General features: G+C 37.5%; 11 protein-coding genes and 1 long non-coding RNA gene across 15 annotated transcripts in view; 3 read left to right on the top strand and 9 right to left on the bottom strand.

Annotated features, from left to right (window-relative positions):
• Window positions 1-9,271, bottom strand: part of arl8 (ADP-ribosylation factor-like 8) — a 9,949-nt gene extending 678 nt beyond the window's left edge. The window contains exons 1-6 of one of the 3 annotated variants that reach the window (XM_048184722.1): window positions 9,178-9,271; window positions 5,571-5,631; window positions 5,081-5,228; window positions 2,834-2,917; window positions 2,554-2,705; window positions 1-1,316 (exon numbers count right to left, since the gene is read on the bottom strand). The exon at window positions 1-1,316 is cut by the window's left edge and continues 678 nt beyond it. In XM_048184722.1, coding sequence (XP_048040679.1) covers window positions 1,268-1,316; window positions 2,554-2,705; window positions 2,834-2,917; window positions 5,081-5,224 — 429 coding nt within the window. In that variant the 5' untranslated portion in view covers window positions 5,225-5,228; window positions 5,571-5,631; window positions 9,178-9,271 and the 3' untranslated portion in view covers window positions 1-1,267. The other 2 variants (XM_048184720.1, XM_048184721.1) reach the window with 2 other exon arrangements.
• Window positions 9,272-21,569: 12,298 nt separating this feature from the next.
• On the bottom strand, window positions 21,570-25,256 carry LOC125264927 (zinc finger CCHC domain-containing protein 12-like). The gene is made up of 2 exons (XM_048184719.1): window positions 24,634-25,256; window positions 21,570-24,413 (listed from the first exon to the last, which is right to left on the bottom strand). The coding sequence occupies exon 2, from the start codon at window positions 23,474-23,476 to the stop codon at window positions 21,572-21,574; it is 1,905 nt and encodes a 634-aa protein (XP_048040676.1). The 5' UTR covers window positions 23,477-24,413; window positions 24,634-25,256; the 3' UTR covers window positions 21,570-21,571.
• A 30,337-nt stretch (window positions 25,257-55,593) lies between these two features.
• LOC125264926 lies at window positions 55,594-56,054 on the bottom strand. The gene is made up of 2 exons (XR_007184170.1): window positions 55,913-56,054; window positions 55,594-55,717 (listed from the first exon to the last, which is right to left on the bottom strand). It is a non-coding gene; the product is annotated as an uncharacterized LOC125264926 (long non-coding RNA).
• Window positions 56,055-58,817: 2,763 nt separating this feature from the next.
• On the top strand, window positions 58,818-62,394 carry hrh3 (histamine receptor H3). Its single transcript, XM_048184717.1, has 3 exons — window positions 58,818-59,557; window positions 59,644-59,810; window positions 61,203-62,394. Exons 1-3 carry the CDS (start codon window positions 59,218-59,220, stop codon window positions 62,115-62,117), a joined length of 1,422 nt encoding a protein of 473 aa, XP_048040674.1. The 5' UTR covers window positions 58,818-59,217; the 3' UTR covers window positions 62,118-62,394.
• Window positions 62,395-63,205: 811 nt separating this feature from the next.
• vps35 (VPS35 retromer complex component) lies at window positions 63,206-102,260 on the bottom strand. The gene is made up of 17 exons (XM_048184716.1): window positions 102,105-102,260; window positions 99,055-99,153; window positions 98,743-98,839; window positions 96,048-96,171; window positions 86,933-87,115; window positions 86,562-86,775; window positions 82,057-82,140; window positions 81,858-81,967; window positions 81,660-81,756; window positions 81,414-81,562; window positions 79,650-79,857; window positions 75,324-75,479; window positions 74,845-74,967; window positions 70,789-70,968; window positions 70,315-70,554; window positions 66,223-66,366; window positions 63,206-64,244 (listed from the first exon to the last, which is right to left on the bottom strand). Exons 1-17 carry the CDS (start codon window positions 102,105-102,107, stop codon window positions 64,065-64,067), a joined length of 2,391 nt encoding a protein of 796 aa, XP_048040673.1. The 5' UTR covers window positions 102,108-102,260; the 3' UTR covers window positions 63,206-64,064.
• A 258-nt stretch (window positions 102,261-102,518) lies between these two features.
• Window positions 102,519-114,592, top strand: orc6 (origin recognition complex, subunit 6). The gene is made up of 7 exons (XM_048184718.1): window positions 102,519-102,701; window positions 102,809-102,935; window positions 103,684-103,847; window positions 105,773-105,862; window positions 113,102-113,211; window positions 113,582-113,668; window positions 113,922-114,592. Exons 1-7 carry the CDS (start codon window positions 102,637-102,639, stop codon window positions 114,050-114,052), a joined length of 774 nt encoding a protein of 257 aa, XP_048040675.1. The 5' UTR covers window positions 102,519-102,636; the 3' UTR covers window positions 114,053-114,592.
• Window positions 114,593-115,177: 585 nt separating this feature from the next.
• On the bottom strand, window positions 115,178-136,608 carry mylk3 (myosin light chain kinase 3). 2 transcript variants are annotated; one of them, XM_048184715.1, is made up of 13 exons: window positions 135,741-136,608; window positions 130,148-130,241; window positions 129,659-129,995; window positions 128,402-128,880; window positions 127,388-127,493; window positions 124,420-124,513; window positions 123,162-123,271; window positions 122,445-122,586; window positions 121,415-121,485; window positions 120,285-120,413; window positions 119,147-119,299; window positions 116,381-116,516; window positions 115,178-116,258 (listed from the first exon to the last, which is right to left on the bottom strand). In XM_048184715.1, exons 1-13 carry the CDS (start codon window positions 135,819-135,821, stop codon window positions 116,181-116,183), a joined length of 2,010 nt encoding a protein of 669 aa, XP_048040672.1. In that variant the 5' UTR covers window positions 135,822-136,608; the 3' UTR covers window positions 115,178-116,180. The 2 variants fall into 2 exon arrangements, with proteins under 2 accessions (XP_048040672.1, XP_048040671.1); XM_048184714.1 differs by lacking the exon at window positions 135,741-136,608 and adding an exon at window positions 131,609-132,630.
• A 6,943-nt stretch (window positions 136,609-143,551) lies between these two features.
• On the bottom strand, window positions 143,552-149,671 carry lg3h16orf87 (linkage group 3 C16orf87 homolog). Its single transcript, XM_048184713.1, has 4 exons — window positions 149,395-149,671; window positions 148,466-148,559; window positions 145,627-145,806; window positions 143,552-144,278 (listed from the first exon to the last, which is right to left on the bottom strand). Exons 1-4 carry the CDS (start codon window positions 149,458-149,460, stop codon window positions 144,160-144,162), a joined length of 459 nt encoding a protein of 152 aa, XP_048040670.1. The 5' UTR covers window positions 149,461-149,671; the 3' UTR covers window positions 143,552-144,159.
• A 2,260-nt stretch (window positions 149,672-151,931) lies between these two features.
• On the top strand, window positions 151,932-162,933 carry gpt2 (glutamic pyruvate transaminase (alanine aminotransferase) 2). Its single transcript, XM_048184712.1, has 11 exons — window positions 151,932-152,497; window positions 154,106-154,195; window positions 156,395-156,503; window positions 156,755-156,888; window positions 156,981-157,224; window positions 157,904-157,983; window positions 158,296-158,432; window positions 158,885-159,059; window positions 159,245-159,400; window positions 160,288-160,400; window positions 161,087-162,933. The coding sequence occupies exons 1-11, from the start codon at window positions 152,192-152,194 to the stop codon at window positions 161,184-161,186; spliced, it is 1,644 nt and encodes a 547-aa protein (XP_048040669.1). The 5' UTR covers window positions 151,932-152,191; the 3' UTR covers window positions 161,187-162,933.
• Window positions 162,934-165,906: 2,973 nt separating this feature from the next.
• Window positions 165,907-178,265, bottom strand: dnaja2a (DnaJ heat shock protein family (Hsp40) member A2a). The gene is made up of 9 exons (XM_048184711.1): window positions 178,108-178,265; window positions 177,143-177,202; window positions 176,230-176,456; window positions 175,943-176,023; window positions 175,567-175,700; window positions 175,258-175,454; window positions 167,710-167,854; window positions 167,497-167,624; window positions 165,907-166,966 (listed from the first exon to the last, which is right to left on the bottom strand). The coding sequence occupies exons 1-9, from the start codon at window positions 178,183-178,185 to the stop codon at window positions 166,778-166,780; spliced, it is 1,239 nt and encodes a 412-aa protein (XP_048040668.1). The 5' UTR covers window positions 178,186-178,265; the 3' UTR covers window positions 165,907-166,777.
• Window positions 178,266-185,594: 7,329 nt separating this feature from the next.
• LOC125264913 (neuropilin and tolloid-like protein 2) lies at window positions 185,595-205,474 on the bottom strand. The gene is made up of 9 exons (XM_048184708.1): window positions 204,845-205,474; window positions 198,422-198,478; window positions 197,823-197,963; window positions 196,214-196,462; window positions 194,728-194,775; window positions 194,303-194,430; window positions 193,418-193,646; window positions 189,704-189,817; window positions 185,595-187,828 (listed from the first exon to the last, which is right to left on the bottom strand). The coding sequence occupies exons 1-9, from the start codon at window positions 204,852-204,854 to the stop codon at window positions 187,125-187,127; spliced, it is 1,680 nt and encodes a 559-aa protein (XP_048040665.1). The 5' UTR covers window positions 204,855-205,474; the 3' UTR covers window positions 185,595-187,124.
• Window positions 205,475-205,619: 145 nt separating this feature from the next.
• Window positions 205,620-288,358, bottom strand: part of itfg1 (integrin alpha FG-GAP repeat containing 1) — a 167,933-nt gene continuing 85,194 nt past the window's right edge. Inside the window, exons 11-18 of the mRNA XM_048184707.1 lie at window positions 277,784-277,937; window positions 275,079-275,184; window positions 262,529-262,572; window positions 250,966-251,044; window positions 229,800-229,924; window positions 226,147-226,229; window positions 220,490-220,607; window positions 205,620-207,049 (exon numbers count right to left, since the gene is read on the bottom strand). Of these exons, the coding sequence (XP_048040664.1) occupies window positions 206,990-207,049; window positions 220,490-220,607; window positions 226,147-226,229; window positions 229,800-229,924; window positions 250,966-251,044; window positions 262,529-262,572; window positions 275,079-275,184; window positions 277,784-277,937 (769 nt within the window). The 3' untranslated portion in view covers window positions 205,620-206,989. The remainder of the gene's footprint in view (window positions 207,050-220,489; window positions 220,608-226,146; window positions 226,230-229,799; window positions 229,925-250,965; window positions 251,045-262,528; window positions 262,573-275,078; window positions 275,185-277,783; window positions 277,938-288,358) is intronic.

Genomic DNA, 288,358 nt, shown 5'->3' with positions numbered 1-288,358 from the left:
ACAGAACAGTTTCAGCTTGAACAAAAAAGCATACTGGCAAAATCAACATGCAAAATATAAGCACTGTGCTCATGCGCACATGCACCATACAACCTGAAAACAGTGGAGATGATGAATGATGAAAAAAAAAAAAAAAATGATGAAATGTCTGGAGCTGAACAAATTTGGATAAAACAGTAATCACTTATATAGCAACAGACACAAATATTATGGCTAGTTGACCTATGAAGATCATCTGCAGTTAAATAATATTTGCACCAACAAAATGAAAAAAAAAAAAAAAAAAAAAATCAATACATTTTTTATACTTTTAAACATTATGTCCTTATGATAACTGAATGACCTTTATGCTATAACCACACTCGAGCAAGGAGCATGGTTACTTAAACACACACAAAGACAAAAACATGTTAGTTCACCTGCAGTGATGTTGATTGGACATTCTCACATTCAAAGCACATGCACAACTGTAACAAGCAATTAAAAACACCAAATATGCATGAAAAACAAGCCACTCCACCTTGTCTTACAGCGGTGATCATTCCTGGCGACCTTTAAATTGCATCTCTTATAAATGACATTTCAAGTCTGTAATGGCCACGTTTGAAATGGTAACAGCACCCTCTACTGTAACTAATGATTGAGGTAATGTGTACTAAGTGATATGATATGCTCAGGTGCTTTCATGATATGTAGTGGTAATGTTGGGTACCAATGTCACTTTAAACATTTGATACCCAAAAACTTTAAACAAAAACATACAGTTGACCAATGACGACAATTGACCCAGATTCCCCATCTGAAAAGTAACATTTTGACCATTCAAATAATTTCTTCCCAGCAGATTAAAAAAAAAAAAAAAAACAACAACAAAAAACAAAACATACATGATTAGCTTAATGAACCTATCCAAATAACTTTTTCCCCACTGCCAGTGTGCTAAAAACACAAAGTTCACAAACACATACCAGCACTATAGTGCCTCTATTTAAGTTGAAATACTTCAGACTTTGAACATCATCTGATATACACCCAGTAAAAAAACTCCAGTCTCTCCTGATACATTACTGATCGACAAGTCTGTCGAACCAGATTTACGTAACAGTTAAATCCCAGCTGAGGTAGGTGTCCAGAGAGTTCAGCTGCAATGTGTCAATTCTGATGAAGAGATTTAAAATAAAATATAAGCAGCCAATAGGATGAGTCTGCGATGCCACCGAAGGAGGTGGGAATCATTGTCAATAAGTCCAACATGAAGAATCAGAGGCTATCTGAGCCCAGCCCTTGAGGTCATCCACTCTAAACCCTGACACAGCCTGAAACACACACACACAGTATTCAATAGGGATGCACTAGTAAAATTCAGTCTAAATTAAAATAAATTGTGTGTATATATATATATATATATATATATATATAAAAATAAAAAAATAAAAATTCTACACGATTGCCTATAAAAAAAAAAAAAGGTTTTAAAGTGAACATGCATCAAAGAATTATAATGTAGTGTATGAAAAATGAATATTAAATTTTAATTTGCTATAGATTACATTAAACAGTGTTGTTAAATTATGTTTAAAAAGATTAACGTTAAGTGAGCGTTAGATGATGGCAAAGCTAATCTAAATGTCAAAATACAGAAAAAGAGCACAAACAATGAAATGTCGACCAATTTTGATTGATACTGCACATTTAAAATTATGCGTATTATTAGTCAAACTATAATACAGATACATCTGGAGAGAGATGATATTTCTGGAGAGAAATTTATGCATGATTAATTTAATCTACTAGCAAAAGCGTCTGACAAAGCAAGGGATACAGAGCGTTAATAAGCACAAACCCCGCCCTGCAGCTGATTCTAAAGGTTTCATTGGTCATGTTAAACTCAACATGTTTTTGCATACAAAAACAATGAAACAAATACTAAACCCTTTACTTCAATGTGTAAAATTTGTGAGGATCTATTGACAGAAATGCAATATAATATACATAACTATATTTTCAGTGGTGTATAAAGACCTTACATGATGAACCGTTATGTTTGTATTATCGAAAGAGCCATTTCTATCTCATACACCACGGGCCCCCCCCCTCCATGTCAAGTCGTCATTTTCCGCCGGCATGTTTCTACAGCAGCACTAAACGGACAAACTGCTCTACAGAGCGCGTTTAGTCACTATGTTGTTGTTCTTCTAAATCGTTCATGTTTTTAGAGGCAGCTTGCATCGACACCAAGTTAAATATGTACAAAGTAGTAGTAGTAGTAGTAGTAGTACTTAGTCGTCTGGTTTGTTAAAAGCAGAGACCATTCTTTGTTAGAAGTAAGAAGAAAACTCATTGCTTCACTGGCTATTGTACTCTCTGCTGTCTCAGATGACGACATCTTTGTCTTGTGTGACTGTCGGCAATACGGCCACCGTAGCTTCTCCAAAAGGGTTTAGTTTGTAGTTCTAAACTTTGCCATCATTAATCTATTACGCCAAGCAACAATTACAGGCTAAAAGAGTTAATGTTCCGAGATAATCTTTGTGTCTGTACTGCAGGTCTTACCCTTCTCCAGTGAGCGCACAGCAGGACTGGATGTGCCAGGGATGATCCTTGATGGAGCTGAGGGTCAGGTATTTGGAAATCTCTGCTGCAGACATACAGCCCTTCATGTCTTGCTTATTAGCAAAGATTAACACCGCAGCTTTGCGCAGATCCTGAGAGAATGAGGAGAAAAAACAACTGAAAAACAGACAACATTTTGCGAGAATGGGGGGGTTTGGAGCTTTATATTTATTATACTTCAGAGATGTATGTGTGTGTGGTGTGAATGTTAAAGCTTTACCTCGTGTGCTAGCATTCTGTAGAGCTCTTCTTTAGAAATGGCTAGTCTCTCTCTGTCAGTACTGTCCACTACCAATATGATGAACTAAAAGAGAAAACACACACACAAAGCATTATCATCAGATGTCAGGCAGCATACTATTGCACTTGCATTCAGAGGTGGTTTCTAAGTTTAGCAAGGCCACAGAGTTGTTTGTTGCCCAGAGTCTTTGGCAGAAATCGTTTATCTATTGTCTGTAAGAGCAAGTGCTCCTGAATAAAGCTTGACAGCAGGGCCCCACCACAAATCTCATATGCACACTTTCTGAATGAAAGGCAGGGGTCTCGCTATTCAAACCTCTTTGTGTAACCCTGAACTTTGAACTCTGAGTCAGACACCAGCTGCTAAGGTCTGGTGGAATTGCCGCTGTGCACAACTGTCGTCCAAACTATTGTTCACAGCAGACTGGACACACAGCTGTTCATCTCACCATACTATCTTTAAAGATGCTATTAGTTTGTGCATGTGTTGTTAGTTACTGGTACAAAAAATACCCATTTAAAGATATGTCTGTATGAGCACATTCTAGACAAAAATTGGTTTTTGATATTGAAAACATAAAAGTGGAAACACTTTACCATCTATATGTTAAGACTGCATTAAATAACTGGACAATACTTGTAATGCATTCATTAATATGGTATTGTTACATATACCAACACCTTTCTGACATTTCAGGTTGTAGAAAATGACATAAGTTAATGTATTATGAACATGAACATAAACATGAATTAAAGGATTCATTCACTTCAGAATTAAAATTTCCTGATAATTTTCTCACCCCCATGTCATCCAAGATGCTTATATCTTTCTTTCTTCAGTCAAAAAGAAATTATGGTTTTTGAGGAAAACATTCCAGGATTTTTCTCCATATAGTGGACTTCAATGGCTACCAATGGATTGAAGGTCCAAATTGCAGTTTAAATGCAGCTTCAAAAGACTCTACACAATCACAGCTGAGGAATAAGGGTCTTATCTAGCAAAACATTTCCTAACAAAATTCTAACAAAGCAATGTGAAAAGACTAAGTCAAACGGCCTTTAAAAAAAAAAGAAAAAAAAAATGTCTTCTTTTCGACTGAAGAAAGAAAGACATAAACATCTTGGATGACAAGGGGGTGAGTAAATTATCAGGAAATTTTTAATTCTCAAGTGAACGGATCCTTTAAAATATATTTATAAATTAACATTAACCTAGATTATTAAACATAAAATTATTCATTGTTAGTTCCTAATTAAAATATTTCAGAAGACTTTTCCAATAGACTAAGTTTGCCCACTGAAATAGGGAGTTGCAGAACCCAACATTGTTGAAGATGTGGTGAAGCACATACTCTCTTACAGTTCAAGGTTTGTGGTCAGTAACATTTTAAGAAATTAATAATTTATTCTGCAAGAATGCATTAAGTTCTAAAGTCAGTATAGTAAATACATTTATGATGTTGCAAAAGACTTCTATTTCAAGTGTATTCAAATAATCCTGAAAAAAAAAAAAAAAAAAAAAAAATGCATCACTGTTTCTACAAAAATATTCAACTGCACAAGCACAACTGCTTTCAACACTGATAATAATAAGAAATGTTTCCTGTGCAGCAAATCAGCATATCAGAATGATTTCTGAAGGATCATGTGACAATGAAGACTGAAGAAATGATGCTGACAATTCAGCTTTGCCCTCACAGGAATAGATTAGATTTTAAAATATATCCAAATAGAAAACAGTTCATTTAACTTGATAAATTGTCATTATTGTTTTTACAGTTCAAATAAATGCATCCTTGAGCATAAGAGACTTCTTTAAAAGAGATGCGGATTCAAATTATGCGTCATGTTCCAAAGCCATTACATCTTTCTCTGCCAATGATTTCCTGTCTACTCCATGAGGTCTCCCTGAATACAAAAACAGGCCTAAAACAAGACTCAGGAAATTCATCCTCGGTCTGTTTATCATAGACAGTGACCTAAACATTTGTTTTTTCTCTTCCAACTGGTGAAGTCACATTTACAATTTCTGTGAACAGCAGCACCAATCACAAACAGTCTGTAAAATCACTCAGAACCTTTATACGCTTCAATTTCATCCGTCAAACTTTTTTTTTAAAAATCAATTACGTAATCCACTCTTGTGTGAAGTTTTCAATTCTGTTAATACAATCATCCCTTATCAAACGGGCTCAGCCTCCAGCAATGTAGTGTATAAGTGCATTACCTCAGTGTTGGAGTAGTATGTGTTCCAAGAGGCACGGAGACTCTCCTGACCACCGATATCCCACATCAGGAAGTGGGTTTTCTTCACCACTATTTCTTCCACATTGCTGCCAATCGTAGGAGACGTGTGCACCACCTCATTCATTAAACTGCACAACAAAATGGGTTCAGATAAAACAAACTACAGATCTGCAGTCTATACTTCACGATACTTGCCACACTGAAACCTCCTTTACCTATCTGTCCTTTCAGTATCTCAATCTATTGTTTTACTGTATACTGCACATTGTATGATGAATCAATTGTAATGTTTGTTATGTCTTGTATGTCCACACATTGTCTTGTGACCTAAAAACCTGTAACAATTTCAGCTGGCCCAGGCATGTGGCAATAAAGACTCTATTCTATTATTATATGAATTAGACTCTCTACTAATATAAATAAAGATCAATAAAGATTCTAATCAAGTAAATAAAATATCCATTACTCACAATTGATAAAGTATAGTGGTCTTTCCAGCATTGTCCAGCCCCACAATTATCACCTTGTGTTCTGCAACAGCAAAAAAAAAAAAAAAAAAAAAAAATATATATATATATATATATATATATATATATATATATATATATATATATATATAATGGATTAAAAGAATGGTCAGATTAATATTACAAGAATTTAAGCAAACTTCAAATGAGACAAATCAATCTCAATAAATAAGGATAGGAAAATATGCGAATGCCATAAAACGTAAAAATAAAATAAATTGGAGGTTTATTCATTGCATTAACTGCCCTTTCCTTCAGAGCTACTTTGTTTCTGTTCTCAGTTCTAGTAACTCCCAGATAATTGGTCCAGAAATCCCATACAAACACACAGCTCAGCCACACGGGAAGCACACTTGCGTAACAGAGGAAGACGTGATTAGATAGATCAGTGATCCGTACTTTATCAGAGTTCAATGTGAGGAAATTCTGACAGTCTGTGTGTGTGTGTGTATCTGAGAGAGAGGAAGAGAGAGAGGGGTCACATTTTTATATTTTTCACCTTTAAACTCTGATGTGAACTACAGGAAGCAGGACTGGATAACTCATGATATCTCTGGCAGCTCCACAAAGACACAGACTATTTCACGCCTATTACTTCCTCCAGAAGGACTGACCCCTATTTTACTTCTGTATGCTTTCAGCAAAAAATGTCACAGGACAAACTGAAGCCATAAAGAGAGTGAGTGTCTCAAGACTTTAACACCACCCACAGCTTTTGGTAGAACCTTTCATAAACTCAAGGACAAATTTAGCTTGGCTCTAGTCTACTAGTGCTACTGCTCAATATTTTATCCAAAGAACAAAACCTATGAACATTTAAGTGAGTAATTAATGATTTACAGGACCAATATTAGGTCTTTATTTATTTAATAGGTGCTTTAATTAGACTAATGAATATTTATACTGAATTCAGGAAGTCAGGAATGTTTGTGTATTAGAGAGCGACGCTCAGTGTAATGTTCATGGGTTAAAGTGACTGGTCCTCTTCAGGACAGTAATCCAGGGAATTAGGAAAGAGAATGAGATTACAAATCCAACAGGCAGAATTCCTTCTATGTCTAGATAAGTAGGCCAAAGAGCTATCCTACTTTCTCCTGGGACCTCCTTCTGGACCTAGAGCAAGACTCTGCATTTAGCCCACAGGACTGGCTAGCTCGTTTGTAACAAACGTATCTAGCACACACAAGAAATCCTATTTTAACAACAATTAACAGATTGATTGAAGTTCATCAGAAATGATTGAAAGTGCACGCAATATCAACAACGTCCATTCCAGTGTTAAAGGAACATCTGTCCAACATTACAGCAATCTGGATCTGGTTAGGAATTTTTGTCATGGGACAAAACTGTAAAAAATAAATAAAAACAACAACAACAAAATTAGCCAGGAAATACCATTCGGTTGTTTGCTCAGTCAATACTCAACTTTGTTTTGTAAAAATATGCATTCAAGGTAAAATACGGCTAGAAGTGTAACTTTGAGACACAATCTACTACACAAGTTAAAATCACTGCAGCTTTCGTGCACATGTCCTTCACTGTGTGTCCTGAAGGCTGGATCACTCTGGGCTGAACTGACCGCTGAAACAGGCAAACAATGTAAGAGGAAAACCGTTTCCTCACGCCGCTTTTGTTTGCCAGGTGCTTGTGGCGTCTGTTTCTCAACACAAAAGCATTTTCAATTCAGATCAGTTCCTTTTATTGTCATTGCACAAGTTGGAGCTGATGTCTGAACCCTTTGTCCTCTGGACCTACATCATGAGAGACACATCTGTCACAGCAGCAGTGAAGACATACAAACATATGTCAGAGATAAAATAAATAAATAAATAAAAAACTGCCTGTAAACCCTATAATAAAAGATCAAATCTGAAATATCTAACAAAAAAAATAAAAATAAAAAAAATAAAATAAATAAAGCTAAGAGCTGGAGAATAACTGTGAGCTTCATCTCAGGATAGTTGTAGGCAGCAAAATCCACTATGACAAAACCATTGTTTTGTTTTTTTTCTTTATTTTTCATGCACTGGTCAATTGAGATTTTGGGCTAACATGTCTTCTTTCAGACTACTAGTGGAAAGAAAACACAAAATACACTTTTAATTTTTAGCATTATCTATTTGTGTCTGTAGATTTAATTTTTTTTCCTCATGCACTGCAATAAATCTACACTTCAGTAACTTTTTGGTACTTTTTCTACATTTTTATGTAGTAAAATGTAGAAAAAATGTTAAAAAAAAAATACCCCAAAACCTACCTGTAAAAACCTTTAATTCCATGTAAACACAATGAAACAAAAAGATTTCTGTTCTGGAATGCAAATGTGTATATTTAATTAGATAATTCATTACTTGCATATTTATACATTTCTGAAAATGTAATCCAAACAATTGCCTTAATGTACTGTGATTAATCAACAGGGGTAATTTGATAGATTATTATTATTATTTTTTTTTTAGTTTAATCTATTCACCTGTGGTGTCTTGCCTTATGGTATTCAGTACCATGTTATTTATCAAAGCACCTGATAACACCACTGTACCGTGACGCTACAACAGTACCTTTTGATTAAAAAACATGGGTACGGTTTGAGCTAGACATTATCCCTTAGGCTTGTATTTTACGTATGTTACTACCTACAATCTTCAGAAAACACGTTATCGCTTCAACAAGTGTACAATACCCAGTTTCGGTGCACATCATTTAGGAGACATTTAAAACTGACCCATCTGTTACCTTCACCACTAACATCAAGACCATCTGTGTTTGAGCTACCGGGACAAGGTAACGGACCAGCTAACCGACAAACAAACCACTACAATTACAAGGTGAAAAGACGGTCTGGTCTGTTTAAAATATAAGCACAAATAACGTAAAGGTGTCAGTGAGAGACTATGGTTGTGATAGGTTAACATTAGCACAACGCAGCAGATTTAAACGAGCTCACTAGCATTAACATTAGCTCAGTTCCGCTGGATATCACCCCGAGGCGGACAACAGTCAAAAACACTCGCTGCAAACCTGTCAGAACACCATCTCTTACCTTGATTGCAAAAGAAACTCCATAGTTTGGCGAAAATAAGACCCATTTCTCCTGGTGGGCGAGAGAGCTTGTCTAGCGAGTGGGAGTTTAGCGAGAGGCCTACAGCAGCTGTCCGTGAAGCCGTTATTTCTTTATAAACCCGCTCGCCCCATGCGGATACGATAACTCAGCACATGCCTCCGTGTGTGTGTGTGTGTGTGTCCACGGTGTGTTCACAAAGGTGAGCAGCTCCCGAGCTCTTCTTTTGTGTGGTCAGATCAAGTGTGCGACAGATGCGAGCGCGGCGGACACATCGCTGTCCAAACACAAACCCCTTCACTTCCCAGATCGCTCTGACTTCATCCACATTTTCCTCATGGACAAAAACGCACATCAGCTCGCTCCCTTTGTCTGTCTACACACGTGTAAGTGCACGGGAAGAACTCAAGGGAGTCAAACTTGAGGCACACAGAGTTCACAGCAGCGCGTGTGTGTTCGTGTGCTGCTGGATAAATAACAAGCACTCACTCTTTCTTGTGTTGTACACACACCATCCCCCATCAGTGTTAGGTTACACGTGTGAGGATCATGACGTGCACACATCCAAGTGTCACATCCAGGGGTTAAAGTGGGATTTGTTATGTGGGGTGGGGGCTCTGTGGTTTCAGGGGTGCATGTGTATGCGAAGACTACAAACTGGTTGAGAGAGCCCTCTGCTATGAACACTTAAATGCTGATCAAAATCATTCTTTAAATGCTGGTAGTGTGCAAAGCTACATCTGATGACAATAAAATCTTTCTGTAAGCCTGTGCCTTCCTTTGTGTCAGTATCAAATATAAGAGTGATGCTACCATTAAAGGAGAGAATATAAATACAAAATAAAGAGTTTGACATTACGCCTTGTTTTGTGCTTGTCCTTTGGACAACTAAATTAGTCATTTACTTGTCAGAGTAAAAAAGTAGCTTGCCTGGAAAAAAAATAGGATTTTTTTTGTCAGCAGTGACATATTTAAATCTGCATATTTATGTTATTTACCCTGGGGGTATTTTATTAACCTTTATAAAGGGCACTTTGAATCTGAATAGTGTATATATATATATATATATATATATATATATATATATATATATATATATATATATATATATATATATATATATATATATACAGTGTATATATAGTGTACATATATATATACACACACACACACACACACACACACACACACACACACACACACACACACATATTACTTTCTTTTTAAATTGACATGGACATATCCTAAGCAGCTAGATGGGCAGGCAGGCAGGCACATGAGAGGTATAGATAAACAGACAGACAGATAGATTCTTTTACTCACTTGAATCAAAACTAGGGTATGACCAACAACTTCTGCACTGATTTTGACCACTGAGAAGGAACTGGTTACTCATATATGTCTTTTTTTTCTGTGTAGCCTGAAAGTTCCTTCCTTCCTGCAGCAGAGTTGTTTGCACAATAGTGTGAAATCTCTGAGAAATGCACCTTTATGCAAGTATTGTGTCTGCTAAGAATCTGAACTAGATAAGAAATGAAATAATCAAAACATCTAAAGATTTTGTATAATGAATTTGCATATTACTGTTTCAGATTACCAACTGGTATGCCATAATATGTCCAAACACTTAACAACTTCTTTATCATTCATCAGAAATCTGATAGGTGTCACACTTAAAGGAATATTCCAGGTTACATACAATTTAAGTTAAAATCAGAACTTTAATGCTCAGCATTTATGACATGCTGTAGATAACCACACATAAAATAATAAGTGTGTATAGACAATTGGTAAAGGTGTTTACAATATTCCACTAAGATGTAAAGTGAAAGTGACGTGAAAGCAAAGCAACCTATACTGTGTTTAACCCATCCAAGTTAGAGCAGTGAGTAGTGAACACACACCTAGAGTAACTCCACCAACATTTAGGCACCTTGCTACCAGACTCATCCAAGCATTGGTAGTCCCATTGGTGGGTATATCTATGTTCGCGTTGAAGCCGCTTCTTTGAGCCCCTCCACTGTGGACAGCAAGCCAAATACGTTTAAACTTAATAGCTTAAAGATTATATGGAAAAACAAGCTCATACATTAAAGTGGTTTTACCATTTACTGCACTTTTGAAATTGGAAGTCTCACGCATTCACAGAAAGTAGCTTACTTCCGCATTTAAAAATAAGGTGGATAGATTAAGGCTGCATTCGAAATTGCATACTTCCCTACTATATAGTGGGTGAAAAACATGTGATATTTTTTGTATGTGACAAAAGAAGTATGTCCAAATTCACAGTACTCATAAAAGAGTAGGCAACAAGTACCCGGATGACCTACTGGCAAGATTCTGAATTGTGCATTTGATGGACACTTTACTAGGATTTATGAATGGCAGTGAAGCAACGCAACTGATACTGGTAGGTCACATGATAATGACATAATGGTGAATGTAGTTCATACTACACAATTTAATACTTTATAGAATGTACTTTTTTAGTGGTCATGAAGTAATTACTTATTCAAAATAAGTACCTACTCAAGAGAGTGCGATTTCAGACACATCAGCTTAGCCTAAAAATGTTCCTGTCGGTGGAGTCTGCTTCATGTGAAGCCTGATGTAAACACTAGCATACTGCCATACTAGTTGCAAACTATGTTTGTTGTATTCATACAGTACAGTTTGATGAGACCAGCAAAAATAAAAAATGTTACAATATCAAATTATTGTGGGTCAAAAATAATTGTGGGTCTGCTACGAGATGTGAACAGGCCACTTGTTGAACCAAACATGCAACATGGGAATTTAGTATTGTTACAACCACCAGCTGGAATGCCCTTGAGTGCCTGTACTATCTCATCACAAACTTCATTTCCCATAACCCATTGCCCAGACTCATTATGTGTGATTAGATTCAGCTGTGTCTTATTATCCTTGTGAACCCTGCCTATATAATGCTGCGTTTCAGGCAGGTTTTTGAGCCCGTAAGTCACGACTTCAAATCACGACTTGGTACTAGCGTTCCAGGAAAATCACGCCAAACTGCGTAAAAGTGTAAACAAACCAACATGGCAGACCGTACGGGGCTTATGCTCATTAACAATTATTTCTATCGCCAAAGGTGCTTACTCCTTGCTTATTTGAGGGAAACAGAGGAGGAAAACAGCACATAAGGCAAGAGAAGCTGTTATACCTTTTATTTTACGTTATTTTATGGTGCACTTGCATAAACAACGTAGGGGCTGCCATTGTTGTTTCGCGGGCTATGTGACGTCAGAACCCGTAACTGGGAGTACATCGATCAAGTACGAGTTCACGGGTGGGAAGTCACGGCTTTGACTGCTGTTCCAGTGCACTTTCACGGGTAGAAGATTGGAAAAACACGGGTTACGGGTTGCTTGGAATGCGGCATAAGCCCTGTGTTTTCTGTAATTCTTGGCAAAGTCTTGTATGTTGTTACACTGTATTTCTGAGTGTTATTCTGGTTTTCTGGTTTTGGATTGTTTTGCCTGTGTTTTCTGCCCTGTTGCTCATGTGGATTGTTTGCCTGTGTGTTTGACCTTTTGCTTGATATTTGAATTATGATTCTGGATTGTCCCAATAAAGCTGCATCTTGGAGCAGTTCGTAACAAGTATAGTATAGCGTCCGGACCAATCAGACACACAAATTATTCATTATATTTAATGAACAATCCAGCAAACCCACTCTCCCAACAAATTTAGAATTCTTTGTGTTAGACCATCCCCCGAAACTATGCCTATGTATCAATCCTGGAATGAACATGTTATTATAACTCGATTAATCAAGATCGCATGTATACCATTCTTGGTATCTACGAATTTGCATTTTGAAGGCCTGCATGATCATGTATATTATATGTGTGACTGTGTGTGTGTTGGATGGAATAATTCAGGCTGAGATCAGGTGGATGGTCACTCAAAGTTGCTTTACTGGGCCTGGGACAAGACAAGACTGGGACAAACAGCACCAAAAGGCTGATCAGAATGCAGTGCATTGATGTTGCATGAGAAGTCTTAAATGAAATAAACAGAAGTTTGGAGTTCACAAGCAGGCCAATTAACACATTCTTCATCTTATCGTCACAAATAACACATATTTGACTCGACTAACACAACTAGGAGCTGACAGACAAAATAAGTAAACTTTTGTGTCATTTACAGTTCAGACTTGGGCTTGAAAACAATCCAAACTTAGTTAATAAGACGGAGCAATCATTGATGACGGAGCAACAGCATTGATGCTGTTCTGTGCTGTGCTTACATAGCTCCGCCCCACAATATGTGCACAAACGCAAGTGACATAACAGCCAAAAGCGAGTTTTCCCAATTTATGCTGAATTTAACCAACATATTTTTAAACTCTGTTACATATGTATCTATGCAACATAATTATGGAGGAACAAGTCAAATAAGCTACCCAATCATTACGTCATCTCAACCAGCTGTCATCAATCTGTAATCAACATATCTACCCAATCGGCATGAGTTCAGGCCTATATATAATCACAGTCAAACTCACCCAAGGATCCTCGACAGTTTCCAGAATTCCTCCACCACCACATCTCCTCACACTCTCTGGGTTACTCTGGGAACTCTGTGTTCGGGCCGATTACCGAGCTCGGAGTTTGGAGCCCTCTCCCCGGACAGCACGCCAAATACATTTACCAATTAATTTATCTGACTTATTTGTAAGTGTGAACTTGTGAATTAGTATTACAAGAATCTTTAATAGTTTCTGCATCAACATCCAATCCATTTACAATGCAATGCATTGCACCCAATGCAAATGATCATGCTTGAGACAAAGAATTGTAAACTTTCCCTCCGAAAGCTTAAGTTACCATTGGCTCACTGACCTGTGGAGGTGGGACCTCCACACACAGTTAAAGGGCAACTTCACAGTGACCTCCATCTCTCTCTTCTTTCGTCTCCTGGCAGGCCTCAATTACTGCCAGCTTAAACAGAGTCAGACTAACATCGACTAAGTTCATCATAATTTCTTCATTCAATGCAGAAGAAATCTATAGCAACTTCAGTCCACTGAATGGAACCATCAAGGCCTTATTCTGAGACTTCATAGGACTGCTTCACCTGCAAAGGCATTGCAAGTATTGTATATTTATCTAAACAGAGGCTTAGACCTCTTCTTTCATATGGTTAAATGACTCTGTTCCATAGCTTCATTTCCTGTTTTTGTTTACGATTCAATTCACTTCCACTCTTCCACTTCCCATGCACGTATACATGCTTTGTGTGTATGTGTTTGTTTATATTAGTTATGTGTTCATGATTTAGATTTACTTTGTGTACAATTCATATGAGTTCCCTGGTTCTAATTATGCCTGCAGATTAATGTCACTTAAACGATTCCTGATCTTGCTACATGCTCTAAGCGCTGTACATGCTAAGAAAGAATTATTTTTCTGTGACCACGAAAAATATAATTTCTGAGAATTGATAGACTATCAATACTGAGTGTTCACTGGATGAACTGATTAATTGATTGTACTGTTAAGTCAGCTACATCAAGTTAATCCGATTAACTGATCAAAATATTTATAATTAATTATAACAAGTTATGATTAATTATTAATATTTCCCCTTTGAGCTAATTTGCTAAACCAGAATGTTCTTATGCAGAAAACTGACTTTAAACATTGGCATTCTTGACAATAGAATAGAAAACATCAGTTTAGCAAACCAGACTTAATGGTACAAATGATTAATGAAGCATTTTTTATTTTTTTTGTATATTTCTCATTTCTCATAAAAGAATTTAAGATTTATTTTAAGAATAATTTAAGAATTTAAAAGGAAATTCATTTCATCTATGACAAAGGCAAACTCTCATTCCACTCAACTCTCACTGTTCATTCCACTCACTGACATTTAGCCAGTAGCCAGGGTCACGAGCAATCTTGGAGATAAGTGGAGAGACCTGGAATATATATATATATATATATATATATATATATATATATATATATATATATATATATATATATATATATATAATTATTATTATTTTTTTTTTTCTCATGGCAAGGAAAAGGACAGATGGAGTGCTGACGATTTTCTTTATCGTTTTGTCACATTCTTGAAGAATGCAGACAAATATCACACTTAATGTGAGAACACAGTAGTGAAATATATAAAATCCATAACACATCTTTATTTGTCCATGGGCACAATTAACTGACATATTATTTTGCTAAATAGAAAAATATTCCACATGACTTTCACTAAATAGCATGGAATGAAGCTTGGGATTTATAAGATTTATTTTTCTGTTTGATTTTTTTCTATTATGTATTTATTTTAAAACAGCAACCTTTTTAATTCTGAGACAAACTGTAGCAGAAAAGTAAAAGAGATAGTGAACAATATTTTTCTATATTAGTCCATACAGTAAATCATTGAGAAGGATACTTCAAATGAATTTTAATAATAAAATATGAAGTTCCAGCCTTCTAGTGCACTGGGAAGGCTTTTATAAAGGCCAAAGCAACTGCTGGCTTTTAAGCGTATATTTTCAGGTTATTTCCAGGGCTCCATGAGTGGGCTGCTCTGACAATGATGAATCCACATTTATCCACATCTGGTAAGTTGCATACTGGCAAGGCTTTGCAAGAAATTCAAAGCATAATACCACTCATCCTCTCCTTGGGTCATTTTGACCAGAAATTCATTTTAAAAAATATGAGTGTTCATCTGAGTGGTCCAAGATCTTAGGACTTTTGTCACACTTGAACTTGGAATACACAAAAAAAGAAGACTGGATTCGAGGAGTTAATGTGGTTATAAATTTTTTTTTTTTTTAAAAATCCTTCCCTCGTGGGCCAATCTGACCTCCATAGGAATGAATAGGGGGAAATGGGGATTTAAAAAAAAAAAAAAAAAAAAAAAAAAAAAAAAAAAACCTGGCACAATCCAGAACAAACACACACAAATGAAGGCATGAGACACACACATGTACACTCACACATGTATGCACACACACCTAGGAATTCCCATTAAAAGGAATAAGGTGTCATATCACAGGGGCTTTTTTGCCTTCCTCTTCTTTTTTTTCCAGATAAAAATAAATCAGTCACAGTGTAGACTGCATACAAAAATGAAGTGGTTCGATTTCAACACATTTACAATGCAAAACAACACCCCGCCCATCCCCAGCACAACCCTACCACCCCACACAATGCAAAATAAGTGGTGTACATTTTTTTAAGCTGTAACAGATTTGTTTTATTCTGAATTAAAATAATCATTTTCAAATAAGTATTCTTCAAGGTTTTACTTGTTTTTTTGTTTTCCCCCTGCTGTTACTAACTTGAAATATTACAACATCTGACACTTCAGTATATATACAAACCTAAAAAAAATGCTCAAAATGAAACTAAAAATGCTAAAATTTTACCAAAAATGTTTATAAAAAGATTATAATGATTATGTCTAAATATATAAATTATAATAATTTTATAATATTTATTTTATTTTTATTTTAGAAATTTAGAGGTAAATAAAATAAAATAAAATAAATACAACACATCTAAAAAAAAACTGCATTAAAAATTTAAAAAATATAAAAACGAATTGATAAGCTTTCTGGACAAAAAAAAAATGAATAAATATAATTTTAGGTTCCAGGTCATTCTGACCTGCGAAGGAAGGATTTGTTGCTGGTACAAGAGGGATACTCATATTCCTGTTTAACAGTGTTGACATCTTGCTGTGTTTTTCCAAAATTCACTCAATCAAAACATGCTTTTTTTCTTTTTTTATTAATATCCTGGACATGATTAATAATCTTCATTCTCCCTTTGTACAGTATTTATTTATGTATGTCGGCAGAATATTGTAGAACACAATTTATTGTGTACATACAAACTCCTGCTTATTTTATTTTATTTTGCAATGCTGATTTGATTGATGTTATTTCGCTGTCAGACGCTAGGTGGCGCAGGACATTTTCAGATGAACAAGCTCGTGCTCTGTGTAGACTAGAGCTGTGTGTACACTAAAAAAACCCTATATAATAGTATTAAGCACAATAAAGAATAATAGGCCTACTATAATCTTAATAATGATGGCATAATTGTAGCATTTATCGTTATTTTCACTTGACTTTAGTGGTGGTTTTGAAAGCAACATACAATGTATTAATTTAATTCTAATTAATTTAAACTCCTTACTTTAGACAGTTTGAACTTTCACAATACCTTTCATAATACAAGTAATTTTACAAACCATTATACTATAAACTGATGAAGTCACGAGATGGCAGTGATGAGAAAGACATGAAAGAGTGAAAAAACAAATTTAAGGGCTAGTTCATCCAAAAATGAAAATTCTGTCTTCATTTACTCACCCTCATGTCGTTCCAAACATTGTATGACACTGTATGAAACCCTCCATTGAAAGTCTAGGTAACTAAAAATTGAAAATTCGAAAGGTTACAAAGTCGTAAAACAAATCCTTATGAATCAAGCAGTTTGTTCTCACGCATGCATCACGCATGCACATTTGAGCTTCCATGTTTACCAAATATGATGTGCCCTATGTATGTGTCCTTCATTGTTTAGATGTAAAAAAATGCCTAAATTAAATCTGCTCATCATATCATATATTCAAATCTCTTCACAAGACTTAAAATGCTTGATTCATATGGATTCATTTTACAATGTCATTTTTCGAAGAGACAGAAACCTCTTTGATTAAAAAGATCTTAATTTGTTTCTCAATGATTCAACAAAGTCTAGTGGGTTTGGAATGAATTTGTGAGCTTCCCAGACTGAGATAAGGAAAAAAAGAAAAGAAAAAAAATTAAATAAATAAGAAGGAAAGGACAGCTCTCAGTGGTGTGAGTCAGAGTCCCTGCAGAGGCAGGGACACATGTTAGCTCTATCTGACACCAGTCATGAACACCATCACTGCTTAAAAGCAAAGTCCCTTTCAAGGAAAGTCTGTTCACTCGGCGGCCATATTTGTAATGCCTCCGGGCAGCTATTTCGGGCATCCAAGACCAAGTCCTCTCTATTTGAACAACCACTGGCTCTGCACCACTATACCTAAACTCACTACTTCAGACTTATGCGCCCTCCAGAAACTTGTGTTATGCAAGTGAACCGGCGCCTCGTGGTGCCATCCCAAAGGGGCATAAAAACACTCTCACGGACCTTCTCCTGGTCTGTTCCCTGCTGGTGGAATGACCTGCCGCACTCTAACCGAGCAGAGGAGTCTTTAGCCATTTTCAAAAAGCTGCTAAAGACATATCTTTTTCGTCAACACTTGACCCAGTAATATTAGCACTTACTCTTTATATTTTACTTTTCTCTTTCTCCATCTATTTGTAAGCTATAAAAAAAAAAAACAGACACAAAAAAAAAAAACTTGCTACGAGCACTTTGCTGATGAAACTGTGACTTGACACGGCACTTACATATTTTGTACTCATGTTGATTTGATTGCTTCTACTATTCTCATTTGTAAGTCCCTTTGGAGAAAAGCGTCTGCTAAATGACTAAATGTAGCTAAATGTAAATGTAAAATGTATTTGAATGGGGGAATCCTGAAATCTCAAAAAGTGCTTGGCCAACTCCCAATTAAATTACATATTTCAAACTTATTTCAAATAAGCAACAAAATCTGACATGAACCGTCCTATAAATGTTGTTTCTTATGCTAAAATAGCATTAAAAAAAGCTTATTTTTCAGGCTAGATGAGCCAATGTGCATGTGCAGTCAAAGAGTATAGAACAAGTATAGAACCCAAGAGGCGACACTCTGATACTTTTTGGGCAACAGCCACTAGATGGCGCTCCAGTAGCGCGGCCGCCATTATGGGGTGAAAATATCTTAGGCACCCAAAATCGGCGAATTTCACAACCAAATCAGAAGCACAAAAGAACATTTAAAAAAAAAAAAATTAAGTCACCAGTAAATTGTATGGCACCTACAGACTACAGTAAATGTTGCATTGTCTTATATATGTTTTATTTTACCAGTTGTGGAATCCAACCATTCATCCATCTAAGGTAACGTAGTTAGCCTACTTTATTGAGTATTTCCATTTTATGCAACTTTACACATTTATTAATAGTAAATTATCAGTTAATAAATTTAAGATCATCATGTTTGCAGCGATCAGTATATTTCAGACCTAGTGGAGAAATAGTCATAATATTGTATAAAAGGCTCCTGGAGAAATAAAGTCTTTTATTGATGGACTCCTATTTTGATAGTTTGTAGAGCGTATTTCCTGATGCATCCAGTAGGAGGCATTGTTGAAGTTTGCCGACTGCTGCGTCATTAAATTATTACTGAGAGCATGGCAACTGCGCAGTGCGCACTTAGTTTTTCCTGCCTGTTATTTGGATGTTTGTTGCCGTTTGGTGTTTCAAAGTGTTAGTTCATGACCATAAAGTAAGTTTTCTTCGATTTATATGTTTTAAATGCGTTTGAAGTGTATTATTTAACTTTGTACATTTGCACGGACATGTAACGATTCACGTGTGCTCGTTCCATAGACAAACAAGATATGCTATGTAATTTCTGCTAAATACAGATTTAAATGTTACACTTTACATAGTAATCAGTCTGTAATCGGTCATGTTTGGAAAGATTTAACCAGTATTACTGCCTTTTTGATGGTTATTTGGGAAATTGGATTTATTATATATATATATATATTTGTACAAAAGGCCCTCAATCAGTCAAGCATGTATATAGTTAAATGGAAAGTATTACCTATTACGTCCAATAGGTGGCAGCCTACCCTTAACTCAAGTTCAGTGCAAGTATTGCATCAGCCAGAACTCCGGTGACCTTAGGAGAAAATAGCTTGTATCTTTGATCAGATTTGAACTGTTATCATCTGTTTCTAGTTGGTGTGCGTCAATGACGACATGTAAGTGTGATGTTTATTATTATTGTTACTTTGTGATCGTTTTATTCACCGTATAGTATCGTAATAAGTGACGACTCATCCGTAAGCTAAGCTAATGATGACTGTTAGTGAAAGACGTCATTTGTATGACATTTTGTCGATCGCTATGTGATTATTAAGGCACTATTCATGCTGTAATCATTTAATTGATACAACTGATTACTTTATACAGAGAATTGTTGACCTACTTTTAATTTATATTATCTTTATATTATCTTAATATTGTTTAATGCCTTAGCATGTGAGCATAATGCTCTACTATTTGTTATAATATTGCAGTTAGTAATTATTCCTTCTTTCTGTTTATTTAGAACCACACCTTCACACCTGTATACAGATAACACATATTGTGTAGTTTGGAATCCCTGTATCCTTCGCAGCGTCCCAGTATCGGACTGCTACTATACCAGAAGCTTCTACTCCCTTCCATGAGCAGACAGCTAACATTATGCCAGGCCCTCACAGCGCACACAAGTGTCAAATAAGTGCCAGTGCTCCACCTACCTTGTATGGAAAAAGTGCCACACTTGACTTGCATGCTTCTCCTTCATATGTGGTTTCCCCTGATCCTTATTCACCAGCAGCTAGGACTCCACATTATTCCTTCAGTGGCATGAGCCGTGGTGCTAATGTTCCAAGTTATCCACCCCAGCAGCAAGGAGCTCCCATGACTGAGCCACAGAGTGCTTCAGGCATGATGGTACTGATTGACAAAATGATGGGTCAGCTAAAACTTATGAGAGATGAAGTTGCGTCAAAGCATAGTAGCCCTAGCAGATCACCACTCTGTCCTCTGCAACCTTATAAAGAGCCACCTCCTGTCTATTATGGATGCCCTGACCCACCATGGTATTCACATCCACCTCAGTATACTACTGACCGAGCTTATGGGCCATCTGACAGATTCCAGAGCAGTTATGAGCCTGCACCTATATTAAAGACTGATAGCTACCACCATCTAGTGCCACTACCTGTTCAAAGACCGAAGCCTTCATGGTCAGAGCAGCCTTCCATTCAGCTTGAGGAGTCAGCTGCAGAATACCGTGGTCCTAAGCCCAGTTTACCTTACTTAGTGCATAAAGATCCAAGTGAGTTTGCACGTCTGAAGCTTGCTCTGCATAATCTGCTACCTGGGGACGCATCAGAGTTGTTCAAGTACCAGATCTTGGTAGATCATCTGGACATTGCATTCCGGAGGTAAGGAGTGCAGACTACTAGCCACTAGCAGGCCACCAGGCAAGAAAGATGGTATCGCTGGTTCTACAGTCACACAGGTCTCCGTCAGTGGCCCAATGATGTTGACACAGCCATCGAGAACTGTTAAGCCGTTACAACTTCAGGCATGCCCCCCTTCAACTTTCACTTGGCCCAAGACACTCGCACCAGCTTGTCGGCGTCTTGCTTCTAAGACTCTTATTACAGCTCGATACCCATAGTGATATGACTCAACTCGGGGCGTGGTCGCTTTTGCATGATCAGCATACAGGACGTCCAAGGTGTTGGTACCAATGAGGATTTGGGGTGCATATGTCAGATCTGGGACAACTAGGACCAACGTTGGAACTTCAGCTTCAATTCCTAGGAACTCCTGAGGAAACTTCAGAGTTAATTCAACATATCCCAGGTAGGGAACAGCCTGTCCATTTGCTCCTTCAACTTCTAACAGGTGGTTCAATGGCTGCATGGAATGCTGCGACAAGTGACTGTTGTAGAAAGACAGAGGAATTGTTGTTACCTGAGATCCTGTGTCCAACAAGCAGTTCACTTCCTTCTCTTCGACTTTGATTCGTGCAGTGCATTTCATTCCTACCAGTCCAGCTGGTAACTTCAATGAGTTTCTGATGTCAGCTTGCTTATGAAACACTCGTCGATGCTTAGGGCATTGTCTGGTTTCCTCAGTCCCCGTCAGCCCTGCGACAGGAACTGCTCTTAATTTAAAGACTCCGTGGTGGAACTACGTTGGAGATCCCACTCAGCCTGCCTTTCTCTCAGCTTTCTTCTCTTTTCTTCAACTCTAGAGAGATTTGGGGGATTTTCACAGTTGATGGCTAGATGGCCGTCATCTCCACAGCGGAAGCAATACCATGGCCGAGGCCAACTGGTTCTCATCTCTGTGTGCTTTGATCTCCCATTTCTGTCTCTGCTGATTTCACTGGCACCAGGTTTACTCTGGTTCTCTCTATGACTGAAGAATCTTTCAGACTGGTTTCTCTGCACTCCAGAAGCAGCAACTTGGACTTTAAGCTCTGCTATCTGTTCTTTCAGTCCCTGAAGATCACTTGTCCCTGCTTGCCCTCTCACTTCCTGGTTAGTAGCTGTCTTAATGGCTGCAACTTGGCTTTGGAGAGCTGCAATCTCTTTCTTCAGAATGTCTACTTCAGACATCTGAGGGTACTGTGTTTTAATTTTCTGCTTAGAGGCTTTCTGCTTGGGAATGGCAGAGGCTAGAGAATTGTTAACATCCTCCTCTACTGCATTACAAGGATAAGCAGACTGTTGGTGGGCTGCAGTTCGCAGTTTGAGTGGGGCTGGTGGGTGTTTACTTACACCAAGATGCTTTCTCATTCTCTCCTCCTTTGATGTTTGCTTTTCTTCAGCTGTACGGATGAGTATGGCTAATTCAGCAAAAGAAGGTGGGTCTGCTTTTCTCTTTTCGAGCTGCAGATCAGCTATCAGGGCATTGTCCCAGCAGCCACGGCAGAACTGCCTCAACAGACAACGGTCTCGTTCACTCTCTGCAACTCCGCTCCGTCTGATGGCAGCACTCAGAATTACATGCAATCTGTGGAGGTAGGCGGACGACCTTTCGCCAGGATTCTGCAGGGTACTTATAAACTTGGTTAATAATTCGTCTCCATCCTCCACCGACCCATAGACGGACTCCAGCAGTCTAAGACACTCTGACGACGGAGCGTTCGGGTTCACATGCTTGATTATGTCTGAAGCAGGCGGTAACAAGCAGTCCAGAATTTTCCGCGTCTTGTGTGACTCAAGAAGGGATGGATCATTCAGTAAGTAGTCAACACTTGCCCTCCAGGTGTCGAAGTCAGGTTCGTTGTTTGGACGAGGGCTCCTCCCAGAGAAAGCTTTCAGGCGGAATGAAGCACTATGTGGGGACACGGGATCACTCGTCCTCATAATGTGTTCCATCACTATCCTCTGGATACCTGAAGGGTTCATAGCAGACATGGGAAGCTTCACTGATATTGTCTCAGCAGAGTTGGCATCTGCATCATTCGAAAAGTGAGGCGATGCTGCGCCTATATTCACCTTGACTGGGTTTTCAGGCTCTATTCTCAGTTCAGAGGGTGACTTGAATCCTTCCAACCGCGAAGGAGTGCTAGTCGCACTTGTCAAGGGGCTTGTCTCTGGGGGGCCTTGCTCTTGCCCAGGTCCTACTCTACATGACTCATCAGCTTGGGCTTTCACTCCACTAACCTTCATCAATTCTCGTTGGAGAACATCTTGTAGGGTTTCCCCATTGGCGCTTGCTATTACTTGTAGTTTCTCCAAGCACTCAGCGGTGGCGCTACTAGTGGCGGGGGTGTAAACTTTACCCAGAGCGCGCACATGGAACACAATGTCTGCATCAGTAGGGCTCACTAAGGTTAGTGGCAGCTGGGGCTCAAGATCACACATGGCTGAACTGTGCGTGAACTCCACTACTGCATTACGATGAAACTCAGATTGTGGATCGTCAATCAGTAGATTGCGTCGTATGGAGCCAAATCTCAAGAGGCACGTTTCTAGTGCTTGATCTGATTCAGTCAGTGTTATGCCACTAACAATTACTGCATTTTGCACATTAACGCCTTCCCGTTCCACAACATCCATTTCTATCAGATTCACTGTACGTACTTGTATTGATGATTATTCACCTCAGTCGCTGTAGCGCCCTCACTCCTGGCTGGCTCGCCAAAGTGTAGCGCGTAACACGTGTCGAGTCTGATGTGTCACACTTGTATAGGGTTCAATATGGTTCGATATGGGCCAACTGATCAGAAAGTAAGGAGCGGCTACTGGAGAGAGGGAAGCAACACAGCAGGTAGGTGAAAACCAAGAATTTAATTTACTGGTTGGAATCTTGCATTCATTGAAGAGTCTCTCAATTGCAATTTGTCTGGAGTATGTAAATCTCAATATTGTAATTTAACAACATACAATGTTTAACAATGCTTATAATCAATTCTCTTTTTGAAATTCCAGGAAGTTGGAATCAACTCAATCATCAACTCAATTGAGAACAATTGTCATATACTTTGCATGAAAATGAAATAATAAAATAAACTTATTGGAAAACTCCACAGACTCAGTTTGTTTATAACCCAATAAAATTGAAAGAAACAATAAACAATGTTTTTCAGAACAAAATATTACAACTCAATTCAAATAACTCTTTCCCTTTAGAATGTAACAGTCTTTTCAGCCAAATGGATCAAATATTCAAGATTCACTAGATTGATTCAGTTAATGTCAGTTCAGAGTCAAATGACTCAGATCAAAAGACTTGTTGACTCTTTAGAATTGTTCAGTTCAGAATCAATGTCTCTCCGTTCAAAGCTCGAGGAAAAAATATGCAAAGTCTCAGTCCTGTTTGTTCAAAAACAAAAGGAAAAGATTCATCATACCGGTTCCGATGAATTCAAGATCAAGGTTCAACAATCAAATTGTCTCCGCGGGTGGCTCGCCTTTTACATACGCTCATATGCGTCTCACGTGTCCAGGATGGTGTTCACAGTTTCTCAGAAAAAAAGGGAAAAAAAAACCCAGCCTTGCAAAACACAAGGCAGAACAATAATTAATCTTCCATTCAAACACATCACACTTCATTGACTCGTTTACATCTTCACATGTGATTAGCTTTAGCCCAACATGCAAATTAGCACCAGCTCATACACTATGCATAAACGGCCTATATGACGCTAATATCGCATTACTGATTTGCCGCTAAGTCTTCAACAGTTTTCTTGTAGAATATTGAAACAACTCACCAAGGCAAGAATTTCACATCTTATTAAGATGATAATTTGCGGTGCTTTGGTGCTCCGTGTATCTACATTGGCCTTTATTCTCGATTCTCTGCCTCGTCGTCTTCTCACTTCGGCATCAGCTCTTCAAAGTTCACTCAGAAATGTAATCTCTTGATTGCATTCAAGTTTTCTATCTCAATCACGATCTTTTTTATACGGAGTATCTGGAAATCACTCAGTGTGTACATGCTTCATCTGACTCGCTCGCTCTCTCTCAATGTCTGATAGTGGTGAAGTCGCCGGTGCCATCTCAGTGCGCTGCTACCATTGGCTCGTTGGAGTGTCAATCAATGCAGCACGATCAATGATAAGACGAAACACTTTCTCTTCTAAAGCACTCGCTTTTCTCTCTTATCCTCTTGTTCTTAATTTTCCCTTTTTTTTTTTTTTTTTTTTTTTTTTTTTACATAACTTTCAACACTTTTACTAGTAGCCTGGATCACCCGGGTTACACGTGCACTTGCTAGTATGTTCCATTTACGTGTTCTCCGAATGTTAAAGAGGAGCCTCGCCTAGCCTCTGAAGGAAGTGACTTGGAAGGACCAGTCCTGCCAAGGAAGTATCCTTGACATTGAGAAACGCCTATTGAGTCCAGCGTCTCTTTTTGCCTCCAGCTAAGCCCCGCCCACCAGGAAACGTTGCTATGTTTACAAACTTTTAAGGGGTCTATAATACATGATGCATTGCTGTGTCCATTATCGCATAATTCCCACTTTCGGACACTTTTGCTTTAACGGACATTAGACAACACTGCAAAATCAATGATTATATTCATATATTTATTGTCCAACATTCCCAATTTTTCTGATGCATGTCCTTAATTTAATTTCATATGTTGGTTTTAATCAAAGACTATAGAATAACACAAGATGCATCACTCGTATTGTTTAGAATGGGAGAAAGTGTTACGCGGAATAAGTCCCGCCTTCTAAATAAGAGCCAATCGCCGACTGGTAAAGTAACGCGTCACTGCAGCGGCCGTTAGAAGCACTGGTTTCTATAGAAACAGTCAAACGCGTGCCTCCGTAAGGAGCATAGACTGTAAAAAAAGATGGACGACGCGACGCCGCTTCCTTCCAGTGCCCAAGGAAGTCGACCGGAAGTTGAAGTCGGCCGGGTGCCGCCATCTTGTAGCAGAACTTCACTTGCGTTAGCATCCCCATTGACTCCCATTCATTTTGGCGTCACTTTGACAGTGAATAACTTTACATCTGAGGCGTTTAAAGACTCCATTTGTCCATTATTTATTTCTAAAGATACACGACAATGTATAAAGGGCTCCATTACCTTCTATGTTACATTATGGCCCCGTAGATACAGTTTTTGTAAAAATAGGCTAACGATTGCGTCATAACCACTCGACTCTCTGTCGCACAGTAAAGAAATTACCGTACAGACAGGAGGAGAAGCTCGCAGGCAATAGTATGCATTAACTTAATATGGCGTACTGGCGTTACATTTTAAAATACTATACAAAATAATTAATCAGAATACTTACTCCTGCTCACTCACGCCAAAGAACTCCCCGCTCAAGCTGGCCGTCTCTGCAAGATTAACGATGGCAGTTTGGACGCACAGCTACTAGAAGATTTACATCTGTCAGACAGGTTGCTGACGTCATCAAGCTTAGTTTGAGTCTGCGCGTCAGAAACGGAAGTGCTAAAAATCGCTAAAAATGGGCTTCACTTGTCTCAATTGAGTTCCAATGGGGTCGCTGTGTCCATTTCTTTTACTGTCTATGCTTCCTTCCATTGTATTGAACTGAAGCCAAAATGGGCTGATGAATGGGCGCTGACACGTTACGCAATATGTCAAAAAAAAAAAAAGTTTGGAGCCTGGGCATGCGCAGAAGGAATCGTCGTGGAGCCGGAGGCGGAGTCGCGATATCAAACTTCCGCCCAGACGACTGCGTCATCATTCATGTATTTTAAATAGACTATAAAAATTATACACAATTTAAAAGTCTACCTATAAAATAATAGGCTATTCTGTTTCTAGAGCAATAGTATTTTTGAAACAGCAAATTCAGTAGATAAAATCAATATAATATGCCACTAGAAACAACTCTAAATCGCCAGAAACGGTCCTGCCATTTTAAATCAAGTTCAACTAACGTTACAGGAGATCGATTGCTGTAATTAGAGTAAGCTATCATTAGTTTTGTCCTGCTAATTATTATTTTATACCCATAAAATAATAAGTAACTGCCAGATAACGATCACCTGCTTTTTCCCGACATGGTTAACATTAGGTGTGTTATCTTAACTAATAACATTTATTAATTAGCTTATAACGCCCACATTTAATGTTACAGAAAAAAGTTCAGTGATCCGTCAGATCCTGTAGGTCAGTTAGTACAGTTTACTGCTGAACAACTCATTTTGTTGGTGCTAAATAACAAAGAAATCGAAAATTAACAGTTAGTTAATACATCTTCAAACTCCCCTCGAAGCTCCGACAGTCCTCAGACAAGCTGTCAATCAACTTCGAATCACGACGACACGCCCCGTTTTTATAGCATCAAATTGCTAGCTAAAATCTAAATCATCACAAAAACGAACAATTGAATATATATCAGCGTGATAACAACTACCTTAAATGACCAAAACCATCTTTCAGAAAGTTTTATTTGAAGCATAATTTATTTTTAAGTTTTCACTGAAGTCTCATTCGACTGCATTGAGAGGGTGGGATTTATGACCCGTACTGCATCCAGCCTCCAGGGGGCGATCAAAGAGCCCGCGGCTTCACTTTTCAGAACGTATGAGACACACCCGGTAAGGAGGCACAAGAGACTCGCATGCGCATTAGCTTGATCCAGCCTGAAAAATAGTTTTTTTTTTTTTGTCATGATTCGAGAGTTTGGAAAAAACATTTATGAGACGGTTGTTGTCAGATTTCATTGGTGATTTCAAATATGAAATTTAATTGAAAGTAGGGCTGCACGATATATCGCATGAGAGTGTCACGCGCATTTCGTCAGTAAAGCCGGTTCCCTGATTACCGCTAAATCGCCATCACCTGCTTTCAAATGGAGCGGCATTTAATAGACAGAACCGTAGATCACTGAAAAGCCACGCAATATCGCGTTCATATCGCAGATGAATCGCCTTCGATAATGAACGCGATATTGCGTGGCTTTTCAGTGATCTACGGCTCTGTCTATTAAATGCCGCTCCATTTGAAAGCAGGTGATGGCGATTTAGCAGTAATCAGGGAACCGGCTTTACTGACGAAATGCGCGTGACAATCTCATGCGATATATCGTGCAGCCCTAATTGAAAGCTTGGCAAACAGCTTTGGAGAATTTGATGTTTCCCCATTCAAAGAGATAGGAGCTGCACTTGGATGCCCGAGAGGCATTTCAAAGATGGCCGCCGAGTGAAATGACATGTCTTAAAGGGACTTTGTTTTAATTCAGTGTTTATAAGCCTAAAGCCGCGGTCACACTAGACTTTGAACGTGCAAATTTTTTTCGGATGCTGTCGTGATATGATGTCGCGGTCTACAGCGTCATAAACATGAATTCAACACATAACTTAAAGTAATACATTTAAAATGTAAAAATACAAAACCTACTCGACTTTACTGCAAAAATATAATTCTTTTAATTCAGCCAAGAGGTCATGCCATGACGAATCGATCTTCTACTGGTCGCACGTCTTCACGTGATGCGAATTCGCAGGTCAGAGTTCACCAAACTTGAACTTTGGAACGCAGCGAAATGCGGAATTTTTCGCATGAGCTTGCGTTTCCGGTCTGGCGCATTCGTTTCAATGGAACGAAAAGTGCAGTGTGACCGCACCTTAATACTTGAACTTCAAAGAATTTTAACCCAAACTGACTGGGTTTCTAGAGAGCAAAAATGTTTTGTGAAAAAAGTGGAAGATTTAAACAAGGATTTGATGATCATGATAGTATTTTAGTCTGTGTTGTCATCATTCAGGTTGGATTTCAGCTTTAATGTACGTTTTAACAAAGCAGCTGATATTGCCATAGAAACTAGTGGACTGCCGACTCGCATTCACCACAAAATGGCGGAAACGCAAGGCTGCTGCTGGGTGCCGGTGTTGCAATGGAACGTTCTATTGAGTGTCGCTTCTTGTTAGTGTATAGGTTTCTATGGGAACTGGAGCCTCTAACAGCAGCTACATTAACGCAATTACTTTATCAATCAGCCATTGGCTCTTTTAAGGTGGGACGATTTCCACATTGCAACTGAAAATTCACTTTATTTTAACTTTATTTAAATTTTACATTTATTTTATTTTTATTTTATTTTAACTGAAAAGACACTTTATTTCTGTGTCATGTAGAGTGAGACCTTGAATGGGAGCGTTTTGTATTATATTAGCCAATTGGTTGATATATATGTTAAAGAGGGTGGGGCTTAAACTGCAACCCTGTCTCACTCCACACCCCTGGGGGAAAAATTCGGTTCTTGTGTTTCCAATTTTAACAGCACATTGGCTGGCTGTGTACACTGATTTGATCAAATCATAGAATTTTCCTCCTATTCCACTATTAATAAGTTTTAGGTATAATCCTTCATGCCAGATTGAATCAAATGCTTTTTTGAAATCAACGAAACAAGCAAAAATTTGTCTTTTGTTTTGATGTACATATTTATCAATTAGTGTTTGTAATGTAAAAATGTGATCAGATGTGCGACATTTTAGGAAGAAAGCCAATTTAACATTTACTCAAGACATTGTGCTTCATAAGGAAGTCTAGGAGTCTCTTGTTTAAGATGCTGCAGAAAACCTTCCCCAGGTTACTGTTCACACAGATGCCTCGGTAGTTGTCACCCTTCTTGTGGATGGGGCTGATGAGGCCTTTGTTCCAGATCTCCGGGAAAAACCCGACACTCAGAACATCATTGAATAGTTTTAGCATTGCCAGTTTGAATCTTTGGTCTGTGTGTTTCAGCATCTCATTCAGGATGCTGTCAACACCACAGACTTTCTTGGACTCAAGGACATGCAATTTGTCTTCCAATTCCTTTATTGTTATGGGGAACTCTAAGGGGTTTTGATTTGCTTTAATTGATCTTTCCAAATTGTCTAGTTTATTAATTATTTCATTTTGATTAGAATTTAGAATTTCAGTTGTGAATGGCGCATTGCAGTTTCTCCCGTTCATAACTAATAGGAGTGAACTGTCTTTCTATATAGTCTTTGTTAAAAGACACCACAAGTGACTATAAATTGATGCTTGATAGTCAAGGGAATAAGGTGAATTTTTTCTGCACCCATTAAGAAAATGGTGCACAAACTCACATAATAACTAGCCTTTTCTCTCCTTGCCAACTGTAGCCTATTATATGGCACACTTAGAGACCATAAAGGTGCTGAACTCTTAACAAAGCATAAGAGCAGAGTAGATGCTTTCTCCCTCGAAAAACCAGTCAGAATGATTTTAAAAGCACTGACTGTAAAATGAGCACAAACATCAGAGTTAGGGGGGATGAAATTTTGAAAGAGATTCAGTAATTCTTTGCAATAGGATCTCCATCCTATGCTAACTAGGCTATATACATATTACATGCTAATATATTTATCTACAATGTTAAAAAATAATAATTATGTTTAATTATATGCAACTACCCAAAATAAATACATATTCCCCCGGAAATAAAATTGCCTTGCCTAAGGGGACATGCAAAAAATTTATTCCTAGAAAAAACATTCTAGGAACATCATACTAACCTTTAAATAACATTCTATTAACATTAAGGAAACTGATTATTTTTATATTCTTGAAATGTTACAAATCAATGTTCCTAGTATGTTGAATTTTCAATCAAAATTAAGTTAAAAGAATGTTTGAAGAATATCATGCCTTATAAAAAACATTCCTCTAACGTCAAGAAAATGACATTTTTTACATTCCCAGAACCAGCACTGAAAATTTGGAGAACAAATATTCTTATAACAAAATTCTGTTCGCTGGGGAACCACTGTAGTCACGTCAACTTTTTTTTTTTAACAAATTAGCCACTTTTCTACCATCAAGCTGAACGGTTCTTAGAATGGTAAGGAACGGTTCCAGTTGTGTTTCCATTGGAGCCTGGTACGGCATGGCACGATTACAAACCGTTCTTTGCTGGAATTCTGGGCATGGTTGTCTAACCATGCTGAATTGTGCTGGTAGAATGCGTGTAGTGACATAGGCACACAGGATTGGTCACTTGTCTATTGCCTGGCAACCAGTTTCTCCATAGCTGGCTAAGCGTTCTATTTGAGTGATGTAAACACAAATTAATAATAAAATTAAAAGAAATATCTGATCATCCTCCATAACACGGTCGTTATTTACATCTCATATCATCAAGTAAACCATTGCGTTACCACGGCAAAGACTGATGCTTTTGTATTACATTCCAAAGAGCGGTTGTTATCAGCCCCACAGTGGAAAATGAAACCGTAACCATACCAGCTGGTCCAGATCGGCACGGAATGGAACGGTTACGCAATGTGAACCGTTCAGCCCAACGGTGGAAAAATGGCAAATGTCTTTAGTACTTTTCTGGACCTTAAAAGCAATGGTTAAATTGTTGTCTATAGAGGAGTCAGAGAGCTCTCAGATTTCATCAAATGTATCTTAATTTGTGTTCCAAAAATGAACAAAGGTCTTACGGCTGTGGAACGACATGAGGGTGAGTAATTAATGACAGAATTTTTGGTTCATTTTTGGGTGAACTAACCCTTTAAGAGTTAGACAAGAACCGGCTGTAAGAGAATAAAGTGAAGTATGAAGTAGCATGAGAGTAGAAATAGAGAACCTAGAAATGACTAACATTCAATAGGTTCAGCCTGAGCCCTGTTGTAATTCACCACCCCACTTCTCTACAACCACTCACCACCCCTGCAGGTGCAATTACTCTACACCTCCATCTGCCCAGAAGTATGGTTGCCTATAGCTACAGCCCCTAAAAGCAAATCAGTCCTTCGACCCACAGAGCTGCCAATCTCCAACACCTCCCCCATAAGCACCAGCAGTGCCGACATCTCCCAAGGCAGATTGAACATAATGACCTCAAGTTGCTGAATAATGCTGTTATCTGCAGGTTACAAAAAATTGAGGGAGAATGCAGAGGATTTTGAGAAATAATGTAAAGTGAATCACCAACAAATCAACATGCTATAAACAAATGAACTAGTGGATTTCATGATGAAAAGGGTCCAAACTATCCTTCAGTATATACATAGGAATAATGTACATTTGCATTCAGTCATTTCACAGATGCTTTCATTCAAAGTGACTATAACAAATGAGGAATATCAAAAGAAATTTAGTTTACTAATGTAGGGATAAAATGTTTCCATTAAAGTAAGTGAAATGTAGGGATGCGCAATATTATCAGCACGATATCGGAATCAGCCGATAAAGGCTTAAAATATAATAATCTGCATCGGCCGACATATACAGGTGCTGGTCATATAATTAGAATATCATCAAAAAGTTGATTTATTTCACTAATTCTGTTCAAAAAGTGAAACTTGTATATTATATTCATTCATTACACACAGACTGATATATTTCAAATTAGGGGTGGGAATCGGAGGGTACCTAACGATACGATACGATCACGATAAATGGCTCACGATAACGATAATATCGCGAGTCAGCGATTCTGCGATAATCGATATATATGGCTAGACAATCCTATAATGATACATCGCGATATTGGTCTTAATATGAAAACAAAATGCACGTGAAAAGGTTAAGTGCAGGTTAACGGATAAATCCGATCTTATATGTACATTTAATAGAGTTCACGTCACCGAAAGCAAGAAATATGAGGTGCATTTTATTGACCATCAGTTAATTTCAAAATCAAAGACTGCAATAGGAGAGAGCGGCAACAGCACTGGTATAAGGTCTCATTACTTTTAATGAAGATAATTGTGTGTTATGCGTCTGCGACTTACTTTCACTTTCATATGCGGCAGTTTGCGCGTCAGCTTGCTGAAGAGATCTGCGGCGATGTGTGATGCAGTAGCGTTGTCATATCTGACTCTCACATGTTTCAGTTTTAGTATTTTTGGGAGAAGTAAAATTTACATATGTAGTTTCAACAACCAGATGCATTTAGACTGAGCATAGACAGTTTTGACTGGAATGCGTCCCAGACCATCTCCTGAAGTGGTTTGAGCGATCGGATTTAAATCCGTCTCAAATGCGTTTTTAGGCATTTAGGCATTTAGACCTGGTCTTTTCACGATCGGATGGCTATCCGATCAGAGAAAATGCATGAAGTCACCAGGTGCAAACAGACCCTTTGACGTTCTTCAAGCGCTTAGATATACACGGGAGCGTTCGAAAGCAGGTGTCTATCAGAGGATCCCTAATATATGCTTTCAAACGCTCCGTGTATATCTAAGCGCTCGGTGAAGACATCAAAGATGTCTACGACTGTCACATCAATGGTATAAAAGTGCGTCAAGACTTTGAACTTAAACGTGGCTGGGGCATCTATTTTACTCACACTGCTGTCCGCCATCCTGTTAATAACCTCTTTTTCTTAGGCTAGTTAACTTAAGCCGAGTTCAGACTGCACGATTTTCAAAGCAGTCGGGTCACTGTTCTTTTCACACTGCATGACTATCTTGGCCAGCATTCAGTCGCTGCTGTGTTCACACTGCACGATGGAGGCGGGCGTCTAGCAGGCGTCTATCAGAGGATCCCTAATATATGCTTTCAAACGCTCCCGTGTATATCTAAGCGCTCGGTGAAGACATCAAAGATGTCTACGACTGTCACATCAATGGTATAAAAGTGCGTCAAGACTTTGAACTTAAACGTGGCTGGGGCATCTATTTTACTCACACTGCTGTCTGCCATCCTGTTAATAACCTCTTTTCTTAGGCTAGTTAACTTAAGCCGAGTTCAGACTGCACGATTTTCAAAGCAGTCGGGTCACTGTTCTTTTCACACTGCATGACTATCTTGGCCAGCATTCAGTCGCTGCTGTGTTCACACTGCACGATGGATCGGCGACAGAAGGTTTCACACTGCATGATAGGAAGAATCGCCGACAACTCTGTCTGTCACGCAAACTACGTTTCACAACCAAAAACACGCGAGATGTGACAAGGAAACAACGCGATATCACGCGTGCAAGACCGGAGTTATTATTATTATTATTAAAAACGGTAGCCCGGAAGAAGCTTGCAATACGAATTGCCTGTGCGCTGATTTGCAGCGAAAACAAGAAAAAGAAAAGAAGAATATGGAGGAGGAAATGGTTGAGGAGACTGTGGATTGTGTGTTCTGCAATGAGAGTTGGAGGTAAATAAATAACTTTTCAATGTGCTGCTGTTGGATGGTAAAGCAAATGTTTGTGCTTTTGTTCTGTTTGATATAATTGTAATGTTTATGTGTACAAAGCCACTTGCTGATGTTGTGGTCTATAACTCCTCCCGAACTCCCCGCTGCTCTGTATCTTGCTCTCTCATTGGCTGTCGGTCATCGCCGATGTAGTTTCCAGTCAGAACACTTTTCACACTGCAAGATTTTGAATCGCCGACAGGTCCAGATATTTAGCATGCCAAAATATCTCACGGGTGTCGGCGACTCGTCGGCGATTCTCTCAGATCGCGTCTTTGCTCATTCACACTGCGTGATTGTCACTCACGTGAACGAGCACCGATTTGCCTGTGATTTCGGGCATTTGTCGGCGATTTCTCAAAACCTGTCGGCGAGCCAAAATCGGGGCTAAAATCGTGCAGTCTGAACTCGGCTTTAAGTTCACGTTTCCCTCATTCATGTGTTGAGAACCGCCTTGAAGTAGGACGCTTTGAGCAAAGAAATCTATATATAGCGCTTTATTTTTTTTAATTAAAATATCGATATTTGGCGCAGCGATACGATTCTCGTATCGCACAGAGAAGGATGACGATATATCGCCATATCGATATTTTGTCCCACCCCTATTTCAAATGTTTATTTCTTTTAATTTTGATGATTATAACTGACAACTAAGGAAAATCCCAAATTCAGTATCTCAGAAAATTAGAATATTACTTAAGACCAATACAAAGAAAGGATTTTTAGAAATCTTGGCCTACTGAAAAGTATGAACATGAAAAGTATGAGCATGTACAGCACTCAATACTTAGTTGGGGCTCCTTTTGCCTGAATTACTGCAGCAATGCGGCGTGGCATGGAGTCGATCAGTCTGTGGCACTGCTCAGGTGTTATGAGAGCCCAGGTTGCTCTGATAGTGGCCTTCAGCTCTTCTGCATTGTTGGGTCTGGCATATCGCATCTTCCTCTTCACAATACCCCATAGATTTTCTATGGGGTTAAGGTCAGGCGAGTTTGCTGGCCAATTAAGAACAGGGATACCATGGTCCTTAAACCAGGTACTGGTAGCTTTGGCACTGTGTGCAGGTGCCATGTCCTGTTGGAAAATGAAATCTGCATCTCCATAAAGTTGGTCAGCAGCAGGAAGCATGAAGTGCTCTAAAACTTCCTGGTTTACGGCTGCATTGACCTTGGACCTCAGAAAACACAGTGGACCAACACCAGCAGATGACATGTCACCCCAAACCATCACTGACTGTGAAAACTTTACACTGGACCTCAAGCAACGTGGATTGTGTGCCTCTCTTCCTCCAGACTCTGGGACCCTGATTTCCAAAGGAAATGCAAAATTTACTTTCATCAGAGAACATAACTTTGGACCACTCAGCAGCAGTCCAGTCCTTTTTGTCTTTAGCCGCTTCTGACGCTGTCTGTTGTTCAAGAGTGGCTTGACACAAGGAATGCGACAGCTGAAACCCATGTCTTGCATACGTCTGTGCGTAGTGGTTCTTGAAGCGCTGACTCCAGCTGCAGACCACTCTTTGTGAATCTCCCCCACATTTTTGAATGGGTTTTGTTTCACAATCCTCTCCAGGGTGTGGTTATCCCTATTGCTTGTACACTTTTTTCTACCACATATTTTCCTTCCCTTTGCCTCTCTATTAATGTGCTTGGACACAGAGCTCTGTGAACAGCCAGCCTCTTTTGCAAAGACCTTCTGTGTCTTGCCCTCCTTGTGCAAGGTGTCAATGGTCGTCTTTTGGACAACTGTCAAGTCAGCAGTCTTGCCCGTGATTGTGCAGCCTACAGAACTAGACTGAGAGACCATTTAAAGGCCTTTGCAGGTGTTTTGAGTTAATTAGCTGATTAGAGTGTGGCACCAGGTGTCTTCAATATTGAACCTTTTCACAATATTCTAATTTTCTGAGATACTGAATTTGGGATTTTCCTTAGTTGTCAGTTATAATCATCAAAATTAAAAGAAATAAACATTTGAAATATATCAGTTTGTGTGTAATGAATGAATATAATATACAATTTTCACTTTTTGAATGGAATTAGTGAAATCAACTTTTTGATGATATTCTAATTATATGACTAGCACCTGTATATATAAAAAAATGCCATATGCACCTGCAATAACTCACGTGTGCAAGGAGTGCTAGCAATAAGATCACGTTATCAGTGTGGTCGTTCTTAAAGTGAACTTTTGCATGTATGGTTTTAAGATTCACAGTTTTCGTTGCTGCCTTGAATTTGTGAATGCGAGTACAGAAAGACGCGTCTGTTGTGCGATACCCGTCAACAGTCACTCTCTAGCGCAGTGTTGCTCATATTGCGCGGCTCGCCAAGCTTTAATTTGTGGCTTGCATGGCAGAAAATAATACTGTGATATCAGTGGTGTAGTCTAGTTTTTTGTAGTGAGTATATTGTGATTTTTCCCTCCCAGCTTACTCACCCGTCCCAGAGCGACACCCCATAAACACCGCCACACTCGCTAATGAATATAGTATGCAACTGATCTAGGCTACATGTAATTGAGAGCATTCTGAAAGACTTAAATCTGGACAACACAAGACTTTAACAGCCAATGACATTTACAGCTGAAGAGACTGGATTGATTTTCTACTGTTTAGTGTCAACCCCGCTAGAAATTTTACGTCCCCACTGGTGTTAAGGACGTTGCCTAGTAACGTTCCCAGTACATTCAGAGATGGTCACGATGTGGAGTTCTTTTATGGTTTGGGGGATGTTATTTGGTGGACCTACACAGAACATTCAAGACGTTCTCTGAACATTTAGGGAACCATATTTTATTTGGAAATGTTCTCAGAATGTTCCTGCTGCCCTTGTCAAAAAATTTAATTGACTACAAAAGTGGCTGTTCAAAGAAAAACTATTACAAAAAAAAGCTCTTGGAGTCATGTGATGACAAGCTGGGAAATGGCAGCACGCTAGAGCAGTGCTCAGATACCCACCATTAATTACATTATTTAGTATATATTTGCTTCGCAAATTTAATCAAACTTTGATAGATAAGTTATTTTTTACTTGAAGCATCCGACAGACGGCAAAATGACATCGTCTAAGCAACCAATTCGAGGAGTGCAAACAAGTCTGAAAACGACGATCCCAGAAGCTAATGATTCCCTGTCACTAGAGTCAAGCAGTCAAAACCCAAACTTGAAAGATCTTTTCGCTGAAATTAGTCAAATGAACGCTACTTTGCAGGGGGTAGCAAGTGATGTGATAACTATTAAAGCGACTACTACAGAACTTAAGGAGGCGATTAGTTCCATACAGGCCAGACTCGACAAAGCCGAGAATCACATCTCGCACGTGGAAGATTCAACGAATCGTCTGACTGATGATACTGAGTAGGGCTGGGGGATATATCGCATGTGATTGTCACGTGCATTTTGTCAGTAAAGCCGGTTCCCTGATTACCGCTAAATACCGCTATGGAGCGGCATTTAATAGACAGAGCCATAGATCACTGACAAGCTACGCAATATTGCGTTCATTATCGAAGGCGATTCATCTGCGATATGAACGCGATATTGCGTGGCTTGTCAGTGAACTACGGCTCTGTCTATTAAATGCCACTCCATTTGAATGCAGGTGATGGCAGGGATCACAAATATTTACAGATTAGAAACTGTTCGGTGGCAAAGGTTTCTATGGGACAGGAAAAGAATGTTTTAGAAAAATTTTGTGAACTACCAAGACCCCTTCAAAAATCATCTAAATTTTATCAACTCATTTTAAGGACTGATGATAAGAACTGTGAAAACTTGAGATTGATTTGGCAAAGAGACATTAATAGTGACATAGATAAGGACACTTGGAACAGAATTTTGTCCTACAGTGGAAGGTACATAAAGGAAGCAAGAGGTAAATTTATCCAGTATAAAGTATTACATAGGTATTATTATACTCCAGTGCGACTTTTTAGAATGGGTTGTCTGATTGATAATAAATTCTGGAAATGTAAACAAGAAACTGGCACATACTTTCATGCTCTCTGGCAATGTTCAAAGATTCAGCCTTTTTGGGAAATTGTGTTGAAATATCTTGGAAGATGTCTGGGATTTGACCTTCCATTTTCATCAAGGATTTGTCTTTTAGGAGTTAAATCTGAGATTCCTCAGATTAAAAATAATGAGTTTTCTCTTGTTACTGTGGGTGTAATCACAGCAGTACGACTGATGGAAAGATATTCAATGTCCATCACTTAAAAAGAGGATTGAATCTATGATAGAGAATGTATCATATGAAAAAATGTTAGCTAAAGTGAATGGAAATCACACAGATGTTGACATGTGGGAGAAATTTATTCAAACTGTCAATTCAAGCATGGATCCAGTATCAGTCATCCTTTGAAGTGATTTGCATATCCTGTTGTGCATTTAAATGTCATTTCTATAATAATAATAATAATAATAATAATTATTATTATTATTATTATTATTTATTGTAATTATTTTTGTTTGTTTGATTTTGTATACAGTGTATTTACTTATTTAAAGGATTAGTTCACTTTTAAATAAACTTTTGCTGATAATTTACTCACCCCCATGTCATCCAAGATGTTGATGAAAACATTCCAGGATTTTTCTCCATATAAATGGACTTCAATGGGCACCAAAGGGTTCAAGGTCCAAATGACAGTTTCATTGCAGCTTCAAATGGCTTTAAACGATACCAGACGATGAATAAGGGTCTTATCTAGCGAAACGATCGGTCATTAAAAAAAAAAGTTGAAGTTTTATAAGCACAAATACTCGCCTTGCTCTGTTCTGGTATGCGCATTCGTGACGTCACGTAATTACGTTGAAAAGGTCACGCTTGACGGAGGCGGAAGTACTGAGTGTTTACAAGTCAAACTCCGTTTACAAAAAAAGGTAAAACAACTAATGGTTCTTCCATCATGTGTTGTCAGTGCCATCAGACTGTCATACCCTTCTCCATCAGAACAAAAACACCTCTAAAGGGGGTTGAACACAGGATGCAATCTCAGCACCGCGCAGCATCGCGTCTCTGACAACTTGCAGGTATCGCACACCGGCCGCACACATTATATATGTGCGAGCTCAAGTTTAACTCGACTCCTGGTAGAAGAGCTGCAAAATGGGAGTGTTTTACGTCAACAGGGAAACGTTACATATGCCTATGCTTTAATATTTCACACTGAGGTTAGTGTACATAGAAAAATGGCACACCAAAGCAAGAGGAAAGAAGGGCTACATTTATTATACATTTTTAGACTTTATTCAAGCTGTTAAACTAAAAATACAGCACAGGGTGAATTCAGTATGTACATTAACGACTATTTGAGAGAAATATAATATACATTTAATGTAAAACAATGTACATGGCGCTCTGTGGCGCCACGGACAGGCACCGAATGTCGCCGCCGGTGAGTGTACACTCATAGAAAACCATGTGTTCGGATTTTAAAGACGTGGCGCGGCGCTGAGCTTCGCGTTTGGCGTGCGACCCCCTTAAAACTCTGTTGCTCGGTAACGGTGGAAATCCATTTTGTCCGGTAATGCAGCGAGATGGAAACAGGGACTCACCGACTGATTCTAATGGCAGGATTGAAATGGTCCAGTCGTGGCAGCATTGAGATTCTTCCTCTGTTGGCATGGTTGGCATTTGCCACATGTGTACCACCACGTCTCATTAGATCTTCGTCTGCCCGATGCTTGAGAGGTGTGTGTCGCCGCAGCAGTCTCTTCCTCTGTGTATTCTGGTTCAAAAAGGTAGGGCAAGGTGAAAAACTCATCTTCTCCTCGAAGTTCAAAATTGTCCGCCATTGTTTTACCTTTTTTTGTAAACGGCGTTTGACTTAGTATTTGCACGTTCGATCTGTAAACACCGACTTGTACTTCCGCCTCCGTCAAGCGTGACCTTTTCAACGTAATTGCGTATTATGCGACGTCACGAATGCGCATACCAAAACAGAGCAAGGCGAGTATTTGTATCATTTAAATCCATTTGAAGCTGCACTGAAACTGTAATTTGGACCATGAACCCTTTGGTGCCCATTGAAGTCCATTATATAGAGAAAAATCCTGGAATGTTTTCCTCAAAAACCTTAATTTCTTTTCGACTGAAGAAAGAAAGACATGGACATCTTGGATGACATGGGGGTGAAAAAATTATCAGCAAAAGTCTATTTAAAAGTGGAGTAATCCTTTAATTTTGTACTGGTTTGTTTTGCTATGTATAAAAAAAACCAATCAAAACTTCATTTTCAAAAAAAAAAAAAAAAAAAAAAGCTCTTTACAGGTAATTCCTGGATTAATATTATGAAACCTTTTCTTTAAAATGCAAATCTCTTGCAGTAAGTCATTAGCTGACAACAGAACATGCATGAGCTAATGTAACTACTGTATCACTGCATCAGCAACTACACTGTTACTGTCTTTAAATAAAGCAACATGCAGCAGAACATCAGTGTTTCTGGATCATCACTGACTGAAGCACAGGCTCTACTCTCCAGCACAATGGTGACCTCACAAATCTCAGATAACAGAAACAGAACATTAAACTCTAACAGATCTCTCTATATCTCAGCATCTTCACTTATTACAAACCAGTCTGACTTTGTTTCTTTCATACAAATCTTCTTAATGAGGTGTTGATGTTTTATCAAAATTTATAAATGTCACTGTTATGGAGGTAAGCACTTGCTTTAGTTAGGCTCCTGACCCCTGACATTTTGACTTTTTATCCAATTGTTGTAACTGTGTGTTTCTAGAGCACATTTGTTACAAAAAAAAATCAGATCAAATGGATTTGGTTGCTCATTGTTGTTGATTTTATCATCATACAGTTGCCTTATTCATTGATCTCTGAATATTGTATTTCTTTCATGTTGTAGTTCTATGATAATGCATAAAATTCCACCATGTAGACTCACTCACACAGACATCAAGATTCTACGTATGATCCTCAACAATGGTGACGACAACTTCAGAAACAGATTAACTCTGAACATCACAAAACAAGCAACTGAAGTCACAAAAAAAAAAAAAAAACCTTTAATTAATGCAAAACTAACAGTATGTCCATAATGGTGACTTCAAACTTTATTATTCTATAAAACACCCACACAGAAGTCAATGTTCTCGTGACTAGGGATGGGCATTTCAAGCAAAAATAATATTCTAAGATTGCTGGGAATTATTCGATTATTATTCGAAAATCGCACCCCTCCCCCGCATGCAGGCATGTGTAGGCTACACACATAAACGGAAAGAGAGAGGGAGAGAGACCATTCGTGCTTTCAGTCTTTTTTTTCATGGTCATTCATAACATTGCGGAGCAGACTGAAACCGCTCGCTCTCTGCACCATTATGAACGCCCGTGCGGCCGTGAGCCTTTAACTTTCACTTTCAAATTAGCGCCAATTCGGTAGCGGCGATTGCTTGAATGCTGGGTTCAAGCCGAGCACCCACAATGAGAAACGTATACAAACAGCGAGAGTGGGATGACCCTCTGCCTAATGATTTTCTTCAAACATGGCATGATTAGCATAGAGAACTGCCACATCTAACTCAAATCACACTACCTCGCTGCTATGTGAGTTCCCAAATGGACTCCCTTAATTGTAATTGGCAAGTACATATCTTCAGGGATGCCTCTGAACGGATCTATGGGTCCATTGCATATTGTGCACAGAGGATCCAAGGAGAGGTGTTGAGGTGGTTTTTCCTCACAGCCAGGCCAAGAGTAGCCCCTAAATGCCAGTTATCTGTGCCTACATTGGAACTGTGTGCAGCTCTCACTGGTGCGCAGTTAGTTTCATTATTAAAGAGCTCACCCTAAACATTGAAGCCTTTGTACTCTGAACTGACTCCACTACAGTCCTGACATGGCTTCAGTCAGAATCCTGTGGGGACCAGTATTGCTGAAATACAAGAACTCACAAGTGCTCACACTTGGCGGTATGTGGAATCAAACAATAATCCGGCTGACTACATTACTCATGGGAAGAATCTAAAAGAGCTAGCCACAGACAAAATATGGAGACAAAGATCAGAATATCTCTGGCACACACCCTGCTGCTTGCCCATTATCCCCAAAATAAGTACAAATGCGAATCCTGCTGAACTGAAGAAGCCTACTTTCTGTAGTCACATAACATTTGCTGATGTTCAGTCCTTACCTGACCCACAGCGGTTTTAAAGCCTTAGTTGAAGCTGCAGTACTGCTACACCATGGGGCAGCAGGTAAAGAAGGGGAGCCCTCAGTTGAAGATCATCAATTAGCAGAAAGAGACATTCTAAGGAAAGTTCAATATGATAGCTTCCCTGAGGACTTCCACTGTCTATTGTCAGGGAAACCAGTACCGTACTCTAGCTGTTTAAAAACCTTGGCACCCAAGTACAAACACACAGTGGGGCTCATTTGAGTTGGTGGGAGACTTTGCCACAGTCAACAACTGGATGCAGATGTTATCCACCCAGTTGTCCAAGATTCTAGATTCTGTCCAACTACACATTCAGAACATAGATAAAGAACTTCATCACCCTGGTTCTGAATGGGTCTTTGCAGAGCTCTGCAGTAAATATTGGATTTTACGTGGTAGAGAAGCCATTGAAAGGCAGCAATACTCATGCCCTGATTGTCAAAGGTGGCAGACTAAAACTGAAAGTGCCTCAGATGGCAGACCTGCCTCCAGCCAGACTGCAAATGTTTAAACCGCCATTCTTCTCTACTGGAATGGACCTTTTTTGGACCCTTTACAGTTAAAATATGTAGATGATGTTTCTCACTTTGTCTACCTATTTTAACTGTAAAGGGTCCAAAACCCAAGATGGTGCATCTTGTTTAAACGCCTGACTACCCATGCTGTCCACATCGACCTTTTAAGTAGCCTTGATACTCATTCCTGATGACTCTAGGACGCTTTACATCACGCTGAGGAAAACCTTCAGAATTACTATCTGATCAAGGCACAAACCTGAAAAGGTGGCAAAAGAGAGCTCCAAGAGTCATTCAAATCATTGGGTCTTACCCTGCAGATGGAGCTAGCCAAACAGCAAATACAATTCAGATTTAATCCTCCTAGTAGTCCCCATTTTGGAGCAGTTTGGGAACGTGAGATCAGATCCATCAAGTCTGCCCTGTATGCCAGTTTACAAAGGCAAAGTATGACTGAGAAGGTCCTGAACACAGTTCTCAATGAAATAGAATTCTGAATTCTAAACCTTTAAGTTACGTCTCCACAGATGACCCCAACGTGGTGATTCCTAAGCTTCTTCTCATGGGGTGGCTTGATCCATCATTCCCACAGACCGTGTATTATGAAACGGAACTCTTAAGTACTACCTGCCCAACCTACAAACCTGTGATCTTATTTTACTTGTTGTTTATGGGTTATCACCAGAATTCTGTTTGTTACATTAAATAGGCCTAATAAATGCCGCATATACGGCCGATCAACCTGCCTATATTATCTTATAGAACCACACACACCCAATAAATCCTCAATGAAACCTATGAGCATCTTTGTTGCATCCTGACCAGGGGCCTGTACCATGAAGCCAGATTAGCTGGCTAGCCAGGTAAGTTTCAGATTAGATTGTGCCAATCCTGGGTTTTAGGTACCATTAAAGTAACTTGACTTTTAGCTTTTTAACCATGGTAACTTACGCTCCAAGGTTAACCTGCTCCAGGGCAGGTTATGTTCTGGTTCAGAGATCTCAAACCGAATTTGGGCCAATCGGATGTGAGCAAAGTGACACTGACACATCCATCGCAATAAAGTCACTCCCCCAGTTTCTCTTCCTCCAAATTAAAGGTCACTATATAGTAAAAAAATATTTAATAATGAAATTGTCTGGCTTTAATGATAATTACTTAGAATTATTTTATGATTTATATATGATTTCTATAATAATTAAATTATATATATTATTATTAATCCATTACACAAGCGATTTTAGTTTAACAGTTATTATTAATTATTTAGTTTCAATTAATATTAATATATACAGATCATATGTAATATAAATAAACTGTAAATATACTTTAAATATGACTACATGCGACCTTACAAGTCTCTATCACTATGTATTATAAACTAAATAAACTAACTTCACAAGTTTCACTTGCACTGACAGAGCAAGATAATTTCTTTTATTTTCATCAGTGTAAATTAATTTAAATACTTAATTTTCTTCAATCTCCTAATCTTCAGCAAAAGAGTTTTGAATCACGGTGGCTGTCACGAATACAGCTCCCCCGGTGCATCCTCCGGACCACCGGAGGGAGCCATCACCCGAATATTGACTTACATCCATCTGGACTTCATTTCCCATAGGCCCGCATTTCTGGGACTGATTCGACTGATTACACCTGCACCATATCACACACACACATTATCGCGAAGTCTTGATTTGCTATAAGTGATCATTTCTGAGCGTTTCTTTGTGGATTGATTACTTTGTTATTACCTGGACTGATTACCTCTGCTGAACCGCCGCCGCCGCCTGCCTTGACTACCGTCTGTTCTCTGACTCTGTGATTGTTTGCCGCCTGTCTCGATCTCTGCCTGTGACCCGACTCTGATTCTCTGCCGCCAGTCTCGACCCTTGCCTGTCACTGTTCACGGTACTGTCTTGCCCTTGTCTGTTTACGGTTGTATTTAATAAAGCTGTAAATGGATCCACTGTCTACTGACCCATCATTACACTGGCTCTCTCGTGAGAAGTGGATCAGAGTTTCTCTCTGTTGCAAGGCATGTGATTGGCTGTTCACCACTGATGTCACGCATTCATGTGCACGCACTCCACAAACTCTGGATCAAAGCCTGAGTTTACAAAGAAAGATGATGATCAGAGTCATGGTACAAACAAAGCCTGATTGGAGCGGTTTGGTTTTGTCAACTCGAAACTAATTCTATAACCCCGAGTTTGTTCAACTACCATAATGACACAGGCCTCAGATGTACCACAGTGATTAATATAAACCGAGCCACACTAGTTAGTACATAACAGGGCCAGAGCATACTTTATTCTGCTATCAAACTCAAAACAAGATTTTCATTGTATGCACACTCAAAATAACAAAAGTTATTTAAAAAAAGAGCCCAATGTACTGTGTTAATATGAAGTAGTTTTCCATATTGATTTAAAAAAAAAAAAAAAAAAAAAAAAGGAATGTCCCTGAACTTAAAGGGGGCCAAATGCCATTTCATGTATTCTGACTTATTTACACTGTTAAAGAATTGGATTCTCATGCTAAACATGGCCAAAGTTTCCAAACATGAGTTGGACGTATGACGGAGTATTTCTGTGCCAAAAATACTCTTCCAAATCCTCATAAACTTTGCTCTTTTTTTTGTGTGACGTCAATGGGGTCGGAATTCCTTGTACGGGCACTTCTCCCTAATTCTGAAACCCATTTCAGATGTAAATTTTCACCACTTCTGACACATGTGCAAAGTTTCATGAGTTTTCAAGCAATGTTTAGGCCCTCAAAAATGCGTTTCACTTCGGAGAAGAATAATTACAATAGGGTCCTCACACCATCGGTGCTCGGGCCCTAATAAAAACAGGAGTAGAGATGGATTTTTCACTTCTGACAAAGCCATCTTTCTCCCTTTTGTGGGAAAGACGCCTGCTTCCTGTGAGGAAATATGTGAAAGCCAAGAGAAACTGATGAACAGGAAGACCAAAAACTTCAGCCTATAATTATGTGCTGCTTCCAAAACCGTCATTCATGTGATATGCCTATGGCCTCCACTTCTTGTAATTAACATGAATTAGTTAGTGTTTGTGAATGAGGTGAGCAGAGAGAGAAAGAGAGCGAGTCTATGATGAAGTTAGTGGGTGGGGAGGGAACACATCTGTTACTGTTTGGCATAACACAAGCACCATGATTATGATTATCTATTTTGGTGAATTCAAGTAGGTTTTGTACCATCTTGTTATTGTCTATATTCCCTTCATATCCAGATGTTTCAAGTACTGTCCAATAGCTGACTGATAAAAGTTATTAACGTTTTGTACATTTAGTTTTGCATCAGATACACTGCTGCTCATTTTGTTCGTTTCAGTTTCTTTTGTGTACCATCTCTCAGCACATCTGGACACAGAAATGTGCTTTGTGCATGAATCTCTTTCATTCTCTCATTACTTTGTCACTGAAAGTCCACAAGGTGTTCGTCAGATATGCCTTTGTGCTGTCGAAAACTACGATAATGGAACTATAGATCCAGAAAGGAACATGTCCCAGCTCTACAAATAAGATGCTCAATCACAAAAGATTAAATGCTCTCTATTTAAGTCCAGTGGTCAGTCAATTCATTCACCACAGACCACATTTACTCTGTCTCACTGCCTGCTATTCTCTGACCTGTATGACTTCAGTGTCAGGTAGGACTCAGATTGAATGATTATGCTCTATTCAGACACACACTCTGACTTTGTGCATTATTTCAATACAAAAGCTAAATGCTTTATTATACAAAATTATTTATGCAATGAATCATTATGCACATAGGCAAAAGTACACTGTTGTGTTTTGTAAAAAAAAAAAAAAAAAAGAAAGAAAGAAAGAAGAGAGGCTGTGTATTTGTTCATTAGTCCTGGTGTGGCTTTCATGTGTCTTTTAGTAGGTTCTCAAGAGATGTGACATTTAAATTATTTCTTTTTTTTGTTTTGTTTTTTTAACCTTCCTGGATATTCATTTTAATTCTTTGCAGTTCATTTCAGGCACAGTGTTTATAAATATGACAGAACTCAACCTGTCAAACATCACATTTTAGGTTAGTGGTCCAGGGAGATATTAAGAATTAAATGTCATCCAATTTTTCAGACCCCTTTAGGCAAGAATATGGCAAGGTAATCTCTGAAAGTAAATAATGATATTCGCAGGAAAAGTTGCTATTTACTCTGCTATTGTATTTGAAGTAAGATAACAGTATGATTTTACTTCCATGCGTGTCTGAAGATCATCTCTAAAATATGATGCCTTATTCAAACAGGCTTACACTATTACAAATAATGACCTGTTAGAATCAGTGTTAAGATAATTATTGAAAGGTTCGGTCTATGAATGCAATAATAAGTTTTATTTTATTTTATTTTTTTAAACTGGGTACAATGAAGTGACGTTATTCTGCTCAGTACTCACTCTTCAACCATCGAACATTAAAAGGAAATTTTAAAAGTGAAAGCATTAACAAGAAGAGTTTGGTTCCAAAACATAATAACTCCATTTTGATTAATTTGAGTAAAAAGGTGTTTTCTTTACCAAGAAAGTGGCAAGATGAAAATCACTATTTTCTGTTTCAAACTTTCACATTGCATCTTTTGGTTATAAAAACATTAAAAATTCAAATCTACATTTTGATTTTTGAAAGTTTATTATAAAAACTTTATTCCCCCAAAATGCAATAAATCCATGTTACTTTTTTTTTTTTCAAAATGCATTTAACCCATAAATATAAAAATTATTTTTCAAATTGAAAATACACAACAAAGTAAGTTGATTCACATATATGACAGAGTCTAAATTTTGCCAATATTTATCTTATATACAGGCATTTTAAAAATACATTCAGCCGTCACTCCCAAAATGAATTCAACGGGTCATCTTGTTAATGTTATAAATTATTTGCCATTACCGATTAAAGAGTATCTGGTTAAATAAACACATTTGCTGAGTAGCCTACATTGGTATTAAAAATGGCTTTTTAAAAAGCCTTCAGTGTTTACAGTGGGTGGAATGGTGCGCTGTGATTGGTTGAGCGAATATATCGCGTTCTGCAGAAAAAGGAGACTGGCGTTTGTCGCGTTTTGGAAAGAAAGGGAGAAAACATGACGGATATTGCATTTTGCGCAAAATTAATAAATGCCTTTTTCAATACTGACCAGATACAATACTGATTTTGGCAGAAACTCAGTTTTTTTTTTTAAAGGTGCCCAAGAACGTTCTTTCACAAGATGTAATATAAGTCTAAGGTGTCTCCTGAATGTGTCTGTGAAGTTTCAGCTCAAAATACCCCATAGATTTTTTTTAATTAATTTTTTTAACTGCCTATTTTGGGGCATCATTAACTATGCACTGATTTACACTCGGCGCCGCCCCCTTAAAGCGCGTGCTCCCTGCCACATGAGCTGTCGACTATATTAACAGCGCATTTACAAAGTTCACACAGCTAATATAACCCTCAAATGGATCTTTACAAGATGTTCGTCATGCATGCTGCATGCATGCTTCAAATTATGTGAGTAAAGTATTTATTTGGATGTTAAAGTTTTATTCTGAGTGAATTTGAGGCTGTCCTCCGTGGCTAACGGCTAATGCTACACTGTTGGAGAGATTTATAAAGAATGAAGTTGTGTTTATGCATTATACAGACTGCAAGTGTTTAAAAAATGAAAATAACGACGGCTCTTGTCTCCGTGAATACAGTAAGAAACGATGGTAACTTTAACCTCATTTAACAGTACATTAGCAACTTGCTAACGAAACTTTTAGAAAGACAATTTACAAACATCAGTAAAAATATCATGCTATCATGGATTATGTCAGTTATTATTGCTCCATCTGCCATTTTTCACTGTTGTTCTTGCTTACCTAGTCTGATGATTCGGCTGTGTGCAGCTCCAGACGTTAACTGGCTGCCCTTGTCTAATGCCTTTTATGATGTTGGGAACATCATGGGCTGACATATGCAAATATTGGGGCGTACACCCCGACTGTTACGTAACAGTCGGTGTTATGTTGAGATTCGCCTGTTCTTCGGAGGTCGTTTAAACAAATGAGATTTATATAAGAAGGAGGAAACAATGGGGTTTCAGACTCACTGTATGTCTTTTCCATGTACTGAACTCTTGTTATTTAACTATGCCGAGGTAAATTCAATTTTTGAATGAAGGGCACCTTTAAAATGGCGTTTATCGTGTTTTGGAACCAAACTCTTCACCTCAACAGACAGTGAATAACACCGCATAATCTGATTTTGCTGAGTTCAACATGTTCCTGGGTCAACATTTTTGTTGATCCTGGAACAACATTCAAATCAACCAATCAGATTTGAGGGAAAAGTTTACAGATTATGTCAAGTTTAGGCTTAAAATCATGAATTGGTGCTTCTACATCAGTGTTATTCATCTATCATTTCCCTCTGATTTTTGGGATAACTTACGGGTAGGATTAGGTTTAGGTTTAGGAATAGGGTTAAGACTAAATTTTCAGACTAGAATGTTGTTCCAGGATCAACAAAATATGTTGACCCAGGAACGCATCTAACTCAGCAATTCCAGCCGCTGAATTTGGCATCTCAGCCGCATTTGTGCTCGATTATTTTATACAATTATAAAATATGTCTTGCTGCATAATAATCGAGACTGATGTGTGTCTGTGTAGGTGTGCATGCATGCGGAAGAAACAGAACACACGTTGTTGGATCGTGGCATTGGCTGAAAGTTTTGGTTGTGAGATTTACTACAATGACAATGGCGGGAGGATATCAAAATCCGACAGCACTGCTTGGATATTATAACTAAAACTGCTGCACTATTTTGAAAAAATATACTTTGGACACGGGCTCCTTTGTTTGTTAGATACGATCGTATACAGTTTTACAACATAAACGCTGCTCAGATTGCATTATTTCTTGAAGAACGATGACAGAGAGCAGATCATTCAGAAGAAATGTGAAATGTTTTTTTGTTTTGCAATGGACACTCATATTTTACCCAAGTGCCACGGATTGGATTCATCTCGCGATCTCTATTTCATTATAAAGGTATGAAGTCCCATTTGATTTTCCATGTTGTTATTTGCACATCCAACACTGGTGTTGGAGCATCTATATCTTAAAAAACACCGTAGATTGACAGTAAACCTTTAGAACTTTCTGATGATAAAACTTATCTTCATTAATAGATAGATAGATAGATAGATCCATTGACTGCTAACATGGTTATGTCGAGCTAGGCGGGTGTGGTTTCAGCAACCAGTCACATCAGCTCAAACCACCTCCCCGCCTCTTTGCCCATTTTCAGTTATCCGGGAGTGACGTGCAGTCACGTGCTGCTAAGATGGCCGCAGCCTCATTTTTGCGTCAAAACTGCTGTTCAGAACTCTATGGGTGACGTCACGGACACTACGTCCATATTTTTTTTACAGTCTATGCCCTAAACCTACTAGTCGCCAACCCTTGATACCCAAACCTACCCATCTCCACCCCCTAGATCTGGATCCAACTCCTCCCACTTTACATCCCTAAACCTACCCCTCTCCACCCCCTGGATCTGGATCTCATGTTCTGCAGTGAGGAGCTAATGGGATTTGGGGAGAAAAATGAAATTTGCATTTCAGGGAATTATTAATGGGATATATCCAGGGCCGGCACTACCTATAGGTGGAGTAGGCAATTGCCTAGGGCCTCGGGCATGGAGGCAGGGCCTCCATAATCATAACATCCCCTTTCCGCTAAAGTCCACCAATCAAGATGAGCAGCAAAATACTCTTTGTCCATTGCATATAGTTGAATTATCACTCACCTGCAATGAAACCAATTAATGTGACACAAATTACAATATTACTGTTGCTGGAGCATCTATAACGTAAAATAGACATCGTAGATTGACAGTAAACCCTTCGAACTTTCAAATGAAGTATAATTTATTATCTTTGTTAATGTTTTAGATAGTATCTAAGATAGATAGATAGCTCCTTAGCCTGAGCTAACTTGATCACGTTGAGCTAGGCGGGCGTGGTTTCGGCAACCAGGCACCTCAGCCCCATCCACGTCCTGCCTCTTTGCCCATTTTCGGTTTTCTAGGAGTTATGCGCAGCCAAGATGGCGACGGCCATCTTTCGTGCTAAGGACAGCATGCACAATACCCGCAGGGATGCTGAGGGTATTTTTATTGAAGGAGGAAACACAACGTTTTACTCATTGTTTGTAGCAAGATTCAAAAACAAATGGCCGAAACATCTGGTGGTGGTGGCCTCACGAATCCATGCATCAGAGGTGTGGATGTTGTAGTTTGCTCTTAACTTTAAAAAAACATAATAGTTACCGATTAGACGCTGGGTGCTGCTGTCGTTGAGCTAATTGGTAAAGGTGCACAAACTGCATAAGCTACATATAACTATCAAAACACATCAAAATCAAATCATACCATGTACCTACCTGTCCAAAAGAAATACTGGAACCATGGCATCATCTTTCAGACCCTTAAAAGCAACGGCAATAATAATTCAGGATTTTAGCTCTTTTATGATCCAGCCTTTTTTTGTAGTATTTTTTTTTTTTTTTTTTTAGCCCTTTCTAAGAATGTACTCAAGCACGTTTGACCCCCAAAGCCTGCTTCGTTTGATTAGTGTGATCGCTCTGTACCGTGCCCGGGCGCAGTTCGTTTGGCCGTCCCTGGCCCACTTCGAAGAGGTGGGCCAGAGCATGGTCCAGTTGGGCTCGGGCATGGAACGCATGCAGTGTGAGCGCTAACCGTGCCGGAGCACGAAACAGCTATTGCTTTTGTGTGCGCTTCTATCATAATTATGATGGCAAACATCTTTATTACTACTTGGATACTACACATTTTAATTAATGTAATTAATTTGAGTGTATTTGCGTTTATAATGGGTCTGGTTCTTACCTTATTGATGAACAGGAATTGTAGTTTGTGAGTAAAGCTGCAAATTTCTCCATTAACATCAGCTGCCTTCGTAATAATGCTCCGATACGTGCAAGTGAAAATCGCTATGCATCATAAATGATAAACCGAACCGAACATTGTATGGTCCTACGCCTTCCACAGAAGATAAAGCAGTATATTTATTAAAGACCACCTGTTGAGAAAATCAAGATTTAATGTTGTTTATATGTCTATGTAGTGTTTTAATATGCTTTAAGACGAACCATGTGCAAATTCATAAGTCAGCACCATTGCTGAGTATTTTATGTTTAAAACTGCAGTAAACCGGTGAAATCGGCGGTGTTTGTGACGTCACAGACTACCTTGTAACCAATCACAACAACCTGCCGGCAGGCTTTATTATATCATTAACTATGACTGCTCTGAAGCAGGAAAGTCTCGAGAGAAGCCAGGTTATATATAAATTTTCTGTTGATATGAAAAATTGTGTCGATTTAGCAATATAGCGAGTCTATTACGATGATGAACTATATGCCTTTCTCCACTGACGTTCTGAGTTGTTCAAAGCGTTTGTAAGGATACTGATTGTTAGAAGGCAACTGTCTGACTCTGAGATAAAAAAACAGGAAGGGTGTGAGTAACATTAGCAACACATTATTAGCTGTTTGATAACATAGTCAAGCAAAAGGCTAATTATATTCATTCATATTAATTAAATACAGAACCGTCGCAAGGGCTGTGCCAAGTGTGCGAGCGCATATGGGCTTGCACCAAAGTAAAGTGACAGCTGACTTGAAGTAAAGCCAATAAAGTTCTTGTTTTTGTCCTTCGAAATATTTTAATACTATAAAACATAGCTAAAACAATATTGCTCTGAGCGTGTGACCGTGATTCGTGTGCATATTCAGTCAGTGTGTCCTCGCACGTCAAGTTCTGAGAGAGCTATTCAGTCCATTATAAAGTTTAGCCTACCTGATAAGTTCAAGTAAATACGATGGCAGTTCGCGCTCCTTCAAGGATCTGCATTTGTTTCATGTACGGAGAAGATACGGGCGCCAGCAGGATTTCATCTGAATGTTTTTTTAAAGTACACATGAAATCAAAATTGACCTTATTTATTTTGTTAGCTCAAATTGCTAGTTTTGTGGTGAACAATTCATCCGTGCAAGTCAATCCACACAAAAAAATTGTTTGGCTTTGTAATATTTAATCAAAATCTGAAAAAGCTCCTCCCCTCTGCAACGGTGCCCCTTCTCTGATGACGTCAGTTTGACGGCTTGGGTTGAAATCGCGTAAACCACTCCCCTCCAACCGTTAGTCTGCTATGAGCGAGAGATGGAGAGGAGGAGCGCTAAAGTAAACCTCTATTCAATATTCCATTTCACTTGGAAATACGTCATAGCACTGGAGAAAAGACGTTTGCAACTTCCAGTTCACGCAGACTTTAAATCTGAAAACTAAAAGCAACGAAATTGTCAAACATCCATTGTTCACAGAGGAAAACGTCTGAGCGAGTGGAGGCAGGGCTAATTTGCATAATCATAGATCCGTGTATATTAAATGAGACAAGGGTTTACAAGCTATTTTAAAGGCATGAAGTAATTTTTTTCACTTTAAATTTTTTTTTTTTTTTTTTTAATATGTCATTTTGGTGATCAAAGATGAGTTTTAAAGGCAGGGTAGGTAAGAAATTTTGTTCCAAATTTGTTTAAACTTTCTATATATATACATGCATAATTAAAATGTAGGAACTCTGATAAAAAGAGTATAAAAATCGAGTGACTCTAGACCGTTTAATCTGTATTAAACACAGCTCATTATTTCCATCCGGGACGAAACATAGGATTGGCTTAGGCGGCTGTCACTCTCTCGCAACCATGGCAACCACCCTTTTGCCACACATGACCTGCCCACTTGCGCGCGCACGTTTGATTTGGGGAATCCAAGAGGCACGCGATCCTAGGAATACCAAAACAATGGCAGAGAAACAGCAAGCTAAATTCACAGTACCGGCCTATGCAGTTAGTGAAGGCAAACCAGGCAAAAAAGGAAGACAGTAACAGTACAAGAAAAGGCAATGATCAAAAAGTCTTTGGATAAACAAAGAAATAAAACGCGAGTTAATATCGGCGTGGCTTTCCAGCGATGGCGAGAACTGAGGGAACTCAAGGGGCTGAAAAGTGACTCCTTGATGGCTTTATTTCTGCTGGACAGGTAAATCTTTCTTTTTGTATTTTGATCATACATATTTTTTTGTTTATTTTTTCATGAAGCATGTGTCATTAGCACACGTAACTGCGTAATATAGCTAACATAACATTACTTAGCGAGCCGTAGTAGAGACGATAAATAATGATAGCTATAGTGTTGAATTGTGCATAATTTTACCCTCTGTCTAACTCTTTTACCATGTTCACCTGTAAGTTTACCTGCACGTTTTTTTCGCCTTTGTTTTGTTTTTATATTCTCTACCTATGTTTACTGATGTCTTTATCTTGTATCTGTGTGTGTCGTACACACTTTGTTGTATGTGTGTGTTATTATTTTGTGTCTGCAATGCAGTTGTGAGTTGATATTTGAGTGTATGTTACTCTGTTGATCTGTAGAACAACGTATATGTTATGAATCTTACACGAAATTCATCTTCATCACAGTGTAAATGATGGTAATGGAAAAACGTGTATCATGCAACCTGTTTTTAGCTTTGCCTTATAGATAACTAGCTCGTTAGCAAATCAAAAAAATATATATTTTAAACTTTACCAATATCAATATGCTAGCTTGATAGTGAGTACTAAAATACATCTTGTTTGTTTATCTTCATAATTATAAAGTTATTTTTATTACATGTGATTCTGACATGATGTCACTACATGCACTGTGCTCCTTCCTCTCCGCTCGTCTCAGGTAAATAATGCGTCTTCCAGCTCAGTGGTCGGAGTCGCACGTTCATGCGTTTTGGGGGCGTGGCTTTGTAAGGAGCCCAGAAGGGAGGGGGTGGAGTGAATGGAAATAATGAGCTGTCTTTAAAACAGTCGTGAGAGGTCTACAGACACTCGATTTTTATACTTTCTTTTTCAGAGTACTTACATTTTAATTATGTATTGATATATAAATAAAGTTTAAACAAATTTTGAAAAAAAGTTTTTTATACATTTTTTTGCCTACCCTGCCTTTAAGGGATAAAATATTTGACTACAGGGGGACTTTAACATGTAGACCGTTTATCATAGTAATTGCTATCAGGATATGAGGGGACTTTCAACTAACTTTGCATAACAGTTCTGATGAGAATCTATTGCACCTTTAAAGGGGTGGTTAAGTGTTTTTTTTCTAGGCTTGATTGTGTTTTTGGGGCACAGTTTAACATGTCTTAATGCTTCGTTTTTGTTGAAAACGCTGTATTTTTCATATATTTTATCTTTATTCTACACCTCTGTTTCCACCAATAGTATGTTCCTGCACAACCGGAGGCTGCAGTTTCAGGACCGCAGATCTAGGACCGCAGTTCTAGGACCCTAGTTTTTCGTGACAGCGCCACCTACCGTACTGGATGATATAGCGATGGCTGCAGTTTCAGGACCGCAGTTCTAGGGCCCTGTTGGTTTAGTTTGTAGTCATGTTTGTATATATCATCAATATATTAATCTCAGTAGTATTTGTTTTTAAATGTGATTTTTGATTCAAAATGCAGCAGAGGTTAATTACTAAGTGTGCTTTGAGTCACAATTTTAAATTTAAACATGAATTTACACAAAATATAAATGAAAATTGTATATCAATTTTAAAACAATTGTAAAAAATTGAGAACTTTAAAAGTCTTAGTCTCTTGAATTATACAGTATATTGATTAACCTCCTTAAAGTGAATTAGCTCATTATCAGGTAAGTTAAAGTTGGAATCAGCGTATGCAGTCACTAAATTACAGCCGATATTTTAAAGGTTGTTGAGAGGCAAGACAAGACACAAGAATGATTCAAGAATGTTTGTTTGTTTATTTATATATATATATATAATGTCATTTTTGCGACAACAGCACCAAAGCGAACCCTTTTTCCATCAGTTGCTGCATGGATAGAATGGCTGTAGGCTTCAACTCTAGAGAAAGATAGAGCGAGAGACAGAGAGAGAGAGATAAATAAGAAACATTTGTTTAACATATTCAACTGGAATATATATGATTTAACACTTATGCACTGTTGGAGTTTTAGAGAGAGAGCCAAACAGAATATTCACGTTACTGACATCAAATTACAAACTTCAAATGTCTAAGTACATAAGAGCAATACCCACCAATTGAATGGTCTCCCTTCTTTCCTCAATTGTTTGTCAATCTTTCTATTAAATTCTTCCACTTCACTGAAATAGTTATCAGAGAACAATCACTTTTGTGATAACAGAAATATCAGTAGCAAAATGGTGCACTAGGCATTGTGCAAAAATAATTCATATTGTACTCTGACCTGAAATGGTAATCTGGACCAGAAAGGAAGACCTCCTCAGCCTCCTGCAAGGACAAATTCCGGAGGGCAGCCAGGGCATATATGATGGCCTATGAAAAACATTAATATAAATATGGGACAGGGATCTCCCTTTTTGGATTGTTATATGCATCTTGAAAAAGAGAGAGCCTACTTGTTAGAATATTTTAAGATCATGAAAATATCCCTAGTGCCTTTTTTAATCATCTGTCCTACAATGAGCCTAACCAAATCCATAAAATCACTTCATATTGGCCATGCAGAACATGACAGAAACTAACACATGATAACAATGGACTGTATGTGGAGTAGGCCTGCAGATTAGGCCAAACGCCTCATTCATCATTGCAAAACAATGCCAAAACAACAGGCTAAAACACAGTGCAACTAGGCAGTTTAATTATGAAAGATATTTTATACTTAAATATGGTAAAACAACGAATATTAAGCCACTATTCACACTAATACATTAAGCTGCAGGTAAATCTTACAAACCTTACATCAACCATGCTCTTGTCATCTGATAAGTTTAATTAATGTGCTGGCTAGATTCACTTATAATACTTCGTCATTAAAACTCAACAAGGATTTATGAAATCATGGCCACGAATTAACATCGTAGTAATTAATAAAACTAGCTCACAAATTCTTAATTTGGTGGGAATTAATTATTAATTCATAGTTAGCAGTTCTCAATATGTAAGCTTCGCACCGTTTAAACGTTATAAAATAAAACTTAATTAAATATCGGTACTCACCGTCTGATTACTGTCCACGTTGTCCATCTTTAATTAGTGTTGATCCAGTACGGTAGGTGGCGCTGTCACGAAAAACTAGGGTCCTAGAACTGCGGTCCTAGAACTGCAGTCCTGAAACTGCAGCCTCCGGTTGTGCAGGAATACCAGTGCCCAAGGAAGTCGACCGGAAGTTGAAGTCGGCCGGGTGCCGCCATCTTGTAGCAGAACTTCACTTGCGTTAGCATCCCCATTGACTCCCATTCATTTTGGCGTCACTTTGACAGTGAATAACTTTACATCTGAGGCGTTTAAAGACTCCATTTGTCCATTATTTATTTCTAAAGATACACGACAATGTATAAAGGGCTCCATTACCTTCTATGTTACATTATGGCCCCGTAGATACAGTTTTTGTAAAAATAGGCTAACGATTGCGTCATAACCACTCGACTCTCTGTCGCACAGTAAAGAAATTACCGTACAGACAGGAGGAGAAGCTCGCAGGCAATAGTATGCATTAACTTAATATGGCGTACTGGCGTTACATTTTAAAATACTATACAAAATAATTAATCAGAATACTTACTCCTGCTCACTCACGCCAAAGAACTCCCCGCTCAAGCTCGCCGTCTCTGCAAGATTAACGATGGCAGTTTGGACGCACAGCTACTAGAAGATTTACATCTGTCAGACAGGTTGCTGACGTCATCAAGCTTAGTTTGAGTCTGCGCGTCAGAAACGGAAGTGCTAAAAATGGGCTTCACTTGTCTCAATTGAGTTCCAATGGGGTCGCTGTGTCCATTTCTTTTACTGTCTATGAGGAATACCCTTCTCGTTTCCACTGTCATATGAACGGCTCGTTTGACTTCCTGATTCTATGAAGCCACTCCCTCTGAAATATGCAATGTGTTCAGATTGGTTAGCTGGCCCAGTGTATCGTGATTCGCTGAAGCGTCCGGAAACGACACGCCCCTTGCTTCAGTCAAAATGTAAATAATGGCGTCTATATTGCTGTATCAAATTGAGCCCGAATCAGACCCAGATGAAGAGGGTCAAGCTGCAATCATGGCTTTTAAAGGACGTTTATGAATGGTATTTCATTTTGTATTTGTGTCAAAGTGTTTAGATATGCTGTCACTGCTGTTTGTTAGCTTTCAATATACAGTTTTATCCTGATTAAAGCTTTACTGTAGCCGACTACATGACTGAGTAGTAGCATTTTTGTAAAGGTAGCTTTTAATTTATAGAATGAACAACTGTTTGTCTATGAACATAGAAGTTTGTTGCCGTTTGTAGAATTTAGCTAACTGGCTAGCGAAGCAAAAACGAGTTGCTCTTTGTATATGTCCTTGATGCAACCAAAAATAGCAACAGAACTATAAGTTTAAACGACATGTAAGTTACAAGCAATAAAATGTACTTACAGTTTAGGGCTATAAACAGCAGCTTCTTCTTTTACTGTAATAGCCTTTGTGCATTCAGTAATAGCCATCCAGCATTGAACTCGTGTAGATTCTGGAAGCTGTCTTCAGCGGCGCATCCAGTGTAGAAAATTTCACAGATTATAATGGTTGGGTTCTATTATCTTTTGACGCGTCGCGTCGCGCCCGATGTACACAACTCTTCCGCTTCCATTATGCTGCACCACATGGCCTCGCCCACTTTGTTGCGTGTTCCCGGGGGCGTGTTTTGCAGGGTTTATGATGTCACCAACCTGTTGTCGTCCAAAACCGGCCGTGTTTGTAGGCATTAAACTTTAAAAGACAATATCTCCGTGTGCATTGAACTTTCAGCGCTGTAACTTTGCAGATACTGTTTATGCTCAAGCAGCAACATTACACACTAACTAAAGTTAAAAAAAAAGTGAAATCGCATTGAACCACCCCTTTTAAAGCTTGCCAGGAAAAGGGACAAGTTGACCACCCAGCTGAACAGACTATAAGACCAACAATTAATCTTAGGCCACTTTAAACTATTCATCTTTTTTGTTCAACAGAGAAGGACAAATCTGATTTTGAAACAAATTTTGTTAAATTATTTAGTAAAATTAAGCGTGTGGTGGGAGGTGGTGATACAGCAAACTGGGTTGTTATCACAGTGATATGCATAACATTGATGACATCGATGATGGGCGTTTGACACTCTTAAGTAATACTGGATGAACACTTACGCAGGCATCGCCATCAGACCGAGCAGCGTTAAATAATCAGCCAATGAACGCGTGGTGGCCCGTCGGTATAAAACCTGTGACAGCCCGCGCAGCTCGCCGAACTGTGAATGAGTTGCACACGGCCACTGTCGGGCGCGCGGATGGCTCGGCAGCTTTGCGCTGACTGTCATGCATAATTGATTGTTGACGAAGGAAAGCGGCTGCAACACCATGCAGTCCTCTTTATTGTCCGTGGCTCACTCTCCCGGGATACCTACGGCTGTTTCATTCATTTGGAAATCAGGAAATCCGCAGTCGTCCAACTGGACGGGGCTGGAGAGAGAAAACGCGTCTAGTGTCGGCGACTTGAACACGTTTGATAACCGGCGAGCACAGTATGGCCAGTTCACTCCAACCACCTCAATATTTCTTTCTGTTCTCATGACACTGCTGGTGTTTGCCACGGTTCTCGGGAACGCGCTTGTCATTTTAGCTTTTGTAGTCGAGAAAAGTTTACGCACACAAGGCAACTTTTTCTTTTTAAATTTGGCCATAGCGGACTTTCTCGTCGGTGAGTGATTGATGACGGTTTGCATGTCAGCTTTTGTTTTAACTCTGCATTGTGTTTAAATATAGCTGTGTGTTATGGATTTTCAGGCGGGTTTTGCATCCCCGTGTATATCCCCTATGTCCTGACGGGTGAGTGGAGGCTGGGCAGAGGGCTGTGTAAACTGTGGCTGGTAGTGGATTATATGCTATGCACTGCCTCTGTCTTCAACATCGTGCTCATCAGTTTCGACAGGTTTCAGTCCGTCACTAAAGCGGTGAGTGCATCGCAAACACACACCCATCTATAGTTCCTCAAAGAACCTTTAACATCCATGAAAGCTTTCCATTACAGAAAAGGTTATTAATAGTGGGAAAAGGTTCTTTAAATTAGTAAAATGTTCTTCACGCAAAACTGGCTCTGAACTACTTACTAAAAGGTTCTTTAAGGAACTAATTATTTTTTTTAATGGCATCACTGCGAAACCCTTTTGGAACTTTTATTTTTGAGTGCTATATTTTAAACCTATATTTTTCTGTGCTGGAAATACAATTAAACTATGAAATTTTAGCGCTCCTAATTTGTCAAAATCTATATTGGAGAATGGCAATTATAACGAGCCTGAGCCAGCACTGACAAGAAACCACAACAAGATAAAATGTAGGCTACTTATTACAAGTTTTCACAGAGATGAGCACAACATAACTAAAACACAGGGATGATGATTTACAAGGATGTCACCAAAAAATGAAAATTCTGTCATCATTATTCTCCCGCATGTCTTCCACATTCGTATGTGGAAAACACATATTTTGAAGAATGTCTGTGTTTTTGTCCACGCAATAAAAGTCAACGTTTTAGACCTAATAGTTATATATATATATATATATATATATATATATATATATATATATATATATATATATATATATATATTTTGATCGAATCAGTATCAGTGAATTTTTGCTTTAATATTGTGAATGTTTTCAAAGTACGGAGTACAATACAGAGATTACACTTTACTGGTCCATTAAATACACTTTTAATGTGGAAAAACACCATTGTCTTGGAACATAAATAAATCAGATTAACAAGCAAGTGATAAATGGCTACACAGACCACAATATTAGAACTGATGGAAACTGCCCAATGATAAATGTTTTAGTGCATTGAGAATAAAACAAAAAAGCATGGTAACATTGAAAATGAGAAATACTAGATTCTATGTGGTTTCCACATAAAACAAGCATCACTGTGAACATTTCCATTGTTTTTACAGTTTCATTAAGGAACCAGCTGGTCACATAAAGATGAATCAATCCAACATGTTTTTACATCACATACATACATAATTATTTGGACAGACAGTGAGTGCAGACCTACAAATGCCATGCACACTTTTACACTTGATAATCAAATGTCAACATTTATTTATATCCCAGTATGCAGCAGCGCCCAAAACCCCCTGCGTCTGCCTCCGTGATAAATGCACTGTGACATCCATTTAATCATAACATTTATTTATTTTATCTGGCAACCTGAGAAAAGATGACATTTTGTTTTTTAGCACAAATTCCATCCATCCATCCATAAATCTGTCGTTCTTTTGTTCTGTTTGTCTAGCCCCAAGTGTAATGCATATTAATTCAGTTATAATTGTGTATTGCAGGTGAGTTACCGTTGCCAGAAGGGGATCACCAGAGAGGCTGTTTTGAAGATGCTCTGCGTGTGGCTGGCAGCGTTCCTTCTTTATGGTCCAGCTATTATCAGTTGGGAACACATCGTAGGAGGAAGTGTAGTACCAGATGGAGAGTGCTATGCCGAATTTTACTTCAACTGGTATTTTCTGATGACCGCTTCAACTGTTGAGTTCTTCACACCTTTCATAAGTGTCACTTATTTCAACCTCAGCATTTACGTCAACATCCGCAACAGATGTGCAGTCAGAGAAGAACAGCTGACTTACATTCGGCTTAGGAGCTTCAAGATGAGGCCGCTCAGAGCCGGCGATGTACAGCGCGTGTTTTTTGTGAGGCCCGTAGAGGAAAGAGGGGTCGCAAATTTGTCCTCGAGGTCACGGTGCTGTCGGTTAGCTTCCACTGCAAAGGTGTCCACCACCGAGTTCGGCAATGGCAGACAGACAAAACGAAGAGACAGCACTATTGCAGATTTGCCTCCTCTGCAGGTCGGAGAGCGACTCCTGTCATCTAGTGAGGCACAGTTTCATTACGTAGATCATTCAGCTGGATCACACAGACACCGTCCTGATACGGTTGCCAGTCTGGCCAGCCGCTTTCGCTTATCTAGAGATAAAAAGGTGGCAAAGTCCCTAGCTGTAATAGTTTGTGTTTTTGGACTCTGTTGGGCACCCTACACGCTGTTGATGATCATTCGGGCAGCATGTCACGGTCAGTGTGTCCAGCACTACCTTTATGAGATCTCGTTCTGGCTGCTGTGGATAAACTCATCCATCAATCCAATCCTGTATCCTCTGTGCCACAGCAGCTTTAAAAGAGCCTTCAGCAAATTACTGTGTCTGAGCAAAACAAAAATACAGCCTCAGAACATTGACCAGAAGTATTAAATTTATGAGGATGACCACATTTCCAAATGGGTCCCAGTTTAATGTGCTTGTATCTAGCAGTACTGAACAGTAGCACAACATTTTCTTTGTCTACATTGTATTTTAAAAGACAGACCTTTTATCCACTTATTCAAATTTACATTTTTGTATGAAATCGTGGCATAGCCATATTTCCTCCAAATTCAATGATGTATTATTTATTTATTTATGTACAAATGTGTCTAGCGCAGTGCCATGTTTGCCTTTGTAAGTAATTAAAAAAAAAAAAAAAAAATCACATTTCAAAATAAACCGTACTGGTGATGTTATGAACATAATGGACTAATACCTTTTGAAAGCACATTCTACAATGAGAACAATTGAGGTGATATAGAGCAGACTGTCCGTGATAACTATATACTGATTCTACATGACAGATGTACAGGGATTGCTGGCAAAGCCTGTAGTTCCCCTAGCAACTGCGGGACGGAATAAATACAGTGACTCATTTCTAATTATCATATCAAGGTAACCAATTTATTATGGATTATTTCAGGGCTTATAGCTAAGTCTGAACACTTGTATCTAATAAACGCCAATAAGATGTACAATGCATTGAGATTGTTTAAACTGACAGATACAAAATGAGTCAGAAAACCTATAGACTATTAATACTTGTGTATATTAAATCATAACCAATACCTGTACCAACATTCACTTCAAAATCTGACTTCAAGGTATGCTTTTTAACAAAAGGAACAGCTGAAGGAAGCATGAAATTAAAATGTATATCTTTTTATAAATGCATGTTATTATAGATCTTTTTGTGAATATTTTTTTACTCTATTATTGGATTTCATTTTAATCAAAATGTCACAGCTGGATCTCCAGTTAAATCAACAGACTTCTCTCTGGTGATGTATGCCAGACATTCATTTTTGAGTGCAACATCCACATCTCAAAATTCAACAACAGTTGGGTCTTTTTTCAAAATTCCATTAAACTCCGATATGTGTCAATACGTTAAAAAAAACAAAAAAAAAACATCTGCCACTACTTCCGTTGTCATAGTGACTTTAATTATACAAAATAGTACTTCTACAAGCCTGTGGGGTTAATATTTTTTATTTGTGCAAATGCCGTGAAATCAATGATATTTTGTTGTAACTGATTTACAATTAGATTATACATACAATATATGAAGGGAGGGGGAATCATTATTCAAAAAAGTAGACAAGATGCAAGAGAAGGCTTCTGACATTGTTTCGATTCACAGCCACAGCTACTCATTCATTAATAGAGTCTATACACGTTCACCCATTCCATGTATTAGTCAACACACTGTCCAACTCCACCAAAGTGTCTGCCGTAAAGTAAAAGGGTGAGAAACAAGACTATTCATTAGTTACACAAATGTCTTTAATTCAGCATGGAGTTTAAAATATTAATGCTGAAAAAACAAAGTAGAATCAAGTGTAGGTCCTCTGAACAAAGACCGTAACAATGCATGGCTCAAAGCTCTGCCTTTTTTTCTCCAGTTTGGCCGGCGGGGAAAGGAAGTGGTGTAGCAACACTAAAAGTTTTTTTTTCCTCTCCCTCTTTGATATATAGTTTTTATTCTTGCTCATTTGTATGGCAACAATAGTATGAAGAGGGAATGGTAGTCTGAGGGAAGCGCAGAGTAGGACTGCAGTGCATTCACTGTTCTCTAATGAATTCACAAGAAAACGCCTCACGAAATGAGAAAGAGGAAGGAGGAGAGAGAGAGAGAGAGAGAGAATAAGACAGACAGGCAAAGGACAAAAACAACAGACAGAAAGTATGAGCAGTAAGAGGAATGGGTAGAGAGGCAGGTGGGTTTGGCTTTGTTTTTCCCCTGGCTGGAATACCCTGGTGTGCACATGTAGGCATATACATATATCTCTCTATGCATGTGTACACATATATAAATGTAGATGTGTGAGGCTCCTACAGCACCAGCCCTTCGTAAGCAGGTCCTTCGGACTCGGGTGACTCTCTCTGCAGACGCAGGTGCTCCAGTGTATTGTGGAAGTGTTTGTTAATCTGCTCCGTCTCCTCGCTGGCCTCCAGGTTTGGGAGATCCTCACGGATCTTCTGGATCAGCTGATTCAGGACTTGGACCGTCACCTGTAAAACAAAGACACACACACACACACACACAACAGACTGGGTAAATTCAAGCTGATCTAGACTGACTGGGAGATATGCAAAAAAAATAAATAAATAAAATAAATAAATAAATCATAGAGACATAAAGCAATGAACAAAGACAGTGTTGAGGGTTTTTCTTAGTTACAAAGTGTGAGATCTTAAGATTCTTGTGATTAGCTAAGGTTACTGATTATCATCAAGTTTATTAGTTTGCACATATATTTCTAAAACAGTATTTTTTCCCCCAGTGGAATTACTGAGGTGAGAGATATATTAGTACCATATGGGTTAATTAATGTGTACCATGAAACAATGACAAGAACTGTGTTTCTATTGAGTTGGGCTGCAAAAAACCTATATACATTCGCAACCAGTAGTCCAATTCACCAAATGAATAAATTAGTCTTATGAGTTGGTTCTATTTATATTGAACCAAAAACTTGCAGCAGGACCAGTGCTGTCCGAATCACTAACAAATGACTCTTAAGAATCGGTTCTTTTAATGAAGGTTAAGAGGAGTTGCTGGTTTGATTCAATCTGACAAATCCTACTGAACTGATCAAACTGAATCAACATCTGACTCAAACCGCAAGTTAATTATTTTCAGCGATGTCATTATCAAAACGACAATGACAACGTGTTGTTACAGATGCACTATCCTTATGAAGTTTGGGGTCAGCAAGATTTTAATCTTTTTTACTAGATGTCTTACAAAAGATTTCTATTTCAAATAAATGCAGTTCTTTTGAAATTACTGTATGATGAAATTACATCACAGTTCTCACAAAAATATTAAGCAGCACAACTGATTCTAACATTGATATAAGAAATGTTTCTTCAGCAGCAAATCAGCATATTAGGAGTCATGTGACACTGAAGACATGGAGTAATGACTGCTGAAAATTCTGCTTAAACATATGAATACATTTCATTTTAAACTATATGAAAATAGAATGAGTTGCTTATGTTCACCAAGGCTGTATGTATTTAAACAAAAGTATTACTGTTTTTACAGTATTTTTGACTAAAAAAAAGAGACTTCTTTCAAAAAATCTTACTGACAGTAGTGTATATAGATAGATCTATAGAGAATTGGAGGACATAGAAAAATCTGTAGGAAACACTGAAGACGTTGCAGTACAGACACAGACATATAGACATTCTGTTGATTATAATAACTGTGCTTATCTGTTTCTATAAATGTGAGCGATCTCGCTCTCAGTGCAGACGTGGTGTAAAAACTGTGCCAAGCACTAAAGCACTTACTGAAAGCTCTGTGAGCAATTTACCCAGACAATCATCTCAGGTAAATTCACACACCCAGAGACACAAGCACACAAAAATAACTTTGGTGTCACCGTCTACGGATTTAAAGGAAGTATTCGATTTCTGATGCACATATACACAGGCAACAATCATTTAACCATCCCCAAAACAATAATGACAGAACAAACACTGACAGATAATGTGTCAATGAAATGCAGTATGGGAATTTATTTTTGTTTTGACTCTCCCATTTATTTCTACATTTAAACAGCCCTTGTCTCTGGATGAAGCTCAGATGTCAAGAGCGACCTCTGTAATAAGTCTGACGACTGATAGGCACACCTTGACTTTTACCGCATGCGTGTTTGTTTGTGCTTCCTCTTAGCCTTGGCTGCCCTGTGCCCCCCGATGTGCTCTGGCAAGTCCTGACTCAATCTCGCCAAATTGAACATGGATACAGACACTTTCTCTCAGATGAGTGAGAGTTAGAGTATAATCTAGCGCTGCCTGCGCCAGATAAAAATGTGGAGCATGGAGACGGAAAGTGCGAATGAGTGAGAGACGTTAGATCAGAAGCGAAACAGAGCAAATAAAACAGGTTTAAAGAGAGCAAGTAATAAGCGGAAAAAGAGAGCGAAGAAGAATGAGGGGTGAATTATCAAGGGTAAAAGGTCATCTCTGGTCATACCGCATCATTCTCTCGCTCATAGAAGCAGATGTATCTGTTGAGGATCTCGATGAAGAGCTGAACTTGCAAAGACGGGTCCATGCACTGGTTAGCGATCTTTAGAGCCTTCTTCAAGCATTCCATCACCCTCCGCCCATCACGAATCTGACAACAGAAGAAGAAAGGGGGGGGGAGAAAAAGAAAAAAAAAAGATTTCAGTTCTGACTGCGGTGAACAGCCTCAAATTATTCCATTTTATCTTGGCAAAAGTGCCACACTTCAGCGTATGGGGTTACAAATTGGATTGGGAAGCTCTGTTGTTAGGGGCAACAGATATCTCCCAACAACATGCTGTGGAGACGAGAGAAGGAAAACAGCATGATCCTATCTCTCCACATGCATTTATGAGTCACTCACAACAACATTCTCTATCGCTCTATACTAAAAGAAAATAAGCACAACTGCCACATCAGGTTCCCTGTGTTTAGTGTCATTAGCGTCAGTTATAATGCACAATATACTACACTCTGACAAAAATATATACTTGACGACCTTCTTGTGTCATACAGTCATAATATACACCAGAGTGGGTCAAGGGGAGGATTTATTTTAAAAGTTGGATTTGCATAAAAGTGCAAAGAAGCCGTAATACTTTGTTTTTTTCCCCAAACGTTCAGATTTAGTCTTTGTTACCTCTCTACAAAGTAAAATATACTTTATGCTGCATTTCATTACATTCTGAAAGTTTTGCCCCTAAATAACAACTTACATCTAGTCTTTTTTTTTTTTTTTTTGCATAAAAACTTTTAAAAAAGGCTGTTTTAATAATACATACAATGCACCCTTAGGTGCACAGCCATGTTGACAAGTCATCTAATATATTGTTAAGGCTGATATATCACCCGATTTTTGGCAGTATTTTTAATTGCACTGTCCGATAAGTATCAGAATCATTTTTTTTTTTTTATTTCGACAGAGCTGAGAACCCAGTGGCCAAGTGTTGAAGCACACCATTCTCCATCTTCATTAGTTTACTGTCTTCGGTTAACAGTTCTGTCTTATAATTGAAAGGCAAATCTTTTACCTATAGTTGCTGGATTCAGCAATATGCATTTTAAACAAGTCTTTGAATATCTAATAAACGTTAACGACCTCACAGAGTGATATGTATGTGGTACACTGATCTAAACAGAATGAATATGAGTGAAAAAAAAAAAAAAAATTCCTGCAAACCACAATAACTTGCAACTCATTTGGGGCCAGATTTACTAGCTTGCACGAGTGCAAACCCTCTATTTGTGTTAAAAAAAAACTACTGTTGGGATTTACTAAAGACATGCAGTGAAAAATTAGCGCTTAAAAGGCATGGAAGCAGTTATTTTTGCATCTGACCTTATTGCATATGCATTTGTAAGAGTTTTCCTTTCAGACGCACAATACTCTGGGAGGAGAGTATTTAAATGAATCATGCAAGGTGATTTAACAAGGTTTGCACTAGTCAATTTACTGGTATTTGCACCATTATTTACCGCCCCCCCAAAAAAAGCATGTCAAACCAGATGATAATTTGCACTCCTCTTGGAAGATTGTGTTGGTCATAATGGAAATGATCTGGCTGAGTCTGTGTTCTTTAATTTGCATGTCGCCAGTAGATCTTGCGCAGAACTTTCCACTCCCATCTGCTCTGTGCTTGTTTGGAATTCGTTTTCATGCTAATTTTCCCCGCTTAGTAAATCTGGCCCTTAAAATTAGAGGGGTTTAGAGAAACCGAATCTTTGAAAGAACTATTTCAGACACTGTGAGAAAAGAGATGATGCTGCAGTGTATATTATTAGAAAATTAAAGTGTTTTTTTGACCTTGGATGCATTTTGCTATAGCTTGATGCCATTGTAGGAAACCTCCAATACAAAATTAGGAACCTTTAAAATGGAATAAGAGGGGCACTTTAAAAGGAGGATAAATACAGCAAACTATAAAGATAAACTTGGCGATCACAGCCACCGCACTGCACTGCAAAACGGCACAGTGGTGCAATGCAGGAGCTAGTCACGTATCAGCATGAATCACCAACACCACACACACAAAACATCATTAGGACTGAATCCATGTCCATTATATAGATGTGTGTGCTATAAATGGAATAGACCCCCATTGCTAAACTAGTAGTATGGGATAAATGATTGGCATATGTGAGAACAGCCGCAGATATATTTTATTTACAACCATACACAAATATCATCTAAATCCTGAATTAACTAAACACTGTAGCTGTTTGAAAGGAGCTAAAGCATACAATTACCATAATATGTTTTTAGAGATTTAGTTGAAGTACTGGCTTGAAGTGGCTTTACCAAAAACAATGCTACACCCAGTATATTCTACTTTAAAATGTCTGTTCTGTTTTCATTTTAGCCTGATCCTGTCCACTGCCAATTATCTCACTAGCTCGACAGGATTGCCAGATGGTGGGCAAACACAGTGTGCTGCAGCGATGAGCATTGTAACCGATGACATACATGTATGCTGAGCACATGAAGGCTGTGATCTCATCAATCCAACTCGATTTTTGCATTCTCACAAACGCTTTCATCACAACTAACAGTTCAAACATGATGTAAATGAGAGATTGTGCAGTGTAGACAGTGTCACTGATTTATTTTCATGCTACTAAGAGAAACAACGTGAAGTTGATCGTTTAGTCACTGGCTTGATTCCTGGACGCAAAATAAACAGCAATAAACGATTTTGAGACAAAGAACATCTGACTGTACATGAATCATTACATATCAGAATTCACTGATCACAGATTGGGCATTAGAATCAACACAGTTACTTACATGTTGTGGCATTACTGCTGGGTCAATATCTTGCAGTAAAGCCTGTGCCGAAATTGTGCTCGATTTACCAAAGAATCCACAGTGAAATGTACCGAACAAACAAATAACGCACTACTGAGACATTCATGTAGTTCAAATAGAAACCACTTTCCTAGCATTAGGATCATTTAGATGGTAATGCTATTTTTAGTCTAGTGATCCTTTATCTCTCTTCTCTCCTTTTTATATTCCATAATGTGCCAGTGGGTGGGGCCAAAGGTGCGATGATGTAGAAGTAGTTTTTCATCGCATTTTGTGTCATAATGTGACAAAATTCCAAGTGAGTCGTTTTCTGAGCTTGGATTCATAAAAGCTGTTTTTGGACTAACAAGGAAGTTTTGATGTTTTTAATAGTACAACGACCTCCTACATGTCAAAAGATCAAGAAAACTTTGATTTCTCAATTCATGACCCCTTTACCATGAATGACAATCTTCTATAACTGAACAGACAGACAACCTTAAATTTTCAGAAGTTACACCTGAATTTTGAGAGGGAGCTGTGTGGACTGTGTGAACAGAGCCAGAGAGAAATGCAGGAAACAAAAAAAAAAAAAGACATTTATATATGCGGGGTCACAGGGAGATGGGACGTCATATTCTGAATCAACTGTGAACAGCCTACACAAAATGCTGCTTCTAAAATAAATCACTGAGTTTCACTGAAATCACTGCCATATTATTTTACAGTTGTGAGCAATTTACCCTTCATTATCATCTCAATACTAGAACATCTTCTACCTACAGAGTCTTGAAAATGAAAAAACCCTCTAGAAGCTTCAGAAATTACAGCAAATACCTGAATATCCTACTCACACGTTAATTTCCATACCTAAAATAGCATTTGTCATTGCCAAATGCCCACGATAACTTACTTGGATCACACAGAAAGACACTAAAAACCTGAAATGACACCCACTGAGATGTATTAAGACATGATCATTCTGACTGATCCAAACCTAACAGGTTATGTAAGAATAACCTCTTTCATTATCAGACATTGATTACGGCCATGATTATGGCACAACTGGAAAAAAAACCCCAAGCGCATGAACATGGCATGGCTGGGTCATAACTTCATTCAGGACTATTCAATAAGACTTACACAACCTGCAATCCAATTACAGCTAAAGGTCAGTTACTTCACAGTCACAAAAGAATTGCTCATATTAGTAATGAAATTTTCTGAATGCCAGACTTCATTTGGCCCTTTAAACTGTGGAAGACATATACCAACCTCTTCTCCGCCCTTGTCAGTGTTGCGTCCTGACCAGAAAAGGTGGGCACAAATGCTGACTGCACGGCACTGGTCAGGTTTCTTCAGAAGTTTGGAGGCAGCCAGAGCGCACTGGGTACGCAGGGGCTCGTGGTTCTCTTCGCTGAAGCACCGTGTACGCTCAAACGTGCCAATGATCAGAGTTATTGCAGCCAGCTGAGCCTTTGAGTCGCTGATCTCGTCTTCATACAGAGAGAATGCCTTGGGACACATGCAATGAAAGTCACTTTTCTATAAATAATGTGTTGGGATGTGAGAATGAGTCAGGGCTAAGTAATATGTATATTTATTTTTTTATCTAGTCTTATCTTGTTCTCAGGCTATTACTGTATCATTGTGAACAGTATTGAACATGAGAGGGAAGGATAGATAATCTATGCACGTTAATCATCTTGGGAGTGATCTATCAGGTATTTAATCAGAATGCTTCTCTACCTGAGACATGAACTCATAGGCAACGGTTTCGTGGTTCTCGAAGCCGATCTCTCCAGCTGCCAGAGCCCCCTGGAGGAAGAGCCTCAGGGGTAACTCTGCCAGCTCTGCTTTGATCAGAGCGCTGATGGTCTGATGGGCGAATGAGAAAATTTTCTGACATTTCTTTTCCCATTTATCATCCTGTGGAAGAGAAAGATAGACATGTATATATAAAAAAAAATCTCTTCTATTATAAACTGTGATTCAAATGTGAGTGCATTTCATTAAGTGTGAAAATATGACAGATGAGGCTTGTATAACCATACTTCCATGAGAAAGGAAAGGTGCACTTTTTATTTCACCACAGTGGATGCCTAATGTGATCCTTTAAAGGCTTTCAATTTAAGGCAATTAAACTGTATTGTCTTAGGTTTTTTGGATAGTTTTTTGGATCATGTTTCTTAAAGGGTTAGTTCACCCAAAAATGAAAATGATGTCATTAATGACTCACCCTCATGTCGTTCCAAACCCGTAAGACCTCCGTTCATCTTCGGAACACAGTTTAAGATATTTTAGATTTAGTCTGAGAGCTTTCTGTCCCTCCATTGAAAGTGTAGGTACGGTGCACTGTCCATGTCCAGAAAGGTAATAAAAACATCATCAAAGTAGTCCATGTGACATCAGTGGTTTAGTTAGAAGTTTTTGAAGCATCTAAAATACATTTTGGTCCAAAAATAACAAAAACTACGACTTTATTCAGCATTGTCTGTCTTCTTCTATGGCGGTTGGCATCCAGCTTATTGGTGCATTACCGCCCCCTTCTGCTCCAGACTGTGACGCTGATGACGTGTTATGTAGTGCGCCCGAGCTTCGTTTACAGTCTGAGGGAGACGCACGCTGTATTCAAGCTATTCTACATTGTTTGTATTTTGGTATTGCTATATTTTTTGTGCATGTCGCGGATGTCCTAATCGCGTCACTGTCTGGAGCAGAAGGGGGCGGTAATGCACCAATAAGCTGGATGCCAACCGCCGTAGAAGAAGAAGAAGCAGCGTCACTGTGGATATACACAGACCCGGAAGAGAAGACAATGCTGAATAAAGTCGTATTTTTTGTTATTTTTGGACCAAAATGTATTTTAGATGCTTCAAAAACTTCTAACTAACCCACTGATGTCACATGGACTACTTTGATGATGTTTTTATTACCTTTCTGGACATGGACAGTGCACCGTACCTACACTTTCAATGGAGGGACAGAAAGCTCTCGGACTAAATCTAAAATATCTTAAACTGTGTTCCGAAGATGAATGGAGGTCTTACGGGTTTGGAACGACATGAGGGTGAGTCATTAATGACATAATTTTCATTTTTGGGTGAACTAACCGTTTAAATGACTTTATGATTTTTCTCCTGTGTCAGAAATCTAAGAAGGGATGCTTGTCAGTTTCTATAAATTACAGTCAATTATTTTAATGATAATCATCATTAAATCAATTAGTCACTGAACACAACAGATGGGCTGCTAACCTCTTGGCTTATGTACAGCTATGTCACACCGACCATGTGGATTAAAGCTTTTAATTTACAGAAGATTACATTAAAGGGGAAAAAAAAAAATCCCTTTCTATGTTTTATACAGGTGTGTTATTACTAGGGATGTCCCGATCACGTTTTTTTGCCCTCGAGTCCGAGTCCTAGTCATTTGATTTTGAGTATCTACCGATACCGAGTCCCGATCCGATACTTCTATAATACATGAAAAAGAATAAAGAAGAGCAAAAAAAACTGATCCAGGAACAGTGCTTTTCAGGTTTTTCAGGAATCTAACAATCGTTTTCACGTACAGAAAATGGATAAAGTAATCAAATATAAAACATCACTGCATATTATCTTTACTGTATAAAATAAATAAAGATTAATCATTATTGAAGTTACAAAAACTATTCAGTCAAGAGCAGTGAGTGATTTCTTTGTTATTTGTTGTTTGATTTAACATTAAAAAGAGGCAGCAGGAATAGTTTTTTTTCCCTAGAAGACATGCACGATCCAGTACATATACTGTTACACATGCGTCTTTCTCGACTAATATACGTTCACTTAAGACATAACCGACTATGTTTGCTAGGATACTCGCTAAGACGGGCATGTTGACATAATTTTTGTATGAATTTGTCCGCTGAAGCGCAAGACTTGAAAGAGAACTCAGTATTTGCGCGCTGACTGAAATAAGCGTGTGCGCGCTTCGGATGAGCGCACACAAATCTTCTCACAGCTCGTGCGAGTTCTCTTTCGCGTCTTGTTCTTGAAGGTTTAAATCAGCAAGGCTTAAATGAGTTAGTTTAAACACAGACAGCAACGTGTGCTGTTCAGGTCTCACCTGCGCTCGCGCGCTATCAACACCCGGGTGATGACGGTGTAAATGACTGGACATTAGAGCATACGGCACTCGCAGTTAACAGTTTACAAAGAGTGACTGTTTTGTCCACGCTTTCTGATTATCGTTGTTGTAACGTTTTGCGCATCCATCGACTGAAACATACATTATTTGAACTCTGTCTGTCTGTTTTCCACGTTGCTATTTTAAACAAACCATATTAACCAATAGATGCGTCGTCATTCGAGATGGACCGCGGTGCAAGTGCGTACCTAACCGTAAGTGGAGAACCGTAGGGTTCGATTTTTTACTGAGAACCGTTGCACCCCTAATAACGTTACATATATATCCGAGTCCTGATCGGGAGGTAACGTCCGATTCCGATCGAGTCTGAAACCACGTGATCGGATCTGGACATCCCTAGTTATTACACAGTGGATGTGTTACCAAATCTTGTGTATAAACAAAAACTGAATAACTAAATGTTTAATTCTGAATCATACCCATAAAAATATTCCCATCTAATAAAAAATGATCTGTTCATTTATTTCCATAAGAGTGAAAGGCCCTGATACACTTCTAGCGAAATCGAAGAGCAAACTGGTGTGACGTCATTTCGAACAAAATTGGGCCAAAAACAAAGTATGTTTTGTGTTTGTTTCGGGAGTTTGAAACAGCTTGCCAGAGCAATATTTTACAGAAAAGTATGCTCTGGCTGGTAAACCCCTTCAAACTACCATTGGTCTGGGGTGATTGCGTAATAGGAAGGTGTGCTCTGAAGCTCCAGCTTCTTTGACGTGGAAATCTTCTCTGGTTCATTTAATCTGTTCAGTCCGTCGAGGTTGGACATCCGTGAGTAAAAACATGAACACGCTGGAGAGCTTCTCTATAGTAGAAAATGAAGTTGTAATTCTAATCGAAAGAGACACCGACACTGTTTTTACACGTTTGCTAGCTATAAAACAATCTATTGTGTATAGTGGTATACAAATAAACGTGATTCTTTACTAGAGTTTACTAGAGTGCCGAATTGCATAGTTCGCCCAAACATCTATATCACTATCATCAGATGTTGTATTAACTGCAGTTTTCTCACTGCTGACATTTTTGTTGTATGTTTATTTTATCTAAAGGAAAGCGCGCAGCACATATTTATAAATTCATCTAAACGCCACTCTCAGTAGCGTGGACAGCGTCAGCATCAGTATATCACTGCTCACGTATTTCAAACGTATTTTTTCCCCAAAGCGAAGAATGAAAAAGAACTTCACCGTGAATATATTGGAGCCTTAAAGAACCACATGCTAAGACTAGAATATTTCAAACTGGGGTCCAGGGACTCAAAAGAGTATGCTTGGGGGTCCACAGACAAGATTTTGGTCATGGTTAATATTGTTCTCACACAGAATAAATGTGTCTTGATTCAAGAGAACATATAGCTGCCATTATATTTTAGTAAGGGGATTATCATGAGCAACAAAGAATTTGAAAACCCCTGCTCTGCTGGAGCACTATTGCATGTGTATGTGACCACCAACAGAGTTGTGCCCAGTAAGAGTGTTTCAAATCATTCTTTTACGATGTTCAGATTTAGTTAGGATGCTGCCTCTAAAAAGGTTGCTATGTAGACAGAAGAAAGTGTTTTGTTTTAGGTAATGTCATGGCAGAGTGGGATGTTCCATGATTGAATGTGGGACATACTGAGGAGGAGTTCTCTTTGTAACGGAAGGCCAGATGATACGCAGCGAACACCAGCGGGGGAAGAGTGTGTCGAATTCTCTGGTTTCCCCCAGCGCCAAAGTGTTTCCTGGCAGTGTTTAAAATCTGTGGGAGGCACAAAAGAAAGAGTAGATGAATCGATTTGAATAATTCATTAAGCAGCATGATGACCTCATCAACTGATTGAATGAAATGAAACGACTTTCACTGGGAGCTAATTAGACCAGTTCTAGCTGATGTCAAACAATCATGACATTGTCAGTCACTTGCTTATGATGTTCCATCAAGGGGATTATATCTTGTTAGAATCCAGCACTGGTGAAATGATCAAAGAAACATGCTGTCCACAAATAAGGAGTACTTAACAGCAGTGCATTTTTATAGACCTTTGAAAGGAGTCTAACAATGCCCTTCTCTGTCATATGATGAAAGGAGAGGGTAAGAGAGGAAAGACCATGTACCAGATACTGCTGATCAGGGTCGTCTGAATGCAGGAGATGAATGAAGCGGCCCACTAAACTCTGTTCCTCTGCAAAGTCCTCCGGGTCAGGATCCTCAGCAGGCTGATCTGGCTGATCCTGGATCAGTGTAGACACCAGGCTCAGGATAGCATCAACCTGCAAGGAAAGGACCATGAGATAATGCCTGAAATGCAGGGTGCAAATAGTTTAACCATTATTCTACACATAAGCAGTGTAAAACAGAATGCTATTTGGTGGTCCTAAAAGTGACTTTATAATGTGGAGAGAGATCTGAATTCTGGTTATACAATGTAAAAAAGTCTTTGGAGAGAGATCTAAATTCAGGTGATAGTATGTAAATAAGTCTAGATTCATTATGAGGCAAGCATGTTTTTCCAATTTTAAAATACTTAAAAATACTTAAAGGGTTGGTTCATCCAAAAATGAGGTTTCTGTCATTTATAACTCACCCTCATGTCATTCCAAACCCGTACCCGTGGTTCAACTTTAATGTTATGAAGTGACGAGAATACTAAATCAAGGTTTTTGATGAAAACATTCCAAGTATATACTCTTTATAGTGGACTTCAATGGCCTCCAGACGGTTGAAGGTCAAAATTACAGTTTCAGTGCAGCTTCAAAGGGCTTTAAACGATACCAGATGAGGAATAAGGGTCTTACCGATCGTTTCGCTAGATCATTTTCGAAAAAAATACAACTGTATATGCTTTGTAAACACAAAATATCGCCTTGCAAGTGCTTCCGCTTTCCGTATTCTTCAAAAACGCTTACGCTGTATGTCATACGCCTTCCCTATTCTTCTTACAGAAAAAAACTAAACTGGCGCTGCGTTCATTCCGTAAGTAGAATAGGAAAGGTGTAGGACATTAGTGTAAGCGTTTTGAAGACTGCGGAAAGCGGAAGTATGTTCAAGGCGATATTGTGTATATAAAGCATATACAGTTGTATTTTTTTCGAAAATGACAGATCGTTTCGCTAGATAAGACCCTTATTCCTCATCTGGTATCATTTAAAGCTCTTTGAAGCTGCAATGAAACTGTAATTTTGACCTTCAACCGTCTGGAGGTCATTGAAGTCCACTATCAGGAGAATAATCCAGGAATGTTTTCATCAAAAACCTTAATTTCTTTTCGACTGACGAAAGAAAGACATGAACATCTTGGATGACATGGGGGTGAGTAAATTGTCAGGAAAATTTTATTTAAAAGTGGACTAATCCCACTGTAGTCACATGGACTATTTAAATGATATCTTTATGACCTTTCTGGACCTTGAATGTGGTAATTACGTTGCTTTCTATGGGGGCTCAGAAACCTTTTTGATTTCATCAAAAATATCTTAATTTGTGTTCTGAAGATGAACAAGGTTTTACAGGTTTGGAATGACATAAGGGTAAGTAATTAATGACAGAAATTTCATTTTTGGGTGAACTAACCCTTTAACATGCAAAGATAAGTAAGCTACTGACACTGTAAAGTGCAAACACTTAATGAACTTTAAGTTTGATTTCAGTCAGACTAAAGCAATAATTTGTCTTTTTTTTTTAAATGTCATGTAAATGCTACAGTCAGACTAAAATCATACCACTCTGAATTTAGAACTTACCTGGATAATTCAATCATAGAATCATAGAAACATTTGAATAGGTGCTCTCTTTTCAACTGTTCACCAAATGAACAGGTGAAAATATGGTGCGTTTTTGGCACAGTCCTCAGAAAAGGACAGAGCAGCTCCAACATTCTCCAACACAGAAATATCAATATATTCCTCCCTCGGTACTATGGCCAGACCTGTCTGAGTCATAGCTGACCTTTCCGTCAGGAGTCACAGACTTTAGAGAGAATTAAAAACACACCTTTGAAAAAACAGGAGGAGAAAACCCCTGGGCTAGAGTGAAACGGCATTTAAAGACAAAAGCAATCAAAAACCACTCCAGTGCTCTAAACTCAAGGTGCACAGCTTAATAACAAAGGAGGAATAAAAACCCCTAAATCTGTCAGTCACTTACTATTAGAGGAGCAAATTACTCATATTCTCAAAAAGAACATACAAATGGCATTAGCAAGTTTGTGAACCCTTAAGAATTTTCTGTATTTCTGCATAAATTTGACCAACATCAAAACTTCATCTTAGACAAATGCAATCTGATCATACACAAATTCTTGTATTCTTTCCACTTATTTATTGGCCAAAAATACCCAAGAGTAAATCTCTTTGTATAGTATAGAGTATCATCTGTTAATTTAAAGACGTAATTAAACAAGTGTTTCAACTTTTCAACTTTTTCACTTATCAGTTTAGCAGCCCTGTCCTACTGAAAGAATATAAAGTTGTGAGGTTTGCCTTGCCTTAGTCATTGTATTACTGATGTTATTAAAGGTGCCCTAGAATCAAAAATTGAATTGACCTTGGCATAGTTGAATAACAAGAGTTCAGTACATGGAAATGACATACAGTGAGTCTCAAACTCCATTGTTTCCTCCTTCTTATATAAATCTCATTTGTTTAAAAGACCTCCAAAGAACAGGCGAATCTCAACATAACACTGACTGTTACGTAACAGTCGGGATCGTTAATATGTATGACCCCAATATTTGCATATGCCAGCCCATGTTCAAGGCATTAGACAAGGGCAAAACGTCTGGATGTGCACAGCTGAATCATCAGACTAGGTAAGCAAGCAAGAACAATAGCGAAAAATGGCAGATGGAGCAATAATAACTGACATGATCCATGATATCATGATATTTTTAGTGATATTTGTAAATTGTTTTTCTAAATATTTCGTTAGCATGTTGCTAATGTACTGTTAAATGTGATTAAAGTTACCATCGTTTCTTACTGTATTCACGGAGACAAGAGCCGTCGTTATTTTCATTTTTTAAACACTTGCAGTCTGTATAATTCATAAACACAACTTCATTCTTTATAAATCTCTCCAACAGTGTGTAATGTTAGCTTTAGCCACGAAGCAAAACCTCAAACTCATTCAGAATCAAATGTAAACATCCAAATAAATACTATACTCACATGATCCGACGCATGCATGCAGTACGCAACCCATTTGAGGGTTATATTAGCTGTGTGACCTTTGTAAATGCACTGTATTATAGTCGAGAGCTCGGGGGGCGGGGAGCACGTGATTTAAAGGGGCTGCAGCCTGAATCGGTGCATAGTTAATGATGCCCCAAAATAGGCAGTTAAAAAAAATGAATTAAAAAAAATCTATGGGGTATTTTGAGCTAAAACTTCACAGACACATTCAGGGGACACCTTAGACTTATATTACATCTTGTAAAAACTGGTTCTAGGGCACATTTAATGCTTACCAAGCTTTATAGTTGCAATGAAAGAAAAGTAGCGACAGATTTTTTCTTCCGTATTGTGAAATCTTAATGTAACGGAGTATCAAAAAAAAAAGAAAATGTAAGGTGGTGACCTGGTTCAATTCACTGGTTGTTGATTGGATTCTGAAATGAAATGAAATGAGTTTAAGCGAATGAAATTATTGGAGTCCTGAATACATCACCAGAGAGAATCATGTTGTTTTCACCACCAGGCCCAATTATGATAATTTGATTAAACATTACGGAGGTCAAAACATTTAAAAAAAAATAAAATAAAAATGAAACATTCACAGATTAGTGTTCACAATAAGATCTAAATCATGCATTTAGAAATTAGATAGGATGAGTTTTCATTTCATACCATACATACATTAAAATATATTTGTAAAGAGTTTGGGTGCACCATAAGTGAACAAATGGATGAAAATTCGAGTAACAGTAACCACAGTTAAGCCCGGGACACACCAAGACGTCGATCGGCCATCGGGCAACGTTGGATTGTTTTTATGCATTGGCCGACTAAGTTTTCCCGGTGTGTTCTGTACAGCTGGCTCTCGTCGGATGCCGTCGGGATCAGAGTTCTCTCTTTCACCTGACGACCCGATGCCGATTCTTCAAGATGAATCACCGTCGGGTTGTCAGGTGAGAGAGTGAACTCTGACTGGCTGTTCAGTTTAGTGAACGAGTCGAAGAGCGAGAATAATAGCAAAACAGTGAGCAAACAAGTCAAGAATAGGGTGCTGTGCATGGAAGGATAGAAAGGAGGAAGCACTCCTATTCCTATGGCAGTGCAAGTTGATGTCATTTACAGTGGGCAAAGATACAAAATGTTCTTAGCAGGGCTCACAAACTTTCTTCTATCACTATACAGAGATTTTGTTTAAGACATGCAAAAACATCATTGGCTGACAGCCAGCCAACAATTACGTCTGCTAAAAGTACTGAATGTGATATAAACCTGATCTTGGGCCACTATGGTGGTGTTGTAGTCCAGAATGTTGCTCAGTACGTAGCAGCTCATGCTTTTGCGTGACTCATAATCGAAGTACTCAAAGAGTGGTGGAAAATGCTTGAGCTGGAGCACAGTGAGGATGTTATTGTACGTGTCCACAGGGATCTTCAGGAGCCTGGTTAACTCTTTAGACACTGCGCTGCTGGTGGCAATGCTGCACAAAAAGACATGAAAGACATCAAACAGTCACAAACAGAAGCAGGTACACTGATGTAGTAAAGGCTGACCTTACTACTGTGGTCATCTATATTTTGAAAAAATAGTATAGCTACCGGTATGTGCCAAAATTACACCAAGATGTTGAAGAGCATGAAACAATTCATTCTTAAAAACAAATCCAATATTTACAGAACTTAATTAGGAAGATTTGAGGTATGACATCAGAAACGTGGAACATTATTACCACAACATAACACAGATGTGTGCAGAAGTGGCAGCTAGCCACAAATATCAGCCTTCTGCATGATTGACCTGTGCTGTGATCAGTCACTCAATGTGATTGCAAATAGTGAGTCATCATGTCTATGTGGCTTCCCATCCACCCTCAAAATTGCTGGGTATCTGAAAAGATTTTGGACGTCAGAACGAAAAAAAAAAAAAATGCATTACCAAGTTATTTTTAACATGTTAGAGAAAAAAGAAAATGCAAACTAAGACAGGAAATGAACATGTAAATGTAGTATCTGCATGTTCTGCCTTATCTGCTGTCCATGATACTTTAGGAAAAAAACCCTAAGTGTATTCTATTAATATTCCTCAAAAACCCTAATATTAAACGTTTGCAGTTATTTCTGCCTGAAACAGTGCACAGACCCAATTCAATCTTTGTTATGCAGAAACTTTCAGCCTTAGCAATGCTATATTTGTTTTTTGTAAGTTTATTCCATTTAAAAGACTGAGTAAAATTGGAAAATCTCCCAAAGACTTGCACCTTGTCGACACTGAAACATGGGCACGCCGCAACAGCTTGAGTCCGTCTACACTGCAAGCATCAAAGCTGCACGTCATCTCAGAAAAATCACTAACACGGACTTTGTTCTTTCACTAACTCAAGAGAAAAAGGTTGAATAAATATTTATTCTATGGAAATCCACTGGAATACAATGGATTTACTTTACGATTGTGATTATTAATTATTATTATTATTATTATTATTTATTATTATTAATATATTAAATATTAGTACTGATAGAACTGCATACAAAAATGATTATAAAAAAAAATCATTGAAATTATTAGACCAGAAAGAGATGGCTTTGATTTAATGGTCATCTAAATAGTTTTAATATTTAGATTACTTTTTGACCATTAAATCAAAGCCATCTCTTGTTTCTGATCTAATCATTTCAATGATATTTTGTTTATTACCATATTTGTATGCAAATAATTGTATGCAGTAACGAAAAATGACATGGCAATATCTGCAGCTGGTCTCGTCTTCCTTGCATATATTTAATTAATTTATTACCACCTACACAGTGACTGCGCAGGGATGCAACAACTGAAATATAAATAAAAGGATCAGCATAATTAGGCCTCATAGGCATGTTCCCAATAACTGTTCCCTTTTTGCAAAATGAGCCTAAATACAGAAATAGAGCACTCCAATCATCCAGCAACACACTAGCTCTGGTAAAGAGTGGGGGTGTTACTTGGACCATGTGCTGATCTGCCAAATGGTGCGAGAGAAAAACAGTAACTAATACTCACTGTTCCAGGTTGAGTTTGTTGAAAATCTCCACAGTACTTTCCAACACTTTATCCACATAGTCCACACGATCAGGATAGCACTTCATGGCCAGATTGATGAGAGACACTTGAAGCGAAACAACATCTTCAGATGGCATGTCCTGACGAGACTGATGAGAAAAAAATAAAGACGGCAAAATTAAACATTTATATTTGAGCTAGGGATTTTAATAAATGACTCAATATTTCAATAAAGCCACAGCATACCTGTATGACAGTTGCCACCTGCTGTGAAAAGATATCAAATAGCTTGATTTCAGCAGGGATTCCAGGTCCATCTTCTCTGTGAGCAAACAGGGCCAACCTGTGGGATGAGACAACAATCAAATAAGACACTATATACAGAGGCCTTAAACATGTTTGTAAAGTAGAGCTGAACAGTGAATGAGTGGAACAACAAGCCACCTGTCAATAAGAGCAATGATGATATTCTTGACGTTCACGTTTTGGTGCAGCTCAGCACAGGAGCGAAGGAAAGGGTTCAACGTCTGCAGGTGGAACTCATCCGGAAAAACCTGCAGAAAAATAAAGTGCAGACAAAATTGTCAGTGCATTGGCAGTCAAGTGCAACAAGATGATGAGTGATAGTGTGGTATTTCTGTACCTGTATGATGCACTCCATGAGGTATTCCTGTGCTAGAGAGTCTCTACAGTTCACCACCTGCTCCAAGATCCCAGACAACACGATCTGTGTGGAGTCGACACATATTTATTGCATGCCTAGTGCTGCCAAATCCTTTTGCAAAGAAGATAACTGCAAATTACAGCACGAGTCTAAAAATTATGCCTACAGTCTACAGCATTATGCTGCTTTAAAGCCACTATATGTTGAAAAGGTCTTGTTGGTGTTGGATTCTACATCTGCAGTATACCACACACTACCGTTCAAAGTTTGGGGTCAGCAAGATTTTTAAAGTGTCTTGTGTTCACCAAGGCCGCATTTATTTGATCAAAAATATAGTAAAACTGTAATATTGCGAAATATTATAACAATTTAAAGAACTGTTTTCTACTTTAATATCATAAAATGATGACAAAGCTGAATTTTCAGCAGCCATTACTCCAGTCTTCATTGTCACATGATCCTTCAGAAATCATTCTAATATGCTGATGTTTTTCTTTTTTCCATTTCTTATTATTATCAATGTTGAAAACAGTTGTGCTGCTTAATATTTTTGTGGAAAAATCCTTTCAAGTTTCTATCTGTATCTTACTGACTGACCCCAAACTTTTGACTACTTTTCTACACAAATAGCTCAACAGGAGAATGAATGCTGAGAATATAATTATAATATGAATAACTTCCTGCTTGAAAATGTTCATCAGTTCATTTTGTTCAGCTATATTTCAACTCAATTCAACTCCAAAACTTTTGTTTCTAAAAATTGAAGGTGAGCATTTAAGCCAGGGATCGGGAACCTTTTTTCACCAGAGCCATTTTTTATTTTTTGATAATGCATTTTTTTCAGAAGAGATCATGCAAAAAATAATATTTTTTAGTATTATTATTTTACTAAAAACCTGTTTTTTTTCAATAACATTTCAATAACAGTCATTATTTTACTAAACTTGGTTGCATTAATTTATACTTCATTATTTTTCTGTTCATCACTGTAAAGCTGCTTTGAAACAATCTGTATTGTATAAAGCGCTATGTGAATAAAGTTGAATCGACACACCGTTTAATTACTGACAGGATTCATGACAACCGCATTCTATCACAGAACTTACACCTGTAAATTTTACTCACATCCGCATTCTCTGACCCCTGCTGTGCAAAGCAGACTGGAAAACTAGTTGTTTTAACATCATACAGTGTGAAAGAACCGCTGTACAGCACACAAGCATGTCTCGTGTATGCGGCGTTTTCAAGTGTAATCTTTGTCAATTACAGAGACGAAGATATGATCTGTGTGTCATGTGAAGGTTTCAAAATTCAGTCTCTGTCTTCCATCGGAGCTGCATATTTGTTTGGTCTGTGCACAACTCAAATGCTTCGTTCTCCATTATATAAAAGCTGCTGTCGTTTGATTAAGATTTGAGCAATGAACTCGTGCTGTGTTGAATGTGATAATTTACAGTTTTATGGATGTCTTTGACATTTACTTCACTATGGTTACAGGTGGTATTCATGGCAAGCACAAGAATAGAATATGGGCTTGTGAATTTAGTTGCTCTAATTTATAGAGAAATTATTCAAGCCGCTACTTTAAGCTGCTGTGTGAACAGAACATTTCGTTTTGTTTAGTTGTGTAAAACAAATGAATTGTAATTGACTTTGCGTTTTCTTCAGGAAACTGATCTCTATTGATATGTCTAAGTTTTTAATGACCATATGCTGGAGAAGGGTGAGACAACTGGCGAGCCACGTGATTTTTGTCAAAGAGCTACATGCTGCTTGCGAGTCAAAGGTTCCCAACCACTGATTTAATAGAAATATGACACAGCTACTTGAATCTGCAAGCCATTAGCTGTAAGTATGAAGGTAAAATACAGAATTTTAATTTATCAATATCAAGCTAAAAATGTATATTTACCTCTGATTAAATAGCTTAAAGTACATCTGAAAAGCTGCTTTGCAGACACAGTGTTATGCATATGTATGGGTACTTGAATTTAAAAATCAAATGAGACCATATTGAGCCCCTCACATTGTTAATTCATGAACGTGAACGTAGAGTGCTTTAACAAACAGCTTTCAAAAGGCCATCAAAAGACGCTGTAACCTCTTACGCAGTTGTCATGCCATCAATGGCTCTTCTACCCAGCGATTATGGTAAGTGCTAGCCTGAGGTTGCCAGTGTTAGCAACAAATAAACCGGTAGTCAAGGTCAAATCTAATTTCAATGCACCCTTTTAAACCTTTAAAAAAACTAGGGCTGCAAGAAATATCGAAATTATTGCAATATTGCAAAATGTACATATTGCAATATGCATATCACAATGGCTTGCGATAACTGCATGATTTTAATACTCCAAAAGATTACAAAAAGTCCAAGTTTTAGGTCGATGCAGACAATAAACTGGACACATGACTGTTAAATACATGTGACATGCTTAATGTTATTAAATGCAGTAAACGAAGTACACTCGCGCAAAGAAAGCCGCCTCTCGGACAGCGCGTAATCCCGAAATCAGTTCTCTTCCCCAGCTTACATGGTCAAATACACAAAATTATATCAAAATGCCTGACTTGGTGAGTATTCACGTAAACACATTTATGTCTTTAAGTGGACTAAACAGTTGAGAAAGAAAGCACGCATGTAACAATATATTGGATCTGTGCAGCTCTTAAAGTGACAGCAACCTAATAAACCTGCTTCTGTCTGTGAGCTTAATCAAACCACAAAAGACAAAGAGATAGTCACTGTTCTTAACAGAATAACTGTTGTAGCTTTAATAAGAATCGGTGTGTATTTAATAAATAAAGTGAAGACTAAGCAGTGTTTTAATTTCACATTTGATTATTCAGTTTTTGTTGTTAAATAACCTAATGTATGCCTACCTGAAACCCTAAACCCCTTGGTTTACACTGACGTTAAAATGACACTATTTTATGTAATGCTAGAGTAAAACACTGCTGTTCACTTTCAGAAGTTGTAGGGATGCCTTACTCTCACAAAAAGAATGTGAAACATGTTTGATGGTTATACCATTTTCAGTGTTTAAATGTATTTAAAATTTTAATTTTTTTTACAAACTTAAAGGTCCCGTTTTTCGTGGTTTTTTGAAGCTTTGATTGTGTTTATAGTGTGCAATATAACATGTTCATGTTTCGCGTGTAAAAAAACACAGTATTTTTCACATAATTTACTTATCTGTATACCGCTGTTTCCACTGTCATAAAAACGGGCTGATGACTTCCTTGTTCTATGAAGTCCCTCCTTCAGAAATACGTAACGAGTTCTGATTGTGCCAGCGGTTCCTGTGTTGTGATTCGACAGCAGTTTAGCGCACCGTACCCAGAAAAGTCACGCCTCTTACCATAACGTGGAGATGCACGCGCTCAGTGTTATTGTAAACATGTCTTTAATTTTACCCTATCAATTTGAGCCGGAATCAGACCCGGTGATTGGACTGCGGGATGAAAATAACAGCGTTTCGATGACATGGCGACAAACACACTCTACAAACGCAACTCTTGTGTATTCCTGTGGGCGGAGGTTAGTCAAGAAACTGTTTTAGTGACGTCATTAAAGAAGGAAGTAGAGGGATGTAGTCCAAACTGGCCGTTCGATGTAGGCGACTTATGTTAAATAAAATATCTCGCTTGGCATTGAACTTTGAGCTTTAAAATTTTACAGATTTTATTTATACTCTAACAACAACATTACACACTAACTAAAGTTTGAAACATGGGATCACGAAGAACAGGACCTTTAAAGGTGCTAAAGAGGATGTTTTGTTTTATACATTTTTGCAATATTACTTGAAACTGTCTTTACTAACTGATAAAAGACTATTTATTAGGTGCACTGAAAGGAATAAAATTAATATACATCATCTGTGCAAGAGGTAGGGCCTTAAAAACATCAGCCAATCGTTTACGCGATCATCGCGTAAAACGATTGGCCCTCTGGCTTGTCAATCACTGCCATTACGTTCCTTGTGAGAGACGTGCGTGGATTGGCTCTCTGGTTTGTCAATCACTGCCATGACGTTCCTTGTGAGAGACGAGCATGGCTGCGCGCTCCAGTAACTTTCCACACTCCACAGGCGCTGCATGCAATGTTTTTGTCAGGAGACAGGAATAACAACTGCAGATTATGAGTTACCTGCGGTGAGTCCGACATAATGAATCCACTAACACGATACAGCGAATGCCGGTGGTAAACACTCGTGTTTTCCAATACTCGTGCACGAGTTTTGGGAGGCGTTCCCTCCAAAGGAGGGGGGGTTGTTCTTATGCATGCGCTCATTTAAAAAACTCAGTAACAGTCTTTGGTTTCTCAGTCGACGAAAAGATCCTCTTTATCACCTTTGAAGCATCATCATCACACATATTGAATATCGTATTATTTAACGAGTTATTCACACATCCCTAAAGAGCCCTATGGGCTTTGGAGAAAGATCATATATCTGCACTGGAATACTGAAACCAAAATGCACCTGTTTGTACTTTTCCACATTGACACCTTCCAGCTGGCTCAGTCGGACCAGATTGGTCCCTACAAGGATACGCAGCTCTTGCCTCTCCTTCTCTCTCTTTTCTCGGTCCCTACTGTGTCCCTGATGCTGCATCCGCACCCACAGCTTATTCATCTCAGCAAAATTCAGCAGTACAAAGTCAATGGAGTCATTGATGTCTCCAGTCATCTCTTCCCTAAATAAAACAAGAAAGCACACTGGTTAGTCATTCAATCCTTAGCAGATAATGAGATTTTGTAGCGATTTAGTATCATTTAAATTGCTCAGTGTGAATCACAACACTCAAAGGTACTTGAGGTGCAATCACAGGCATTAGATATGGAGTGTCTTACTCAGCCTGCTCTCCATCATCAGGCAGGATGTTGCGTGTGCACTGCAGCAGGTAGTTCCTGAGGAACAAGCCTCGGAGGGGATGCTGCACCCCACGACACATTTCCACCAGGTCCTTCAGTATATCTTTGCGGGATTGGGGGAAAGAGCGAACGTACACCACTCCGACAGTTATCAACAGATACCTGAGAAGTCAGACAGGGGGATTCGACATGTTAATTGTCAATCTGACTACAAAAGTATAAAAAACAAACAAACAAAAGCACTAGATAACAAAGGTACTTGAGGCCAGATAAGAGAACTTCAAAGCAAATAATATTGAGCCTCATTATAAAATGATGGATGTACTCATAAAGCATGTACACTAATAGATGCAACATTTATCAGCAGTCTTTTGCAACACAAGCAATGTAAAATAAAAGGTAACACTTTATTTTACAGTGCTGTAGTTCAGTGGTTCCCAAAGTCGGGGTCGCGAGACAGTGAGGAAGGGGTCGCGAGATGATTTCCAGAAATCAAAAAAAAAAAAAAAATTAATAATAATAAAATAAAAAATAATTAAACGATTAGAAATAGTATATTCTATCAATAATTGTCACAAAATACTAAAAATAGTAGTTAAATTAAAAACAAAAACCATGCAAATAAAAAAAAGCCATCAACCTTTCGATTTTCCTTTCGCTTGGCCGTGACTCCTGAGGTGATTACGACAGATTAATGACATAGTAGCAACAGCATCAGCTGCAGCAGGTCAGTTTACTGCAACATGTTAAACATTAAGACATGTGCACGTAATTCTTTAGGCTTTAAGCTTTGGATATTATTTTTGTCAAAATGAAACGTTGGTTAATATCGATCAAAAAAGAAAACGCAGGGAGGCAGCGGAGGAGAGCGGAGAAGCACGCGCTTCACATGTGCCGCGTTTGCAGTGCGCAACTGATCCATGGCTGTGTATCACAAACACAACATTTACTTGTTTTTATTTCAAATCCAAAAGTTGTTACTGAATATGGCTTGTCAGCACAGCGATTCTCTTTGTATAGGCCTACACTATATTTCATAGATGTCACGTTTAAACGCACTATATTTAAACGTTTTATTCATTTCATTACTTTATATTTATCTGAAGTAATACTTTAGATTTATATATTGCTCACGCAAGTGGCAAAACATTTAAACGTAAGCTTTATGTTAAAATCAAAAACGTTTAAAAAAAAAAAAAAAAAAAAAAAACACTTAAAATAGACAAAAACAGGCGACTCTCGTCTTTTCTTTCCTTTTAAATCTTTTTACAATAAATCCCTCAGGTCATAAAGAACTGTTTTTCCACCTTCAGAGGCGAGTGCTATTGTTTATGTCTCCTTGTTCACCTAAATGCCTGGTAAGGTGTTATTTTCCTTGCTTTACCCGAGGCAGCCGTGTTTAAACTGTGTAACAGAGACTTTGAACTATATGAATCTATGATGAAATTACTAGTTTTTTCGCGTCAATACATGTTTATTTTAATGCGAACAGTGCGCTGTCGTTTTAATTCAGCGCTGTGCAGCACAGCAAAAATAGACTCGGCGCGTAAATGATCGCTGCACTGCTGCAGACGCACCGCTCCTGGAACGCACTGCCGGACCGCATCCGCGTGCAGTGTGAAATCCGTTAATATGGGCACAGAAAAAAATGCGCACTGCAAACAGAGTATGTGTGAAACATGCGTTAGTGCGTTCGCCTTTGTGCACAACTCATTAACCACCTCCGAGGATAGTGGGGGTCGCGAGTCACTGGCATCGTTATTTTGGGGGTCGTGGGCTGAAAAGTTTGGGAACCCCTGCTGTAGTTACACATTACTACAAGTACTTACTATAGTAATAACAGTAAATTATGCATAATTACAAGTAACTAACCCTAACTGTAACTCTATAGTAAGTACATGTAGTTAATTAATAGTACTCAGTACTTATTTGAGTAATTACAATATAACTACGGCACTGTAAAATAAAGTGTAACCAAATGAAATAAGACATCTGCCAAGTTCCACAGTAACAAACACACAAACACTTTCTTTTCTGTGAGTCTGACTGAATGATGATTTAAAGGATTAGTCCACTTTTAAATACACTTTTCTTGATAAATTTACTCACCCCCATGTCATCTAAGATGTTCATGTCTTTCTTTCGTCAGTCGAAAAGAAATGAAGGTTTTTGAGGAAAACATTCCAGGATTTTTCTCCTTACAGTGGATTTCAATGGCTACCAACAGATTGAAGGTCAAAATTACAGTTTCAGTGCAGCTTCAAGGGCTTTAAACGATACCAGATGAGTAATAAGGGTCTCATCTAGCGAATCGATCGGTCATTTTCGAAAAAAATACAACCGTTTATGCTTTATAAACAAAATATCGCCTTGAACGTACTTTCCGCTTCCGCATTCTTCATAACGCTTACGCTGAATTTCTTACGCCTTCCCTATTCAAGTTACGGAAAAAAACGAAACTGCCGCCGCGTTCGTTCCATAAGTAGAATAGGGAAGGCGTAGAACATTCAGCGTAAGCGTTATGAAGAATGCGGAAGCGGAAAGTACGTTCAATGCGATATTTTGTTTATAAAGCATAAACGGTTGTATTTTTTTCGAAAATGACCGATCGATTCGCTAGATAAGACCCTTATTACTCATCTGGTATCGTTTAAAGCCCTTGAAGCTGCACTGAAACTGTAATTTTGACCTTCAACCTGTTGGTAGCCATTGAAATCCACTGTAAGGAGAAAAATCCTGGAATGTTTTCCTCAAAATCTTCATTTCTTTTCGACTGACGAAAGAAAGACATGAACATCTTGGATGACATGGGGGTGAGTAAATTTATCAGGAAAGGTGTATTTAAAAGTGGACTAATCCTTTAAGCAGTTTAGCTAGCAACACTTTGGTCTTTGAATTCTGTCTTTGTAGATTATATTATTATTAAAGGACATTTTAATGCAAATTATATAAAAAAAATAAATAAATAAATAAATAAAAAAAAAGTTAAAGATTAGTTCACCCAAAAATGAAAATTCTGTCATTAATTACTCGCCCTCATGTCGTTCCACATCCATAAGACCTTTGTTCATCTTCATAACACAAACTAAGATATTTTTGATGAAATCCGAGAGCTCTCCGACTCCTCTATAGACAGCAATTTAACCACCACTGTCAAGGCCCAGAAAGATACTAAAGAGCATGAATCAGAGCATATACAGTAAAATGGCACAAGCTCAAAAGTTGATTATTGATCCCCATGCCCAGTCGACAAAAATGAGCTCTGAATGACAATGACAAAGTGCCACTAATGGCATGATGTAATTTACATACATTTAGCTCTGTACATTTACCTCTGGGCCTAATCAACCTAACAGAGTGCATCGGTCTTAAAGGCCCACTGAAGTGCCTTGAAATGTGCAGCATTATTCAATGTGTTAAAGTAATTTCCACTGAAACAGGAAGACAGGGCGGGACATATCGGACAGCTTCTCCCCTTTTTTAAAATAGCCAATAGCATTTTGTTTATATCACAGCTCGGCCAGAGCCATTAAGCTCGGCAAAACCGCAGTTTCTTCCTAATCTCTAATCGTTTTTCCTTCTAATCTCCCCCATATCGCTTTAAAATATAGCATTCTGTGCAGAATTCAAATGGTCCGATACGTTTTGGGGTCTGAGCTGACTCGCACATATGATCCACTCTGTGCTCTTGTGTCTCTGGACCAGAGCAGATTGTTTTTGCACTGAAGCAGTTCACATGACCCGTTAACGTGAAAACGGACTTCATTCACATCAATGGAAAGCATATTTACACGGTCTGAATCGTTCCCTATCCTCTATATAGTGTACTATGCGCCATTAACCATGTAGAAACTAGTAAATGTGTGAACAAATGACCGATGTCAGCCACAGCTTCAGCATCTGTTGATAGTGTATGAGGGGGCGGGACTTCAGATTCTAGTGAGAATTTGATTGGACAGAAGATTTGATGAGAAGCTAAAGTGCAGCGTGACGTCATAAAAATTACTGATCTATATTGCCGGAAGTGAGAGACTGTACATTTTAAATGTATATATTTTCTAAATGCAAATGTTGTCATTGTTTTGGAGCACACTAGCTTATAAATAACAGTAAGGCTAACATATTCATACTAAAAGCCAAAAAACTTCAATTTTGATATCAGGGGGACTTTAACAGAAGAATCTCCTGTCCTTCCATCAATGAATTCAAGACCCCATAAATATATCAGACCATTTCTTTTATCTATGTTTTTTTAGGGCTTGACAGGTTAAGAGACTTTAAGAGCGAGACAGAGAGACCTTCAATGGTGCAGTCCATATAGAAAGATAGCAAGTAAAAAGAGAGGAGGGAGAGAAGCACTGGGAGCTGCTCTAGAATTAGTTAACAACTAGATCAGAGGCATAGGAGTGGATAGTGGGCGCAATGCCATGAAAAGGCTGCACTTGAGTCAGAATTGGAGTGCACATCTCATTGTATGCGAGCGTCCTATGTTGCACAAGAGAATGCAGTCTATACCAATGATGGCCAACTCCTGATAACCATTATAACTTTTGTCATTTAATAAATGACACTCAGTGGAGCAACCCAGAAATCAGAATTTTTTTTTTTTTTTTTGTAGTTTGTTTAATCTAGTTTTCTGTATAAAATCACAGCTGTTATTTGGTAGACAAACTGTTGGAGGCTGCACTTGCTTCCAGTGTTAATTTATAATTTGTCAGGTTTTGTCAGTCTTGAAAACAATAACTAAATAAAAACCATTTTTCGATGACAAAAAAAATCTATTGACCTTTTCGACGAAAATGTTAGGTAAGGACTAGGGATGGGCATTTCAAGCAAAAATAATATTCGGAGATCGCTGGGAATTATTCGATTATTATTCGAAAAACGCACCCCTCCCCCATCTCATCATAGATTCTATAAATCAAAATGTATTGCATTTATGAAGAAAAGGTTCAGCACCCAAGGCTCTATTGCTATTGCCTCAATGGTGTACAGCGTCTTTGGGTGGATTAGGATCGTTTGTGAATTGGTCTTAGTGACTTAGGAGTCCTCTTGACTACTCCTAATGTTTCACAGAGTTAGGAGCTAGTTTTAGCGCTAAAATGCTTTGTGAAAAAATGTAGGACTCCTAAAATTAGGACTGACACGCCCATTATTTTTAAGAGTATCTCCTAAATCGGCAAGTTAGGAGCTACTTTTAGCCTTAAGATGTTTTGTGAATACGGCCCCAGATTTCTTGAACACAATGGCCAGTCAGAAGCATTTAAGTTAGTCAGAATCCACTCATCCCTCAAAAAGTGAGTGCTCTTTGTGCACTTTCTAGGTTATATATAATCCATTCAGTATTTGAATAAAAGTTTTGTTTTTCATGCTGCTAAAATGGACCAACAACCGCTTACATTCTGCAAGGTTCTGACCTTACAAAGATTAACAGAACAAATAATAAATAAATAAATTTGCCCCTGGAAATCAATTTAAGGAGTCAAATATCACTCTGTAATGGGAAGGTTAATTTCTGTCTTTAGGACAGTGCTCATAAATATTTTAAAGAAATGTAGGCGTAGAGCCCTGTAGGGAGGTTAGATGCACACATTCGAGTGCAACATACTGATCTACCCGGCGGGTTAAATGCATACACTTGCTGCATGTCTTATAAAATGTTTTTTTAAAAAGTCAGCATCCGTGAGAAAGAGAAGAACAGACTTATGGATAAATTTGATTTCAAGGAAAACAAGACCATTTGTAAACCATGTGGAGTGACAATCTCCAGGGAAAACTAAGAAATTAAGTATATAATACAGGGCTCAAGAATAAGGACTGCTCTATGGACCAGCACAGTTGAAGGAATTGACAATTGACAACATGTTTTGCCAATTTAAACAATAAAGCAATTTTAAACTGTTCAAGTGTAAGACAACGTGAAAAATTACTCAATTCAGTAGGTTTTATGTGTGCACATATCTGAAGCACGCACACAGAAAGCCGCTTCTCTGACAGCGTATGATGTGCTAAATTGAGTTCTCTTTCTTAAAGTAACAGTAGCCTAATAAACCACACCGTAATTGATAAAGTCGAAATTAAATTAATAAAAGGCGTAATTGATAAAAAGTGATAGTTCACCCAAAAATGAAAATTATGTCATTAATTACTCACCCTCATGTCGTTCCAAAGACTTTCGTTCATCTTCTGATCTTTTTGATGAAATCTGAGAGCTTTCTGTCTCTCCATAGACAGCCTACGCAATTGAAACTTTGTTTTAGTTTTACGATCTCTTTATAAACTTTCTGAAGTGTCAAAACTTCAATAGCATAGGCTGTCTATGGAGGGACAGAAAGCTCACAGATTTCATCAAAAAGATCTTCATTTGTGTTCCAAAGATGAATGAAAGTCTTACAGGTTTGGAACGTAGTGGTTAAACAGATCGTTGTTGATCCGTGACCCGTACGGACCAAGCCCCACGGTCCGGCACGCGTGTGATTCGCGGATCAATTGCAAGTTTAATCGAGTGAAAGGTTATCATTTGCACATGTTTTGTATTGCTAGTGTACACATTAAATAGACGCTGTTATCGGTGCGCACAGACGCACATACACACAAGGCTCGCGCGCGCACACACATAGAGAGAGGCGCGTTTCAGATAGCTCGCAAACTCCAAATTGATTTCTCTTTTGCGTCCTCAATGCACTTGGATAGACACAGATACATGCAATATGTCAGTCAAAATACCCTTCTCAGCAAGTATTCTCGTAAACACATTCGGTTATGTCTTAATTGAACGAGGTGACAATTCGGATGTGTATCTATCGGATGTGTGTGTGCATGGGGTCTTACTCATAAAGTGACAGCAACCTATAAATACCTGCTGTTGTCTGTCATGTAAATCAAACAACAAAACACAGCTTTAACAAAGATTAATCTATATTAAATTTATACAGTGAACAGTGTAATTTTACATTTAATTATTACATTTCTGTACATGAAAATTAATACTACAGTTAGACCTTATACTTTATTTGTAACTTTATGTTGTATTTATCTATGCTTGTAATTGGTGTACAGTATTTGTTCTTTTTACAGTCTGTTCACTTGCCTTTAATAATGTAGTAGTTAGGCTATTAGTTTCTGATGTGGTATCGAAGTAGTTAAAGAGGGCTAAGTAATAAATGCAAAGTTACCCCCCACCCCCCAAATTTTTTTTGTTGTGCTGCTCCGTGACTTAATAACCGTGATATGATCCGAACCCGTGAGTTTTGTGATCCATTGAACCACTATTGGAACGACATGAGGGTGAGTAATTAATGACAGAATTTTCCTTTTTGGATGAACTAACACTTTAATTCAAACAACAACAAAAAAGAGAAAATCACTCACTGCTCTTGACTAAGTAACATCAGTTGCTTTAATAATGATTTTTACAAATGTATTATTTTACATTTGATTCCTTTATCAAATTTCTATAGGTAGTATTTCTTACCTAAATATTCTACCTGACAAACTTAAAGCACTGTTTATTTAATTTGTATATTTGTTCTATTGTTTATTTGTTTTTGTTTCTTATTTACTGACTGTTAGATTTTAGTCGACTAAATCTATCGTAGATTTAGTATAATAAAATCAAATGATATTTAGTCAGCTAAAACTAAACTCATTGTTTCTACCTTCAATTAATCTGCTAACAGTGATTGTAAGGAATTTCCTAAATTATTACATTGTTAGCTAACTGCATGATAATATGTACATTTCTGAAACCACATACATTGGACAGTCACCTCCCATACCAGATTCTCTAAATTGTAATGTCGACATGCATTCTCTGTAAAGCTGCTTTGAAACGATATGTATTGTGGAAAGTGCTATACATATAAATGTGAATTGATATGAAATTGAAATTAAAACAATTCAGATGACTAAAATATGACTAAAACTAAATGCCATTTTAGTCAAAAGACTACGACTTAAACTAAATTTGCTGTCAAAATAAACAGTGCTTGCTTTGCTTAACCATTGTTTGTCTATGTGATTTAAAATAGGCCTTACTCTAAAGGTTTGAGTTGTTTTTCTTCAAACAGATGCACTCCAATCTGTTTCAGCACATACTTCCTCGTTAAAGATGAATAGTCAATGAATGAGCTCTACAAAAATCAAACATCTTTCCAACTGTGCTCTCACTCAAATCCTCATCTCATCCACGCTGCTCACATTCAATCAATAGCCGCTTTCCCACTGTCAGGCCAGTGCAAGCCAGGAATAACAACGTGCCGGGCAGAGGGCCAATAATTAAATAATTACTAAACAGTGCTTTAAGCTTGGATTAGGCCTTAGTTCAATTAGGACATTTAAGTAGCTTTTTTAAACATACTTTAGATAAAACATTACTGGTGTGCATCTTGAGACAAAACAATAGCACTGACATATTATAAGATATATTGCTTTCAGTTAAGATAGCTCAAACATACATTTTAGTCTGGAACTAGGCTTAAGCCTTGTCTGTGAAACCGGGGGCATATCCTATTTTTTAAACTAGATTAAATCTAACTTGAATGATTGAGCTGAGCGCAAATTAATGGGTTTCCCAATTATATGATGTCTTACAAGACGTCTCTCCCTTTATTAGTTAGCTGAGGCAGCTGCAGAGTAAAATGTATTGTAAAATATTATAATATTATGAATAATATTCCCTTCCTTCACACTTAATGAATCAGTATCCCATGCCAATCTTTAAGCTTTCCGTGCTATCAAGGAAGAACACAAATGTTGCCCAGGGCGTTCGCTGTTAATGAAAATTGACGCTGTGTAACAGAATGAATAAAGAGAGTTAAGATGTTAGATTAAGTATTGACTCATTACTAAGTCAACAAGTGAAGGCACTGAAACAGCTGGTGGTACGATTGGACTAGCTAAAAGGGAGCGAGTGCGGGAAAGAAACAACAAGGGAGAATCTGGAGGAGAAAATAGAAGGAGCGGCAAATATTGAACAGCTGGTGCCTCAGGAAAAAGTGTACTCATTATTATCAATCGATGTTACAATGTAACTAAAATGGTGCAATCTTGAAAATGAGTTGCACTATTTGGAGAGATTTACTCATATACTCACAGTCTAGGGATGATGTTCCCTGCATATTGAACAAGCTCATAGAGGTCAGCCACCTTGCGGCCTTTGGCAAACTCATCTGTCAAATAGACCTCCAGGTAATGCAGCTCATCTGAGATGGCCATGTCTACAACAAGAATTTAGTACAATAAGTGAAACCTTGACAGATGACATGATGTATAGCAGTTGTTAAAAAGAAATTACAATACAGAACACCATTCTTAAGCGCTCAAGAAAATTCTTATTGTTAAACTTAAGGGTGCAAATGTGTTCTGTTCTAGTGTAGCGTCATTTATAAATAATGCAGAGAAAATTGCATTTAAAATACAATAATACTATTCAACCCCCCCCAAAAAAAAAAACATTTTAGTATTATCATATGACCCCCTTCAGCCAATAAAATAAATGTATATGCCATGTGCTTGACATTTTTGCTACAATCATTGATTTGGAATTCAAATGTTAAAGATTTTTTTTTAAATGTTTTTTGAAATACGAAGATGGTTTCACTACTTTCCAAGCAAAGTTGCATCTGAAGATTTTGACATTTTCACATGAGTTCCAATGGAATGTTATTAAATTAGTATTATTTTTAAAAAAAATTTTTGACCTTCTCGCTACTTTTCAGATAGTGATAATGCATTTGAATGTGTCTGAAATTTTAAAAATAATTTACCCTAATAGGACAAAATCGGTTATAAATGACAGCACCCTAAAAAAAGGTTAAAGGTCAGATGTAGAAAACTAAATTTGCAAAATGATTTTTGCCTTAAAGGGATAGTTCACCCAAAAATGAAAATTTGATGTTTATCTGCTTACCCCCAGCGCATCCAAGATGTAGGTGACTTTGTTTCTTCAGTAGAAAACAAATGATGATTTTTAACTCCACCCGTTGCAGTCTGTCAGTCAAATAATGCGAGTGGATGGGAACTTCTACTATAAGTAAATAAAACTTGCTTAGACAAGTCCAAATTAAACCCTGCGGCTCGTGACGACACATTAATGTCCTAAGACACGAAATTATCAGTTTGTGTGATAAACTGAACAGTATTTATTAGGGGTGTGACGAGATCTCGTGGCACGAGATCTCGCGAGACTAAACTGTGACGAGATTTCTCGTCGAGGCGAAAAGTAGTCTCGTGATGATGCCATGACAGAGTGTTAGGATGATTAGGAAAGAATATGCCACCGCTACGTTTACATTATGCCTCCACTGTCGTTTTGCTTTGTATTTAAATAAAAAAAACATTTAATTCAGTTGGATAACGGTCGCCGCCGCTCCATATTCACAGAGTACGCGCGACCGTTGAAAGTGAAAGTAAACTCGCGCGCGCGCATTCAAACGTGATTTCAATACCCCGCATTTGAAAGCGGCTCCCTGATGAATGCAAATATCTCTCAATATGAAAGCTATTTTAGGCTGGGCAGTGTAGTTGTAACCATCTCTCAGCTCTGTATCAAAGACAAATTTGGTCTTATTTGATCTTTGAATATTGAGAGAGTGCGATTATGGTTGCACTTATTGTAAAGTGTTACCATAAAAATGAATAACAGTTTTCTCTTCTTATTATTTACTAGTACAAACAATAAGGTTTCATTTGTTAACATTAGTTAATGCACTGTGAACTATCATGAACTAACAATGAATGACTATTTTTTATCAACTAACAAACAAAGATTAATAAATACTGTAGCAAATATATTGCTCGTTGTTAGTTGATGTTGGTTAATACATTAATGTTAATAAATGAGACCTTATTGTAAAGTGTTACCATTTTTATTTATACTGTTTTTATTTCTGTGATCAGTTTGTGGAGAGGAGTTCAGTTAGGAGGTCAAAAGCTGTAGAAGCTCATAATTCATGTACAGTAAGATCTGAAGAGACTGAAATCATACAGGAGGGAAGTCAGTCAGTTGAGTTAGTGGCAAAACCTTTTACATTACTTGAGTATTGTTGTCTTTTACTGCATATGATAATTCAGTCTCAGAAAGTAGAACTGAAATGACATTCATTACAAAATGATTAGTTAAAACATTTCAAATACACCTGCAGAATATTTTTTCTAGTCATGTATTTCGCCATCTTGTCTCATCTCGTGAACTCAATCTCGAGTCTCGTCTCGTCTCGTGAGATACTGGTCTCGTCACACCCCTAGTATTTATATAATTTTTTACCTCTAATACACCATGTCCAACTGCGTTCAGCACTCGTTAGTAAGGTCTGATCGCGCTCTGACAGCGGCAGTGATGTCTCGCACATATACTTCAATGAGTGCTAGACATCACTGCCGCTGTGAGAGCGCGATCAGACCTCACTAAAATGATATAAATACTGTTTGGTTTATCACACAAACCGAGCGTTTCGTGTCTTAGGACATCAATGTGTCGTCACAAGCCGCAGGGTTTAATTTGGATTTGTCTAAGCAAGTTTTATTTACTTATAGTAGAAGTTCCCATCCACTCGCATTATCTGACTGACAGATGGCAACGGTTGTAGTTAAAAATCATCATTTGTGTTCTACTGAAGAAACAAAGTCACCTACATCTTGGATGCGCTGGGGGTAAGCAGATAAACATAAAATTTTCATTTTTGGGTAAACTATCCCTTTAAATATATGTAAAATATATAGTAATTTATTTTTCCTAGCTGTGATTTCATAATTAGTCCCCAAGTACATAATGCAATGAAAACACATACAGAGTTCGTAGTAGCTCTTGGGAGAAAGCATAGAAGTCCTCAACTCCCCCAACATATTTGAGGCATGTTTCAGTGCATCCATCAGCTTGTTCTTGTCCTAGATGAAGGAACATAAATACTCATGAACAGAGTAAGGGTGAAGCTTTCACACTGCCATGAGAAATACCTTAAGGTGCCTATAAATAAAATCATGTTTTATTTTCCAATTTGTTACAATCAAGAGGCATCATACTGCTACGGAAATTAACAGGCCTTGGGACGCAGGTTAGCAGCATGTTACGGACACTGTAAACTTTCATGTACTTAACTCACCAAACAGCGCTTCATTTGAAATGACTGAACCTTGACTGCCTGCACAGCTTCATCCAACAGCTTCTCCTGCTCATCCTGGGGTGACTGCTGTGTGGTAGGCTGGAATAAACAAGTGCAATAAAACAATCAAACTAGGACATGAGGTCTCCAAACTTTAAAGTAGTTTTCTTTTTTCAACATAAAAATTTGTTTGTTTCACCAGTCAAAAGCTTGGATTCAAAATTATTACCACTGTCTACATCTTAGATGTCCCTTTACAAACTATAATAGGTGCACCCAGTATTTTTTTTAACAGTAGTAGTAGTCCAACTCATCTATTTTTAAGGATTTAAGCTTAAGCCTTTAGATCAAAGGAATTTTTAAGAACATGAGAAACAAATTCAGATAAGTGCATCTAAACTTTAGATAGTATATTTACATAACCATTACATTTACATTACATTGTGAAATATTATTACAATTTAATATAACTTTTCTAATTTAATGGCCCAGTTTCACAGACGAGGCTTAGATTAAGCCAGGATTAGGCTTTAGGCACAATCCCAATTCTACCCCTTACCCCTTTCCCTTTCCCCTACCCCTTCGCTTTGCGCGTTCGTGTGAAGGGGTAGGGGTCTCTTGATTCTCTTTTGGCTGGAGTGGGAGTGGTAGGGGTAAGGGCCAGATAGCCCTTCAAAAGGAAGATTTTTCGGGATAACAATTCGAACGAACGGGTATGAGAAATTTCCCTGCATACACCTACTACAGTGCTGCTAGAATGCATGTAGTGATCATGGTAGTGATATTTCTTCTCAGGGTCGATCATTTATGTGTTACCTGGCTGCCAGTTTCTCCGTAGCTTGCTAAATGCGCTATTTGAATGATGTGAACACAAATGAGTAATACAGTTAAAAGAAATATCCTATCATCCTTCATAGCGCAGTCGCTATTTACATCTCGAATTACATCCAAAATACAGCACAAAACAATGTTGGGAGTGAGTATCTGTTAAACGTGCTCGCGCCTGATTTCTGTTGATATGTGCACTTCATTGCTGTTCATACTGGTTAAATGTTACAGGACACTAATAAAAGAAACTAGGTATGATGACGTGTAGTAGTGGTGTCCCATTTCTTAGGGGAATATTTTCACCCCTACACCTTGCCACTCTGTTTCAAGGGGCAAGAGGAAGGGCGAGGGGGTAGGCGAAGGGGTATAAAATAGAATTGGGATTGGGCCTTAGTTCAATTAGGACATTTAAGTAGCTTTTATAAATATGCCTTAGAAAATACTGGTGTACATCTTGAGACAAAACAATGGCACTGACATGTTTTAAGATATGTCAGTGCAAGTGGCTTTCAGCTCAAACATACATTTTAGTCTAGTGCTTAAGCCATGTGAAACCGGGCATGTATATATTAAAATTTAATGTATTTCTGTGATGGCAAAGCTGAATTTTTAGTGTCACATGATCCTTCAGAAATCATTAGAATATGCTAATTTGGTGCTCGATGACCATTTTGGTCACACTTTATATTAGGTGTCTTTAACTTCTATGTACTTAAAAAAAAAAAAAGTTAGGTACAGTGTACTTATTGTGTTTATGTTGAATTCCAAAACCCATTTGATGCTATTGCAGTGGGATATAGGTAAGGTTAGGGACAGGTTTGGTGGTGTGGTCAGGTTTAAGGGTGGTTTAACAGTGCAATTATTATAGATGTAATTACAGAAATGTATTACAGCTGTAATTAAATGTAGGTATTAAGTATATTGTCAAACCATGTATATACACGATAAGATCATTGTATCAAATTATTAATATTAACGTTAGTACATAGTAGTTCAAAAAACAAAATTTAATGCATCCTTGTTGAATGCTGAAAAAAATTGCCACAACTTTTGAACAGTAGTGTATATGTATAAATGACGCTTTCACTTATACATATTCACTAGTGTTCAAATGTTTAATTTCAAATGCTGTAGCTGGTCACTATTTCTCACCATTTTTAATCACATTTTAGCCTTATATACTTCAATTAATTTGTCCTGCGGCATGACAAAGGTATTTTTAAAAGTACAAATATTTTAGAAATAGTCGCAAAACAGCTGTGCATAATTATAAATGAATTAGAAAAATAGTGTTTAAAAATGAAGTCCACTATATGAAGAACTATAACACTGCAAAAAATTGCTGTTACCGTTTGAAATGTCAAGCCTAATACACGTGGCACATACTTTTGCCAATTAAAGTTCAGAAAGAATAACTTCAAGAATTGAAACAGTGACACTATATCAATCTGTTGATGTCTAATAAATGTATGTAAATTAGATTATCAGTGCACATATATTAGCTACATAAAGTGTCAGTGGTGTACGGACTGGGATGGGGGTGACAGACGTAATGACAGTCTATGGCACACATCTCTATTTCCTTTTAAGTTCAAACGACCCATCGTTAGTGGCAGTAACAAACAGTTACACTTTACATGAATAGCAATTTTAAAATAGTTATGATTAACAGTTAGCATAAGAGATTATGATCTGGTTTGAACCGAATGAATTAACCCGTGACCAAACAGCTTAAATTGAAGCTCATGTTATGCATACCCAAACCACTGCCATTATTTAAATATATGTAATGCATTAAAAACAGATACATATAAACGCAACTTAGAGCACAATACATAAAAAATGCCTATATAAACATAACTGTAATGAAGTAACAAGGCTAATGCTAGCATGATTAGCAGTTCAAATTAGCTCATTTTGCACATAACCTGTGGACTTTAATGACAGCAAAACATAATGACTGCAAGTTTACTAAACCTGCAGGCCGAATGTTAAATCGCTTGTAGAAAAAAGCAAGACAGAGGAAATAAACGAGAATAATTAGGTGTTTGTAGGCCTCCGCATCTCAAACGCTAATGCTAACGGCTAACTTCACAGACGCAAAACAGCCAATCAAGAGATCTCAGTGTCCCTCTGACACTACCACCGCTAATAAACAACTTAACGGCGCATATAAAAGATCCAGAATGCAGTCTATACATACGATGATCCTAATATCTTACCATGATTATCAGGTATGTTAGAGGAAACACTGGATGACCCCCCTCTGAATGTGTCGTGTCATGTGACTAGTGCTGCTGTTCCGCCTTACGACGACCGCAGCCCACACACAACACAACACAAGCCTCGAGAGCTTTATAATTCATTTCTAAAACTCTGTGGAAACAGCATTGAGAATTACAATAAAATCATTAGCTGAGTTGTCATTACACAACTGAAGGAAAGGTGTTAAGAAAAACAAAGTTTATCTGAACAACATTAAATTTGAATCTAATATTAAAAAAAATATTGTATACTTCGTTTAAACATATATGGTATCATATGTCGAATAATTAAAACTAGTTAAGGTTTATTTGAATATTACCAGTACGACACTGTCCACGCCCATTTTCTTGATCCACCAATGACAGGTCAGAACGTTCGTTTCTGGTGTGACACGTGTTTGTTTCCCGCGAAATCAGCCAGTCTCCGTGTGAAGATTGCTGGAAGGATTCTGTTGTTTCGCGGTTGTGAGAGGATCGAACAATTTTACAAATGGATAAAGAGTTATTTCGTAAGCTAGCTTCAAAGATCGGGATAACAGCTGTTAAAGTATTGAGGTAAGTGTATCAGTGTAGCAACCACTCGCTTGTTTTGGGAAGACATTGCTTCAATCAGAAGGGAACGTGTCAATATAACAACAGAACTAATTCGGATTCATTTTCAGCCAAGCAGAAGAGTACATGCGATTATCCCAAGTGAAATGCGTTGGACTGGGTTCTGTGACAGCCACCAGCAAGGCCCTTATTTGCCTTGAGTTGGCAGCGACTTCAATGAAATTTCCTGTAGACAAGGCAAGATCCTTTTCCCTTTGTGTTTTGATGTGTAACATAAGCATACAAACCTAAGTAAGTATGCTATATTCTAATGTAATATGCGTGAGTATTAAGTCAAGTAGATTTTTTTTTTCCCCCCTCATTCTCACAATTTATTTTTTTTGTCTTTTCACTTTATTTATCTACTAACTCAATAGTTGTAGTGACCATGAAAATTGTCATTTCAAATACTTGAAATACTTTTTTTTGTTTTTTTTCCCCCCTTTAAAGTCATGAAAATTAGCAACACAGTGTCATTAGTGTCATCCCGTCTTAAATCATATGTAATAAAATAGCTTTCTACATGGAAATTATTTTATTGATAATTATATTTATCTTAAATAACTGGCCTACTCCTTTGTATTGCTCAGACTGTTTTTGCTACAATTGTATCTATCTTAAATGCACACAAATAGCATAATTTAGACAAAATTACAACTTGGTTGGCAATGAATAGAAATGTCTCACATCACGTGTCATCATGTATATATAGAATGGTCGTCCACTGTATAACTTTTGAAAAGGGGGAAAAAAAATCTATTTAGGTGTTGTGGAAATGGAATGGAAACTGTGAGACAGCTGTTTTGAAAAATCAATAGAAATAATTTTTTGCACAATAAACATTGAATGGTTTAAACTTTGTTGTATATATTTAACATATATAGTTAAACATGTTTTCTTGCAATAAATGTACATATTAATATTCTTTCAATATTCTGATGGATAGGAGTATGCCATCAAACTATCTGGACTGAGTCCTAAGGTTTACTCCAGCAATTTGAAGGCTATGGAGTGCATGCTGGGCCTGCAGTCAAACCTGGGTCTCAGAGATCTTGCAGTGCAGTATGGGTGTTTGGAAGCAGTTAAAGTGGCCTCTCAGATCCTTCAACGGTGAGACTTCACATTGCATTATTTAGGGCCCTATGAAATTCGTTTTATTTTTTCCCAAATTCCATTTTATTTTTTTCCAAAATCATTTTTTTTCTGTTTTCATTTTTCTGGATTCTGTGTGTTTTTTTTTTGTGTGTTTTTTTTTGTTTTTTGTTTTTTTTAAACTCCATTTTAAAGGGGTCATGAACTGCGTTTTATTGTTTTATAATGTTTCCAGAGGTGCACTTATAATGTTAGTATGCTTTTTACATCCAAAATTGTCATAACTTATTTTTTTCCTACCATTTTTCCTATCCTGATTTTAGCCCTCTGGTTTGAACGCTCTGTTTTAAGGGACATGTCTGCTGTGAGACTTCAGTGTAAACACCACTGCTGTGATTGGCTAACGTCTTTCCATTTGAAATAGCCAAGTATTACTCTCTCTTTTAGTGCGTTTTTACTATTACAGCTCTCAAGGTTAACTAATCATGAAAAGTGTTGCATTACATTTGGATCTGGCATTATATTTAGATCGTGGCATGAAAGGTTGCAGAGATGAACACTGTGTAGCCGATCACAGACATGTTGAGTACATGAAAACGGTGATCTTGTCATTGCAATTAAATTTCTGTACACTAACAAATTAAACAAATTTAACACTTTCATCTTCACTAACAGTGCAAATGCGATATAACTAAGAGATTAGTTGAATAAAACGGTAGTTTTGTGCATCAGTCACTGATAAACTTGCGCTGTTTGATTGACAGCTTCAGCGCGCGCTGCTCCAACGATTGCAAAGGGAGCTTTCTTTAATCACTTTCTTTATATAACTTAATCACCATTAAATAACAGATTATTTTCATCCTACTAAGAGAAACAATGCAAGTTGATGTTTAGTCATGGGTTTGATTTACTGACACACAGACAAAGAACATCTGACTGTACATGAATCATTACATATCAGATCAGGCATTAGAATTAACACTGTTACTGACATGTTGTCGCATTACTGTAGAGTCCAGGCACTGCACAATATTTTGTAATCCTCAACAGCATGTTTATTGATTGGTAGCTCGATCTGGTTTAGCACCACGCAGGTTACTTAGCCTGCCTATTCTATTGCATGTCATGTGTGAATCATTGGGCGGGGCTAAACAGGCATTGATGAAGTAGGCGTTGATTTTCTTCAGCAGAGGCGGCGCTTGCTGCCCTTTGACGTCATAGATCCCCACTTTGAAAATCCTGTTGTTTGCTGGGTCTGGTGTCAGTAAAAGCTTTTATTGGACTAACAAGGAAGTTTTCAGCTCTAAAACTTACAGGATATTCTTATAGTATGATGACCTCTTATATGTCAAAAGCTCAAGGAAAATTTGATTTCTCAGTTCATCACCCCTTTAATGGTTAAATTAAATTTTAGTAATCAGAAAGCATGTCTAATTAATTGAAATCATGAAACTTATACAATTTAACAAATAATATTTTTAGGGCACTATGAAATGTTTTTTCCCCCTCAAATTCTGTTTTTTTTTTTTTGTTTGTTTTTTACCAAATGTTTTCTGTTTTAAGTTGTCTGGATTCCATTAAATTTTAATAATCAAACGGCATGTCTAATTAATTGAATTCATATAAACACGTATTTATTTTTAGTTTTTTTTTGTTTGTTCTTCAGAAATTCTGTGTTGTGTGTTTGAATTTTTCTGGCAATCAAATGAAGGCATAAAACATTAATTTAATTTATCTTTTAATCATATGAAATTAAACTAACTTTATTTTGTCAAACAAAGTGTTGCACAACAGAGCTTTAGTGTTTACGGTTTCTGTTTTTATGACTGGATTCCACAATTCTGTCCACGTTTTCTGCATTATGGGAATCATAGGGCCCTAATCATTGCAGTCAGCTTGTATTGATTCTGAATGACTTGATTTAAACTGTTCATTTGTTTAAGGTATGAGACCAGTTTGCCCGCTGCTCAGCAACAAGACCTTGACCTGTCTAAACCTCTTTTCACCACAGCAGCTCTATATGCAGCATGCAAGTGAGTATTTGAAGCCCTGAAATCTGCTGTAATGACACATCACTAGAGCATGTGAGCAGAGCAGTAATATTGCCTCTGGAGCGGAGAGCTCCTTTCCCATGATTTCACTCCATTCGCTCAATCCGCTCAGAGCTGCTCACTCCACCCAGAATGCTATTTGTGATCATTCTGGTTTGAGAATATGTAAAATAAGCAATAGGTCTAAGGTTATGTTACTTTCAAATATTGTTTTAATGAAGTTTCGAACCTTAAACATAGCCACAATGCACAGTAAACATCAAAGTTAAGAATTAAGGAGAAATTGAAAGGGAGTGTGGAGAAACTCAGTTATCAAATATTCATTTTGTGATCTACTATCAGCAGTTCTTTTTTGTTTTTTGCTTATAAAGAATGTTTGAAATACCGTCGCAGTGCCATACAGTTAATGAACATCCCAACGTCCACACTGATGAGAGCCCTGTTTCAACGAATATATAAATGTGTGCTGTGCATCCTCTCAATAACAAAATAAATCAGAATCAGAACAAGCTTTATTCACCAAGTGTGCACGAACACACAAGGAGTTTGTTGTGGTTTTTCAGGAGCTCTTGGTAGATGCATGCATACATGCATACGTATACATGCATATGATACGAGAACAGAGAGAACATTTAAATAAGGCTAAGGAAAAAAATAAGTAAATAAACAATAATAATATTAGTGTGGTATACATCTGGAAAAGTAAATATTTTGAATATGATTTGTGCATTTACTGCATGTACAGCTGTATAAATTTTTAGGCAAGGCAATTTTATTTGTATAGCATATTTCATACACAATGGTAATTCAAAGTGCTTTACATAAAAAAGAATAATAAAAATAGAACATAAGGAATAAAAGTAACAGTAAAAACAGAGAAATTTGCTATCTAGATGGAAGAGCTAGGAAGTTTCAGGGAGTTTTTTATTTTTGTTGTTGTCCGTCAGAGTGGATCTAAACGGATCTATCCATAAGAACGGATCTAAATGGATCTTCCTCACATGACAGGACTGCTGCTGTCTAGCTCTACCTGTTAATGCACTTCAAACTGATAAACAAAGTTTCAATCTCCCCTTTTGCCAAGACACCTCAAACTGCGCCACACAGCCCTAATCCCCCCTTCCGGAGATATCTTATCTATGCAACGCAGTTCAAATTTCCCCTTTGAAAAGTGTCCTGACTGTAATCCAGAGATATCTTAATCATGCACCACAGCTCAAATTTCCCCATGGTTTGTCCCCTTATCCAAATGTACCAAATTTTAACCTAATCACTTTCTTCCTAATTCTCCCAGCTCTTTCAACCAGACAGCAATATTTAAAATGCATTAAAAGTCAGAAATAACAAGATGATACATAAAAGATATAAAATACATTAAAAATGAAATAAAAACAGGAAAAGGAATTAAAAGAATAAAAAGATAATATATATAAATTAAAATGCCAACAGTTCGGACATAGCACAGTGCTCAATCTGCAAATGCATAGATAAAAAGATATGTTTTAAGTCTGGATTTGAATGTGGCTACTGTTGGAGCACACCTGATCTCTTCTGGAAGCTGGTTCCAGCTGCGGCTGGCGTAACAGCTAAAAGCAGACTCTCCTTGCTTTGAGTGAACCCTTGGTATTTCTAAATGACTTGATCCTGTTGATCTGAGTGATCTGTTCGGTTTATATTCTATGAGCATATCTGCAATGTATTGAGGTTCTAGGCCTTTGAGTGATTTATAAACAAGTAACAGTACTTTAAAATCAATTCTAAATGCAACTGGAAGCCAGTGCAAGGACCTGAGGACTGGTGTGATGTGTTCATGTTTTCTGGTTCTGCTCAGAATCCTGGCAGCAGCATTTTGTACGAGCTGCAGCTGTCTTATGGTCTTTTTGGGAAGACCAGTAAGGAGTCCATTACAATAATCCACCCTGCTGGTGATGAAAGCATGAACAAGTTTCTCTAAATCTTGACTGGAGACAAAGCATCTAATTCTTGCAATATTTTTGAGATGATAATATGCTGATTTAGTTGTTGTCTTTACATGGATACTGAAACTCAGGTTTGAGAACTTTGAGAACTTCATCTTTGTTTCCAAAAGCAATGACTTCAGTTTTGTCTTTGTTTAACTGAAGGAAGTTTAGGCACATCCAGTTTTTAATTTCATCAATGCATTGGCACAGGGAGTCAATGGGGCTGTAGTCGTTAGGTGATAGGGCTAGGTAAATCTGGGTGTCATCAGCATAGCTGTGATATGCAATTTGGTTCTTTCGCATTATTTGGCTCAGTGGCAGCATATATAGGTTGAACAGGAGGGGTGTTTATCCTTTTGATCTTTCATTCAAAAAATTATAACCTATCATTGAAGAAAAACAATTGAAAATGGGAGGAAAAACTCATTATGAAAAATGTTTTTCTCCAGTTCACCTTGACCACAATTATTGGCACCCAATTATTGCAATGTCCTTTTCCCAAGATAACAGCTCTAAAATGCCTGGTGAGTTTGGAGAACACCTGACAAGATATCAGAGACCATTCCTTCATACAGATTGTCTCCAGATCCTTCAGATTCCCAGCTCCATGTTGGTGGTGCTTCTCTTCAGTTCACTCCACTCATTTTCTTTAGGGTTCAGGTCAGGAGACTGGGACGGCCATGGCAGAAGCTTCATTTTGTGCTCAGTGAAAATTTTTGTGTTGGTTTTGATGTTTGTTTTGGATCATTGTCCCGATGGAAGATCCAATCACGGCCCATTATAAGATTTCTAGCAGAAGCGGTCAGGTTTTGATTTTTTTATTTGTTGGTATTTGATAGAATCCATGATACCATGTATCTGAACAAGCTTCCTGAGACTCAAGACTCAACTAATCTATGCAATTCTCCAGCTGTGATCCTTGGAGAGTCTTTGTCCACTCAAACTTTCCTCCTCACCGCGCATTAGAACGATTTAGACACATGTCCTCTTCCAGGCAGATTTGTAACATTTTTAGTTGATTGGAACTGCTTAATTATTGCCCTGATGGTGGAAATGGGGATTTCCAATGCTTTAGCTATCTTCTTACAGCCACTTTCTATTTTGTGAAGCTCAACAATCTTTTGCTGCATATCAGAGCTATATTCTTTGGTTTTTCTCATTGTGATGAATGATTAAGGGAATTTGGCCTTTGTGTTTACACATATTTGTACTCCTGTGGACCAGGAAGTCATGGCTGGATAATTTCATGCTCCTATTCACCCTGGTGTGCTAAAAAAATGTAAATATGAATGGGAATATACTTCAGAGATATTTTACTCATAAGAATTTATAGGGGTGCCAATAATTGTGGCCAACATGTATTGGAGAAAAACATTTATTTCACACACGCTTGACACCATCTGAACCAAATAAGTTTATCTTGGTCTCATCAGACAAAATACTGGACAAAATATAACCATTTAGCCATTAAAAACATGAAAAATCGAGGAAAAAACGGCAGACAGACAAATCTCGTGGTCTCACGAATCCAACCACTTTGCTTCTGAAATGATTCTGGTGTGAGTTGACACCGCGCAGAGGACGGAACAAAACCTTGCCGGAGCCGTAACGTGCCGCAGACGTGTGCAGTGTAAACAAGGCTTAACAATGCTCTGGTATGGTCTAAGACTTAGAATATAGTGCAGAATGTGGACTGTTTTATGGTGCCTTTCTAGTGGTTATAGTATTTGTCCTTTCAGGAGCTTGACAACTGTCATTTTATGGAATAGAGGTCCGACTGTGGAAAAGAGTGTAAAAATTCTTGTTTATGAAAAATACAGCATATTAGAATGATTTCTGAATGATCACGTGACTTAGGACTGGAGTAATGATGCTGAGAATTCAGCTTTGATCACAGGAATAAATTACATTTTACAATAAATCCACATAAAAAAAACAGCTATTTGACTTTATTTTCGATCAAATAAATTCAGCCTTCCTCTTTCAAATACATTAAAGAAGTCTTATTTCAAACTTTTGATCGCCAGTGTGTAAAATAATGCATGTGAACTAATTAACAAATTATATTTTATTTTAGACACTTTCCTAACACGGGACATAGGCTAGGCTACTTGAATATGGAAGTTGCCGGTTTTGCCATGTTTTAGTGTAAGTTTGAGAATGATATTTTGAGTTTAATTAATCATTTTCAAATGTCTGAAGAAATCCTGACAACAGACCACAGACATTATTAGATTAGAGTTTTTGCCTCAGTAATTCATCTGGGCTGATGGAAGGAATATAGACTACGTAAATTTACTATAACTCATTCTTCATACATATATATAAATATAAATATAAATATATATATATATATATATATATATATATATATATATATATATATATATATATATATATATATATATATATATATATATATATATATATATATATATGACATTATATACCCACATACGGCCCACATTGTCCAACGGCCCAACGGGAAAACTCCCGTTACTCCCGATGGCCAGTCCGCCCCTGCGTGTCAAAGTAACATCCACATGGATGACAGGACCCAAGGTTTCAACCTTCACTCCCCACGTGCATCAATGAGCCTTGGCCGCCCATGATCCTGTCGCTGGTTCACCACTGTTCCTTCCTTGGACCATTTTTGATAGATACTGACCACTGCAGACCAGGAACACCCCACAAGAGCTGAAGTTTTGGAGATGCTCTGACCCAGTCGTCTAGCCATCACAATTCGGCCCATGTCAAACTCTTAAATCTTTATGCTTTCACATTTTTCCCGCTTCTAACACATCAACTTTGAGGACAAAATGTTCACTTGCTGCCTAATATATCCCACCCACCAACAGGTGCCGTGATAATCAGTGATAATCAGAGATAATCAGTGTTATTTATTTGAGTGGTCATAATGTTATGCTTGATCAGTGTATGTAAACATATAACAAAAATAACAGCAGTGAGAAAATGGCAGTTAAGAAATCACCTGATCATAGTGATGTGGATGTTTGCATAAGCTCTGCAATTTGGCACTATACAGTCAAGTCACATCACGATTATTTATAGCCTACTTTATAAAGCAATATTTTGAACCTGGCTCGGTATAAAAAAAGACAAATCATCCAAATGTTTATTGGGAGGAATTTTTGGATATAAGACGCAGCTTACCAACTGTGTGTACCTGTGTATACAGATGGATCAAAGTCAGACAGTCAGGTATCTGCCGCAGTAGAGATTGGGTCAAAACACTATGGCAAGTGTATTTCTGGACAAAGTTCAATTTTCACAGCTGAAGCTTGTGCATTACTTCTAGCTCTTGAACAAATAGAGGAGCAACAACGTAATTTTTTAATTTGCACAGATTCTAAATCCTGTCTACAAGCACTTGATTCTTTGAAAACCGAACATCCTATAATTATGAGCATAATAGGAAAAGTGGACTCTTTAAAGAAACAAGATTTTAATGTTGTTTTTTGTTGGATACCAGGCCATATGGGATTGACTGGTAATGAACAAGCAGATAAAGCAGCAAAGGAAGCACTTCATTTGGAAATGACAGAATGTAAAATACCAGCATCTGACGTTAAACCCATATTGAACCTGTACATTTACAATTAATGGCAAATGGAATGGAACGAATGTGTAAATAACAAATTATATGAGGTGAATCCAGTTTTAAATCAAGGAGTTATTAGTTATTATTGTGAAAACAGATATGACCAGGTTGTATATACGAGATGCCGAATTGGACATTCAAGACTCGCTCATTCATATTTATTGAAGGGGGAAGAGAAACCGGTCTGTGATTTGTGTAAGAATTCCACGAGTGTAAAACATATTTTAATAGAATGTCCTTTTTTAAATAATATTAGACAACGGTTTTATACAGAGAACACATTAATGGACATTTTTAAAAAGGTTTCTCCTGGAGAATTTCTGTCAAATATTCAATTGAAAGACTCTATGTAATTGTTATTATTAATGTTATTGTTAATGGTATATATGCCTGATTTTGTATAGTGATTGTTTTTAAGACAGAATTGTTAAATTATTGTAAACAATGTATTGAAGTGATACTACTGATTGCCATGAATATAGCCATTGCTGCTGATATGGAATTAAATCATAAATAAATAAAGCAATATTTTATAAAGTATGGCTACTATCTTTAGCCATACTTAATATTGTTATAAAGCCACAAATATCTTAACTGTTATCTGTAGGCCTACTGTAATTGAGACATTCAAGAAATTCTATATTACAGGGAAATTTGAAGTGATAGTTCGCTAACCAGACAGTTGACAGTAGCCATTGATTTCCATAGTAGGAAAAAACTATTGTCTGGTTACATCAACTGTCTGGTTACCAACATTTCAAAATATCTTCTTTTGTGTTCAACAGAAGAAAGACACTCATACAGGTTTGGAACAACTTGAGGGTGAGTAAATGACAGAATATAAATTTTTTTGGGGGGTGAAATATCCCCAAATGTCAGATTGGGATTTGAGCGTACGTCGTTTTACCAGTGAGTGTGAGCGGTATGAGTGTGAGCGGTATGAGTGGAACGTTCGCTTGGCCCGTGAGCGATTGTGCGGAGCGCACTGTCATAGAGCGGAATATTGATCGGAGCGTTACGCTTTGCTCGCAAATAATGGATGGTTCAAAAATACTTGTTTATGGATGTTTAGGTGTTTGACACTCACATTAGATATAAATATTGATGGGAGCTCAATTGTCTCTTGAAAACCTTGTTAAGCTCTTCACATGTGTCTTCACCAGTGTGGTCAAAGTACAGTGAAGCCATAAGTACTTTAATGTAAGGGTATGAGAAGTGTATTACATAAGGATTCATTTGGAGCTTAATTTACATTTGGAAAGGTCAAATCTTGGATTGGCCATCACATGTTTGTTAAATTTAGTCATGTTTGTTCCCTGACCTTAGAACTAGGTTATCTGCATATTAGACTCTATGAAAGCGAGTGCTTAGAGAAGGAATGCCACGTTCTTTTATAAAGGTGATAATGATTTAAGACTGGCCAAAACCAACTGTACTGAGACTGACTGTGTTGGGCTATTGTTATCTAGCCAAAATCTGTTACTGTACAATAATAAACAACTCAAGCTTCCAGATGGGGCAAAAGGATTTTATGCATGTCAACAAGCCAAAGAAATCTCAAAATCTAAACCGCACCTGGTTTGCATCTAATTTATTGAAAATGGAAAAATAAATTGGTTCTGTCCTTCCTGTTTGAAGGTGCATGAAAATCAGAACTGACAGGAAATTAGCCTCTTCATCTGGAGCAAAGAAGGGCATCTTTGACCGGCTATGCACACAGTTTCAGAAATTTGGACAGGAGATCAGCAGTAAGTGTGACTAAAGCTTTTTAGAAAATGACACATTGCCTAATTAAAGTGAATAATGGCACAAAGACATTGTTGTGGGAGGCTTGTTTAACAAAGATGATGTAATTGAAGGTGCACAACTTTTAATCTTTTTTTTTTTTTTTTTTTTTTTTTTGGTATTAAAGAAAAATATTACTTCAAAGAGATCTTTCTTGAAGAAAGACATTTTCACTGGTTACCATGGCTACAGACATATCAGTTAGACAAATGAATTTTTTATTTTTTTTTTGTAGTTGAACATCAAAGAGCAGCATGTTTTTATTCTCAAGCACTTATTGAAGTTGTGATATTAAGCAGACTGATTCGCTCTAATATCTCTCTGTACCCTTAGATGAGGCTTCATCTTTGGAGAAACCAGTCAAAACTGCTCAAAAGAGGCAGAAGACTCTCACTGAACTGCTAGAAACAGAAGACGATTGTAAGAAAGCCACCTGCATGTCACAAATAATAATGTCAAATTATTATTTCTACCCATCAGTTGCCATTATGTGCAGTGTATGATGATCTATGTAACCTTTCTGTTCTAAAGCATGCCTTCAACCTGTGGGGGGGGGGGGGGAACAATTTTCTCAGATCAATAAGACTAATAATGAATACTTCTCGATTTAATAGATAGAACATATCTGTCATGTTAGATGAAAAAAGTAATTGTTTTTTTGTTTTTTTTCCAGATGGGAAGCCTGCAACATCTCCTAAGCAAGAGCGAGTTGAAAAGACAGAGGAGGAAGAGACACAACATTATGAGGACTGGAAAAGAAAAATCCTTGAAAATGCTTTAAAAGTGAAGGCTGTAGATTCTTGAACTCTAAGGTTTTAAGTTTCCAGTTTATTTAATTATGGTTCTGCATAATGTCAACTTTGAGTTGGATTTAATATTCTACCAAGAGAAGTTGCCTGCCCCCCTCTGGCTTCTTGTGTTTAACCGTTTCATCCTTATACAGACATTTCCAGAGGAATTGAGGCGCACTTGTTTTTTTTATTGCCATTTGCCAGGTCAAAGACTATTACTATTTTAGATATTGTGCAAAGATTTACCAACTGTTAAGTTCCTCATTTTAGATAATGTATCGAAAACGACAAGATTTGTCATTAATTAATTTAGTTTGAGTGCTAATGTTTGAATTTGTGTTTAGTCCATCATGGTTTGGATGATTGTGTATGGTGACAATATGACTTCATTTCTCAGTTTTCTGTGGTATTCCTTTGAATCACATTAAAATCTCATAGGAGGTTTATAATGCATTCAAGATCATCTAGATGTGTTTTATCAATTTGTTTCAATAATACATGGCTCATCTGCTTCCAGTTTGATTTTAATGTGAATAAAATGTGTTCGTGACAATTAAATTCTCTTTGTCTTAATTAAACACATTTTCTACAGAGGCAATTTGTGACAATATTGTAAAAAAAAAAAAAAAAAAAAAAAAATACCCAAAACAATGATTTCTCTACAATCACACTCCACGAACTATGATAGAGAAGTAGCAAAACAGAACTGCACTATAATTCTGTGTTTGTTCAGTGCACTTGACATGACATTTGGTTATGCCATTACCATATGCAGTGTTTGGGGTAACACATTACAAGTAACTTGAGTTACGTAATCAGATTACTTTTTTCAAGTAACTATTATAGAAATGCATAACTTTTAAATTTACAGCAAAATATCTGAGTTACTTTTTCAAATAACGCAAGTTACATTGTTCTCCCATGTATTGACTGTCAGCTCTCCTGTCCCCATGTTATAAGTGTAAGTGCAGAAGTGTTGTGTGCGCTGTGTAACATGATGGTTATCGTAGTTCTAGACTACATATGAGCATTTACTCATCAGTATTCTTCAAGATGAATAAAAACCATGAAATGCAATCTCAGAATATTGCACAAACCTGCAAAAATTAAATATATTAAATTAAACAAATATACTTCATGTATTTAATCTCACTTTATTAACCAATGTCTTTGCTGCTGACCTTCCATGATCCAATTAAACCATACTAAACAAAAATGTTTAGATAAACATCACATTTGTGATCAGCCTGAAGCTTATTCTTTTCACTTTTGGTGCGAAAGGGCCTTCACATTTGCCAAAAATAGAACTTTTTTGTTGTTATTCAAAAACAAACAAGCTCACACAGCCCAGGTGAGAAAAAGTAACGCAAAAGTAATGTAAACCGTTACTTTCCATAAAAAGTAACTAGTTAACACAATTAGTTACTTTTTTAGGGAGTAACTCAATATTGTAAGGCATTACTTTTAAAAGTAACATTCCCCAACACTGACCATATGAATGTGTACAACCACAAATGCAATAAATTCATAGTTTTTAAGTCATAATATTAACATTCAAATGTTCTTGAACAATCAGTGAAAATGTTTTAAATGAGAATTTTGAAAAATAAAAAGACCATGCCAGTTGAGTGTCTTATTCAGATTTTTTTTTCCAGTTCTGATCAATGTGCTAAACAAAAAATATAGGATGACCACAGTGTTTCTACATCAAATCTTCATGCTATGTTTTTTACTATTATAAAATACTGAACCATGAGAACAAAAAACACTTACTTTCAAATACTAGGATAAGGCAGTAGTGCCCAAGAAAAATGCCTTCACAGAAGGGACAACAGCTTTTTCATGTGGTTCAAAAGCACACCCTGCAATCCATGCCGTACACTCCTGGTGTGAAAGCATGATGAAGTGTAAATTAGCATGATGAAGTGTAAATTAAATGCAATGGTGTTGCAAACAAAGTACATTAAGAAAATGTGACACTTTTTAAAAAGATACTATTACAGGCTATAAACAAGGCGTTTTAAACACTTTCTACAAAGCCATTTCAAATCATTTAACAAATTCAGATATGATGTTCATTTTCCAGTGTGTGACGCTGTGATGTCCTCTCAAGCTACTGACACTGTCCTCCAGGTTAATAGCTAATTTGGCATACTAACTGATCTGCTCTGCTGAAACCTCTTCAACCTGTTTGCTGCAGCGACTGCATAGAAATGTTTCTGTAAAAACAAAGAGTTATCATAAGAGCAAGATCATGTGTTATGCTGGTATGTGGTACAATTCTACACCACCATATAAATCTATTTAAATCAAACACATTCGCTGACTCGTGATTCCATACCTTCCACTGACGGTGAGCAGTAAGGTATCGCTGAAGCCTCATTTGAGACTTGAGCCGAACTTTGTACATCTTGGCCTTGTCCTCCAGGTTGTTTAGCCAACTATGCTTCATGCACCCTGATGCACTCAGACGGCTGCTGCCATAGAAACCACACAAATGCACAGAAACATTAAGGTCTTGAAAACATCAGGCTCACGAAGAAACAAACAGTTCCAAAAACTGCAGTATAAAATTCAAGCCCTTCTATGTAATGACTATAAATCATGTCTTGTTTTCAAGCCTTAGACAGAGATTTGGTTTGGTCATTTATCAAGCACTTTCAATTTATTAAAGATGTCAACAAACATTAGTAGGCCTAAGGTCACTTTATTATACATTTATACACTGCTCAAAAAAAATTAAAGGAACACTTTTTAATCAGAGATTAGCATCAAGTCAGTTAAACTCCTGGGATATTGATCTGGTCAGTTGAGTAGCAGAAGGGGTTATTAATCAGTTTCAGCTGCTTTGGTGTTAATAAAAATTAACAGGTGCACTAGATGGGCAACAATGAGACGACCCCCAAAACAGGAATGCTTTTACAGGTTGACGCCACTGACATTTTTTCCCTACTCATCTTTTCTGACTGTTTTTCACTTTAGCACTACTGGTAGCATGAGGCGATACGTGGACTCTACAGAGGTTGCACAGGCAGTCCAACTCCTCCAGGATGGCACATCAAGGCGTGCCGTTGCCAGAAGGTTTGCTGTGTCTCCCAGCACAGTCTCAAGAGCATGGAGGAGATTCCAGGAGACAGGCTGTTACTCTAGGAGAGCTGGACAGGGCCGCAGAAGGTCCTTAACCCATCAGCAGGACCGGTGTCTGCTTCTTTGTGCACGGAGGAACAAGATGAGCACTGCCAGAGCCCTAAAAATGACCTCCAGCAGGCCTCTGGTGTGAATGTCTCTGACCAAACAATCAGAGACAGACTTCATTAGGGTGGCCTGAGGGCCCGATGGCCTGATGTCCTACAGTGCCTGGCACTGTGGAGCTCGATTGGCATTTGCCATTGAACACCAGAATTGGCAGTTCTGCCTCTGGTGCCCTGTGCTTTTCACAGATGAGAGCAGGTTCACCCTGAGCACATGTGACAGACGTGAAAGGGTCTGGAGAAGCCGTGGAGAACGTTAGCTGCCTGTAACATTGTTCAGCATGACCGTTTTGGTGGAGGGTCAGTGATGGTCTGGGAAGGCATATCCATGGAGGGACATACAGACCTCTACAGGCTAGACAATGGCACCCTGACTGCCATTAGGTATCAGGATGAAATCCTTGGACCCACTGTCAGACCCTACGCTGGGGCAGTGGGTCCTAGGTTCCTCCTGATGCACAACAATGCCCGGCCTCATGTGGTGAGAGTATGCAGGCAGTTCCTGGAGGATGAAGGAATTGATACCATTGAATGGCCCCCATGCTTACTTGACCTAAATTCAATAGAACACCTCTGGGACATCGTGTTTCAGTCCATCCGACGTCGCCAGGTTGCACCTCAGACTGTCCAGGAGCTCAGTGATGCCCTAGTCCAGATCTGGGTGGAAATACCCCAGAACACCATCCGTTGTCTCATCAGGAGCATGCCCCGACGTTGTCAGGCATGCATACAAGCATGTGTGGGCCATACAAACTACTGAGTACCATTTTGAGCTGCTTCAATGAAATTTCAGCAAAATTGACTAGCCTGCTGCATCATTTTTTCACTTTGATTTCCGGGATAACTTTGAATTCAGTCCTCTGTAGGTTGATAATTTTTATTTCCATCAAATGATGTGGCATCCATTCGTTACTAACACATTACTCAGTCTATATCAGTATAGATATCCAGCATGATATTTTTCCCCATTGAGATCTGATGTGTTTTCAAAGTGTTCCTTTAATTTTTTTTGAGCAGTGTATATAATGTTCTATATTCAATGTTTAGTTTAAAACATCTTTAAGAAGTTTGACTAACTGTTCTAACGTTTGCTACCTGTGCTAACAATTGTGGGCCTGTCCCAGAACTCACACTTATAGCACTTATAGCTAATTATGCTACATTATCATCATGCCAATAATCCATTAGTAGGCCTATTCATCGGCTGAAAGCACGAATGTTCAAAGGTGATATGAATCACATTGTGTGTGTGTGTGTGTGGGGGGGGGGGGGTTCATTAGACAACATTGTCATCACAGATAAAGAGAAGGGAGAAAGGCCAGGGTGGGTGTCATGCTGCGTCTAAATGCACCTTGTCAAAGCGCACTGAATCATTAAGTATCACTTTTACTCCGTAGACCGTGGTAAGATGTTGGGCAAAAGACAATGTGCCCTGTCATGGCCACCTGCTGTTCCAGCCTACTATTATCTCATGCCAGCTGAGTAGTACAGCCCTTGTGTGGGAGAGGTTAGCTAAGTCAGAGCAATGTGAGTGTGAGCTCCATGCTCTAAACTACACCAGGCCATGTTACGTCATTGGCAAATTATATGTTATTTGTGCCAATTTTTGGTTTACAGCACTGCATTTTCAGAGGTTTCAGTTTTGATGTCAGGATGCATTAAGGGAACATGAGCAGGTCAAAGTATAGGGCAATGATTGAGAGATGGAAGAGAAAAGTGAGGCTCTTAAATCCACAAGACAAGAGGCCAGAAAGGAAGAGAATTAATAGAAGAAAGGCTGTATCGAAGTATGTGCAATAGAAAGTGTGATTGGGGTATATTTTGCTGTAGCAGAATAATGATGGATAGATGAATACCATTTTGCAGGCACAAGGAGGCTGGAAATGAAGTCTTTGGCTTCTTCTGACACATTCTCAAATGCTTCTGCATCAAAGTCCCATTTTGCGTGCAGAATGTTGTTCATTGTTTCTGCATCATTGTCACCCATGAATGGAGAAAGGCCACTCAAACTGAAAAAAAAAAATAAAATTATAGGGAGTATGAATCAAAGGATGATTGAATAATGAATATATACATATATATATATATATATATATATATATATATATATATATATTTTTTTTTTTTTTTTTTTTTTTTATTAGTTTGCTGTGGTTAAAATCATCCACTTATTGAATAAATAGTGACATTTAAGGTTCAGTTTAAGATTATGCACTAGGTATCAAGGAACACTAAAAAAAAAAAAAATTAAAAAATATATATACATCTACTTATATATGAATGCCAAAACAGTATCTAAACACACAACAACAGTAATAACAGATGTCAAATAAAAAGCTATAATTAAAATAATACAATGAATGCTGGAGTCCTGCTAGGTGTTCAGTTCTCAGAGAAGTGTGAAGTAGTTAAAACACATAGTCTCTGGAAGCGCAAGCCCTAAAAATCTCCACCAACAGCTGTCAGGTAATTAGCACTGATTCAATCATTGAGGCTTGACGGCTATTGGCCAGAGCAGTGGGTCATCTATGGCCAGTACAGCAGCACTGCTTATGGAGAGCAGAGTGATGAGGGCACAGGATCAGACATGGGACATTGTGTGTATTTTTTTTTTTTTTTTGACTGCATCAGAGCAACAAGGTTAGTAACATGCTTTCTGAGCTGTAAGGGACTGGTGCCCTTTTATCAGGGCTCTATTGAATGCTCTTAGATGAGCCCTCTAAAGCTTTCATGGGCCTCGCATTTGCATTTGGTTTTTGATCTCTCTGATATTTCAATCCACGCCACTATGCAATTCAGTGTATGAAGAAAGAGAAACTTTTCTTCTTATAAGGCATAACTCATTAATGTATATGCACATACTTTATGAATGTCGATTCTGACTCTTTAATGACAATTTTTTAGATTCTGTTAAATTTAGGAAGTCAGATAATGTTTATGAGATACGAAATTCTGCATTAATAGATCCGCTTTACTGCCTAGTTGTGTACTCACAGCATGTATGTGATGACACCAACACTCCACATGTCTGTAGGAAATGACACAAAGTCATAGTTGACAACTTCTGGTGCCAGGAACTCTGGGGTTCCAAAGTTGACCTTCAGCTTTTCTCTGGGTCTGTACCTGGTGGGAGGGACAAACACATTTTTGTTTTTGGATTCTGTATCATACCCATATAAAAAAACCCAAACACACTAACACACAACCAAAACTAACTGAGCAAGCATGTCCAACCTCAAATGATCCCACACATACACAGCTCAACGCAACAATGTTTGTATCAGAATAATCACTGGATCAGTACCCTCTTATCTCCACACACAACTGCATATGTAAGTGGCATCCCTTGGTGACAACACAAAGAGGCTCAAAATTACTTTCCCAAACCTTCACATTCAATGTACCTCGGTAGTAGAACAATCTTCCCAACTCCACCAGAATGAATCCCTCTCCACTTTCAAAAAACACACAACTCCTCTGTGAGGACCTGACTCATAGGCTACTGTACTTACTTTGAAAAAGTTTCCCTTTCTATTGTCCCACAGAGTCTCACCTACCTCTGTACTTTTCTTTTGTACTTTTTTGAGCAATTATGGCACACTGTATTATGCCACTTCTCAGTGGTATGCATTGCTTTTGTAGTCTTTCTCATTTCTAAGTCATTTTGGATAAAAAGAGCTGCTAAATGAAAAAAAAAAAAATGTAAACCACAAATCCAACACCAGTGCTTTACTTGCACACAAAAATGGTTAACTTAAAAGTTTGACAAAATAAAATTTTTGCAAGTTAGTAACAGTTACAGGGTACATTTCGATGACATTGTAAGGACTTGAAGATTCTTTTAATTGATTTAAGCTTTAAAGCTCAAAGTAAACAAAGCTCTCTCAAAAAAAAAAAGATCACTCATGAAGGAATGTGATTGTAGTCATGGTGACAGCACAGTGGTGTGAATCAGAAGACATGATGCCAGCTAAAAACACATACTTTGTTTTATGTGTGAAATTAGGGACATAATTACCCAAGACTGAGAAAAGTGTTTCTTTTGTACACTTAAAAAATATGAAATGTCATGTTAGTATTCATAAGCTTACTATTTGATAACAAGATAAAATGAATGAACTTACTTTCTGGCGAGTCCAAAGTCAATGATCTTGATCTGATTCCCAGTGCTGTTCACACATAAGATATTTTCTGGCTATATTGCAGAACATATAAAAAATAATATTAGAAAGAAATAAGATTTAGATTAAAAATAAAATGAAATGGATTATTGATACTTAAACTGTAACAACATAAATTACAAATTTAGTATTTCAAACTAAACAGAGGATCCAAATGTATTGTTATGGGGTAGGGGTACTACACTCTAAAAAATGCTGGGTTAAAAACAACCCAAGTTGGGTTGAAAATGGACAAACCCAGCAATTGGGTTGTTTTAACCCACCGGTAGGGTTAAATGTTTGCCCAACCTGCTGGGTAGTTTTATTTAACTCAACTATTGTTTAAAAATTACTGTATTGCTTAATTAAAATTAACCCAAAGTATGTTGAACATTTATTAATGTTCAATGAATAATTATTAAACAATAAACATTTATTAAATTGCTTATTAATAAATTTATATTAATAAACTATTAAACTATTCAATTTATATTAATAAAATATTAAAGCTTATTAATAAACATTCACCTTTAGTCTATTATTGTTGCCTCTAATTGCATCTGGTTTTTAATTTCCCAGCTATTTTGGGTTCATTTTAAGCTAGCCATATAGCAATTTTTAAACAATAGTTGGTTTAAATAAAACTACCCAGCAGGTTGGGCAAACATTTAACCCAACCGCTGGGTTAAAACAACCCAATCGCTGGGTTTGTCCATTTTCAACCCAACTTGGGTTGTTTTTAACCCAGCATTTTTTAGAGTGTATCCTATATCATTGTATGCAATCCATATTCCTTTACACAACATGTTAACAACAACACAAGGCACAAGTCCATTGGCAGTATACTAATTCAAATGTTTGACATTCAGACTGCTGATGTTGACATACATGGGTGATTCATTGGTGGCTTTTTCCATAGAGATACCCGACACTATATGCACTGCTAATCCGTCAGTATCACATTATAACATTCAGTGCGGTGTGTGCGGTTTACCTTAAGATCTAAATGAAGAATGTACTGCTGGTGAAGGTACTGAACCCCCTCACAAATCTGCCTGGTAAACACGATGGCATCCAGCTCCGTCAGCTGGTAATTCTCATCAATGATTCGGTCAAACAATTCACCACCCTCCACACTGAAATAACAAACCATCACAAATGAACTCCTCTCTTTTAGTCCAGTCTAATCGGACATGCATATTGACATTAAGTGGCTTAAGCCATGTGGGGCCAGTATTTTTTAATGCTAAAACAAAATTTTGAATTTTGTGGTACCCTCATATAAAAATATCCATTTTCCGAAAATTTGCCAAAAATTCCATTTATAGTCTTGTATTACAAATATTAATATTCACTATATCACACAATTAAAAGCTTTTCTTTTTTTGTCAATTCAAAAAGTGAATTAAATCTGTGAACAAGACAGGGAGATGACACACCAATGTGGCATGTGTGTTCTTGTGACAGAATGTGAGGACCAGAAAATTTGCTTTGCAAATGAGGCCTGATGAATACTGTCCAAAGCCACTAATCAGCCTGAATTAACAGTCTGAGCAATAAGTTAGAATCATAATTTAGAGCAATAGTTATGAAATATGTTTTACATATTTTGCAAACCTTATTTTATAATTAGAGCTATTTAATCGAACCTTTCTAGTACTTGGAAGCAATCACTCTCATTTGAACTAAGAACACTCTGTGGTCTACTTACTATTCCATAATGAGTGTGAGGTTAGTTCGAGACTCGAAAGCATCATACAGCTGAATCAGATTCACATGGTTTAACTGGTTCATAACTCCAATCTCATTCTTCACTTCATCCTGGAATGAAAGCACAAATAAATAACTAATGCCAAAGCAAATAATCTCTCATCTGCAATGCATTTTCTTTTTCTTTTTCAAACAGCTGTCTAAAGCCTATATTTGAAGCCTATATTGAAATGATGTTGTTATACTCTCCAAAGGACGATAGCAGTGTTAAAAATTAGGTCATTAGTTAGAGAGCAGCTATTTCAGAAATCAAATTGCTTGGAGTGAATTTGCAATGATTGCTCAGGGTAGCAAAAACAAGCGTTTCCGAAATGGGGGCTTGACAGTCTGCCAACCCTGTAATTGTCTGCCCTAGTAACTCAGGCTCTTCCTGTCCTCTATTCCATGGACTGACCCAGGAAAAGCATTCAATTATCCCATATGAAGCTTCTCTCTCTCTCTCTCTCTCTCTCTTTGGCACACTTCAAAGCAGACGGCGCATGCAGCAGGAATGGCACATCATGTTGTCACTAAGAAGGAGCATTTTGAAATGTAAATGTTTCTGGGAATGACTCTCAGAGAGATTAAGTTTATGTACACTGTATGTGATTGTGTGTTAAACTCTTTGACATTTGTATCAAGTGGCAGGAATTAAAACATGAGAGAGTGAAAATGATCTGCATTTGCCCATTCCTGTCTGATTGCTCTGTAATGGTGGCAAGAGATAGATCAGTGGCATTGCACTGAGGGCAAGTGCTTACGACAGAAGTGCCATCATTAGATGTAATTATCAGCACTTGTTAAAGCATGGAGGGTTTGGGGAGCAGATGAAAGTACTGTCTGTGCAAAGATAGGATTTATATTTCACATTAAATGTAAACAGCTCAATGTTTCAACCGCTGAATAAATATTGTGTTCTTTTCTGCTTGAATGAATGCTTTGTTTTGTAACGCAGATACTAGAAACAACACGCGCTCCCATATCTTCGAGGGACTATGGGTGTTATGTCATTTGCGAGAGTGCAAGTGTGCGTGTGAACGTGTGTGTATTTTTTCATATGCTCATATGTGCAGAACTGTCAGCAGTTGTCAAGGAAATGTTCTCATAAAGCATCCTAACAGGAACAGAGTGATGGACAGATTGGAGTGGGAGGGGAGAGAAAGAGAGAGAGTGGGGGAAGATAAACAATTTTGAAACGCTAATGCATGTTTTGTACTCACCCTCTCTTTCATTCCCCGGACCTTTATGATCTTAGCAGCAAGCATAAGACCAGAGGACAACTCGGCACACTTGTGTACCTGTCCAAAACGGCCTCTGCAATAACACACATAAACACAGATTTTATTTTATGGATTATGGAATTCACTTCAAAGTTAACTGTCACTATCTGCTCATGTTCCTCTCTCTTTGTATTTACTTGGAACTGTGTTTCCATGGGGTGAGATATCATGTTTATGTCAAGATGGCTCCTGCTGCTGCTGGCTGAAAATAAGTCCCATGCAAACAGACCAGCTCAACACCTGCCCAAAATAAACTCTGCCGATGAGGAGTCAAAAACAAGCCAGTGCTTACTTATTTGTGGCGTATGTGGAACAAGAGTGGAGAGGTGGTGCAAATGAGCCTTTGTCATTCAGCTCATGCTATATGTTCCATGGGCAGTGCCTGCATGCTTATCTGCCAGTCCTGGAGACAGAGTCCCCAGACCGCCCGCCCCAACACTCTTATCTGCTGCACTAATGTCAGCATGTCAGATACAATATACAGATAGTGCCAAGAGAAAAATTTTAGCTAGTATCAGATATATAAATGTTAACAAAATACCTTTTACATTTTTTTTATTAGAAATAAAACAAATCTGATTTATATTTATGTTTTTGTGTATAAACAAACACTAGAAAAGTTAGATTAAATTGTGAGGTCATGGCATCTCCATCCGGTCCTTTGTGACTGGAGAAATCATTAATAAACATGGTGTTAGTTTTCACTGTTGTGCTGATCAGCTCTATATTTCTTTAGGGGCTGACAAAATATAAACTGAATGCATAGCTGATATAAAAAATTGGATGACTAATAATTTCCTATAACTTAATTCTAAAAAAAATTTTCATTATTGGACCAAAAAACAACACATAATATCCTAGAATAATCTCTAACAATTGGACGCACAAACCTATAGACTAAACACGTAAATGAATGGCAAGAACGCATTAAAGGATTAGTTCACTTTTAAATACACTGTTCCTGATAAATTTACTCACCCCCATGTCATCCAAGATGTTCATGTCTTTCTTTCGTCAGTCGAAAAGAAATGAAGGTTTTTGAGGAAAACATTCCAGGATTTTTCTCCATATAGTGCATTTCAATGGCTACCAACAGGTTGAAGGTCAAAATTACAGTTTCAGTGCAGCTTCAAGGGCTTTAAACGATACCAGATGAGTAATAAGGGTCTTATCTAGTGAATCGATCGGTCATTTTCGAAAAAAATACAACCGTTTATGCTTTATAAACAAAATATCCCCTTGAACGTACTTTCCGCTTCCGCATTCTTCATAACGCTTACGCTGAATGTCCTACGCCTTCCCTATTCAATTTACGGAAAAAAACTAAACTGGCGCCGCGTTCGTTCCGTAAGTAGAATAGGGAAGGCGTAGGACATTCAGCGTAAGCGTTATGAAGAATGCGAAAGCGGAAAGTACGTTCAAGGCGATATTTTGTTTATAAAGCATAAACGGTTGTATTTTTTTCAAAAATGACCGATCGTTTCGCTAGATAAGACCCTTATTACTCATCTGGTATCGTTTAAAGCCCTTGAAGCTGCACTGAAACTGCAGTTTGGACCTTCAATCTGTTGGTAGCCATTGAAATGCACTATGGAGAAAAATCCTGGAATGTTTTCCTCAAAAACCTTCATTTCTTTTCGACTGACGAAAGAAAGACATGAACATCTTGGATGACATGGGGGTGAGTAAATTTATCAGGAAAAGTGTATTTAAAAGTGGACTAATCCTTTAAAAGTCTTCTGTTTTCAGTTAAAAAGGTGTCATTTAAGTTAATAATTAACAATTTTTCAACAGAAGTGATTCAATTAAAAACCTAATTTAGCTCGATAATAACTTTTTCCTAGAGCTGCTGTAAAGCCAAAACAATCTGTCCATTAATTTTCCTATTATCACTGCCAAGCTGCTTTTGTTCTGTATTGTGAAAAGCACTATATAAATGAAGATGACTTGACTAACAATTGATGGCTGCTTCAAGTCTTCATCATCAGTGTGTTATTTGATTGCAGTCTTTCCACATTTCAACTTACAGCATTTATAAATCTAAATTTTTCCATCTTAAAAATATATCTAAATGACATATGCTCTCAATGACAGAGGCAGAAAAGTTAGTTCATGCATTCCTGACCTCAAGGCTAGATTACTATAATGATCTACAGGGTGGTTGCCCTGTACGCTTAATAAACAAACTCCAGCTGGTCCAAAACGCAGCAACTAGAGTTTTTAATTGAACCAGGAAGTATGACCATATTAGCCTAGTTTGGTCAACACTGAATTGGCTCCATATTATACATTGCATACATTTTAAAACCTTGCTGATTACATAAGCCCTAAATTGTTTAGCTCCTCAGTACTTGAGTGAGCTCCTATCGCCTTAGAGTCCTTCTTGCCCAATGTGGTCTCAAAATTCTGGCCAGTTGATAATACTTAGATTATCAAAACAGACTGTGGGAAGTAGATTCTTTTCATATTTAGCACCAAAACTCTGGAACAGTCTTCATAGCGTTGTTTGGGAGGCAGACACACTCTGTCATTTTAAATCTAGATTAAAAACATCTCTTTAACCTGGCATAAACATAACACATTATCACATTTCTATGATTCATATCCCCTAAAAGATAGGTAGGCTGCATAAATTAGGTCAACCGGAACCAGGAACACTTCCCATAACATCCAATGTACTTGTTACATTGTAAGAGGGATGGTATCTATGCTAACATTTGTCTGTCTGTGTCATCCTTATCCCGAGGTTACCGTAGTCAGCTGGATCCGGTCCATAACCAGATCAGATGGTGGACCTGCAGCTAGACATGACTACAGCACAACCCTGAATGTCAGCGGAGACCATGTCAACTAAATAATCCCAGAATTGTAATTTTGGGTAAACTAATCCTTTAGCACACGGACTCACCCGCCCAGCACCTCACTGGGGTTGACTGCATAATATGAGTTCATGGGAACCTGCTTGGCACTGACGATACGATGCTCGAACGGGGCTGGAAGAGGTGGACAGTCATCTAGAAAACAAATATCAGCATGCTAATTTTATGAACACTCACATCTGGAGCACATTCTGCACAAAGTTTTCACACTGAATTTAAGCACTGTGACAAACTACAAGCTGTATAGTTCTAATTACTAGTGGTAGATTTGATTTTAAGTTGATTTATAAATATAAATCACTTTCTAAGCAGTGTAGGCCTAACTGATCATTTTTGTCACATGATGTTTACTGGTTTCCGGTGTCATTGTTGATTACATGCTGTCCACTGTTTGCTGGTGTCATCTTATTAAACAAATTTGCTCAGATAACATGTACGACTGCTCATGACATGTATACATTGTTGTCATTTCCTGTTCCAGTATAATGAGGTAAATAGGAGGGTTGGTAACCAAGAATCCTTTCTTATTTCTTAGCCAGTAATTGCAGCTTATTATAGTCAGTTGTTTTAGTGAATCAAAAAAGTGCAACCAGTGTAGTCCAACTCCCAAACTAATTACTCTTATGAGATGGCTATTTTTAGTGAATCAAAGGCATACAGCACAGAGGTGTGCCACTCCCAATCTAATGACTCATGAGTTGGATCTTTTAGTGAATCAAAACCGTACATGACAGTGTAATCCAAAACGAATGACTCATGAGATGATCCTTTTAGTAAATCATACACTGCAACAACTTTTGAAGGAATAAGTACACCTACATGCGCAGTTATAATCAAGCGACATGAGTGACGGATTGTCCTGCCCTTGAGGTAATAATAAATATTGCATAATAAATACTGCAATATTCCATAAAAAATAAGAATCAGTTTTGATTTCATGGTGACTTTAAGACTCCAGAGTCATACACATTTATTTCAAGATTCCCATCCTTAGCTATTAGCGTATATCAACCCAGTATCACTTCAAGGGATGAATTACTCACCGATGATCAGTAGCTGTGACTCTGCTTTTCTCAGAGGTGCTAATTTCGATTCTTCTCCCCCAAAAAGGGTTGTGTTTTGTGGACTAGGAGCTGCACAGTTCTTTATTGGGTCAGACTCCAAAATCCTCTCAGCAGTTTTATTTTCATTTTTCTTGATAGCCGGTTCAGATCCTGTCTTTATCTCATCATGTTTTGGCACAGGTGTTACCACCTCCACTGTCTCTTTATGTTGCGACTTAACCTCTGCATCCTTGTTAACAGGCTCTTTGAGTTGAGGTTTGTGAGGAACATCAACCTTCTTCTCCAGTTGCTGTTGCTGTTGTCCAAGAACTGATGGTTTCAAAAGGGCCTTGTCAACAAACTGTGTAGCCTCTGTCTGTGTTTGAGTAACTTCAACGTTCGGCTCCACTTGTTCAGGAACTATTGTCTTGAGTGAAGCCTCGTCACCAATCTGTGAAGCATCTGCCTGTTCAAGAGCCCTTCGAATAAAAAAAAGAACAATTATTTGATGTGCTCTTTGTTCATTTTTCAAAGGTATCTATGTTTGTGAGACCTTGATATATGTAATCAATTAAAAAAAGATGTAATGGGAATCAGCAAATGCAGCATAGTGGGCATGTAAGTGGCATTATAATGGGTGTGTTGTCTATGAAATATGTCTGCACATGAGAGGCTACTATGAACAACAGCAAACCCAACAACATAACAAGGTCCTTAAATGTAATGTTTTGTATAAAACTAAATGGCTTAAAACTCATAATGCCTGGCAGGCTGGCAACATGCATTCAGTCAATGCTGCGTGTAATCTCAAGACCTTGGCCATTAGTCTAATAAATAATGCTTTCTAGCATGCACAACACAGTCTATTATTTCAGGCAGAGGGTCTTTTGTGCCTCGGTTTTGTGCCTCGGCTAGCAGGGTTAATTGCAATCCTCGGTGAATGTGAGGTCTCTAACATTCTATATAGTTCTTATCTGGTGGAGAACAGAGTAAAAGAGTCCATTAGAGTATTAGTGTTCCGCCCTGGCATTGGCTGCTATGTAATTATCTCCAAAGGTGGCAAATGACAATGTTCATTTTTCCATAACCCGTTTCCTTTTCATCCCAAAGTAATTTTTGACACTTTCTGCTAAAGTCTTAGAAAAACCAACATATCATTGACAACATCCCTTTTAAAATTCAAGGCAGAAGAAACATGAGCCAATTTTACAGCATTTTGCTTTGAACCTAAAATGGCAGCAATTTGTAATTTGTCACCTCTCTTGCTGAAGAGACAAATCTTTTTCCACTTTAGTTGTCACAGTGGCACATTCAGCATCAGCTGGTGCGGCAGTTGAGCTATCTGTCTCTTGCTTGGGTACATAACATACGCCAATATCCTCATCCTCCAGCTGGACCTCAGGAGCAAATGTCTGGACCTGCTCAGGCGCTCTGCTCTTCACAGTGACCTCCTTGGCCCTTCGTAAGGCTTTGGAGCTTTCTCCTGTACTAAGAGGTATCAGAGGTTCACTTGCTCCTCTAAGGGCTTCAGGAGAAGGTAGGCTGCTGGGATCACTGGGAACAGTGACCTCTGGCTGCTGGAGCTCATTCTCAGCTGTGGATAATCACAGAGTCAGGCTAAAACAGGTTTTGAAGAACTATACGTTGAAATGCATGCAGGAAAAGGCTCTGACATATCACTTCTCATAAGTTGTCTCTTTAATAATAAACATTTCTAGTCCATAATCTGCCGAAAATATATTTTACCTGAAATCACTTGTTTAACCTCCTCTGAAGTCTGTGTGCTCTGGTGGCAGAAACTGCCATTTGGTTTAATGCCGTTATCATCTGGTTTGTTTTTCTGTGAAAACAAATGCAGATATATTTGTGTTGGTTTTTATGCAATAATGACTGATTAAAACTTTTATTCCACTTTGTCAGCTTTCTTCTAAGTCCTGAAACACAAGTATTTTGTAGACTTGTAATAACATATTAACACAACTCAAACTTTGGATTTGATGTTTTTATGCATTTAATTTCCTGTGTTTGGCAAGGTTAGATACTTCAATGAGTAATTACGTCACGAGATCTTTAAACATGAAGTGGGTGTGTGAATTAAAACCATACATGATGATGCTGATTATTGTGAAGCAGGGCCTGTTTACAGAATGGCACAGAACGGCATACCTTCATGTTTAGCACACGACTCAGAGGGCATTTGTGACAAAACATTCTATTTTGTGATTTCTGGCATTTGCTGCATGTATAATTACACTGTCAGCTATTATACTATAAGCCAACAATTGCACAATTTTACTTGGATCCAAAAGCACTTTCATTTATTTATGAAAGAGATGCAGTCCTTAATTAACCATCTAGCATCTGTTTATGTACAACCACTCCAGTTAAAAAGAAATGCAATATGTCATCTGACAAGCTGTTCTTAGAGCATTTTAAGAGGAAAATTTATGGTTTGGGGTTTAAGCTTGGGTTTAAGCTGTGGATTTGCTATTGCAAAACTGGGTTAACATATACTCAGTCACCATCAGCTCAGTCACATATCCAGTCTAGGAATTTGAAACACGAGGCCCATTCAGCCTCATCATAGATAAAATAGCAACCTTGGTAAAAGGTTAGATTGGCTGTAAACTTAACATGCTCACTAGCAAGAATAGATCAGCCAACGGAGTAAATGGCAGTGACATTTCTAGTTCAGCTGTCAATACATCATTGAAAAGTTGTTATAAATTATCTATGAATGAAAAAAGGGATTTTAGCTTTCTCTATTTTGATAATTGTAAATGCATTATTGTGAACTAGGGTATTTCATACTTTGTCAAGCAACTCTAAATTACATTTAGAAATGCTGTGTAATGCAACTAAATGAAATGATAACATGCATAATGTACATAATTATTGTAGGATCTGATGAAGAAAAATAAAATTTCTGAGAAAAAATTGAGGTCTATACAGTAGTCCGGTCCTTACTATACTCTTTTTATCAATCAAAATCTTGCATATTTGGTATTATTTTACATTGCAGGTTGTTTTTATTTTTATTTTTATTTCATTTTCAGGGATATCCATAGTAAACAGTTTGGAAAATAAACAGCTCAGATTTCACCTCATTCAACAGTGTCTCCTGTTACATCGAATATCAGGAAATCTCTGTGTTTTTCTGTTTATCTTTTTGCAGCAGAGATCTCGTATGACCAGGATCTTACTGACCTCTTCCTCTGTAGTGTCCAGAAGACCTTGTCTTCTCCATGGCACCACTCCATTGAGGATGAACTCCACTATTTTTGAGTTACGGAAAGCATCTCCCACATACCCTATTACTTTCTCCAGAGTGGACAAAGAACTTTCCATACATTCAATCTTCTTTCTCTGCTGCTGACTCTCATGCTTGAGATTATGAAGCAGATCCACAGTTTCCCCGCAAAGCGATCTGACCTCTGTCAGCAGAGGGAGTTTGTTGCTCTCTCGCTGGCCATTTTTGATCACGTTTGATTCTTGAGCACCCTGCTTGTGCTGCGTAAGGCTTCTTTCTAGTGCTTCCATCCCTTGACACAATAAGCTCAGCTTGTGAAGCACCTCTGTCTGGGTACTTTCAATCTGTTCCACCTTTCCCTCCAGGTTGTTCAACTTGACCTCCACATTGTTTAGACTACCTATCAGAGTTGGACTCGACTTCTTGACTGTCCCCGATGGAATTCCAGAGTTCTCCAGCCTGCTGCCTTCATACATCTTGGCAATACAAGTGGCCAGAGTCACCTGTTTACTCATGGCTGCCCCGGGCACATTCAGTGCAATGAGAAAATGTAGAAATAGAGGAAGGCCCACTGATCAGTTCCCCCGTTGGTCTCTACACTTGTCTGAGGTATTGTGTGCCTCTCACAAAACAGACAGCTCAGACAACCCTGTTGTTGGTACGTGCCAGAGACATGACACCACTTAAATAAACACCTCCATTGGGTATCTTATCTCTCCACTTCTATTTAGCCTCCCCCTTCTCTCTCTCTCTCTTTCGCTCTCTTTCCTACGTACTCTGGCACAGGCCTTTTATATGACCTATAGTGGGCCTTGATGATTGCCAAATTTCCAGCAGTCTCTTGACGTCACCAAACATTTAAATTCTCCTCAGCAGATGCTGCTGACAGGTGGGCATGCAAAGAATGACCTCTGTAAATGGCCAGTCATTAGGTAGAAAAAAGAAAAATGAAATCGCACGCTTTCATATTCTTATCATGTTTTCTTTTTTAATTCATTGCTACACAGTAGCATCCATTTCCTTTGAGATTCAACCACTGGATCCATCCTGTGCCAACTATATATCACCTATAACACCTTCTTCACTGGAACATGACGTGACATTGGCTGACATTTTAAGTAAAAATAAACCTCTGTGGACATTGGTATGTGGATGAATTATATGCTACAACTGTCTCTCATCTCATCTGGAATGAAATTAATACTGGCTCTTTCTATTAGCTGAATCGTTGCAACCAATTATAAATCTTATCAAACATAATCATAAACACAAATAAAATCATTGAAAATTCTTCAATCAGTGCAATCATACAAAATATCTATACTGCCTTTGTCTCCTACTAATTTATTTTCAATAAAGCTTTACAATAAGGTTCAACTGCAATCAATGGTAAGGTTTTATTCCCAACGTGTGATCTGCTGAAATTAATAGCATGAATGCAATTTCACTTGGGATAAAAGTGCCAACCAAATGTATAAGATACCTATAATAAAAGGGGCTTTTGGCAGGGAACTCCCTGGATGTGCTGTCTGTAATGCCAGTTCCCCATGTGTAAGCTTTTTGTCTGAATCGTCCTATAAGATAATCTCTTTCTGCTGTGTTCAGATGCCAACACAATACTCACAATATAGTATAACCTTATTATGCAATAGAGATGGAGGCCAGGGTCAGGGCTGCCATAGGAATGTGGCTTCATGCTCACTATTTGGTGGTGGTGGTGGTGGGATGGGGGGAGGGGGGTATCTGTTATTACAAGCTGGCACAACATAAGCAACTCAATTTCCAGTCCACAACAGAACTCGGGCCAGTAAGATAGCTAACATCACTGGGAGAGAATATCTGTTTGGCAGAGATAAGCATAACTTTAACATTGCTTAATATATTAAAACCTCTTTGATCTCTGATATTCATTTAAAATGTCACACAAACACATTGAGTACACAGTGTGCATCAAGAGGAGAAACACGAGTCTGATGCTAAACTGCTCTCCAATCATGAGCCTGATAGAAATGATGTGGCTTTGTTAATGAATTATGCTGCAGTGGCATTTATCCTTGCCCTCTCTGATGGGAATGTTTGAACTGTAGTCTCGTTTTACAGTTCCTTCTTTGCCCTCACATAAATGTTTAACATGCCAGTGACCCTTAGCCTTAAAGGTTGAAGGAGCAAATGGGTCCGTATCCCACTTTTATCTTTGGCCCCGTTTACGCCTGGTATTAAGATGCGTTTTGGTTGATAGATAGGACAAGTGGATGATGCTAAACACAAACGGGGTCTAAAATATTTTTTAGCTTTTCCACTTTCGAACACTTCCAGAGGTAGTCGAAAACACATTCGACCAGATTGTTTTTGTAGTTTGTTCATGTGGTTGAATGAGTTCAAACAGATGCAAAACAATGCCTACTCTCCGCCTACTGACCTAACGCGTATACATTATGGGAAGCGCGCCAACCAGACAGATTTAACCCTTATGCGCTATTCGTTTTCAATGTACACTCAGGATGTTGGGGTCTACAGAGACCCTAGACAATAAAATGTGATTTTGTAACATAATAATGCCATTTTTAAAAAACAACAACAAAAACAAAAACAAATGTAATATCACTCACTTTATTCAAGTTTTTACTCTACATTTGTGCAGTGTTGGAGGGGATTTAAGGTATTTTTTTTTAATTTAAAAACTTTTCATGTAAAATTCACTTTACAAAAGATACACATTTCTCATTTTCATTCATGGAAGATTGCTGCCATCAACTGGAGAACAAACACTTTTATACGGATCCCTGCACATGACATGCAGAAAAAAAATAGTAGGCTAAATCGTGCGCACGATTTACTATTTTGTTCCCTCGATTTACTAAAACGTGCGCACGATTTACTATTTCGTGTGTGTGTTTGTGTTTACAACATCGGGGATGTGTTGTGGTATCACCCCTTCATTTTTTGTGTTTCTGCATTGTAACTGAATTTTTATTGACAAATTATGTAACAAAAAGCATTTTTTATAGTCTCCCATTGATGTCTGTGGGTGATTTTTTGGGGGTGGGGCTGTTTGTGGGCAGGTGGAGCGGTGTATGTGTGTGTAAGCACAATGTGGATGTGCTGTAGGGTTGCCACTTCTCTTTTGTGTATTTGTGTTCTGTGTTGAAGTGAATGGCCTCTTAGGCTACAGTACGTTTTTGATTGGATAGTTAAAAGACACCTATCCTGGTTTGAAAATGCCCTAAAATTGGGAGATGCCCCTTTATTTGTTCCAGAGAGACTATACATTTTTTTTACAACCTGAGATCACAGCAATAGCAAACCCTGATGTAATGGACTTCATAGAGAGCAAACATGCCAGTTTCCCACTGCGCAAGTCATGAAGGTCAGGCGCAATTAAAATGTTTGAAGAAAAATTTTAAAGAAACAGTAATTCTCAAGTAATTTTACGAACTTCTGGTTAAAGCTTCGCCCACTTCCGGTTTTATACAAATACAGATATGAATAATTCTGAGATTGTTACAGATAGATACAAATAGCCTACTGGCTCCTCTGCACACTCATCTCTTTAATAAGCCAATCTAAATATGCTTAATAAAAAAAAATGTTCTCTTCTTCTCTCTCCCACACAAGCTAATTGCCTTTTTTTGTTTCATCTTTGTTCTGAGAAGAGATGAGATTGTGCTGATGTGCAGACAATGATCATTATTTAAAAATTTGTCAGAAGTCCAAATGTCAATAGTAGCCTATCAAAAAAATGTTCAGCATTTTGCAACAATGCTGGGATGATTTGCCACAAAAAAAGAAAAGTAAAAAATGGCAAAGAGCACACAACTATAACAACAGCTCAAGAAAGACGCTTATAAATGTTCAAAGCAGCAAATAAAGTAATTAAGGTAATCACACATTCTCCATTTAAATAGAAATAGCAACCCTGAACTTGTTTGTTAGTAACAGTTCTACCTCCTCCTCAGAATTACAAACCATAAGACTTTATTTAACAGTCACTTAGATAAGGACTGCATTAAAAGCTGCATTAAAGAGCTTATATTACATTCTAATTTTTTAAAAATACATTTACCCCTTTGCATGAAATCAGGATCTTACTGTGAATTTGCGTATGTAGTCCGACACTCTGAAGCCACCAGTGCTGAGAAGTGTTGATCTGTATAGAGAGGTCCCCATCATGCATTGCCCTCTTGTCCTGGGTCAATATAGGACTCAGTGTAGCACATTCCCAAAGCCACGATCAATGAATATTCCACAGACCTGGACTCTCAGGGATCTGTAACATTCTGGAATAGACAGATCACCCCTCAAACACTAACTATCTTATCACTTTCAGTCCGCTTACTGGGTACGCGCCCCTGTCAGCACAGCAGTGGGCCCAGAAAGCACTTCCTGCTTAGAGATAACAGCTGCCTGAGATTAGTGTGAGTATGCTCCAAATGTGAGTGTCCTGTTTTATTAATAGGTCTCAGATGTGTCTTTTTGTTTTGGGATGGTCACCACGGGAAGTCTTCCACAGACGGGATGGATGGTTTGAAGGATGGTGATATGACGAGGATGCTGGGGGGTCAGGCCAGAGTTCAGTTTCCCTTTATGCTGTTTGTTAGAGAACTTGTGTTTAGACTTCTGAGGGATCTGTTCTCACGCACTGACCCAATTTGGGACGAATGCGTCAGTCGCGCCCAGACGTGCAGGCATCGAGTAGCTAGACTAAGTCCTTCCTGATAAGGAATCTTAACGAGTCGGAGCAACTGGAAAGAGCTTGTACATCTGGGTTTGGAACAGCCCAGAACTACATTGCAAGTGGCCAAACCATAAGACCACCATGCAAGCTGTTGTGTCGGTTCTGGTTTTAGAAGCAGATCTGTTAAAGCCCCAGGAGGCTTCTGGAGGAAAATCCATCTCTGAATGGTGGCATTGTGCCCAGTCGGAAAACGTTTCTCTTCATACTGTTGCCTCTAATACCAGTTAGACTAAGCATGTCAGTGCATGTCACTGATGTTTATATGTAACACAATTACAGTGTCTGATGGATGCTAATAAAGGCAGGTTCTAAAGAATGTGTAAATAAAAAAGCTTCCCATATCCTGACGAAGAAGTGCAGTGGTTTAATTCACTGTAGCTTCTCCATTGCAATGAGGGGTTTTCTGAAAACCTCCAAATACTTTAACTTGTTATTAGAGGCAACATCTTCATCCTATGATTTGTTCAAAGGACATGTTAAATTATGTGGGTGGTGCTCCAGATGGCACTGACAACATTTTAATGTTAAAACAATAATGTGATTCTGTGACGGGGCTGTTGTTCCTGTTAGTAATGGGACAGGTGGCATCAAGTATGGCGTCTAACATGACTCATACGCACTTTTGTCATCACTGCTCTATTATATGACATGGATTTTAATGACTCAATATGAACCACACACCAGCAATGCTTGTTCTGACCTTCATTGATATAACTTCTGAAATCACTAGATGTCTGTGATGATTACAGCCTGTTAAAGTAACTGAAAATGCAAAAGGTTATTCAATTGTAGATAAAAATTGTGCTTAGATGCACAATTTGTTCAAAAATGCATTTTGAAAAAGTGGTGACTACCAAAATAGCATAAGCTATTACAGTTGAAACTACTAAAAAATGGTAGTTTGGTATTACCATTGCCAAATTCTGAAAGTCTCTAACGCTGTTGGAAGAGGAACCAAATTAAAGGAATTTCTCTCATCATTTACTCAACCTCATGCCGACCCAGATGTATATGACTTTCTTTCTTCAGGTAAACACAAACAAACATTTTTAGAAAAATAATCCATCTCTGTAAATTCAAATAATCTGAGTGTTTAGAACTGAAGTTGATGAATCAGTGTCTTCTGAAGAAAAACAATAGGTGTGTGTTTGAAAAATACTAATATTTTAAACTTTTCTTTTAACTTCACAACGCTCTAATGAACCCACAAATGACAGCTGGCCGAAAATGATGGTTTATACACTGTTGAAAGTCTTTGGGATGTGCTGGAGGAGACTTTACAGAGTGCTCACCTCTTGCATTGTCAATACAAGATCTTTACCAAAAATTGATGCACCTCTTGATGGAAATAACATCACAACATTTATTTCCATTGAGAAGTGCATCATTTTTTGGTCCAGATCTTGTACTGACAATGCAAGAGGTGAGCACTCTGTAAAGTCTACTCCAGCACATCCCAAAAACTTACAATGAGGTTAAGGTCAGTGCCAATTCATGTGTGAAAATGATTCTTCATGCTCCCTCCCAACAATTCTTTCCTAGTTTGAGCCTGATGAATCTTGACATTGTCATCATGGAATATGGCCATGATCTTAATACATGGTTGTTTAAGAAAAGAAAAGCTACACACTCCATCTTTAAGGGTTAAAAGAACTGTTGCCAAACATATAACATGCTAGAAACATAATAATCACTGTAATAATGCCTCATATATAAATGCCTCATGTATAAATGCCTCATTCATTCATTCAATAATGATCCATCCATAGACTCTTAAGTATTTGCCTATTAAAATCCAAACAGCAACTTTTTTGGGGCCGGGCAGTGTAGTTTATAAAGGGTAAAATATTACAATATTATAGTTTTTTTCTCTCAAACACTTATTGTTTCACTTCAGATGAAATTGATCCATCAACTGTGGTAATATGGATTTCTGTTGTGTTCAACTTCATTGTGTGGGTTTTAAAGCATTACATTTGGGGTTTCTGTACACTGGCATTATATGAACTCACAGAGATAGATTATTTTTCTAGAAATCTTTGTGTTTATCTCAAGAAAAAAAAGTCAAATACATCTGGGATGGCATGAGAGTGAACACAAGATGAGAGAATTTTCATTTTTGGGAGTATCTCTTTAAGTCATGATGATTTTAGAGCAGTAAAACTACTAATGGTTTTTAGCGGGAACAACTTAATATTTTGGTTACATGGTAAATATCAGTGTTAGTTAGAATTGCTAGTATCCATCATCTTGTGACTCAACTACAATATTCATGTTAAATAATGTTGGACATAAAACTTTTGATAGAGTTTCCAATTAAGAAAATTCAGTGTTCATCTCGTTGCTTTAAGCTTAAAGTTTTCTGCATTTCCAGTTCAACATTATACATTTCATACTAAATCTGCTTTAGAGCTAAAGCAATGGATTTCTGTAAATGTTGTATGAAACTTCAGTATACTATGCTCTAAATAGCTAGTGGAGGATTATGGTTTGGCTGCCATCTAGTGGTTCATAAAGAGGCTAACTGGGGGAGAAAAAAGACCAAATCATCCAAATGGCAGAAAAACAGACATTGAGCGATCTGATTTACAGTAAATGACATAAAGGCAGGGGTCTGTTTTATTCCACACCAGAGCATGTGGTTCACTCTGAGTTTCCATCAACAACCCAAATGGTTTTTCAATGCACACAAAACATCTGAACAAAATGATTCGAGAAAGAGGGTATCACGTCAATAACATTTCAAATAATACATGCACTAACAAACAGCAGAAGATATGTACTTCAGTACATTCATTGATGTTTTTTTTGTGGGCTTTTGTGTTTGGAGCCTGCATAACACTAATGTTAATCAATATGTCTTGCTTTCCCAAATTAAATGAACATTATGACCCTTTCAGTGGTTTTGAAAAGGTTTTCAGTGTGAAAAAAAATTCTGAGGCTTTGGCCTTGACAGTCTTTGGTATAAATATAGCAGCTTTTTATCACTGTCTGGTTCTCTTTTCATCAAGATTTTTGTGTTATGATCTAAGGCTTTGGCTATGCTTGATTAAACAGTTGTTTAAAGTCACCATGAAATCAAAATGGACAATTCTTACATTTTTATGGAAAATTGCAGTAAATATTGCAAGTAATTTATCTGTGCACTTTTCGTTTTTTTTTTTTTTTTTAATTCACCTGCCCTCCTAATCATATTTTCGCGAACATATTTTCCATTTGTGCTGGTAGATTACAGCAACACAATCCACATGCATACAAACGTCTGCTCTGGTCGCGTGTCAGGAAAACACATTGTGTTGTAGCACTGAGGTAACGAACACCAACGACATGTCTCTGAATGACAGCATACCGAGGCGAGAGAAGTGATACTTCCTCATGCAAAATAACGCAATTATAATCTTGCATACTCCAGCGCAGTGATTGGATTAAATGAGCTTTATGTCATGAATATATGTCGAGAATCGCTCGAAACGGTCTACATCTATGGCAAGCCGTTTTAACATTTAAAAGTTAAGTTCGACTATCCGGAATTAACGTTGTAGATATCACCGACGTCTTTCTGACTAGTCGTAATTACATTTTGGATAGTCGGAACTGTCATTCGAGATATCCGTAACGTAATTGTGACTAGTCGAAACGACAGATAGAGATATCTGCAATGCAGTTTTGACTAGGCAAAACTGAATTACAGATATCTGCAATGACGTCATTGAAAACGACATTCAACTCGTCACACATCTTAAATGACAATTGCAGATATCCGTAATTCAGTTTTGCCTAGGCAGAATGAAGGTTAAAGATATCTCAAACGTCATTATGACTAGTGATTATGGCATGGTGCCAATCAGTGCTAATTACCAGTTAACGGGTGCGATTTGAATGATTAGAACAACAACACGCTCTGCTCCCGCCTAAAAGTGCCGGCCTGATTTGCATAAAGATATCTGCAACGTCATTTCGCCTAGTCAAAACTCTAATTCGAGATATCTGCAATTACATTTTGACTAGGCGGAACGAAAGTTACAGATATCTCAAATTTCAGACATCTCTAATCAAAATTCATTTCAAGATATCCATAACTTGATAATAGATATCTACAGTTAAATTATGACTATCCCTAACTCCAGTTCGAGATATCTACAACGTCATTTTGACTAGTCGTAACTCCGGTTACAGATATCTACAACGTCATTTCGCCTAGTCAAAACTTAATTTGAGATATCTGAAAAGGAACATGTAGATATCTTGAATTGAGTTGAATTAAAGATATCTTGAACTGGAGTTGTGACTAGTCAGAATCAAATTGTAGATATCTCAAACTGGAATTACAGATATCTACAATCCAGTTACAGATATCCGTAATTCACATAGTGGATATCTGCAACTGAATTGTAGATATCTGTAATGATAAACCCCATACAAATGAATGGCAAAAGTGACGTCATTTGTCCTAGGAAGAATGTCTTTGTGGATATCTGAAATGACAATTACGGATAGGAAGAACGTAGTTGCGGACATCCGAAATGCTCTTTTCGACGAGGCAAAACTGAAATGCAGATATCCGCAACGCATATCCAGTCTAGCTGTTAAATATGGCGGGCCGTTTTAACATTTAACAGCTAGACTGGATATGCGTTGCAGATATCTCGAATTAGAGTTTTGACTAGGCAAAATGACGTTGCAGATATCTTTATGCAAATCAGGCCGGCACTTTTAGGCGGGAGCAGAGCGTGTTGTTGTTCTAATCGTTCAAATCGCACCCGTTAACTGGTAATTAGCACTGATTGGCACCATGCCATAATCACTAGTCATAATGACGTTTGAGATATCTTTAACCTTCATTCTGCCTAGGCAAAACTGAATTACGGATATCTGCAATTGTCATTTAAGATGTGTGACGAGTTGAATGTCGTTTTCAATGACGTCATTGCAGATATCTGTAATTCAGTTTTGCCTAGTCAAAACTGCATTGCAGATATCTCTATCTGTCGTTTCGACTAGTCACAATTACGTTACGGATATCTCGAATGACAGTTCCGACTATCCAAAATGTAATTACGACTAGTCAGAAAGACGTCGGTGATATCTACAACGTTAATTCCGGATAGTCGAACTTAACTTTTAAATGTTAAAACGGCTTGCCATAGTTAAATGTTAAAACGGCTTGCCATATACATCAGCATGTTCGACCATGCCCATACTCGGCCGAAAGTACACGATAACGTCAGATTTTGTGACGTTGCTCAGCTTTTCAAACCGGAAGACAGAAATCGCTCTGAAAAATGCAAAAATCACCATTTTTCACTTATGAATAACATTAATGAGTACCTTTAGTGTTTTCAATGATGTACAACCTATACATATCTGTTTACATCTAAAAAAAAAAAAAACTAAAATAAATTTCTCTCCCTCTTGCAAGAACATTTCTTCTCTGTTGACATATTCACAGGCACAAGGGCGGGACAATCTGTCACTCACGTGAAATCAATGATCCAATCAATTCCAATAAAAAAAAAGAAGCAAACTACAGCAAAAGTAAAGAAATATTGTGGGGAAATATTACATGAGTAAATTTCCAGCCACACAAATATTCATTTTCTGTAGATGGGATGCGATTATTCAACTTTTCCATTTCCTGTAACCTAAGATACAAAGGAAGGAATCTGTTTTATTCCTATCCTCCAGGAAAAGTGCCAGAGACTGTGATTCACACTGAGGATTTCCAATGGGAGCTTCAGCAAGTGCCAAACAATATCAGACCCTTGTCACCTCCACCACAGAGAGACGTCATCTGCCTTTGACCTTAAAACCATTCAGACCAAAAACACCAACTGTCCAGTGACTTATCACATCATCATGCCACTGAAACCCACAAAAGCAGATATAACAATTTCATCCATTAATTAATAATCACACAGGAAAAGAGTTATTCTCCACAAACTTGAAGTGAATGAATTGTTGGTTTTTGTATAGGTGATAGCTCAAGAACAAAAGCTTTAACAGCTGTCACACTAATCCTGACCGAAGGAGGCAACCAAATGCAAATGCAGCTACTCATGAAGTGGGAAACCCCTGGTGCAACTCAACAACTCATTGTTTATCTCTTGACCTCTTACTTTATTGGCCACACAGTTGTAGAGTTTCTGCTCAGTATTTGCATTTTTATTGTTACACCTCACTGTATAATCAGCGATTAGCAAATTTTATTGTACAGGTCATAATTTTACATGCAAAATAGGATACATTTTCAGGCTACTACGGCAGCACACACACTTCAGTAACAGATCTGCAACCTTGTTTTTCTTGTTCAACAGGCAATGTTAACCCTAGTTAATGTAAACATAAAACACTCAAAACGCCTTTGTGGAATTAATTCTTGAACATTTGGATGATTTTTATTTACTAAGAATGCTTCACACCTTGCAATCTTTTAACACGAGAAAAGACAGCATCTCTTCACAAGTAAATGTTGACTGTGAAATATTACTTGTAAAGAGCTGAAGCAGCATAACATTTTACCTTCACTGCACATTAACGGCTGAAGGAAGGTAGAATATATTGACTATAGAGGTGTACTGTACTGTTAAGTAGGCATGTTTTATATTGTGAATTATTCATTAATATGCCCTTTGAGAATCACAAAGGTTGCTATGGGCAAGTCAGTGACGGATGTAAAAAGTAATATAGAGCTGGTGATCCATCATTTCTGTGGAAACCACAGCACACAGGATTCTCTGAGGTGAGCTTGTTGCTTGGTGATGAAGCTTTGGAAAAAAAACTAGCTGCAGCAGCTGCTCTCCTAAGGAAGGTAACACAATCCTGATTGTGGAACTAGATAAATACAATATATGAAATAACATATTCTAGGCTCCTTGTAAATGATAATGTTACATAAATCATTATCATTTGAAACACGGGCATCCAAGGACAATCCTCATACATTTTATTCAACACATTTGAATCCGGTTCTTTGTTCATGGTGAAATATTTCCTGTAAAGAACTGAAACAAAACGGTTCAGTTTTGAGTAGAGCTTTAGAGAACAGCTGAAATATGAGCTCTCTTTGAGAGTTGCCATAGGCATTTTTCTTGCTCCAAATCCATCTTAAAGAGGGGCATGTGACGTGTGAGAAGGAATGGTTGCAATTAACTTCTCCTGAAAATAGTTTAAATGCAATTGATTTTAATATGTTCAAATACAGGGTGAATATTACACATGAATTTTGTTACCATTTGTCAAACAATAACAAAAGGGAAAATAAAACACACGCTTAAATTACGATGGTTGAGGCATAATAAATAACCATTAACCCGCCATTTCCTTGGGTTACTTGGGAAATAATATGGCTCACTGGCACCTAAATAAACAAATAATGGAATTGATCAGCTTACAAGTCATAATTTGCACATAAATTGTTCTTTTGGTGCACCCACTGTCCTCCAATAAACAGCTTAAAATTTTAAGAAACGACTGGTAGGAACACTGAATACATTCCATAAAATTGTCATTAAAATAGATAGAATCCTACACCGCTAATGATTACTACAGTTCTCATTCATGTGGAGGATAACAGTCATTTACCCCCTCATACACAGTGCGGGCGTCTGAAATCCACCAATACACGGCAGCACCACTGAGCTTTGGCCATACAGGCAGGGGTATAAGCTTCTTCGGGTCGGAGTTTCCCACCTGCTTTTACATAGACATATGGGATACCCGCACACCCACGCAGTAAGAGTCCTGAGATTCAGCTGCAATTGTTTCCAAAGCTTGTTACAGGATGAGTCTCTGGCCCAGAATTTTGCGGTTAATCTCAGCCAAGGCCACCGAGAACACAAAAGCCTTCTCATCGGAGAGGTTGGCATAAATATCAATCTCCTTTTCCTGTTTTTCTGTGAAAGAAAGAAAGAAAAAAAAAAAAGTCAACCATGACTGTATTGTCATCAAAAGGGAACTGTGCCAATTTAGTATAGGATACAAAGCAAAATTCAACTAACAAGGATCGAACTTAATACAAATGTAATTTATTTCACAACCAATTGAAAAACATAAGATTTGCAGAGAACCGAAAATCATAGATTTTCCATGGAAGAGCTGATAATGCATAGTTTCTTCTAACCCGGCAATGATTTATTTAGCAGAGAGTAAAAAAAGAGCCATGTGCGTAAATCATTAATCCACAATATGAAAGCCGTACACTTGGAAACAGTACAACGAACCACATGCCACCCTAATGGCTCCTGAATATTTCTTTTGTCTTAGTGACCATGGAGATATGGTCATCTGTTGTCATTTTAATAAACAAGCTTTATGTAAAACATACTTGGGTTGCTCAACAGAGGGTTTTATCGAATAGGAGACACTATTTGGTTTACAGCTAGGTGTGGCCGGGAGTTAAGACGGATGCAGTGGGATCAGTGGTGACACGCCAAAGAGAGGCATTTTTTCTCTAAATGCAAATGAAGATAAAGAGAAATCTAAAGGGGGAATGTGAAAACAGAGTGGGTCATTATGGGAGTGATCGTCAGTTTGGAGAGAGGGGTGGTAGGTAGGTCAGTATCTGGACCTCGAGGACACAAATAGCATCATCACATACTGCCAGTATTGTTGTTTACCTCCTCCTTTGACCAGATGTGAGTATATACGTCAAAATCTTTCAAAGAGTAGCCCAATATTTCAGCAACTTCTCTTAATGCTTAGGATATTTGAAATGCTCCTAAAATTATCCGCTTTAAGGTTTTGCTCAGTTACTGTTTGACACGACAGGCAAGAAGCATTTAAACTATGAGATGGAGGGGAAGAGCAGAACCCATTTTGTATGACTCAAAATGAGAAAATACAGACTCAAAATGGATAAAATGACAGGCATTGAAAATAAATGTCACATAGTGAAAAAGGCGTTCACAAAAGCAGGAAAGAGAACTGTAATCAAACATTATTCACAAGAACCCTTTACAGCACACTCACTGAGAATACTTTCATTTGGATTGTCAACAAAACACTTTACATAAGAGTATATATTCCAAGAATATATTTTCAACAAATATTCCGAGAAAAGTTTATGAGAAAAAAGGTTTAATATCAAGTTTATTATTATTGTAGGCAATTACGTTGAAATTATTTGACATCATTGTAAAAGACTAAATGGAAAAATAAGTCATAAAATATTGCATTATAATTTATAGTTACCATAAATCTACAATGCTTACTTTTTCCCCCAGACACGTGGGAGCACATTACCTTTTTCTTCCTCCTGCTTCTTCAGCCCAACAGTTTTCGGTCTGCCTCGTCCTCTGCGGATTGGATCTGACTGACTGTTGGAACGGGGCCGCCTCCTATTTTCCATATCACTGGTAGATGTTAAGTTTATCTTCTCTTTTCTGATTCTTTCTGTTCGTCTTCTCTTGGCATCCAATTTGTCTGAAACACAATCAAAAGGATAAATGATAAAACAATGGAGGTTGATACAGTCACATTATATACATACAAACTAGCCAAACCATTTAATAAACAGTTTTAACACAAACAGCAGCTCTCTCTTTTTTCACATGATGTTTAAACCCATCCCCCAACCATATTGACAGGATAAAAAGCCAAAAAGGGGGTCTGTCAGTTCACATGCAAATCAGCAAATGATGTAGAAAGCCACAGCCATATACAGAGCTATAATCAGAGAATTAAGAGCTCATTACTAAAAGAAAGTAGGCCTGTGTCTCTCTGAGGGAGTTTATTTATAGGGCTCTTTAGACTTCGAGTAAACGTCATTAGTAACAAGATCCTGGCAACCCTGTGTGAGGAGAGCTCATCTAAGTGTTGCTAATTTAAAAATGACACCAGAATTATAATAATAATAATAAATTGAAAGAGCAGATATACATAATTTGGCCAATTATATTTAATATTAATATTTATTATTTATATTTAAATAATTTGAAAAAGAAAAAAAAAATCCAGGGAAAGAGGATTTTTCTGTTTTTTTTTTTTCTTTCTAAAATTATTTTGGTCTTAATGTATATTAATGTGCAATGGTGCTGTGACTTTTCTGTCAGCATTTCCTTGATGTTTTCACTATTTTTCATCACCTTTTTTGCAAGCATAATAATTACAAAATTATTGCAAAATACTTTAGACAAAGTCACACCACAGGAAATTTCAGCTTTCTAAAAAAGCATGTATGTCACATGTATTTACAATAATCAAACAATTGAATGATTTAATAATCTTGGTGTAACTCAATTCTGTGAATCACTGAAACACAATCTGTCACCAACAGATATTTTAAAATATCTATATAATCAAGTATTTCCATGGCAGCCATTTTTGATTCTAAACACAGTGATAAGATCTGTTTCTGCTCCCTCCCTTTATAGGCCTGCTGTATGACTGCACATTAACTCAGGAATCCAGGCACTGTCAATCACCTGCATTAACAAGAAGAGCTCTGTTCTACAGCTAATTAACACAGCATAACTTCTACAGAACTGTGACACAATCACAAAGCTGCATCAAGTCTGTGAATATTATTGAGAAATATCTGGAAAGACTGTCTGAAAATGCTATAAAATAAGAATATTTTATACTCTAGTCTAGTCTATGGTATCTGTGGTCTCATAAACATATTCTTTCTTTTAATATTTCATCTGAATTACAATTCCCCTTACAAAAGGAGTAAACCAAGCAAGGACAGGCAGGGCAATCTAAATAAAGTCTGTCCTATTTCAAATCAAGCACATTATTCTTAGCAGAGTGAAGGGTGAGCCCTGCATGAATACTGCTGCTAAAATGGAAACCTAATGTTACAAGAGAAAAGACATTTCTCTTAGAAGAAACTATGACTACACCCTTCATTTAACATGATATAGTAGGACCTCGCACTCTTTACATATTTACAAATTAATTCCTTATGTGAATCGCAGAAAGCTCTCACATATTTGTACAGAAAAAATACATCACATCGCTGTAAAACATTCAAACAAAAGAACATTTGTGCAGAGCATTCCAGTCATAACTCAATATAACAATCACAGACTGAGTCTGCAAGGCCAAAAAACGCAATGCACAAGCCAGATGGGCTATGAACAATAAAAATCATAAAACTTCAGCACGCTTGAGATTTCTAGCTTATACAATACAATTATCATGACTTAAAACTTCATATTAGTGTTTGAATACCAGATCCGAAAATGAGAAAAATCAAAAGAATGCCAAAAAACAAACAAAAACATTTTAAACCACAGGATTAAGTTTACCAAATAGTGTTAAAATACCGCACATGTGGTCACATGCCCAAGCTCATCACAACCAAAGCTGGTCTCTTAACCCTTAAATTGCAAACTTTTTTCAACACGCTTCATTTTTCATCATCACAGCAAAAATCCCTTCTATTAAAATACCAACACACCTCCAATTTAACTTTAAGAAAGCCATTTTGTATACATAATCATCTTTGGGAGAATTTTTTTAAATGACCGTTGATGTATCATAAAAATTAGTCACTTGAAATATTGTGACTAGTTTCTAGATAAGACTGGGTGGGTGGGTGGAGTGAAGAGAGAGGCAGCAGGAACAAGCTTTTCAGACAGGAATTAGTTTGCCCTTCCCCCATCCCTCTTAACACTACTCACTCAAGCACACAGCCACCACTGCACCACTCATTTCGGTATTCTCAACGCATCCTGCTGACTGGAAACTTGCCTGCTATTCATTTCCATTCACTAGCCCAAAGTTCAACACATGCCAATAGTGTAATTTTTTTTTTTTTTTTTTTTTTTTTTTTTTAAATCTGCCTGACTCATGAGTATAGCCAGAAAACATGGGCAGATCTTAAAGAGATGAAATGAGTTGTTCATTGTCAGTGGTAGTGAAAACTTTGCTGATCAATATCTGGAATTACATTCCATTGTAATAGTTTTGAACATCCCTCCTGTAGCAGTCATTTTCCAGATCAATATTCACATCACATCTGGTTAAAGGCCACTTGATAAATAATTTAACTGTACATACTTTAGAATAACATAATATAGGAATGGATATATGGGGTTTTCATATGTAAAAAATACATAAAAGATGCACAATTTACCCATTACTGGAGACCTCTCATTTAATTTGGCATTGAGCAGCTTTCGGCTGATGAAGATGTAGCCACAAGTACAGGATTTACAAGCCACAGGAATCTGAGAAAAACAGAAAGAGAAAAAGAGATCAGTGTACGCAAGTACATATCGAAATTCATGTACAATGACTGAATAAATATTTCACAACACTGGAGGAAGAGCACTTCAATATTAAGCATTTACAGAGGGATAAATATGTTCTGCCTTTATATAGACAACATTGATGTGTCATTTGACTGAGGAGAACTGATACCGACTATAGTAAACAGGAAACAATAACCTGATAGTTTTCTGCTAAACTGATGTGCCAAAACACAATACACACAATACAGTCTAATGAAATGATCTGCAATGACGCGACTTCTGTTTGTTCAAGGGCAAAGTAAACATTGGTAATTCATCGTTTATGTCAAAATCTGCTTGAATATATATTATCGTATCACCTCATTATCATCTTTAGAAGTGGTTGAAGTCTTCACATAATATCATGTACATTTCTAAACAGTTAATCGCAGAGATTAGCCTTCTTTACGATATTTGACGAGGCGAACACAGACTGCATGAAACCTATGAAATTGCATTGTTTCAATCCAGAAAGCTGGAAATCATTTTACAGCCTTGCAAGTGTTCATCGCCAAATAATAAAAAAAAAAATAAATTCAGCGTCTAATTATGTGATAATATACGTAATATCAGTAATATCACTTGAATAAAATCGACAGAAATGTGAAAACCATAATTTACATCACGTAGCAACGCTGTTTGTATCTCACACACATCTAATGAATAACTTTGCCTCATTAAAGGACACACCATACTAAACATAACAATCCGGCGGCTGAAAACTTCAGCAAAAACACAAATATGTATTATTCTTTCTCAAACAACACCTCACCTGTTGGTCACATTCCGGGCATGATTTGGTGGCCATCTTCACTTTCTTCACTTTGTTTGTAGACATATTTATAACGAAGAGTTTCAATAATATCCCTTAACCTCGGCGGTCGTGCTACAAAACTTCCAGCTGCACAGAGAAGTGCAGCTGATCGGGTTCCCGGGAGCTTCAGACACACACTAGCCGTCCGATGAACCATCAATCGCATTATACAGCGCATGCGCACTGTAGAGGTTCGAGCGGTCCCTGGCTGGCGGCTCACGTGACCCACATCTAGCAATGGAAAGATTAGGCCATTTTTGACTGCACACTCTAAAGTTGAGTACTGCTCGTCACAAAAGCAACTTTAGGAGAGCGAACGGCATTAATAAATAGCCTATTCAAGATATTTCCAGATATGTCCTGATATTGCCTGCAGTACTCACGGAGCATGCGCACTACAGCGCGACAGTCACATGGGTGAAGAAGAACAATAAGTGCTGATGTAGGTGAAATAGATATGCTGCTTGAGGCACTGCCATCACATTTTAATATTATGACTTAATGAAAACAACTCTTCGATTTATATGCGACTATAACTATCAATATGAATGATCTGGTTAACAGTTTATAATACCCTCACATAAAACATTTTAATGAATAGCCTTTTTTTGTAATAACATGTATTATGTATGTTTGCAGCTGTAAATATTTGTGTGGAAGTGTGTGAGAGCATTAGATTGTATTTGTAAACTGTATTACTTTGTCCTATTCCAAAAACACTGTCCTGATATTGTTTAGCCTGTTCCCTCATATTGATTTGCAAGCTTGTTTGAGACACCAACCTTAATAATTTCCCAGTTGAACAGATTATGTAATTTGTACTTTATTGGATATTTCTGACAAACATCATCTTCATCTCACGTATTATAGTGAAGTTATTAGCATATATTTTCATATCAATCACATTTCTTACATGTTTTCTTTGTGTTCCAGTTAATGTTTTTGTCAACTCCTCTTAACCCCACCCCACCCACTGCTCTCTGACATCATGGGACACCATACTATAATTTACAAAATACAAAATACATTCAATCCATCATCAAAATACAATCAATCATTACTGAAAAAGTGTGCATGAAATAGAGAAGTATAAACAGGAAAATGTTTTGTTTACAATACAAGAAGTAGGAGAGAGATAAATACGTGAGATAATCATAGCGCTTATTTTTATTTTAAAAGCTAATTACTTAATGACACTAATCTTTAGTAACATGGAAAAATGTTTCCTCCCATTCTATGCAAATATGTCATTACAGCATCATTAAAGCATTTCCTTCATCACTTTTTTAGTCTTGTATATTATTTCCCCAAATACTTCCCCGATCATACACTGCTTGAAACACAAGAAATAACAACAGAAAAGTAGAATTCCTTCCCTGTCATTTAAAAAATGCTAAAGCCTGTCGAGTGCTTATGGAAACAGAAAGGAAAATCTCAAAAGAATGTTATGTGCGGCTCTGCAGACTTTGTGGTTGTTGGTTGCACTGTGGGAACCTCATGCCCTCTTCATATGTTAAACAAGGCATTGTTCAGCACAGCGCTGCTCTTTTAACCTCACACAAGATGACGTAGGCTACTGGTACATAGGGTGTTAATGACGTTTTCGATGCGACTGAAAGAGAATCTTGTTTGGGAACTAACTGGAATGTTTTCTTTTTGTTATGTTAAACATTTTACTGGCATGCCAGCTATTATAAGTGAAACCACTCTTTAATTTTACCAAATATTTGCCTTTATAAAAATTATAAAAACAGTGGTACCAGTGAGAGGTAGGTATTGTAAAAAAAAATGCAAACAAACAAATAAACAAACATTTTCTAGGCTGTTATCGAGATTGTACAGCCTTGCTTCCAGCAGATGGCAGCATTTCATTCAGATTACATTAATTGCAGTCTTCAAATACATTTTCACTTCTTCAGCGTTTGACTTTAATTTGTGGTAAACCCATGTTGCTTTAGCTTCTGCTCTCACACTTTTAATGTGATGAAATAGCTACAGAAGACACAAACAAGAAGATCATTTCGAAATCGTGTTCGTGTTTAATGACACTGGTCGCAATATTAGAAAGTCAGAGGTCGGTCGTATTTACTTTTTAAAAGGTTTTGCTACCAAACTATGGTCTACCAAAATGTTTGAAAAGATCGTTAAAAGGATAATTGAAAACAGAAATGTTAAAATGACCAGACACGTCACATGTCATCTGAAACGGCACCTTTTAACGTTGGTTTCAGACTCCCTTCTGTATGTGTGTGTGTGTGTGTGTGTGTGTTATTATTATTATTATTTTTTTTGCATATTTCTGTGTTCTGATGAAATTTTGGTCTGCTGTGACAGTCAGAAAGTCTCCTCCCCTCATACACACTCACCGGCTGCGCAAAATCATACAGCGCTGGGTATTGTAGTTTATTTTTGAGCACTAAATAGTGAGAGCGGATCAAGCACAGCAGCGTGAGAACTACAACCCCCATTGCGAGCAGAACATGAACGCAATGAATGGGAGCGCATAAAGATTGGCGGGTGGATGATCATAGTAGGCGATGAAGGTGGTTCTCTGAGCGTGATACAGTCAAATGCTTGATAATGCGGATCGGCCTTGTACAGAAGAAACATTTTCTGAAGTGATTTCGTGTCAATTTTAACCTTTAATTGACTTAACTGGCGGTCTGAACGACGGTTATAGAATCTTTTACATTTGCGTCTCTTCTCGCGCACCCTCGTTTCGAGCTTTTGAAAGGTTCACTCACTCTCTGCCGACATGTATCGCTTGCAGTTACTGGCAGCTCGGTCATTAATCGCCGGAGCTCTCGATCAGTGTACCCCCTTAACACTGACATCTCTTACCGGGGTGAGACACAAATCTCAAGGTCCGTCCGTGGAGAAGTACGGTCAGATGCGCTTCAGCACCGCAGAGGCTAAAGTGGCTGCTGGGCGTCTGGACGGAAAGATGCGGGAGAAGACACTGACCATGGACACACTGAACCCGCATGTGAAGGCTGTGGAGTACGCCGTGAGAGGACCCATCGTCATCAAAGCTGGAGAGATTGAGAGATGCTTGGAGGAGGTGAGAAAATGTTTAAATACCGATTTTACACTTTATGCTCCCAAGAACAGCTGTTGATTTATATGAGGCTCAAATAAATTTACTCAGCCTCATGTAAATCTTTTAAGTTGTCCTAAGAAGACAACTTTGATTAAATGTTTTGATCCACTTCAAATGTTGACTACTGTATGTATAATATATACTTAATTTAACTTAGTTAATCCCAATTTATCCCAGTTTGTTGCTTTTGGATAACCTGATAAAACAAACTAAAAAAAAGTTTTAAAAAAGTGAGCGAAATCTTTAATCTTGTACACAATTGTAACCGATGGCAAAATACAGTCAAAATTGCCCTGTTAGGCCCAAAAGAAAATTGCAATTAATAGTTTAACTTTTTTTAATTGTACCTTTTTTTTTTTTTTTTTTTTTTTTTTTTTTTTTTTTTTATCTGAATATAATTTGAGTAATATTAGTGTTTCTCTTTGGTCACAGATCTGATCTAAATCATTTATAATAGAGACTTTAATATTATATTAAATATGATTGTTGTTTGAATATTGTTTTTAACATTCTTGAATTTCTGGAGATTTGACACACAAATCTTTTTTCAAAGGAATAAACTGGAAACCGCTCTGGGATGCATTTCCCAAAAACATTGTAAGCCTAAGTAGATTGCCACGAATGATCTTTGCGATCATCTTAGCTCACAATGCTTTTGAGAAATGCTTTTGGTCACAAAGGTTACTGGTGGGATTAAATGTTCATTTTAGGGGGAAATTAACAACTAATTGAATAACTAAAATAATAAATATAAAAAAAAACTTGCTGTAAGATCACTTCTACACTAGTATTTGAATCCATCTGAATACACCCTTTCAGAGATGCAAAGGTAATGTACAAAATGACCCACCCTGCCTTGTAGTTGCTCATTTTGATTTTTTGCCTTTTCTTATTGTGTCCACAAGGGTTGCTTTGAATGGAACAGTGGATTCAGTCCACTTTCTGACCTTCTTGCAGTGCCGTTATCAAAGCAATACAACAAAGGTGTCTGATTGCTGTGAAGCTGACCATTCAGCAGTAATGTTATCTAACTCTCTTTACCATGATGTAGAAGTTTGTGTGAGGTATCATGCTCAGCAATGACAGATGAGCTCTTAGAAAGAGAGCTTTATTTATATCCCATGAACAGGTGTCTTCTGGACAAGGGCATGATGTGACCTTCATTGACAGTTTAACTTTTTTCCATGCCCTGGCTTAGCATGTGACTAGATGGTACAGAATGAGAACTACAGTGACGTAAAATCAATGACACCGAAAGTGACATAGGAAAATTATGATTTATGTCTGTAGAAGGTCAAAATATTGAGCCTGATTTCACAACATTACAGATTTCTACGAATGTAGCATAGCCTTTACACCTGCTTTTCGTGAACAAACCTATTTATGCGTGTCCAAACAAACATCTGCTTTCGCTGCAGTATTGGTAGACGTGAAAATTTGCCTACAGCTGTTTGGTGCATGTGAGGGCAGGTCTATTTGGTGTGTGCTTTGCAACATGGATTCTGGGCAAGGCTTGTGGCTTTTTACAAGCATTGTTCAAATAAAGGGGACCTTTTTTCTCTGTCATAGGGTGGTACAAAACCCTTCTCTGAGGTCATCAAAGCCAACATCGGTGATGCACATGCCATGGGACAGCAACCAATCACCTTCCTCAGACAGGTAACCACAAATACACACATTATTCTAGTCTTAAAGAGACAGTCTTCATCTCTAATGAAGTTGTTTTGGCATTAAATTAAGCAATTTGGGGTGTGAACTGTTGACTCAGACAAAATATTAACTGTCCAGTGATTCTAAAACTACTCCTCTCTACAACTTTGTGACTATTCAGCTCATTTAGTCTTTAGTCATTGGTATCTTAGGGTGCTTTCACACTGTTTGATTGCCTGGTCCGAACGCAAGTTTGATTGCTCTCCTCTCCCCCTGAGCCTTTAGTTTTGTTTTCAAAGCTATCTGTGGCGAACGTACTGCAAACACTAAAGAATGCGGGAGTCCGTTTCTGCTGAAGGTGAGCAGAAATGTGATGTACATTCTCTCTGCTTGCAGTGTGTCAGTCAGAGAACATGTACACAAAGGCACAGTTTTATCAAATCATTTGTCATCAAAAGTGGTTCACTTTTGCAATTTATTATGATTGTGTTCATATCAGCAGTGAACCATACTACTAGAGTTCACATGAACACCCTTTTTAGGCAGACCTTGGTACTGTTCGCAAGTACCAAATGAAAACCCAGGTGTGCGCCAGAAGTGAGAGTCTTAGACCTTTGTAGCATGAACGGGTTTATCCGGGTTAGCGAGGAGTCCGATTCCAGTGGCTTGAAAGAAAAGCAACTTTTGTTGACCACTCACAGTTTTGGAACATGCTGTACATTCCGGTGGAAGGCAGTCTCTTATTTTTGGCCTAGTTTAGTCAGAGTTGATTTAGCCTTTTCATTATGAGCAGAACAAAAGCTTGTGTGATGACCTGGAACTGCAGCTTGTGAAATGCATTTTTTGAGCCAACAGGACACCACTATTCAAGCTAGCATGATAGTCATATGCTGCGTCCAAATTCGCCTACTTATACTATGCCCTAAAAGTATGTCCTGAAGAAAAAGTACTTTTGAGTATGTAGCAGAATAGTAGTTTCGTGCATCCTGTCACCATTTAAAATTGCAGTCAAAATGAAATATAATGTGGATAACATAAATATATTTTCGTCAGGTTGGATACTGATTATTAATCACTCAAACCCCTTTATCTAAACCTCTCGGACTCACACATCTGCCATGTTTGTAGGTTTTAACACTTTTTGTTTGTGTCTGTAGTTCTAATCAAATCCTCATCCAATGGGTTGTGGGCAATATTAGCCTTTAGAGTGTGCACAGATCTGCACTTCAGATTCTAACCAGAAAAAGTAGACCATCTTTGTTTGGAATATTCAATTCAGCATACTACGATTTGACTACGACAATTATAATTTTGAATGCTATTTAGGATGGATAGTATGTGAATTGGGACATGGCAATAGTCTCTGGTCAGTGTGGTCATATGATTTTCAAACTAATGTCAACTTTAAAGAAAATGAAGCCAAAGGGAAGCAGCCTCTGACCTGTATGGGTTATTATGGCTTGGGAAACTTTGGGAGGGACTGGACTCCACCAGCCATCTGGCCTGGACTCTGTTATGCTTGAGAACAAAGTTACTGCTTAAATCTGATCCCCATTTAGTGTGCATATGACACACACACATTTTCCTATATACAAATTGAATATGAATAAATGAATAATCAGTGAAACGATATGCTTGCGACACAATATATATTGAAATATTGCCAGAATCAGAATGGAAATCCCATTCAATCAACTGCAATCAATTGTTTTCAGTATTTCATTATCATTGATTGCAAATAGACTCTATGCATCTCCTCTGCATTTAGGCTCAGTGGCCACTGCAACATCTAGTGCAACACGCTGCATGGAAATTGTGAGAATTAAATCTTAAAGAATTGTCCCACTCTATATATATATATATATATATATATATATATATATATATATATATATATATATATATATATATATATATATAATATAATATATATATATATATAATATAATATAATATAATATAATATAATATATATACACACACATACACATACACACACACACACACACACACACACACACACACACACACACACACACACACACACACAATACGTTGGCAGTAGGTGTACAGAGAGACCACTGATCTGTATTTGCTCTTAAACCTGAACACAATACATTTAATTAAAAGTGGCAATATAACATCATGCAACTCTTTGACTACAGACAAATAACAGAGTGTTTTATCTGTATTTGTTCTTTTGTGCAGGTGGTGGCTCTCTGCACATTCCCTGAGCTGATGGACAGCCCCAGTTTCCCAGAGGATGCGAAATGGAGAGCACGACATATCCTGCAGGGCTGCGGGGGACACAGTCTCGGTGTGTGCATTTGTTCCTCTAAGGTTAAGACCGTGACATTGAATCAAATACTCTTTTTTAGATAAATATAAAACTCTGCGTACAGCATGGCTCTGTAGTGATTGGAAGGCATCCATGTTGCCTTATTATTGCAGATCATGCAGTTCTCAGGAAGCTGGGGAACAATAGACCTGTATTGCAACACTGCTCTATTCAATGTTGTTTTTGCTGTAGCAAGTGCTACAGTGCTAACGCATGTGTTTCTGTTGTAGGGTCATATAGTGCAAGCCAGGGTGTAGAGTACATCCGCAAACACATTGCCACATACATAGAGCAGAGAGATGAAGGAGTTCCTTCAAACTGGGAAAACATTTTCCTCACCTCTGGAGCTAGTGATGGCATTATGGTAAACAATTGTATATTTACAATTAATCAGAGACTTGACCTACACTGCTTACTTGACATGCATTACTGACAAACCCAAACATTGTTTTTAAGACTATTCTGCGGTTGCTGGTGTCTGGGAAAGACTCTTCTCGGACCGGTGTAATGATCCCCATTCCTCAGTATCCGCTTTACTCCGCTGCAATCTCAGAGATGGATGCAGTACAGGTCAACTACTACTTGGATGAGGATAACTGCTGGGCCCTGGACATCAATGAACTTTACAGATCCTATCAGGCTGCCAAACAGCACTGCCAGCCCAGAGTCATTTGCATCATTAACCCTGGCAATCCTACGGGTAGGTAAATTGTAAAGCTATTCTTGTGTGCTAGGAAACATAATGCCCTTGTGGTTGTTTGGATCCAATAGCATGTGCCCTGGAAAGAAGAGCATGTCCTTTTTACCCTGTGTTGTTTTTCCAGTCATGATCCCTCGTGATTGGGGATGATGCTTTTGAGATCTAATATTACATACATATGATTTTAGGCAGTAAGTCTTCTGAAGCTGATCACTTTGTGTGAGGAACAGAAACAAATTTAAGCAGTAATTGGCTCGACATACGGAATATAGAATCTCTAGAATATAGAATATTCTGTGTAGAAGATACGTTTTGTGATTTGCTCCAGCTTGCGCTATTCTGTCTCTGGAGTGATGACTGTGGTATTTCATGTTATGCTAATCAAAACCACGTGTTTAGCTCCAATGGAAAACATATTTACATTATCTGATACACACCCTTTTTTCCTATATACACTGTGCCATTCCCTGTATAGGAAATAGTAAACTAATGACCAATTTACTGATTTCACACTCAGCTTTAGCACCTCTTTAAACAAAATCTGATGAGACTCTGCATTAAAATATGCCACATTAAGATGCTTCATTCTAGGTTTGATGTTGATGCAAATTATATTTAGGTGAACAATCCCTTTAAATTCTGTCATTCCCCTTTCTTCATCTCACTTTACCCTTTACAGGTCAGGTCCAGAGTAAAAAATGCATTGAAGAAGTCTTGCACTTTGCTTATGAGGAGAATCTCTTTGTTATGTCAGATGAGGTAATCACAATCTGTGTTCTATAATATAATAGAATAGAATAGAATAGAATTATATAATTGATATAATAATAATATATCAATATTTTAAATTGCAATAGTTTCACAATATTACTGTTTTTACTGTGTTTTTGATCAAATACTGTCTGAGTATGTGACTTTAAAAAAAAAAAAAAATCCTACCAACCGCAAAGGTTTGAACATTAGTGTACATTTAAGCGTCAAGCTACTTGGAAAGTATGTGTGTCTGTTTCTACATGTTTGACTTCCACATGACCACGTGTTCTCCGTGTTGGTGTGTGCTGTTGCTGGCAGGTGTATCAGGAAAATGTGTATGCTCCTGACTGTCAGTTCCACTCCTTCAAGAAGGTGCTATATGAGATGGGTCCTGAGTACTTCAACAATGTGGAGCTTGCCTCCTTCCATTCCACTTCCAAAGGCTACACAGGAGAGTGAGTATCCCTATCCTTGAACCTCTGCAGGGGTCAGCATGTGCCTTAACTCGAGATGGCCTTCTTAAGATTAGCTTTCACTGACCCTTCACACACTTTCACATGACATAACCTTAGTATCCTGAAACATATTTAGACATCGTCTGGTTTTGTAATTTGTGTTTTTAAATAGATGTGATGTGGACACCACCAGTGTCAAGGTATTGGTATTTGTAAGAACAGCTTGAACTGGTAGAGTTTTAAAGGCAGTCCAGTGACTTGGTCTGAGGAATTGTTGCATTTAATGTAATATTTGTTGAAACTCATTCTTCTAACTGAGATTGGTTGTTTAAAACCAAGTTAAAAGTTCTTCATGTAAAATCTGGCCTGACTGGAATTAAATGACAATGAATGTGGCAGCCTTGTCCTTCAGTTCAGAGAACTTATGTGACCATGTCCATATCCTTCCACAGGTGTGGCTTCAGGGGTGGATATATGGAGGTGATCAACATGGATCCTGAGGTCAAGGCCCAGCTGGTGAAGCTTTTATCAGTTCGACTGTGCCCCCCCCTGGCTGGCCAGGCTGCAATGGATGTCATCGTCAATCCTCCACAACCAGACGAGCCCTCGTTCAGACAGTTCTACCAGGTCAGTCATGTAGTCTAGTGTCTGGTGAAGTTAAGCGTATTGTGTGCTGACACTGACAGTAACTTTGTTGTTTTAAGTATGTAAACATGTGAAGTTACGCATCAGTAACCAGTTAGAATTTTTCTAAAGAATTTTTTAGGTTTGGTTTTGACTGGGTATGATGGTGTTCATCTGATCTCTTTCAGGAGAAATCGTCAGTGCTGGGTGCTTTAGCAGAAAAAGCTAAGCTAACTGAGCAGATCCTGAATTCAGTTCCAGGAATCAAGTGTAATCCCGTCCAGGGGGCCATGTACGCCTTCCCTCGCATCTTTATCCCTCCTAAGGCAGTGGAGGAAGCCAAGGCAAGTGCTCCTACTTCAGCAGAACTTGAGCTCTCTGGTGGAGTATTATTGCTTTTGGAATCGTGATCTTAGGTGTCCGCTTGTTTCCATGGCACTCCACATTAGCGCTGCACAATTTGGAGTAAAAATCTAATTGCTATTTTATTTTATTGATATTTAAAATGTGTGAAAATAAACAATACCAGGTTTGTTTTGCTTGTTTGCACTCCTGCACTTCTGTACACTGGAGAAAAACATATTGATTATATGTTTTCCTCAAAGTTCTTTAGAGAGTTTTATTTATATAAAGTATTATTTTTCCTATTTTTACCCAGAATAGGATGGAGTGAGCATTACTTGGCGCTAAACACATTTGTTTCATATTGGACGCCGGAGGGCACCCTTTACCAGATATTCCTCGCAGAATTAATATAACGCTTGTCGTTCCAGGAAATCCCTTGATTTCATAATCGCACTAAGCCAAATTGCGATTACGTTTAATTTCAAATAATCGTGTAGCCCTACTCTGTTGTTCGCATTGTTCAAACTCTGAAAACCTCTTTCATCACCATTAGAATGGTGATCCATGTGTTATCTGATTTGGAAGGGTGTAACTAGTTTTACTAGTCCAGCATAGTCTGCCCAGTAATCTTTCTTGAATGGATAACTAAATCCATCTGTATAATGTTGTTTAAGAGCTCTATAAATGTTAGCCACACTTCATGCAGAATGGTAGTATGCTTTAGAAAACTTTTGTTACAGAATTATGCTTGTTTCCACTTGAGAATCTACTCTTCTACTCTGTAACTCAACTTGAATTACTTCAGAAAAGTCATAAAAAAAGGTCTGAGCTGCCAGCTGTCACTGAAGGAGTGCATGTGTAAAATCTGACTGATTTGGTTCGGCAGGCTCTAGGAATGCAGCCTGACATGCTGTACTGCCTGAGGTTGCTGGAGGAGATGGGGATCTGTGTTGTTCCTGGTAGTGGCTTTGGGCAGAAAGATGGAACTTATCATTTCAGGTAAACTTGCTTTTCAACAGATTCAAACATTTTATCTGATATCAGGTGATTTCTTTACATGACCCCCTGGAAGTACACCATTTGAAATTTGCCATTTTTGATCATGGGCACTCAGTGCATCTGTGTTGTTGTTGTTTATTTTCACCTGAGCTGAAAATGTCATTTGAGTATTCAGTCTGGCACCACAGGAAAGAGATTGATATAACTTTCATAACCCTAACATAACTCTACACTAGCAATGATCCTGAGTAGTGACAGACGGCAAACAGAAGAACATAAGTTGATTTCAAGTTTTCAAAAAACATTCACTGTTAAAGCATCTACTGTAATGTGTTAAAACATTAGTTTCTAGCAAAAAAAATAAATAATTGAATTTGCTGTTGCCTTTCTATGTATCAGGTATCACTGCAATTTGAATGTAAATCAGTCACCATTCAGATTTTACACTAACATGTCATGTTCTGTTATGTTACTTTAACTTTGGTTTTTAAACCAGAAGAATGAAATTGCTCTATTAAAAAAAATCTCTTTCTCCCTAATATTCAAAATAGTGTTGTGATATTGTTTTCTTTGTCAAGTTACAGGCACCTGTGCTTTAATAATTTATATGCCAGTAACACAGTTTTACCTGTTTGCATTTTTTTTTTTTTTTTTTTTTTAATTTGGTCTGTTTGTCTTTGTTTCAGAATGACAATCTTGCCATCCAGAGAGAAGCTAAAGGTACTTCTTGGCAAAGTGCGAGATTTCCACATCAGTTTCCTGAAAGAGTATTCTACTGTGGAGTAGCTACAGACATGAGATGTGTCCTGATTAGGAAAACATAAACTGGCGAGCTCCAGCACTACTTAACACACTAACTACACGTTTAAACTGTAAAGGTAGTGTTAAGTAATTTAATGAAGTTTTACAAAAAATTCAGCCTTGTTTACCAATACAAAAATGGTTTCCAGATGAGTTTTGGGGAACTATTAGCAGTTTAGTCAGACATGTAACACTGTTTGAATGTTTTCACAGTCCATGAGACAAGATCGGATACAGCAACATTATCAATCATTTTTCCCTCTGTTAATTTGCTTTTAATTAATCAATTCTGCAGCAGGGTGTGTGGTTAATATACCCCCTATCATGCATGAGTTTGAGATCCAATTACAAATCTTATTTATTAACAACTTTCCAAACCAGCAACTGAATTGTTCAGTTGAAATTCTTTTGTAGCGCCTTATTTGAACTACTCAAAACTATTTTGCCTGATGAAAATTAAGCCATTTCGCTTTGGTTTGGGGGAAAGGGTGGATTGTGATGTGACAACACTGAAGGTACATTATTCACGATATGGTTCTGGAAAGTTTACAAGGAGGGACTCTTGATGTTTGTGTTGTCCTCATCCTTAGTTGCACTCATTGCCATGCAATGTACATAAACTTTTTTTTTTTTAACAACATTACAAGCTTGGTCACAAGTTAAGCTTCTGTGGAGGATTGTGACTAAGCTGAAAACATGGACTGATGGGAGCATGTGTGGATAAAGTGCTGGCTTGTAATTGTTTACTGATGTATTTTATTTCCTCTTTTTGCATTGCAAGTTATTTTAAACTATTAAACAAAATCCTGTACCATGATGCTGTTCATCAAATTTCTCAACTCAGACTTTGATCATGAGTTCATGAATAACTACATAGCATGTACGCATGAAATTGCGACATCGGTAGCGAACAGCCAATCGCATGCCTTGAAACGGTGAGACTGCAATTCACTTCTCCTGAGAGAAGTGAATAACACTGACTCTCTTCTGCTGAATATTGAGATTATGAAACGTGAAGAATTTAAACAGTTGTCCTCAAACGGGGAAACTAAAATAAAACTTCTGTTTATATCAGTGCATGTGAAACAAGTTTAAAATCTTTAATATGGAGCAAGAGAAACTGGGTGAGTGACTTTGTTGCGTTAGAGATGTCACTGCTCACAGCTGATTGGTCCAGTTTTCAGTTTGAGGTCTCTTATGCAGAACAAAACCTGCTGTTGAGTGCAAGTTACTATGGTGATGAACACCGGAAAAAGCTAACCTACTTACATGCTACATTAAACCCACAAACAGTTGGCACTAACTAATCTTAAACTTACTTCACAAGACAGGTGAATCTGCTTCATGGTACAGGCCTCAGGTCATTCAGATAGTTTGTTGTATTATCTAAGATCAGCCATTAGGAGATATTTGTGCCAAATCTATTAGTTGAAATTCTCTCTCTCTGACATCTCATCTATCATATCAAAGCCATTAACACTGAATGAATATTGTTAATGCACTCTTGCATTTCTTTGAACTTATCACTTCATGTGAGGTGCCTTTACTCATGCCTGTAAACTTTTAATGAAATGAGTTTCCCTACATGCATTAATAGCTTGTAATATTGAATTTTTAAAATGGCTTGTTTGTTTCTTATGTATTTTTTGTTTACATATTTTTGGAAATTGGCCCAACGTTAATATTGTACATAGTATTTTCAACTGAATATTAAAGTTACGGAGACTGTTAATCACTTTAGTCTGTTTGTCTCATTTACCACTGCTTTCAAATGTCAGTTCTCTCAGTCAGAACACAAGAACATACAAAAAAAGTACCAGTTGAACAACATTCCCATGTAAATTAGCAGCTGTTGCAGAAGTCGAGATGGTCCTCACTGCAGAACATGAGATCTAGGGGGCAGGGTTTGATCTAGATCCAACTCCTCCCACTTTACATATCCCTTAAAGGATTAGTTCACTTTCAAATTACATTTTCCTGATAATTTACTCACCCCCATGTCATCCAATATGTCCATGTCCTTCTTTCTTCAGTCAAAAAGAAATTAAGGTTTTTGATGAGAACATTCCAGGATTGTTCTCCATATAATGCACTTCAATGGCCTCCAGACGGTTGAAGGTCAAAATTACAGTTTCAGTGCAGCTTCAAAGGGCTTTAAACGATACCAGATGAGGAATAAGGGTCTTATCTAGCGAAACCATCGCTCATTTTCTTTAAAAAAAAAATATATAAATAAATAAAATTGTATAAGTTTTAACCATAAATGCTCATCTTGAACTAGCTCTCTTCTTCTTTATTAGAATTGTGGCAGTGTAGACACTGCTAAGTGTATTACTGCCCTCCACAGGTCAAAGTTTGAACTAATTGTTATATACTTGCACAAGCATATTGTACAGGTGCTGGTCATATAATTAGAATATCATCAAAAAGCTGAAGGCCACTATCAGAGCAACCTGGGCTCTCATAACACCTGAGCAGTGCCACAGACTGATCGACTCCATGCCACGCCGCATTGCTGCAGTAATTCAGGCAAAAGGAGCCCCAACTAAATATTGAGTGCTGTACATGCTCATACTTTTCATGTTCATACTTTTCAGTTGGCCAAGATTTCTAAAAATCTTTTCTTTGTATTGGTCTTAAGTAATATTCTAATTTTCTGAGATACTGAATTTGGGATTTTCCTTAGTTGTCAGTTATAATCATCAAAATTAAAAGAAATAAACATTTGAAATATATCAGTTTGTGTGTAATGAATGAATATAATATACAAGTTTTACTTTTTGAAAGGAATTAGTGAAATAAATCAACTTTTTGGTGATATTCTAATTATATGACCAGCACCTGTATATGAAACTTTGATCTGTGGAGGGCAGTAATACACTTAGCAGTGTCTACACTGCTGGAATTCTAATAGAGAGCTAGTTCAAGATGAGCATTTATGGTTAACATATAACTTCTTTTTTTCTTTTTCTTTTTTTAAGAAAATGGGCAATGGTTTTTCTAGATAAGACCCTTATTTCTCGTCTGGGATCACGTGAAATGCTTTGAAGCTGCAATGAAACTAATTTTGACCTTCAACTGTTTGGTGCCCATTGAAGTCCACTATAAGGAGAATAATCCTGGAATGTTTTCATCAAAAACCTTAATTTCTTTTCCACAGAAGAAAGAAAGACCTTAACATCTTGGATGACATGGGGGGTGAGTAAATTATCAAGAAATTTTAATTTGAAAGTGAACTAATCCTTTAACCTACCCGTCTCCACCCCCTGGATCTCTTGTGTTCTGCAGTGAGGTTCTACCATAGGGTTCTATTAGGACTTGGTTAACCGTCATAGTTAACGGTGTAACATTGGGGCTTGCTGCCCTCTGGTGTTCTTTGCAGCACGTGGACCTGTTTATAGTGAACACATGAAGCAAAACACATTTCAGATATTAGAGTAAGAGTCTAAGGCAGCATTAACATCTTAAACAGCTTTCATAGTCGTGTTAGAAGAAATTAACGCCAATAACGTCTCCGCCATTACACTTGAATAGTGAAGTGCTGATAATATTGGGTTGGTAAACACAATATTTTGTGCATTTTAATCAATGAACCCCAACGCTAATACATTAAATTGTATTTTATGTAGCTTGTTTTAGATTACAAAATAATGCAGTTCATGACTTTCTTTCAAGAGGTCAATGTTCTCTGAGGGTCACTTATAATGCTATCACTAACATCCTAATTTTGAGAAGATAAGCTATTTTCTATCATGTGTTTGACCCTCTCTCATCCGTTTTTATAGGCGTGCTACATTCAATACCCACTGCTAACAGATTGGGTAACAGTTTTGCATATTGAAATAATTTTCAACGACCCGCCATTAAACGTGTGAAATTTTGAAAAATTCCGATGTTGAATAATATCGCATTCCATACATAGTTAAAACATTTGCCAGCAATGTGAAACATTTATGCATAGTCGGTACTTATAAAGCTCGTCATGGTTGTGGCAAATAAAGTTTATTTAATAATATTAAATAAACTTTATTTGCCACAACCATGACGAGCTTTATAAGTACCGACTCAGTTACCATAGTTACAAGTAACAAAGGATGCCTTAAGTGTTTCGTGTAAACAGAATGAATGAGGTGTAAATTATGAATGAATGTTTATTCATAGTTCGTCCTTTTCAATGTATTGAAAAACCTATACATTGTCATTTGCAGTGTCATTCTTAAAATGAAACGTGTTGTAATGTCTTACTGATGACAAAACAGAAGCAAAGTAAAGAACAGCAGCTTTCTTACAAGGATGGTAATGCAAAGCTTCCCCCAAACAGCTTTGCACTTCATAATGTCTTTTAATCCTTGTCATTTTGTTGCAGAGTCCTGCGTTTGCGTCTGTCTCGATTTACTACTACATGACGCTCGCGAATCGGTGGGCGGGGCTAAAGAGGCAATGATGTATAAGTAGGTTAATCTTCTCCTTTCTTTTGTCACACAATTACATTACTGGGAGGGAAAAAAAACAATCTTTTTTTCAAAAACTTTTACAGGATATTTTTTAATAGTACAATATGCCAATAGATCCAGGAAAATGTGATTTCTCAATTCTTGACCCCTTTAATGCCTAACTTTGCAGTTTTGTTACTTTTTAGTTTTGACACGAACTTCCAAACACCAGGTAATGAATCAAGCACCAAATAAGGCAAAGACTTTGATTATTTTGAGGAGATACTGAAAGACATTTTATTCAACAACTCAAACTTTCACAGAAGATATAAGCCTAAAGGTGCTTTTTCCTCCACTCATTTCATTGTGTATGATGTCTCGTTCTCTTGACAGACGTTTCAATCAGTGAAGGGACCAAAATGTTCAACATGCACCTTAGCTGACAACAGGCAACTGATTTTATTTTTATTAACTATTTCAAAACATAAAACACACTCAATTGTGACAGCAGCTGATACAAAGCTTAAATGACAATCACTTATTTTATACATGTTATCTCTTGTTCCAATTCTTAAAATATCAAAGAAAGGAAAAGAAAAAGAAAAAAAAAAGAAAAAAAAAAAAAAATCTACAAATAAAATAAAAGTGGTAAAAACTGCGCACAGATACAAACAAACCTAAAAAAATGGATTGTGATAGAGTCCCATTGCGGCATTTCTATTTCTTTTTTGTTTTGTTTTAGGATCTCTCAACTCCCCTTCTGTTATGTCACTGCTCTCCAACAAAAGTCTCAAGTCCAGGGCCAAAACTGCATTTTATGGTTAGATTTATCTTGAATACTATGACAACAACAAAAAAATGCAAGTTACACACAGTATGCATCAATTACCCTTTCCTCTCTGAAGTGGGGTTGCCTCTAGAGGGCCACAGGGAGAAGAGGAGGGGGCAAGAAAGGGTTACTAGATGTGGGATCATCTGTGCGTTTACTACAAGGGAATCAGGTGGTCAGGAATGGCTGTACATAATTCTCATCATTTAAGGCAGCCCCGAATCAGATTATAAACACACCTGTTTATTGTGCAACTAGAACATTTTTTTAATCCCCACTGTTGGAGCCGGACAAGATATTTGCTGTAGTCGGATTTACTGATGGGCACACTGCACGCCAGGCCCGTGATGTCCTCCTTCTTCATCTGAGCTGTCGTTGTACGCTTCACGGCGGTGACCACCGGAGGAGCTCTGGCTCATGTCGAACTCCTGCAGGTCCACCTCCTCTGCGTCTCCAGAGATGACTGGCGCGTCGGCCCGTGTAGGCAGCAAGTCCTCCAACTCCTGCAAAAACAGGAGACATATTAGGGGTAAGAAACCACACAAAGTATATACATTCACTTATTTTCAAAGGTTAGGGTTCAGTAAGATTTAAATGTTTTTGAAAGACATCTCTTTTTAGCTCACAAGGGCTGCCTTTATATGACCAAAAATTGTAATAATATTATTTCACAATATTACTATTTTAACAACTTTAAAATATAGTTTATTCTTTATTCCCATCATGTGCAAGCCTGAATTTTCAGCATCATTCCTCCAGTCTTCAGGGTCACATGATCCTTCAGAAATCATTCAAAATATGATGATTTGCTGCTCCAAAAAACATTTATCAATGTTGAAAACACTTGTGCTACTTAATTCTTTTTCAAAACATGATACATTTGTTCACCATTCTTTGAATAGAAAGTTAATTTGCAATTATTTGTATCATCATGTCTTTGAGCAAGTATGCATTCAATTGGTAGTGACAATTTCTTGCTGACCCCAAACTTTTGAACAGTAAAATGTAGTTTTTGGTGCACGTTTTGTCTTACCGTCAGCTTCTCTGGGCTTAACCAATTGTTGTCTGGGAATTGCACGTCAAACTTGATGAACAGGTCACCCTTCTCGAAGGGGTTACGGTACTGTGGCATACCCTCTCCTCTAACAACTCTGACTGAACCTGCAAAAGGACAATACCGTTTTCAGACAACGTATCATGTCACTTCAAAACCAGATGCTACAAAACTCATTTTGAGAGAACTCACCTGGCTCAATGATTTTGCCAGCTGGGTATTTCACCACAATCTGTCTACCATCTAAGTGTTTCAATGTGAAATGGAAACCACAAAGTGCTTCAACAAGGCCAATCTTATGGGTCATGTGCAAGTCGTTGCCCTCTCTTCTGTACGTCTGTTGAAAGAGGTTTAAAAGATTTAGCCATCTGATATGTTCTGTCAGTTTAAACAAAAATAATAAATTATGCTTTGGGGGGGGGAAATCAGACTGGCTGTGTTTACATGAACACTAAATAAAATGATCAGGTCAATGTGCACGTTTGTGTCACAAGCTTCAAATCGGAATCGAGTTGCTTTGCACACACTGCACAAATATACAGAGTGTCCTGCTGTTTGCACATACTATTCTTCTACATTGCTACTTTTCCTCGTTTTAAAGAGCAGACTTAACATTTATCCATTTCGGGTCCTGATAAGGAAACAATGAGCACATTAACCCTTGTGCTGTGCTGCTTATCAGGGGCACCTGCAGGATTTTATTTTATCCACGGTTAGAAAAGGATTAAAACCACCACTTCCAATCAGATCGAAATTTCATTCGGATCGAGCTCAATCGAATTAAGGTGTTTACATGAAGTCTTTTCAGTCCGAGTGAGCCGTCAATCCGATTACTAACGGATTATTTGGTTGCATGTAAATGCAGCCACCGTCACTGCAATCTGCTTGACGTTCCTGCAGCAGCTCAGCAGCTAAGAGGCCGGCAGCACTAAAGCCAGATCATTTGTATGGCTGAACCGCAGTGTTAGAGAATGAGTTCTTTGTGACTTGCTGATAATTAAACTTGTTAGTGAGCCTTTGGGGTACTTGAGCTCTAAACCACCCGAGCAACATTTTTTCAGCTGTTTTGAATACATCTCTCAGAAGTTAGTTTGAAATAATAGCACAAACTATTCATATTAGGAATGCACAACATACCGATACCACATTGCTAATTTACTTGTTTATATCAGGGCCTTAAATGTATAAATAGGGGAATACTGTAAGCGAAATCGAGAAATTAACTGATGACATCATTTTGGAAGAATGAATCTTCAGTGAAGTTCAACAGTTGAATTCATATTTATCAAACAGGAAGCAAAGTGAACATGTTGGTAATAGTTAGGGGTTAAACTAATCGTAGTTGACCCATGATCTGTACAGACTAGGCCCCATGGTTCAGCACGCATGTGATTTGTGGATTAATGGCAAAGTTTAACCATCATAGACTGAAAGTTTATCATTTGCATATGTTTTGTCTTGCCAATTTACACATTCAATCTATTTTAAACCATTCCTGTGCAAGAAGAGGCAAAATAAATAAATAAACTCAATTCAGTTCTTGTGCGCTGTTATCTTTTTGTACATGATATGATCACAGATCATCTAGATATGTGGTGTTTGACAGAAACCTGGCTAAATCCAGACGATAACATTACTTTAAATGAGTCCACCCCTAAGATTACATTTATAAACGTGAGCTTCGTCAGAAGAGCATAGGGGGGTGGTGTTGCTGCAACTTAAAGTAATATTTTTAGTATTACTCAGAGGTCTGGTTTCAAATATAAATCTTTTGAAGTGATGGGGCTTTATATAACCATCTAGCATAAACAAATCCTGTTTGACATTTGTACTGGCTGCTGTATACAGGCCACCATACAGACTTTATCTGGAGTCAGTACTAACTCTGACAAAAATGAATACATACATTGATGAAAAGTCTTAATTGTTGGCAATTTTCATATCTATGTAGATAAATGAAAAAGATGCATTGGGATTGGCATTTATATATGTTCTAAACTCTGAAAGGGTCCTAACACATTGTCTAACTCCAATATTGTCGTAATCATACTTTAGATTTAATATTGACGCATGGAATCGATGTTGATGACTAGAGCTGCACGATTAATCATATCGCAATCGCAATCGCGATGTCAAGCTTGTGCGATTATATGACGCAAAATGCTGCGATTTTATGAAATAAAATAATAATAAGTTAATAAATAAATAAAAAAAAATACATGTGTGGACACAACAACCCATTATCTGAGAGCTGTTAGCCCATTTTATACACCGCTAATAAAAAGAAGACCAGTCAGTTTCAGTTTAGGCAGTGGCATGTGTGGCGCGCACGGTCATGACTTTTCCGGTGTGCAGCGCAGAGAACGGGTAAAGATGGATGCGGAGCAAACGGTCACTGAACTGGTGGCAAGAAAAAACGCTACCTCTGTTATATGGCGATATTTTGGCTATAAGATTATAAACCCAGATTAGTAGTGGTTGAAGAGGAAAGAGGATTTCATTCGGTATCGCACGCAGTGCTGTTATCGGTGCGCATAGACGCACATGCATACAAGGCTCGCGCGCGCACACAGAGAGAGAGAGAGAGAGAGAGAGAGAGAGAGAGAGAGAGAGAGAGAGAGAGAGAGAGAGAGAGAGAGAGAGAGAGAGAGAGAGAGAGAGAGAGAGAGAGAGAGAGAGAGAGAGAGAGAGAGAGAGAGAGAGAGAGAGAGAGAGAGAGAGAGAGAGAGAGAGAGAGAGAGAGAGAGAGAGAGAGAGAGAGAGAGAGAGAGAGAGAGAGAGAGAGAGAGAGAGAGAGAGAGAGAGAGAGAGAGAGAGAGAGAGAGAGAGAGAGAGAGAGAGAGAGAGAGAGAGAGAGAGAGAGAGAGAGAGAGAGAGAGAGAGAGAGAGGCGCGTTATAGCTCGCGAACTCCAAATTGATTTCTCTTTCGCGTCCTCAATGCACTTGGATGGTCACATACACGCATTATGTCAGTCAAAATACCCCTCTCAGCAAGTATTCATGTAAACACATTCAGTTATGTCTTAATTGAACGAGGTGAGAATTCGGATGTATATCTGTCCGATGTGTGCGTGCATGTCTTACTCTTAAAGTGACAGCAACCTATAAATACCTGCTGTTGTCGGTCATGTAAATCAAACAACAAAACACAGCTTTAACAAAGATTAATCTATATTAAATTTATACAATGAACAGTGTCATTTTACATTTAATTACTACATTTCTGTGCATGAAAATTAATACTACAGTTAGACCTTATACTTTATTTGTAACTTTATGTTGTATTTATCTATGCTTGTTGTAATTGGTGTACAGTATTTGTTCTTTTTACAGTCTGTTCACTTGCCTTTAATAATGTATTATTTAGGCTAGCAGTTTATGCTATGGTATCAGAATAGTTTAAATGGGCTAATAAATGCAAAGTTAAGTTACCCCCATCCAATTTTTTTTTTTTTTTTTTTTTTTTTTGTGCTGATCCGAAGTATGATCCGATCTGTGACGTCATAACTGTGATGTGATCCGAACCGTGAGTTTTGTGATCCGTTGAACCGCTACAGATTAGTAAAGAAACAAATATCTTAAATGGGATTATAACAAGTTTGCAGTAATGCAAAGATGTTATTTAATTTCATAAAAATATTTTAATTTGAAAACACTGTGCATTTGTTTGCTGTTGTTGCTAGTTTGAGTTGAGAAATATACATTTCAGCATTATCAGTAATCTGTGTGTGTATTTTCATTGAGAACCAAGCAAGATGACTCATGATACTATTTGTTTATTATATCGCTATCGCAAATCGCAATCGCAATATTGACCTCAATAATCGCAATATGACATTTTCCCCAAATCGTGCAGCCCTATTGATGACGTTGAAATTCTGCAGCAGAGCAATAACATCTCAGATCATTATCTAGTCTCATGTATACTTCATTTAGCCAAGGCTGCAAAACCAACTTGTTACAAATATGGTAGAATCACTTCTACCACTAAAGATTGCTTTATATACAATCTTCCTGATTCCTTTAAAACTCAGCATATCAGCTTAGAACAGTGGTTCCCACCGTTCTTTTCCACTTAGACTACACCTTTTTCATTAAAGGATCATATTAGCCCCATAAATTGACTTTCCAGTGCATTTTTTATCTTTATAAACACCTTTACAACATTAATAATGTTTTAAATAAAAAAAGCTCAATAGAGAAATATGCAATGATGATAACGTGAAGTGTCTTTTAAATACTAAAACCGCCAGTAGGTAGCGGCACGTCACTGCGTTAATGCGCGAGTCAGAGTAATTTATTCATTCAGTAATGAAGCAAGTGGCTGCATTTATGAATGAATCATTGAATCAATGACTTTCACAAATGATTCGTTCAAAGCTGCAGATTCGTTCATGAAACACCGCTGTGTGTTGTAGTTCTGCTGTGGCTTTCGTTTGAACTATTATTTCATTGCAAAAGAGCGCAAATACTGACAATACTGTGATGAACATCACTTAATATTACCCTTTTGTTTGTTGAACTTGTAAAATCAATCAGTCACATTTGCAATCATGTGGATGTTTGGATTTGCATTCTTGTTCGTTCAACATTAAAAACAAGAACTAGGTATGTTTTGTATCAAGAGTTAAGAATATATATATATATATATATATATATATATATATATATATATATATATATATATATATATATATATATATATATATATATATAAAAAAAAAAATATATAAAAAAAACTTAAACCAAGAGAATTAGTTCATTACAGGCCGATCTCGAATCTTCCTTTTCCCATTTAGCATCCAAAATCTGGAACAGTCTTCCTAGTGTTGTTCAGTTTAAATCTAGATTAAAAACATCTCTTTAACCTAGCATATACAACACACTATCACATTTCTATAAACTCAAATCCCTTAAAAGGACTCTTACACAGCATAAAGCAGGTCAACTGGAACCAGCACACTTCACATAACAGCCAATGTTCTTGTTACATCGCAAGAAGAATAGCATCTATGCTAATATTAGCCTGTCTGTCTCATCCTTATCCCAATGTTACCAGAGTCAGCGGGATTCAGTCTGTATCCAGATCAGATGGTGGACCTGCACATAGACGCGACCACAACACAGACCTGAATGTCAGCAGAGCCCATGTCAACTAGACAATCCCCTGTGAAGACCTCGCCGACATGACAGCCGTCGGCACAGATCCTCAGCAAAGACCACAAGAACCAGAGAAGTCCTCTGCACAGACCCTGATAGCCAGCATCATCTCCATACTTGCATGATGAATACCATCTTCAAGCTGAAGAAACTGGATAAAATATTTTGAATGATAGCAATCCACAATCTGTTTTTTGACTTGTGAAGCAGCCTGTTATTAAACCACACCATGCTCATTCATTGGCCAGAGGAGAACTAAAATTACGCACTTTTACTGCGTTTTTTTCGGTTTTGCATTTAAATATTTTCCATGCACTGTTTTCTCTCCGAATTGACACAGTTTGTGCGTGCCTGAGAGTTTACGCACTGAGATGAGAAAACTCACTGCGAGTAAATATTCAATCACTATGTACTAAAGTTAGGGGGCGCTTAACCATTCCACACTTTAACATGGCGAGTGGTGAAGTGAGGCTGCATTACAAGGAAGCACCACGGTCATTCAAATCTGTGGTGTGGGGACATTTCGGTTATTTGAGTATAAAGCAAAAGGAAGAAAAATGGTAAACAACAACAAAAAAAAAAAAAAAAAAAAAAAATAATAATTTGACTGCAAGCATTGTTTTACACATGTAGTCTACTTAAATGGAAATCTCCAACAAGACTGCACATCTGCAAACCATCACCCAGCTATATCACTGTCTGAAGGCAGGATAACAGAGCAGGTAACAGTCATCCAAAAAGCAACAGACCCTCACTGAATCCTTCAAGCATACATACCCAACTGGTTCTGAGAGACACACAAAAATAAAGGAAGTGGGGGTGTTCATTGCCAAAGATTTGCAGCCATTTTCGGTGAATGGAGATGTGGGCTTTTGTCATCTTATAAATACGCTCATTCTGCATTACAGACTACGGTCTCACTGTACTGTCACTTGCTAGGCAAGGCAAGGCAAGGCTCACTGTGACTGTTCACTACATGCTAGATTGGGAAATGAAAAGATCTGTACTCCTAACCCATCTCATGTATGAAAGTCATACAAGCACTCATTTGACAGAAGAGTTGACAAATGCAGTGAATACATGGAAGTTGGGGAAGCCACACACATTACTTCTAGTAACCACAGATAACGTTGCAAATATTGTGAATGCAGTACACGAAGCTGATGGGCTGGGGCCACAGATAAGTTGCTTCACGCATGTTGTAAACATCACAGCCAAGAAAGCAGTGTCAATCAACATGGTGTCCCACCTCCTGGGGAGGATCAGAAAAAAAAAAAAAAAAAAAAGTGACTTTTTTTCCACAAAGCACCAAAGCGAACCATGTTTTGACTGCAGGAGATGTTAAACTTGCCCAGAAACAAGTTCTCACCTTGCTGCAGAGAATGTTGACGGGCTTATCTTTTTCAAAAGAACCTCAAAGTAGAGGAATAGATAGCTGACCAAAGTGATATTGCACTTTACATTCTGAATGAAGGCTACTGTACTGGAGTACTGTTAAGTTTAATTAAGATGGTTCATTTATGTTTACTGAAGTACAGGTATGTTTATTTGTAATGGTCCACTTATGTTTACATGCAAGTTTATTTTTTTAAAACTTAAGAATTCATGTTCCCTAGTTTGTATATGTGAGATGTGTGTGTGTGTGTGTGTGTGTGTGTGTGTGTGTGTGTATATATATATATATATATATATATATATATATATATATATATATATATATATATATATATATATATATATATATATATATATATATATATATATATATATATATATATATATTTTTTTTTATATTTATATTATACACACAAATTCCAAGTGTATTGATATAAACCATAATTATAAAATCGAAAACTGGTGTAAAAAAAAACAAAAAACAACAAGGTATGTATTGAACTGTGGGCTATCTATTGTAACATCCCTGTTTGAAATTGTTAAGAAAAAAAAAAAAAAAAAAAAAAAAAAAAAGGAAAAATAGAAAACATTTGAAAGCTGAGACTTTGTTTTATATCAAAAGTAATCTAATCTGTCTTGTCTGTAATCTGTCTTGTATTTTTCACTGCGTGAGAACGTGTGGTGTGAAAAAATTAACTAAATTATCTAAGGGGTTGGATCTTTGCAAAGGGTCAATTGAGTTGAGAGTGCAAATGATCTAACATTTGAATATAAATTAAAGATATGTATAAAAGCAAACCAAACTTGTAATCATGTGTAAATAAACCATCTCTGACACTGCCATTATCATCCTTAGTAGAGTTTATGAATGCATGTTGATTTGGTATTATATTGTTTTCAATGCATGTTTAAATGTTTTTTTGTATCGTTACTTAATCATGGATGCGTTTCAATTGTCCAGTTTTATTGTAATGACACATTTTAATATCCAAGGACAATTGTGATTGTTTTTGTGATAACTAATTATATTTTTTATTTTAGGTTTCCACCTAAATCTGGCAAGGGGCAACGGATGATAATCAGTTTCTGACAGTTCATTAATGAGCACTGTCCCAATCAAATAAATACATAAAAAAAAAAAAAAAAAAAAAGTTTCTGAACTTTATGAAAGACCATTGAAATACCTCATGTTCCTTTTCCTGCAGGACCAAGACAATGTCTCCAGGTTCTAATCCAGGTGCCTGGTCAGCTTCGCCGCCGAAGGTGATCTTCTGTCCGTGCTTCATACCTTTATCCACATGCACCTCCAGAATCTTCACTTCTTTAATTACCTTCTTCCCCTCACACTTTTTGCAGCGATCCTTCTCGCTGATCACCTCACCTGGATCATAAAGAAACCATCAGCAAACCTTCCGTATACATGAATATTCTGGCTGACATTCACAACTCTGTGATACTAATTGTCAGAGTTGATTCAGACTCCAGCCCCTTACCTTCACCATTACAGTCAGTGCACACTGACTGCATCTGTTGGACCATGCCAGGAGCCAGCTGTCTGATCATAATGCGCATACCACGCCCCCTGCAGGCTGTGCACTTCTGGACCGCACCAGACTTCCCGCCTTGACTGATGAGACAGAAAAATTAAGGGAATGTTTCAAACTCTTTAAAAGCCTTTGTGATCAGTACAGCTCAGACTGATTTAAAACCAAGTAACTTGTGAGACTCATAAAATGCAGGATTTTATTGAACTGATTGGGTGTGGTGGGACAAAGAGAAACTGACACTCATTACAAAGCTCTTTCTGCCTAATTGCCATGAAAACACCCATGAAGCTAAATAAATAAATAAATAAATAATCTTACTCACCCATTACAAGTGCTACACAGAACATTCTTGCTCAGCTGTAATTTGGTTGTTTTTCCATTGTACACATCTTCAAGAGACACCCTATGGGAAAAAACATGTGAGAAAACTCTTCCGGAATATTACAAGAGCATCTTAAAAACAGAGTGGAAACCCCCCAAAATAAGAATCTATACATGTTTGGCAACAGTGAGGAGGAGGAAAAAGAAAAGAGGTTAATGTGACTGCTCGAGGACAGCAAAGAGCAGCATTTTTACACAAATCTCTAAAAGCCTTGTGATTTCACTTACTTCAGGGGGTGGACCATATCTTCCCCTCTCCGCCGCCCTCCGTTCCTGCTCCGACCCTGTCCTCCCATAAAGCCAAACAGACCACCGCCAAAAATATGGGAAAAGATGTCATCCATCCCACCTCCTCCACAGCCACCTTCTCGCAGACCCTGTTCCCCATAACGGTCGTACAAATCTCTCTTCTCTGGGTTAGTTAGTACTTCATATGCAAAGCTAATCTCTTTGAACTGAAAAGAAAAAAAAAAGATGAAATCTTTAAATAAAGGCATTATTACCGTTTTAAATGGATAGTTCACCCAAAAGTTTACCCAGCCATCCAAACCCATACTACTTTTGTTCATCTTGGAAACAAGACATTTTAACGAAACCTGAGTTATCCGTCCATCCATTGTAAGTTCATTCCAACAAAACTTTGATGCTCCAAATCTTCATAATGACATTGTAAAAGAAATCCATATCCAATCAGTTTAATAAGGTTTGTTCTCACATGTCAATCAAGCACAGCTGAGTGTCTGTTTACAATATTCTATGTGCTTTCTGTATGTGCATTGATCAAGGTTTAGATGTAAATAAAAGACTATTTTAAATCTGTTCATCATATTGAGCTATAATGTTTCTTCAGAAGACTCAGATTTCATTAGATATATCTAAATATGCGTTTAAGATAAACAAGCTTCATTAATATAATAGGTAAAGACTTACTTGTGATTTAAAATTCTTTAGATTTACTAAAGAATTACCAATTTAATATTTCAACATTTTTAAATTGACCTCAAATGTGTGTACAAAATTCCCTCCACAACATACTCATTTAACAGTGTTTTAACTCAATTTAACTTTCTGTATGTCTTACATTAACATGCACTATATTAAGATAAAAGTATTGATAATATTACCACATAACTATTCTTACCTTGTCTCCAGCATTTGGATTTTTGTCAGGGTGATATTCCTTTGCTAATTTCCGATAAGCCTGAAACATATTCATAGTTTCAGAAGGTTAGTTTCACTTCAGAAAGCATCAATGAAACAACATTACGCATTTAAACAATTCTCTTTACTAAAGGAACATGGGTAAAACGAGTTACACCTGCCTGAATATTCTAGCAAATATTTCTCGAGATTTTAGCGTATGATTCGAGAATGACTCCTACAGAGTTTCATTTTGTGCGTCACGTTCATATGAATCCACCCGGCCTTGAACAGCGCAAATGATCGTAAACCTGAACAACATTAACTAGCGTTAGTAAGCTTTAACTACTGACGCTTGTCACTGAACACCTAATTACGGTCAGTTTAACGGAGGGAGACTGTGTGTTTAACGCCGGCGCAGAAATCCCTCTGCGCCAAAAACATAGCATGACTAACGTAAATTGTGATAAACAACGAATATAAAATAACCGCAGGTCCATCATGCGTGTCAGTTTTCATTTAGTATGTGTGAAATTAACTGTACATGTGACCTCTTTGGCATTATGACACACATGTAAAGGGAAAAGCCCAGAGTCAAGGCCTACACACCGGCCACACGGTGATCTGATGCTAACTGTGTTTTCAGCCGCTGTTACATGACGATATACATAATGACTGCGTTTAATGTTCAAGTCCACGGCAAAAATCAAACACATAAGTTACACAGGTAAACGGACAGATAAAGAGACGGCAGATGAGCTTGAGTAAACTCCACAACAACACTCCATCTCGTCAATTTTGTCCGACGATCTGGTAACTATAGACACTAGGCCAAACTCACGTCGAGCTTTTAGCTCAGTGCTAATCCTCCTCTCTCTCTCTCTTCCTGATTCAAACACAAGACTTCACACTCTGAAACAACGCGAACGAGCACCGAAGTTAAAGACAAGACACATAAACCCGTACCTTTTTCAGTTCGTTTTCGGAGGCCGAGGGGGAGACCCCGAGAATGTCGTATAGTTTGGTATCGGCGACGTTGGACATGGCTGTGCGGAGTGAAGGACTGTCTGCGGGAAGCGGAGAGCTGAAGAGAGACACCGGCCGGAAGCGTCAACTTTAACCTCTCCGCACGCGCCTCCTCTCACCGCACTAGCACATGTCATCATGATGGAGATATTATACACATCATTCTTATTAACATTCACAAACTTTCTTTTGGCGAAATTTGTTTAAGTAATGCAATAAAATCATTTTATAAAATATATCCAGATAAAACTATTGCGTGTTTATTACACTTCTCCCAAATGCTGTCAAAATATGCTGCTGCGTGTGTAATTAATTTTGGTGACCCGATTTCTGAAATGTAAACCGGGACATGTATGTTTTTGTTTATTAATGGCCGTGGCTTCCATATACTCTTATAATTGATTATTAATATTGAGCCTAATTATTATAATATTTACATATGTATAATTATTATAGTTATTGTAATCATTGTAAAACGTAATATAATGCAATAAAAAACACAATACGAAAAATAGTAAATAGCCAATGCTAAGTACAAAACAAATTATGACTTGACAAAAACACTTCATAAAATGAAAATGAAAACATATGATAAACTGTATTTAATGTATATATATATATATATATATATATATATATATATATATATATATATATATATATATATATATATATTAACATGTCCTTATTGAATTTAATAGTTATTTTCACAGTATTTTTTGTTGTTGTATGTTTGTGCTTTCAATTATTAGGCGTATTTTAACCTTTAGGCTCATTCGAGAACAAATTACATTTGCTTTCAGCTCCCTCTGTTGGTACAAAATAATCACTACACGATTGCTCTGGTAACCAGCAGGATGGTCAGGCTATTTTGCAGTGAATTTGTATTGTTTTGATCTTACTATAAAACGCGGAAATTTTGGGGGAAGCAAGGGACACACACACATACACACGCACACACGCACGCACACACACACACACACACACACACACACACACACACACACACACACACACACACACACACACACACACACACACACACACACACACACAAAATCAAACAAACTCTGGTCACCCTGTATATAGGCCTAAATAAATTGCAGCATCAGAGCAACAAATAGTCCTATAGCCTATATATACTGCACATATGACATGACAGAGTAATTAGTATTTAAATTAGCCTATCATAGGCTATAGGACTATTGGTGCTCTGATGCTGCAATTTATTTAGGTCTACAGGGTGACCAGAGTTTGTTTGTTTGTGTGTGTGTGTGTGTGTGTGTGTGTGTGTGTGTGTGTGTGTGTGTCATACTCTAATTTATGGATTTTTTTCATATTTAAAACATGACTTTCATAGCATTACTTCAGCAAGCCTATTTTATTTTATGTGTTAATGCACATAACGCATATGTTTTGCAGTGTAAAAATAGACGTTTTTGTTCAGAAATAAAGGAAAGAAAAAGAAAACAAGAAAAGAAAAACGTCTTCTTCAATATTTAAAATGTATTCTATTCTATTTTTTTTTTTTTAAGTCAATTTAAATAGTAAAACCATTATGTAACTCAAAACAACACTTGAAATACTATCTAGTTCACCCTGGTCTGGAGTGAATTTGTTGAGGCTTCTCTCTTCTCCTAACAGCTGCCCTATTACAGAAATACTGGCACAATGAAAATGATTTGATTTTAACAGCGACACATCCACTGGGATCTGTGTACTTGACTTTTCACAACAGACAGTGGGAGGAAGTAGTCAATTATGCTGAAATGAAAATGACTGTCATGATGATTATTAAATGAACTGAAGTCATTGGTCCGAGCCATCCTACCTCTACTCCCTGACCAAACCACACTCAATACGCTTCCAGCGACGGGACAATCACAGCTAATCAGGACATATTGGATATTTAATAAGCATTGCAGTTTATATCAGAATGAAATGTCATTTACCCCAAATCGTCACGTGATGGCAGCAAATGACCGCAGCAGATAAACACCCGAAGTGATTTGGTTTGTGTGCTAGGACTCCACCAAAATAAGCTACCTTTAGGAGCCACTGCCGTGTTTTGAAGCAGTGCTGGATGTACAAGAACCAGAGCAGACAACTAATAGTTTGTAACCCCATGGAGATTGGAGACCTAACACATAAGCACACACCTCTTTATTCTTGTTTCTAAACGTTCTTTTCTGTCTATCAATCAGTAATGACCTGAATAAAATAAGGGTGCTGAGTGTATTTGGGAGGACAAAGGAACACAAAAACGTTATCTGTCACTATGGTTACAGGAGTTGTTCGAGGCTATCGTGAGCTAGAGGAGAGATCTGACCCTTCACTGAGCTCTCCTCCCCTCCGTTTGCTGTTAACTTTTAATAAAATAATTTGACAGGATATTATCACATCACATGGAATGAAATGTGGCTGGAGTTTTCAGGCTGGAATGAAATGTGAAATAAAGCATTTAAAAAAATAATTGTTTATTTACACAGTAATAAAACGGAAAATCGCTTTAAATCAGAATTAAAGTCACCATGAAATCAAAACTGACACTTTTTATTTTTTTAAAGGAAAATTGCAGTATTTATTATAAATGATTTTATAATACACATCATTATCATCACATCATTCTTTTTTAAATTTAATCAAAATAACTTTCCCTCCCCCTTTCTCTGACAAGCTGCAATAAACAACTACGATCCACAAGAAGGCTTTAAAAACAATTGAAATACTAAAGTCTTTTTAATCTTTTCCTTTGATATGTGATCTATTCTGATTAGTTATATAGCTACCATTGTCTTGCACCTTTTTTGTTGTTTTTTTCTTTTTGTATTGTGAATGTTTCCTTCTTTGTTTATATAGTGTTCTCAATAATAATAATAATAATAGCCTAATAATACGATTCAACAATCTAATCAATTCCTGATGAAAAGATTATTTCAACTTCCGCTTCATGCTGACTGTAACGCTGATATCCACATAAGACGAAGATGATGATAATAATCCAAGGATTATTAAATAAATACTAACATGCAAGACAGTGTGTCAAACACAAACAATACCGGACAATGAACATAACGAAGGGAGGAACTTAAATACACAGTGATGATTAACTAAAAGAAGAACAGCTGCGATGATTAGCGTTAGGGGCTGTTTACATGACACCGTTTTCAACTAAAAACTTAAAACGTTAATTTAAATGACAAAGGCGCTTTGGGTGCCTGAAAACGCAAACTTTTGAAAACGGTCTCTGTGTAAGCAGCAAAAACCTGAATCTGATGATGTCATGCACATGCATATTACATGTTCAGTCTATAGCGTTTCATCGCCATCTAATGGCCTGCCAGCAGAATAGGCATGTGACGGTATCAAATTTTCATGTTGTGATTTATTGCTGAAGCTTTTATCACGGTATACGGTATTATCACGATATTAAAATAAGTTGCAAAAAAATGTTGTCATAGTTTAACAGGTTTAAGAACTCTTTTTGTATTAAAACAAAAAGAACTCTGAATGTTTAAATACAATAATACACTACAAAAAAATATATAAAGTGAAATTTTCAAACAGATTAAAATGCAAAAGAATTAGGCTATAAAGAACAACAGATAACTCTTTACAATAAGGTCTCTATTTAATGCATTAACTAAGATTGAGCAACAGCTACATATGTTACAGAAAGTTTTATTTTTTGTTAATGTTAGTTTAGAAACACAACTGATCATTGTTAGTTTTATCTCAGGTCCATTAAATAAGTTATTTTGATTTTAGTAATGTTATTAAACAGTAACTAAGAAATGAACATTAACTAAGAATAATTAATGCTTTATAAGTATTTTTCATTGTCAGTTTGGTAATAATGAATTAACATGTTAACTAATGAAGCCATATGACTTTAAGTTTTACTGAACAATAACAAATAATCAGAACATTTCTAATCATTAGGGCATGTTGTAGTCCAGATTAAAATATAAACATGTTTAGGTTTGAAAATAAATATCCTTTTAAGTCTTTTTTAATTATTCAGTTTTTGGTGCTGTGATGAACAACACTGAGATTACCAAAAAATTAATGGCTGTTTGAAGCATTTTAAAAACTTCACCAGCGCAGTTACTTTGTTTGCACGGTTTCCGTGGTAACCGCTGCATGCTGCTGTTCCATCAGCGCCCTCTGCTGTCAGAGAGTGAACGTGCGCTTTCATTCAGCGCGTCTCCTTCACTCGTTCCGCCATATGCTTCTCGTGCAAGATGGGCTTGTTTACATCTGAGCGCGTGTCCTTTTGACGCAGAATACAGCGGTGTTGTACATTGTGATGGGTAAAGTATTTTTAATTGCATTATAAAAAAATAATAATTGGTAATAAATTATTATTTACGGTATTCTGAAGTGCCCACGATTACAATATCGTGCATATTCATTATGGCGATATATCGCATTACCGAATATCGGCACAAGTCTACAGCAGAATACAGCGTTTTTAGAGTGAATCGTGTGAATGGGGATCGTTTTGACAATGGTGTCGTCTGTACACAGAAAACTTGAAGGAAAAACTTCTCCATTTTAAGCATATCGTTGTCGTGTAAACGTACCCTGTGTGTCCATGGTGACTAATGAGTGGCGGGAACTAGAACAAAGGGAACTTATGTCATGAATGAACTGAAAGTCCATGAAAACCAACTAACTCAACATAACTGCGACACTGACTTTAATGTGTGCCTTGTTTAACTCTCTAATTCTTTTAAATCACATTTTAAAAGTTACTCTCAACATCTTGCTCTACATTTTCTAAGGATATTTTCCTGCTGTTTGTTTTCAACAATGCCAAGGTCACGGCCTGATATAATACATGACCAAATGTGCAAATGTGAGCTGTTTGAAAGCGTATAGTGAGACTGACTTGATTTTGTCATTAATGGCAGTGTGCAGTCACTATGAAGCTTCTGCCATGGTAAAAGAAACGCCTCTGATTGGTGGATCAGTCTTCAGAATTATGAGTTGATTGAAGGAATAGTTCACCCAAACTTTTACTCACTCACTTTCATGTTGAGCCAAACCAAGCACCATAAAGTATCATAAAATTGTGTATTCCTAGCCAAATTATGTTCTATATTTCACTATATTCCAAGCCATGTTTTGTGCGCAGAAGTTCAGTCCAGAAGGGTGTTGACCACCGTGAACTGATAAATACAAAGACAAACACATTTTCCCTTTGGAATAAAGTGTCAAGACCAATTCACGATACTATGAATAAAATTAAACCAGGAAGTTGAAAACAAATGGGGACTCTTTTCATTTTCAAAATTCATACAGACTTCAACCTCAGTGACAATCACCTTGGTTGGCCGAGGCCTCGGGGTCTCATGGAGGCTGTGACCTGCACTGCGTCTGTCTTTTTCAAGACGTACGAGGCCTTGAGTGCTCCTGCAGTCTAATTCAACATGACAGATCAGGGAGATGGACACTGAGAGAGGACTAGAGGAAAATAAGTGAACAGAAAACAAAATGACAGTGAAGATGAAAGACATGTTCTTAGTGTGTAGACTCGTCCAGTAATGGCAATAATAAAATATCATTACTGTTGATCCTGGACCGACAGAAGGAAAGTAATGTAGACTCTAATGGAAATAAGATGAAATATGCACGCTGCATGTTTTTCGTGGTTCACAAGATGCAAAGTTATTGTTGCAGGTCATACATCAATCAAAGGTGCGTTAGGTGGTGTAATTTTATTAAAATGTAATTGCACATCTCTCACATCAACATCTTTACAATTATTCATGTTATGATTAAAATGGAAGCGCAGTATAATTTGATATACAACATATATTGGTTAGAAAATATATTCCTGCTCATTTTTACTTATTTAACAACAAAAAGAATAATTTCTATACAAAAGGTGTAAGCATCATTTACAATTTCCACACTTTATCTGAAGCTTGTAATGGATTGCTTGAACCTCCAAAAATGGTATGTTTATAGGTTAAAGAACATATAACGCATGTGCTGTGGTGTTTAACGGCCACTGAGACACAATGATAAGTGCACACAGGGAAAAGCTAAAAAGCAACTCTTAAAAACCAAAGGCAAAATGTAGAAATCAGGTCAGTGTTTGTGTATGCTGTGGTAGTAATAGCAGCCGTTCTTGTTTAAAGCATGTTCCTCTTAACACCGTGCCTAATGCAAACACTGAATCCTTTGTCTTCCATGTAAACTTTGGTTGTTGTGCTAAGCAGCTATGACCATTCAAACCAACTAGCGACTAGACCAAGGGCGTAGTTTTGGTTTGAACACCGGGGGGTTGAAGTTTGAACCGTTGTAGCGGGGTCTCCGGGCATGCTCCCTCTTGATGTTTATTTATTTGTTTGTTTGTTTGTTTGCTTATTTATTTCTTTTTGTAAAATGGTCTTTTGTGGTATCATCCACACATGCAAAGTTGGTTGAAATAAAATAATAGCCTAGGTACACTGCAAAAAATGCTGTTCTTACTTAGAGTTTTTGTCTTGTTTCTAGTCAAAATATCTTAAAGTTCTTAAATCAAGAAGCATTTTCTTGACAAGTAAAAATTATTTTCTTGTTTTCAGGAAAAATAAATCAAAATTAAGCATGTTTTTCCTTAAAACAAGCAAAATAATCTGCCAATGGGGTAAGCAAAATAATCTTATTTCAAACCAATAATAAACTATATAATCTTGTTTTCAGTTTGGATTAAGATTATTTTGCTTACCCCATTGCAGATTATTTTGCTTGTTTTAAGGAAAAACATGCTTAATTTTGATTTATTTTTCCTGAAAACAAGAAAATAATTTTTACTTGTCAAGAAAATGCTTCTTGATTTAAGAACTTTAAGATATTTTGACTAGAAACAAGACAAAAACTCTAAGTAAGAACAGCATTTTTTGCAGTGTAACCATTGCTTGTTTACATAGGATATGCTATATGATGCATTTTATATAATTTAAGCACCTTAGCAGTTTGACAGAATGTTCTACTTCAAAATGCCATGGAAAGTCAAGCTAACTTTACGTAACAATTTCTGTTAACACTTTACAATAAGGTTCATTTGTTAACATTAGTTAATGTATTCACTAACATGAACTAACCATGAGCAATACATTTGTTACAGTATGTGTTAATCTTTGTTAACGTTTTCACAAATTTGTTCATGTTAGGTCACAGTGCATTAATGTTAACAAATACAACTCTTGATTTTAATAATGTATTAGTAAATGTTGACATTAACATTAACAAAGATTAATACATGCTGTAGAAGTGCAGTTCATTATTAGTTCATGTTAACTAATGTAGTTAACTGATGTTAACTAATGAACCTTATTGTAAAGTGTTACCCATTTTCTTATATTGAAATTATTTTCTGCTCCTTAATGGTTCACTCAGCTCTTAATGATTTTGTCTCTGTCATCTCTTGGAACATTTAAAGAGCAGGTTTTTCCCATCAGTCATCATTAGAACACATTTTACACATGGCTCTTGATTCTAACTTGTACTTGCCCTTATGAAATGTACCATAGTTCTTGTAATTGTTTAACTGTAGCATTTGCTATAATAAGGCTATAATTACAGATGAGACCAATTAGGCCAATATTGACTTTTTTTTCTTTTTTATTAATCTATAGAATTTCTTATGAAAAACAGCAGCCTACACATTTAGAAACTATGGCTACAACATGGCACAGTTGTAAGAGTGAAAAATCTATTCCCTTAACCATTCCCTTTTTATTATAAATTCTACAAGTTAGTCAAAATGTAACACAGTAAATATGCCTACAATAAAATGTGATAAATTCTAGTAAATGTGGTCACGAGTAGTTTAAAAAGCTTTCTCATGTAAGTTGGTGCAAGTTTTCTCCTCTTTTCATCAGTCTTTTTAGTTTATGTGGCTGTTTTAGATCATGTTTGACTTTTTCCATAGCGTTTTAAACCGGTAAATTCTCAATAGAATTCAAATGGGTTGCACATTTTATCATCAGCTTCACGATAGTATAATACTTTTGGGCCGAGCTGCTGAACACGCAGAGTATATGGTGATTCACGTGCCACTCATGCACAATTAAACAAACTGTGCTTCAGTCATATTGCACTGATAATTGGTCCGATCAACTTAGTGCTTATAAAAGCCCAGAACGTTCGGTACATGTATAACTAATTAATAGCCTGACACAAACTATGCCCCTGGACAAGACATTTCGTCTCTTGGTTTGCGTAGCCCTGGCCATGGTTCTGATTATCTGTGATTACCGTGTCGCATGCCATTTTTGTTTTCAGTGGAAGAAAACCGGTCTTATCCTGTCTGGTTTAGGCACGGTGTGAATAATACCTATAACAATAACAATATTAGCATCCACACCAACGGATGATAACATTCTGTTTATTGTAAGCACGTGCTGCAGTTACCGTATGTCATGTGCTGCTTGAGTTGAGTGGATTCTGATTGGCAGTCTTTTTATTTTTCATCAGCAAAAAATCGTTCTGAAAGCGATTAACATGAACAATATTATTCCTCTGTGTCGTTATCATTAAAGACTTTACTATTCTCATAGAATTAGGATGCTTATTAAAACTTTATCGTTATAATTATCGATATCGTTCCTTGGTGTGAACGGCTCTTAAGGATACAGCAGGGGAGGGTTTTGACCACTAGATGACTTCAGTTTATAATAATGACAGTCATCTTCATTTGAGTTCATAATTTGAGTTATCCACAGAATCAAATGATGCCAAATGTGAGTTAATGCTGAGCAACAACACAAAACCTACATAAAGTTTATCTTTCATTTTAAATTTACATAGATTAAAATAGCCAGCCATGTCTTCTCGTCTGTCTGTTCGTGTACAGTCCGTTCGCTCAGTGCTCGTCTACATGGCACTGGAGCCCGTGCATTAAAAACAACAATGCAGGACAAAGTCGGTGGCAGTCAGGGCTCTCGTTCTCCCTCGCCATCTCAGAAGTCCATAGATATGGAACGCTGTCCCGGGTCCACCACGGTGGTGGTGTTGCTGCTACTACGAGCATTGCCATGGTTACGGATGGTAATGCTCCCGCAGCCGCTTCCGATGCTGCCAGCAGCCCCTCCTACGCTCCCACCCCTCACGTAGATTTCACAGGGGATCTCCTCCATCACGCGGTCCTCGATCACCTGCTCGGCGCAGTCGTGAGTCTGTTTGTATCCGTAGCAGCTCTTCTTGTAGGTGCCGGTGTTGCTGCTGTTGAAGGTCTTCATGGGAGGTGGCTTGGAGAAATCGTTGTGGTAAGAGAGCTCCATTGAGCTGAGCGTGGTGCGGCTTTGCTTCATGCTGCCGCCCGAGGAGGGCTGGGCACCGCAGTGGTGCTCGTGGATGCATCGAGACATGGTGGAGGAGCGCCGCAGCTTATGGTAGCCGTCCAGCTCGTCCGACAGCTCGGCCAGGTCTGACGACAGCTCCTTGTCGCGGAGGGAAAACAGCTCATAGTTGGGGGGATCGAAGACTTCTTGGAAGCCGCCTTTGTTGAAGACCGGCGGCCGACGGGCTACTACCTTCTTACGGGGTTGCTTCATTTGCACCAGGATGGAGATGATGAGCAAGACCAGAACCACACCAGCGGAGATGCCAATTACCGTGCCGTGTGTCTTTGTGATTTGGTGAAAGAGTCCTGTGGACTTCCTTTCTGAAGTGGAGATACAAAGAGTTTTTAGTCAAACAAACTTTAAACCATAAAGAAACATAAAGACTAAATCTATTTATATAGCACATTTGATGAGCAAGACCTGCAATTTACAAGCAGCAGAAGTTGACTCATTCATTCAGAATACATTTCACCTGAGTTTGCTGCCCAAAATGTGTGGACAGAGAAAATGCCACTAAATAATATTACACTAGCATTCAAAAGTTTGGGATCTGTAAGATTTTTAATGTTTTTAAAAATAAGTTTTGTCTGCTCACCAAGGCTGCATTTATTTAATTAAAAATACAGTAAAAACAGTAATATTGTGAAATAATTTTACATTTTAAAATAGCGGTTTTCTATTTGAAAATATTTTAAAATGTAATTTATTCCTGTGATGGCAAAGCTGAATTTTCAGCATCATTACTCCAGTCTTCAGTGTCACATGATCCTTCAGAAATCATTCTAATATGAGGATTTGCTGCTCAAGAAACATTTATTGTGTACAATTGTACAAAATATTTGTGTACAATTTTTTTTTTTTCAGGATTCTTTGACGAATATCAATTTATGAAATATATATCTTATATGAAATATAATCTTTTGTAACATTATAAATGTCTTTACTGTCACTTTTGATCAATTTAATGCATCCTTGCTGAATAAAAGTATTCATTTCTGTAATTTCTTTTCAATAAAGAATAAAAATTCTTATTGACCCCAAACTTTTGAACGGTAGTGTATAATCTGACAAAAGCTTTGTATTTCAGATAAATGCTGTTCTTTTGAACTTTCTATTCATCAAGGAATCCTGAAAAAAAAGTACACAACTGTTTTCAACATTGATAATAATAAGAAATGTTTCTTGAGCAGCAAATCAGCATATTAGAATATGCTTACATTTTTCGAAAATGACCGATCGTTTCACTAGATAAGACCCTTATTCCTCGTCTGGTATTGTTTAAAGCCCTTTGAAGCTGCACTGAAACTGTAATTTTGACTTTCAACCGTCTGGAGGCCATTGAAGTCTACTATAAGGAGAATAATCCTGGAATGTTTTCATCAAAAACCTTCATTTCTTTTTGACTGAAGAAAGAAAGACATGAACATCTTGGATGGCATGGGGGTGAGTAAATTATCAGGAAACATTTTTTTGAAAGTGAACTAATCCTTTAACTAACTTGGCACAAGCTGATTGGCTATTCCGCCAAGACCAAATACATTAACAAAATCAAAAGTGACACTAAAGATATTTAAGATGGTAAAAGATTATTTTAAATAAATGCTCTTCTTTTGACTTTTCTATTAATCAAAGAATCCTAAAAAAATGTATCACGGTTTCCACAAAAATATTAAGCAGCAAAACTTTTTTCAACACTGATAATAATAAGAAATGTTTCTTGAGCAGCAAATCAGCATATTAGAATAATTGCTGAAGGATCATGTGACACTGAAGACTGGAGTAATGATGCTGAAAATACAGCTTTGCCATCAGAATAAATGATATTTTAAAAATATATTCAAAAAGAAAATGGTTCTTTTTGACTATAATAACATTTCACAATTTTTCAGTTTGACTGTATTTTTGGTCAAATACATGCAGCCTTGGTGAGCATGAGAAACTTTTTTTTCAAAAATATTAAAAATCTTACTGATCCCAAACTTTTGAACCGTAAAATATATTTAAAAAATATTTTTAATAATAATAAAGTTGCAACATATGCTATTTTAATAATAAAAACAACATTAAATATTGTTACAAAAATACAATGGTTAATTTTATAGAAGAATAGCAATTTAACCACAAAAGTAGATTCGTCCCGTTCCAGGTCGTAGGTGACTGAGGAAACAGAAGCTGGTGTTTATGCAGTAACTCACCCTTGCAGTGGTTCTCATCCCAGGGGTAGACGCAGTTCTGAACACCATTGCACACTAGTGAGTTGTTGATGCACATGTTGCTGTGACAGAAAAAGGTGCTGCTAGAGCAGGGAGCTGAAAAACAGAAAAGATAAAGAAGATTAAATCTCTTAAAAACAAGGCAACAGCAGCTCTTTATTCTCATAGCAGGGCGTCAGCGGCCGTTTGAAGAAATGTGCGCCTCATGCCTGTGCCACAGGCTGTGTAGCGGGTGTTGAACACAACACTATAAATCAAATATAACAGCCATCACAAAGCCCATCTGGCCAAGTTGCCATGAAACTCTTTTCTGAATGAACGCTTAGCATACTAGTCAGAGCGGAGGGTAACGAATAATGGACAGAGAAGGAGGGGGAGATAAGCTTGTAATTGAAGGTGAGTGCTGATCTCTGGGGATGAATCCTTCAGGCTGTGTCTGCAAACCCTGACACTCATCTCCTCATTGTGTCTCCCACTTCTAGCTGCACAGCCTCATCCCTCGGCCTCCATTTTACGCCAAAACCAAACCAAACCACTACTTTAGCGTCCTCCTTGCAAATGCAATGCTAGAGCCTGAGAGGAGAGGGAAAAATCTCATCCAGTTTATGTGATTAAGTGCTTCTGACACAGGATTGAAGAGGTTGTAACTAATTTCCTGGCAAGTTTTGTGGTCCCACTATAGTGTGTTCATTTTCAAAATTTTTAGAGATTTCTTGCCTTCCAACAATGGTCACTGATGACTACCAAAATCAGTACCAAAATGTTTCATGGTTTCCACAAAAATATTAAGCAGCACAACTGTTTTCAACATTGATAATATTAAGACGAATGTTTCTTGAGCAGCAAATCAGCATATTAGAATGATTTCACTGAAGACTGGAGTAATGATGCTGAAAATTCAGCTTCACAGGAATAAAATTACATTTTAAAATAGGAAACAGTTATTTTAAATTGTAATAATATCTCACAATATTACTATTTTTACTGTGTATTTGATTTGATCACATAAATGCAGCCTTGGTGAGCGTAAGAGACTTCTTTCAAAAACATTAATAAATCTTACTGACCCAAAACTTTTGAACTGATAATGTACACTGCCCGGCCAAAAAAAGTTGCTGTCTGGAACAATAAAAAGGCAAATAAAAAAAGAAAAATAACATGCACCTCTTGATGGAAATAACATCGCAACATTTATTTCCATCAAGAGGTGCACCATTTTTGTTCAAGAACTTGTACTAACAATGCAAGAGGTGAGCACTCTGTAAAGCCTCATCCAGCACATCCCAAAGACTTTCAGTGAAATTAAGGTCTGGACTCAGAGGTGCAAATTCATGTGTGAAAATGATTCTTCATGTTCCCTCCCAACCATTCTTTCACAGTTGGAGCCTGATGAATTTTGTCATCCTGGAATATGGCCATGATGTGTCTTCCAACATGGTTGTTTAAAGGATTAGTTCACTTTTAAATAAACTTTTCCTGATAATTTACTCACCCCCATGTCATCCAAGATGTCCATGTCTTTCTTTCTTCAGTCGAAAAGAAATTAATGTTTTTGATAAAAACATTCCAGGATTTTTTTCCATATAGTAGACTTCAATGGGCACCAAACAGTTGAAGGTCAAAATTAGTTTACTCTTCTTCTTCTCTATTTGAATTCCGGCAGTGTAGACACTGCTAAGAGTATTACTGCCCTCCACAGGTCAAAGTTTTGAACTAATTTTTATATGCAATATGCTAGTATATAACAATAAGTTCAAACTTTGACCTGTGGAGGGCAGTAATACACTTAGCAGTGTCTACACTGCCGGAATTCTAAAAGAGAAGAAGAAGAGAGCTAGTTCAAGATGAACATTTATGGTTAAAACTTATATAATTTTCATTTTTTTTCAGAAAATGAGCGATGGTTTCACTAGATAAGACCCTTATTTCTCATCTGGGATCGTGTAGAACAATTTGAAGCTGCAGTGAAACTAATTATGACCTTCAACGGTTTGGTGCCCATTGAAGTCAATTTCTTTTTGACTGAAGAAAGAAAGACATGGACATCTTGGATGACATGGGGGTGAGTAAATTATCAGGAAAAGTTTATTTAAAAGTGGACTAATCCTTTAAGAAATGAAAAGCAACACACTCCATCAATTAGGGTTAGGAGAACTGTTGCCAAACATATAACATGCTAGAAAAATAATAACCACTTCAATTATGACCCAATCATAGAGTTTTAGATAAAGTTTTTGCCTATTTAAATTGACTTTTTTTTCTTTTTTTGGCCTGGCAGTGTATTTGTGGCACCTGACCTGGCTCCCAAACTTGAATTAGTATGTATTCTGATGGTAAAAGGGCAAATATATTTTGAAAAGCAGTGGAAAAGAAAGCGAAAGTGTTGCTAATTGCCAAGATGGTAGAGAAGGCATTAAACGAACCAACTAATCCAAACACAACTTGGCCGTGTCAATCTATTCACAGCGCCGCAAGGCTTTCAACAGTACAAACACTGTGATGAAAATCATTTGCATTTGCCACTGCAACTGCTTTTGCACAGTGAGCAAGATTAATATTCACATGGAGTTGACATTGAATGCTACAATTAATTCCTCTGATTATTCTGGCATTTATTAAAGTATTACAGACTAGAGCAAAAATATCTGTTTGCTCCATGGTAATTTTCCGTTTTAGCATTCAACCTTTAAACAGCCACTGTCCTGAAAAGCAAAGAGGGAAAAATGTGATATTTCGTCCATACCCAATATCTAATTCATGAAGTAAAGCTTCATTTAGTGTTTTCTTTCTTTTCAGCAGCAGCAGCAGCAGATAACTTCCAATTTTCCATCATGACTGACCCATTAGCATGAGAAATGTGCAACACTATAGCCCTGTTATTTGATTTCCTATGCAAAGGTTGGCGAGTAATTGGCTTTTTGATATTACCGCCTTCTACAGAGATTACTTTAATTAACTTCACACTTTTAAATGGACAATTTTTAAATGACAAAACAGGTTAGAGTCAGTTCCCATGGATCACAGCGTATTTCAGTCTATTATTCAACATCTTTATTCTGACATTTCAAGCAACAATTGTGATAAACTTACATGCTTCAAAAGAGCTTATTTCCATTTCTGCATGATAAATTTATATTGGATTAAAAGGTGGAATGTCCCTGGATATAGACTTTGAAGACTATGAGTGTTGACGGTTAACAATACTTCATTGCAGCGCGTGTAACAGTTAAATTGAGATGTACAGCAGCATATTACGTTTTTATGTTAATGGCATGTAAATCCTAATGAAATTTGGCACATTATAATCTGGGGAACTGTCCTGCTCTCTTTGTTTTCGTGCTGTTTTCATACTGCGGTTAGCAGAAGACTTGCAATCCTGGAAAGGCAGACTCAGCCTAAAGCACATTACAAAATGAAATATAAATGATGTTTCTACCCAACCTGCTGGCTTTCCCTCCTTTTCTTTTTTTTTTTTTTTTTTTTTGCTAGCTGACGTGGCACAGACTTATCCAAAGGTCACATTCATCCACACTAACTTTCTACCACCGTGGAAGCCACTGATTTAGCCTTGAAATATGAACGCTGCACTCACTGCTTCTCAATTCAATGGTACAAGTGGCCACTAATAGTGTTCACTATGATTTGTATTGCACGTCCATCCTGCTGTAATTTGACGTTAAGAACGTCTATACTCACGATCCACAAATGAGGTGAAGAGCATGCGGAAACGGCTGAGTCTGCTGCTCTCGTCGGCCCACATGCGCACGACACCCACGCCAGTATCCAGCATCACGTCATTGGCCACCGTGCTGCAGAACTTTGCTTTCAGGTTCTCAATGGCGCTGCTGCCATCATACACGGCCACAAAGTTCTTCTTGCACTCGTTTGAGTGCTCCATCTGGTACTCGAGGAAGCGAAGGTATATCTGCAGGGAAGAAGCAACCTTTAAATGCATCAGCTAGATTATGCAAAATGCTGACTCGAACAGGACAAGAAAGAGTACAGCAATTAGCAAAAACTGAATTTCGAGCAGAATGGAAAATATTGCTGTATTTTAGTCTGAGACGGAGTGAACTGATCTGATCTATGGGGACTGATTACCAAGAATAACAAAAAAAGCTCCTGGCTATGTTTTCTTAAAGACACAGGCATAAAATATTCTCAAAAAATATGCTCCTCGCAACTCTAATGACTTATCTTTATGCTTTGTAATCATTCACTCCTCTGCCAAGTTCTTCAGGGATATTTTTTTAGCCTGCTAAGTGTTCCGGTCTGTTTAGTGCAGGTAAGCATGTAATCCCAAAGCCATCTTAATGCAGTTTTCCTCCCTCAGTCTTATTCCTAGTACTTGCTGATTCGGCTCAACCGACATTTCTGCATCATTGGCCTAATACTTGCTGTTACTGCATTGCTAATTTGAGCTCTCCTTGAAAAGTTTTCTCAGCAGAAAAAGGGTCGGGGGGCCTGATGGCCTCCTGACTCTTGTCAGGTTTTAGGTGCTCATATATCTGCCGGTGGCAGAAGAGCAGGGTCATCTGATTTGATGAACTGTGCAAGTAAAGGAGGAGCCAAGAGGGTCACCTTGGACTGAGGAAGGGCACGGATGGTCCAGATGCAGTCCAACGCGTCTCCGTTTTTGATTTTATCCTCTTCTTCCACCTGACTGGAGCGGATGACTCCGTCTGAACCACTGATCTCAAACTGGCAATCTGCCGTGGGAAAAGGTTGGAAGCAAGAAAATACAGTGGAGAGAGAAATTAGGAAAAAAGAAAAAACTAAAGTGGTACTAGCAAAAAGAAAGCAAGAGGAAGCATTGACTACAAATTGGAGGCAAATAGAGGGTTTTTGAAGAAAACAGAAATGGAAAGTCTGACAAGAGACATGAGACCAACAGAGAGAGGGAGGAGTGGAGGATGTCAGTAGCAGATAGCCTGCAGTCTGCCGCAGAGAATAGAAAGCACTTCAGATGGAATTGAAGTGGGGGGTGAAAATATTGAGGGGCTTACCTGGAATTGGATTTAGCAATCCACCGACGTGCAAATGAAAATCTGGGTCTGAAATGATAAGACAGATATCGCATTACCCAGATAGCACACACTGTAAATCCCATGCTCCAAACGTGCAATAAAATCCAGTTTAAGAGAGCCGAGGGTGCTGCGGTGCAAAGATCTGCCATTTGATCTAATAGGCGGAATTTAGCATTTGTCTTATTTGACCTTAAACACACACAACATCTGAAACTTTTAAAGCTACTGCATCTGGATCTTGCCCAGAATTTTAACGCCTAAAAATCCATTGAATCAAGCAGAAGTATTGGTATCACTTTACAATAAGGTTTCTTTAGTTAACATTAGTTAACTACTTAACGATACTTACAAAACCATTTATTAATCTTAGTTAATGTTAATTTCAACATTTACTAATGCATTACTAAAATCAAAAGTTGTATTTGTTAACATTAATTAATGCACTGTGAACAAACATGAACAAACAATGAACGACAGTATTTTTATTAACTGACATTAACAAAGGTTAACAAATGAGACCTTATTGTTACTGAAGTATTTCTATTCAAGTATAAGGACAGCATAATGACAGCAAGCTTGCATTAATATTTCCTGCACTGAAAACATATTAACCTAAAATATGTACTTCATGTAATATAATCTCTAAATTAATAGATTTTATTCAAGAAACCTAAACATTAGATTACACCAACAACAGAAATTTTAAGGACTAGATCAGGTAGAAATAGCTCCTTATAGCAACAATTGCAGGTTTCCACATTTTAGTGTGTATAATAGTGGCTATAAATAATAATAAAAAAAAAAAAATAGTTATCAGAAGTTGGCCATTGAAAATGATTACAAGCTTGATTGTTGTGAAATCTAATTTACATGAGGAGGATGATCACATTTATATCTGAAGGTAATTAATCTGCATGGAATGGATTCTAAATCACAAAGTGCAGCATTTACTGAATACAAAGTCCCGTTTGTGTGTTTATCACTGCATATAGAACATACATCAAGTCCGACAGACAAATAAACAATGCTGCAGTGTGAAACAGGCCTAAGAAGTGACAAGCAAGGACTCTTTACAAGGTCCAGAGCATAAAGGCTATCTATTTAAATTCAGAATGCATTTATGACTTCAGTTATCAAGCTCAAATATAGAACACTTCTTGCTTTCACTGTCCGGGCTGGTGAATGTGATTTCACCAAGTAGAACATGTCCCTGGATCAACATCCTTGTTGATCCATAAGTTTACAGTTAATGTGAAGTATGCTTACAACAAGTCTTAGGGGCTTCTACACCATTCGTATTCACCTATCATTTCCCTCTGATTTAAGGTATACGTTACAGATATGGTTAGGTTTAGGGGTAGAGATGGGGTTAGGACTATATGGGATGTTGTTCCAGGATCAACAAACGATGCTTGATCCAGGAACAAGTCTTACTTGGCAAAATCACGGCGAATCTCAGGGTTACCTGCTATAAAAGTGTATTTGACACGGAAGCCTAAGCCTTCAAGCTCCTCGTCACTGGTGAATTTGATCCACATGAAGCGGCCCGTGGAGGTGACCACACCGGGACTCTTTGGCCCACAGAAGCGATCAATAAGAGGGGAGAAACCGAAGGGACCATCCCTTATCTCAATGTGGTCGAAGCGGCACTCGAAGGACGGCTCGATATAATACGTTTTGTCAAAGGCCAGCTGAATTCTCTGCCTAGGGAGAGCTGCAGAAGAGAGAATCGAGAATGAAAGAGAAAACATTATAATTAATTTATAACTGTAGAGTATGTGTCACTGTAAGCAGTGCTGGAGGAACCTATTTTTTATTCCCGACAATCGGAAACACAATATTACTACATTATATAATTATAATAATCCGCCAGTCAAGCACAGCCTCTGAGACACGCACACACATACACACACACAGGGAATATTTATCAAAATGAACAACACAGATGTCACATCCACATAATATCCAGTGCCCACATAATGAACAGACAGTCTACTACAAATGAAGATAAACTCTCTTTCATAACCCTGTCGAAAGAACTTGATAGACCATTATATTGCAATGCACATTTCATTTGAATTAATTTTGATTTATTAAGACGAATACAGAAATGTCCACAGTAATCTCCAATTTGTGATGTACAATAAATGCACGAACATGTAATACAATGAAACAACCACTATCCGCTAACTCAATTTGAATTTAGGTCACCTGCTTGAGGCACAACAACCATAATCATATCAGTCTCTGAAACAAATAACCAATGTCACTGCTGATTTAGGTTTGTTCAGCTGTATTTGCAGCAGCTTGCATTAAAACTACAGACTCTGCAGAATCTACAGTCATTTATCAAGGAAAAAAAAAAGCTCCTTTCTGTTCTGCATATAAAGGCATATAAATATGCATAGGATTATTACTATCCGTTCAGTTAAATAAGTTACTAGGGTGAATTAAGATAATGTGGGCCACTGGGTAATGTGGAAGCTTAACTAAGCTCTGACTAAACCGTGTACATTTTTGTACAAGTGTTTGTTAAAATGCTCATACTCTAGCTAATTTTTCTTATTTGTTGGTCTGAAGTGGAAGCAAGCTGCATAGGTCAAAAGTGTTGAAATCCAGCTGACAGTAGCTATATTTATTTATTCTACAAAAACAAAAAAAACAATGCAATAAATAAATTTACACTGATCTCACAATGATATCTCATTTAAAATATTTTTTTTCTTCTTCAAAAGACTTATACATGCTGTCAGAATGTTTTTGAATATATACACAGGGGGCGCTCTTGTACTGCTGGAAATACTGTTACGCCAGTACAAAATTGTGTTACTCACGCTTGTAGTGTTATACTGAGATGCACTAGCAGATATGTTGCTAACAGAATATAATTAGTGGTGGATATACCATAATAATAAAGAGAACAGAAGTTCCTAGAGGCAAAATATAACACTCCCATATTAGTAAACATTGTTAACTTGAGGGAGACATCAATCACGCTGTCATTAACAGTTCCTGTCAGCTTGACATCTAACAGCTGAAGAATAGCTGGAAAAACTTTCTTTTAGGGAGGTTACCTTCTAGGATGTACACACACTCCTTGTTGGGTGGATAGGAGTTAGGATAGTTTGGAGATGTAAACAGCCCTCCATTGATATTCCGGGTCCACTGGCCGCACTGCTCAGCGTTTGACAGAGATTCACCTGCATTCTGCGTCTCTGTGAGAAAGGATGAATTAAAGGGGCGGGGATACGGGAAACAGGAACTAAAATACAGCTAAGATTAGCAATTACTGAAGCAGTGTGAAGAGACTGAGTCAGGATTTTGCAGATGGTAACAGTTCACTGTCATCAACATTTGCTCGAATGGTCATTGACCATACAGTCGGATACTGATTTGACTTGAAGAATTCTTCCATATTAATTTTAAGCTTCCAAAGAAAGATCTTGACAAAAACAAATATTTATCACTAGTCTGATGAAAGGAAGCATTTGTTTTGCATTTTTAATGAGTTTAAACATGCTACATTTACTGGCCAGCTTACCCACAAACTGCTAAGAAACTAAGAGCAAAATGAGCTGCACAGGAACCCTCTGCAAGCCCGGTGCAAACGTGTACAGATAGGACTGTCACAGTTGACAGTTCAGATATGAGAGTGATAATGTGTGAGTCATACCTTTAATTTTCTGCGCCAGGGCAAATCCCTCTTCTATTACAATGAGGAGAACCCAAGCTGGAAACAAGAGTGAGCAAGAGCATGTCAAATGTTAGCAGACAAAAATAGGCATGTGACATCACATATAACCACAGTTATGTCCTTCATCTGACACTGTACTCTGGACACCCGTATACAAGACTGGGAAATACTGTATCAGTACTGCAAAACAACCATACCAGATATGACTCCTGAAGCGCTTTGCTGTTGGGCCAGTAAACTCGGATTCAGACAAATCATATGTTGGTGAGGAGAACCTTAAAAACTACAGCGTAGAATCTATAAATCTTATTTGACTGATCCAGTCTTGTCTCTCTCGGTCTGCCCACAGCCAGCTGTGATTCATTGTGCGGACCGTGGAGGCAAAGGCCAGGGGCGACGTGGGCACAAAAACATGAGCACATTGATCACCCAAAACTCCTCTATTATTCTCCAAGCCTCACATCAGGACAGGAATAAATCTAGCGGACTGATCAATCGTTTAAGATCATTGTCATGTCATAACACATCATGGACTTGAAGCTTATCTCTGACATGAGGCCAGATGGTCAAAGAATCCCTGCCTCAAAAATGTGTAATTAAGTGACATGCACAGCCACATTGTTGATTTAATTATGATGCAATATTAATTTATTTCCTTCTGGATTTTGTGAGCATTAATTATCTAAACAGCAGATAATTAATGAACAACTATGTGCTTATAGTTGTTGGCCACTGAATTCGTATTGAGAATGCAGGGAAACCCATCACTTTCAGACCATTCATTTGCCATTCATTCAGTATGATGAGATAAACCTGAAGACAGCCACAAGGGCATTATGTCAAGAACGGCGTGCCTCAGCTTTCATCCTGCTACGCATTTTACAGTCAGTGTACAAATTAAATCAAATGGACCCTTTTCACATTTCCAGCCAGGGTCCACATTTCTCATTAGCGAATGTCGTCATATCTGGGTAAACTTCTACTTGTGAATGGGAGAATACATCAAATATATATATAAAAAAAACCATTACAGCATTTCCACAACTTTTCAAAACAAGAAAATAAATAAATGAATAAATAAAGAGAGATTATGACAGTCAGAAGGAAAATGTCAAATTTACAGTCACCTCCAAAGAAATCAATTAGAAACACCCTCATAGCACACAGTGTTAACTAGTTTTAGTTTTCGTCATTGAATGGTAATATAACAAGCATAGCATTATAAATGTCATTTTTTTTAATAAAAATATATTTTGAGAAAAACTTTGCTAGATGTACAATATTAATAATAATGTCATCAAAGTCTGTGAAAGGGGTCCATAACTTTCTGTCATTCATTTTTAAGGGGAGCAGTCTGTTTGAGAGGTTTCTTTTGGCGCCCCAACATTGTTAGATGATCGTCAACTAAAGACATTTTAATCAAAACATTTTTTTGTGATATATATGTGATGTGTAAATCTATAATAAAGTAATAAAAGCAATGACAGTAGGTCTACTTATGTCAATGCACTGTCCGACACTGCAGGAATTTGTTGCTATGGTAACCAGGTACACACGACATCTGAGTGTTTTTCGAAGGCTGCACACACCGGAGGTGGCATCTGTCGACTGCATACATCATTGAAACTGTCTATTTTCAGAAAAGTAACCATTACATAGCAACCATTACATTGTTGGCACAATACTGAAATTTCTAACTTTGATACGATACCTTGAAAAATATCGATATTCGATACCATTTTCGATACCACTGGGAAACACCTGCCATATAAATATTTTTAATATTATCCCAAATGTTTTTGTTTAACCATTGAAAATCTTGTCAGTCAATATTTTCATGCTTCAAAAAGTATTACACGTAACAGTAATCCATTTGAATTGAGTGGTTTAATCCAAGTCTTCTGAAGTGACACGATCACTTTATATGATGAACAGACTTTATTTGGGCTTTTGATAATATATAAACATTGATCAATTACCATTACAATTATCTCACTTAAATGTTAGCTCACTCAATGTATTTGTGTTTTTACAATGGGGTAATTTTGTTGCAATAGCTCACAGACAGTACAAGGAAGCTTGATTTCAAACTCTGAACTGAATTTATATATATAAAAAACAAGTAAACATTCAGTAATAAAATGAGAAAAAAATAAATTACAAGTAGGCTAGTAGCAAAAATAAATACAATAGAATGAAGATACAAATGGAATAAACAGTGCTTTAAGTTTTTCAGTTAGGTCTAACAGTAGTATTCAGGGAAAAATACTACAGAAATGGAATAAAGTAAACAATCGTCCCCTTGGAATTATAAGGTTCTATCTGCATTCTGAGCAGTTTTGAGATTCAAAGCTTCAAAGATTTTTGCATTCCATTCGACAGTGTAGGTAGAACCTTTTTGTTTCCTAAATAAGTTCCAAAATGTACACAACTTTAAAAAAACATCACATAATGTAAATAAGTTGTCACAGAATATGTGAATAACTCAATTTTGACAAAAATGTCAGATAGAACCTTATAATTCCAAGGGGACAAAATGTAAAATAACACTGGATAGTCTTCATTGCAAAAAAACAAAACAAAAACAAATTGAATACAGATTAATTCTTACAATTAAAGCTACAAAAGTTCAGTCAAGAGCAGTAAATGATTGTCTTTGTCTTTTGTTCTTTGATTAACATTAATGACACAGACAGGAGCAGGTTTATTAGACCGCTGTCACTTTAAGAGCAAGCGCACGGATCTAAGGCTACGTTCAGTTCAGACTGTCAGTCCAAATCCGGTTTTTGTACATATCCGATTGAAATCTGATCAGATTTAGCAAGTGTGAATGGCCAAATTTCCGTTTCAAGCTACATTCATATGTGGTTCGAAATCCTATTCAAATCACATTTCTGGAAATCCGTTTCAGTCTGACTACTCTGATTGGATTTTGCATGGTTTATGTGAATTTCTTACATAAATATCAGACGTTGCTAAAAGAAACATGCTGAAAGTCGCTGCAGAAACAAGGTTGTGTTGTCGCAAAGTGCCAGACGAGCAGAAAATGACAATATAACACAGAGACATGTTTTGAAACCGGCAGAGACAACTGTGGGAATAAAGTTGTGCATACCAGCCTCCTACAAAAGAGCAGCATGGACACACAAAACGGATCTGAACAGTTGCGATACACAATGTGGGCATCAAACTTTTTAGATCAGATTCCAATTGAATGCACAAATATTCAGATTTGGACTGACAGTGTGAATGTAGCCTAATATACAGATACGTTTTCTTTCTCAACTGTTTACGTTCACTGAAGACCGACTGCATTAAAGTGAATTAGGGCTGGGTGATATATCGCATGCGATTGTCACGCGCATGCGACGCAATATCGCGTTCATTATCGAAGCCGATTCATCTGCGATATGAACGCGATATTGCATAGCTTATCAGTGATCTACGGCTCTGTCTATTAAATGCCGCTCCATTTGAAAGCAGGTGATGGCGATTTAGTGGTAATCAGGGAACCGGCTTTACTGACGAAATGCGCGTGACAATTGCATGCGATATATTGCCCAGCCCTAAAGTGAATACTCGCTATGACAGGCATTTTGACATCATTTTATGTGTATTTGATTGTTTAAGCGCAATAATCCTTGAAAGAGAACTCAATTTGATACTCACGATTCGTGAGCTGTTTGAATGTTTTATGTGTGCACGCTCTGGGTGATGCCACGAAACTTGGGGAAATGAGTAAAATTATGCAGAAATTCGGGCTTCGTAACACCAATACTATTCAAACGGAGCAAATAAGATGAGTGAGTGAGAGGAGGAAAGTGCAGCAGGTATACCGTATCAGTGCATCCATACTGCGGGAAATGAGCATTGGAACCGTTTTAGATATTTCATTAATATGTATCGAAAAATCGCTATTTTTGATAACACTCTTGCAAAGTAAGAAAGAAATTACAGTAATTTACGTCTCACGAGGAATAACAGTACATTTTATAATGGTTGCTTTTCTGAAATGCATCTCAACGACAAATACGACCTCTGGAGGGCGCAGCCTTCAAAATGAACGAAAACTTTACTAGGCTACTTTTGTGGTTACTGAAGCACGTCCTGATATTGCCGAGTTAGATGCGTTCCTGGGACAACATATTTTGTTGATCCTGGAACAATATTCTAGTCTGAAAATTTAGTCTTAACCCTATTCCTACCCTTAAACCTAACCCTACCCATAAGTTATCCCAAAAATCAGAGGGAAATGATAGATGAATAACACTGATGTAGAAGCACCAATTCATGATTTTAAGCCTAAACTTGACATAATCTGTAAACTTGTCCTGATTGGTTGATTTGAATGTTGTTCCAGGATCAACAAAAATGTTGACCCAGGAACATGTTGAACTCAGCAATATCAGATTATGCGGTTACGGAAACCTTGTTTGAAAACACTGATGAAATATATATTTATGAATATTTGTAAATAAATATGCACGAGCATTTTTCATCAGTATCTGACGGAACACTGTTATTATGTATAACTTGATGATAACCAGTATATAGCCAACTATGCTAGGGGCGCCAAAAGACAATTCCTACTACTTTCTACAGGACTCACTATCATCGTAGATTCATTTGCTAACTATAAATTAAATTGCATGTTTGGCAAAGAGAAGTCAAACACGACAGTCTCCGTCTGATAAAACACGCCGCTCACGCTAAAGGCAGAACCATATGTTTCATAAGTCTTGAATGATGAATTTAAGAGCTCTTTTGGGATTATCTTATGTGATGAATATTATGAGATCAACAAGGAATATTTTTAAATAGCACACGACTTACAAATGCAGAAAATGCATTGTTTTAGAGCTTAATTAAATTGAGTTTTGTCCTCAAAATGAGGATGGCAATAGTCCACATAGGAATCCTATGACAGGATCCGATTTTCTGCATGAAATATCTTGTGTGCTCTCTGGTTTCAAATGAACACACATCTGGGATGAGCCCCACGGGACGAAATGGTAAAATGTTATGATAGGCCTATAGCCTATTTGAGCAATGTGTCTATACAAACACCAAAACAGATCTCTCCACAAAGGGAAAAAAATGTATTCTCGCATGATTATAACTTTAATCTGTCACTAATCAAACAGATTCAGCTATTTTCCACTGAGCATGTGAGCTATTAATGTCATTTTAATTACTGTAGCCTATTCCACAGTTAATTAAAGGCAGGTGACAAGATTTACCCGCCGCATATCACTTAGGACTATAAATGCCTCGAACTAATTACTCATACTTATGCTAAGTACTGCATTTCTTAACAGATACTGACTGTATTACTCAAGTTTGTAATTTTGACTTTCTCCAAGGCCACATTCAAATAATAATAGCATAACAAAAAATAATAAAATAAAATAAACAGTTGGATTATTTGACAGACGCATCTTGCTAGAAGCAAAATCAGTATACAGTGTCAATGCAGAATCAACAATTATTTGGTTGTAATTCAATTCTAGAGCAGTTGAGAGCAAATTAATTTAGGTTAGTGTGAAATTGGCATTCATCATTTTGCATATTCATATATAACAGGCTACTTGGTGAAATTTTGAAGACTTGCACATTTTACATGACAGCGTTCATATTGCCTTGTGATTGCAAAAATGATAATAGTAGTGAACAATATGTTGCCATTCTGAAAAAAAAATTATTGTATAACTATTTATAATGCTAAAATAATCATAGTGATTTGAATATTTATATTTATTTGTAATGTATAACATGAACGCTGCCATACAAAGCGTTACCCCGTGTGTATTTATATATATATATTTTTTTTAATTTCTTTCTTTATTTCTTTTTCCCCAGTGGTCTGACAAATATCTGCCAATATGCATTTTCTTAAAGCTCAGACACACGGCTCGTCGAGGGTCATGAAGGCTGGGCAGCAGCTCGTGCTCCAGCTGTGGCACGCGGGAGCTGTCACTTCAGCACTCTCGCGCCGCTTCTGCAAATGCCACGCGCTCACGCGGCGAACTTGCAAGAGATGCTGCAGAAATCTAATGCAACTCGACTTCTGTTGTGTTACAATACAGCTTTTAAGGTGCAATTTTTGATGGCCAACAATGACAAAAAACATTTCCTGTCATACAAATGACCAATGGTTTAATGAATATGAAGCAAATAACGCATAGGGGAATTGATTAGCCATATTTCCTTTGACAGACGCTATATTGCTAATAAACAAAAGCACACCTGTAGGTGGCGATGCGATTTATGTTTAGCCCTGAAAAACTTGTTAGACACGGCTCTATATTGTGAACGTTGAGCTGCATTTGTTGCAGAAACCGCCGTTTAGGACCAAACCGCGCTGTGTGGACAGACACGGAAAAAAATAAACGTTAAACTCACCTCTGTGCATTTCCTCTGGCTTTGAATTACCGCTGCGTCCGCCTTCGTGAGCTCTGTAGGCGAGCTTTATCTCTCCATTTTACCAGACCTACAAATCCCAACTTTTCTTCGATCTCGTTAATCCCATTCCTCAAGCTGTAAAGAAACCACAGTATTCCTTACGAAGAGCGCGCACCTCGAGTCTGCCTGACAAGTTGTAAATGAGTTTATAATCCTGTTGAGAAATGTGCTTTGTAAATCCACATGCAATGTACTGCCATTCGCGTCGCGGAGACTCCGGGGAGAGAGGCGGATCTGTGAGAGTCTCGGGCTGAACTGAGGTGATTGCTCTAAACGAGGCTCATTTGAGCTTCGGGCGCTGCTCGCTTGAATGAGCAGCATGTACGCATGCGCAGTGAGAGTAAGACGCGGAGAGCGCGGTCAAGTTAAGGTGACGTGATTCGCCACGACCGCAACATCCTAGAGTATTGATTTATTCTTTATTGAGGAGTTGGGTAATTTACTGTAAGGCAGTCTGCTTTTTGACTGAGAAGGTTTAGATACACAACGGCCCCCTGTCACGACTTTATTTAAATCATTTGACGATTGTCTTCTCATTACACAAACAGTCCTCCACGAACGTATGAACCAGCCGTGTGAATACAAACGCAGTTTTTTCCCTCAGGGTACAAGACGTGATTAATTCATTGCCGATGAGTAGTCTCTTCTGAATCATCTGCTAGTGTCTTCTGGAGATGTATCAAACCAAAAACAACTTGAGGCGAACACATAAAGGTAATAAAGAATTTGGTCATGTTTATTTTTCAATACAACATTCAAAAAAAAAAAAAAAAAAAAAAACATCTACTGACAAACAGCATTTCAACGCATGTGATTAATTAATTAAAACAGAGCACAGATGCACAACCTGTTAGGACCAATATGGACTGACCAGAAACAATTAGCAAAAACCATCTGCATGAATTGTATGCTAGTTAACATGCAAGTCTAGTATGCAGCTGTATTATTGGTGGTTTGACAACTGATTTTGCCTTTGGAAGTGAAACTGCTTAATTAATGTGCATAGAGTGCACCATAACACCACCACATAAAGGTAAAAGAGATTAGCATATAAATTAATACATTGATCAGAGCACCTGTCAGATATATACAGCTAAGAACAAAACCCTTCACACTAAACATTCTTCAGCAGCACATAATTACAATACAGTGTTTTAAAAATAGGTAGAAGAAATAAATAAACCCATTTAGAAATCAAGGAAAAATACCTAAAGGCATCAGTGACAATGGAAAAACAACCCAGAGTTTAAGTACTGATAACTGTGCCTGACAATCGGAAAGGCGGACACAGTAGGAATTACTAGAATGCAAAATGAAGACATGTAGAAACAGAGCGACCTGCTTTATGTTGACTATGGACAATTAGGGTCGGGGACTTTCTATAGAATGTTTACATCCGATGGCATGTTAATAAATTGAAACAAACATTGGGGAATCATTTGGAAGTGGTTGGGACTGAGTGTTGATAGCTAAAGCAATACTTTATTGTAATAGAGTGATGCAGTTTTTAATAACTCAGTTTTTTTGGTTCCATACATCAAAATGCCTAATAAAATTAGTTTACAGAACACACTTTTGTTGACGGGGGCCTTATGTAACGCTTAGATTCAAAGCGTTTATTTTTTTAAAGGAAATTAGTGAAGTGAAACAACTATCACACAGTCACATCCATTCCATACACATAAAGGAAGACAACTAATTAAGTCCTTCAAAAACAGTTCTGTTTCTGCCCACTTGACATTTACCTGTTACTTTAACAATGCAAGGAAACGCCTATATGCCAAAACAAAGTACAGAAAATGGCACCAAACACTTCTTCTCAATGTGCAAACATCATTATGCGTTTAGAATCATGTAAACAAACTTGACAGAAACATTTTCTCTTCAGATGTCAACAGATCTACAGAGGCACATCACTGTTCAAACCATTCATATTTTGATAGATTCCTCTGATAGATTCCTCAGACATTATTAAATGCATAAAAATGCTCCAGTGTGAAAAAAAAGAAAGAAAATAAATTATTAAATTAAATAAACCACTGAAATGAAAGCAGACCCGATCTTCTCAGTGTTTACCCATAATGCTCACATGGCATCAAAATGGAAGCGATGGGCCTCCTGTCTCTTCTCCCGGTCATCTGCTTTCTGTAAGACACAAACATTCAAAGGTTGATACATTCTGTAACTTCACGGTCTTGATAGCAGGCTGGAGAAGCTGGGTCTCGCACGTTAACCTTGCCAGCGAGTTAAACCAAACACAATACAATGGTGTTTGATACATTGGGAGAGGAAAGGACAGACACAATAAGAGAAAGACAGACAGAGAACTCATTACACACACAATGGCACACTTTACCATGGCGAAATACCTCTGTGTGCGGTCACAGATAGAGCCAACACCAGACACTTGCTGCCCGAGACTGATAATAACACACACTGCCAAACCTGGAGAGTGAGCGTGTGTGTGTGTGTGTGTGTGCTCAGTGATTATCCTGTCTCAGTGATGGCAAAAAACGATGTCTATTCTCAGCTTGTATGAGTGACTCACGCACAAGGTCCCTCTGTGAGGCACTTGCGAATTGGCTCTCCAGTTCTATAAGGGTCACTTGGGTGTATTTTTAGCTCCAGGTGTGTCGTTTTCCCCCTAGTAACTGCAGAAAGCACATCGGTCATAACCAAAATGGCAAATCAGTCGAGGTAAAAAAAAAAAAAAATTGCCAGGCAGATATAAGGAGGCATTACTTTCTTTTTCAGAAGGACTTTAAATCTCACAGACTATACAAAAAGAGCCGGAGGCTTTGAATGAGCACTGTCAAGCCTTACGTTATCTGCTCAGCAGAGTCTAGATGATATCTATTTGTAAGATATATTGCTATAAGTTGGATTTTTTTTTTTACATGATATGGTGGTGAGTCACATCAACATCACTATTTGCTGGCTTTCATTGCCGTAATTGAGGGTTGTAGCGCAAATGATGATCTGAGATACATACCTGTGAACTCATCCTCATTTCAGGTCCATTTAAGTATGTTCAGTGAGTCACAGGCCAGTCACAGACTCATTGATTACTCTGTCATGAGTGCTCGACTTAATTACATAGTCAGTGATAAAAATAGCCCATGTGCTCCTTCATGCTCAGGATTACTAAAGAACAAGACTTGCAGTTGTAGCATGTCTGATCATTTTAGTTCTTCCAGAAGCATTGTATATCCCCTCACCTGTCACCCCCCCCCCATCCCCCCATTTTGGCAAGTGGGGCATAAATGACATACCCAAAATAAAAAGGTTGCTGCTCATAAGTCATTCTGAATAGACTCATAACCAACATATTTAGAAAGCCAACACTTGAGAGTTTACAGTTCAAGACTCAGAATTACTCAGACTGTTATTAATATGGAGATATGGATATATAAGCTCAAACATAAAAACAAAAATAAAGAATGTTTTTAAATGTATAAAAATGTTGTGTGAATTGGGGGTGTCACAATATACCGGTACTGACGATAATCGTGATATTCAAAGCATGAAATATCGTTATCGTGTTAATTTATGGTGTGACAATATACCGGTATTGGCGATAACCACAATATTTAAAATAAATAGGACGCTTATGATATCATGACAATACTCCAGCGCCAGTACCTGGTTGACCTCTCAGGTGGCAGTATTGCACCTTAACGCTGACACCTGTCAAACAAGAAGAAGACGCAGCACGCGTAGTTATTCCAAGAAGAACCATGTCGTCCGAGCGGGAGAGTGAAAGGCTCTGTCCACACCCAAAAAAAGTAAAGTAAACTCGACAGAATGGGAGTATTTCAGCTTCCAAGTAAACAGCTTCTTAGACAGCCTAGACATCTGCAAGATTGCCTAGCTCTAGTCAGTGCGTAGGGTGGCAAAACCACCAACCTTTTTACCCACCTCCATGTCCATCACCCTGCAGATTACGCCATTTTACAGAGAGTAAGTTGCAATTATTTTACTAGTCATGGAATGGGAAATGTTATATTAATCTGTTAACAGCGATTTTCTGTGTTCATATATTTAAATAAAGGGTGATTCTTTTAATAAGTACCACGTTTTCTTTACTTGTCTTATTCAGCGTGATGTAGCTATGCATGCAGTTACATGCCCTCAAAATTCAAGATACATGGGCATTTTTGCCCCGACGAGTTTTTGTCATTATATCATATAAGAGAAAATGAGTGCCGTTTCCCCCAAATCAGCACAAATGTAATGTTCATTTAACTTATTGTTAAATGAACAATGTGAGTTACATTTTAGACACAGTATTGTTAATATTGTTTTTTTTCTTTATTTCACAGCAGAACAGAGCCCCCGTGCAACAGACAGAAATTTTTTTGTTATACTGACTGAATCCGCGTTTAGGATGAATCGGTTTAATGATTAAATGTCCCATTCAATAAAGACAGTCACTTGCTTGCTTCCTGAATGAATCAGTCATTTGAACAAATCGGTTGAATGAATGACTCACTCACTCACTCATTAAGGCAGTTTAGTTTCATATTTAAAGTACATTTTAATTAAAAAATTAAAATTAGAAAAAAAAATCAATATTTAAATATTGAATATTAAATATTTAAATATACAAAAATTTAATTTTTGTAGACAAATTGTAAATGCTGTTTAAATATATTAATGCCACTTCTCATTCTCTGTCACCTCTGTATTGCAAAGATGGATTTTGTCGATAATGATTTCATTTGATTGGTAACAGCCATAATGTATAGGCTACTAGGCTAGTATTCATTTTTATTTCTTCAGGTCTTAAAAAGCCTTAAAGCCTCTGACTTTAAAAAATGTGCAGCAACCCTGAAAGAGAAAAACTAAATAAACAAAGTAAAAATTATTTAGACTGAAACATTTTTCCCCCCAAGGATTCTATAGATATTGCAATATATCGATATTGTGAATTCTTTTGGCCACAATAACCATGGTATGAAAAATCTAATATCGTAACAGCCCTAGTGTGAATGACGTATAACAGCTTATAACCACAACTAAAGTGAAGCCACAAGTAGGACAACGTCGACAATAAAAAATTGTTGGCAAATATTTTTGTTGTCGAATAGTCTTTTGATCTTGTATGACCTATTTAAGGGACTGCAATAATGCAGTTTGACCAGTGGGGCGCTGTAGCGCAATCCTGTAATGCAGCTCTCCCGAACTGAATCCAATAGAAGAAGACATGGTGCTTCGGAGGGCATAGTGCAAACAAAGTCGAACCCGTAAAATATGGGAGTTTAACATAGCATAAAACATAAACATAATGTTTAGCATAACTACAAAAAATGCTGTCATGCAGGGCCACCAACTCTCATTCAAACTCACTGTTCTCACGCCACATGTCCTTTTTCTCACGCAGTGAAAGATACATCGCAGAGCAAAGAGGACACAGACAATGCACGAACAGATAAGACAGATCAGGTTACTTTTGATATAAAACAAAATCTCAGCTTTTAAATTCTGTCAATTTTACTGCGGGATTCAAACAATACATGTGGTTTTGCCGCTCTTTAATGTGACGTGACAGATCGCTGTAATACCTCAGGTCAAGCGGCACGTTAACCTATTATCTCTTCCTCTCTGCTATTGCAGCATGAAATAAACGTGAATGAACATCAAAAAGTATGTTGAAAGATACAGCACAACTTACTGAAATGAATCCATCTCTAATGTAATCACTTAATCAGAGTTTCTACCACAGGAAGACGTCATTAAAACAGCTTGAAAACAAATATGTCATAAAATGTTACATTTACCTCAAGAAAGCCATTCAATGACCATAAACTTGAGTTATATATAAAAAAAAAAATCTAGAGAGGAGCATTCAAAAGAATATGCACAATATTACATATTGCATATTTTTTACTTATTAAAAAGTTCCCAGACTTAATAATAAAACACAGTACCAGTCATTTTAACAGATTTTTTTTAACAAATTCATTAAAAAATACACTTTCAAAAGCTGAAGAGATTTCCTTGTTTTATTTATTAGTTAAAGTATAACTCAATATTTTAATTGCTAGTTGAATAATCGAACAAAGCATACTGATTAATCAGTGTAATAATCAACGATTAGTCTAGTCACAAGTGTGGTCATGCTTAATTTCAAATCTGAAGATGATATCTCAGGTATTATGCATTTTACGAAGCATATTGTAGACCATGTCATGTGAGTTTTTAGAGAATGCTGATTAGATGCTAATCATTATGTTATTGCCCTGTAAAAACATACAGCAGTCTTCTAACTGCTCAATTCATGCTGTATTGTTTTCACTCAATTAATCTTTCACACATCTGTCATGAATGAGACTTTCTTTATTATTCTTTTATAGTTATTCTTTTGTTTGTATTCAGCCATTATAGCCTATTCTGGCATTATGGCTTGCCCATCAACACCACATTCATCCCACTTTACATTAATCCACCTATTATCTGTCTTTCTAGCAAGCAAGCAAACAAACAAACAAAAAAGCATATTCTTGGGACCTAATGTGAAATACTCTGTATGACAAAATATTTTGCAAACATGTCATAATAAATCAATATTTCTCCAAATAGGCACACTAAGAGGCCTGACAGACGTTGTTCAGTGAAGCTATGTGAACATTATAAACAGTGGTCAAATATCAAAGCTGGAGTCCTTAATCTTTCTAATGATACTCAGTTTGTCCAGATCAAGAAAGTGTGTGATGTTTTAAAGTGCAGTGAATGTTGAACAACAACAATCTGGGGCCGTCGAAAATCCTTGACCATTAAGGGGATATGTAATAGTAATGGTCTTTGTCAGATCGCCTGCAATTTAATGCAACTTAACTTGTTTTTCACAGGCACAGTACCAATGGAAATTTCATTGTTTCCACACACTCTTTTTTCCACAAGACACTTTTGTATTGTGTTGTGTTATTTGTTGTTGCAGAAATGCAACTTGAATTCCTCCCCGACACATTCGGTTTGACGTGCTCTCCAACTTTCCAAGCACACCTCACTGGCGCTGACAAGCTAGCACATATACATGTGTTTATACGTACACACACAGGTACTGATGGAGCCAAAGGCAACATATAGTACAGCATCTATATACTGACAGGCCGACATTCACATGACCCACACACATCCACAGTGTCAAAGATTAGATGCAGTCATGTTGCCTGTGATGCATTTCCATACAGACCTCAAAATTATATTCTCCTTTTATTATTCAATAGACAGATCAATATTACACCATTTATTCAATTAAATTCCAGAGCCTGCTCTGCTGTACTCTTGACAAATATTGGTAATATGGTTTTGTTTTGAATAAGGATATTAAAGTTGGCATGAAATGTGTTTTTTTTTTTTTTTTTTTTTATCATAACTGGATCTTCCGGTGAAATGACTTCTCTCTGGTGACACATGCCAGACTTCTCCCATCATTTTGTCTGCACAAACCCGAATAAATTGATTGATCTAAAGGGTTAGTTCACCCAAAAATGGAATTTCTGTCATTAATTACTCACCCTCATGTCGTTCCACACCCTTAAGACCTTCGTTCATCTTCAGAACACAATTAAGATATTTTTATGAAATCCGATTATTATTTTTTTAAATCTCCCATAGAAAGCAATGAAATTACCACATTCAAGGTCCAGAGAAGTAGTAAAGACATGGTTAAAATAGTCAACGTGACTACAGTGGTTCAACCTTAATGTTATGAAGAATCGAGAATACTTTTGTGCACAAAAACAAAACAAAAATAACAAATTTATCAAAAAATGTTATCTCTACCCTGTCATTCTCCTACGCAGTTTACGTTGAAGACACATTGCAGAGCTTTCATGTTCTATGTCAGAACACAGACTAAATACACCGAATAAAGTCGATATTTTTGTTTTGTTTTTGCGCACAAAAGTATTCTCGTCGCTTCATAACATTAAGGTTGAACCACTGTAATCACATTGACTATTTTAACCATGTCTTTACTACATCTCTGGACCTTGAATGTAGTAATTTTATTGCTTTCTGTGGGAGATAAAAAACCTCTTGGATTTCATCAAAAATATCTTAATTTGTGGTCTGAAGATGAACAAAGGTCTTGTGGGTTTGAAACAACATGAGGTTGAGTATTTAAAGAAATTTAATTTTTGGGTGAACTAACCCTTTAAGTCCCCACTCTACACATATTTTCCTTTTTCAATCACCAGCTCCACTCGGATGTACAATAATATGGAAGAATAGATCTGTTTTCTTCTTTAAAATTTCAGGTGATACAATAAGTCATGCCTCAATGCATAAGCATTGATGCTTATTTCATGTTATGGCTGATAACTGATATTTAAATTTATGGCTAATATTAAAATGTATGCTATTTATATTAATTTGTCTAAATAATTAAATTAATTGAAAAAAAAATCATTTAAATTATTTAAATTGACTTTAGGCATCACAAAATTATAGTGTGCACTATAAAACGTTCATTTAGAGATTTGCTAAAGATCACATTAATTAATAGTATTATTAAAGCATTAGTGTTATAAAGAATTAAGTTCAAGTGCTTATGGTTCGCTTACGTTTTCCTGTTTCCTTTGTTCTCATTTTCCTGCCACTTGTTTAACAATCACACCTGTTTGTATTCTGTTCATTATCCCTGTGTATTTAAGTCCCTCAGTTTGGTTCATTCATTTGTGTGGTATTGTTTGTACTAAGCACTACTTTCGTAGACTCTCACCTTTGTATGTACCTGAGGGGATTCTGTTTAACAAATTTATCTTTGATTTTGATTCTGGATCATCTTCATCTTCATTGGACATTAAGATGTTACAGCGGCAAAGTATATAATTATAAAAACAGAGAAAATAAGCATGCACAATTAAATATCAAACATCAACCAATACATATGTCCAATATCAACCGATTTTATGACCAAATTATAAAGGGACCACATCTTGGTCTTTTTGAGAAATGAAAAAGACTTGAAAAACTAAAGACAAACCAAACCAAACCCAAAAAATGAAATGACTAAAAACCATTTTTACTTGCCATCATGTCTTAACAAGTCTCTTCAGGCATTTCTTTAAGTGAGGATGTCTACATCCAGGAAGACAAGGTGTGTTCCTGCCCCATGCAGACATGCAAATGATACAGAACACCTCAGTACTTCATTTAACTGTGTCTTTCCTGCGACATTGAGCAGCTTGAAGAGAGAAACCAGAGGCAAAAAGGAAATTCTGCGTCTTATCTTCCTCTAATATCGTGCCCCTCCCACTGGGATGCAAATAGAATGGTCCACAGAAATGGAGCGATCTGCTGAGTCCTCTCCAAATGCTATTTTCACAGGCACTACAGGTTGCCCTCTCTTATCTGCTAAAGCCACTTCAATTACAAGCTGTCATGGGGGGCAATGAAGATGGAGGGCAGGGACAAAAGAGATAGAGAGAGAGAGAGAGGAACGCTTTGTACACTGGATGTTTTGAGCTGCGTCCGACCAGAACATGCATTTTCATGAGGGGTCACTTGAGTGTGGAAGTCAAATCTCTGCAACAGGGCTGACATTTCCACTGCTTCACAATGGCATATGCTCATACTTATCCTGAAATTTCATGCACAAACATTTACACAAATGCAGCTTTCAAACCATATCTATGACTAGAAGCAGTTTGTTTGGGGAGTTGTGCTACATTTGAATTGCAAGAAGCTGCAATAAATGGAGAGAGCCGCAGAAAATGCGAGCAATATTGTGTTGCAGTCTGGTAATGTAGCAACATGCGATAATAGACCACCTGCAGCCTACACAGATCACAGCGTCAGTTGTGCAGAGAAAAACCAGGCTGCGTTGCTTCTCTCAGACAAGCGGAGGAGAAAGGGCCACTTCCTGACCTTTTAATAGCTGAATAAGTGAGTAATGCTAATTGTCACCTGAACATGTGCATCAGGAAAGCTCATGCCCCATCAAGCAGTCATCAAGAAGACAAAGAGCCAAAATACTCCCTCTCTAAACCTTCCTTCAGCCTCTCTCTTCCCTTTTGTCAAATATATAATTGCAGGGCTGAGGAAGAGAGATATGGAGCCAGCATGTTATTTTAATGCAGTGTCAACTCCAATGAAGGTCGTGTATTGGGAAGAGCTTCCCTGAGCAGAGAGCAATTATGGTTTTCAGCGCGCATAATCAGGCACCCACAGCAGATGGCTTTGAGAACATGCCAAAACCAGAACAGCTCTTCACTCCTTGCACACATGCGCACTCAGAGCACCACCAGAACCACCATAATGCCTTTGAATACATGAACACACACAAGCACTCTTAAAAGAATGAAAAGACAAAAAAGATGATGTCCCAATAAACACCCTGCATACACCTGGGTAGTTGAGGGCAGGTGAGTAGGGCAAAGTCAAAAAAATCTAAATAATGGAAAAATAGATCATTTTGATAAACATGATGGTTCAGTACGTACCTCGGTTTTGAAGTCACGGTTCGATATAGGTTCAGAACAGCAGGAGGAGAAAACTAAACATAAAATTGTTTATTTTTTCCCCTTCTTTTTTATTAAACATTGGTTTATTGCACAAATTGTGTCTCAATTATAATTGAAAGAAATTATATTATAATTAACATTTTCTTAAGGATAAAAAAATATATCTCAGCTAATGCAAACTATACACAGGGAGCCCTTTCCTGCACATTACTGTAATATTAAAGGTTACAATTAACAACAGAGCCCAAACTATTAAATTAATTTGCTATTTATTAAAAGTTATTATAAAAAAAAAAACACGCAAATTGCACATAAGGCAGGTTTTGCATTAACTTCTAAATTTAATTATAAAATTATTTTTCAATTATTTTTCTCAGATTCATTTTCGAAATATGATCATTTACACAGTTACTGTCATAACTTGTTTTCATGACAAATTTATTTAAACATTAAATAATTAAGAGATTACTAACTGTTAAAGTAAATATAACGAGTATATTAGCTAATATAATGCACACATTTAGTGAAATGCTCCCCTCCAGAGTTAATTTCTCTAGTGAACTAATATGCTGTGGACAGTAAATGACTTGCCTGAGGTAAATGTAATGTTACGTGAGATATTATTCTCAAGCTGTTTTACTGATGTCTTTCCATGAAACACTGGTTGAGACATTACATGTAAACATATCTACGCATAGATCGTCTGTTCTTCTTCTGAGCTTTTTCCTGTTGCGGTGGTTAGCAAACAGCGTCGTACGACTGTGCGCACCCCCTTCTGGATTGGAGAGTGAATCGCACGTGACTGACTGTATTCGTCGTCTTACTGTATGCACCGAACGTGACGTCCCTACCATGACAGTTTGGGACATGTACCATTACACCCCCATACTTAACAGATATTTGATAGCATTTTTATTTTTTTATTTACTTACAATTTTTTTTAACATGCATCCTGTGCCAATGTGAAGTGGTATCACATTATACTTATGTAGATCTGCAGTCAGGGGCGCCATAAAGAGGAGGAAGATTAGGATTATTCAAAGAGCTCTGGTGCGGACCAGGAGGCCCAGAAACACCCCTGTCCACAGTACTCCCCAAACGTCTGGAAACACCCTATAGCTAGATAGCAGAATAAAACCTAATCTGGTTTTCTGGTCCTAGCAGGTCTCTTAGGCTGGTTTTAGAGCATTGGTTCTCAGCCAGGGGGCTGGGACCCACTAGAGGCCCTCAGCAAACTTCCAAGGCATCTTCAAGATGACTTAAAATAAGCTAAAACAAGCTTTAAAATAAGCTAAAACAAATACAAATTCAAGATATTTCTTTTTTAAAGGAGTCAGGAATCAAATTTGCCTTGATCTTTTGACACATAAGAGGTTATTGTCCTATAAAAATATCCTGTAAAGCCGGGCACATATTTAACGACTAGCTAAAACATTCTGTGACTGTGCTCAACATACAGCGATTGTTTCCTGCAACTGAAGCAGATTTAAATACTTACACATTTGAACACCGACTGTAATCGCAGACTGAACGCAACTGGCTCTGACTGGACGCGTTTGAGCGCAATCAGTCATAAGTATCAATTTACATTCATAATTGGCCTCACAATCATTAAGTGTGTGCGAGGCTTAAGTTTCAGATTTCAGTTTCAGCTTTTATTGAAACCAAGCTCAGAAAATGACTCGTTTTAGATGTTGTCACATTATTACATCATAGTGCGATGAAAGACCGCCTCTGCAGAAGATCAAAAGCTACTTCTACATCATTGCTTCTTTAGCCCCGCCCACCGATTCACACTTGTCATGTAGTTGTAAATATGAGACAGACACAAACACAGGATCACTCTAGCAACAAAGCTATAGAGATGCCTTTGAGGATTAAGCCCCGGGTATACTTCACTTTCCGCACCCGGACACGTCGCGTCCGCGAAACTTTCAAAGTATACTACACCACGGATGCGCGCGGATGACCTGGTTTCGACACATGCGCAGTACAGTTTTTTTTCTATGCTCTACCAGACATCGGAGAGCAGCACTGAGACATGTCATCAACGGGACATTCTCTGGGCATGATCGGAGAAGAAAAGTAGTCTTTTCCAATATTTTTACTTATCTCCCTCCATGAATTTGCTGCCCTAAACACGTCTTTGTACTCTTTAAAACATGAATTGTACACATGTGGGTACTTTCTAATCTCTTCGCACAAACGCTGGTCAAGTTCGCCGTCCATTGTCGTGTTTTTCTGTTTTTTCAAGCGTGTTGTTTTTAAACCGGTCTTTTCACACTCTTCTTCGACGTCTGAACACTGTGCTCAATACTGTGGGTATTGCCACCTAGCGGACTCTTCTATACTGATTGCGCATGCGCTGTTGCACGCGGACTGTCCACGCGGTCTCGAAATTTGGGTTGCACGCGGCCAGGGTGTGTGGCCGGCCATGAGCCCTCCCCATGACGAAAATTACGTCATGCGGACGGTGCACGAACGCGGACGGCCGACGTATACCCGGGGCTTTACAAGGCGATTTGAAGTTCCAATTTGTGAAAAACAGTCTTTGCATTGCCCTTCTTGTGATTTATAACAATAAAAAAGCATGGATGAACTTTATTTTTAAGTTCCAGTCAGACTGCTTCAGTAAGACTTCGTTTGTAATTTAAGTTTACTGCAGATTCGTTTTTAAACAAGTCACAGTTCGACGCAAGCTTTTCAGAAAGACTAAAAATAAAAGATGATGCAGTGCCAACTACATTGGATCTGACAGTAATGTCACAAAACACAAGTCTGAGTAAAGGCCAATTCACACCGCATAGACAAAGGGCAACAAACTCCAACAAACAAGTTGGCCGTTGGATTTAGAATTTTATGAAAAATAACTGTCATGTTCACACTGCCCCAACAGACAGCAACAAACACTGATTGAACAATGCCAAAAGACGCCGATGGGTGACGCACCGATTTCACAAAACCCAACAAATGTGTTTGTTGGCGTTTGTCTGTGCATTGTGAATTGACCTTAACAGTGTTTTTATCATGTGTCACTATTGCTACTGTTACAGTACATATCGAACGATCTGAGTATTTATACTGTAGCGCCGCAGTCAAACTGAATAGTTGTGAGTGATTTACTGCTCTTTCCTTTGCTTTGGCGTTTATGGGGTTAATGTGTTGGATTACAGGATAAAGAAGAAAGAACAGAGAGAATGCTGTTTTTGTTATTCTTTTGATCAAAGCCATTCGCAGTAATTCTGAATAAAAGATTCAATGAGCGACATTTGTTTGTCATCAGTAAGACATCACAACACATCATTGTGTTAACGCCTCATTTAATTAAAAACATGACACTGCAAATGACAATGTATACGTTTTTCACTTTATCAAAAAGGATGAACTATGAATATCCTATAAGAACGACAGCGTGACAAACAATGGTACATTCATTCATAATTCCGTTTACACCTAAAAATGTATCCTTTGTCAATTGTAACTGTGGTAACTCCAAGTACTTACTTATTTTACTTTGCAAAACTGTTACCCAATCATAGCAGTGGGCATTTACTTCCAAGTCTTGAATGTGTCACACCCATCAAAATGAAGTGGTCAAAAGAGAGGGTCAAAAACAGGATAGAAAATAGCTTATTACTTCTAAATTAGGATGTTTTTTATGTAAAAATCTTGATAACATTACAAGTGGACCTCAGAGAAGATTATAAAATTTAAAAATGCAGTTCATGACCCCTTTATTTCGCTCTAAAAATTTCAGGAATTCTAAAGTGTAAAAATGTATTTATATTGTATTTATAATTATTTAAGTTACTTTTAATCTATATACACTCGAATATTGTTGTGAATGGCCTCAGAGTCAATAGGGCTTTTCACACCTGAAATAGTTAACCCTGGGTCATTCTAAACCCTGGATAAAGGAATCCTCGCAAAAGCTCGCAAATATGATTGCACAATTGGTTGTCTGCTAGCGCCCAGCTGTAACGTTCTAACACTGCATCGTTTCACGCTGTACAAGTTTGGCACCGCAATGTGGGGTTAACACTGCAAAAGCACTGCTAACCCTGCTTCAGAACAGGGTTTCATAACCCCGGGTAAAAAGCGGTGCTAACCGTGCTGATAAATTACAAGTGTGAAACGTTCCTTTACCAGGGGTTAAAAGTGGTGTTTAGAATGTCGATAACCCAGGGTTAAGTGCAGTGTGAAAGTGTAAGTGTAGCTTGGCCAGACTGGAAGACCATCTTCCAACTTTTTCAGCAGGGAAATAATAGAGCTATTTATAAACTGAATGACTAGTTGGATAATTGGTCTCAGGAATAATGGTTTCCCGTCGACCCTAATCGAACATGTTGCTCAGAGAATGTTAAATAGGACATGCAGTGGTCTTTAAAAGTTGGACTTTTTTAAATTTGACATGCTGTCTAAAAAAAACAGCGTGGTATGTGATGCAACAGCCAAAGACATCTGTCTGAATGCATTAGCTCTAACTTTTTGAGGGGGTTGAAAAACTTCATGAAAACTGTTTTACAGCTAAAGCACACTGCAGCCCGCAAATTAAACTTTAGATAAGCTTGTCAACCTCACAAATCAGTTGTTGAAAAACTAGATGACTAGCCGACTGTTGTGACCAATTCTGAGTGTTTAAAAGGAATGAATTCACACATTCAGAAGTACAAATAGCATATAAGAAAGCAAACAATCACCTTCCCACACACAAAGACAAAAACCCAGGCTTTCACGTGCACAAACTCACACATAACACCCTGGAGGATAAAGTGTGTGGGATAATGAGGAACAGATTTGATATGCTGAAAGGACAGAACAAAGCAATTAGCAGCATAGCAGTGTGTGTGGAGCACCCTCAGAGAGCCTGAGGACAGGGCCACACACAGACACACCCATCTGCTCAGATCTTCACACACATGTGCAGACCAAAGCCTAAAGGATGAGCCTGTGTGAGGTCACAATTATTCTGCACAGAGGGAAACATGGATGCTGGAGTGTTTCAAAAAGATCCATAGAAGAAACAGGGAACACAGGAGTGAGTGATGTACAATTGGGCTTAGATCAGATGAGTGAAAGGATGAAAATAAAAGGCTGAGATGTTTGTTCTCACCTTCTCCTGCCAGTGCAGTATCCCAATGATGACGAGAATAAAGACGCACACACCAATCAGTGCTATCGCTGTCAATAAGACTATATTACTCGGGGTAAGGTAGAGCTTCGCACTCCAGCTGCAAAGATACAGACAAAAAGAGAAAGAGACAACTGAAAACTTTTCAGAGCTTTAAGTTCAGTGAAAACTTTAAACATCATTCTAAAACAAAATGTGAGAATGCACATAAAGACATTATACAGAGCGAAACCTGTGTAGATCATCAAAACAGTGACAAGGAGTTTACAGCACTGAAGAAAACTCTTATTAGCACTGTGTACCTTCATTCGTGAGCTTTAATACGATGATTCAAAGAGCCCGAGAAAGCTAAATTTAATCAGTCCTGGCGCACTCTCTGACAAGCTGAAACATCAGGACATCAAGATGAGCCGCTTTAAATAACAGGCTGAGAGCGAGAGAGAAAGTCGGAACGTTCTCCATTTATTGGAGAGAATAGAACGAGAGATACTCTGTTTATCATTACGAATTGTTTGAAAGCAAAACGGCAGCCGAAAGAGCCCGAGCCAGGTCCATGGGGAATATAGTGGGAAATCAAGTGATCTGCTCAAATATTTATGGTAAAGATTGGCGGACAGCTTCATTAAGATACATTTTAACTGTGCTGGTAAACACATTAAATATTAATGCCTGAGAAAACACATTCTCTCGGTCATGATTAAGACTAGTGATGGATGCTGTGATGCTGTAAAATCGCTTTTAATTACATTAACATGTTTATTACTATTTGCTTGTTGGCTGTGAGTTTGCATCTCGGTAGATGATGATAATATTAAATTAAGGAACTGTGGCTGCATTTACACTGCAAGTCTTAATGCACAGATCCGATCTTTTGACCATATCCGATTTTTTTGTTTACATTCACCTTAGACGCGACTGGTATCCGATATCTGCGTTTACATTACTTCCTGCCCCAAAATGATTGCCATTGATAGTTTTACATGAACATGGTATACCATTGGGTTTTGAATGGCCGTGCTATTAAAATTATTTATATATTTCATGTCGGGTGGTCTGGATTACCTGCCAGAATGGATAAGTTAACAGCTGTCAGCGTCATGGATGTTTTGCAGCGTGAATTCTGACTGAACGAATATAGACTGGAAAATAAAGGTAATTTGCGTTTGTTATTTTATCTACAGTTATCAGTTAAATGAGCATTTGAGAGTGAGGGCGGCTCAAGCCCACGCTTTTAAGAGTTACGTTAACCGTCAGGCCCTGGCCTTACGATTATGCAACAGAGAGACCAGGGTATCTGCAGATATGAACAAGTTAAATTTAAGACTTTTTAAGACCTTTTTAATACCACCTTACATGAAATTTAAGACCTAACCTACGATGGAAACACACACATTATTTTATATGTGTGTGTGTATATATATATATATATATATATATATATATATAATTGTTATTGTTAAAGTACCTGCGAAATGTACTGTAAAATGTAATTTATTCCTGTGATCATTTTCAGCATCATTACTCCAGTCTGCAGTGTCACATGATACTTCAGAACAATTACAATTTGATTTGATACTCAAGAAACATTTATGATTATTATCAATGCTGAAAACAGTTGTGCTGCTTCATATTTTTGTGGAAACGGTGATATTTGTTAGTTTTCTTTGAAAAACAGGAAGTTCAATAACAGCATTTATTTGAAATTATATTACATGTATTTATCAAATATATTATTTATTAAATAGAAATATTCTGTAACATTTTAAATGCCTTCACTCTTCACTCACTTTATCACTTTAAAGTATGACAGATTAAAGTATTAATTTTTGTATTTTTTAAATCTTACCAGAAATGTTTAAATTGGATTTCCACAATTTTAAGCAGCAAAAACTGCATTTTAACCTTAATAATATAAATAATAAGTTTCTTGAGCAGCAAATCAGCATTTTTGAAGAATCATGTGACACTGAAACTTCTCTTTGTAAACAACAGAATTAAAAATCATTCTAAATGCAAATTTAAACATCACAAGCAAAGTAGCATTTACAGTTAATCGAAAATGAAAACACACACCTGCTACAGCAAGCATGCTATATAATTAAATCACAGCCGTTGCAAATTATATATTTAATTCCCAACACATTCATAAAAAAAAAAAAAAGTTACCGAACACGTTTCAGCGCTGATTCTACTCGCATTTGGTGCGTTGAACCATTTGAACTCTTTTAGGGACCGTTCGTATGTCGCGTCTAAAAACGCATGGAAAACGCGTCGGCGCCGCTTTCTTCTTTCCAAAGCGCTCGGGCGCTGCGGTGGCGTCTGTCGTTACTACGCAACCATGAGACGCGCTCTCCATGACGAGTTTGTTTCAGCAAATGATATATGGATTTCCAGCACCGAAAATCACTTTCAGTAGCTTTGCCACGGCAGATTTATTTAAAAATGTGTATCCGTGTACAACTCTGATCAGATATTCCTACATATTTGCTGAGCTTTGTCCTACAGATGGCGCCGCGCAGCGCTGGACCATTCCGTCGGTGACGTATTAGAAAACATAAAACATACATAAAACATTTTCGCGATAATTTTACGAACGCACCCACAATAGCCTAGTTTATGTACCTGTTCGTTTTTTTAATAAAAATGACTAAATTCAAAAAATTAAGACTTTATAAAGCCGTGATAAGACTTTTTAATACTTTTTAAGGGTCTTAATTTTCCCAAAATTGATTTATCACCTTTTAATACTTTTCAAGACCCCGCGGATACCCTGGAGACCTCGATGGAACCTTTTTATAATATAGAACTAAGATATTGCAAATATTTCCATTTTTTGAATGAGTGCGACTGTCGAGCAATCTAGGGAGAGAGCGTGCGAGAGAGTGAGAAAGAGAGCTACATTGAAGCTTTTGGCTTAAGAAAAACAACAATACGGCGGTCTCTTTTAAATTAACCGGGAAAAGGTTGAAATTCAGCTGCTGAATGTATGTGTGTGTGCGCAATTTCTTTCTAGAAAAATAGATAACGTTAGACATATAAAGTTTCCACCTCCATAATAAAGCTGCGAATTTTCAGTGCGAGTGCATACAGGCACGTCTGCTTTATAATACAACATAAAAGCTACCTTTTAGTAAGAAAACGTGCCGCCCTCGCCGTGTGATGGCTTGGGATTCCAATGGGAATCGGATATGCATGTTTAGACGTAGGTCGCATGTCCAGAGATCGGATATGTATCGGATTTAAAACCACATTTGGAAGGATTTTTGTGTTTACACGTGTGCAACTAATTCCGATCTGTGTCAGATGTGAGCAAAAGATCAGATTTTTTGTGCCAGTGTAAAAGCAGCCTATTTGTAAAGTGTACATGGATTGTTTGTGGGGAAAAAAATGAATGATTGAACAGCAGGCATTAAGTGAGTGTGTTCATGCACATCAGCTAGCTATAATGCAACAAAGAAAAAAGAACTACAAAAAGTTTGATGCATTTTGATAAAATATTTGTTGGCTGTAAAATGTATTTATTTATTTATTTTAATTCATAACAATTCCCTACATTTACAGGAAAAATATAGTAATGAGTCTATTGTTAAAAAAAAATTAACAATTTATTAATACATTTAAAGGATTAGTTCACTTTCAAATGAAAATTACCCCAAGCTTTACTCACCCTCAAGCCATCCTGACTTTATATGACTATATGACTGTATATGACTTTCTTCTTTCATATCAACACAATCAGAGAAATATTAATAAATATCCTGATGCATCCGAGCTTTACAATGGCAGTAGGCATTACCATGTAACGAGTATGAAGAAAGTGAAAGCTGAAGAAAGTGTCTCCATCCTCATTCATCCATCATAAACATACTCCACACGGCTTAATGAAGGCCTTCTGAAATGAAGAGATGTGTTTGTGTAAAAAAAATCCATATTTAACAAGTTATGAAGTAAAATATCTAGCTTCCGCCAGACCGCCTTCCGTATTCAACTTACGAAGAAAGTGTAAAAATTAGTGATCGACCGATGTATCTGTTTACCGATATTTTTCCCGATATTTAAGCATTTTTCCATAATCAGGTATCGGTTTTGTAATATCGGATTCGCCGATTTACAGCGCCATCTTGTGGCCGTTTTGAGATTTCCGCCATTGCAGCCCGGGCGTCTGAGGAGATCAGTCAACAACAACTCAGTGCACAGGTAAAGTATATGTTCTACTCGGTTTGCTTTAATTAATCAACTTTATTTAACATAACAGACATGCACAAATGAGATCTGAGACATAAATTCCTGATATAGTTAATTTATGCAGCTTGTTTCTAAACAATTGAGACAAACTCTTTGAGTCACGTAGTGTAATTCGTCATGTCCTGCCCCAATAAAGACGTAACTTTACATGAATTAAATAAAACGTTGAAAATAAAAGCGCTGAATTTAATTCTCTATCTGTTGTATTTGCTCACCATTAGTCTAGAAGAAAAAGTTCGTTCATATTGCTTAGCAACTGACGATGATCAGGAGGCTTAAGCACGGCCACTGAATGAAACTTTTGACAAGATTATCTTGTTTAAACACCCTAGATTATATTATCATTTACTACATAACAATTATTTCGCTAATACACATATAAATATAGCCTACCGCTTTGTGGAAATTAATTATTTATTATCTCCATGCGCGATCGCGGTTGATTAAGTTATAGTCAAACAGCACTTTGTCAGTTGGCATTTCATGATTTAACGTTAGATTAAATTTAGATCATAAAATGCCAACTGACAAGTGCTGTTTAACTTTATATAGTCTCGGAAAAAAAAGTTCGTTCATATTGCTCAGCACCTGAATGGGTTGATGATCAGGAAGCCTCAAGCACGGCCACTGCATGAATGTTTTTTTTTTTTGTATGCAAGGAGTGAGTGATTGTTATAAATAAAATGGTTTGTTCAGCTCATTTGTGTTGTAATAATTGTCAAAAACAGAAGTATAACAGTAAATAAATATCGGTTCTGCATGTCGGTTATCAGGTACATAAACATGCAAATAATCGGTATCGGTTATAAAAAATCAATATCGGTCGATCACTAGTAAAAATGCTTACGCTACGTCCTACGCCTTCCCTATTGAGGTTACGGAAAAAGCGTAACTGACGCGACGCCAGGAGGTCTAGCAGAAGCTAGATATTTTACTTCATAACTTGTTAAATATAGATATTTTTTTTTTCACAAACACATCGCTTTGCTTCAGAAGGCCTTTAATAACCCCTTGGAGCCGTGTGGAATATGTTTATGATGGATGGATGAGGATGTAAGCACTTTCTTCAGCTCATACTCGTTTGGTAATGCTTACTGCCATTATAAAGCTCAGATGCGTCAGGATATTTATTAATATTTCTCTGATTATGTTCATTAGAAAGAAGAAAGTCATACACCTAGGATGGCTTGAGGGCGAGTAAAGCTTGGGGTAATTTTCATTTGAAAGTGAACTAATCCTTTAACTTTATTTTCATCAATAATAATAATTAAAAAATAATTTTATAAAAAAAGTTTACTTTTAAACTTGCTTATAGTATTGTTTATATGACTGTACATTGAGTACATTTTTCCATTAAAAATATTAATCCGTTACTTGATTATATGTGTATGTACCTGCGCGGGTCATTCTGTGGGTATGGTATAACGATGAGCTGGGAGTTAGGAATGATAGCGGTCCACTCCTGTTTCCTCACATCCTGCAAAAGAAAGAGAGAGATAGATGGAAGAGAGAGAATGAGCGCAAAGAATATTAGTATCGTTATGGAAATTATATCACATTCAATTTCTGCAGTTGTCCTTTGGCAAACATGCACTAGAGCTGATGTGTCTCTGTGGAAGACAGAGGGGATTTGCAGGAGATTGTATTATTGTATAATTGGACATTATTGAAGTGGGGGGTCTTAAAGGAAGAAAGGGCATGTTTAACACATCTATCTTTAGCCATCATTAAATACATAATGGCTGATACACTATTCCAACATCTCTCGTCACTACATTTGGCCCACATTTACACTGCTTAACTAAACTTTTGCGAGCTTAGAGGGAGAGCTGCACTTCAGGATCCGACATACTCGGTGTGAAGTGAAGCTTCAGTGCTATTAATGAAGTGATATGGGGCGATGAGTCCAATCAGAGATTTCAGCATCACTTTAAAGTGCAGATGAGTAGGTGGAGGAGCCATTTGCAGGCAGGTGATCAAAGCTACACAAAATAAGTTTTAAAAATATCTGTAAAGTTCAACTCGGTTAGCTCAAACTGGCTACAACCCAATCAAATCCTTCAGCCGCCAGTGTGAATCCATGTATGATGTTCACTTCAAACGGTCAGTCGCACTGCTAATTTGTTCAATATTTACTCCGCTCTCAGAGAGATAAAAAATTAATAACTAATATAAAATTATTTAGCATTGACAGAACTAGAAAACTGACATGGCAGCGATGAGAGCCAAGAAAAAGTTGTGAGTCTTTAAGTAGGAGAAAATGCCATCATTTTTAGTGCAACATGCAATTAATAAGCCTCCAAACATGAAGCAGCATCAATAGTCTATCTATTCCCCCAGCTATTTGCAAAAAAAGTTCATTAGAGGAAGGGAAGTCTCTGGAAGCTTTAATGTATTATGAAGACGGTACCTCTATCAATTACAAAGGTAATTTTCCCTCTTCAACTTGTTTCTCGACTGCAATTAGTAGCAAACGTTAAATTCGTCTTTTTGAGGGAATCCTCTAGGGGTACAGATTTTAATTTCCGACAACACATTTATCATGACTCTACGTTACGGTATGTGCGTACATGCGCACAGCTGAGGAAGAGTGTGGGGTCTGAACAAGCTATTTTTAGAGTGTCTTTAGTCAGTATGGATGAGGCTTGCAAATGAAAGGGATGGGGTGGTATTCGGTCTCGCTGTAGGGAGTCGAGCCTCTGCCTGCAGCGCAAGGTCAACCGTGGGCACCGGCAGAAAGACAAAGATTTGTTACAGTCAAAGACCCTCTACTGCTGCTCTGAGCATTAGAGAGGGAGGGCGGCTCAAGCCCACGCTTTTAAGAGTTACGCTAACCGACAGGCCCCGGCCTTACGATTATGCAACAGAGAGACCTCGATGGAACCTTTTTATAATATACAACTAAGATATTGCAAATTTGATATGAGTTGATATGAGTTGATATAACAATTTAAGAGTGCAACCTTCTAATCTGTTAGAAAAGCATTTGATTGCTTGTGCTGACAGCTCAATGCAAGTTTGATAGCTGTCAGAAAAACCCCCAACTAATTATTACTTTAAAGGGTTAGTTCACCCAAAAATGAAATTTCTGCCATTAATTACTCACCCTCATGTCGTTCCACACCCTTAAGACCTTTGTTCATCTTCGGGAACACAAATTAAGATATTTTTGATGAAATCCAAGAGGATTTTTTTTATCATGAAAAACAATGAAATTACCACATTCAATGTCCAGAAAAGTAGTAAAAACATTGTTAAAATAGTCAACGTGACTACAGTGGTTTAACCTTAATGTTATAAAGCGACTAGAACACTGAATGTGGTCATTTCATTGCTTTGAATAGAGGATATAAAAACCTCTCAGATTTCATCAAAAATATCTTAATTTGTGTTCTGAAGATGAATGAGTGTGGAACGACATGAAAGTGAGCAATTAATGACAGAAATTTCATTTTTGTGTGAACTAACCCTTTAAGCACATTTTGTTTGCGTTATTTCAAGGTGTCTTTGTTAGTGTAATTACACAAGTACTGAGTATTAATTAACTGTGTGTACTTTCTATAGGGTTAGTTGCTTGTAATTGTGCATAATTTACTGTTATTAGTATGGTAAATACATGTAATGTATAACAAGGACACTTTTTATCACATGCTCAACATAACACAATAAAATGCAACTATGATTCTGCATTATGCAGCGTTGAGCAATGTGTGTTTCCAGGATGTACTTTTGATGTATTAACTTCAGTTGTTGAGAGATTAGAGATGTGAAAACGATAGAGAAAACTGAGCATCTTTCCTTTCTTCACACAAGCTCTGAGAGTTCAGAGCCCAAACCGGAGCTGTCAGCAGGAACTGTAGGTATGCCGTATAGAAACATTCATCTGTGTAAGAATAACAACCACATACTGTATGCAGAGCCTATGTGAGGAAACTCTCTGAAAAAGTCTTCCTTCTCTCATTCCCTTCAGCATTTGTAGGATCTCAAAAACAGTCTATAGGTCAATTTAAAAAAAACTTAATGAAATGAATATGCACTTATTCATACATATCAATATTTGCTGAGAAAAGCCCTCAAATGAAGAAAATTCAAAGACCTAATGTGGCAGATGACTATATCAATCAAAAAGAATCTTAAGAAATGAATATATTGCACTATTTCCAAACGTGCTAGACAGACATCTTTCAGCCTTTTCAGCGTGTTGTTTCTTGTTTTTTCAGTGTCTTGCATCATGAGTGCTGCATTTTGAAGACACCTTGTCAGGTTAAAAACAGTTCAACTTTGAAAAAGTATGCCTCAAGACCCCCGTGTTCGAATCGGGACAGAAGGCATGATTAAATGTGCCATTTTTTGTATTATTTTTACAAATAATAAGTTGTATTAAATGAATGTATTAAATCAACACCCCTATTAAGAACAAAAAAAAAAAAAAGGCAAACTGCTGTATGTGAGACTTGCTCAAGTGTAAGCTTTGTGTTAATGTGAATGTGTGTATGCACGTGAATGTAGTCATGTGTGAGTGTGTTGGTAAATCAAATCTGCAATTCTAATCACTGTTTGATAAAGACCTCTGTTTAGCTCAGTGACAGCAGAGGAAGCCGACATCTTAAATTTAAATGAGTAGCACTGGGAGAATTCTAGAGGAAGTGGAGGGAGGGAGAGATTTCAAATTGCACTTCAGCTAAAACCAGACAGAGACAGAGCGAACAGAAGAAAACACCCCAATCATTTGAAAACCTGGAAGGCATGGAAAGATGTTTTTTATATATATATATATATATATATATATATATATATATATATATATATATATATATATATATATATATATATAAATAATATGTGTGTGTGTGTGTGTGTGTGTGTGTGTGTGTGTGTGTGTGTCAGACACAATGTTTCCCTTTTCAGACACAGGACAGAAGCAGGTAGAACTAAACCAGGCCATCTGCATGTTCTTCCTCTCCCGGGGCCATTCTACCCATGATTCCTCCCTCCTCCCTCCATATGGCGAGTGTCTATGAGTGTGTGTGATAAGGTATGTCTGTACCTTCCCTCCAGGGGGTCGGGGGATGCCCACAAACAGGTGATCCAGGAAGTTGGCGCTGCGCCCCAGACCGAGCACGGTGTAGGGCAGCTGGAGTGCGAGATGAGCTGACTGGCTGAGCTGCCCCGCTGCAGGAGGAGAGAGAGAGAGAGAGAGAGAGAGAGAGAGAGAGAGAGAGAGAGAAGGACAGGGGTGGAATTGTAGGAGGGAGAGAGTGGGATTGAGGGTGGAGGAGTGAAAGGTAAAAGAGAAAACCGCAGAGTGTGAGGGGGAGGGAAGTGTAAGGTATGAAACAGGACATGATCAGGTGAGGGAGGGGGAGGATAAGATGAAAGAGGAGAAAACAGAAGAAATAGCTGCCATTAGTGTCATCCATAAATAAGAGTTGTTATAATAAGAGATCTCAGTATATGAAGGGCTCTTGCTCAGATGCTCCTGAGCTTTTAAATCAACCTCAACAAACTACTGCAGAATCTATGAACAAACAATATTTTACAGGCTACTCATGCTTTAAAGGGTTAGTTCACCCAAAAATGAAAATTCTGTCATTTATTACTCACCCTCATGCCGTTCCACACCCGTAAGACCTTTGTTAATCTTTGGAACACAAATTAAGATATTTTAGTTGAAATCCGATGGCTCAGTGAGGCCTTCATAGGGAACAATGGACACTTCCTCTCTCAAGATCCATAAAGGTACTAAAAACATATTTAAATCGGTTCATGTGAGTACAGTGGTTCACTATTAATATTATAAAGCGACGAGAATACTTTTGGAGCGCCAAAAAACCCCTGAAATAACGACTTATTTAGTGATGGCCGATTTCAAAACACTGCTTCAGGAAGATTCGGAGCACAAATGAATCAGTGTGTCGAATCTGCTGTTCGGAGTGCCAAAGTCACATGATTTCAGCTGTTGGCAGTTTGACACGCGATCTGAATCATGATTCGACACACTGATTCATTTATGCTCCGAATCTTCCTGAAGCAGTGTTTTGAAATCGGCCATCACTCAATAAGTCGTTATTTTGTTTTTTTGGCGCTCCAAAAATATTCTCGTCGCTTTATAATATTAATATTGAACCACTGTGCTCACATGAACTGATTTAAATATGTTTTTAATACCTTTATGGATCTTCAGAGAGGAAGTGTCCATTGCTCCCTATGGAGGCCTCACGGAGCTATCGGATTTCAACTAAAATATCTTAATTTGTGTTCTGAAGATTAACGAAGGTCTTACGGGTGTGGAACGACATGAGGATAAGTAATAAATGACAGAATTTTCATTTTTGGGTGAACTAACCCTTTAAAGGGATAGTTCACCCAAAAATGGCAATTTTGTCACCATTTGGATAGGTAAAATGCAGACGACAAATTTCGAGTATGGGTTACAACACTTGACCGTCACTTTCACTTTCATTTACCCGCCTTCATGTCATTCCAAACATGTATGAATTTCTTTCTTTGGTTGAACATAAAAGAGGATATTTTGACAATGGTCACCAAAACTGTTTGGTTGCCAACATTATTCTGAATATCTCCTTTTATGTTCCACAGAGAAAGTCTTACAGGTTTGAAACAATGGTGATCTATCCCTTTAACCAAGAAATTTTATGCTGACCAATAATATGTGGTCTTCATACTGACATCTGTTGACGTAAATGAAGTATCAGGCAAAAGCAAATGTGTTGCTTGTTAATACCCTTTTCATGGGTGTTTTTATCACCTATGAAATACTTATTCCGAACCAGATAGCAGGGGGTTACCAAGATTAACTTAGCACTATTCAGTTGGTCATGTGATAATATGGCAGTCATCCTGAGGCAATGACATCACTATGTAGAATAAAACCACATCTCAAGTCAATCTTCATCTCATGCTCAAGTTTACTATATGTAATATAATATCTATATCTATAAATATAGATAAAATATAGATAATAATATGAAATCAGATAAACATGATTCATAACCCAGATAATTCAACAGAACGGTTCATTTAGGATTCAGTCTGATCTGTCTCTCAAGTTAAAGACTACTTGGACTAAATCACACAAACCTTATGGACTACTTTGACTAGTTTTTAGGAGTCTGGCAGATGTTTTCACCACTGCTGTTGTACAGAAAAAGGAGCTCAAGATATCTTTATGACAATAACATCATACAGGTTTGACAGAAGTAAAATGAAAGAATATTAACCCTGTCTACATTGACTGGGTTTTCTCTTATTTTCTTGTTTTTAGGAAAAATAAGTCAAAATTAAGTGAGGAAAAATTAAGTTTTCCTTAAAACAAGCAAAATAATCTGCCAATGGGGTAAGCAAAATAATCTTAATCCAAACTGAAAACAAGATTATATATCTTATTTTTGGTTTATTTTGCTTGTTTTAAGGAAAAACTCACTCAATTTTGACTTATTTTTCCTGAAAACAAGAAAATATTTTTTACTTGTCAAGAAAATGCTTCTTGATTCAAGAACTTTAAAATATTTTGACTAGAAACAAGACAAAAACTCTAAGTAAGAACAGCATTTTTTGCAGTGTGAAGAGAGCAAAAAAAAAAAGAATATGAAAGCAGAAATATGAGCAAATCTGATACAATAACATGAGTGCAGACCTTAACACCTGTCTAACAGACCTGTCTAGAATCTAGAGCCCTGCGTGGGGCTGTTTTCTTAATCCCGCTCCCGCCAAATTTCTGACCATTACTGCCCGCTCCCTGTTACTGCATGGAGAAATTGTGAAAAAAATTACACAAACATTGAGGCTACGCTAAACATTCAGAATAACAGAGATAAAAAAAATTCTGTTTAATTAAACTGACCATAAGATAAAGTAAAGATAGTACCGAAAAGGCACAATATTTAATTGAATAACATATAAAATAAATAAATATTAAACAAATTAAATATAAAACAAATCAAATTAAAAATAAAATAAATAACTTCACAGATATGAAAGGTGTATATATAGCAAATTAACATCAAAAGAAAATACATTATACTAAAAAACATTAAAGGTGCCCTAGAATTAAAAACTGAATTTATCTCGGCATAGTTGAATAACAAGAGTTCAGTACATGGAAATGACACACAGTGAGTCTCAAACTCCATTGTTTCCTCCTTCTTATATAAATCTCATTTGTTTAAAAGACCTCCAAAGAACAGGCGAATCTCAACATAACACCGACTGTTACGTAACAGTTGGGCTCATTAATATGTACGCCCCCAATATTTGCATATGCCAGCTCATGTTCAAAGCATTAGATAAGGGCAGCCAGTATTAACGTTTGGATCTGTGCACAGCTGAATCATCAGACTAGGTAAGCAATGCAATGATAGAGTCGAGAGCTCGGGAGGGGGCGGAGAGCGTGAGCATTTAAAGGGGCCGCAGCCTAAATCGCCTCATATTTAATGATGCCCCAAAATAGGCAGTTAAAAAAAAATATTTAAAAAAATCTATGGGGTATTTTGAGCTGAAACTTCACAGACACATTCAGGGGACACCTTAGACTTATATTACATCTTGTAAAAAAACGTTCGATGGCACCTTTAAACGTACTTAATGAATGAATTAAATAATGAATCACTTGGCCAAGCCTACTCCAGATTGCTATGGAGGAAGAGAATGTTACTGATCGACTGCGGTGAACCTCATTTTGACTCCTTTCTTGTTAAGCAGCAAATTTTCTTTGATTGCCCACCCCCACCTGCAGCAAAGGTAAAACCGCCTGCGAGATTTGCAGGATCCCAATCCCAATGCAGTCCTGTAACATAGACCTCTCCATGTGCTTTCCCAAACTGTGAAAAGCAAACAACTACAGTATACTCAGCAAATCAGTTTCTAAAATCGAATTTTTTATGATTCTAGACCAGAAGAACGCCTGAACTAAATATAAACTAACTGATATAGCACTATACGTGTGTCCTGCTGAATCAAATACACACACAGTCCCCAACTGGGGAAAGGTCAGTCCATGTGTCATGTGTCCAGCTTAACGATGCCATTAAAGAGAAGAACAATTAGATGTGTATAAGCTGATTTCCCATTATGCATCAGAGAGAAGAGAGAGAAAGACTCAGAACAAGGGTGTCCCTTAATAACTTCCCTTTGGCACATAATAGCGGTACTGGAATACTGGATGCATTCTGAGGATCAATTAGACAGACTGATGGAAAATGAAGAGTGAGTCTCACTGACCAGAAAGAGATCCTCAGTTCAAACAAAACAAAATAAGAATGGTCTTGTGTAGAGACTTATGTAGTCTCTATTAGTGAAGTTGTGTGTGAAAAAAACATTAAGGATGATAAAAAGAAAAAAATATATTTTGAATAGGATTTTATATCATATATTATACTACAGCCAAAGCAAAGTATGAAAATATCTGGACAATACTGACTATAAGTAATACTATATTTTCCCCTTCCCATTTTTTTAGTACAGTTAGATGTACAATATCAAAAGTTTGGAGCTGGTAATATTTTTTTTTTTTTTAAATAAAGGTAACAATTTAGTTAGGGTCCAAATTGCACTATTAACTAGCTTATTAGCATGCATATCACCAGGATACTGGCTGTTTATTAGTACTTATTAAGCACATATTAATGCCTTATTCTGCATGACCATATTCTATGTCCCTTAATCCTACCCAATTCCTAACAAATACCTAAACTTAACAACTACCTTACTAACTATTAATGAGCAGTAATTAGGAGTTTATTGTTAGTTAATAGTGAGAATTATTGATCCCTAATCTAAAGTGACCAAAATAAATCTCTTATGCTCAAAGGCTGCATCAAAAATACAGTAAAAACAGTAATATTGGGAAATATTATTAAAATTTAAAACAACCGTTTGTTTTATATGTTCAAATATAATTTATTCCTGTGTTGGAAGAGCTGAATTTTCAGCATCATTACTCCAGTTTTCAGTGTCACATGATCTTTTAGAAATCATTCTAATATTGCTGCTCAAGAAATTATTAATGTAAAATTTCTTATTATCAATTTGAAAACAGTTAAACTGCTTAATATTTTTATGGAATTTTTTTTCCCAAAATGTTTTTTCTTTGATGAATAGAAAATTCAAAAGAACAGCATTTATTTCAAAGAGAAAATCTTTTAAATGTATTTACTGTCACTTTTGATTGTTAACGCATCCTTGCTGAATAAAAACATTCATTTCTTTCAAAAAGAAAGAAAAAAAATCTTACTGACCACAAATATTTGAACGATAGAGTATAAATATGAAGAGCAACATTTTCAATTAATTTTTTTTTTTGAACAGCACATTTCACAATAAACAATTTCGAAGCAGAGTGTTACATTTTGGCATTATAAAATTTAACATGTAAAAATACATTTTGAAAAGTTGTTTTCTGTCGTTTCAAATCTTCCATAGACGCCAGGCACATTTGTGGTCCCCTGGACCTCAGTTTGAAAAAACCTGGTGTATAATGTTGGGTCCTACTTTATACCAAAGTCAAAGTCAAAATATTGCATGTCTTTATCTTTAACTATTTACTAACATTTAAATTAATCATTTCGTACAACGTACTTAATGTGTACATAAAGTTTTTACACTCTACTTACATTTTAAAAATGCCTTTATGTAATTAGAGCTGTAATTAATTTCTTACACTGTTGACCCTTCTCTTACATCTTAACCCACCCTTAAACCTAACCATACCTCCAAACCTGTCCCTAACCTTAGCCGTATCCCACCTCAATATAACAGCTAATACGTTTTGCAATACAACATGAAGAGAGTAAGTACATTGTACCTAACATTTTTTAAATGTAAGTACGTAGTAGTTAAAGACACCTAATATAAAGCTTGACCTAATGTGGTTTAGTTCAGGGTTTGGTGTAGTGTAGGGTACATGCACACACACCCACATATGAGCAAAAGCATCCACAAAACAAGGAGGATTGAGACTCAGCTAGCCAAGCACAAGCCGAGGTGCAAGACAAGCTAATAGAGCTGTAGCTCGCCTCCTACACGCACACACCTACTCACACGCTCACTCAACTCCAGTCCGCACAAGTGCAAGGGCACATATCCTCTCTAAGTACAGCTGTACGACCATTTTGGTAGAGGATGTACTCTAATGCATGCAAGGCAAAAAGTGAGAGACAGAAAATAGCTTCAATCTGACAAACAACAGGCAGGTGGAAAGGACTCAGGAGAGAGAGTGGGAAAAAGGAGAAATGGTTTACAAGTGTATCTGTCTCTAACTTTTAAAATGTTTTTATCTGCTAGCCACAATACATACTTCATAAACAGACAGAAGGCAAAACAACACAGTACATCAGAAGAGAACATAGGCTGAAAGCAGATTTTAGTGTCCACACAAAACACTCTCCCTAAACCCAACAGCTAAGATCATCTCCCCAAGCAAACCTGTTTGTTAAATGATCTCAGGTCTAGCGTCGCTATAGAAACCATTCTTTGCCCTGTCGATTGGGCGCTTGTGGAGCGATAAAAGGAACAAATGGTGGCGATGCTGCCTGGGCCTGAGGGATTAGAGAGGTTAGAGAGCTGCAGAGCCAAAATGGCGGCTTGATCCAGACACTGATTTGTGTGTAGCGACACGTGTCTGCTCTGAGGGAGATAAGTGGAGTCTTCCAGAGGCACCCAGCAGCATTTCCCATCTTATCACGCTACCATCACAGAAAACAGCAGAGCGAAAATATGACCACTCAAAGCCAGAAAGACATCAAGTGCGGAGAGTGGAAAAGAGAATGAACCTGGAATGACTGAATGACACAAAAAGACAAAATGCTCACATATGTTTTTTTTTTTTTTTTCTGTAAACAGAACTCACATTGAGTCCAATGTCAAAATTTAGTGAATCTCGCCACAAAGTATAAACACATGAATGATTTTTTTGAAAAAAAGAGAAAAGAACATATCGACATTTTTACACAATCGCAGCATAATATTTTCGACTTGGCAGGCATGATTTAAAAAGACGTAAAAAGAAACTTGTCATGCAGATTTCATGAGAAAAAAATTACTTTGTGAATAGACCTTTACTACATTTGGAGGTCAAACGTATTCTGTGCGCACATTATATGTAAATACTGTTCTCCAACAGTAACCCTTCAGTAGCTCAAAAACAAAAGCTCAAAGAGACACAAATGAACCATATTCCAAAACGACAAAACTAAGGGATTCACTGATATTTAGGGCTGCTCTTGACTAAAGATTTTTCTGGTCGACTAGTAGTCATTCATTTTAAGCGATAAGTCCACTAATCGCACGTTTTTTATTAAACCATATAAATCATAATAATAAGCATTTAATGCCTACATAGCCTAATCGGCGCATACACGAAGCTTGCCACAGTGCACCGGCAGAAGTAATGATTATAAATGCGTCAGGGAAAAATAGCAAAGAGATTGCTTTAACATTTTAATAATTAATTGATAAACTAGTGTTTTCTGTATTTTGGGCTGCAGTGATCAGGTTGACGATGCTGACTCGTCATCTCTGCGCCTATATGCACATTTAATAAGGATTACACAACCTGAGAATATTTGTTTTCCATTTGAATTGGTTCATTTAAAAGTAGACATTTTACTTTCTATACAGTAGATATATTTTTCATGTTTGTGAGGCAAGTTTACATGGAGTTTTTGTTCTTTTTTTTTTTGCCGTGCTCAAGTTCACAGAGAGACACGATAGAAAGCGCACAGTTTGATTTCATTATTTTACAAAAATACAACATTTTGTTGTTATTATGAGTGCATGCAAATAAAAGTAGACTCTTTACAGATTCAAAAGATGTATTACTCTCAAAAATTGAGTATTTTAAGTGCAAGTGATCGCACCGGCGCCTCCATGTTAGCTGTCATACAGTAAGCGCGTTACTATTCAGTACTATTCCTTACACTCCTCACAAACACTTGAATAGCCCACATTTTTCTAGGTTAACATTAAAGCTAGCGGCCATGTAAAGTTGCTACTACGATGAATGATAGGCAAGCATTTGGATGTCCTGCCCGATGTTTTGTATTTACCACACAGTCCAGATGTTAAAGGGTTAGTTCACCCAAAAATGAAAATAATGTCATTTATTACTCACCCTCATGCCGTTCCAAATCCGTAAGACTTTCGTTCATCTTCGGGATGCAAATGAAGATCTTTTTGATGAAATCTGAGAGCTTTCTGTCCCTAGACAGCTACGCAAAACTTTGATGCTTCAAAAAAATACATTAAATACTTTGCATCGCCAGAAATGACATTTCCTCTCTCAAGATCCATTAATGTACTAAAACATACGAAATGTCATTGCTGGCGATGCAGGCCTCACTGAGCCATCGGATTTCAACAAAAATATCTTAATTTGCGTTCTGAAGATTAACGAAGGTCTTATGGGTGTGGAACGACATGAGGGTGAGTAATAAATGACAGAATTTTCATTTTTGGGTGAACTAACCCTTTAACTATCTGTCTGTCACAGACTGCATGACTTTTTTTTTCACTGCGACTAAGCGACTAATAAAATTTTGGTCGACTAATCCTCTTCTCGTCGACTAAAGGTTAGTCGACTATTAGGGGGCAGCCCTACTGATATTACAATAACAATAAATAGACGCTATTAAACTTTGATATTATTATGCCTGAATACATTAAAACAAAACAAAAACTTTTGAATTCAAGAATCTCAATATTATAATGCAGCATATGACAAATGGATATTTATTTTGAGACTTGCTAAAGATCACAATTAACAGTTTTAAATGTGTGAAAAATATTACTGTTTTAAAAGATTAACTTTAAATGAGCATTAGATATTTCTTTTAATAAATTTCCAGAAGCAGCAATTAAATCCAAAATCCACGTAAACCAACAAACAGACCCTTTACCACAAAGTTCTAAAACGTACCAAGAGATGAGACCTAGAAAGCAGCGCTTACAATCCAAAACATGTTTTGCAGAGCTGAATGACTGTCTACATAAAAAAGGTAGAAGGGAGAAAATGGGAAACCACCACAAAATAATTTACAATCTAGGCTCCAAGTGAAACCTCAGTAAGTACAAATGTACAGTAGTTACATTCAAAAAATGGCAACCACTGAAAAAAGATACTATACATGAAAACTACTTTTAAAAAAAAATCTAAAATCTGATTGGACGCATGTTCTAAGTCACTGTAAAATAGCCAATACATGCATATTGTGTGTGTATTTGTAATGATTGCTAATGCTTCGCCAACATATAGTCGTGTTCACTGCACCGATAGAGCCGCTTTGAATCTTCAATCTTGTAACAGCAAGACAGAAAGAGAGCTAGCAAAAGTGGTAATTATAGAAGAAAGAACTGCATTAGGTCAGATGTGCCTCTCTCTTTATATGTGCACCGAACATAATGAAAGGACTTCAAGCTGTCTTAACGGAAAAAGAAGGCGTTCAGATCAATTACAGAGAAAAAAGGCGCCAACAAAGGTCATTATCACAGTCATTCTCTCTATCGCTGTTCATGGGGAGGAAGCAGATGATACGGTATATGTGATGAGTGTGAATGTGCTCTCCTTGTGATTTTGATGGATTGGAGTGATACGCGGAGACAAAGAGGAGGTAACACCAGCAGAGAGCCCTTTTTTTGCTCCATCACCATGACAATCCAGATCATGATCATAAAGAATTAAATGGTCAGCACAAGTGTGTCTACTCATATTTTAAGGCTGCATGATAAAAAAACAGAGTGATTTCTGATCACAGGAGACATGGAAAAAGACGCTGGAAAGAGGGGATAATCCTGTTGGCTTGTGAGTGGGTGGGGGTCTATATTTGCTCTGGGAGATTCAGAGAGGGACAAAAGCTGTGATCAATACTAATCGTACTTCTCACTCTAGCTGCGGGCTAAACTACAATAGAGAGAGGAAGATGGTCAATGGACTCCAGAGACATTAGACTTGTATTACAAAATGTGTGAGAGACATTGACAATAATGTCAGTCATTTTGGAAATCAGAAGCAAACATAAATCTGTGCCTGCAGAATTTCAAAGAACATAATATTATACAGAATTGTGTAACACATTATACACAAAGTTCTAGACATATTCATGTCTCTGCATGTTCACTTAAATATTACAGTAATACAGTAATATTAATGCTGCAAGCAGCGATGAAAGGTCCCTCGTACCCTTGCCACCGCCACCTGGTGGCTTAAGGAAAAAAGAGCACGGTGGGCAATATGCATTTAAGTATAAAAATACAGGAGCGTCAGTCATTTGTATTTGCCACGCTTCCTGCTACCAGCTGGTGGTGATATGAGTATAACAAAATTTTGGTGTGTGGATGTCTTCAGGCCAGGGCACTTATCAAATGTGAAGTCTGAGGCAAATTGGACATTGTATGCTTGAGTTATAACAACTTCCTGTTTCATGGCATTAATCGCATACATTAGTACTTAGCCAAGTGTTGCATGAAATAACATGTTTCTAGCATGTTTAGTACTTCATGGCATATTTAAATGTGTTTCTGGGAATGAATTTCAGTGTAAAGCATGCCATTTCCTGTTGCCAACAGGTGGCGCTATGACTAACTGAATATTGGCATATAGATATCTTCAGGCCAGGACTCTTATCACACATGTGAAGTTTGGGGCAAGTTGGACATTGTATGCCTGAGTTACAACAGCTTCCTGTTTCATGACGAAACATCAGAATGTGTCAGACCGCCATGGACACGCCCTTCAACAAAGACTCAAGATCTTTGCAATTTAACATCGTGAAGGCCTTAAGATTAGACTGACCGAATATGAAGTTGTTCTGGTTAAATCTCAATGAGGAGTTAATCACAGTGTAAAACATGTCATTTCCTGTTGCCCCCAGGTGGCGCTATGACTGTAACTGAATATTGTCATATAGATGTCTTCAGGTCAGGACTCTAATAAAACATGTGAAGTTTAGGACAGATCGGATATTGTATGTCCGAGTTACAACAACTTCCTGTTTCATGGCGAAACATCGAAATTTGTCAGGCCGCCAAGGACACGCCCTTCAGTGAAAAATCAAGATTTTCGCAATTTAACATCGCAAAGGACTTTAGATTAGACCGACCAAATATGATGTTGAGCTGATTAAAGCTCTAGGAGGAGTTTGTTAAAGTACAGCGTGTGTAAATGGCAAAAACTGCAGAAATTTTGCAGCAAAAATTCAAAATATCTCACTTCCTGCTGTTTTTCAGATTTTGCATCCAGGGACTTTTTTGTAGGTACTGAGCTGTTACATGTGTCTACCGAAATTCATACTTGTACGTGAAACGTAGCACGAGGGGCGCTTAAAGGTGCCCTAGAAACAAAAATTAAATTTACCTTGGCATAGTTGAATAACAAGAGTTCAGTACATGGAAATGACATACAGTGAGTCTCAAACTCCATTGTCCTCCTTCTTGTGCAAATCTCATTTGTTTAAAAGACCTCCGAAAAACAGGCGAATCTCAACATAACACCGACTGTTACGTAACAGTCGGGATCATTAATATGTACGCCCCCAATATTTGCATATGCCAGTTCATGTTCAAGGCATTACACAAGGGCAGGACGTCTGGATGTGCACAGCTGAATCATCAGACTAGGTAAGCAAGCAAGGACAATAGAGAAAAATGGAAGATGGAGCGATAATAACTGACATGATCCATGATAACATGATATTTTTAGTGATATTTGTAAATTGTCTTTATAAATGTTTAGTTAGCATGTTGCTAATGTACTGTTAAATGTGATTAAAGTTACCATTGTTTATTACTGTATTCACGGAGACAAGAGAGCCATCACTATTTTCATTTTTAAACACTTGCAGTCTGTATAATGCATAAACACAACTTCATTCTTTATAAAGCTCCAACAGTATGTAATGTTAGCTTTAGCCACGGAGCAAAACCTCAAACTCATTCAGAATCAAATGTAAACATCCAAATAAATACATCTTGTAAAGATCCATTTGAGGGTTATATTAGCTGTGTGAACTTTGTAAATGCACTGTTTTATAGTCGAGAGCTCGGGGGGCAGGGAGCGCGCGATTTAAAGGGGCTGCAGCCTGAATCGGTGCATAGTTAATGATGCCCCAAAATAGGCAGTTAAAAAAATTTATTAAAAAAAATCTATGGGGTATTTTGAGCTTAAACTTCACAGACACATTCAGGGGAAACCTTAGAGTTATATTACATCTTGTAAAAATGGGTTCTAGGGCACCTTTAATTGAAATTTTGTAGGTGGCGCTGTCGAGCCATTCTGCCACACCTAACTCTGAAACCCATATTAGACGTAAATTTTCACCACTTCTGATGCGTGTGCAAAGCTTCATGAGTTTGAGCATGTTTAGGTCCTCAAAAATGTGATTAATTTCGGAGAAGAATTATTGACTGAGCAATTACAATAGGGTCCTCACAACATCGGTGCTCAGGCCCCAATTAGTGTTTGAATGAAAAGTTTACATGAATTTCATAATGTCTAAGTATTTAGTGTCTCCTTCTTTAATGACAGCAACACTCATCAAATATAAATATAGATCCTAGTGATTTTATTGGTATTAGTCCACCCAAAAATGAAATTTCAGTCATTAATTACTCACCCTCATGCCGTTCCAAACCCGTAAGACTTTCGTTCATCTTCGGGATGCAAATCTTTTTGATGAAATCTGAGAGCTTTCTGTCCCTAGACAGCTACGCAAAACTTTGACGCTTCAAAAAAATACATTAAATACTTTAGTTAAAATGAACTAACAGTGAAAAGAATTATTCTGAAGCATTTATTAATATTAATGTCATTAACTAATTTCAAAATTGCAACATTTACTACTACATTATTAAAATCAAAAGTTGTATCTGTTAAAATTATTTAATGGACCTGAGCTGACATGAACTAACAATGAACAGCTGTATTTTTATTAACTAATATTAACAAAGAATAATAAATACTATAACAAATGAATTGTTCATTGATGGTTAATTTTAGTTAATGCATTAATTAACATTAACTAATGGGACCTTATTGTCAAGTGTTACCATTTTATTATTTATTTAGCATGAATATTAATGTGTAAAATGAGCTGAAAAAATGTAAAATTCATTTCAACAGAGAAAGCAGATAGAGTAATCAGATACTTGCTAAATGCAACATTCATTGTAATGGGTTTGTGAGGTTTAAATTAATTCACAATGGCAATTAAAACCAAAATTTAAATTAGACTGATTTAAATGAGATTTTGAAACACTGGTTTCAATGCCATTTTAAACTTTTAGAGCCCACTGTATTCAGCCTAAAATGACAGCTAATGACAGCTGAGAGAGTAGAAATCTTAGCTCTGTTTAACACATTTGACCAATTTAAATTCATTCTGCAGAACTCTACAGACATTCTCCAAAATCAATGGAGAAAATGCTAAAAAGTCAGCAGAATCCATCTGTGCCTGAATACGAGTGTGTAGGACATGCAAGAGTGTGTCTGTGTGTGTCCTTCACTGTGAGGATTCAGAGGGGCTGTTCATTATACACCACATTCATTTGGTTAATTAATGAGAACAGTCTTGAGCGCCATATTGATCAGCATCTTCTCCTGCGTCAGTCTCTCCTTTCCCACCTCTTGTGTCTGCTTCCATACTTCACCTTTTTCTGCTCTTATTTTCTCTGTTTATTTACAGCTCTCATTCATTAACTTAGTACTGCAAGGGTCAGTCCAATTATACAAGCATGAAAACATGACCCCCTGAAGTACTTTATCATCCTCAGATATGACTTGAGAGGATGCCCCCCACCTCACCCCACCCCCTACACACGCACATTTACCTACAGGCTATACAAATATGCACAGACAAATTCCCACTCACACAAAACAATGATAATATAAAAACCGCAGTCATGAATTATACTCAAAGCTAAATTTAATACACATACAATATATTTAGTGTGAAATAGTTTTTGTATTAAAATATTTGCAATTGTGATTGTACACAATGTATTTTTAATTGGTAGACTAATGAAGTCTTCATAGGTTATTTGAGTCACAGTTCTAATCAACTCTTAATTGGTCTAAAGAATATTTTTGCTGGAAGAGATGTTAGCTTAGAAGCTGTAGGTTGCTCCTAAATTAAGCAAATTGAGAAAACACAGTGTAATTTGATTGGGTTAGTCGACTGGGTTCTGTTCAGATAATTTAATAGCAAGATAACTCGTGGGGAGATCACGCTGATTTAAAAAGTTATTTTCAATGTTCCAGTTAAACTAACTTTCAGAGACGGCTTTTTCCTTGTTATTTTAAACTAATATATAAGCAGTGCTGCCTTCATGGCATCTGTGGTTACTTCAGTTACTTACTTTGTCCTAAGTTACTTTGTCCTCAAATAGAGAGAGAGAGCGAGAGAGAGCGCAGTGCAGACAGCAGCAGAAATACCGCCGTCCCCATGTCCTGAGCTCGAGTCTAAATGTGCAATATGTCTTGCTGAGCTGTGTTTCATTACTGGCCAATGAGAGCCTGAGGGAATAAGGGCCCTAATACAACCTGGCCTGTTCTCCACTCCCCGTACAACATACACCCCATTACTGTCCTTCAGCTGACCCCAGACACCCTGCCACAATCTCTCCAATTACAGCAGGACATTGATCACAGAACTGTAGTTAGAAGTTCAGCAGCAGAGCAAGGAGGGACGATGGGCCGCAGTGTCACTAAGCTCTACTTACACTTTCTGTGCTGAAATGGTGATTGCTTTTATTTATCTGTTCCCCTGTGTTTTCTGTGGGAGTGCCATCAATTCCGTGTCACTCCTCAACTCTTCACACAGTAAATTGTGCGCGGAGGATAGACAGATAGACAGAATGATAGATACAACAATAGATAGAGCCATAAATAGATAGACAGAAATATAGACAGCTCTACAGACGGATAAACATACAGACAGACTGAGAGAACAATAAATAGAATTAAAGAACAATAGATTGATCGATCGATCGATCGATAGATAAAGGTTCGCCTTTCAAGCGTCAGTTTGCATGTGAAGCAGTATAAATGGATGGCGCTGTGCGAGAAGATGATGATATTTTTAGCTGGAATAATTAAAACATTTGTCCCTGTGCCGAGGATAAGAGGACATTAGAGTGTGAGAAGACGAATAAATGATCGTTTGTCTGAATATAAGTCAGTAAGTCAATCTTTTCTGGATCTTCTAGTTTGCGTTTCTACTTTTTCATGGATGGTTTTATCTTGGAACTTTAACATTTTTGCACATTTGTTTAATCCTGAGCAAACGGTTTACTCTGTTCTCAACGCTTCATGCAGTAACACTGATGTTTCACGTTATAGGCAAAAGTTACCATACATTATTCTTACAACCTGCTTTGGAAATGGTTTTGGTAATTGTTTTTTTTTTGGGCGTTTCAGGATGAATCATCTGATGCAGATCCAGTGTTAACGTAAGTGTTGTGATAAATTTCACAAGTAACATCATCAGGTTTATGGCATAGAATTCAGTGACTGAATGATTTTCTGAAGTGTAAGAGGACACATGACCTTACTGTGATCATATGCTTAGCTGTCATGGTGTTTACAAAATTGCTATGGTGTCAGTTCTGTGATCTTTAAAAGTTAAATCTTTTGGTGTAGTGTGTCAGTAGGAAATATTAGTTTACATTTCCAAACATTCCTTTTGCCATTAATTGTAATAATCCAGTGATATTTTTGTAAGCACAAGGAGTCTGACAACAGCCGGTATGCTCCACACAGAGATCTGATCTCACCATCATCGAGTCTATCTGGGATTACATGAAGAAATAGAAAAGACTGTGGCACATACTTGAAGAAACCTACCAAAAGGAATGTTTGGAAATGTAAACTGATATTTCCAACTGACACACTACAGCAAAAGAACTCGCTTAAGACCATTTTTTTTTTAAAGGCACGTTGACATCAACCCTGAACACGGTTCAAAAATTAAGAAAGGGAAAGTGTCCTCCAGCAATGTGCAAAAAGTAGATACAAAGGAGGATAGATAGATAGATAGATAGATAGATAGATAGATAGACAGACAGATAGATAGACATACAGATAGATAGACAGAACAAACAGACAGACAGAATGACAGAGCGAATGACAGACTGTAGCGTCTGGACCAATCAGCCACACAATTATTCATTGTATTTAATGAATTACCCATTAACTCACTCTCACTATCAAAGTTCTCTGAACCCATCCCCCTAAAACTGCAACCAGCATCCCAAATGTAGCTAGCACACCGGCCAACCTAGGTGTCCTGTTACAGATATATGGTACTTTTATGATCTGGAAGAATGCTGTAGAGACTAGTGACTCATTCTTCCTGAGAAGGACAAATAAACTCTCTTAATCCTATGTATTCTCTATATAACCACTTGGGAAATGTATAAACACGTATCCAATTTTCCCATCTCATGACTTTCCTTTTATAGGCTTTATTCTATGTATTAATTCTCTCTTTTGAACTATTTTGGTAGTAATGTTCCATAGATGCAAATATATAGTTAACTGACATCACATTGGCAGCATGTTTGGTATCTACGGACTTCAACTTTCATTTCCTATTTGGTAATTTATGTTACATGTTACTAATTCTGTGACATGTTAGTATTATAAGAATCTAGAAGGTTATTCTCTCATTCATCCAATCCAGTGTCTTATGCTAATATCTTGCTACAGAACAAAGACTCGTAAAACTTCCCTCTGAAAGGGAAACTCCTTATTGGCTCAGACACCTTAAGAGGGTGTGACATCTTCACCCCTTATATTCACTGATCACAAGATCAAACCCCCTTCTCTTCCTGCTCTTCCTCCTCTTCTTCTCTTTTACTGACAAATGCTGATGTCAAGATGGCGCTTTAAGAAGCTAGAAGCTTCTAAGGAACCCCAAGCTTGTGCCAGGCCTTGGCCTAGACCTTCCATTCACCAAAGATCCTCTGAATCCAACTGGTTCTCTTTCGTCAAGACAATATCAGCAAAGATTCAACGGAAGCCTCCACAAATTGCATCAGGACAGTTTTAATTCAACTTGGAGAGACATGCAAGTATCAAACTTAGTCTCATTATCGGATACATTGAGTATCCTTACCCCTTTTAAAGAAGGGCCTGTTAAAACTAAACTGATGGTTTGCTCAAGGCTGTTGATCTGCTGAATGTCAAACAATGCTGTAACCTCTTGCTTCCTGTACTCTGCTTTAGCTCTCTCTCTCTTGGTAAACTGTATGCATGCATGTGTGTGAATGTTAGAGTAGTTAAGTGTTTAGTCTAGTTAATAAAGTCTTGTTCATGTCACACGTAAGGTTGTCCGTGTTTTGCGCTCATATACTGGAGTCCCTATTCATGTCGATCCTGACTACAGGCTTTTAGTAGAATAAGATTGTTATTTCCCATAACCTGGAAATGAGCATTTCTTAGAATTAATAAACAATTAACACTGTGTGTTCACTGGACAACAGGTTAATTGATTGTAATATTAATTTTATTACATTAAGTTAATTTGATTAACTGATTCAAATATTAATAATTAATTATAACTAGTTATGATTAATTATTCATATTTATTTTGAGCTAATTTGCTACAAGACAAACATACAGACAGACAAAACTCAATACAGAACACACAATAGATAGATAGAATGATAATGACAGATAGAGCGATAGACAGACAGACAGACAGACAGGTAGATAGACAGATAGATAGATAGACAGACAGATAGAATGATAGACAAACATACAGATAGAGCGACAGATAGAGCGATATACAGACAAACAGAGACAGAAAGATTGCACAGACAGAACAACACATAAAATTACAGAATGACAGACAGACTGACAAAACGGCAGACAAAACTAAATACAGAACGCACAATAGATAGATAGACAGACAGACAGAATGGACGGACAGACAGAGTGATAGACAGACAAACATCCAGACAGACAGAATGGCAGGCAGCCAATAATAAAGCTGCGAATTTTAAGTGCGAGTGCATACAGGCACGTCTGCTTCATAATACAATATTAAAGCTACCTTTAGTAAGCAAACGTACCGCCCTTGCCGTGTGGTGGCTTGGAATTCCAATGGGAATCGTATATGCGTGTTTAGACTTAGGTCGCATGTCCAGAGATCGGATATGTATCAGATTTAAAAACACATTTGGAAGTGGCTCAGATCAGATGCGAAAAAATCGGATCTCGTGTGGATTTTTGTGTTTACACGTGTGCAACTAATTCCGATCTGTGTTAGATGTGAGCAAAAGAACGGATTTTTTGTGCCATTGTAAACGCAGGCTATATGATTATATCTCTATATCATTAGATGACGATTTGACACTCCTGGCAAATTCCTGATAGACAAACAGCCCTGAAACACATTAGCCCCCGACCTCAACATCAAAACAAGCCTGGCACACAGCAGGTGAAGCCAGAGATTAATTCTGAATTTCATACTCAGACTATTAAGAAGCAAAAGCAACAAAACATCTCTGCTCATTTGTATTCTGCTTCAGCAAGTGTACAAAAAGACAAATCAAGAACATTATTACTGTGACATTTACATTATAGACCAGTATGTCGGAATATACAATTTAATCCTGAGACTTTTTCTCAATACACAACATTGAAAATAAACATTATAAATGCTCTATCTGCTTATAAAGGTGTCTTTTATCCCTCATGAATCTCTCCTCACAGTAAAGAGGAAAGAACAAAGATAAAGAGGGCAATGAGAGAGAGTTGAGATATTTAAGATAACAGAAATTCTTATGGTGTTCTGGCTAGTGAAGGATTACTCAATAAAAGAGGAAAGAAGGGCTTTAATTTCATTGGACAGAACTCAAAAGCAAGTTCAGAAACTCTGGTCCAGCCCTTAAAAGCAGAACATAATTTCATTTTTAAAAAAAATATATCAGTTTTGTCTACAAGCGTGGAGCACCAAAGTTCCCTAAAATCCATTATTTCCAGATATCTGGAAACAATTTTTGTCCTTTTAGCCATTTAGTCATTTATCTTTGAAATAGCTCTGTCACATCCAGCTTTCTGTTTTGCTGAGGATCTTCAGCACAGTCCACACACACACACACACACACACACACACACACACACACACACACACACACACACACACACACACACACACACAGACAGAGACAGACATACAGACAACGGGACCACACAGAAGATGCACACATGCACGTGGCCCAGTGGAAGCAAACACACATAACCTCAACATAAGAGAAACGTTCATTCTGTTTATGTAATTCCTCCACTGAGAGCTCAAGGTCAGTGATGTATTTCAAAACAGACTTCAGAAAAACAGTCATTGACACCAAAGTGATGCGAGTTCTATCTATGATGTGAGGAATTTAATCTTATCTGCTCTTAGAAAGGTGAAATGAGGTCATTCGTTGCCCCATCTCTGATCTTGAACTTGGTCAATCAGATACCCTTGAGGGCCAAAACATACGACACACAACATACAAGACACTCATATATAAAATACTAATCAATCAAGAAGCAAGACAACTCAACCGTCATACTGATGTGTGCTTTGTGGCAGAATCTCTAGTTTTGCTCTAGTCTAGTTTACTTTGATGTTTGGTTCAATGTTCTTGTATACAATAAAATTATAACAACAAAAATTGGTATATCATCGATGGAATGAAATCAAAGACATAATGTCTTAATGCTGTAATTGAACTACATGACAAAAACTTGGCTCTGAATATAACAATTTATTTAATGTAAATATATTTAAAAACATTTTTACTTCTTAAAATGTAGCTATTTAATAATGAATAATATAAAACACCATAAAAGTCATAAATAATATATGATAACTCCAATATTCTCTGTGTGTGTGTGTGCGCGTGTATATATATATATATACAGTCCAAAAGTTTGGAACCACTAAGATTTTTTATGTTTTTAAAAGAAGTTTCGTCTGCTCACCAAGGCTACATTTATTTAATTAAAAATACAGTAAAAAACAGTAATATTGTGAAATATTATTACAATTTAAAATAACTGTGTACTATTTAAATATATTTGACAAAGTAATTTATTCCTGTGATGCAAAGCTGAATTTTCAGCATCGTTACTCCAGTCTTCAGTGTCACATGATCCTTCAGAAATTTGCTGCTCAATAAACATTTATGATTATTTTCAATGTTGAAAACAGTTGTGTACTTTTTTTTTTTCAGGATTCCTTGATGAATAGAAAGTTCAAAAGAACAGCATTTATCTGAAATACAAAGCTTCTGTAGCATTATACACTACCGTTCAAAAGTTTGGGGTCAGTAAGAATTTTTATTTTTATTTTTTTGAAAAGAAATTAAAGAAATGAATACTTTTATTCAGCAAGGATGCATTAAATCAATCAAAAGTGGCAGTAAAGACATTTATAATGTTACAAAAGATTAGATTTCAGATAAACACTGTTCTTTTGAACTTTCTATTCATCAAATAATCCTGAAAAAAAAAATATTGTACACAAATATTTTGTACAATTGTACACATTAAATGTTTCTTGAGCAGCAGATCAGCATATTAGAATGATTTCTGAAGGATCATGTGACACTGAAGACTGGAGTAATGATGCTGAAAATTCAGCTTTGCATCACAGGAATAAATTACTTTGTGAAATATATTCAAATAGAAAACAGTTATTTTAAATTGTAATAATATTTCACAATATTACTGTTTTTTACTGTATTTTTAATTAAATAAATGTAGCCTTGGTGAGCAGACGAAACTTCTTTTAAAAACATTAAAAATCTTAGTGGTTCCAAACTTTTGGACTGTACTGTATATATATATATATATATATATATATATATGCGCATTATGCACACATACTTTCTTACAAACAAATGTAATATATTAAAAAGGGCAGTTTTCCAAAGCAAAAATATGCACCCTTCACACAATGTACCATGCCAGAACAGATTTTTGAAATCAACACCAGAATAAAGCGTTGCCAAAAAAAGCTTATTGGTTTATTCAAAATCATCCTAGTCTAGTTTAGTCTGATCCCTCAAAAGTTATTGAACTAGTCAAGATGGATGACTGCAGTGTGTTGAGGTTGACTTATCTTACCTCACTAAAGCAGATGTGCTGGGCAAAGAGATACGTGTGATGCCTTTCCCATCTAGAGTTAATCTTTTGTGAGCCGTGTACTCACCAGACGCGTTCTTTAGATAACCGTTCGAGTCCACTGATGTGTACATGACATACGGGCCAGGCTGATTCACACCGAAGGGCTGTGGGATGGATAGAAGTGATTAACAATAAATACAAAACACATACAAACAATTTGCAAATTGAATTATAACCATACAACTAAGAAGCAAATATCAACTATCTCTAAAGGTGCAGTAACATGAGAAAAAATTCTATAAAATTGTGCAGGCAAAACCAGTTCATTGTCTGCTGTCAATAGTGTAACAATGTATGAGGCATTAGGGGTGTAACAATACACTTGTGTCACGATTAAATATGATTCACAATACTGAACTTACGATACAATACTATTGTGAGACTTTAAGCCAAAATAATGATGAGAGTTATATTATTATTTTTCCTTCCAAGACATATGGTAAAAAGTTAACAAAAAAAAAAAAAAAAAAAAAAAATATATATATATATACTGTTGATTAAACTCCTAAATTTGGTATGGACTTGAGGGTTGGACTTGAATAAGCTTGGACTTTGTCCAGCATGCACAAGGCAATGGTGACACCAGAATAAAAATATTCATGATTCTGTACCTGAAAATGCAAAATTATGTTAGACATATATACTTGCACTCTGTCACCAACGACATATAATGCATGTCTTTTTCTACTCATAAAATCTGACATTTGGCATAATCATGACCCGCATATATTCCCCCACTGCATGATTATACATTATATTCAACATTAAATATAGCAGTTTAATGTAGTACTGTTACTGAAACTCTGTAAACTTTCATTTTTTCTAATGCAGTACACTTGCACTTTCAACACAGCCATTCGTTGTATCTCTTTTACACAGACAAGCCGGGTGCACAGACTCTCCCTGTGCTTACTATGTTCCTCCTCTCTTTCAATTAACGCACTTACATGATAAGAATAAATCATCTAAGACGCTTTGAATCATCATACTACCAAAACTAAAAATGTGATATGGCGAGTAAAATTATGCTTACACTTTGAGGAGTGCCGCTTTAAATACTGTTTGCGCTTTCACTTTGAGGAGTGCTGCTGCTTCAGCGTGTATGTGCTTCAGATGATCAATAACAGTTTTAATCGCAAAGCGTGTCAAAATGCCTATACCCAAACTTTATTAGTTCATCCAAAAATTAAAACCCTCTCTTTATTTACTCACCTCATGTCATTTTTGTGTGTCACACACACACATACATTTAAATGTCCGTGCTTACTACAGTATGTGCGTTGTAAATCTGTTCATCATATAAAGCTATTGGGCCCTATTTTAACGAGGCACATTAGAGCTATTCTGATGATATTGATGATAATTAGGATGACCCTGACTGCTTGTTTGCAAGTGTGGTTTTTTTTTCCGTTTTGAAAGGTCACCACAGGTTACACAGGCCCAGCTCAATCCTCCTACAAATACTGAGACACATGAGAGATGTCTATCAACAGCCAGCGGTAACACGTGGCCAGCACTGGCTCAGCGCCGGGGAGATGGGGCAGACCTGCTACATGCCAGCTTCTCAATTATGGATACTTTTCTCTGTGCAGACAATAACCCTGGGAACTGCAAATGAACAGCATGCCAGGAACAAGTGGGCATACATTTTTAAACAGATGTATTTGTGAGGCACGATTATGGGTGGGGAGGGGTGAAATGATTCCCTAGTTGTAAATTATGTTCCACTGTAGCTGATGAATCCAGCCAATGGACAACGTTGACAGGAAATGAGACAATCCTGGAGCAGAAGCTCTCCGTCACCCAGTGCCAAACTGACATAAATGAGGGAAAGAATGACCTGGCAGCATAAGAAACAGATGAAAAACATTCAGTCAAAGACAACAGTGAGGGCAAAGTACACAGCCAGAGAATCTGACGTCAGTGAGACCTGAAGTTCTTCTTTGTACCTGAAAACCTACTCTATCGCCAACATCCAAGTTCAAGTTTTTTTTATGCCATAGGAAAATTTGGCCTGCAAATTATGAAAATCATTTATTCTCACTGTGTACACTACTGTTCAAAAGTTTTTTTTTTTGGAAAGATGTCTCTTATGCTCACCAGGGCTTCATGTGTATTAAAATGTAATTTATTCTGGTGATGCAAAGCTGAATTTTCAGTAGCCATTACTCCAGTCTTCAGTGTCACATGATCCATCAGAAATCATTCTTATATGCTGACTGAAATGATGAACATTCCTTATTATTATAATGTTGAAAGCAGTTTTTCTGCTTAAAGGGATAGTTCACCCAAAAATTCTGTCCTCATTTACTCACCCTCAAGTTGCTCCAAACATGTATTAATTTCTTTCTTCTAAACACAAAAGAAGATATTTATACGAATATGGGTAACGGTAACCAAACAGTTGATGGGCCCCCATTGACTGCCATAATATGGGAAAAAAATACTATGGGAGTCAATGGGGCCCATCAACTGTTTGGTTACCCATATTCTTCTAAATATCTTCTTTTGTGTTCAGCAGAATAAAGAAGTTCATACAGATTTGGAACAACTTGAGTAAATTATGACGATTTTCATTTAATATTAATATTTTTATAGAAACTGTGATACATTTTTTTCCCAGGATTTTTGTTTTGATCAGGAGATTCTGTGCTCTTTTGGAAGATGCCTAACATTGCCCCTGAAGGGAGATGATCAAAATTCCCTTGCCTCTTCACTATATATATATATATATATATATATATATATATGTATATCCTTTTTGAATGATTGACATGAGTGATTATAATAAGAGTGATAATCAATAATCAATATGTAACCTCTTTTTATTAAATGATTTGAGTGATTTATTTCATATACAACCATAGAATGATTATGAGGCTGTTGAAATGTCCTTTTCAGAAGATCTGCTGATATCTGTGTCTTTGTCTGTTCATTTTGTAGACACTCTCACCATGTGTCCAGCCATAGATCCATGTTTCTCTAACACCATGGACAGCTAGGTCACAAAGGTCACCCTAGTAGCTGGATTACGCGACTCTCCTTTCACAGTGTTATCCTGTCTCTATGTACTTCTTTAAAGAACAAAGATAAATATTATACGTAATTCTCCACAGAACTAGAACATGTTATCTTACGTTTTGAGAAACTTTCCTGTTTATAGTTGGAGCCTGGACTGACTTCAACCTTGAAGAAGCTGTGAAGCTGTGTATCTGTGTATGTGTGCTAATATTCTGTGCAGGTCCTGAGAGGACCTATGAGCCCAAAGGGACATCCAGTCCCTAAATCCAGGGTCCCCTCATCAGCATCCTGATGCATGGAGATACGCTTCTTACTATCTGTCCATGTGTGGAAGATTTCTAATCTTGTCTATCTTCTCTTAGGCAATCAGAATCATTTTTACCATAGTAATGACGTAGTCAGTAGACTCTTTTAGAGTATAATTGGTGTGGAAATGTGAATGTACGCAGAGCGGCCTACGAACTCCTTGTGAGACCTGAAGCTGGCTTCTGCTGATGAAACTGCAAACTATTCTTCAGTAAAATTACTTCAATTGATTGCATCTCTGACTCCTGGTCTTTCATTCGACATATCTGGTCAAGGGTCCAGAAAACTGTTAATCCCCAACACCCCCTACCACATAACAGTGAAAACACGGAAAGCCGGAACATTCTGTCAATGGCTGGAAAGCGTTGTCTCATTAATTATGGAAAATTCCATCAATGGTGGGAAAAGAGTAAATAAAAGGATCTTCTGAAAAACTTAATGACACCAAACTTTTGAATTGTAGTGTATCTCACAATGTGACTGTATATCTTGCATTTGCAACATTTTCTCGTAATTGCAAATTTACTCTACTTTTGTATTTAAACCTAAAAAATTACTAAATCCCAAATCTGCCACTGTTTGCAGTTGAGCTTACAATGCACCTACTATTATCAAGATTTTATTCCTGGGGAACTGAAGAAGCAAGGCATAATCACACAGGAAGACAACATTAAACCCAGACATGAATTCCAAACAATGTCTGTAAATTCAGAAGCCATTTACAAAGCAAAATATCTCCATTAAACTCTTCAGACTGGCTGAAGCATAGTAAACAGCTGGAGAGCCTTGGGCTGTAACAACCATACAAGGACAGGTGGATAACCCATGATCTCACTGATGAAACAACCAGACAGCAAGAGACAAAAGTTGAGACTGAGCAAGCCAGAAAACACAGAGAAACAATGTAAACGAGGGAAGATAAAGCATCAGAGGAAACAAAGTGATGCCTAAGACAGCAAAGAGTCAAGAGGCAGCTAAAAGGAGATAAATGAATACGTCACAAGAACTAGATGGGGAATAAAAAACTTCTCAGTGAGTGACTGCAACTGTGGGCCGAATATTTCAAAAAGATTTTAAACAAAGAACCCCTAAGGCATTCTTTTTTTGAAAGCAACATACAAAAATATTTCATTGTATTTTCTCATCATTATTTCTATGCATCATTTTAAGTGGGATTAAATAACTGTCATACAATACTGTCGTGCATCTGTTTCACTAAAGAGTCATTAAAAGAATCAAACTCAAGACTCATCAGATTGGCTCATGGTTATCAACTATTGCAATATACTGGTTACAGTGAAGGATATTAGTTATGGACTGCTGTGTAGGGAACAGCCCATTCCAGGGCCCAGTTTTATGGCAGGGCCCCTCTGTTACTGCAACGGTGGAGAAAGGTTTGCTACATTTCGATTGGATCAAATGTCCAATACCATCAGATAAGGATGCTAGGACAACTGACAGACATCTCAATCACAGGAAGGACAAGATTTCTCATTGGTCCACAGGCAGTGTCTGCCCGGCACCCAACTTGAGACTAATCCCTAAGGTTAAAGCCAACTGCCATACAAATTCTTTAGGACTGTTTGGATGCAAGAGCAGGCTGTGGTTGCTCATGTTTTTTTTTCACCTTATTTCCCGGCTCACACTTTTCTCATCTTAATTTTACAAGTTGCGTGTTACAAAACACACATACAGCACTGACTGACTGAATGAAGGCCGGGTGTTCTCCGATCGACTCGGTATAAAGGCCTGTACACACCGGGACGAATATCGCGCGCAATTATCAGCAACGTTTAACACCTCATGACTAAACAAAGGGCGCCAATGTGAGTGTGCACACCGACGCGAAAAACACGAGGCGTAAAAGCGTCATTTTTTAAAAAAACGCCTCGGGTTCGTTTTTTTGGTTTGACGTGCCGCGTTAAAAACTGGCTGACCAATGAGAGTGGCGCTTTTGTTCACGTGCATGGAGCTGCTGAAGTTACAGTAAAACACGACTTGGTGGCGCTCAAGCACAAAACGGTCTTGCCGAGCACACATTGATACCAAGACGACGAAGAGAAAGTAAGTAGTCGAAGAAAGTTCCTAGGTTGTGTATCAGTATACCATGTAAATGAATGTGGCCAACTCCCTGATCAGTGCCCTGACTACTGAACTAGGAAGCCCATTGAGATGCACGCTATGGGTGCTCTGCAACTTCTTGGCCACACCAGAGGTCTGAGCATGCCACTGGTCTACATGTTTCAGAATGTTAAGGACCTTATGCATCTACTTCATGGCTTCATCTGCATGATTTTAGCACCCTTTTTGGTGCCTTTGGAGATCAGCATCCCACAGAGTTTTGTGTTCAAGGCTCTTGAAACGGATTATAGCTCCGTTCCCCACTGCAATGTCAACCAGTAGAAGATGTCACCAGTGGAAGATGTCTGACTGCTCACTCGACCACGTGGGACATAAATATCACTTTACCAAACCTCTTTTCAGAGACCTTGGCATTGTTGTATATTATCAGTATTTGATTTTCTAATTTACATTAGAGGTAATATAACTGATGCTAGTTAATAACAAATAATCTTTAATTTATTTGATGCATAATAAGGTTCTTCACCTTATTAGTTACAACAATTTATCTTTCTATAAGATAACGTAACTCAGTCATAGCCACACCCAATTCAATCACTTGAACTTTATCCATCTTATGCACTACATTCCTTTATCATTCATGGTATTCATTAAGTAGTTGTGGCCTAAAGGTTGGAAAGTCAGACTTGTAACCAAAAGGTTGCAGGTTCGAGTCTCATTACCGGCAGGAAATATAGGAGGGGGGAGTGAATGAACAGTGCTCTCTTCCACTCTCATTACCCACAACTGAGGTGCCCTTGAGCAAGGCACCTAACCCCCAATCACTCCCCGGGAGCCGCAGCAAAAACGGCTGCCCACTGCTCCGGGTGTGTGTTCACTGTGTGTGTTTAATATGAACTATTCACTTGATCTAAAGAATTGTGTTCTTGTTCATGCTTATTTCATATGCAGCCTTTGATTCATAACCTGGTGCGTTTTCTCTCTTTGTTTGGGTTCACATTACCAGCTCAATTATATGCTAACAATAAAATCTAAAACATGCATTTAGAAAATAGATGAACAGTGCTGACTGTAACCTAAAGTATTTGATTTACACTGGCTGTAACCAGGCAGGAGTGTTTAGTATGCAACACTGCAAAAATAGGACAAATGCAAAAATGCTATGACTCAATCTGAACTATACGCTTGTACAACTAACGTCCCTGTTTCAGCATCTGAATATTAATTCAGCGTGGGACTGTATAACATGTATGTCAGAGGTCCAGTCGGAGCGAGACAGGAGTGCGGCCCATCTTAAAGAGCGTTTATTTAATCATAGAGCCCTCTGCTATCCACTGGCCTCAGGGCAAACTGTCTGCACTCGGCACATCACCGAGTTAGAGAACACATGAGATGTCATCTGTGTGTCTGTGTGTGATTGTGCATGTCTAAAGTAGAGGATGAACGGCTGGGCAGAAAATGTATTATCTCTTTGTTACGAAGGATGACAATTAACGAATGTGTGTATGTGTGTCGCTCATGTATTAACAGAGTAACGAATTGCTTTGGGACCCTGCCAAGTGCTTCTCCAAAACACACACACCTCAGCGTAACATCTTTTCCGGTCTAATAAACTCTATAGCTGTGTCTGAAATTGCTCTGCATTTTATAAATTGCGTGTAATTTACTTCTCTATATGCTCACTCTTTTATACCCATAGTGCACTCTGATGTATAGCGTACAATTGATAAACACGCCAATGGTTATTTCTATTCACTCCTTACCCACTATCTGCATTGTGTGGCATTCAGTATATAATGGGAACAGTGATTGAGTGAAAAAGTAAGTGATTTCAGATGCAGCTAAAACAGATCTTATAAAATCTACTTGAGAAATGGAGGAAAGTGAAGAAGAGAGAAAAACACAATAGATGGCAGGAGAGGATGAATGCTGATAGGAGAGAGAAGGCCAGAAAGATGAATATGTAACTATGAAAAGAAATAAGGTATAGAAGTGCTCACAGACAAATGGAGAGATTGAAGAAGAGAGAGAGAGAGAAAACAAGAGTGAGAACATAAAAGCCTGTCTTCTCGTCAGAATGAGGGCAGCTTTGTAACACACTTGTCCCTGACCTCAACAGCTAGTCAACAAAGTCACCAGGAGCAAAAATAACATGACAGAACTTGCAGACAATCAAAATCAAGAGATACTAACATGCAATGGTCTACTTCTTAACATTGATTATTTGCCCAATATTTGGCATTTTTTAATTGTCACATCAGACGAAGTTTTCATGATTGGCAGATTAATGCCTGAAGAGATTAATTTATTTTGACAGTGTTGAACACTTGCTATATTGCAAATTATATCAACATGTCCATTTTGGCGAGTATCTTAGCAAACATAGTCGGTTATGTCTTAAGTGAACGTATAACAGCCAAGAAAGAACTCATGTGTAACAGTATATGTACTGGATTGTGCATTATGTCTTAACGGGAAAGAAGCCTAATATTGTATAATATTCTAATATGTCTGTGTTTTTAATTTTAATCAAACAACAAATGACAAAGAAATCACTCACTGCTCTTGACTGAATAGCTTTTGTAACTTCAATAATGATTAATCTTTACTTAATTTATACAGTGAAGATAATATGCAGTGTTATTTTATATTTTTATTTATAAAAAATATTTTTTTTATTTTTTATTTTATTCATTTTCTGTACCTGAAAACTAGGGGTGTATCAGTACACAAAATGGTTCAGTAAATACCTCGGTTTAAGTCACGGTTCGGTACGGATTCAGTACAGCAGGTGGGGAGAAAACTAAACATAAAATTGCTTCTTTTTTTTATTAAACAGTAGTTTACTGAACTAATTATGTCTCTGTCTTTAAATATATTAAAATAAATTATAACTAAGTTTCTTAAGGATATTTTTTTTTTTTTTTTAAATCTCTGCTAATGCTAAACTATCTTGGGAGCCCGAACATTCGGATACTATAATATTAAAGGTTAACAACTGAGCCCAAACTATTAGCCTAAATTCAATCGCTATTTTTAGATATAATAATCAACCCTCAAATAACAAATTGTATGCAAACCTGTGCGCTGCACATAAGGCATTTTTTGCATTAGCTTCAAAATCTAATTATAAAATTAAATTTTACTCCAATTCGTTGTTGAAATATAATCATTTATACACAGTGGCTGTCATTTTCACAACATATTTATTTAAACATACATGAAATAATCAAGACATCACTAACAGGTTAAGTAAAATAGGCTAATACAGTGCTTATTGACAGTGCTTTGCAAAGTGAAAGAGTTCATTTCTCTGGGAAACTAAGAAGCTGTGGACACTGAATGGCTTTTCTGAGGTAAATGCTACATGACATTTTGTTTACAAGCTGTTTTATTGTGATGTCTTTCTGCCGTTGAAACGCTGAGCGATTACACGGGATATGACCATTTCGGTAAGTTGTACTGTATCTTTCAACATACCTTCAGGCATTCATTCATGTTTATTCTGTAACTAGTAACGTTGTTAAAGAGGAAGAGATGATCGCGTTCACTCGTGCTCCATGCTGCCGCCTATACAGAGATCTGTCACGCCACATTAAAGAGTGCCAAAATGGCATTTTCTGTTTGAATTTCGTGGACAGAATTTGAAGGATGACATGTTGTTTCTTATCGAAAGTAACAAAATGGACAGTTTATTGTGATTATTGGTGGTTAATGGTGGTTAGGCTAGTTAATTTCCATAGTTACTCATTAGCTTCACACCTTAGTTCTGTTGATTATACTCTGTGTGTATTTAAGACAGCAGTTTCCTCAGTATATAGTTTGTGTCATCAATATTTTATATGGTTGTTATTTATGTATTTCTCCCCGTGTTCTCCTGAGTGTTTGTTCAGAGTTATTATCAAAGACTGTTTCGGTTCTGATCTTCGTCATTGTGTGATAATTACTGCAACCTGTTTGTGACAACAGTTGTGCTGCTTAATATTTTTGAGGAAACCATGATACATATTTTTTTTTAGGATCTGATTAATAGAAAGTTCAAAAGAATAGCATTTATTTGAAATCTTTTTAGAAATCTTTTGTAACAAACTTTTGACAAGTAATTTCTTAAAGAAAAACAACAAACCCCCCAAAACAAACAAACAAAACAAAAAAAAAACATACTGACCCCAAATTTTGAATGGTAAAGCATATACGGAACAGCCACTTTGCTCTACGATATTGGTCAACTACTAACTACCATATATGTCTAAGATTTTGCTAACTTTTATCACAATTTCTGTTTTGATTTGAAAGAAAAATAACAGAGCCAAGAGTTTTACAGTGTATTGTCATGCGTATGTTCTGTTTACCTCAGTTCTGTCATGTCTGCACCTGTCCTTGTTAGTCCCTGATTAGTTAATCTTCCTCCACCTGTTCCTGTTTAATTCCCTCATTTACCCTTGTATTTATACTGCCCGTTCTGTTCAGTCCTTGTCAGTCATTGTTGGCGTAACGCGTCATGTTCTTCTGTTAGATTAAAGACTGTGTGCATACTACTATTATCTTCGTCATGTAAGCCACCAGTGCGTTACAGTTATAGGTTGGTGAAAGCATATTTAACTCAAATTTTAACTAAGAAGTGTTAATTTCATTGATTTGTCATAATTTTCGTCAACAACATTTTTTCACGGACGGAAATGAGACGATGACTAAAAAATGCGTTTTGAATGACTAAAACTATGACTAAAATCTACTCTAATTTTCGTCAACAAATAAAAACGAGATGAAAATGAAAAAGAGGGACGATCTGGGAAGATATCCAGTCAGAACTGCTGTCCTGTGTGGAAGATGCGCACATTTGAAGTGTAACGTGCTGATCTAACCGTGGGAAAAAAGCGGCGCTGTTGCGTGCTCTACAGGCTCGCGCAGCAGCACTTCAGACTGCTTCGCAATTAATGAATAGCGCATATTTATGCCATGCGATCGCTTATAAGCTAATGTTGATGAATTATGACAATGTTTACTACACAATGTTTATATGGTAGAATGTTTTAGACGGTTGTAAGAATGCATATTTTATCTCCCTCATGAGCAGCCTGCTACAGTGCAGACTGCAGACATTTCAGAATAAGAGTCACAGTGTATTTCGGTATGGTTTATAATTATTATTTTTTTCCTGGTCATTATTGTTATTTTGTTTAAACAATGAACTGTATTTAATTTAATTTCTATTTAATTCATAGTAAACTACTGTATCTTCTGTCACAGGAAGGAAAGACTAAGAACATTATTTGACACATTATTCAATATATTTTACAAGTATAAGGGTTATTATAGTTAACTAAACCTAAAACCAAAGAAATCTTCATTACTTTAAATAAACATTAACTGAAATAAAAAATAAATATATAAAAATGTAAACTTATTTTATTTCATAGTTTCTAAGCTTTAGCTTAACCTGAGGTATTAAAATAAACAGAAATAAAAACTTATAGACATTTAAAAGCAAAAACTAAAAGACATAAACACAAAAAATTACTAAAAATTAACTAAAATTACAATGAAAGCAGAAAAACTAAAAATCAAATCTAATATAATTTTTTTTAAACGAAAATTATAAGTGTGTCAATCCCTGAAAAGTACTGAATTTTGCTCTTTCGTGTGTTTTTGCACTTTCATGGTCAAAAACCATCTGCTTTGGCAAGCAAAGTACAGTTGGGTGAACATAAACAGTTTGGGGAATATCAGATGTATATCAGTGTATTGGATCTGTGTATTGTTAGAGAAATGCTTAATGCATTACAATTTAACTAAATTAGATTTTAGTTGACTAAATCTACTGAAGATTTAGTCGACTAAAATCTTATGATATTTAGTCGACTAAAACTAAAACAATTTCCGATGACTAAAATATGACTAAAACTAAATGCCATTTTAGTCAAAAGACTATGACTAAAACTAAATCAAAATTTGCTGTCAAAATTAACATTGTAACTAAGACAAATAATGAAGACTTATTTAACAGGCAAAATACATGCAAGAGGCAAGGAATGTGGAGAATATTGTGATTGAATTTGCTTGATCTCTTCTGAAATCTGTAGGAACAGATTGCATGTGGGCCTGGTGATACTAAACACATGCCATTGCCACTCGAGTTGAGAGTCTTGCATGAGAGGGAAAAAAAGATCAGAACTCACCTTAACATTCTCTGGACAATCATTGGAGCACAGACCACTGAGCACTGCAGAGAGAAAAAGATAAAGACAGAAAGAAAATCATAACTTTGTCCCACATATCTGCCCTCAGATAAGACAAGTTGATAGCAGTGTCCATATCAAATCCACTTCACAACACTCTGCTAAACACGGGCAGCAGTACATTCACCTCCGCTCATATCACACAATTTAACAGCAACTCTGGTCCCGTAATCATCTTCAGCCAGGAATTATGCCTAGAGAAAATGAATTGGGCAAAATGTGCACTAAATTCCCACTAATGGTGTGAAATAAGAGCCAGACTTTCTGCTTCTCTTGAGGCCAAAATTGACTGTGCGTTAGAGAACAGCGCATATGAAAGGGAAAGTAAAAAATCATTAATTGCTCATTAGTGGCACACAAAGAACCATCTGTGTTCTTGTGCATCTGTCTTTATCTAAAAGCAGCATTAGATTTTTAAACTGGCAGTGACAGGCAGCACTATTTAAAGACAGCAAATTAGAAAGTTCATGATGGAAGAACACCAACCTAAATTATATATATATAAAAAAGTGGCTTTGGAAGTCTGTGATGGAAAAACAAATGATGAAAATGTTTCAATCACAACTCGTACTTTGGAATTTCCAGATTTTCATATATGGCCTGACAGGCAAATGTTCTGCTTGAGTTATTAGGATTGTGAAATCAAATACGTGGCTTTGGTTTTCAAAATGAATGTACTGAGGGGTGAAAGAGGGGTGTGACATGAAGCCTGAAATAATTTTTCACTCATGCCTGGTCTAACAATTTTTTTTGTGCTTGAAAGAAAAGATCACATAGATAAAGTGCATCTTTTCTAGTCCTCCATGAATGAGTGAACTTGCTACAGGACAGTATGACTGATACCCCTCCGTAATGTGTGACTGATAACATTTTACCACAGCACAGCTGCTAATAGGTAAGGAATTTGGGCAACAGGATTTTGGAGGTCTATTTCAGAAACTTTACTGTGAACTTTACTGTGATCAATTTAATGCATTCAAAACAAATTAAGATTTTTTTTTAATGAAATCCGAGAGGTATATTACTACGGAAGAGGATTAGGGCCAAGCAATAATAAAAAAATAAAACCATCTCGAGATTAAAGTTGTTAAATTTCGGGAAAAAACTTGTTAAATTTCGAGAAAAAAGTCAAAATAAAATGTTGAGAATAAACTCATTAAATTATGAGAATAAAGTAATTAAATTACGAGAAAAAAGTTGTTAAATTATGAGAACAAATTCGTAATTTAACGAATTTGTTCTCGTAATTGAACGACTTTTTTCTCGTAATTTAATGACTTTATTCTCAACATTTTATCTCGACTTTTTTCTCGAAATTTAACGAGTTTTTTCTCATAATTTAATGAGTTTATTCTCAACATTTTATCTCGACTTTTTTCTTTAAATTTAACGAGTTTTTTCTCGAAATTTAACAACTTTAATCTCGAGATGGTTTTATTTTTTTATTGCTTGGCCCTAATCCTCTTCCGTATGTTACTCGTCCATAGACAGCAATTTAACAACCACCTTTTTGGTCCAGAAAGGTACTAAAGAAATCATTAAAACAGTGGACGTGACTGCAGTGGTTCAACCTTAATGTTATGAAGCAACAAGAATACTTTTTAAGCGCAAAAACAAAACAAAAATAACGACTTTATTCAACAATCTTTTCTCTTCCCTGTCATTATCCTTACACAGGTGACGCAGTAAGCACAGTGAAAGCTTCCATATTTACGTTTGAATGCTGGCTCAGTATTGGCCAAAGCCGCACATGTGAGTAGTGCGACGCATGCGTATGACGCTGACGCAGGAGACGGACAATTGTAGTGAACAACAGATGTGATGGCACCAGAGCTTCACAACAGACATTCTTTTGTCCCACTTTTATTATTCAAAAGAATGTGATAGGACCCTCAACAACAAGTAAACGACTATTGTAATCAGGACTACCAAAGGTGGAAGACAGGAAAGATGACATCAACGGCCCATTGATGATAGGCTAATCTCATCACGAGTTGCCTTTGTTCACCTCAGGCTTCCATGCCTGAGTTCAAGGTGTGAATGACCACGGACTCCTAGGGCTGCCAAACTGGTTCTGGCTAGAGCACAGCAAGAACAAAGAAATGCTCAGAAAGGAAGACATTTTTTAAACATATTGGCTTGAAATCACCAAAAATGGACAGGAATAATGTAAGGAACATGTCCTATGTGTCCTTGTACTCATCCAGGAAACTGTGCACACACAGTAGAAACCACACCTGGAATAAAAGCCAATGCAACTACACCCACTGAGACAGAAGTGTGATACCTCAACCAATTCACATCAACTTTGGACTCTACGAGTTCAGAACAATGCCACAAGGACTTTGAGAAAGGTTTGAAAAAGAAATACAGCATTTCCAAGGTCCTAAAGACATAGTCTTATTTAACTGTGTATTTTGGAACAATACAACAAGTTTCACAGGATGAAAGGTGGGTGTGTTAAGGGACGGACACCTGGAATGCTGTGACCCAATCACATCTCCACATCAGGAAAGGTGGGATTAGTAATCCCCTCCCCAATGAGAAGGAATAAAAGTTTTCCCGAGTGAACAGACCCTTGTTCTGAGTTTCTGACCTGACGAGGGAAGAACAACAGCACGACCAAGGTTAGACTCTTGCGAGTAAACCTTTCACCGCACGAATCAAGCAGCCAAAGTGCTTCTGCAGAGGACTTTGACTCCTGACCTGCATAACCCAAGTACCTCCAACCTACAGAAGATCCTACGGACCGACCACCATCTGACCTACAGTTCTCTGGATCACACAAAGACCTCCAGCACTCAGTGCAGCTCTGCAGCTGTTGGAAAGCAATCCAGTCTCCCACTGCACACGGAAGGATACCAGTGGACAACGTTTCCCATTCCCGGACTGATCACCCGACCAAGTGAAACGTAAATATAAGCTAACCAAACCTTTTCCAAAAGCCTTGGCATTTGGTTGTTGCTAAATGAGATTGCTATTTGTGTAGAGACTGTTTTTCTAGGGTCAGCGTACACAGATAGATACATTAGACACGTTATCTGTATTCAGAGTAAATGCTTATTTACTTATTTTTAATACCAGCATCCAGAAAAGACCACAATTGACTCCCTCATAGACTGCTAATTACCCATTCATTGCTTCGTCCAATCCGTTGCTCATCTACTTGGCATTCAGTTTTGTTAACATCCATTTGTGTTGTAGTTTGTAGTTTCTGTTTGATTATTGATTCAATTTTCTTAGTAGTTTAGTCATTTTTCCTAAGTAGTTTAGTCATTTTCCTTTGTAGTATTTAGTGAGTGTGATATTTTACTCTTGTATATCTTTTTGTTAATAAACTAATTTTTTTGCAAACTGTGTCATTCTTGTGTTGATAATCAGAGGCTCTACAAGCTCGCCCGAATCTCACTAAATCTTTCAGATTGGTCAGACTTCCTCCAATTTATAAAATATTAATTCAGTTAACAATCTTTCATGATTGTTCTTTATTGTCAAGGTGAGAATCCTGACTGGTGCCCCGAAATATTGGAAGGAATCATCTGACTCAATATTAATATTAATACAAAATATTAATATTAATATTTAAGACCAAAATCACTATATTTGTGGTGCCCTCATGTGAGGCTAATCCAAAAATCACTACACAATAATGAGTCAGCGTTCTGGCGTAGAACCTGGAAGAGCTGGACGTAAACAACGTATGAAAAGGACACAAGAGAAGATATTGTTGGATAAAATGGTTATTTTTGTTTGTTTTTGCACACAAAAAGTATTCTCGTGGCTTCATAAAATTACGGTTGAACCACTACAGTCACGTCGACTGTTTTAACAATGTCTTTACTATTTTTCTGGACCATGAAAATGTTTATATTGCTGAGATAATAAAATATATAATAAAAAGATTACATTGCTGTCTATGGACGAATCATATACCTCAGATGTAATCAAAAATATCTTTATTTGTGTTCCGAAGATGAATGAAAGTCTTACGGGTGTGGAATGACATGAGGGTGAGTAATTAATGATGGAATTTTCTAACTAACCCTTTAACAACTCGTGTGTCTATCAATGACAAGAGCGATACATATTTGTGTTGAAATCTACGGCAGTGCCAAGTTTGTCCTCCAAGGCATCTTGAGCATCAAAACACAAGCGACACATGCTGTGGATAAGGACATGCACAAGGGGGTGGCCTGGTGGCAAGAGCCACTGCCCCTCAGCCCTCATCAGCTGATATGCCTTTCTCCACAACAAACCAACCCCCATTGCCAAACGTGATTCAGCCAAGCCATCTTCATCATTGATCTGCTCTATTTTCTTTGGTTTGGACCACTGGCCCTCAGAATGTCTGTGCACAGCCCTGCTGTGGAGGAGGCCATGGATGTGCTGCAAAAGCTGTGGGCATTTATTTGCTTTTCTGAAAGAGGCAACACTCCTCGAAACTGAATGTTTTTTGACATGAAAATGAGCGAAAAAATGAGGGTGGAAAATTATGTTTATTTACGAATATATATATTTTTTTGTGAAAAAAAAAGAAAAACTTCGTTAACTTCATAACCTCTAAATAAAAAACCAGCCCAGGCTCATTAGAAAATCGTACATGTGTCAACATTTTTGCAAAACGCAAAATATGTTACGTCGTGCACGTTTTACAACAGTTTCAAAGTGCAGTGAGTGGTGCTAAAAGCATGTTTTTTTTTGTTTTTTTTTCCCCCAAACAGATGAACGTGAATGTGTCAAAATTTTATTACGGTGGAGTTTTTACATCACCGCACTTCTGAATTGAAATGTCTGGTGAGTGGAGCTAAAAGCTTAATGCTCCATCACGTTTAATAACATACACCCACAATAAACCCTAAACCTACCTGTGTTAACAAAAGCAAATGTGACATGAAAATGAAATCGTAACCACGGCATTTTAGCTTGTTTTTTAACTCTTTTACCGTGACTCATCTTTCACGGGATTCGTACCCGAGCTCTTTCACAATTCTGTACCAGCTGAGCAACCGAGCAAGCTTATTAGGTTAGTAAAACTGAACATATGGAGCTGGGTAAGTGATGCAAACTCCAAAATATATTTGTTTACAAATCATGCACTATGGTAAAAAGTGTTTTGAGGTCACAACATAATTGTGCAAGGAGACGTGAAAACAAGTGTTTATTAATCCATAATCTGACCCTGTAATCATAATTATGTGTGAAAATGATTAAAAGTGCTAGCTGTTTTACTGCCTCTAGTGTTCATTTCTGTTAGAAACTGCAGTGATATGTACATATTGGTATGTATTTTGCGTTTTGCAAAATGCTAACAAAGGTACATTTGAGCCTGTGTTGTAAAAACATTCCAATGAGCCTGTGTTGTAAAAATCTAACTGACCCCAAACCTTTAAACAGTACTGTACCTTCAGGGGGTTCTGCAGAAACTAAGCAGCTGCCATCGAGACGAACAGGAATGCTATCGGATACCTTTCTTCAGGTATTATGGACCTCCTTGTGGCAGACATCCTGGTGGCCTAAAGCTGTCAGATACGTTTTAAATCTTTCAGGCTAGTGTTTGCAAATGCATAGCTAATAGTGAATACCAGTTTGAACATACAAACTGACATGGCTGCACACGCATGCTAACGGAAAAAGGAAACATGCACACATAGTGGAAATGTCTCTATCAATGACAAGTTACCAGCAGGGCTTGTGCAGTGAGCTGAAGCATGATACGCATGGTCATGACACGCTCCCATTGTGTACGTGTGTGTGTGTGTGTGTGTGTGAGGCTGTGCAGTGCCCACCTAAGAGTACAGCATAAAGCCATTAAAAAACAGAAGGTTTAGCATTGAATACATCTAAACGTTTATGATGTGCTTAATCCCAATGAAATGCCATTTTGTGAACTCATTGCATGAATAATGCTCTTGTTTACTGCCAGGGCTTAGTCTGAGCCTTCATATAAAGATAAGACTTGACATTCGTCTCTATTCCTCCCGCTGGCTCCATTTGGAGATCCTGGAAACCTCTCTAATACAAAGAAACAAAAATTATCACACAGCGACAGCACTGTCATCAGACATCTATGATAAACTGAGCGGAAAAACGGTTAAGTGGACATTCAGGAAAACAAAAAACAAAAAAACAATTCAATAAAAAACTTGTGATGGTTCATTCATCATGATGACATCTTGATAAATTTATAAGGTTACGCGAATAATTTCCCAGACTGAACGTCCTATCCCAGGGCGTCTGATTTGATTCTGTTTGAACAGCTTCAACTGTATTTTTGCTTGTGATGACAAAAAGAACGGATCCAAATTGTCTTGCAGTTTGTTGTTCCCAGGACATCAGGGGATTCCGCAGAGTGAATCTGCCGGGAGTTTGCAGCAACAATGGAATAGCTGTGATGTGATGGCTGTGAAATTGGACATGAGGCCTGCTGTTCTGTTCCGCGCTGGTAAACCAGATGCCACCGACACTCTAAGTGACTGTGTCTCATGTCATTCATAACAGCTGCCCCACACAGATGCTCACACATCATTACACCATCAGAGGTGATGGTGCACTACTTCAAAAAGCTGGAACAATATCCGTCACTCTTAATCTAGTCCATGAAAGTGGTGACCAGGTGGTTTCAAAGTTGTGAGATGATAGCCTGGAGTCGTGAGATTACGTTCATTACTGTACCCTAAACCAGCAGCAACGAAGACGGCTTTATGATTGGCTCTCAGTCTCTGCTGAGGTCAGGAAGTGATTACAGTAACAAGCAGCACTCTCAGTCCCTCATCACCTAATCATTCTGCCTCAACGAAAAAAAAACCCCATCTCTGCACATTTAAAGCTGCACTACTATCCTAGCATAATATGCAGAGACAACTATACAAGTAAACCATCATATCACCAAAAAGTGTGAATAATGTGGCTCTGTTTGGGCTGTTTAAGCAGCCAGATACAGCAACATTGGCTAACCTATGGCAGGAGTTAGTGAGTTAAATAATGGCATGAGAACAGGGCACAAGACTGCAACTAAATTGTCTCATTTTGCGACCTTTTTATCTGCCAGTGCAACTAAATTTTGTTAGAGGTCGCACTGATGCGACCACCACATTGCACAACTGATAAAAGCTGCCATTTCTGTTTCATATGAGAACCATCAAACGGCAAATGAAATGAAACAGCACAACTCTTTTGAGCTGTGCAGCGTGGACCATTGATCAGCACTGAGCAACAGTGTTTGGGAAAGTTACTTTTAAAAGTAATCCATTACAATAGACCCTTTTCACATTTCCGGGTTTCTCAGAAGCGGAAGTCGTCATAGTTGGGTAGAATTCTATGGCGGTGAATGAGAGAATACATTAAATATATTTTTGTGTTTCCATTTGCTCAAATAGCCAAAGAAAAACTCCACAACAGTGTTTTCACAACTTTCAAAAAGAGGAAAAAAATAGAGAGCGATTGATAACGGCAGTCAGAAGAGAGAAAAATGCAATTTTTACCATCACTCCCATAGCTGCTGTGTTAGAAACACCCTCACAGCGACGTTAACTAGTTTTTTGTAATTTGATGCAAAGGTAATGTAACACTAAATATAGTGTTTTAAATGTAACCCCCCCCCCCAAAAAAAGTAATTTATTGCGTTACTTAGTTACTTTTTATGGAAAGTAATGCATTACATTACTTTTGGGTTACTTTTTCTTACCTGGACTTGCTTGATTTTTTTAATATCAACAAAAAAAAGTTCTATTTTTGGCAAATGTAAAGGCCCTTTCACACCAAAAGTGAAATGAATAAGCCTCAGGTTGAAAGAAATGCAAATTCACAGCTGTATAGTAGAGGGCGCAGTCAAAAAAACAAAACAAAAAAACATTGGTTAATTAAGTGAGATTAAGTACATAAAGTATGTTTGTGTAATTTAATATATTTAATTATTGCACGTTTGCATAATATTCTGAGATTGCATTTCACTGTTTTTATTCATTTTGAGAAATACTGAGTTTGTTTGTTTTTTTTCAAGTGAGATGAGTAAATGCATGCTCACATTTATTCTAAAACAATGTCTGTGCACTTATGATATCTCATAACATAGGGAAAGGAGAGCTGTCAGTCAATAAATAGGAAAACAAATTAACTTGCATTACTTGTTTGAAAAAGTAACTCAGATATTTTGTTGTAAATTTAAAAGTAATGTGTTATTTTACTAGTTACTTGGAAAAAGTAATCTGATTACGTAACTCAAGTTACTTGTAATGCATTACCCCCAAACACTGCTGAGTAATAACAGACAATGCAGTGCGAGCTCAGCATGTGAGTACTGCTTACTACACAGTTCACACCGCTGGCAGATCCAGAGAGAAAGCATTTGAATTTGCCTCAAAATTAATAACATCGCAATTTAGTGGGAAGCATTCAAACTAGATATATCAGATCAAATAATATGAGATAAAATAGTGCTGATGTGGAAACCAGGAGAAACACTGTGCCATGAACAAGTTAAGGCTCCCAAATCCACAAATCACCATGGACTTAGTAACACAGTAAGCGTTACTTACTATGGTTACTAAACTATGGTATAGTGCCAGAAATACTTAAATGCTTTTACATTATTAATTTCAGGGTTCATGCAAACTTTTGAGAGTGAAATTCTAACACTTTTCAAGGACTTTTTAAAGTGCTTCACACTTTTTCCAGCACTTAAAAGTGCTAAAAATTATCCAATGTTATTTTTAAAGTGATGATTTGTAAAACTAAAAGTTTAAAGTTGAAGGAAAACTAACACTTCAAGGCAAACAAAACTTACCCCCCCCCCAAAAAAAAAAACCAAACAAACAAAAAAACAAAACAAAAAACAAAACAAAACAAAACAAAAAAACACGAAATTACCACTAAATGGTGGCAGAGAAGCACTTATTAACTCCCTATTATATGGAAAAGTTGGAAAAGTCTCATGAAAAACAAAAACTTCTTCAAATTGTGACTGAATTAAACAGAAAGCAAGTAAAGAGCACTCTTTTTATAATCACTGCCTGGTACATTTAATAAGATTAGAATATTTACATTTTTCCCTATAAAATTTTTTCCCTGTTAACAACTTTTTTTGCATCTCAATTCAAGTTCAGTTCTTTACTGTTAAATTTCCAATGAATAAACATTTAACATTATTAGTAACTGCACTTATTAATGCAAAACAATAGTAATATGATTAAATTTTATAAAAAACAAACAAACAAACAAACAAACAAAAAAAAAACCCCGCACCACCATCTGTAGAACTTAGTGACACTAGCGCCACTGCTCTCAAATGTTAGTCTAGAGCCCTGCATGAGATGGATGGATGGACAGAGAGACACACAAATAGAATTGCATAATGACAGATAGTCTGGTGAAAAAAAGAACTACAGGACTGAACAGAACAAAAACAGCAAATCATTCATAAAATTCAATCTGAATGAGTGACAAAAAGGCCTCCCTTTATGAGTTCCCATGTAGTGTTGTAACATGTGGGAGGGGGGCTGGGTTTACAGAGTGACAGATTGCAGAGGCGAGGAAGGAGTGCGCACTGGACTGAACAAAGCGCACAGATGTTCCTCATTGCAGCTCATCTGCATTCTAATAAATGAACAGAAATGCAATCAGCTGCCATAGTTCTCCCACTCTGCCTATAGCCAACACACACTTACTCATCCACACACACCACAGACACACACTCCAACCACCGTCTGTGTGTGTTTAGAGCATGCAATCACAGAAAATTACAGCACCTGGCCTATCCCCTCCTCTTGTACTCCCCTGCTACCCACTGACTGCTCGTTCGGACTTCTTTTTGTGTCTATTGATCTGTAGCTCAGAGAAGAGGTATAAATTTGTGTGTATGAGCATTTATGTCATAAAATAATGGAGCAAGTGGGTGATTTACACATGGCAAAAGATAAAAAGGCTACAAATACTGGGATGTAAATGTAGAACGGGTGAAAAAAACAACAACTAAGGCTTCAACATATCACATGCCTATGATAAGGCTCAAATTCTTTTCATGTGCTGCTTCAGATTTATGTGAAAACACACATGGCCTTGAGGACTTGGCAGCATCAAATGGAAATAAATTGTTTATTTACTCCACTGAGGATGAAATAACTGAGGGCTTCCCTGGCAAATATGTAAACCACTGGGCACTGAGAGAGGGAAAGGTAATTGCACAGGACATAGCTTACATACCCACAATCCCTCTAGAGGACAACAACGAGGCAAGTTGATATAATGCAGTGGTGTACGTCACCTGCATAGCCTCAATGGACGGTGGTGGGTGAGGTGGGTCTCAGGAAATTTCTAGTCTTTCATCAGTACTGGGGCACAGGCCCCCAACAAAAAATGATCCCAATATTTTGATACTCTTTTTGTTACTGTTATAAATACAAAATGTTTTACCTGCAGTAGAGTCGATCACAAACTGCACATGTAATAAAGAGCTGTTTCATCTTTGACAAACTGACAGACATTAAAGTATTACAATAGATTGTAGGTAAATATCCACCTCCTCCAGCACTCTTTTTGTTTTCTGACTTATCCACCACTGCAAAGTATTCAATGTGTAAGTAAACTGTCCAATTTAATTAAACTGAATTGTGTACAATTTTAGAGGTTTCTGCAAACCTGTTATAGTGATTTATTTGCGAATCTGGCATTTGGATCCGATTCTAAACAGCTGATTGAAAAATCACATGACGTTAAATAATTATCAGGGAAATATTGTCAGAATAAAATGATTATCAGGTTGGTATACACTATTCTGCAATATTTTACTGGGGCACAGCGGTATTTCACTGAGGCTCATGCCCCAGTAAAAAGGGTCGAGCAACACCCCTTTTTTAATACAAAGAACTTCTACATTTTGGGCTGCAGAATGGCAGTTACTAGCACATCTTTCAGTTTGATGAGTCATTTGCAGCCAACTGTCTGAAGAGAAAGGCATCTCAGAGCAATTTAGTGCACATGAACATATGGGATATGGCAGTTTCTTTAGTGATTCATGTGCAATTCAAACTCTAACCCAGTGCTTTTAAATATAGCACAATTTCTACTGCTTGAACATGGTTGCTTAATGTATTTAAGCATCTGTGGACTGTCTCAGAAGTGCTGAGGATATAAAGAGCTAATATATTTAGCAGGGATGGGCCTTCATTTACAGTTGCGCCTTAATCAGACTGCAAATTACCTTCCAAAACACACTATTAATAGTTTTTTAACCTCAATATTAAAAATTAAACATCTTTAATAGAGGTTCTTTTTTTGCCAGTATCTCACTAATATTAGCACCAATGTTCAAATAGAATTGTACTTGTATTACTTTGTGCAAAAACAAATTAAATTGATCAAAAGTGACAGTAAAGTCTTGTATTGTTACAAATGCTGTTTTTGATCTTTTTTACTCATCAAACAATGCTAGAAAAAAAAATCCACCGTTTCCACAAAAATATTAAGCACCACTGTTTTCAATATTGACAATAATAAGAAATGTTTCTTGAGCAGCAAATCATTATATTAGAATGATTTCTGAAGGATCATGTGACACTGAAGACTGGAGTAATGATGCTGAAAATTCAGCTTTGCCATCACAGGAATAAATTACATTTTAAAACACATTAAATATAAAAGAGTTATTTTAAATTGGATTAATATTACTGTTTTCATTGTTGATCAAATAAATGCAGCCTTGTTGAGCATGAGAGACTTCTCTCAAAAACATCTCTGAAAAATCTTACCAAACCCAAACTTTTGAACGGTAGTGTAGCTTCCATTTTACAGCAACAGAGAGTCAAAAAGATGCAAAGCACATCTGTGTGGAATGGAGTAGAGTAGATTAGACAGGCGGCAGACGGTAGAGGAGTGCAAGAGCAGGAAGTCATGAGTCGTCTGCCATTTTTCACAGGGAAACTATATAAACTACAGACTCATAAAAGCAGCTTTATTATGAAGGAGAGTCTATTTGTATAAAACATCACATTTATATTGTATATAAACATAAATTCCACCTCTTACTCACACACACAAGTGGCTATTTGATTTGAAAGGGGCAGAAGCATCTTGGGAGCACTTTGTCACTGCAGTAAACTACCCAGAGTGCCTCTCTCTTCAGAGCCAGACATTCTAGCTTACAGCAGTCTCATTAAACAGCACATCTACAGGAACGAGAGAAACAGAGCGCGCTAATAAGCGGGAGGAGGGGAGATTTAGAGACTCTGGGTCAGTCTCGTCCCTTTTTTAATCTGACACTGATAGAATGATCCTCACATGCTGTTACACTGAGGAAGCTAATCTGTGCACTTGAGCTAGAGGAGATCTCTCCTTCCTGCTTAATTAAAATGCAAGCAGGCAGGATTAAATGGCATCATGGCTGCTTTCTAGTGGACATATTTGGCACTGGAAATGTCAGCTCTCCAAATGTCAGCACCCGGAAGCTCTACCGTCGCTACGGTAGCCAGGCTGGGTAAACGGCACATCTCATACTCACCAATCACTTTTACGAAATATGCGTCGGCCTCATAGTTGTTCTTCAAAGCGTGGATGACGAGGTCTTCCTTTTCCACCTTGCTGAGCACAATCATATCTAATATTCCCTGCAAATGAGAAATCAGAAACAATGTATCGAGCCCATTGAATCTCTCCTGTCTGATGAACACTCGTATCCTTAATGGACTCCAGCAAGTTATTACGCTTCTTATCAGCCCCTCTCTGCAGTCTATCGGTCTCGCTCTTAAGAACATGGTTGCACAGGGGCTCCTGTACAGATAGCATCATAATACTTTGCTAATGATGACTAGCTCGAATGCTAACAAAATGAGACATGCGCGTGCTGTTTGTTTAATGAGCCTTAAGCTCCATTAGTTATGCAAGCATGAGGGAATTCAAGGTAATTGGCTATTTTGTGATTACGATGGGGAGAAGGTTGCGATACAGATAGAGAGAAGGATCGAGGGAGGAAAGAGTGAATCACAGAGGAAGAGACGATGACGAAATTAGACGTGTACATAAATGTTTGAATACAGACCCTCATACAGGCAACAACGCAACATTTCTTTAGCAGACAAACATGAGAAAGGCAGAAAAAAGGCATGAAAAATGTCACAATGCAAAAAATCTTAATGGTCAATTTTCTATATGCAAAGTAATCTTTGATTTTTTTTAATCTGCCGTGAAATTAGGGCTGAACAATGAATCGAATTTCAAATCGCCATTACAATTACGGATGCCACGTTTTCGTAATCGTTCAAAGGCGTGAATACCCCAAACCACTTTATTTTGAGTTTAGAGCATGTTACATTGTGAGAGGCAAATCACAACAAAAGGAACTACCAGTGACGTAAGTGTATGCTGATTGGTCGAACGTACGCAAACACCAGCACCCACCATTTTTAAAAAGCTGTGTACACAGCCTATATATTTACTCCACGAACTAACTCTACAAACAGAAAAAAAAAAAAAAAACACAGTCATAGATGAATCTCTCAATTATGTAGAACTGCTAAGCTAGCGACATTTGGCAACAACCACATGGAAAAAGCTAATACTTTTTCGTATACTGTCTACTTTCTTTGTATAACAGTACTATCTAATAACGTATTAGACTTTGAGCCTGTCACCATCACGCAAACATGAAATATCAAACATACAGTAGTAGTCCTTTACAGGTTTTTGCATTCCATTGCGCTATTTGTCATATTGTTTTTATGTTTGGCGGACATGTTTAGGTGTTGCGCTTGGGTCTCGCGTCTTTTGCAGCGTCTCACCCATGAAACTGCATTCTAAAAACACGGCGGTCAAGGAAAAAAAAATTTAAAATAATTTTGCCTTTTTTTCTTCATTCCACTGCCTGCGTGAATGAACAGCCGCTTAAGACTAGTGTTGTGTTTTATGTTCATAGAGCCTCACATGATAGCGGTTTATCAGGCGCGCCGGTGCCATCATGAGGTCAGATCATTTTCTTCTCCTAATGCGGTTTTCATTGCTGTATTGTCAACATGTCTAATTGTAACGCTTGCTAACATTTTTATTCAAAATTGCGATTTCTCGATTTAAAAAATAAGTCGAGGCAAAAACGTTTAATTCGAAATTTAAAAAAAAAAAAATCGGGAAAATCGCCCAGCCCTATTTCAAGAAGAAACCAAACCAATGTACAGTTGACATTTGAAGCGTAGTGCTATAGAAAAGCAAAAAAAAAAAAAAAAAAATTATGTTTTTTATATAAAAATATGGCATGCAGTTGCTTCAAACAATGGTATAAAGCTATTCAAAACTGCATTCAATGTAAATTGTGATAACAGTAATTAATAAATTGCATTTACAATTTCAGGATGCCATTTAATTCCAGACACATTCACGTGTGTGTCTTGTGTAGGATGAACAGTCCAATTCAATAACTCTGATCAAAGGACACTTAGAATCAATAATCTATAACAAGCCTTGAGCACCAGTGAGATACACACAGCTCAAGGGAGGCGAGATAGAGCTGCCCTCAGAGAAGCTCCGCTTGGACTACTAAGAGCAGAAAATGAGAGGTGAAGACCCCAAACCATAAACACAACCTTAATACTGAAAGAAATAGAAATAGTGCTGAGAATGACCAAAAAAAAAAAAAAAAGGCAAGCCTTTTCACAGCCAATCTGAAGTCTGTAGTAGATTTTTTTTAGAACTAGCATTGCTAGATGTGTGCTTATCAGTGTTAACTTGTAATTTTCATTAGTTACGTTTTAATGATTCTAATTAGTGTTAATTTATTTATAATTTATTCCAGTTTTTGTAATTTTTATACTTCAACTCAAATTTATTTGACAACAGTTAGTTGCCATGCAACATCTCTTTCATTTTTTATGATTAAGTTATTCACATCAGACACGGTTCAAACATGTCTTTAGACTACAGAGACTGCCACACTATTGGATGACAGGGTGTTAAGCATCAGAGGCTGGGGTTTGTGATGTAGAGTGTGTAGTTCTCTGCTCTCAATGTCATAAGAGGAGAGAGCCTGTGCCACACCACTGGGGCAACATTACAGTCAGAGTAAATCAGATAATGACTAAATCTCGGTATAATGCGGGTCACAGAGACATCAACAAGATGAAGAAAGAGTGATCAGGGACAGAGAAAGGGAGGGAGATTAAAGCAGTGGCATGGTTTTAATTAAAACGCCAAAAGCAAGGGGAAAAGGCCAACACTTACGTCCTCATAGATGTCAAAAAAAGTGGCCACAACAGCCTTGGGGATGGCACTGAGATCTGACTGTTCCCAGTGCACATGGAACATGCGGCCCACATCCCGACAGCTTGCGTTATTACACGGCACGTTCTCCAGCAGGAACGCCTGCTGCTGCGTGCTGTGGAGAGACAGAGAAAGAGAGAAATCACTGTTAATGTGAGTAGATCTGAGGAACACAATGCTAAAAAGTATGCAAAGACGACATGTCATGTTGAATTTAACCCTTGCTAATTAGGTTTGCCAGCATATAGCAAATCACTGAACTCTGACCAATTAAAGAGCATGTCTGAGCACTGAACACTACTTCAATTACAATATTATCCACACACATGCACACAGTGGAGTACAGTAGAGAAGCACAAGGCTTGATGAATAAGTGAGACTGGAAAAAAGGCTGAAACTTGTGCACTGAACTTTTCATCCCTAAATAAAAAAGGCAATTAAGCAGAACCTATTCCGCCCCATAATTCAGTGCTTTGTGTGGGGGAGGTGGATCTGGGAGACAGCAGTGAATTATGAAATGAGATGCTTTTCTGCATTGCTCAACAACCATTCTGCCAGGCCTCAGCTTTATTCATTTTTTTCTTACCTTTATTTCACTGCCATTTTCCCCTCTAGTCCGATATTTACCAAGTGACACTTCTCAGAACTACGCTAATTTCAACCTGGGCATGCGTGAGGCTAAAAATAGAAACTACATAAAGGTTTTCTTCTCTTTCTTCTTTCTGCTGTTTCACCTTGGTTTCAGGAGAAGGAAATGCAGATGGGAAGTGCATACATTGGAAGTGTGTTAAGTGCTGCCAACTTAACGCAAACACATACTCCAGTTAAGCTACATAAAAAGATTGAGCTACAATGTTCCAGCTTTGAAACAAGTTGAGGTGTACCAACTACAGCACTCTGCTGATTACCACAGAAAGCAATCCACTTGTCACTTGATTTATAAAAACAAACAAAACTGTGTTTAAAGTAATATTTATATAAATATATACTATTAAAAAAACGTGAGGTTGGTGTTTTTTTTAAAAAAACGTGAGGTTGGTGTTTTTTTTAATACACAGACAAAAACAGTAATATTGTGAAACATTAGTATAATTTATAACATATAAACATTTTTCTATTTTTATATATATTTAAAAATGTCAATTATTCCTGATGTCAAAACTGCATTTTCAGCATCTATGATCATTCAGAAATCATTCTAATATGTTGATTTGTTGCTCAAGAAACATTTCTTATCATCAATTTGAAAACATTTTAATATTTTTGTGGAAACCGTGATACTTTTTCTCAGGATTCTTCGATGAATAGAAAGATCAAAAACAGCATTTATTTGAAATAGAAATCTATTGTAACAATATAAATGAAATGTCTTCACTGTGACTTTATCAATTTAATGCATTCTTGCAGAATAAACATATCAACTCATCTAATTATACTATATTCAAGTTGGACCATGAAAATGAATTTTCCAGTTTAGTTTTTGTTCAGGATGGTCTGGCAGGCGGTGAGACTTCCAGTGTGAAATGTCTTGGTCAGTTTGGAGCTTGGTCCACTAATCTGTGCATTTCACAGCCAAAGCCTCTATGCACCTTTGCTGGCCGCCCATCAGCGGGCTTTGCCAAAGTCAGTCAGCCAAGCAGACCGACTTTGTCCCCTCACAGGATTAACTGACACCACACTTACTGCAGCACCGAGAACAGCTGCTTTACCAGAGCCTTTGCAGGTTTAACCGGCTGCCGCACACAGAAGGAAAGATTCTGTCCTTGTATTTGACTGTAAAACTATCATGACTGCCAATTTAAAGACTAGTAGTTGAAATACACCAGTGCATTTGGACAGCAGCTCTCGTTAAAGCATATAGACGGTGCCAGAATTTGTGTGTGTTAACCAGAATGGTATTTTAGATGTGTGCATGTTACAATTCAAAGTACGTGCCATTATGAGTGTGCGTCTGGTCAGTGGGCATGCAGGCCCCACTTCCTGTCCTTTCGCTCCCTCAGTGGAGCACAGTCGTGACCGGTGGCTCACTGTGCCAATCGCACACACCCATGAGAACACACAAGCTCCTTGTTTAATTGGGAGCTTTGGACCCAACACCATGGCAAACCCAGCAGGGAAGAGCAGGCCAGAGGCAAGCCCACAGGCTGACCTCTCCCTCCACCTCTGTCAACCTCCCTCTGCTTTTCTCTCTTTCTACGGATAAAGAGGGATTTGTCTGTGCCGTTTCCTGACCACTGTGCAGGCTTGGCATCAAAACGTGAATTTTTTAAGACATCCGTTATCCAGACGACAAACAGGGAGCGAGAGAGTGAAAGAAAGGCATGTTGAGAGGGACGGCAGGCGGCAGGTCTGGAGATTCTCTGAGGGGTAAAAATGACAGAAGCAGAGAGATCTCGTCCCCCCAGGCATCTCTTCAATACTGGTCCACCCACTATTCCTGAGGCTTCTCTGTCGCTCGCTCTGTTGCCGTATGTGTTGGTCTGTTTCTTTTTCAATTTGCTCTCAAGGGCAAAAACAAAGCAGTCTGAAGGGTGGATGGCATTTCAATCATTCGCTACCTCTGCTCTCTCTCTCTCTCTGGAAATAGTATGCTTCTGAATAAGGATACTGTACATAGGAAGCTAAAAAAGTCATTTGTTACTTCAACAAGGTAGAAAACAGGACACAGAATTAGAATTAGAATCTAAGGAAATAGAATTAAAATGAATTGATATTTAAAAAAAAACTGTGTAATTGTTAACCATAAAAGTGAATTTTGATTTGACAAAAGTTTGTTTGAAAGTTTTGGAAAACTTTACGATGCCTTTAAATTGAGATACAAAATGATAGACAGGCAAATGGAGTGACAGAAGAGACTGAACAATAGAACGACAGACAGATAGAATGCACGGACGGACGGACCCATGCTTGCTACAAGCTCTCCATGGACTGAGAGTTCATGTAGACTGCATGAACGAACAGAAACATCATTACTAGAGTACGGGAAGTAAGATCAGTTTAGCTAAGAGTGTCGTTTAATGCGAAGAGCAACATAACCAGAAAGCATGCCTTCCCCAATTGGCTGATGTAGATTTTTAGAGACCTTTCAAATTAATCCCTCCTCTTTAAAGAGAAGGAAATAAATCTTTGCTTAAATGTTTGACAGGCCTTTAAACTTTAATCGTGGCTGCATTTCCAGATGCCATTAAAAGTCTTAAAAGAAAACGGGAATACAGTCAACCACGATGGATCTGATGCTGTCAGGAGTGAGAAATACTGACACTTATTGACATTTATCTTCTATCTTCGCAAAATGAAGACGTATTTTTACTCTTAGTGGAACTGCCGCTAATCCTGACTGACAACGAGACAAGTATTTCAAAACACATGCTCATGAGATGGACGGCCATTGCCTAGCAACAGAGCCCCGTGCAGCTGCAGTAGCTATAGATTTGAGCTTGAGCCCGAGCTCAACCAAGGCAAATAATTCAATGTACGAATAATTCAACATTGAGATATACAGTAAATAATGAGGCCAGTGCCTATGTGAGATGAAAAAAACAAAACAAAACAAAATCAGGTCTCATGTATTGCAGGAGCTGCACTTGGTCTTACCGCAGTAAAAACCCACCCATTTACTTCAAACTGCAGAGCATAATAGCAAATGCAATCACTTGTGTGTGTGTGTGTCCAGGTCTTCCCCCATGCTCCTCATGGGAGTCTTTTGTCCCAGCCCTCATAAAACTAAAGCACTTCTATTAGGAGGTAATCCTGACATCATAAAGAAGTGTGCAAATGATGGCGTTCAATTATACATGCATTAGCCCAGCATAATGGATCTCTGTCATCTCACTCCACTCGTCTCACATAGCTTTTAACACTCCTGGAGACCCACGGCTGATCGCTCCATCCTTTTCTCTTTCTCTGGCCCCCTATAAACATTGTACAGGTATACTGTACCACAGCAGGTGGTTCTAGGAGGTAATACTGCTCGCTGAGCTGTGCAGGAGTTTCCTGTGGCTAAAGACATGTGTTTTTCAGGGAACAATGGCTGGTGCTGGGGACTGTTCTTATGTTCATTTCTCACCTTATATAGGTGGGTTGAATTCAGCTGGCCTGTTCAAATAGTATGCCTTCTTCTTAAAATTAAGTACTTCTTTGTATGGCATTATAGCTATGCAATAAAAAGCCATAGTCCCACACACTCCACAATTAAAGGGCAATTCAGATTTTCTAATCAGATTCAGTTCAATTTAGAAGGTGAATTAAAGGGGGAGTTTCCCCAAAAATGAGAAAAGTTACTCACCTTCGTGTTGCTCCAAACCTGTATGACTTTAATTGTATGTACAAAAAACACTGAGACAAAATGATTCTTCATTGGCATCACAGCAAAAATCCCCTTTTGGAACCTTTATTTCTAGATAAATCCCAGAGTTAAAGGGACAGTTCACCCAAAAATAATAATTTCCCTATGATTTACTCACCCTCAAGCCATCCATGACTTTCTTCTTTCACACAAATACAATCAGGGTTATATAATGTCCTGGGGCTCTCCCAAGCTTTATAATGGAAGTGAACAGAGGATGAGATTTTAAAGCCCAAAAAAGTGCAACCATCCATCATAAAAGATATACACACGGCTCCGGGGGGTTAATAAAGGCCTTCTGAAGCAAGCGATGCATTTGTGTGAGGAAAACATCCATATTTAAAACTTTTAAAACTAAAATAACTAGCTTTCAGGAGACGACTGTTCGCATACTGCGCAAGTTGATTTGTAACCCCTGACGTGATGTATGACGCAGGACATAGTATTGTAAGCCTAGACGCCTCTTGTGGTTCAAACAAATAGGGCTGTGCAACAAACTTAAGCTACTCTTCTCTTCCATCGAAATCCTCCAACATTTCTCTTTAAAAATTCTCATTTTAGACTTCTAATTCGTGACAACTGTCTGTCGGAAGCTAGTTATTTTAGTTTATAAAGTTTTAAATATGGATATTATGAAATGGATATGGATATTTATGAATGGTTGCACTTTTTGGGCTTCAAAATCTTATCCTCTATTCACTGCCATTATAAAACTTGGTAGAGCCAGGCTATTTTTAAATATATCTCCGATTGTGTTTGTCTGAAAGAAAAAAGTCGTATATCATGGGATGATTTTCATTTTTGGGTGAACTAACCCTTTAATGGATTTTTATTGCTGATTTCACATATTACCAAAACATACTGTTTTAATGAACAGTTTTTTTTTTTCTGTTAAAGTTGATAGAAGCTGTTCCTGCATGACTGCTGCCAGGTGAACTAACTTGCCACGAAAGGACTAAGACCATGGCACCAGGGCTTAAAAACGAAAAAAAAAAATTCAATCGTTCCACTCCGAGCAGAATCGATATTTTAACGTTTCTGTTCCAGCGTTCCTTTGCATTATAAACGTTCCGAAACCGGTTTGATTAGAAAAAATAACGGTTAATAACGTTATTTATTTTTTAATTTTTTTTGCGTGTAGCCTACATAATAATAATAATAATAATAATAATAATAATAATAATAATAATAATACGTACAGCATTTTATTTATTAAAAAACAAAGAGTGTCTTAGCCAATAGACCTACAATTATCTTTTATAACAAGATTCTGTCCAAATGTAAACCTATTAAACGAAAGGAAAAACTATGGTTTATAAATTAAAGTATTTTTTTCAAGATATATGTTTGCTGCATGGTTAAAAATACCGACGCTATTCCTGAGAGGAAAAAAGTCGCATAGGCCTATACGTCGCATTTTATTATTAGCCTACATTACATTATTACATGCATATCTTTGTTTATAATGTTTGTAAACATAAATTTTGAACAAAACTGCCCTATATTATTTATGTACTCCACAACAAAACCTCTAAAATTAACAGTTGGACTATTCAGGCTATATAAACGTCAAGCCAAAACTAATAAAAAAATATTTTATTTTTTAATGCCATTCCAGCTTCTATTGATATTCAAGGTGAGAAACGGGTTTATTTATTGGAAATAAATCTAAATAAGATGCAAAACGAATTAATTTAAAGTGAATCTGTAGCCTACCTTTCTCATTCGGCACGAATCCAACTGTTTTCATTTTCGAGACGAATGCTGAACTATTATTTAGTATATGAGCTTTGTACTTCACTCGCATTATCGATGTAAAACAGCATCCTTCACACATAACAGCACAGTGAGGTGGTGGTCACGGGTGGTAAACGGCAGATTGTATTACAGAATTAAATTGAGCAGTGTAACGTTTGGTTGATTGTATTTTATTTTAATATTTAACAGGCTGCGATATCAAGTAAGCAAAGCAAGAATTAGTGTGCGCGCGCGTGAGGCGCCGGCGCAACCACTGGATTTGTTTTCCTTCTATAAGACAGTAAACTGTCTCCGTAATTTATGGTCATAGAGGTAAAAGCAAGACATAAAAAAAGACACAAATAACCAAAACAAGCAGAATGTCTGTTTACTTTTCTAGATCTTTGGACTGCGCCACAAATAACCACTTTCGTTTTGTTAATCTGTAGACCTAATTATTTAAATAAAATATTTTGCGTAGCCTATAGGCCTAAATATTCCCTTTTATTTAATATGTGTTATGTAGGTAGGCCTAGTTTTCTCCGTTCAGAGAAGCTGCAGATGCGTGATGTGACGTTGAAAATTGTACTATCCTGCAATTTTCGCTGGTTTCAAAACGCACAACAAGCTGCATATTACTTGACATTCATTTTCACTTAAATGTAGGCCTACTACTAGACGGTTGGTTACATATATCATTGGAAAAACTAATGCCAGGGCATTGCCATTGTAACTTACCTAACCTATGATGACTTGACAGCTGGGCTGAGCGAGTCAGCGCGGGAATTTCACTTTAGAGCGTGAGCGTGGGCATTTCACTCAAGTTGGATGCGTCAGTGTCACATTTGCATAGGCTGTACTATTTGAATTCGTGATTGGTTGACTGCCAAATCAAAATATTAAACGGAACGATAAAATAACGTTATTAACCGGTTAATGGCCATTTCAAATTAGCGTTTCTGTTCAGAACGATTAAATTTGATTTCGTTTCCGTTTCTGGTTACGTTCCAGTCAAAAATTCGTTCGTTTCCGGTTTTCGTTTTCGTTCCTTGAACCGGTTCAGAGCCCTGCATGGCACCGACATGAAGATGTTTTAAAATAAAAGTCAAACATGGTAACATTTAGGGTGGATTCAGCCGTTATAAAACTGACCACTTATAGAAACTAAGCATTCACTTCTGTACCTGTGCAAGTCAAGTGCCGAAGAGAGAGAGGTGAGGAATTGGAGAGAGGCACACTGAAGCAGAGAGGTGATTAGAGCAGTTCAGAAACAGAGATAAAAAGAGTGAGCGAGAGTGTAAAAAAGTCTCTCAGGAGCTTTGCTAAACCAGAACACACCTGCCGGCCCACAAGATGGGCATCCACCTGCTGCCTGACTACAGATCAGCTCACACCTCTACACTCCACCTGTGCGTGAGAGAACTAGAGTCCACCACACATCTCATTATGGACCTCCACTATATCTGAACTGCTATAAAAAGATCCTTGATAAAGATCTCAGAAAGATGTCGGAAAAAACGTGATCCAGCACTTCATAATTGTAACTTCTGGATCAGTCCACTCTAATCAACAGATAAGTGTTCTTGGCAGCTCAGGTGATGGGTAGAGAAGAGCGACAAAAGGTGTAGAGAGAGAGAGAGAGAGAGAGAGATGAGCAAAAGCCGAGCTACCGTCTCTTCTGCGCTCGAGTCGGAGCAGCCTCACGTACATGACAAATGGATTTTCAGTACGGCCCCTCCGGCTGTTTAGCTGTGCTTTCCACTGCTGATTCTATTTGAATTGACAAATGAAAATAAATTTGATTTTCAATGGCATCCTTTGCATTAAAATCCATTAGGTCTGCAGGACTTAACGGAGTGGCCTCATTGGTGGAACACGGCCATTTACTATTTTAAAAAATCCATAAATTAAAACTGAAATGAGTCAATTTTACGTACTTTGTGGAAAAGAGAACAATCCCTTATCTAAATATCCCTGCCGTAGATCAACATATCATTCCTCTTCCCTGACAAGCTCTGGTGGGCATCCTGAGGCTGTTGATGCAGAACGTTAATTAATTTTTAGCGTAAATGGGTTGGAATGTTGAGGAGGTGGGACCATTAGCCCACGGCTTAACGGAGGTCCTATTGAGTGGGTCATTTGCATGGCGGGAAAATGACTTTGATCTACAAAGCAAAGTGACAGGAGAGAAAGAAAGAGCTAGTGAAATATCGAGAGAGAGGAGGAGCGCAAAGGAACTGGGAAACACCCCGTTAATGGCCCTCTTGTGTGCCGAGGAGGGGCTGCTGGCTGTTAGTGTAGGGGTTTGGCGCATTCGATGGGATGAGGTGAGGAACAGGAGTAGCCTTCAGCAAATTCAATCAAGTACGACCGCAGCCAGAGACTTCAGAACACAGCAATGGGAATGCAGTTTTTTTTCCCTTCTTCTATCTCAACACACAAACCAACACAAGGACAGAGTCACTGACAAGTATAGGGACGTATATACAAAAACACACTGCGCTAACATATTTGTTTCCGGTGTAGAAATACAAATTGTTTTTGATTTAATGCACAAACAAACTCCTCGTCTGCCCTTTTCTTTTCACCATAATCATTCTTTATTCTCATGAGCTGTTGTTTAATGTGTGTATCTCTCTCTCCATCTCAGACACAGAAGAAAGTTGATTTAATTACAGCTAGTAGCCATTTCATTTCCGGAGGATGGTTAACTGTGTGCCAGGGGCAGAGTGCAGCTCTATGTTGCGATCTGTACTGCTTAAAAAGACTGATTGAGAGACTAATAAAACATGAATACAATGAATAAATAATGAATGAATGAAATGAATAGAAAAACAAAACCATTTTATCATTTATTCCTCTCTTAACTTGAAGAAATACACATTATTTTTTAATAAAGTCAACAAAAAAGTGATGAGACTGTCACGAAGTGTAACAACACTGCATTGAACAGACTTTTTTTTTTTTTAAACAATGTGATATGTCACAGGTTACACTAACTAATTTGTTGCCATCTCGTTTTGACATTAAGTGTTTCCTAAAGCTAAGATGGACTTAGTTTTGATCTGTCTATTGTATTATACAATGTTTAACAGATCAGCTGTTCATGTACATTCAAATATGAATAAATACACTACCACTACCAATGTTTGGGGTTGGTAAGAAGTCTCGTATGCTTACCAAGGCAACAGTTAGTAGAACAACAATACAGCAAAACAGTAATGCTGTAATATAATATTACCATTTAAAATAACTTTTCTTTTTTGATACATTTTGATGGCGAAGCTGAATTTTCAGGATCATTACTCCAGTCTTCAGTATCACATGATCCTTCAGAACCCAATAGCTTTCTATTTCAGATAAATGCTGTTCTTTTGAATGTTCTTTTCATCAAAGAATCCTGAAAAATTTGTTCACACCGTTTTCAACATTGATAATAATAATAAATGTATGTAAATGTATGAGCAGCAAATCAGCATATTAGAATGATTTCTGAAGGATCATGTGACACTGAATACTGGAGTAATAATGTTGAAAATTCAGCTTTGCCATGACAGGAATAAACTGCATTTTAAAATATATTCAAATAGAAATCAGTTATTTTAAATTGTAAAATTATTTCACAATATTACTGTTATTCCTGTATTTTGGATCAGATAAATGCAGCTTTTGGTGAGAAGAAGAAACTTCTTTTAAAACATTAAAAAAATCTTACAGATCTAAAACTTTTGAACAGTAGAGTATATACATAAACCCCTGGTAATCACTTAAGCTGAAACTGAATGTGACCATTAGATGAGGAAAGATCCTAAACCATTGTGCCCAGATGTTTTATCGGGCTAAACAACGTCCTCGCCTGACATATGAAAATGAGGAGCGATGGAGCAGTTTCACTGCTGTCTACATAATCTTACCCTCAGCTCTGAGGTCAGAGGTCATTCTCTTACTTTTGAGGCATCCACAATGGTTAATCTCTGCATCAGTGCAGAATGCTTGAGTGGAAAATGATTACACAACTTCTTAACACAGCTGTATCAGAGGGACGTGATCACACTGCCACTAATGATGAGATCTGAAGCAAAGCGAAAAGCTTTGGGTTCATGGAAAAGCTAAAGGATTCTGATCAATCTGTTCTTACAACTGTGATTGTGTATTATTTACACGGCCAGAAGTGAACAAAAAAATCAATGCGAGGAGAGCTGTAAGAAGATGAACAAAGCGAGTGCTCTTCTCAGCCCTCTTAAAGCGAATTCATTTGTGAGTCAGAGGGCTGATGACCAAGCTCTTCTGCCGCTCTTCATTTCATCTGAAGCCAAATGAGCACCTGGGCAAGACACCAAAACAGAGGAGAGCGGAATGGGAAAGGAAGTGACTGTGTTGGAGATGGGCTAGCTATTTGACATGTAATCTGCTGATAAAGAGAAGATTGAAAAGCTGGCTTAGCTCTTCTCAAC

This window comes from Megalobrama amblycephala, linkage group LG3, assembly GCF_018812025.1.
Source record: "Megalobrama amblycephala isolate DHTTF-2021 linkage group LG3, ASM1881202v1, whole genome shotgun sequence".
In the NCBI taxonomy this organism is placed as follows: domain Eukaryota; kingdom Metazoa; phylum Chordata; class Actinopteri; order Cypriniformes; family Xenocyprididae; genus Megalobrama; species Megalobrama amblycephala.
The sequence above is the reverse complement of the archived record's forward strand: the minus strand, read 5'-3'. Positions and strand labels throughout refer to the sequence as shown.

Coding starts and splice junctions, on each gene's coding strand:
- LOC125264927 (XM_048184719.1), bottom strand. CDS start 23,476: ATGGATGTTGTGGAACGGGAAGGCGTTAATGTGCAAAATGCAGTAATT.
- hrh3 (XM_048184717.1), top strand. CDS start 59,218: ATGCAGTCCTCTTTATTGTCCGTGGCTCACTCTCCCGGGATACCTACG. Junction 59,558..59,643: donor CATAGCGGACTTTCTCGTCG/GTGAGTGATTGA, acceptor ATGGATTTTCAG/GCGGGTTTTGCATCCCCGTG. Junction 59,811..61,202: donor TTCAGTCCGTCACTAAAGCG/GTGAGTGCATCG, acceptor TGTGTATTGCAG/GTGAGTTACCGTTGCCAGAA.
- vps35 (XM_048184716.1), bottom strand. Junction 81,757..81,857: donor ATCATTGCTCTTATTGACAG/GTGGCTTGTTGT, acceptor CTCATCCCACAG/GTTGGCCCTGTTTGCTCACA. Junction 70,555..70,788: donor CCTATGAGTTCATGTCTCAG/GTAGAGAAGCAT, acceptor ATGTGTCCCAAG/GCATTCTCTCTGTATGAAGA.
- orc6 (XM_048184718.1), top strand. CDS start 102,637: ATGGATAAAGAGTTATTTCGTAAGCTAGCTTCAAAGATCGGGATAACA. Junction 102,702..102,808: donor ACAGCTGTTAAAGTATTGAG/GTAAGTGTATCA, acceptor ATTCATTTTCAG/CCAAGCAGAAGAGTACATGC. Junction 103,848..105,772: donor GCCTCTCAGATCCTTCAACG/GTGAGACTTCAC, acceptor CATTTGTTTAAG/GTATGAGACCAGTTTGCCCG.
- mylk3 (XM_048184714.1), bottom strand. CDS start 132,166: ATGAGTAAACAGGTGACTCTGGCCACTTGTATTGCCAAGATGTATGAA. Junction 127,494..128,401: donor GTCACAGCTACTGATCATCG/GTGAGTAATTCA, acceptor TTTGTTTTCTAG/ATGACTGTCCACCTCTTCCA. Junction 116,259..116,380: donor CTGCTCACCGTCAGTGGAAG/GTATGGAATCAC, acceptor TTGTTTTTACAG/AAACATTTCTATGCAGTCGC.
- lg3h16orf87 (XM_048184713.1), bottom strand. CDS start 149,460: ATGTCTACAAACAAAGTGAAGAAAGTGAAGATGGCCACCAAATCATGC. Junction 145,807..148,465: donor TGAGAGGTCTCCAGTAATGG/GTAAATTGTGCA, acceptor ATTGTGTTTCAG/ACAAATTGGATGCCAAGAGA. Junction 144,279..145,626: donor GAAGCAGGAGGAAGAAAAAG/GTAATGTGCTCC, acceptor TTTCTTTCACAG/AAAAACAGGAAAAGGAGATT.
- gpt2 (XM_048184712.1), top strand. CDS start 152,192: ATGTATCGCTTGCAGTTACTGGCAGCTCGGTCATTAATCGCCGGAGCT. Junction 157,225..157,903: donor TAACCCTGGCAATCCTACGG/GTAGGTAAATTG, acceptor TACCCTTTACAG/GTCAGGTCCAGAGTAAAAAA. Junction 159,060..159,244: donor CGTTCAGACAGTTCTACCAG/GTCAGTCATGTA, acceptor GATCTCTTTCAG/GAGAAATCGTCAGTGCTGGG.
- dnaja2a (XM_048184711.1), bottom strand. CDS start 178,185: ATGTCCAACGTCGCCGATACCAAACTATACGACATTCTCGGGGTCTCC. Junction 177,203..178,107: donor CCGAAAACGAACTGAAAAAG/GTACGGGTTTAT, acceptor AATATGTTTCAG/GCTTATCGGAAATTAGCAAA. Junction 176,457..177,142: donor ATCCAAATGCTGGAGACAAG/GTAAGAATAGTT, acceptor TTTTCTTTTCAG/TTCAAAGAGATTAGCTTTGC.
- LOC125264913 (XM_048184708.1), bottom strand. Junction 196,463..197,822: donor GTGTGTGTACATCCTAGAAG/GTAACCTCCCTA, acceptor TCTCTTCTGCAG/CTCTCCCTAGGCAGAGAATT. Junction 187,829..189,703: donor GGATGAGAACCACTGCAAGG/GTGAGTTACTGC, acceptor TCTCCACTTCAG/AAAGGAAGTCCACAGGACTC.